At 48.3% G+C, this 288,358-nt stretch overlaps 3 protein-coding genes and 1 long non-coding RNA gene across 5 annotated transcripts in view; 3 read left to right on the forward strand and 1 right to left on the reverse strand.

The window, feature by feature from the left end:
* Positions 1-39,887: 39,887 nt before the first annotated feature.
* LOC119970363 lies at positions 39,888-74,480 on the reverse strand. Of its 2 annotated transcripts, none has more exons than XR_005461596.1 (4): positions 73,706-74,480; positions 56,626-56,802; positions 43,668-43,781; positions 39,888-40,016 (listed from the first exon to the last, which is right to left on the reverse strand). It is a non-coding gene; the product is annotated as an uncharacterized LOC119970363 (long non-coding RNA). The 2 variants fall into 2 exon arrangements; XR_005461595.1 differs by having other exon boundaries at positions 56,543-56,802.
* Positions 74,481-75,993: 1,513 nt separating this feature from the next.
* Positions 75,994-106,973, forward strand: vsx1 (visual system homeobox 1 homolog, chx10-like). The gene is made up of 5 exons (XM_038804843.1): positions 75,994-76,517; positions 86,194-86,275; positions 94,640-94,763; positions 97,383-97,563; positions 101,835-106,973. Exons 1-5 carry the CDS (start codon positions 76,166-76,168, stop codon positions 102,098-102,100), a joined length of 1,005 nt encoding a protein of 334 aa, XP_038660771.1. The 5' UTR covers positions 75,994-76,165; the 3' UTR covers positions 102,101-106,973.
* Positions 106,974-114,177: 7,204 nt separating this feature from the next.
* On the forward strand, positions 114,178-218,859 carry acss1 (acyl-CoA synthetase short chain family member 1). Its single transcript, XM_038804870.1, has 14 exons — positions 114,178-114,752; positions 129,217-129,313; positions 131,860-132,059; positions 133,881-134,056; positions 140,335-140,487; positions 144,090-144,237; positions 169,127-169,264; positions 170,329-170,421; positions 178,246-178,358; positions 181,454-181,580; positions 190,984-191,111; positions 198,658-198,721; positions 213,969-214,090; positions 218,316-218,859. The coding sequence occupies exons 1-14, from the start codon at positions 114,374-114,376 to the stop codon at positions 218,493-218,495; spliced, it is 2,118 nt and encodes a 705-aa protein (XP_038660798.1). The 5' UTR covers positions 114,178-114,373; the 3' UTR covers positions 218,496-218,859.
* A 45,336-nt stretch (positions 218,860-264,195) lies between these two features.
* The window catches only part of LOC119970371 (adipocyte plasma membrane associated protein), a 64,051-nt gene continuing 39,888 nt past the window's right edge, over positions 264,196-288,358 (forward strand). Inside the window, exons 1-3 of the mRNA XM_038804884.1 lie at positions 264,196-264,400; positions 270,399-270,515; positions 272,069-272,184. Coding sequence (XP_038660812.1) covers positions 264,309-264,400; positions 270,399-270,515; positions 272,069-272,184 — 325 coding nt within the window. The 5' untranslated portion in view covers positions 264,196-264,308. The remainder of the gene's footprint in view (positions 264,401-270,398; positions 270,516-272,068; positions 272,185-288,358) is intronic.

Here is a 288,358-nt window from a genome sequence, read left to right on the forward strand (position 1 = left end):
CTTAAAGGGACCACGCGTCGTTATATAAAGTATGGACGAGATTCAACTAAATGGGAACAAAATCCCACAGCGAGCACGTTTAGCAGCATGATTCCTGGTGCTCGCAGTGCCAAGAAACACAATTCTATAAATCGGCACCCCGGTTAGCTTGGGGACCTCAGAGGGGAACACATGGCTGAGGCCACACTTTGCCCCGTTTTCTGTACTGGGGAGCTCCACCCTCTGGAACTCCTCAGTGTAGCGATCTCTGGAGCCCCCAAAGTGATTCCCAATCCCCCCCAAATTGCAACGCTCCATGGGAGCCCTGCCCCCTCACCCACACCCATGCAAGGGCACCCCAGGCCCATTGTCAATGGATAAAAAATGGCAGCTTGGCACATTGGCAGTGCCAGGCAGGCACCCAGCTGGCACTGCCAGGGTGCCTGGGTGGAATCATCAATGCCACAGTACTGCCCTGCCCAAAGGGCATGCTCCGTGGGGGCTCTGATTGCCTGGGAGAACCCCCATGAGTGCCGTTCCGTCTGGTCCCCGTTTATGGAGGCCAGGACTGAACTGCTCTCCCCGAGGTCTCTGAGGCAAAGGGGATAGACCCAACGACTCGGGCACCTCAGGAAACTGCATATTACAGTGAGACTAGCTGCCTTGCTCTAATATGCACATTTGCTTAAAAGCGAACCCGTCCACAATGAGCAAGATTTACATTGCAGAGTCTCTTGAGATTGTATTAGTTCTCATGAGGCATTGCCAGCTGGGTAGGTCCCGAGAGCAGGTTCTCTTGACTTCTATCGGCCACGTTGAACCACAACGAACTGCAGGGACCAGATGGAATGGAGCTCGTGGGAGTCTCCCAGGGGATTGGAGCAACCCAGGGGCTTGCCCTTTGACACTGGTGGTGCCACCTGGGCTCCCTGGCAGTGCCAGCCTGGTACCCTGGCAAAACCACCTAGGCGCCACTCTGGCACTGCCAAGGTGCCCAGGTGGTACTGCCAGCTGGAAGGGGCACTGCCAGGGTACCGAGCTGACATTTTGTGCATGGTAGTGGGTGGCACGGTGACACAGTGGTTAACACTGCTGCCTCACAGCACTGAGGACCCAGGTTCGGTCCCCGCCCTGGGTCATTGTCTGTGTGGAGTTTGCACATTCTCCCCGTGTTTGTGTGGGTCTCAATCTCATAACCCAAAGATGTGCAGGGTAGGTAGGTTGGCCACGCTAAATTGTCCCTTAATTAGAAAAAAAAATTGGGTACTCTAAATTTATTTATTTTTTTACATTTTTGCGCGGCAGCAATTGGGCCAAAGGTGCCCTGCATGGGTGTTGGGGATGTGGGGGTAGTCTCGGGGAATCCTCGTAGTCAGTTGGGCGTGGGGGTGGCACAGTTCGAGCGGGGGCTCCAGAGATTGGAATGTCATTTAAAAATGGCGTCCGGATCTCTTGCTACACTGAGGAGTTCTGCCGAGCGGAGTTCCTCAGTGAAGAAAATGGGGCTATGTGCAGCCTCGGTCGTGCGTTCCCCGCTGAGGCCTCCAGCTAACCCGAGTGACGTTCGATTGCGGGATATTTTCTGGCGATACGAGCACCGGGAAACACACGGTTAGACGTGTTCGCTATGAGACTTTGTTCCCATTTAGTTAAATCGCTCCCAAGGTTCAATTCAACAGTTTCAGTCTGTATAATCTGCTTCCCCAGACCTTGCATTTTGTTTCCTTTTTGATGCATGTTTTTGGTTTTCCACTTATTTTCACCTTCCTACAGTAGCATACCTCCTCTCGGCACATCTTTAGTTTTTTCTTGGTCCATCACAATTCCCTTTGACCAAAGAAGTCTAGCTCTTCTCTCACTCAATCTGTCCTGTCTTCCACTCTATCACAGACCTTCCTTTTCTCCTTTATCCCAACCACCCTTGCTCACAATCCATTCCATCTTTAATTTACCCCAATTCTGACAAAAGGTCAGTGACCTGAAACGTTGGCCGGTATTTTCCGGGTTATCCGTGGTGGCAAAAGCCTACAGTCCATTGACTTTGGCGGCACTGGTAAAGCCTGTCGGCGGGTGGGACCAGAAGATCCCGCCCGTCAACTCTGCTTCTCTCTCCACAGATGCTGCCAGGCCTGCTGACTATTTTCAGCATTTTCTTTTATTTCAGATTTCCAGCATTCGAGGTTTCCTGCTTTGTCCTGATACCTTCCCAGACTATCTCCTCCAACTCTGATTTCTCCAAACATTTATTCACTCTCTAGATGTGCTTTTGCAGCATCTTGCATTCTGTTCTGGTTTCTTTTTGCCCTCTGCAGCCAAGCTGGCTTGGGAATCCATAACATATGTAGCGGTCGGCTGAACATGTGTGATGAAGAAACTCAGAGCAGTAAATGTCCACGAGGCACTGACCCAGATGGACTGACATCTTCTGCAGCAAGAGTGCAAACGCGGGTGAAGAGCTGGTTAATATTTCAGGGAGCTCTGTCAGTACCAAAGAACAGCAGATTCAAATAGTTCAAATAGTTACAGTCTTTCAAAGAGAGGGCAGGAGAATAACCGGAAAAACTTGAAACAAAAGACTTGCATTTACATTTCAGATTTCAATGGCTCAGAACATTCAAAACACTTTATAGCCAACTAGGTACCTTTGAAATGTAGCCACTATTGTATGCAGCAGCCAATTTGTGCACAGCAAGATCACATAGACCATAAAAAGCAAGAGGTAAAATATTGGGCAGGGATCCAGGGAAAACTCCCCTGCTCTTTTTCACAATAGTGCTGTGGAATCCTCTACCTCCACCTGGGAAAGTCCCAGGAAAGTCATGAATTGAGGTACAGATCAGCCACGATCTAACTGAATGGCAGAGGAGGATTACGGGGCTGAGTGACCCACTCCTGTTCCCACGTTTAGCCTTAATGGGAAAAGAAGGGAGCACATTAAGGGGTGGTCAAGGAGCTGTCAAGGAGCAATAGAGAACCAGGACCACAAGCTCAGTGTCCAAACTTGCTTCAGGGACTGTTTTAAATAATAAAGGTATGAGTGGGAGATGCATGCCCACATGGAAAGGAATGTCTTAGTACTTATGCAAAAACTGTGAGAAGCATATACTGCATTGACAAAGAGAATGTTCATTGTCCCCACATAGTAAAAGTGTTTCTACTTCAAAAGTACCTCACTGACTGTGAAACACCTCGGGACCTCCTGGACATATGAAAGCAACTATATAAATGTAAATTCCTTTTTTCTTTTGTTAAAGCTATTGGCAAAGAGGAATTAAATTGTTGCTTTACAAAATTACAAATGCTTCTAAGAATATATTTTTTTCTTCTTTAAAAAAAAAATTTAGAGTACCCAATTCATTTTTTCCAAATTAAGGGGCAATTTAGCGTGTTCAATCCAACTAGCCTGCACATCTTTGGGTTGTGGGGGCGAAAACCCACGCAAACATGGGGCGAATGTGAAAACTCCACACGGACAGTGACCCAGAGCCGGGATCAAACCTGAGACCTCAGCGCCGTGAGGCAGCAGGACTAACCCACTGCGCCACCGTGCTGCCCTAGGATATAATTTTTCTTGATAACATCGGCACCTCCCTTTAAGCAGATGTAGCAGTTCAGGAAACAGCAATAGGTTTTTATGGCAAGTGCATGCCTTTCTGACATGTACCTAGTGTATGGAAGAATTAGAAGTGTCGACCCGTCACTTCTAGATAATTTGAACTGCTGCACCCTTTAAGGTGAAAAGGCATGAGAAAAAGCATGAAGAAATTCTAGGGGCAAAGCTACTCAAGTGAGGCAATGGATTGGAATTCTTTGAGGAAGTTACAAGGAATCTGGCTGCAAAATAGAGTTGAAGGTCATAGGGCTAAGTACTGGGTTATATCTGAATGATCAAATAATCATAGAACACTGGGCCTCGCCATTAACTCTCCCACAATGGGAAGGAGAGGGTTGAGGAAGGATTGAAGATATAAATATGGACAGCGCCTTGATGATGTTGTGCATACAGCTTTATATGTTGGAGAGTCCAGTGTTGGGGAGTCCAACTCCCTATTAGCAATAGCCAGAGGCCTCCACAGTCAGTGGGAGTTATGGATGCGCCTGGTGAGTCCTGGATGCCAGGTGAATCCGGCGTCTGGATATTTAAATGAGCAGGTGCAGAGCCTGATTTGGGGCTCGTGTGCGATTCACCCGTTGCGACCGTGGTCGCTGAATCGTGCCCATAGGATCTTGAAGGGATGGGATAGGGTGGATACCGAGAGGATGTTTCCTCTTGTGGGGGAAACTAGAACTCGGAACATAATTTAAGAATAAGAGGTTTCCCCTTTAAGTCAGAAATTTTTTCTCCCGTTGGGTATTAGAGTGTGGAATTCATTTCCTCTGAAGTTACTGGAGGCTGGGCCTTTAAATGTATTCGAGGCTGATTTTGACAGATTTTTGCGAGGCAAGGGGGTCAAGGGTTAAGGGGAACAGACAGGAAAGTGGAGCTGAGACCACAGCCAGATCAGCCATGGTCTTATTGAATGGTGAAGCAGGCTTGTGCGGTCAAATGGTCTACTCCTGCTCCAAAGTCCCATGTTCCAATATTTCAGTGCAAAAGACAAGTTTGAAGCTTGTGCAACCATCTTCAGCCAGATGAGCAGAGTGGATGATCAATCTGGGCCTCTCCCTGAGATCCCTGGCATCACCGATGCTGTTTTCAGCCAATTTGATTCACTTCATCTAATATCAAGAAATGGCTGAGTGGGCTGTGTACATTGAAAGCGATAGACCCTAATTTTCTAGATATAGGGGCAGATTCTCCGCTCCGGGCACGACCTATTCTGGCCCCCACAGGGGGTCAGCACGGCACTGGAGCGGTTCACGTCACTCCAGCCTCCTTACGTGGCGCCAAATGGGCACCGCGCCAACCTGCGCATGCTCAGTTGGGGCAGCTCAATCCTGCGCATGCGCAGTTGGGCCGCGGTATCCTGTGCATGGGCAGGGAACTTCTTACGCGCGCCGGCCCTGACGCAATATGGCTGTGGCGGAATGTAGGCCCGGGGAGGGGGGGGGGGGGGAGAAGCTGGCCCGCCGATCAGTGGGCCCCGATTGTGGGCCAGACCCCTTCGGAGCCCCCCCCCCCCCGCCCCGGTGAAGGAGCCCCACCCCACAGCCCCCCCCCCCCCCCACCCCAAGAGTTCCCGCAGAGTTCCCGCCAGCAGCGACCAGGAATGGACAGCATGTCGGAGTGGCCACTCAGCCCATCTGGGCTGGAGAATGGCCGCTCGCCGTTTGTGGCGATTGTCCGAGCGGCCCGGCGCTGGTTTCGGGGGGGGGTGGGAGAATCGCGTGCGGGGGTCGGGGATCGCTCATCTATGTACTGTCTACAAAATGCAGGGCAAATTCAATCCAGCCAATTAATGTCCTGTGAATCTACTTTCAATTACCTGCAAAATGATGGCAGGTGTTGACGTCAGTGCTATGAAGCAGCATTTGATAATAGCGGGCAATACAATGCTCACTGATGCTCATTTTGGGTTCCACCAGGACCACTGGCTCTAGACCCGATTACAGCCTTGGTTTAATCGTGGACAAAGGAGCTGAATTCCACAGGTGGGATGACAGTGGTTGCCTTTGACACCCAGGCAGCACAGGGTGGCATCACAATTGTAAAATTGAGATCATTAGGAAGCAGGAACAACTCTGCACTGGCTGAAGTTAACCTTGCTTAAAGGACGATGGTTGTGGTTGTTGGAAGCCAGTCATCTCAGCCCTAGGACATTACTACAGGAGATCCTCTCAGCAGCGACCTTGGTGCTACCATCTTCAACTGTTTAATCAGTGACTTTCCCTCTATCAGAAGGTCAGAATTGGGGATGTTCACTGACGATTGCACAATGTTCAGTTCCATTTTAATCTCCACAGTTGCTGAAGCAGTCAATGCCTGCATGCAGCAAGACCCGGGAAACATTCAGATTTATTTCATAGAATTTACAGAGCAGAAGGAGGCCATTCAGTCCTTCGAGTCTGCACCGGCCCTTGGAAAGAGCACCCCACTCAAGCACACATCCCCTCCATCCCATCCCCTTAACCCAGTAACCACAATTAACCTTTTTTTGACACTAAGGGCAATCTAGCATGGCCAATCCACCTAACCCGCACATCTTTGGACTGTTGGAGGAAACCGGAGCACCCGGAGGAAACCCACGCACACACGGGGAGAACGTGCAGACTCCACACAGACAGTGACCCAAGTCGAGAATCGAACCTGGGACCCTGGAGCTGTGAAGCAACTGTGCTAACCACCAAGCTACCGTGCTGCCCTACCACCTTAGGCTGCTAAGTAGCAAGTAACATTCATGCGTCGCAACTGCCAGGTAATGACCCTCTTCAATGAGAGAGGATTTATCCACTTACCTTTGACATTCAATGGCATTAACATTGTTGAAACCTCACTATCAACATCCTGGGAAGGAATGGGGCAGGGTTATAGTTGACCAGAAACTTAACTGGACCAGTCACGTAAATACTGGGTCTACAAGAGCAGGTCAGAAACTGGGAACAATGAGTAACTCACTGCCTGTCACCGCAAGGTCTTTTTACTATCTACAAAGCATGGACTAGTAGTGTGAAGGAATATTCCCCACTTGACCTGATGGCTGGGATTTTCCACCCTGTCACCCCCCACCCTGTGGCGGGTTTTCCCATGACGGATGTAGTGAGCAATTGGCCCCTGGCAGGATCTTCTTATCCCGCTGACACCTATAGGCTTTTGCTTGGCTCATCCATCCTGCCGCTGGGGAACCCGCCATGAGGGGTTGACTTCAGGAAAATCCCGCCTGATGAGCCAGCTGCAACAACAGTCAAGAAGGTCAGACCATCCAGGACAAAGCAGTAGGCTTGATTGGCACCCCTTGTTCTTCTACATGGTAGAGTTCACAGCTTTGGAAAAAGCCTAGGCAATTTGCTGCAGTGCATCTTGTAGACAATACTCATTGCAGCTCATAGGCAACACCTTTAACAAAACCCTCAGTTACAGGTCACACGTCATCAAGTCTAGAAAAACGTAAAATCCACAATAACCTCCTGAGTAAACTGGTTGGTACCTCATGGCGACCACAGCCAAGATGCTAAGGAGCTCTGCTCTTGTAATCATGCATTCATCTGCAGAATGTTACACACTGGTACCAATCTGTCCACACCAAACTTACCGACATGCAATTCCACCAAACAATGTGCATCATCACAGATACTTTTCGACCAACTCACCTCCCCTGGCTCCCAATCCTGAGCAACAGTGTGCCCTCCACATCAGGTATGTAATTGCAACAGAATATCTACTGGAGAAGGTCTCCTCCAATCCAAGCCTGCTCTTATTCAAGGACACACGAACATGGAAACATCCAAATTAGGAGCTGCAGTAGCCCATTCAATCCCTCGATTCTGCTCCACCATTCAATAATAATAATAATAATCTTTATTGTCACATTAACACTGCAATGAAGTTACTGCGAAAGTTCAATGAAGTTCCCGTACCAGCTTCCCCGAACAGGCGCCGGAGTGTGGCGACTAAGAGCTTTTCACAGTAATTTCATTGAAGCCTGCTTGTGACAATAAGCGATTTTCATTTCATTTTTCTAAAGCCCCTGGTCACCACATTCCGGCGCCTGTTCGGGTACACAGAGGGGGAATTCATGTCCAAATTACCTAACAGCACATCTTTTGGGACTTGTGGGAGGAAACTGGAGCACCCGGAGGAAACCCAAGCAGATACAGGGAGAACATGCAGACTCCATACATACAGTGACCCAAGCCGGGAATCGAACCTAAGACCCTGGAGCTGTGAAGCAACAGTGCTACTCACTGTGCTACTGTGCTGATCATGGCGGATCTGATTTTGGCCTCAAGAACAAGGGCAGCAGATACATAGGAACATAACATAGGTAGCATTGTGGATAGCACAATTGCTTCACAGCTCCAGGGTTCCAGGTTCGATTCCGGCTTGGGTCACTGTCTGTGCGGAGTCTGCACATCCTCCCCGTGTGTGCGTGGGTTTCCTCCGGGTGCTCCGATTTCCTCCCACAGTCCAAAGATGTGCAGGTTAGGTGGATTGGCCATGATAAATTGCCCTCAGTGTCCAAAATTGCCTTTAGTGTTGGGTGGGGTTACTGGGTTATGGGGATAGGGTGGAGGTGTTGACCTTGGGTAGGGTGCTCTTTCCAAGAGCCGGTGCAGACTCGATGGGCCGAATGGCCTCCTTCTGCACTGTAAATTCTCTGAAATTCTATGAAATCACCATTTTCAACTTCCCCTCCAAATTCCACACCATTTTGACTTGAAAATATATTGTTGTTCCTTCATTGTCACTGAATCGATGTCCTAGAACTCCCTCCCTAATAGTACTCTGTGCATACATACACCTCATGGACTGCAGCAGTTCAAGAAGGCAGATTGCCATCACCTTTTCAAGGGTAATTAGGAGTGGGCAATAAATGGTACAATCCATCAGTCTCACACAAGTGAGTAATATGATATATGAATATGTGCCAGTGCGATGCTGGGCACGTAGACCTCATGTCCTAAAGCCTGTTCAGAGCGTATTAAACAGCATGTCCCAGCTACTGTTTGCAATGGGCAAGGTACAGACTGTATCCAACCAGACCATGCTTGCAAAGCTCAAAACACAGTGTCCAACATTGGATATGATTTTGTGATTGGATAACATTTGCTGAATAACCTTCAGTGTGCTAAGAATTACGCTGACAACCAATTTAAGATTGTCAGTCAGGCTCACAGTGTGGTGCATTTGTGTCTACTTGAAGCGACATGTATTAATACACAGGGCCCAGTTATTGGCAGACAGAAAGACTTGTACAGCCATTGTGCCTGTTTGCGCTAAACAAACTAAGTGACAGCCATTTGCTGGCTCATTCCTCAGGGAGGAATGACCCTGAACCAATCAGGGTCAAGCTGCCTGATTTAAATTTCAATCAACATTTGGCAATTAATTCTCAGTCACCATCAACTGGTGCATTCTTCATGGCAACACGTTGACCAATCAGAGTCCACTTGCCAACCAATCAGTCCTGAGAGGACTTGGCAAGATGGATGCTGAATGGATGTTTCCCCTTGTGGGAGAGACTAGAACTAGGGGCCAGATTAAAAATAAGGAATCTCCCATTTAAGATGGAGATGAGGAGATTTTCTTTCTCTCAGAGGCTCATGAATCTGTGGAATTCTCTTCTCCAGAGAGCGGTAGAGGCTGGGTCATTGAATACTTTTCAGGCTGAATTGCATAGGTTCTTGATTGACAAAGGAGTCAGTCATTGGGTATAGGGGGGAGGAAGGAAAGTGGAGTTTAGGCTCCAGGAAAGTCTGAGCCTGTATGCCACAGCAGATGTCTGTAAAACTAAATGTTTGGGACCATGTTGGGGTAGGTCATTAGTGTACAAGTTGAACAATGTTGGGGCTAGGGCAGACCTACAGGGTAGCCCATTGATCTTTTTCCTCCAGCCGCTAGTCTTGCTACCTATATGCACCCTGTCCTGGAGTAGCAATGGCGTCAGTAAGCCAGGGAGGGAGAACTCTTGATATTTTGACAGACAGGCTAATGTGTCAAACTGCATCGCATGCTGCAGTGAGGTCAAGGAAAATTGCCCCTTTGTGGCCATTTAGTGAGGTCTCAATTTGCTACTTCCCCTCACTATCTGGATTCTCTAACCCACATGTGATGTTCCGGGGCTGATCTGTGTCTTTTATTATAGCCGATCTTGATTTTGCTGTTGATGTAATAATGATAAGATTTTGTTGGAAATCTATTCTGATCAGCTTAGAATGAAAGTGGGGTAAAGCTGATTACAAAAAGCCAAGTACACACATGACTAGGTCACTGCCTACAGTACCAGCCAGGAGCATCAAGAATTAGGGCTTTGAATTTACTGTGCTTGTAAAAGTAGGAGCTACACAATTCAAGAGGTTGATATTGTGCATAATGTGTCAATACCGGGGAACAAACTCTTGTAGTCACAATGCATCAGAAATATTTTGATGAAAATCTCCCCTGATTGGTGTTTCTGGTGAAACCACAGAAGCCATTAAATCGCACCCAGATCACTACCTTCCGACTCAAATGCCCAAGAGCTACCAGTTGTTATCAGAGGGTGAAGGAAAAAGTGGAAGAACAACCTAACTCAATGGCCCAGTTGATAAAAGAACCAAATGGTTTAACTCTGTGAAACAGGCTTAAAGACAAGGTTCTCAGTTTATTGCCTGAGTAAGGTGGTCTTTGCTTGGATACAGTGAAAACTCACAATGGATGTCATTGTGTCATTCAGTGGACATTCATCCACTTCGAATGTGATGCTGGACCCCGTACAACATTGTGTGGTGGACTCTGGCCTAACAATAGGTCCATCTATGTCCATGCCTTTACCTGGGCCGCTGTAACTGGCAAGGTGTCCATAAGTTGCAAAGCTGGCAGGCATCGGAGTGCTGGTAGGCAATGGGAGTCAGGTGAGGGCGTCTTCATGCAGAATCTTCGTTCCACCACGTATTCATACACTGCCAGGAGCAGCACCCAGTGCTGAATGTGGGTGGATGACACAGAGGAGACTGCCCTATCCTCCTTAAACAACCCCAATAAGGGCTTGTGGTCCGTGTGAGTAATAAATGTATGCCCGTAGATGTACTGGCGGAACAGCTTCAACCCAAAGACAAAACCAAACCTTCCTTTTGATTTGTACGCTGCCAGGGTGGTGAAGCAAATGCAATGGGCTGTTCTGTTCCATCATCTACTCAGTGCGCCAGAACGGCCCCGGGGCCGTAAGGCGAGGCATCGCAGGTTAACAAGGGCTTGGACGGGTCAAAATGAGACGGGTCAGATGCAAAGATGATAACCTCTGCTTCACCTCATCGAAAGCCATCTGTTGCGGCAGGCCCCAAAATCATCATTGGCCCTTCTGCCTGAACAAATGCAGTGGGGCCAACACTGTCGCCAAATTCAGAATAAACTTGCCATAATAGTTGATTATATCCCAGGAGGAGCGGAGGATTCTTTGGCACGGGGGAATGCCGGATTGCTCATACTTCGTTGTCCATTTGGTGCAAGCCATTCTGGTCCATCCTGTAACCAAGGTAGATCACTTCTTGTGTGTGAAATACACACTTTTGCGCTGTAGGCAGACCCTAACTGCCTCAAAATGTTGTAGCATGTCCTCAAGGTTCTTCATGTGTTCCCGGGCGGACACGTTGTCCACATAAACTGCTACCTGTGGCAATCCTCGGAGAATATTCTCCATTACTCGCTGAAAAATGGCACATGTGAAGGAGACTCCAAAAGGCAACCTGGTGTATTCACACAGACTCCTGTATATGTTGATGGTCACGTACTCCCGTGAGGCTGGGTCCAAAGCTAATTGCAGATAAGCGTGACTCATACCGAGCGTGGGAAAGATGCCCCCTCTGCTGAGCCACGCATATAGGTCCTCAATCCTAGGTAACGTCCAAATGGGACGCCCATTAATCGTCATCTTATAATCCCTGCAGAGATGGACAGAGCTGTCAGGCTTCATGACTGGCACAACTGGCACAGCCCACCTGTGAACTGTATCGGGCAGATGATCCCTAATTGCTCCAGGTGATCCAATTCTGCATCCACCTTCGGCTTCAATGTGTAAGGGACGGGATGGGCCTGAAAATACTGCGGCTGGGCTCGGAATCCACCGAAATCTTGGCGGAGGCTCCTCGGATAGTACCTAGTCCATCTTGAAAGTCGCTCAGAAAGCACGCCCACACTGCGTCCAGCCCGTCGGGGTACATGCCGAATACCTTGATTGCAGCACAGAACAGGCCCTTCGACCCACGATGTTGTGCCGAACTTTTGTCCTAGATTAAGAACAAATTAATCTACACCCCATCATTCTACCATAATCCATGTACCTATCCAATAGCCGCTTGAAGGTCCCTAATGCTTCCGACTCAACTACTTCCACAGGCAGTGCATTCCATGCCCCCACCATTCTCTGGGTAAATAACCTACCTCTGACATCCCCCCTATATATTCCACCATTCACCTTAAATTTATGTCCCCTTGTAATGGTTTGTTCCACCCGTTGCCAATCCAGCTGTTGGCACTTCAACCAATCGCACCCCAAAAAGCTGGGGCCCGAACCCTTCACTACCACCAACGGTAGGTTTGCTGACTGTGTCCCGTATTCCATGAGGACTTCCAAGGTGCCCATGATCGCCAAGGGCTCCCCCATGTATGTTTCCAGCCGCACGTCGGTGTCCCACAATAGCAAACCGCGGATGCCCAAGTGGACTTGGTTGTATGTGCAGCGGCTGATTACGGAGATCGTAGCCCTGGTATCGAGTTCCGTCTCGATAGGGAAGTCGTTGATCCGGACCATCACTTGGATGTGTGCCACCTATGTAGCCAAGATACATGGAGGTGGTGGGCACCCACCACTTGGTCTTCCTCGAAATGGCCCATCCCTGGGACAGTCATCAGGGGTGTAGCGGTGGGTGGGTTTCCCTGCTGGCGTCCATTTCGCTGGTTCCTCTGGGTACTGATGAATCAATCCCATAGGTCAGGAGTATCCAGCATGGGGGAGTGCCAGCGCCTCTCGCTGGGAAAATGCTGACACTGGTCTGGGCCTCGAGGAGTGGGTCCCCAGTGGTGGGAGTTCTAAACTACAGCACAGGTATGGGGCGCTCCATGTCCAGCTGGGCACCCTAAGCTGAGGACGGCCATGCTGCGAAGTTCCTGAAAATGAAAACGGCAGACTATCAGTGGCGGCATAGGATCAAGATGGTTGCTTAGCAAGGAAAGTGGAGGGTGTCGGGCAAATCCAGAAAAGTTAAACTCTTTTTGATACTGTAGGAGTGATTCCCTAGCCTCATTATGCTCTCTCACAAGCGAAACAAGGCCGGTGAATAGCGGAAGAGGCCGAAAACGAGAACCGCAGCATTCGCCAAACAGGCCGGCTCCCGGATCTCGCCGTAGCGAAACCAATTATCACCACTTAAGGACAATTCCCAGGAGCGACCCCATATCCAACGGCCCCCGTGATTCAGCGCCCTGCCCAGCCTGTGGTCACGCTGGTGCTAATTAGTACTCCTTTTTAAACGTGGCGAAAGGGCTTCTGTGGGGAGCCGAGGAAGTGAGTAGCCATTTTGCTCACAGGCAAAGAGCTCAGGCGTGCTGGGCTTGCCAACCCAGTGCTGGAAGGGAGTGGTGGAGACCCTCTCACAGGGCTGGGATACCATGGGAGGGTGGGGGGGGGAGGGACTGGGAGGGGAAACCAGGGGGCAACCATGCATGGCACGACCATGCCAACCTCTGAATCGTGTGTACCTATTCCAGGAGAAAACCTTGCCCCTACCCATCTGCCCCACCAGCCACCCATAACCCCCACCGACTGCCGAGGCCTCTGGCCGTGCGGCTGAAGGCTATCGTTGATAGGGAATTGGCAATCAAGGTTAAGTGAGCACTTTACGGAACCCAAGTGGATTCCCGTGGGTAGGCGGGCCATGTAGCATGTGGGAGTCATTGCCCAGCATCCCAATCATACCTTGATACTTGGACATTGTGCGTGAACACTGCAGGAGGCAACACCACACATACAGCAGTGAACATTCGAACATCCCAGGGGATGGGACACAGCTCCAGGGACATGTTAGGAGGGGTTATTGGGTTACGGGGATAGAGTGGAAGTGAGGGCTTAAGTGGGTCGGTGCAGACGTGATGGGCCAAATGGCCTCCTTCTGCACTGTATCTTCTATGTTCTATGTCCACGCCTGGAGGGTGGGTGAGTGCCACGGGAGGAGGGGGGATGCCTGGAGAGATGGGCCAAGGTTTTGGAGGTCGGCCCACATTGCGGAAGAAAGTGACAGGCGGGATACTGGTTGTGTACGAGGGTGTTTATTGTGTGTAACAATTCCCCACTCTCCTGATGGTGCAGCCCCTCTCCCCCCCACTCTCCTCCTCACCCATTACCTTGCCCCCCACCCCCTCCCCCCAGTGCCCTCAGTGATCCTCGACGTGGTTGACCTTCCTTGCTCTACCGCTAAGTCTAGGTGTGTGTCCGGGATGCACATCGGCGGTGGAGTCAGCCAGCTGCTTATCACATCCCGTGACCTTTGATGCCCCTGGCAGGTATCCTCTGGGGGCTCTGGGGCCGGAATGCCCCGGCTCACTTGTTGACGGCACATACACTGCTGTGCTGCCTTGTCCCATCTGCTGACTTCAGGATGCGGCCTCATCAGAGGGGTGGAACTCGGGGAAGCAGGTGGCCACCGTTACCACTCCATGGGACAGGTCCGTGTTGGCACCCAGCACCCCCTCCTCTGGATCGGTGCTCAGAGGGCCCTGGGGTTCACCTTGGGACGGAGGGGTAGCTAGTTTCGAGCCCCAGCTGTCACTGCATCATCTGGCTCTGACAGCCATGGCGGTTCCCCATGGTCTGCTCCACTGCATTGGCACCCTCAGTGACGCTCCGCAGTGATTGGGCCGTGCTCTGCAGCATTTTGGCAATGCCCACCTGCGACTGGGACAAGCTCAGCAACGCCTCGGCCATCCCTATCTGTCAAGGTAGGCCTGGTACTGGTTGACATCCCCCAGCAAGGCAGACATTCTGTCGAGACCCTCAGCCATGGCCGTCACTGACTTGGACACCTTTACTAGTGGTGCCGATGTCTTGCACCAGGCTGTCCACTGCAGTGTTGGCATTGATGCCAAACATTACGGCGACATCTCCTGCGCCCGTAGCCTCTGGGACTCCTCTAATCAGCTATGGATCTGCTGGAGTGACGCTGACATCTCCCTCTGAATGTCCTGACCGCTCCCTTTCGTCTCTATCAGCTCTGGGAAAACCTCTTTTACAGGCTCAGCATCAGCTGGGACCCAGCTGGGTCCTGGAATCCAGCAGCCCTCCGACTGCTGTCTCGCCTGGGGGGTTCCTGTCTCCACCTGATGTGCATCATCAGCAGTCTGATGCTCACCAGATTGTGCCCCAGAAGCCTGTCCACTAACATTTCCCACCGAGGTGTGTGTATCTGCGTTGGTGGAGGGTGGGGTTGACAGCTGTGACGCCTCGATTGTGTCTTCCACGGAGCCCTCCTCTGAGGTGTTCCCCAGGGAAGCTTGAGATAGGGCCGCCCGGGATGTGCTGGCGCTATCGGCTGGAGGACCTGCGGGAGAATAGACATGTGGCCAGTGGGAGGGATGGGTCAGTCAGTAAGGCAATCACATCTCCCGTTTGACAGGTCCTTTGGCTGGGGCCTGGTGGTTCCTCACCACTGTGGTGTCTACCAGCCTCCGCATTGGTGACTGCTCTGTCCCCGGCCAGCCCAGTCACCTCCAGGATCCGCTCCTCAAAGGAGGTGTAGATTCGTATGTCCGGCATCGCACCGCCAGTATGTGCCCTCTCCCGGCGATTGTGGGAGAGTTTTTCCTGAGGAGGCGCAGAGAGGACATCATTAGCCATTCGCGTGGTTCACAGTGGTGGGAGGAGGTGTGTGAAGGAAGGGTTGGGGGGGGGGGTTGAAGGGAGAGGAGGGGTGGAGGGAGGGTTGGAGGTTGCATTGAGATTTGGGGGGTGGGTCTCGGGGAGACGGTGGTTGGCGGGGGCATTGGTTTCCACACACTCGTGCTGCCCGGTGTAGATCATTGACGTATTTCAGGCACTGGAGGCCAGTCCTCCTGGTCACCCTCCCAGTGCTCACAGCCGCCGCCACCTGGTCACAGGCAGCACTGGCTGCCCTGTGACTGACCCTCCGGGACCCTCGGGGAAACAGGATATCCCTCCTAGCCTCCAATGTGTCCCAGACCCTGGTCAGATCTACATCCCCGGATCTGGGGGCCGGCCGGTCTCCTGGGCGCCATTGCTGCGCGCTGGCTGGGGTTGGCTAAGCAATAGGTGTTTCAGTGCTGCTCGACCTTGTTAGCGGGGGCTGGGGAACGCAGTGCCAGCAAATCGGCTGGCGAGCCTTCATTTGCAGCGAGAAGCCTCGTTAAGTGGACTAATTAACGCTGAATAGCGTTGCCGGTCCCTCTGGGCCGAGTGATGGGAAGCTCACGGCAGTTTCCGCTCGCTACTGCACCTAGAAATCTTTCTGGAGAATCGCGCCCTGTAGGTGTCTACCCCGCAGACCGTGAGGAGGGTCCCTGTTTGTCTTTTGTTCGCCGACAATGTTTTAAAAAATATATTTTTGTTGGGTATTTGCAAGTTTTTATAATAATAACTGTAACAGCGACATAAACATGGTACAATAAACATTTCCACCCCCATCACAATCTTCACACGCCCCAACCATAAAACAACAGTCTGGTCCCCCCCAAGCTTCGGGCATGCCCAAAACATGTGGACATGATTTGCTGGGCTTCCCGCGCACTTCGCACACTTGTCCTCTTTCCCAAAATACATGCTCATCCTTGCCGCTGTCATGCATGCCCGGTGGATTACCTTAAATTGGATCAGGCGAAGCCTGGCACACGATGAGGATGTATTAACCCTGCTTAGGGCATCAGCCCACAGACCTGCCTCTATCTCTCCTCCCAGCTCGTCTTCCCACTTGCCCTTAAGCTCCTCCACCGGAGTTTCTTCTGATTCCAAAAGTTTCTGGTAAATATCTGATACATTCCCCTCTCCCACCCAGGTACTGGAGACGACTCTATCCTGTATCCCCCGTGGCGGCAGCAGCGGGAAGGCCGGATCCTGCTTTCTCAAGAAGTCTCGCACCTGCAAATACCTAAACCCATTCCCTGCTGGCAATTCAAATTTATCCTCCAAGGCTTTCAAGCTGGGGAATCTCCCATCTATAAATAGATCCCCCATCCTCCTAATTCCTGCCCTTTGCCATCTCCGGAACCCACCATCTAGCCTACCCGGTACAAGCCTATGATTATTATAAATCGGGGTCCAAACTGATGCTCCCTCCACTCTCATACCTCCTCCATTGCCCCCAGATTCTCAGAGCCGCCACCACCACCGGACTTGCGGAGTATCGGGCCGGCGAGAACGGAAGAGGTTCCTGTGGTGAATGTAACTCCGTAATTCACACTGTATGGTATATACATGAGAACATGCATTTGTAAGTGCAGTTGCGTTGCCCGACCACTAGGGGGAGTAGCGCTGGGAATGCTTAGGAGTTTGTACAGGGTTCCACCCTTGGCTCCGCCCACGACTCCTCCCCCTGGACTGCTGTATAAATACCAATGCTCAGAGCCAGTCGTGCAGTTCATCGAGAGTTCAACGCGGAACAGGCTAGCTCTGTTGTAAGTAGATTAAAACCACTGTTCATATCTTAAAGCACGTGTCTAGTGAATTGATGGTTCCATCAGTTCCGTTATCAGTGCTCCCAAACTTGTGTCTTTACATGATGCCGCCTCCACCCGCTCCCACACCGACCCCTCCCCCACTACCCATTTCCTAATCATGGCTATATTAGCCGCCAGTAGTAACTGCAAAGGGTCGGCAGTGCCCCCCCCCCCCCCCCCCCCCCCCAGCAACACTTTCTTCACTCGCGGGGTTTTATCCGCCCACAAAGCCCAAATTAACCTTATTCATCCGCTTGAAAAAGGTCCTCGGGATGAAGATGGGGAGGCACTGAAAAACAAACAGAAATCTGGGGAGGACCGTCATTTTCACAGTCTGTACCCTCCCCGCCAGTGATATTGGGAGCATGTCCCATCTATTAAAGTCCCTTCCATTTCCTCTACCAGCCGGGATAGGTTTAACTTGTGCAGTACCTCCCATTCCCGGGCCACCTGGATTCCCAGATAACGAAAGCTCCTTCCAACCATTCTAAGCGGCAGTTCTCCCAGTCTCTCCTGTCCTCTTGCCTGGATTGCGAACATGTCGTTTTTCCCCATGTTCAATTTGTACCCCGAATAATTACCAAATTCCCCCAGGATTCGCATAACTTTCTCCATCCCCTCCAACGGGTCTGAAACATACAAGAGCAGGTCATCTGCGTAAAGCGAGACCTGGTGCTCCCACTGGAAACTACCTCCCATCATTCATTCTGTTTCTGCCATAGGATGGTACAGTTGGAACTCTCAATGATCACTATCAGTCAGCTGCTATGGCCGGACACCAGGAGCTAATTTTGTTTACCCTCCCACACCTCTGCCCCCAGTGAGGGGGAATGCCTTGTTTCGGCTGGTATTCCATTGGCTGCAGCAGACAGGCAGGAGCTGATTAAAATCAGCCAAATGAAACTAATGAGTTTGTATGACATTCAACACTGGCTTCCTCCACTCATTTGCTTCTGATTAAGAGTCAAGCAGGTGCCCACGAGCTACGGGCCATCTGTTCTTTTGAACCAAATTGGGAGTTATGACGAAGGTGAACAGTGGATTTTTAAATAAAACTTTTGAATTAGTAACCTGACTAATTGTTTTGTTATCTAAAGGCATGGATTGCTAATGAATATCAAAGGAATGTTTGTTTTTAAGATTCTTGATTCCCCAGAAAAAGCCATGGTGACCAAATAGCGGTCAGTTATAAAAGCATGTATGAGAAAAATCCTTCCTTTAATGCTCCTCAAGCAGTTTTGAGTCACTTTAGTTCTGGTCACCCCACACGCCTTGTGCTTGCTGATCTATGTTGGCTTTCAGTCTGCATAATTTTAAGATTTTATCCTAATTTTCGAAGCTCACCATGGCCTAGCCCATCCCTATCTCTGTAACGTCCTCCAGTTCAACAACTTTCTGTGAACTGTGTTCTGCTAATTCCAGCTTCTTTTGCATCCTCTCTTTGTCTTATATTGATGGCCATGTGTTCGGTTGACTGAATCCTGTGCTCTGGAATTCCCTCCCTACATCTCCCTACCTCTCTCTCTTTCTTCCTTTCAAATTTACTTCTTTGCCCAAGCTTTTGATCAATTATCATAATGGGCAGAATTGTTTGCCCTCAAAAACCATTCAGGCATCGGGACCGTTTCAGGGTAGCAGTCCTGTATTACAGCATTACCAGGTTGGCACCTCATTTTCAGAGATACCTGATGTGGCTCCTAGTATATTCTCATGTATCCTTCATTAAACAAGAGTGTGTGTCTTGACCATAATGGTGAAGTGAGAGTTATACTGGGCCATGAGATTACAGATTGTGGTTGAATACAATCCTGCTGCTGTTGATGGCTCACAGTATTTCATGGATGTCCCGTTTTCAGCTGTTAGAGCTGTTCTGAATTTTTAGGCCGGGATTCACTGATATTGCGACCAAGTGTTGATGCCGGCATCAAAACCGGCGCGATCGACACTGGCATCAATGGGCCTCCAGGCCCAGGCATTCTCCTCGTCTTCGGGGGCTAGAACGGCGCCGAAATGCTGTGCGCTGCTCCGGTGCTCCGCATGCGTAAGTCCGCGCATGCGCGCCACGGCTGGTGCGGGTCCGTGCATGCGCACCATGGCCGTCTCCACACCAGCCCCGGGCAACATGGCGGAGCCCGACAGGGGCCTGGCATGGAGGAACATAGGCCACCCCGGAATGAGTGCGCCTGCCGATCGGCAGCCCCCGATCGCGGGCCTGGTCACCGTGGAGGCCCCCCTCTGGAGTTGCCTCCCCCCCCCCAACCGGGGGGGCCCCGCAGCCAGAACGCCGAGGTCCTACCGGGTGGGACCATATGTAAACCATGCCAGCGGGAATCGGCGGCACTCGGCCTGTTGAGCGAGGACTGGCGCCAAGGCGACCGCGCTGGCGTGATTGCCGCTGATTCTCTGATTGCTGGAGAATCGGCGGCCCGGCGTCGGAGCGGTGTGGCAGGATTCTCGCACACCCTTCCCTCCCCGGTGATTCTCCGACCCGATGCGAGCTCGGAGAATCCCTGCCATACTGTTTAGCACAGTGGTAATGAAATGCAACGTGGTGCAGAGTGTCCTCAGTACTAAGACGGGGCACCATCTTCATGTGAACTGTGCGTGATTACTCCTACCAAAACTGTCATGGGCAGGTGTATATGTGACAGTTAGATTGATAATGATGAGTGCCGGGTGATCAGGAGGAGGGAATTGGGAGACTCCCATTTAAGAGGGCAGTGAAGAGTTTCAGATACCTGGGGGTGCAGGTGGCCAGGAGTTGGGGGACTCTCCATAAGCTTAATTTTACCAGGCTGGTGGAGCAGATGGAGGAGGAATTTAAAAGGTGGGACATGGTACCGCTATCGTTGGCGGGTAGAGTGCAGTCCGTCAAAATGACGGTTCTCCCGAGGTTCTTGTTCCTTTTTCAGTGTTTGCCCATCTTAGAACATAGAACAGTACAGCACAGAACAGGCCCTTCGGCCCTCAATGTTGTGCCGAGCCATGATCACCCCACTCAAACCCACGTATCCACCCTATACCCGTAACCCAACAACCCCCCCTTAACCTTACTTTTATTAGGACACTACGGGCAATTTAGCATGGCCAATCCACCTAACCCGCACATCTTTGGACTGTGGGAGGAAACCGGAGCACCCGGAGGAAACCCACGCACACAGGGGGAGGACGTGCAGACTCCACACAGACAGTGACCCAGCCGGGAATCGAACCTGGGATCCTGGAGCTGTGAAGCATTTATGCTAACCACCATGCTACCCTGCTGCCCCTTTATCCCTAGGATCCTTATCCCTAGGGCCTTTTTTAGAAGGGTGACTAGTAGCATCATGAGCTTTGTTTGGGCGCATGGGACCCCGAGGGTGAAGAGGGTCTTCTTGGAGCGGGGTAGAGATGGGGGGGGGGGGCTGGCGTTACCCAATCTCTCGGGGTATTATTGGGCGGCTAATGTGTCGATGGTGCGCAAGTGGATAATGGAGGGGGAGGGGGCAGCATGGAAACGGATGGAGAGGGCGTCCTGTGGAGATACAAGCCTGGGGGCCCTGGTAACGGCGCCGTGGCCGCTCCCACCTACGAGGTATACCACGAGTCCGGTGGTGGCGGCTACCCTCAAGATTTGGGGGCAGTGGAGGCGGCATAGGGGAGAAGTGGGGGGCTCGATGGAGGCTCCGTTAAGGGGGAACCATAGGTTCGTCCCGGGGAACATTGATGGGGGATTTCAGGGTTGGCACAGAGCGGGCATCAGACAGCTGAGGGACCTGTTTATTGATGGGAGGTTTGCGAGCCTGGGGGAGTTGGAGGAAAAATTTGGGCTCCCCCCGGGGAACATGTTCAGGTATCTGCAGGTAAAGGCATTTGTTAGGCGGCAGGTGGAGGGATTCCCTTCGCTTCCCGCGAGGGGGGTGAGTGACAGGGTGCTTTCGGGGGTTTGGGTCGGAGAGGGGAAGATATCTGATATCTACAAGGTTATGCAGGAGGCGGAGGAGGCGTCAGTAGAGGAGCTGAAAGCTAAGTGGGAGGGGGAACTGGGGCAACAGATCGAAGACGGGACATGGGCTGATGCCCTGGAGAGGGTTAATTCTTCCTCCTCGTGTGCGCAGCTTAGCCTCATCCAATTCAAGGTGCTGCACCGGGCCCACATGACTGGGACGAGGGTGAGTAGGTTCTTTGGGGGTGAAGACAGGTGTGTCAGGTGCTCGGGGAGTCCAGCGAACCATGCCCATATGTTCTGGGCATGCCCGGCACTGGAGGAGTTCTGGAAGGGGGTAGCGAGGATGGTGTCGAGGGTGGTGGGATCCAGGGTCAAGCCAGGATGGGGACTCGCGATTTTTGGGGTTGGGGTGGAGCCGGGAGTGCAGGAGACGAAAGAGGCCGGTGTGCTGGCCTTTGCGTCCCTAGTAGCCCGGCGAAGGATCTTGCTACAATGGAAGGATGCAAGGCCCCCAAGCGTGGAGACCTGGATCAATGACATGGCAGGTTTCATTAAGCTAGAGAAGGTCAAATTCGCCCTGAGAGGGTCGGTACAAGGGTTCTTTAGGCGGTGGCAACCTTTTCTCGACTTTCTGGCTCAACGATAGGGCACGGGGACAGTAGCAGCAGCAACCCGGGGGGGAGGGGGGGCGGACAATGACTATGTTTGTTTATTCAATTTTAATTTATTTTTAAGTTCTTTTGTTGTTCATTGGGGTTGGGGGGGGTGGGGGGATGTGATACATACGGTCTGGGGGTGTTACAGTTATTATGGGTTATTTTGTTGCATTTCATTGTTTGTCGTTATGTTTTATATTTTCTGTAAAAAATTCCAATAAAAATTATATTTTTAAAAAATTTTAAAAAAGATAATGATGAGTGCATGTAAAAGTTTCTCTCTTGTTGGTACTTTCACCACCTGCTGTAGAGGCAGTCTGGTCACATCCTTCAGGGCATGGACAGCTCTGTCACTAGTGGTGCGACAGAACCATTCTTGGTGATGGACATTGAAGTTCCCCCAGCCAGATTGCATCCCTTGCTATGCTCAGTGTTTCTGCCATGTGATGTTCAATATGGAAGAGTACTGATCCATCAGCTGAGGGAGGATGGTAGGTGGCAATCAGTAAGGGGGGGATTCTTTCTCACTGTTGCTGGCTGCAGTGAGAGTTCCTGGAGTCTGGAAATAATGCTGAGGACTCCCTCGACCACACAATTCTGATTGTACACCACTGATTATACACCTCTGGTGGGTCTGTCCTGCTGATGGGACAGAACATTCCCAGGGACAGTGACGGAAGAGTCTGGTGGCTGTAAGGTATGATTTTGTAATAATTCCAGAAGGCGAAGGCTAAAAGGCAAAGCAGGTTTCTTCTCCAACACAAATAAAGCCAAAACCATGGTACACAAAACGTATGTACCAGCCCGGGACTATCGGGAACTGCCTGTCCGGGTCTGGGGGTTGATATTTAAAGCCCCACTCGTGAGCCCCTATTGGGCCAGCCTCCGCCCGTCCAACATGGGAACTCATATTCTACAAAGCCCACAGGGAAATCAATCAGCGATCCCCTGTGGTCTTCGTGATGGTTATAACATCCCAGCCCCCTCAAGTCCATTTAATCTCTTTCACACCCACAGCAATGGAGCTTCCTCTGCCTTTTGGCCCTAGGCCTCAAATATGTGTCAGGTGGAGCTGGATCAGGGGTATGAAGCAGACTGGGGACCTCTGTTTCCTCGACGGGCACCTGAGGGTTACAAACCAGTCCCCTCAGCCTCCATCTCGGATTCCGAGGCTTCACTATTCGGTGGGGGTTGCCCTCGGGGCCCCCCATGGGCTGTGGCCCTGTGCCGGAGGTGCCCGCAACTGGCATTGTGGACGTAGTTTCCACTGAAATGGGCTCCTTACTCCTCAGGTGGTCCGATGCTTTTTCATGGCCTTTCCTTGGACCTTGACTTTGTAGGAGTCTCCAATATGAGTCCAGCGATCCAACTGGAGCCATCCCTGAAGTTCTATATGGCATCTCCTGTTTTAAATGTTCTCCTGGGCCTCTTGACATCGCAATTCCTCTTTTGGCTCTCCTGTTTGGACTGCACCTTCCCCCATCAAATTGGGGAAAAAGCAGGCGCAGCCTTGTGCGCTGTCGTAGTCCCAGCAATACTTCTGCAGGGCCACTCCCGTTGTGGCGTGAGGTGAGGTTCTGCAGTCAACCTTGGGCTGGATTCTCCGCTGGCTTGGTGCGGCAGGCAGAGAATCCCGTCTCTTCTGTCCAAGGAACCCCCTGGCTGCTTCTTCATTCCATTCTTGAATGTCTGTACCGCCCACTCTGTCAGATCGTTGGACGATGGGCGTTATGGCGCCATCCGGATGTGCTTGATGCCGTTCGACTTCAAGGATGCCTGGAACTTCCCACTGGTAAAGGTCCTCATTATCGGAAATGAGGACCTCTGGTATGCCACGGGGCCAAAACATTTTGTATTGTTGCGTGAGAGGTTGTGGAGGCCATGCGACGCACTTCCAGCCATTTAGAATGGGCGTCGAACATAATGAGGAAAATCGATCCTAAGAATGGAGCAGAGAAATCTATGTTCACCCATACCCATGGTTTTCCTGGCCATTCCCGTGGGTGTAAGAAGGCTGAAGATGGGATCCTCTGGTTCTCCTGGCATGAGGAGCATTGCTTCACCAAGTTCTCGATATCTACATTGAATGCGGACCACTAAACATTGCTCCTCACAAGCATCTTCACCTTGGATATTCCTGGGTGATCTTGTGTAACTCCATCAGAATTGGGCACTGACCTGGGCGGGGGCGACTACCCAAGATCGCCACAGGACAATATCTTCAACACTTAGTTCTTGTCTTCAGTTATCGACAGGGCAAAATTCACAGTACTCTGCAAACTTTTGCAATCTAGCAAGAAATTCCGTAACGGTTTCCTCCGGGATCCTCGCAGCTGAGTTAAAAAGGTAGTGCTGGAGAATCATGGATAACTTTTGGTGGTAATGGTTTCTCACCAGGTCCACAAGCTTGTTGAACTCTTCAGGGGGCGATCTACCCAAATGGGAACAGAAAGACACAGCGTGCGATTTGGTGAGTGTTTCCCAGGACTCGGAGCGCCAAGAAAAACCATGCCATCGAACAGCCATTCGGGTAGGTCGAGGGCGTCAGCCCGGAATGCGTGGCCGAGGCTGCACTTGGTCCCGTTTTCTGCACTGAGGAACTCCACTCGCCGGAACTCCTCAGTGCAAGGAGAGATCGGGACGCCATTTTAAAAAGGCATCCTGATCTCTCAAAACCCTCCCCAATGCGACCCCCGAACCTCCCGCAAGCCCCAACACACCTGTATGGGGGTCCTCGTCCCCTCCCCACTCCCAACCCTAGACTAGCTATCTCACTCTAAAATGCAAAGTTGCCAGAAAGTGATGGTGCCCACACCAACCACAATGTGTAGGTCTGACGTTATGGGTGAGATCTAAACAAAAAAAATAAAAGATTGAGGGATCGTTCTCGGCACTTGTAATGGTATTCTATTTTCCTTCATGCCACAGTGGAGAATGCCCCAGCAAGGCTGCACTCAACTGCATTTCTTGAATTGAGAAACTCCACTCATGACTACAGGAAAGAGATCGGGGCACAATTTTTAAATGGCGCCCTGATCTTCTAACATCCTGATGCAACCCCTGGACCCCTCCCCCAATGCCCCAACTCACCTGCTGGGGTGTCCTCGAACCCCTTTCACCCTACCTTATACGGGCAGGTCACCCTTAGGCCCGATCCTCGATGCAAGCAAAATTCCACCCGGGCATCTTGGAACTGCCAACCTGGCATCCTGGCAGTGCCCCAACCAGCCTGGCAGTGACACCTGGGCATCCTGGTAGTGCCAGGTGGCACCAGGTGGCACTGCAGACTGCACAGGTAGCATTGCCAGGGTGCTAGATTGGCAATTCTATGATGTCCAGCTGGTATCAGCAGCACCAGGGTGTCACCCTGCCCAGATACCAGCCACCCGGGGACCTCTGATTTCCTGGGAGACCCCCCGCCCACAAGTACCGTTCCATCTGGTCCCCGTTTGTGAGGACCAGTGCTGACTAGCGCCCGGCTGGGTCTCCTTGACATAGATCCTGGGAGCCGGTTCGATCTGGCATCGGCAGAGTTAAGTGAGCTTTTAAACTCCGTTAACTCTGCAAGTATGGGTCCAGCCCATTGTGGGAAGAATCCAGATCGCGACGTCTCACAAGATCGCGTTAGATCTTGCAAGGTGTAACTTCCATTGGGAATCCCAAAAGAGGCCTCTCCCAGGATCTACCAGCTACATCCCACCCTGATTTCAGTGGGACGCAGCCGGTAAGTCACGCCCCATGTGTCAGCCAGACCAAGGAAGAATGACAGATTTCCCTCCCCTCAAGGATATGAGTGAATAAGATCAGTTTTATGACAAGCTAATAGTTTCATAAACATTATTAATGAGATTAGCATTGCATTCTACACTTATTAATTAATTGAATTTCAATTCAATTAATTACAATGGTGCGATTTGAATTTCTCTCTCTGGAGAATTAGCCTAGATCTTTAGATTATTAGTCCAGTAACATTACCATTTTGCAACCATCTCCTGATATTGAAGTCTCTCTGCGATTTCACGCTGGCTGGTCAATTAACACGCAGGCAGTGTGAAACATGCACTGGGGAGGCTCAAGGATACCGAGAAGGCGGCAAGGGGGTGGCTGCAGCAAACCAAAAGGGTGCGAGCTCACGCTTCTAACATCTTCCCTCAGGGGGACAGCCGCTGTGGAGCTGTCTCAGGAAGCTGCAGGCCCGTGGAAAATAAATTGTAATTATAAAATGCTGCACAGAGTGTCATGCCAGCTCATTCAGCCACAAACCCCAGTTCCAAATATCTTTAAACTTTTTTTCAGCCCTGCCATTTCGTCCCACCCCCGATCTCGGGTGCAGCTGGCCAATTGGCCCACCCAGGAACCATAAAAACAGATGGGCTGTGCAAACCTGCATTTAACTGACCCCTCAATGGGCTAACTGGTCTACTTGGTTGTTGGCAGATGCGCTTCCAACTCTTGCGTGTGCCCGCCAACCAAAATACTGCACGAGTGTGCGAGAAGACGTCGGGCACGCCCGCCCGAGCATGTCAAATTCTAGCCCATATTTTCAGGAGTAAAGGAGCATAGCCTCATTACACTTCCTCATCACAAAAGAAGGTATTAAAAACACGAATCAAAATAGAAGACACATTCACTTCCAATCACTCTTTCAACTTTTTTAAAATTTAGAGTACCCAATTATTTTTATTCTAATAATGGGCAATTTAATGTGGCCAATCCACTTGCCCTGCACATCTTTGGGTTGTTGGGTGAGGCCCTCGCAGTTACGGGGAGAATGTGCAAACTCCACACGGACAGTGACCCAGGCTGGGATCGAACCCAGGACTTCGGTGCCGTAGGCAGCAGTGCTAACCACTGCCCCACTGTGCCTCCCGATTATCTCATCAGTTCTAACTGAGTCTCTGGACAGAGCATCCACGATCACGTTCGATTTCAGTGCAATGTGGGTTTTTATAAGGTGGTATGATTTGATAAACAAACTCCAATGGAGAGCCTGTTTGAATTTGTCCACAAAGATCAAAGAGTTGTGATTAGCGAGGTTGACCACAAGGTCAGCTGACCGTAATTTCTGGAAGAGGGATTCCAGTTGTTCGAAGTGAGTTCTCCAGTTGTCACTGTGCATTAGGAAATCACCTAGCTATACTGCACAATTAGATAAGCTCGACTCGACCTGGTTCATCAGTCTCGAGAGGTGGCTGGGGCATTTCTGAGTCCAAATGGCATTGTTCGGCACTGGCATAATCCAACTGGAGTTAGGAAGGTGGAGATCTCCTTTGCACCGGCAGTCAAGGAAATCTGCCAGTCTTCGTTCAGTAAATCTATTTTTGGAATGAAGACTGCTTTACCCACCCTACCTATCCAGTCTTGCAGGTGAGGAATCGGGTAGGAGTCGCCTCTGGTTACTGCATTAACATTTTGGTAGTCAATGCAGAGGCTTGTGGAGCCGTCTTTCTTGGGCACAAGCACAACCGGGAAGCTCAGGCTACTGCTGCACGGCGCTATTAGTTAGTGCTTCAACATGTAATTAATCTCCTCCCAAACCTATGCTCGCTTTTCTGGGCCAAGACGATAGAGATTTTGCCCTATGGAAGAGGCCTCTCCCACATTCACATCATGTAGAGCTAAAATGATGCAGCCTGGCTCGACTCTACACACGTTTCTTTTTTTCTTTTTTTTTTAAATTTTTTTATTGGAATTTTTTTCAGAAAATATAACAAAAAGTATAGCAAAAAGCAGTAATATGCAACTAACAGCCCCATAACACCCACAATTCCCCCATACCGTAACATCACATGTATCACATTCCCCCACCCCCCCCCCAAACAAGAGAACTTAGCCATAAATTAAAATTAGATAAATCAAATTTAAATAAAATAAGCTAACATAATCAACGTCCCCCCCCCCCCCTCACCCCCCCCCCCCCCCCCCCCCCCCCCCCCCCCCCCCCCCCCGGGTTGCTGCTGCTACTGTCCCAGTACCCTATCGTTGAGCCAGAAAGTCGAGGAAAGGTTGCCACCGTTTAAAGAACCCTTGCACCGATCCTCTCAGGGCGAATTTAACCTTCTCAAGCTTAATAAAGCCCGCCATGTCATTGATCCAGGTCTCCACGCTTGGGGGCCTCGCGTCCTTCCACTGTAGCAAAATCCTTCGCCGGGCTACTAGGGACGCAAAGGCCAGCACACCGGCCTCTTTCGCCTCCTGCACTCCCGGCTCTACCCCAACCCCAAAGATCGCGAGTCCCCATCCTGGCTTGACCCTGGATCCCACCACCCTTAACACCGTCCTCGCCACCCCCTTCCAGAACTCCTCCAATGCCGGGCATGCCCAGAACATATGGACATGGTTCGCTGGACTCCCCGAGCACCTGGCACACCTATCTTCACCCCCAAAGAACCTATTCATCCTCGTCCCAGTCATGTGGGCCCTATGCAGCACCTTGAATTGGATGAGGCTAAGCCGCGCACACGAGGAGGAAGAATTTACCCTCTCCAGGGCATTAGCCCATGTCCCGTCTTCGATCTGTTCCCCCAGTTCCCCCTCCCACTTCGTTTTCAGCTCCTCTACTGACGCCTCTTCCTTCTCCTGCATAAGCTTGTAGATATCGGATATCTACACACGTTTTTAAATGCAGTGAGCAACCTTGTCTCCTCATTTTGACTGACTGTCCCGATCTCCCCTGCGCAAACTTGGGGACACACCCGGGAATCCAGCATCAATGCCCCCTCCCCTCCCCACACCCAGGCAACCCTCCCTCCCACCGAACGCTGACACCCTGAAAGTGCCACCTGGGCACCAGGGCAGTGCCAGGTAGCCATCTCAAGGTGCCAGGATGCCACCCTTCCCTATCCCCGAAAACCCGTGGGTCTCCGATAGTCTAGGAGGCCCTACCGGGTGCCGTTTTGGCTGGCCCACATTTGTGTAGACCAGTACTAAGCAGTGCCATGGCGAGGTCTCCCAGGTGTGATCGGTGAGTCCCGTGTGCTGAGAGAATCCAGTTTCTGGGTACTTAAATGAGCCATGGGGGCGAGATCCGGATCGTGCCGGGTGGAGCGAGTGTGGTGAATCGCGATCAGCCCGAAGCTGAGCCCGATTTTGGGCTCACGTTCAATTCACCCGTCATACCCGGATTTGCGCCAGGTGCAACTGGGTCAATCATGCCCATTGTCCTTTGTCCCAATCAGGGAGGAGTGGGGGGGGGGGGGGGGGGGGGGTACTTCTGGCAGTATTCCCTGATCATTGTTTTTAGCATCTATTGCTATTGTTCTGTGACTGCGAGTGGTATGCTGAAGACTTCAGCAGGGTTCTGCCCACGTTACCTATGACTTCCCATAATATTGGGCACATGAAATTCGAGCCCTGATCTGACTGCATATCAGTGGGCAGTCCATACTGGGTAGAAAATTGTGTTAAATTCCCCACCACTATTTTGACAAATACACGGAGGGATTCTCTGATCCTGAGACTAAGTGTTGACGCCGGGGCAAGATTTGTGAACTTCCCCGACAGCAAAACTGGCGTTGCACCTGGACTGATTCAGTGACCATTACGAGGCTAGCACTGCCGCCACATGGAACACAATTGATTCCAATGAGAAACACTGATGGAATTGCTGGATTCGCGATTGACACCCGAAGGTTGACAAGCTGCAGCCACATATACACACTTCGCTCCCCACATACACCATCCCAGCCAACAAGATGGCAGCATGGAGAGCAGCCCCAAGATTCCTGGATGCCGAGCTTGAGACGCTGCTGGACACCGTGGAGGAGAGGCAGGCCACCCTGGCCACTGACGCCCCCTGTGCTGTATGCATTGGACTGTCTAACACTATGCATTCTCTGTTCCCCCCCCAGGAAAAGTCTGCCCATAACTGCAGGGAGTGAGAGAAGACTGATGGGGTACTGCCATACCTGCAGCCCCTCACCCCTGGACGTGGTCGGCGGGCTCAAGGAAAGAGCAGTCGCTGGGGTGGAGATCAACCTTGGGCGAGGAAGTGAGACTCCACTGAGTTGCGGTTCCCCCTGACACGTGTCAACCCGTTCCCAACACAACCCCCACACCATTCCCTCATCCCCCCCACCCCGGTCTAAATAAACATGCGTCTTGTCCAGGAAAACCTTTTGCAATTTTTACATTTCTTTTGAAGGAACCATTTACTTTCCCTCTCGAATTCTTTTGACAGTCTGTGGGACCAATCCCGGACACGGGTCCCCAGTTTTGTTATGATCAGGTGAGAAGGGGTAAACTGGTTCCTCTCTATTCAATGTCCTTGGTTGGTCACAACAGAGACCTCCTCCTGTGGTTCCCAACATCACCAATGCCAGTCCTTAGCCAGTTTGATTCACTCCATGTGATATTAAGGAATAGCTGAAGGCACAGGATATTGCAAAGACTATGGGCTCTGACAACTATCCATCAATAGTACTGACGAATTGTGTTCCAGTACTAACTGTGCTCTTAGTCAAGCTGTTCCAATACTGCCACAACACTGGCACCTGCCCGGCAATGTGGAAAACTGCCAAGGCATGTCCTGTTCACAAAAAGCAGGACAACTTCAACCTGGCCAATTACCACCCTATCACTCGATAATCAGCTAAGTGATGGACAGTCCAATCAAGAGGCACATACTCAGAAATAAACTACTGACTGATGCTCAGTTAGGGTTCCGCCTCAGCCACTCAGTTCCTGATTATCGCTGTAGCCCAAACATGGACAAAAGAGCTGAATGCAAGAGGTGAGGTGAGAGTGACTGCCTTTGGCATCAAGGCAGCATTTCACTGAGTGTGGCATCAAGGAGCCCGAGCAAAACTGGACTCAATGGGAATCAAGGGGAAATCTTTCCACTGGTTGGAGCCATACCTGGCACAAAGGAAGATGGTTGTGGTTGTTGGAGGCTAATCATCTCAACCCCAGGATATTACTGTAGGAGTCCTTCAGGGTACTGTTCTCGGCCTAACCACCTTCAGCTGCTTCATCAATGACCTTCCTTCCATCATAAGGTCAGAAGTGGGATGTTCGCTGAAGATTGCACAATGTTCAGCACCATTCGCGACTCCTCAGATCCTAACGCAGTCCATGCTCATATGCAGAAAACTGGATAATATCTAGGCTTGGCCTGATAATGGTAAGTAACATTTGCCCCACACAATTGCCAGGCAATGCCCACCTCCTACAAGAAAGAGCCCAATTATCTCCCAATGACATTTACCCATTGCTGAAACCTCATGAGCAACATCCTGGGGGTTACCATTGACCAGAAACTGAACTGGACTAGCCACATTAATACTGTGGCTACAAGAGCAGGTCAAAGGCTGGAGATTCTGCAGAAAGTAACTCACCTCCTGACTCCCCATAGACTGTCCATCATCTGCAAGACACAAATCATTGAATCATAGAATCATAAAATTTACAGTGCAGAAGGAGGCCATTCAGCCCATCGAGTCTGCACCGGCCCTTGGAAAGAACACCCCACTTAAGCCCACGCCTCCACCTTACCCCTGTAACCCAGTAACCTCAGCTAACCTTTTGGACACTAAGGGGCAATTTAGCATGGCCAATCCACCTATCCTGCACATCTTTGGACTGTTGGAGGAAACCAGAGCACCCGGAAGAAACCCAAGCAGACACGGGGAGAAAATACAAACTCCACACAGTCACCCGGGGCCGGAATTGAACCCAGGACCCTGGAGCTGTGAGGCAGAAACGCTAACTACTGTGCCACCGTGATGCCCTAAAGTCAGGTGTGTGATGAAATACTTTCCAATTGCCTGGATGAATGCAGCTCCACCAACACTCAAGAACTCAATGTCATCCAGGACAAAGCAGCCTGCTTGATTGGAACCCCATCCACCACCTTCAACAGCCACCCCTTCCACTACTGATATGCATGGCAGCAGTGTGTACCATCTACAAGATACATTGCAGCAACTCAATCCCCTTTGACAGCATCTTATATACCTTTGAGCTCTACCATCTAAAACGACGAGGGCACCCCTCCAAGCCACTCACCAACTTGACTTGGAAATATAATGCCATTCCTTCACAGTCGTTGGGTCAAAATCCTGGAATTCTGTCCCTAACAGCACATGGATGTACCTACACCACATGGACTGTAGGGTTCAAGACGGCAGCTCACCACCACTTTGAAAAGGGCAAATAGGAATGGACAATAAATGCTGGCCTAGTCCGTGATGCACACATCGCATGAAAGAAAAGAGGTTTGCCTTTTCCAAAAAAGAATATATTTGACTACTTAAGCTGTAACCATCAAGGAGCCAATCACAGTTTTCTTGAGTCATAGAAAGAGAAATCTATTAATCACAAAATCTGAGAAAAGATCATAAAAACACATGCAGTCATTCAGACTCACGCGCATAGACAGACACAAAGTAGAGTTTAAAATGCTGCAGCAATTGGGGTTAGCTGGTTTCATGGATGTGGTCAGATGTAGAAGATGTTGCAGTTGTTACGAGATCTCAGTTCATGGCAGGTTTCTGGTAGAATTGGCTACATGAGAAGAGAGAGCTGGGCTGTTTTGCCTTGAAGTGCTTCAGCCATTGTGTATTTCCAAAAGGTTTTGGGTGTCTCTGACTGTGGCAGACAATGTTGCAATATCCAGTACTTTGCATTTTTAAAAATAAATTTAGAGTACCCAATTCATTTTTTCCAAATAAGGGGCAATTTAGCGTGGCCAATCCACCTACCCTGCACATCTTTGGGTTGTGGGGGCGAAACCCATGCAAACACGGGGAGAATGTGCAAACTCCACACAGACAGCCAGCATCGAACCTGGGACCTCAGCGCCATGAGGCAGCAGGGCTAACCCACTGCGCCACCGTGCTGCCCTGTACTTTGCATTTTTAATGCCTCTTCCTTAAACAGTTCAAGTTTCTCTGCGAGTCTGAATTATAGGAAATACCTCTCTCTTTCCACTCCCCTGAGGGTGATTTGATTCTCAACTTCACCTTGGATAGTTTTCAGTAGTTTGCTCATTTTAGGAAGTACTTAATTGGCTGTCCAGCATTTTTGGACAGCCTCAGGTTGTGAAGATGCTTAATAAATGCACATTCTTTCTTTACTGTTCTTTTCATCCTCTTATTTAGGAAGTTAATCCAATGTATTTACAAGCTGGTAATGATACCAGCTAAATACATTTTTAACTTCTTGAGCGCCATTTCTCACACGGCAGTGCGTTAAATTACAAATAACAATCTTTTCACACCTTTAAAATCTTTCCACAAATTAAATCAATGCTTCATGAAGAAAGTCCCATTTAAAACTTTCTCCCAGCTACGTTTTGGAAACTACCCACAGGTTTTGTATATCACTCCAATTCTGTTAGAAAGTTTCTGCAGTACTGGAACATTTGGTCTGGACGGGTACAGATTGGCAAATTACTGCAGCTTGCTTTGAATCAGCAATAGTGAAAGCTCTCAGCAAGAACGACAGATTGAAGACAGATTGTGCAGAGGACTGAGCACAATGTCGCAGGGTGGAAGGAGTGGCTTGCAAAATTGATTTTAATCATTCCACATGAGACATCTGCCACTGTTCTAACTACTGATTGAAATACAATGGATCTTGCAACAGAAAAAAAATATTTCAGGCCCAACAATCACTTAGCAAAGTACTGAATACTGATGTAGAAATGATTATTGCAGCTCCAATGAAATTTCTCGTGCCGATTAAAGTCAGGAGACTAAAAGAAAACCCAAATGACAACCGCAGTTTGTAATAACAATAAATGCTAAAGGGAAAAGCCCTTTCTGCAGGGAATCTTGGGCTGAAACAGCTTACATCTCAGAAACTGAAGGCACTGAATATAGTTAATGTTTGCAGTATAAAATCAACCTCAGTTGAATTTGAGCCAAAATGAGGTGACACATAATGGGATGTTGTTACTTTCTTTAGAGTTCACTTGAACACTGGAATCTCTCAGGTTGAGGTCCAGCTTGGTATCTTACAGTTCTTTTCTCCCAAGCTTCTCCCTTAGCACTAAAATGTGCTCAGCCGCACGAGCCTGGCGTTTGGTGATATCTCACTCCACCACCACCTCATCCAAGTGGCTGTAATCCAGGCCTAAACTAGGATGGTGAGCCATTAAATCAAAATCCAGCTTGCCCTCTCAGGTGGGCATAAAAGACCCCGTGGCATTATCTGAAGGTGAGCTCGCTCTGGCATCCTCGCCAATATTCATTCTGCTAAATTGTACTAAAGTCTTTCACAGAAGCAATTATCAATCAAACATTGACACCAAACTACAAAAGGAGGTATTAGGACAGGCGACCTCGAGGGGGGATAGAGAGGTAGTTAGGTGGAGAGGTCGAGGGAACGCAGGGCCCAGGCAGCTGAAGACATGGTTGCCATGGGCCGAGTGAAGACAATCAAAGATGTGTAAAGGGCCAGAATTCAAGGAGCATAGCAATCTTGGAAGGTTTGCAGAGCTGGAAACAGTTACAAAGAGAGAGGTTTGCAAGCAAGGTTAAGAATTTTAAAATCACAGCTTTAATAGGTCAGCAAGCACAGTGATGAAGGGTGAAAGGGACGAGGTGGAAATTAGAATGTGGGAAGCAGAGTTTTGAATGGGTTCAAGTGGTACAGAAGTTGCAAAGAGGGAGCTGGCCAGGAGACCATTAAAACAGTCAAGTTTCAAGGTAATAAATGTATGGCTGAAGGTTTCAGCAGCTGATGGATTGAGATGGGGTGGAGATGGATGATGCCATTGAAGTGCAATGCAGCGGTTTGGCAATGGAGAGGATATGAGGTCAGAAGCTTAATTCAGGTTGGAATAGGATGGCACAGTCGTGAGCAGTATGTTCAGCCTCAGGCTGTGCCCATGGCGAGGAAGGAGTTGATGGCTGGTCCTAAAATTAATAAGAAGTCTTACAACACCAGGTTAAAGTCCAACAGGTTTGTTTCAAACACGAGCTTTCGGAGCACGGCTCCTTCTTCAGGTGAATGGAAAGGCTTGCTCCAGAAATGTTTATATAGACACAGTCAGAGATGCCCCGGAATGCGAGCACCTGCAGGCAATCAAATCATCAAAGATGCAGAGAGAGAGGTAACTCCAGGTTAAAGAGGTGTGAATTGTCCCAAGCCAGTTCAGTCGGTAGGCCTCTGTGAATTGTCCCAAGCCAGTTCAGTCGGTAGGCCTCTGGCTTGGGACAATTCACACCTCTTTAACCTGGAGTTACCTCTCTCTCTGCATCTTTGATGATTTGATTGCCTGCAGGTGCTCGCATTCCGGGGCATCTCTGACTGTGTCTATATAAACATTTCTGGAGCAAGCCTTTCCATTCACCTGAAGAAGGAGCCGTGCTCCGAAAGCTCGTGTTTGAAACAAACTTGTTGGACTTTAACCTGGTGTTGTAAGACTTCTTACTGTGCTCACCCCAGTCCAACGCCGGCATCTCCACATCATGCCTAAAATCAATGACTTTGGTGTTCTCAGTGATCACTGGGGGAAATTTCTGGTCATCCAACCCTGGATTGTCAGGCTAGCAGAGTGGTGAATCTAAGGCAGTGGTGAGGTGTGAAAGAAGTGACGGTGAGGTTGAGTGAGTGTTGTGCATACACACTGTCACGGAGGGGCAACAGCAACAGCACTTATCCTTTGGGAACCCCACAGGTAACAATTCAGCAGTGGGAAAAGAAGCCATTGCAATTTGTTCTTTGCTTATGACTGCCCAGATAGGATTAGTACTGGACAAGGGCAATTCCAACCATATGGCGAACACTGAGTTGTTGGAGGAAGATGGTATGCTCAATAGTATCAAGGTTACAGACAGATTGAAAAGGTTCAAGGAGGGATAGTTTGCCATGATCACAGTAACCAAGAATCAGATTTATGATTTTGATGAGGGCAGTACCTGAGCACTTTAAAAATACTTTATTGTCTGTCAAGCGATTAGGGATGTCTTGAAAGGCGGATAGAAATTCAACTTCCTTCTTTGTGATTCACTTTGCAAACACGTTCCTTTTATCTTAAGAGAGCATTGCAAAATGTAGATTAACATTAATATATCCTATCACGAGATGGGACTAGAAGATTTTCAGGCTAATGGATTTCTCTGCCATTAAAAAAGCTAACAGTCGGATGAGCTGAGGATTAAGACGAAAATGAATTGATATGGATCACCCTGACAGATTGTTCAAAATTTAACCTTTTTTCTAATCATTGGGCAGTTTACAGATTTAATTCCAAGGATTTTTACTTTAAAGTAGCAAAATATCTGTAGCATTGCTCTGTATGATAGATAACTATTTGATGGATTTATTGCCCATATTTTACTTCCATGCCTTTATAGAACACAATTCAGCTTTTTGATGGTAGGTGACCAGGAGAACTTATTCAGATACAGTCATACTTACATCCATCGTTGAGTGTATTTAAAGCTGGGCCAGATGGAATTTTTGAACCAGATTTTCAAATGTGTCAGGCCTGTGATTGGAGGCACGTAACTTTGCAGTTTCACAGCTCCAGCCTCTGTGCTGGCTCCTCACCACCATCCCGGTCCCTACCTATTCTCAATAAGATCAGTTTGGGGTCAGATTGACTGTTTCCTGGTGGTAGTGAATTTAGGCCAATTAATGATAATTACGGCCCCATTCCTGCCCCACTCAGAGTTTCAGTTGACAACATGGGCAGCCCTTACCGGCTCATCCTAACGGCCTTGACCACGTCCAATGATTCACAATGTTGACTGGAGTGGGGGATACACTATCCCAAATCACTACATTGGTGACAAGACTGCTCTTGAATATGATTGTTGATAGTGAAATGGAACAGCTGGGTTGAAGATGCAGCAAGAGGGAATAACCTCCTGGAACTTGTGCTCACCAACAAGCTTGTTCACAAGAGTGTCTATCCAATGAGGGATTCGTGACTACCAAGTCATCATACCTGATCTGTATCTCTTATGTAAATATAAGATAGCAGCTCAGAGGAAAATCCTCATTAGAAACAAAGGCATATGTTAGAAATAATAGGTTCAAAGGTTGAATGGCCTACTCCTGCTCCTTGTTTGTATGTAATAAGAAAACAGCTTCCGAATTTTAGTATCATTACTTTAAATTGAATTTCATCATTAGTGCAAGAAGAAGGAGGCAAAAATGCCTTGACTGAAACCATGGATAATTCTGTACCATTCAAGTTTCATCCAGCAGGAGAAATCGTCCATGGTTTATACAGAACACTGGAGGCTAAGCCGAACGAAACAGCATCTTTACAATAAAGCTAAAATGTCCAGGAACAAAGAGGTTGGGAGGGAATTCAAAACCTGCAGAGGCAAATAAAGAAAATTCTCAATACAGCAAGGAGAGATTCCATCTGAAGAGTCGGCAGGAATCCTGCAGTCCCATTGCCATATTACACTATAAAGAGCATTGTTTGGGCTTCCACACCTCACTCAGGTGGAAGTGCTGCTTTGGAGAGCTGCAATCCAATCAGTGCTACAGTGATCAGACGAGACACTGAAGGTACCTGCGTGTTCTCCCTGTGTCTGCGTGGGTTTCCTCTGGGTGTCCGGTTTCCTCCCGCAAATCATGAAAGATGTGCTGTTAGGTGAATTGGACATTCTGAATTCTCCCTCTGTGTACCCGAACAGACGCCGGAGTGTGGTGACTAGGGGCATTTCACAGTAACTTAATTACAGCGTTAATGTAAGCCTACTTGTGACAATAAAGATTATTATTATAACTATTCACATTATATATCAATGATTTGGACAAGTGAACTAAAAGTATTATCTCCAAGTTTGCAGATGATACAAAGTTGGGTGGGAGGGTGAGCTGTGAGGAGGATGGAGAGATGCTTCCGTGGGATTTGGACAGGCTGAGTGAGTGGGCAGATGTATGGTAGGTGCAGTATAACGTGGATAAATGTGAGGTTATCAGCTTCGGTAGCAAAAATGGGAAGGCAGATTATTATTGGAATGGGTGTAAATTGAGAGAGGTGGATACTCAGCATAACCTGTTTTGAAATAAATATTTTGAATGCCAATTCTTTTTTTCCAATTAAGGGGCAATTTAGTGTGGCCTGAATATTTTTTTGGGCTGTGGGAGTCAAACCCACACAGACTTGGGGAGAATGTGCAAACTCCATGGACAGTGACCTGGGGCTGGGATTGAACCTGGGTCCTCGGGCTCAGCAGGATCCTGGTGTCTTCAAGCATCAGTCGCTGAAAGTAAGTGTGCAGGTACAGTAGGTAGTATTGAAGGCAAATGGTAAATTGACCTTCATAGCGAGAGGATTTATGTACAGGAATAGGAATGTTTTACTACTATTGTATAGGGCATTAGTGAGGCCACACCTGGAGTATTGTGTGCAGTTTTGGTGTCCTTATCTGAGGAAGGATGTTCTTGCTATGGAGAGACTGCAGTAAAGATTTACCAGGCTGATTCCTGGGATTGCGGGACTGTTATATGAGGAGAGACTAAGTCGGTTAGGATTGTATTCATTGGAGTTTAGACGAGTGAGAGGAGATCTCATAGAAACTTATAAAATTATGGCAGGATTAGACAGGGTAGATTCAAAACGAATGTTCCCGATGGTGGGACAGTCCAGAACTAGGGGTCGCAGTTTGAGGATAAGGTGACCTTTTCGGACTGAGGTGAGATGAAGTGTCTTCACCCAGAGAGTGGTGAATCTGTGGAATTCACTACCACAGAAAGTAGTTGATGCCAGAATATTGTGTAATTTCAAGAAGGAATTAGATATAGCTCTTGGGGCTAAAGGGATCAAGTGGGGGGAGGCAGGGTCAGGGTATTGAATTTGTTGATCAGCCATGATCATAATGAATGGCGGAGCAGGCTGAAAGGGCCGAATGGCCTCCTCCTGCTTCTATTTTCGATGTTTCCATGTTTAAAGGCTGCAGGTGGGAAGAGCAGCCAAGTAGCCAACTCCCAGGAAAGGTCCCCAACCTGAGCTCCTCCAGCCAGCCCAAACCCCCCGGCACCCATGAAAGACCCCCCTTGGCACCGTGGAACCAATTTTAGGTAGGATACTCACCCCCTTGCGACCCCTCGGATGGCAAGGTGTCAGGTTGGCACTGTGAACGGCCAGGGCCTGAATGGGGACTCATGGGGGGCTGAGGGGGGACTGAGGACTGATCTCTGAGGAGCGTGACCTGTCAGAGAGATTAGGTCCTGGATTGAACCTTGGTTAGACCACACCTAGAGTACTGCCTGCAATTCTGGTCATTGAGAGAAAGGATAGGGATACACTAGAGAGGGTGCACAGAAGATATACAAGAAATTGTGTGGGTACATGTATCAGGAGAGGACTGACAGGCTGGGTCTCTTTTCATTTAAAGAACATGCTGAGGGGTGACCCAACTGTAATATTTAAATGTTGAAAGATATTGGTAGAATGGAAGTAGAAACAATATTTCCTCTTGGCTGGGAAGAGCATAACTAGAGACTTTCAACATATGGGCTGTAACTTCTGAGCTCCCCAGCATCAGATTACTGGGCTACCCCAAAGACACACTGGGGAAATCTCTTCAGACATTCCCAGGTAAGGTCTGCAAGCAAACTTCTTCTGGGCAAATGCCCTGCACTGCGAACCATCCAAAAATGTGACTTGAATCGCAAACTGGAGAGTTCTGACTGGGTTACACCAATACTTACCGAGACCTAACCCAAGGCCTGACACCCTACCCCTATCCTCACCCCAACACTTGCCCCCAAACCCCCCCCAACACCTGACCGCCCCCCCCCCCCGAAGCTCAACATCCCCCTCTGAGACCTGATCCCCACCACCACCACCGAGGCCCAATGCTCTCCTGAGGCCCAACAGTCTTCTTGAAACTCGACCCCTTACCTGCAGGCCCGACAGCCTCCTCCCCAGCAACCCTCAGGCCCGACACTGTCCCTCCAACCCCCTCATTGACCACACCTTCCTCTTCTCTGGAGTTTTGGCCTGTCCCAAACCCCTCCTGACCTCTACCGCCCTCCGAGCCTCTGATTCCCTCATTTTATCCACTTGGCTTGGACACCTACCTTCTCCCTGGCCTGTAACGGACCTTTCAATTTCAATGAACTTTAAACTGACCTGGTTTACGACAGCTAGTGCTATAAAAAAGGGGGCATGTCCCCCTTACTCGGTCCCGAGGGCGTGCTGGATCTTGCCCCGCCTCAGTCAGAAGGTCAGGTAGAGGGGCTGGGGAAAAGAATGAACATAATGAGGCATGGGGTGGCAATGCAACACTGATTTCCATCCCCAAGGAGGTTCAGGTTCAAGATAGTCACCAAAGCGTTAAATAGGGAATTCAGAAAAAACATCTTTATGCAAAGTGGTAAGAACATGAAACTTACTACTACAGGGAGTGGTTATAGTGAACAGTATACATTCACTTATTGGGAAGTTAGACAAACATAAGAAGGAGAAAATAATATCGGAGGTTATGATGATAGGTTTAGGTGACAGGAGATGGGAGGATGTTTGAATGGAGCATAAACACTGGCACGACTGGTTGGGTCAAATGGCTTGTTTTTGTGTTGCATATCCTGTATGGGCATCCTTAAGCTCTTTACAACCAATGAAGTGTAGACATTGAGCAATGCAGGAAATGGGACAGCCAATCCATGCACAGCAAGAAACAGAACAAAATAATAACATCTTTAATGATGTTGATTGAGGATTAAGTATTGGCCTGGATATTGTGGAGAACTCCCCTACTCTTCTTTGAAATAGTGCCATTGAAACTTTAATGTCCATCCAAGAGGTCAGACAGGACATTGGTTTAATGTCTCATCTGAAGTCAAAAAATATTCAATTGGCAGCATTTTCTTTATGAACTTTATTTTAAAGAAACTCTTAAATCCAGTTTTATTCATTTTTTAAAAATCAAGTCCTCAAATGTTAATGCAAAATTCATTACCTCTTTCCAATTGTTCGCAGGATGCCAGATTTTCTGCTCCCCATTGACTTGGGAATTATTCCAGTGTCTAATTATTGGACTGTTTGACCATTTTTATAGAAAAGAAAACAAAAATGTTTTTACCTTTTTCTTTTTGCCTCACATGCCAAATTATTGCCGCTTGAATTGTTCGTTTTTGAAATCAGTTAATATGGTTTCCACTCTTTTTTTAATCATTAATGAGTGTGTGTCTAATTGACTTGATGATTTCTGTTTAATTAGCACACTTGTGGCTGGGCTGTTCCAAACGAACGAGCAAAGTGAAGCAGACAAGCATGCTGCAGTGAAATAATAGTCTTCCTGTGGAACTAATCGATGTGGACAATTCCTCAGCAGGTCTGTGCGTGTTCACAGTCAGACATGTCCTGAGCAAGTCCACCCATGTGCCCAGGACTTGTCCAAAAGCAAGGCAGCCACCTTGTTTGCATCAATTAGCCTAAATGAGCCGGACAAACCACTGAGGACACCAAGCACAACCTATCAAAAAACGACTTTGAGGTCATTGCTAATAACTCTTTTCCAGTGCAAAGACACTTCATGGAACCTTACAGCGCAGAAGGAGGCCATGCAACCAATCATGTCAGTGCCGGCTCTTTGAAATGGCTATCCAATTAATCCCACTCCCCTGCTCTTTCCCCAGAGTCTTGTATTTGCTTTTTCATTTTTAAGTGTTTATTCAATTCCCTTTCAAACTGAATCTCTTTCCACTGCTCTGTCCTGAGGTTAGATAAGTACATGGAGGATAAAGGAAGAGAAGAATATGTTGATAAGGTGTGATGACGTATGGCTGGAGGAGGCTTTTACTGGAGCAGAAACACCACCAAAGACTTGTTGGGCTGAATGGACTGTTTATGTGCAGTAAAATTCTAAATTCCCAGTCTAAAATACACACTAGCAATTTAAGTAGAGTTAAGAAATGTCATCTTTTTTCACATTCTGTCAAATCTAGAACCAACCATCTGCAAAAAAATCAAGTTGCAAATGGAATTCAGTTTTACTAGTGCAAATCCTGCACCTATCCTGAACATCAATAGATGCTCAATAGGAAATTGCATTTAACCTCAGCGAATATTGGTTAAGAGTGAGAAGTATCTAAGAGTTGTTGTGCACAGATCACTCAAGGTTCACGATTAACATAGAGGGGCTGTAGCTTCAAAGAAGAGCTCCAAGATCCTAAATTAAGAACCATGGAATCATAGAATGGTTACAGCACAGAAGGGGACAATTCAGACAGTCGTATTCATGCTGGCTCTCTGCAAGAGCCACTCAGCTAGTCTCACTCCCCACCTTTTGCCCGTGTCTCTGGATATTTTCCCCCTTCATGTTCCCTTTCGAAAGCCACAATTTGAACCTGCCTCTATCACACTCTTAGGCAATACATTCCAGATCCTAACCACTTGCTACACAAGGAAGGCTTTTCTCATGTCACTGTTGATTCTTTTGCTGGTCACCTGAAATTGGTATCTCCTGGAGCTCAACTTTTCCGCCAATGGGAATTGTTGTTCTCCATCTACTTTGTCCAGTCCCTTCATGATTTTGAACACCTTAAAGTACCTCAGTTACGCAGCTAGGCTTATATATTAGAGCTTCATCGATTTAGAGATGATCTGATAGGGGTGATCATATGAATAATGAAAGGGCTGAACTTCATGCTGATTGATGGACTATTGCAGAGGACATGCATTTAAACAATGCAAGAATAGAAGAGACTGGATATTAGAAGATTCTTCTTTGTCCAGAGAACCTCTGGAATGTGTTGGTGTGTCCTGACTCTCTGCTTACGTTCAAGAGGACCAATTCATAGAATCCCTACAGTACAGAAGGAAGCCATTCAGCCCACTGAATCTGCACCGACCCTCTGCAAGAGCTCCCGGTCTAGACCAACACCCCTCAGCCCCACATAACCTTTGACCACAAAGGGGGAATTTAGCATGGCCAATCCACCTAACCTGCCCAGCTTTGGCAGAAAACACCGGAGCACCCGGAGGAAACCCACGCAGACAGAGGGAAAAAGTGAAAACTTCACACAGACAGTCACCCAAGGTCGGAATTGAACCCGGGTCCCTGGTGTTGGGAGGCAGCAGTGCTAACCACTGTGCTGCCAAAATTCTGGACCAATTCTTGGCAGTGAAGCATAGGGGTGCGAGGGGAAATTAGGAAATGTCTAACCAGAATACTCCAACCTCATTGGTGTGGGACAGGCTTGATGGAGCAGCTGGTCTTTTCCGGTTGGCCATTTTTGTATATTCATATATTGTGACATTGGAGAGAAGAATATGTGAGCTCTGGGATACTGGTTTTATCTTTCCTACCTGTGGTGTTACAGGACTGTCTGCATACAGATGGAAAAAAATCACAATGGTGCCTTTCTACCACTGTACCATTATGCAACACCCACATTCTATTATTTTTATTTGAGTCAGGTTCTTTTCTCTCAATACACCCCATCCCTGGTTTGTTCTTTTAAGATAAATACAGCCAGATCATACTAACAGTCAAAGTGGCCTTACTATCTCATGCAGCAGTTGCATTGCAAGGTTTTTACTTTAGATTTATTTTTGTGGATAATGACAAAGACAATTGCTAAGTTCTGAAAAACTGGAGTGTGTCATTGGCCCAATATGTGGGTAAAAGTAGTGAGCCCAGGTTTGAGCAGAGACTGTTGTCATTGTATTTTGTTTTGCTGCATGCATCTCGTGATCTTAATATTAGAAAGTGGTAAAGTGAACATTCAATCAACTGGCTTACCAGATTTATTAATGGCAAATAGATAAATTTGCAATAAAAATTCTAAGCACTATATTTACAGAAATTACACTCTTAATTAATCCCTCTTAGAAATAAAAAGTAACATTTTCACTTCTTGTGCTAGAATTCAGTATAGATTGTACCTGAAATGAGGTCCCTGATCATAACCTGATATGCTGTGAATCTTCATTGAATAGCCGCTCTCTCTCTAGCTTCAGAAGGACTGTGACATTGAAGCCATATCTTTTGAATACTGACTGAAAGAAAGGAAATTAAAAACATTTCAGTCTCATCATGTGCCAGGCTCAGCCTGATACAATTTAAGGTAGTCCACCGGGTACACATGACAGTGGCCCGGATGAGCAAGTTCTTTGGGGTAGAGAACAGGTGTGTGAGGTGCGCGGGAGGTCCAGCAAACCATGTCCATATGTTTTGGGCATGCCCGAAGCTTAGAGGGTTTTGGCAGGGTTTTACTAAGGCTATGTCCATGATACTTAAAACACGGGTGCTGCCGAGTCCAGAGGTGGCGATCTTTTAGTGTCAGAAGAGCCGGGAGTCCAGGGGGCAAGAGAGGCTGACGTTTTGGCCTTTGCCTCCTTGGTAGCCTGGAGACGGATACTGTTAATGTGGAGGGACCTGAAGCCACCGAGTGTGGAGACCTGGGTTAGTGACATGGCTGGGTTTCTCAGTCTCGAGAAAATAAAGTTCGCCCTAAGAGGGTCAATGTTAGGGTTTGTTCAGAGGTGGCAGCCGTTCGTCGACTTTCTCGGAGAAAATTAACTGTCAACAGAGGCAGAAATCTAGGGGGAGGGGGGTGGTTAGGCTGTTGTTTCATTTATTAGGGGTGCGAAGAACATGATAGGGATGGAAATGTTTTATGTACCATGTTTACGTTGCTGCTGTCATTATTGCTATTATTAAAAACTACAAATACCCTAATAAAATGTTTTTTAAAAAAAACATATCAGTAATCTGTCAAGCAAATATATAGAACATTACAGCGCAGTACAGGTCCTTCGGCCATCGATGTTGCGTTGACCTGTGAAACCCCTCTAAAGCCCATCTACACTATTCCCTTATCGTCCATATGCCTATCCAATGACCATTTGAATGCGTTTAGTGTTGGCGAGTCCAATACTGTTGCAGGCAGGGCATTCCACGCCCTTTCTACTCTCTGAGTAAAGAACTACCTCTGACATCTGTCCTATATCTATCTCCCCTCAATTTAAAGCTATGTCCCCTCGTGCTAGACATCACCATCCGAGGAAAAAGGCTCTCACTGTCCACCCTATCTAATCCTCTGATCATCTTGTATGCCTCAATTAAGTCACCTTTTAACCTTCTTCTCTCTAACGAAAACAGCCTCAAGTCCCTCAGCCTTTCCTCATAAGATCTTCCCTCCATACCAGGCAACATCCTGGTAAATCTCCTCTGCACCCTTTCCAATGCTTCCACGTCCTTCCTATAATGCGGCGACCAGAACTGCACGCAATACTCCAAATGTGGCCACACCAGAGTTTTGTACAACTGCAACATGACCTCATGGCTCCGAAACTCAATCCCTCTACCAATAAAAGCTAACGCACCGTACGCCTTCTTAACAACCCTCTCAACCTGGGTGGCAACTTTCAGGGATCTATGGACATGGACACCGAGATCTCTCTGCTCATCCACACTACCAAGAATCTTACCATTAGCCCAGTACTCTATCTTCCTGTTATTCCTTCCAAAATGAATCACCTCACACTTTTCCACATTAAATTCCATTTGCCACCTGTCAGCCCAGCTCTGCAGCTTATCTATGTCCCTCTGTAACTTGTAACATTCTTCTGCACTGTCCACAACTCCACCAACTTTAGTGTCATCTGCAAATTTACTCACCCAACCTTCTACGCCCTCCTCCAGGTCATTTATAAAAATGACAAACAGCAGTGGCCCCAAAACAGATCCTTGTGGTACACCACTAGTAACTGGACACCGGTCTGAACATTTCCCATCAACCACCACCCTTTGTCTTCTTCCAGCTAGCCAATTCCTGATCTAAACTGCTAAATCACCCCGAATCCCATGCCTCCGTATTTTCTGCAATAGCCTACCATGGGGAACCTTATCAAACGCTTTACTGAAATCCATATACACCACATCAACTGCTTTACCCTCATCCACCTTTTTTGTCACCTTCTCAAAGAACTCAATAAGGTTTGTGAGGCATGACCTACCCTTCACAAAACCATGTTGACTATCTCTAATCAAATTATTCCTTTCCAGATGATTATACATCCTATTTCTTACAAACCTTTCCAAGACTTTGCCCACAACAGAAGTAAGGCTCACTGGTCTATAGTTACCGGGATTGTCTCTACTCCCCTTCTTGAACAAGGGGACAACATTTGCTATCCTCCAGTCTTCTGGCACTATTCCTGAAGACAAAGATGACTTAAAGATCAAAGCCAAAGGCTCAGCAATCTCCTCCCTAGCTTCCCAGAGAATCCTAGGATAAATCCCATCCGGCCCAGGGGACTTATCTATTTTAACACTTTCCAGAATCGCTAACACCTCCTCCTTATGTACCTCAAGCCCTTCTAGTCCAGTAGCCTGTATCTCAGTATTCTCCGCGACAACATTGTATTTTTCCTGAGTGAATACTGATGAAAAATACTCATTTAGAACCTCTCCTATCTCCTCGGACTCCACGCACAACGTCCCACTACTGTCCTTGACTGGCCCTACTCTTACCCTAGTCATTCTTTTATTCCTGACATATCTATCGAAAGCTTTCGGGTTATCCTTGATGCTACCTGCCAAAGACTTCTCATATCCCCTCCTGGCTCTTCTTAGCTCTCTCTTTAGATCCTTCCTAGCTAACTTGTAACTCTCAAGCACCCTAACTGAACCATCACGTCTCATCATTACATAAGCCTTCTTCTTCCTCTTGACAAGTGTTTCAACTGCTTTAGTAAACCATGGTTCCCTCGCTCGACAACTTCCTCCCTGCCTGACAGGTACATACTTATCAAGGACACGCAGTAGCTGTTCCTTGAACATGTTCCACATTTCCATTGTGCCCATCCCCTGCAGTTTTCCTCTCCAGCCGATGCATCTTAAGTCTTGCCTCATCGCATCATAATTGCCTTTCCCCCAGATATGACTCTTGCCTTGCGGTATATACCTATCCCTTTCCATCACTAAAGTAAACGTAATCGAATTGTGGTCACTATCACCAAAGTGCTCACCTACCTCCAAATCTAGCACCTGTCCTGGTTCATTACCCAGTACCAAATCCAATACGGCCTCGCCTCTCATTGGCCTATCTACATACTGCGTCAGGAAACACATTGGACAAAAACAGACCCATCTAAAGTACTCGAACTATAGTGTTTCCAGTCAATATTTTGAAAGTTAAAGTCCCCCGGTTACTTTCGCTCCTATCCAGAATCATCTTTGCAATCCTTTCCTCTACATCGCTGGAACTTTTCAGAGGCCTATAGAAAACCCCTAACAGGGTGACCTCTCCTTTCCTGTTTCTAAACTCAGCCCATACTATCTCAGTTGTCGAGTCCTCATCAAACGTCCTTTCAGCCACCGTAATACTGTCCTTGACTAACAATGCCACCCCTCCCCCTCTCTTACCTCCTTCCCTGAGCTTACTGAAATATCTAAACCCCGGCACCTGCAACATCTATTCCTCGCCCTGCTCTATCCATGTCTCCGAAATGGCCACAACATCGAAGTCCCAGGTACCAACCCATGCCGCAACTCACCCACCTTATTCCGGATGCTCCTGGCATTGAAGTAGACGCACTTTTAACCACCTTCCTACCTGACGGTACACTCTTGCAACTTTGAAACCTTACTCATGACCTCACTACTCTCAACCTCTTGTGTACTGGAGCTACAATTTAGGTTCCCAATCCCCTGCTGAACTAGTTTAAACCCTCCCAAAGAGTATTAGCAAACTCCCCCCCCCCCCCCCCCCCCCGGATAGTGGGGCTTACTTCCACTCTCTGGCGGGAAGAGTGCAGACGATCAAGATGAACGTACTGCCAAGGTTCCTCTTCCTGTTTAGATCAATCCAGATCTTCATCCCCAAGGCCTTTTTCCAAAACATAGACAGGCTAGTCATGGCGTTTGTGTGTGTGTGTGTGTGTGTGTGGGGGGGGGGGGGGGGGGGGGGGGAGTCAGAGGGGGCCTGGCTCTCCCGAACCTACAATACTATCACTGGGCAGCAACGGCAGGAAAAGTGAGGGGATGGTTACAAGAACATGACACAGATTGGGTACAAATGGAGGAGGCATCCTGCAAAGGAACAACCCTCCGGGCCCTGGCCACAGAGCACTCCCATCCTCCTTAACAAGGTATACAACGAGCCCAGTGGTAGCAGCCACACTGAGAACCTGGACCAAGTTGAGACAGCACTTCGGGATAACCAAAATGTCCCTTCTGGCCTCCATCTGCGGCAATCACAGATTCCCCCCAGCTATACAAAAACACACACTACTTATATTTCAATTGAATGACTTAGCACGTTATTGGGAATAATATTAACAACAAAATTAAACTGTTTCAAATACTAGATAATGTTCCCTTAGGCGTTATTATCCGTCTACCGATGCCAAAATCGGGAACTGCGATTGAGTGGAGAATCGATTCCGATGCCGAAATTACGGCGAGTGCTGATTTCACGCCAAATCACAATTCTCCGTCACCTCAACAGCTTATATCAGCCTCGGTTTGGAGGTAAGACACATCTGAGTCAGAAAGCTGTGGGTTCAGGTCCCACTTCATAATCTCAGGATCCAAAAATGCCTTACTTCAATGTGCCATAACTATTGTAATGTAGGAAGCTTGGCAAACAATTTCTGAACATCAAGGTCCTATAAATAGCAAACAGCAATGGGCTAATGATCTTAAGCGAACGGGCAACAAGATGGCAGATGGAGTATAATGTAGGGAAATGTAAAGCTATTCACTGTGGTCATGGGAATAGAAAAGCAGAATATATATATTTTTAATGTGAACCTTGTAAGTATTGATGTGCAAAGAGACGGCTGTGTGTGGACAAGGAATGCAGGTCCAGCAAGCAATTAAGAAGGCAAATGGTCTCTTGGCCTTTACTGCAAGGGGGTTGAAGTACAGGAATAAAGAAGTCTTACTACAATTGTACAGAGATTTTGTGGGACCACATCTGGAACACTCTGTACAGTTTTGGTCACGATACTTAAGAGGCTGGAGGCGGTACGGCTGATGATTCATTAAATTGGTCCCTGCGATGGGGTTGGGTGGGGGGGTTGTCCCATGACCAGAGATTGAGTAAACTGGGTTTATATTCTCTGGGGTTTAGGAGAATGAGAGGCAACCTCATGGAAATGTACAAGATTCTTAAGGGGCTTGATAGGGTAGTCGCTAGGAGAATGATTCCGTTAGTTGGGGAATCGGAAACAAGAGGGCATAGCTTCAGGATAAGGGCTTGATCATTTAAGGCTTAGATGAGGAGAAATTACTTCACTCAAAGGGTTGTGAATCTTTGGGATTCTCTAACCCAGAGGACTGTGGATATTCCAGCATTGAATAAATTTAGGGTGGGATAGACAGATTTATAGTGTCTCAGGGAATCACGGGAAAAGAGGGAATAGGCAGGAAGGTGGGGTTGAAATCCAAGATCAGTCATGACTGTAGTAAATGGGGATGGGCTCAGTGGGCCATAAGGTCTATTCTTGCTCCTAATTCTTGTGTTCTTGTGTCCTGATCATGTGGGTTTCTTGAGCAATTGGTTGAATAATAAGTATGGACTCTGGTGGATCTTCTGGTTGTCCTGTGTCCACTTCCCCTATTTCTGAAGATTCAAAGATTTAGTGGATTCATGGTCACACTTAAGGTGGGATACAATTGCCAAGTATTCCATTCACAATCAGTTTAGTGTCCTACCCTGTAAGTCTTGTGGCGGTTTTGTATAATTCTTTTAGCTGGACGTGTCATTGCGTACAACATAAACACAGGCAGTGTGTCCTGCAGTAATTATAAGTGCCGGCGCCCTAATTTATTGCTCATTAAGCAGTTTAAAGCAATTACTGTTAATGTGCCCTCATTTTGCCTATGAAAAAATTAACATTTGTAAGTGCATTAAATCGGAGGACTAAGTATAGATGATTAACCCACATTTACTGCCCAAAACGCCTTAGCAGCCATGTGGCTAGTTTATAGTTTTTTGGAAATTAAGGAATTATGGTACGCAATCCCCAAATCACAAGTAAACATCCCGCAGTCATCCATAATTAAAACGGAATCAGACTTACTCTGTCAGAATAAAGCATTGAGGTCTGCTTGGGTATTGGCCGTGGCTCAGTGGTACCACTCACACTTCTGAGTCAGAGTTGGAGGGTACTCCAGACTTTTGGATGAGGCGTTAAACTAAAGCCCCTTCTGCCTTCACAGGTGGATGTAAAGGATTCCACAGCGTTATTTTGACAAAGTGTAGGGGAAATCTCCTAAATATCTTACCCAATATATATCCTTGAATCAACATCACTGAAACAAAGTTTTGGGGCATTTATCTCACTGTTGTGATTGTGGGGTCTTGCTATGTGTAAATTGGCAGTCTCGTTTCTTGCACTGCAACAGTGGCAACATTTCAAATGTGCCCCATTGATTCTAATGCACTGTGGAACAATAACTTGCACTTATTTAGTTTATTTAATATAGTATGCCCTGAAGTCACAAAAGGTGCTGGATAAATGCAACTTTGTTTTTCCCTCTCCAATTACCAGGGCAGAATGCACTGTGTTGGAAAATGTCCAAACCCAGGTTTAAAAATCTACAGCTCATTAAATCCTCTTGTAATCCTAACAGTCACAGAGAGATATCTGCACTGTTATTGGTCTCTCTCAGTTTCTCTTTGTTGAAGATCTATTCAATAGACGCCTGGTAAAAGGTATTTTAGGAGCACAATCTGTGAAGGGTGCTTCCTTTTCACGTATCAACCAGCAAAGGTAGGCTATTTGGCTCATCGAGCCTGTACCAATTATTTTCAAAGGCCTATACAATTAATCCCACTACCCTGTCTAATCACCACAGCCGCACAAAATATTTCTTTTCAAGTACGGGTCCAATTTGCTTTTGAAAGTTACTATTAAATTAATTTGCACCACTCCTTTCAGGCTCAAACATTCCAGATCATAATTCACAGCAATCAATTAGTCTGCAACCGAACAAGACATGAGGTGAGGAATACTCTAATGCGGGGGGGGAGGTTTCAAAACGATGGGCGGAATTTAATGCCCACCCGGCGGCAGGTTTGGTGGCCAAGGGGACATTTAGTCAGGCAAGAGGGTGGCAGGTGGAAATCTTCCAGCTTCCTGTCACCATGATTAAGTCCTTGGAGGGAAAGGCTGTGGAAGGCTATTCCTCTCCACCATGAATTGAGGCTCTAAAGTGACTATTTAATGCCCATTTAAGCGCCTCATCCCAATGCCACTGATATTTACACAGAGGTGGGCAGGGGGGAAGGGGTTGCCCAACATGCAGGCTGCACAACAAACAAATTCACACAGGTTTCTTGGGTTGGGGGTGGGAGGTCCCTCAATGAAAGACACAATACCGTGGTGTGGGGCCTGGCATTGGGGAAAGGGGACCCGCTGGGAGCTACCCTCCATCCTTGCTGCCAAATCCCTTCCCTGCGACTCTCACCCGTGACCCACCTCCCACCATCACTCAGCTGTGGCCTGGGATCCAGTTACAAGACCTGGCCTTGAGTAGGCGTCATCCTGACAGCAGCCATCACCTTCTCTGACTGACCAGCAGCACTCAGCAGGTTGGGCCTGCAGTCCTTGATCACGGCGAAGGCCTCCACTGTCCAGTTAAGTGCCTGAGTGGCACTAGAGTGGCACGGTGGTACAGTGGTTAGCACTGCTGCCTCACAATGCCTGAAACTAGGGTTTAATTCCAGCCTCAGGTGACAGTGTGGAGCATGCACTTCTCCCGGTGCTTGTGTGAGATTTCTCTGGGTACTCCGGTTTCCTCCCACAGTCCAAAGATGTGCAGGTTAGGTGGATTCGCCAGAATCAAATCCAGCCTCATAGGTTCAAACTCACTTGTTCCTCCCAAGAATGGTTCCTCCCACAATTCATGTCTGAAATTTCTCTTATGCTGTATCCCAAAATACTATTTTCTATCTGATTTGCATTTGAATAGATCTGCACTAACTTGGGTAGGCTATGTTTGTCAACTTAATTGGTCAATTATGCAATGGCTTACAAGTTGCTCCAGTGTAGAAAAACAGTGACATAAAGAGAAATTATTGTGATGTGGCTTGATGGTTTTGGTATAATAAAAGACAAAATACATATTTATTTATGTTTTACACTGTTCTGCAATTATGTTATGAATATGTTCACAAAATGTGGACAAGGTGTGGCAGTGGTGAGAAGGAGAAGGGGTAGAGTGGGTTAGGATGGAGGAGGAATCTTGTAAGGAGTCTAGGTTTGAGGGCTATGGTGACGGCAGTGTTGCCAATGGTTCCGAGTAGGTATTCAGGGAGCCCGGTGGTGCAGTCCACAGTGAAGATATGGAATCAGTTGAGGAGGCATTTTAGGATGGAAGGGATGTCGGTGCTAGCGCCGCTGTGCGAGAATCATGGGTTTGAGCCGTAGGGATGGATAGTTTATACAGGAGGTGGAGGGAAGTGGGGCTGGCCAAGGTGAGGGATCTGTATTTGGAAGAAGGGTTTGCCAGACTGGAGGAGCTAAGGGAGAGGGTAGAGCTGCCGAGGGGGAGTGAGTTCAGATATCTACAGGTTAGGGACTTTGCACGAAAGGTCAGGAGGGAGTTCCCTAGGTTTCCGGGATACACCCTGCTGGAGCGACTGCTGCTTCCGGATGTGGAAGGGGAGGGAAGAATTGGGGATATATACAAGTGGCTGGGGAGCAGGGAGGCAAGCGTGTGGTGAGATCAAAGAGAAATGGGAAGCGGAGTTGGGAGGGGAGATCAATTGGTGAGCATGGAGTGAGGCACTGCGAAGGGTAAACGGGACCTCCTCTTGTGCAGGGATGAGCCTGATACAGTTTAAGGTGGTGCACAGGGTGCATATGACTTGGGCGAGAATGAGTGGGTTATTTCTGGGAGTAGCAGATGAGTGTGAGAGGTGTGTGCGGGAGCCAGCGAATCACTCGCACATTCTTTTGGGGTTGCAAAAAATTGGGAAGATTCTGGGTGGGAGTGTTCGCGGTCTTAGCCAGGATAATGGAGCAGGAGGTGGATCCTGACCCTTTGGTGGCGATATTTGGGATCTCAGAGAAGCCGGAGCTCATGAAGAGGAGGAAGGCCGATGTCTTGGCCTTCGCCTCTCTGATTGCACGGCGGCGAATTTTGCTCGAGTGGCGGTCGGCATCGCACCGGGGGTAACGGCTTGGTTGGGTGACCTGTACGACTTCCTGCAATTAAAGAAGATAAAGTATGAGTTAAGGGGCTCTTCAGGGGGGTTTGGGGGAAGGTGGGGGATGTTTGTGACCGTGTATGAGGGGCTGTTCGTCGCTGGGGGGAGGGGGAGGTAAAAAAGAGGAAAAATCTGTACAGACTGTATAGTTGAATGTCGAGAAGCATGTTTCCTGGGGTATTTGTTCACTGTAACGTGTTTTGATGCATGTTTGTAATAAAATACATTTTTTTTTTAAATGAACATGTTCCCAAGAACCACTGAATAAATTGGTGCAGAGGATAGCACTGTTACTTCACCGCGCTAGGGACCCGGGTTCGATTGCCAGCTTGGGTCACTGTCTGTGCGGACTCTGCATGTTCTCTCCGTGTCTGCTTGTGCTTCCTCTGGGTGCTCCAGTTTCCTCCAACAAGTCCCAAAAGACGTGCTTGTTCGGTAATTTGGACATTCTGAATTCTCCCTCAGTGTACCCGAACAGGTGCCGGAATGTGGAGACTAGGGGCTTTTCACAGTAACCATTGCAGATAATGTAAGCCTACTTGTGACAATAGTAAAGATTATTATTATTACAAGATCAGAATGAATGTGTAGCAGGAGGAAAACAAACTAATTGAGAAGGAAAACAACTAAAACGTTATTTACCAAAAGCACATAGGTCATAATAAAGCAATTTATCATACTTCTAACCTTTGTCCTATTATAAATTTAGAGAAAGAGAAAGGTAATCTTTCAGTCACCTCTATTCTAGAAATGACTATTTCATAATGAAAGCTGACATTAGTGGTGAAATTTATAATACCCCCATATTGTTAACTGAACACGAGATGATCCCGATGAGAGTAAGCACCTTGCTGCAATGGCACTCCAAAGATCCTTCTTGTAATGCTTTTATTCTATAATGAGGATGTTCTAAAGGGTCTGGAACTAAAAACAACTAGTTAGTACCTTCCAATTTGAATATTTATTAGAGAATAACAATTGAGATTAAAGGAGAGATAAGAGCTGATGGATGTCTTTTAGTGAGTTCCATTCTGTTCATTACAGCATCCTATAAGGAGCTACTGAACTGTCCATTGCAGCGCCATTTAATGAGTTAATGGATTGTCCATTTGAAACCCCTTACAGGGTGGTCCATTACAATGTCCATCAAGGAGGTACTGGACTATCCATTACTGTACCATTTAATGAGTTATTAGACTGTCTATTACAGGACTGTTGAAGGAATTATTGGATTGTTCATTACAGTGGTCTTTAATGAGTTAATAATGTCCATTACAGCACCCTTAATGAGTTGCAGGGATGTCATTACAGTGCCCTTTAAGAAATGACCGAGTTGTCCATTACAATACATTAATTAGTGTATTTCATATATGCCACAGAGACAAGATGCTCTGGAGACCAAAGAAGTACAAATCTGAATGTAGTAAAACGTTGTATTGAATATAGTAACTCTGAAGTGATGCAGATTGTGTATTATAAACTAGGCTCTATGACCCTAAAAATGAAGCATCCCACCAATCCTTTAAAATGACAATGTATATATGCTCTATGCACATATCCTTAGAATTACCTAAAGCTAGAAGGCTGTAAACATTACCACACCAGAACATTAGTAAATGATGCGACTGAAATGTCCATTGAAAGGCTTTTCTGACTTCCGGTTATGTGACCGAAGCGTTCCAATTATCCCTTACGATATAAAATGGTTTGAATAATCGTGATAACTCTTTTCTGATTTTCAGCTCAGGGGTCTGCAATAATGTCTCCATGATGTGAAATAGTTTGACAAGCGGACCTCCAGGGGTTTCCAGGAATACTGTTCATAGTCATTTCTGAATTAGCTGTCAATTGTTACTCTCATTATCAGCCATTAAACATTAGTCATGCAGATAACAGAGCGATGAGTTCGAGAACAATGCACACAATGGCTGGTTTGTTAGCGAGGCCTGGAGATATTCCCATCTATGATGCCTTGCGCCATTTGTGTATGCGTGTGTCTGTATAGTATTGTGTCTGTAACCATAATCAATAGATATTCAGAACAGTTCCCCAGCAAGCCGAACATTTTTTTGAATTTGTGGCTGAGTGGAAAAGCATTACTCTGAGAGCAGGAGGTAGTGTGTTTGTTATTAATTGCTCAGATTTTTATGGTAAAATCCATATGTAAGAAATAGTTTTGTGAACAGGATGCATTTATGACTATATAATTCAGGTTGATCAAGGTGCTGCTTCATTAGTCTAATTTAATCAATCCTGAGGCAGAAACTTCCTTCTTTTCTGTTTCTCATGCAGAACAACAAGGGGTGTTTTTATATTGGATGAAGTGATATCCTTTGGGGAGGCAGTGGCATAGTGGTATTGTCACTCGACTAGGAAGCCTAGGTTCAAATCCCACCACTGCAGATGGTGAAATTTGCATTCAATCAAGGTCTGGAATTAAAAGTCTAATAATTTTTTTAAATGTATTTTATTACAAACATGTGTTAAAACAGGTTACAACAAATAAACACCCCTTGAAACATACTTCCCAGCAATCAACTATACAGTCTGTACAAAATCTTTCCCCCTTTTTCACCCCGCCCCCCGCGATGAACAGCTCCTCAAACACAGTCACAAACACCCCCCACCTTTTCTCATACCCCCCTGCAGAGCCCCTTAACTCATACTTTATCTTCCCTAAAGGGAGGAAGTCGTACAGGTCACCCAACCAAGCCGCCTGGTGTAGTCCAGTAAAATTCACCGCCGTGCAATCAAAGAGGCGAAGGTCACAACATCGGCTTTCCTCCTCTCCATGAGCTCCGGCTTCCCTGAAATCCCAAATATCGCCACCAAAGGATCCAGGTCCATCTCCTCCTCCACTATCCTGGCTAAGACCGTGAACACTCCCGCCGAGAATCTTCTCAATTTTTCGCAACCCCAAAACCTGTGCACGTGATTCGCTGGCCCCCGCCCACATCTCTCACACTCATCTGCTTCCCCCTGAAATAACCCACTCATTCTCGCCCGAGTCACGTGCACCCTGTGCACCACTTAAACTGTATCAGGCTCACCCTTGCACAGGAGGAGGTCCCATTTACCCTACGCAGTGCCTCACTCCATACGCCGCCATTGATCTCCCCTCCCAACTCCACTTCCCACTTCCCCTTGATCTTCACCACTCACTCACCTCCCTTCTCCCCCAGCCACTTGTATACATCTCCAATTCTTCCCTCCCCTTCCATGTCTGGAAGCACCAGTTGCTCCAGCAGGGTGCATCCAGGCAATCTAGGGAACGCCCTCCGGTCCTTTCACGCAAAGTCTCTAACCTGCAGATACCTGAACTCACTACCTCTCGGGAGCTCTCCTCTCCCTTAGCTTTCTCCAGACTGGCAAATCCTTCGTCCAAATACAAATCCCTCATCTTGACCAGCCCCACTTCCCTCCACCAGCTGTATACACTATCGCCGCACCTTATCTACATTCGCTGCCCAATAACAGTGAAGCAGATTCAGCAATAAAAGTCTAATGATGACCATGAAACCATTGTTGATTGTTGTAAAAACCCATCTGGCTCACTAATGTCCTTTAGCAAAGGCAATCTGCCACCCTTACCTGGTCTGGCCAAGCCAAGCTGGCAACTTGGCATTTTGTCTGTGACTAGCCTGCTCAAGACCTGCAGAAAAAGAAAGACTCACATTTATGAAACAGTTTTCAGGACCTCAGGACATCCCAAAGCATTTTGCGGAAATTTGAATACTTTTAAAGTGGAGTTGCTGTGGTAATCGAGAAAATCTGGCAGCCAATTTGTTCGTAGTGAACTCCCACAACCAGCAATGTAATGTAGAAAGCAGAATACCGCAGATGCTGGAAATCTGAAATAAAAGCAAAATATGCTTAAAATACTCAGCAGGTCAGGCAGCAACTGTGGAGAGAGAAACAGAGTTATCGTTTCAGGTCAAGGGTGTACTGCAGGGATCAGTGCTGGGACCCCAGCTATCCACAAGATATACTAATGATTTATTTGAGGGAACAAAATGTAATATCTCCAAATTTGCAGATGACACAATGTTGGGTGGATGGTGAGCTGTGAGGAGGATGCAGAGATCATTCGGTGTGATTTGGATAAGTTTAATGAGTGGGCAAATAAATGGCAGATGCAGTATAATTCGTATAAATGTGAGATTATCCACTTTGGTAGGAAAAACGAGAGGGCAAACTATTATCTGAATGGCCATAAATTAGGAGAGGGGAATGTGTAACGAGAACTGGATGTCCTCGTACATCAGGTCAGCATGCAGATACAGCAAATGGTATGTTACTCTTCATAGTGACAGGATTAGACAGGAGCGTGGATGTCTTGCTGCAATTATACAGGGCCTTGGTGAGGCCGCACCTGGAATACTATGTGCAGTTTTGATCTCCTTATCTGAGGAAGGATGATCTTGCTCTAAAGGAGTGCAGCAAAGGTTAATCAGACTGATTGCTGGGATGGCAGGATGGACGTATGAAGAGAGATTGAGTTGGTTAGGATTGTATTCATTGGAGTTCAGAAGAATGAAGGGGGAGCTCATAGAAACATTTAAAATTCTAACAGCACTGGTCAGGGTAGATGCAAGAAGGATGTTCCTGATGGTGGGGTTGTCCAGAAGCAGGGGTCACAGTCTGAGATACGAGGTAGACCATTTAGGGCAGAGATGATGGGAGATTTCTTCACCCAGAGGACGCGATCTTCCCGAAAAGGAACAAAGTCCCTGACCCAATGTTGTTCGCCGTGTGGTTCCCGGCACTCGCAGTGCCGGGAAACACATTGCTATTCAACATGACTTGTGTTGGAGACTTCCGGTTGCGGCTATGACCAGCTAAGTCGCACATTTGGCAGCTCCTGCGACAAAGGTGTTTAAGGGCCGATTGGAGGGCCCCGACGGTACTGTAAAGACGAATCCCGGTGGGGGAAGGCTCCCTGAGGAGAGTGAGACCAACTTTATGGTCGGTACTCGGAGTGGGGCGACAAAAAAAGCGGCAGCAGCTCCCCGAAAAAAGCGGGGGAAGAGGACCAAAATGGCGGCCGGTGGCGCACTAGAAGATTGGAGAAAATGGGCGGAGGAGCAGCAGGCCGCTCTCCTCCGGTGTTTTACGGAGCTGAAAGTGGAACTCTTAGAGTCTATGAACGCGACGACCACAAGGCTGATGGGGGCCCAGGCGACCCAAGAGGCGTCGATAAGAGAGCTGCAGCAGGAGATGACTGCAAGGGAGGAGGAGGCCACGGTCCTCGTGGGAAAGGTGGAGGTGCACGAGGCACTCCACCTGAAATGGCAGAGCCGCTTTGAGGAGCTGGACACTCGAATGAGGCGGAAGAACTTGAGGATCCTGGGCCTAGCAGAAGGCCTGGAGGGGCCTGATCTCCCGAAATATGTAGCGGAGATGCTGAGCTCCCTGATGGGAGAGGGGGCCGGTCCATCGCCCCTGGAGCTGGAAGAAGCATATCGGGTCATGGCTAGGCGGCCTAGGGCGAACGAGCCCCCGAGGGCGGTGCTGGTGCGATTCCAGCGTTTCTGTGATCGGGAGAAAGTGCTGTGGTGGGCCAAGAGGGAGAAAAGCAGCAAATGGGAGAATTCGACGGTGCGGATATATCAGGACTGGAGTGCGGAGGTGGCAAAGCGGCGGGCCCGGTTTAACCGGACGAAGGCGGTGCTGCACGCAAAGAGGATCAAGTTCGGAATGCTGCAGCCAGCGCGCTTGTGGGTCACCTACAAGGACCAGCACCATTACTTTGAGACCCCAGAGGAGGCATGGACTTTTGTTCGGGAGGAAAAGCTGGACCTGAACTAGAACTTGGGAACGCCGGCGGTCGAGGCCGCCCGAGTACCCTTGACTGATCAAGTGGCCCGTGTCTTTCTTAGGCCAGGTCGGAACTTGGTTAAAGTTGATGGATCGTTTGGTTTCTTTGAAACTTGTGTTATGGGGGGTTTCTTTGTTCCTTTTTGTGTGTCTCTTCCCGTTGCCAACTTCCCTTAATTATTGTTGTTGTAGGGGGGGCTTTTTTTTTTACTGTTTTTTGATCTGTTCTTTAAGGGTTATGGTTACTGTTCTGTTCGATGGAGGGTGATGGTTAAATACGTTATTATTGGGTAGTTATTTAGTTATGCAGGCATAGTTATGTATTTATGTATTTATTTGAGATTTGTTATTTATATTGTTATATTGTTAAGTTGGGGAGGCGGGACGGGGGGGGGTGCAAGTTGGTTATGCGTGTTTTCTTTTTCTCTTTTTTCTTCCTCTCGTTTTAAGGGGGCTTTTTTATGGGCTTGGATGGGGACGGGGGTGGAATTGAAGATGGCGGGGTAGGGTGTGGCCGGGCGAAAGCGCGGGCTTTCCCCTGTTTCCCGCGCGCGGGACGGAGGAAGGGGGAGGAGAGAAGAGTGGGGTGTGGCCAGCAATGGCGGCTTTTCCCGCGCTGAAGCGGGGTCAGAGAGGGATGGCAAGGGGGGGGGGGGGGGGGGAGGCCCCTCCCCCCCCACATCGGGAGGAGTCGGAGTGTGGCAGGGGCAGCCGGGTCAGCGAAAACCAGCTGACTCTCGGGAGTACGATGGTGGATACACCGCGGCTAGGAGGGGTCCTAGCCAGGGGGGGGGGGGGGGGGGGGGGGGGGGGGGAAGGGGGGTTAGGGGGGGATACCGGGTTGCTGCTGGAAGGGCCGAGGATGGGAAGGGAAGAACGGGAGGAGAGAGGGGGGGGGGGGGCCATCGCCATGGGGAACGGGTCAGAAGGGGAGGGTCGACCCGGGGCGAACAGGGGACAGGACATGGCTAATAGACAGGGGAAAGGGACGGGTCGCTCCGCGACCCGGTTGATTACTTGGAACGTGAGGGGGCTGAATGGGCCGGTCAAGAGATCAAGGGTTTTTTCACACCTAAAGGGACTGCAGGCGGATGTGGCAATGTTGCAGGAGACTCACTTGAGAGTAGTAGACCAGGTACGCCTGAGAAGGGGGTGGGTGAGACAGGTGTTCCACTCAGGCTTGGACGCAAAGAACCGGGGGGTGGCGATTTTGGTGGGAAAGAGGGTGTCGTTCGTGGCGGCGCAGGTGGTAGCAGATAAGGAGGGTAGGTACGTGATGGTGAAGGGTAGGCTGCAGGGAGAGAATGTGGTGCTGGTGAATGTGTATGCCCCGAATTGGGATGACGCGGGTTTTATGAGGCGCCTGTTGGGCCTCATTCCGGGTCTGGAGGCAGGGGGCCTGATCATGGGGGGGGACTTCAATACAGTGCTCGACCCTGGGCTGGACAGATCAAGTTCCAGGACGAATAGGAGGCCGGCAGCGGCAGAGGTGCTAAGGGGGTTCATGGAGCAGATGGGGGGGGTAGACCCTTGGAGATTTGGCAGGCCAAGGGCGAGGGAGTATTCTTTTTTCTCCCACGTCCACAGGGTGTACTCCAGAATAGACTTTTTTGTACTGAGCAGGGGGCTGATTTCGAGAGTGCAGGACACGGAGTACTCGGCCATTGCGATTTCGGACCATGCACCACACTGGGTAGAGGTAGAACTGGGGGAAGCACGGGACCAGCGCCCGTTGTGGCGCCTGGATGTGGGGCTGCTGGCGGACGGTGAGGTGTGCGGAAGGGTCCGGGAGGGCATTGAGAGATATCTGGGCACGAACGACACGGGCGAGGTGAAGGTGGGGGTAGTCTGGGAGGCCCTGAAAGCAGTGATCAGAGGAGAGCTGATCTCCATAAGGGCACACAGAGAAAGGAAGGAGAGGCAGGAGAGGGAGAGACTGGTGGGGGAACTTATAGAAGTGGACAGGAGATATGCGGAGACACCAGAGGAGGGGCTGTTGAGGGAGCGGCGCAGTTTACAGGCCCAGTTTGACCCTACTGACCACTAGGAAGGCGGAGACGCAATGGAGAAGGGCACAGGGCGCGGTCTATGAGTACGGGGAAAAGGCGAGCAGGATGCTAGCACACCAGCTGCGCAAGCAAGATGCAGCCAGAGAGATTGGGGGAGTGAGAGAGAAGGGAGGGAACGTAGTGCAGAAGGGGCAAGAGGTGAACGGGGTCTTCAGGGATTTCTACAGGGAATTGTACCGGTCTGAGCCGCCCAGGAGGAGGGGGGGAATGGAGAACTTCCTCGATAGATTGAGGTTCCCAAAGGTCCAGGAGGAACGGGTGGAGGGGCTGGGGGCGCCGATAGAGCTGCAGGAGCTAGTTAAAGGGATAGGCCAGATGCAGGCGGGGAAGGCGCCGGGGCCGGATGGGTTCCCGGTGGAATTTTATAAGAAGTATGTGGACTTGGTGGGTCCAGTGCTGGTGCGAGCCTTCAATGAGGCGCGAGAGGGGGGTGTTCTGCCCCCGACAATGTCACAGGCCCTGATCTCCTTGATCCTGAAGCGGGACAAAGACCCTGTACAGTGCGGGTCCTACAGGCCTATCTCCCTCTTGAATGTAGATGCCAAACTGTTGGCAAAGGTCCTGGCAACCAGAATAGAGGATTGTGTGCCAGGGGTAATCCATGAGGACCAGACGGGGTTCGTAAAGGGACGACAACTTAACACAAATGTCCGGAGACTGTTGAATGTGATTATGATGCCAGCAGTGGAGGGGGAGGCTGAGATAGTGGTAGCACTGGATGCGGAGAAGGCATTCGATAGGGTGGAGTGGGAATACCTGTGGGAGACGCTGGAACGGTTTGGGTTTGGGGAGGGATTTATCAAGTGGGTGAAGCTGCTGTATTCGGCCCCGATGGCGAGTGTGGTTACAAACGGGAGGAGGTCACAGTATTTTGGGCTCCATCGAGGTACCAGGCAGGGATGCCCCCTATCCCCCTTACTATTTGCATTAGCGATCGAACCGTTGGCAATGGCACTGAGGGGGTCAGGGGGGTGGAGAGGACTGACAAGGGGAGGGGAGGAACATCGGGTATCACTCTATGCGGATGATTTGTTGTTATATGTGGCGGACCCGGAAGGGGGAATGCCGGAGGTAATGGAAATACTAGCGGAGTTTGGGGACTTTTCGGGATATAAATTAAATGTGGGTAAAAGTGAGGTCTTTGTGATACACCCGGGAGATCAGGGGGAGGGAATTGGGCGGCTCCCCTTTAAGAGAGCAGTAAAGAGCTTCAGGTACTTGGGGGTGCAGGTGGCAAGGAACTGGGGGACCCTCCACAAGCTGAACTTTTCAAGGCTGGTGGAGCAGATGGAGGAGGAGTTCAAGAGGTGGGACATGGTACCGCTGTCGCTAGCAGGGAGGGTGCAGTCAGTCAAAATGACGGTCCTCCCGAGGTTCTTGTTTCTGTTTCAGTGCTTGCCCATCTTTCTCCCCAGGGCCTTCTTCAAGAAGGTAACTAGCAGCATTATGGGCTATGTGTGGGCACATGGCACCCCTAGAGTGAGAAGGATTTTCTTGGAACGGAATAGGGACAGGGGAGGATTAGCGCTACCCAATCTTTCCGGATACTACTGGGCGGCGAACGCATCGATGGTGCGCAAGTGGGTGATGGAGGGGGAGGGGGCAGCTTGGAAACGTATGGAGAGGGCGTCCTGCGGCAATACAAGCCTGGGGGCGCTAGTAACGGCACCATGGCCGCTCCCCCCCACAAGGTATACCACGAGTCCGGTAGTGGCGGCCACCCTGAAAATCTGGGGGCAGTGGAGGCGACACAGGGGGGAAGTGGGGGGTCTGATGGCGGCGCCACTGAGAGGGAACCACAGATTTGTCCCGGGGAACACTGGCGGGGGATTCCAGAGCTGGCACAGGGCGGGCATCAGGCAACTGAGGGACATGTTCATAGAGGGGAGGTTTGCGAGCCTGGGAGAGCTGGAGGAGAGGTTTGGGCTCCCCCCGGGGAACACGTTTAGATACCTGCAGGTGAAGGCATTTGCCAGACGACAGGTGGAAGGATTTCCCTTGCTTCCCGATAGAGGGGTGAGTGATAGGGTGCTGTCAGGGGTCTGGGTCGGAGAAGGGAAGGTCTCGGACATCTACAAAATAATGCAGGAGGTGGAGGAGGTATCGATAGAGGAGCTGAAAGACAAGTGGGAAGCGGAGCTGGGAGAGCAGATAGAAGATGGGACATGGGCGGATGCCTTAGAGAGGGTCAATTCGTCGTCGTCGTGCGCAAGGTTGGGCCTCATCCAATTTAAGGTGCTGCACAGAGCCCATATGACGGGGACTAGGATGAGTCGGTTCTTCGGGGGTGAGGACAGGTGTGTTAGGTGTTCGGGAAGCCCTGCGAACCATGTACATATGTTCTGGATGTGCCCGGCACTGGAAGAGTTCTGGGAGGGGGTGGCGGGGACGGTATCGAGAGTGGTGGGAACCAGGGTCAAACCAGGGTGGGGGCTAGCGATTTTTGGGGTTGGGGTGGAACCAGGAGTACAGGAGGCAGGGGAGGCCGGAATATTGGCCTTTGCGTCCTTGGTAGCTCGGAGAAGGATCTTGATTCAGTGGAGGGACACAAGGCCACCAAGTGTTAACACCTGGTTAAACGACATGGCAAGCTTCATCCAATTGGAAAGAATCAAATTCGCCCTGAGAGGGTCGGTACAGGGGTTCTTCCGGCGGTGGCAGCCCTTCCTTGACTTTCTGGATCAGAGATAGGAACTGGAGGCCGAAACAGCAGCAACCCGGGGAGAAAGGGGGGGGGGAAGGGAGGGGGGGGGGGGATAGCAACGAAGGGAGCACGTCAGCGGGGGGTCGCGGGCAATGACTGCCCGAGGCCATCGGCAGAAAGGGAGAGAACGGTTTGGTTGCTAGACTGGTAGCGCGGGGGGGAAGGGGGGGGGGGGGGGGGGGGGAGGGTGGGGGGGTGTGCGCGCGGGGGGAGGGCGTGGGGAGGATTTTCCAGGGGGGATTTGTTGTGTTATAATTTAAAATGTAGTAGGGGTAAATGTTTGTATCGAAAAATTTCAATAAAAATTATTTAAAAAAAAAACATGACTTGTGTTGAATAAGGGGCCTGAATGGGGAATGTGCAGCTGAGCCACACATAGCACTGTTTTATACAATGAGACGGTCCACTCGCCGGAACTTCCCGTGTAGTGAGTAGTTGGAACGACAAATGAATTCCCGACCTCCGTCCCAGCCCGAACGCAATATGGGAGGCCCCCCCCGACCCCCCCCGACCACCCCCCCCCGACCCCCCCACCCCCCCCCCCCCCCCCCCCCCCCCACCCCCCCCCCCCCCCCCCCCCCCCCCCCCCCCCCCCCCCCCCCCGACACCCCCCCCCCCCCCCCGGACCCCTCCCGACCCCCCCAACAGCCACGCCGGGCAACCCCGGCCTGATCACACGCAGGCAAAAATGCCAGCGTGGCACCTTGGCAGTGCAAACCTGGCACCTTGGCAGTGCCCCGCCAGCTGGCAGTGCCATGTAGGTAGTGCCGGGGCACCACCTTCCCAAAGAGCATGCAGCTGGGGGCCTCCGATCCTCTTGGAAACCCCCACAAGCACCGTTCCATCTGGTGCCCGTTCGTGGGTACCAGTACCAAACCGTGCTCCCCAAGGTCTTTGAGGCAAGGGATTGAATCCCAAAGCCTCAGGTACCTTGGGAATCTACCTCAATCTAGTATGCAGATTTACCAAAAGGTAATCCCGCCCATTGTTGGCTGGATTCACCTCGCAACATCTCGTGAGATCGTACTGAATGTCGCGAGGCATTGCGAACCGGGTCAATCCAGGGAGCGGTGTCTTCTGGCTTTCAATGGCCACGCTGCGCCGCAGCGAACTGCTTTTTGGGCGAAGCGTGGCCGGAGGGTTGCGCCCAGAGAGTGGTCAGGCAGTAGAATTTATTACCACAGGAAGTAGTTCAGGCCAAAACATTGTTTTCAAGAAGCAGTTAGATACGGCACTTGGGGCGAAGGGGATCAAAGGATATGGGTGGGGGGGAGGTAGGATTAGGCTAAAGAGTTGGATGCTCAGCCATGATTATAATGAATGGTGGTGCCAGCTCAAAGGGCCGAATGGCCTCCTCCTGCTCCTATTTTCTATTTCATGAGAAATTTACTGAAAAACATTATCCAACATCTTTTGTTTTTATTAGTCATGTAATAATGACCAACAAAACGGTTTTAGTGACTTGGTTGAAGGATGAATGCTCCATAACACCAGGGAGACCTACCCGGCTTTTTTACAGAATATTGCCATGGGATCATTTGCACCCACCTTAGAGGGCAGATGGGGCCTCATTTTAAGATTTTATTTAAGAGACAGTACCTCTGACTGTGCAGTACTGTCTCAGTACTGAAATACGGAATAGCCAGGAATTATGTTCCAGTCCCTAGAGTGGGATTTGAACTCACAATTTTCTGAGACAGCTGAGCCAAATCTGTTGCAACAAAGAGCGTGTGGAGGAATAGAAAGGCCCTGGGAGGGTCTCGCCATTGAGCACCGGCGGTATCTCCTGGCCCCGCTGTTGTCTACACTGTCCTGCAGCCAGGATGCCCGCCACACAGGGTTGTCGTCGGCAGAACCGGAAGATTCCACTGGTGGGAAGGGCTAGAAAATCCTGCCCCAGACTTTCAAATACATAGGGCGGGATTCTCCCAACGGGCGGCCAAGTGCCGACGCCGGAGTAAAAACGGGAGTCTTTTACTCCGGCGTCGGCGCCCGTTCCGGGACCCCATTCTGCGGCCCACAGGGGGCTAGGACAGCGCTGGAGCACCCTATGCTCCAGTTGCCGATCCCGGCCTGAAGCTGGCGCCGCGGGGTCCGCACATGTGCTGTTGGGCCGGCGCCAACTAACGCATGTGCAGTGGCCTTCTTCCCTTCTCCGGCCCCGACGCCAAATGGCACAAGGCTACAGGAGCTGACCCGGAGGAAAGGAGGCTGGGGGACAGAGAGGCTGGCCCTCTCATTGGTGAGCCCCGATCGTGGGCCAGGCCACTACAGAGGCCCCCCTGGGGTCGGACCCCTCCTCCCCCCCCCACAGGCCGCCCCCGGACCCTTCAACGCCGAGGTTCCACCGCCTCGGAGGATGTCAGAACGGCATCGGCAGGACTCGGCTTTTTGTTGACGGCCGCTCGGCCCATCCGGGCCGGAGAATTGGTGCGCCGGCCCATGCCCGAGAGGTGCCGCATAACCCGACCGGCGCCGCGCCGACCACGCCGGCGCCAATAGCGCTGATTCTCCGCTCTGCGAAAAATCATGTCCCGGCATCGGAGCGGCGTGGCACGATTCGCGCAGCGCCACCCCGATTCTCCAACCCGGCGGGGGTCAGAGAATTCCGCCCATAAATTCTGAGTGCTAAAGGACACAAGAGTTTGGACATTATAAGTAAAACCATAATTAAAAGAATAACAAAGTAATGGTGAATGTATATAAACCACTGGTTAGGCTGCTGTGAGAGTACAGTGAAGAGTCTGGCTATTTGGAAAATAAGACAATAAGGCACAGAAAGTTCAGCGATGAGAACGTATTTGTGGAGATGGTTGACATCAATGGAAAGTCAAATCATGATTTCCCAATCCATTCACACATTTACCGTACAATCAGCAACGATGAAAATTACCACAGCTGGATTCCCTATAGCCAGGAAGAATCAGTTAAAAAAAACAAGTCTCTTCTTATTTGCTTGAGTGGATTTGATCCACAGGCCAAGAATGCGTGGGACCCAAAGGGAAGGGGTTTTGGAGGGAGGGTGGAGAGCACTCTGACTGCTTGCCACACTTTGAAGGATATGTGCATACCCAAGTTACTGCAAGGTGATCACAAGGTGCTTCAGACCTTCTGCAACTGGTGGACGTGACAGCTTATTCACCTCAAGAATCAAATGTTAATTTAACTCATTTACATCATTAGTTTAGAGAGACTGTATATAAGTGTTTGGTACATATAGAGTTAATGTGGGACTGAGTAAAGTACAGTGATGTAAGAGGACACATGACTTGCATCCAGAGTCAGTCTACTGTTGGACAGAGCTGTGTGTGTCAGCAAGTATGGAGACAGCTCCAATCTTGTACACTTTACTGTATATTTGTAAATAGTAAGAGTGAATAAGACTTACAGTTAATAATAATTATCTTTATTAGTGTCACAAGTAAGCTTACATTAATACTGCAATGAAGTTACTGTAAAACACTCCTAGTCGCCACACTATGGCGCTTGTTCAGGTACGCTGAGGGAGAATTCGGTATGTCCAATTCACCAAAACAAACACGTCTTTCGGGAGGAAACCGGAGCATCAGGAGGAAACCCACACAGACATAGGGAGAACGTGCAGACTCCGCACAGAGAGTGACCCAAGCTGGGAATCGAACCCGTGTCCCTGGTGCTGTAAAGCAATGGTGCTAACCATTGTGCTACCGTGCCACCCAGCAAACCTATGTATGACTCCAACCATTCCTTCAGACCGACCGAACTGTAACCAATATACTACAATATGGTGGCAGCTTGTGAAAAGACTCAAAATCTTGCCGGAAATTCAGAGAAAAACTAAAATGGTGGAAGACTGAGAAAAAATTCAGCCAGTCTGACCTGAAAAGAATCTCCAGAAGCAGGGGCACAGAGGAAAAATCTATGGAACAAAGCTCCAAAGAAAGGCTTGGAAGCTGAAGGCAGATATTTTAAAATTCCTACTGCAGCAGATGACTCCAAAGGATTTCTGGGAAGTCCAGCTTCAGATCCCAGAGTGCAGGGTCAGCTGTCCAAGCAGAACTGAACTAAAAATTTAAATCCCAGGATAAAGCAGGTCTTGAGAAACTTTTAAATAATTCAAAGTCAAAAGTGCAGTTTGGAAAAATTGTATTTTGCTGAAACTCGATCCTCGAGTTGACGCTGGAACACGTGGAGCTGGATTCTCCGGTTTTGAGGTTATGTTTCCATGCCGGAGTGGGAATGGTGCCATTTTAGGATAGAAAACCTGGTGTAAAATGGTCACTGATCATCCTGGGGGCGAGCATGCCGGCAGCGTAGAGCACCTGGCTTTAGCTGCTGATATGGCCTGGAGAATTATTGTGTCCGTGGCCACGCATGCGCACGGATGTTGCCCACAGCAGCTGCGCTGTGCTATATGGTGGAGGCTGCTTGTGGACCCGGCCCGCGAAATAGGCTCGTGCCCCCGGCCTGCAAAAACAGCTCGTGCCCCCCCCCTCCCCCGGACCACCCTTCCACAGTGCCCCAGCCCCTAATAAAGTCCCTCCCTGCCCACGGATCAGCCCTCCCCCCACTGTGGCGGCGCTGGACTGAGTCCACAGCCACCACACCAAGTTCCCGACAGGTGAGACCATGAGGGACCCATGTAGTCGGGAACTCAGCCAGTTGGGAGCGGAACATCCAGGGCGAGCCTCAGGTAACATCTTGAGGCCATCGATACGCCACTTTGGAGGGGTTGGAGCATCGTGAGAGCAGCGCCGTCCCCGATTTGGTCGGGAACTGTGATTCTCCATCCGATCGCCAAATCCGATTTTGGCATCGGCAACCGGAGAATTCAGCCCCTGGTGTCTGAACGTGCACCAATAGGGAAACAAATCATTAGTTAAATAATCCGGAAGAACCAGGACTTCTAAACACAGCAGAGAGCAAGCAAAAGCTAGGATTTGAAAGGCTTGTGACATTAAATTGGAATGCTGAATAGAGGGCAACATGGTGGCGCAGTGGGTTAGCACTGCTGCCTCACGCCGCTGAGGTCCCAGGTTCGATACCGGCCCCGGGTCACTGCCCGTGTGGAATTTGCACATTCTCCCCATGTCTGCGTGGTTCTCACAGCAGATTCCGCACAGTGACCCAAGCTGGGAATCGAACCCGGGTCCCTGCTGCTGTGAAGCAGCAGTGCTAACCACTGTGCCACCATGCTGCTGCCCCATATAGGGTTAATGTGGGACTGTATACAGCACAGCCCAGGCAGTGATCTAAGGTAACTTATGTACTGCACCCAGAGTCAGTCTACTGTGGGACAGAGCTGAGTGTACTAGCTGGCATGGAGGCAGTTCCTGGCTTGCACCTTTTACTATATATTTGTAATTAGTTCTAGGAGGTTTTTTTCTTTATAAATTTAGAGTACCCAATTCATTTTTTCCAATTAAGGGGCAATTTAGCGTGGCAATCCACCTAGCCTGCACATCTTTGGGTTGTGGGGGCGAAACCCATGCTAACATGGTGAGAATGTGCAACTCCACACGGACAGTGACCCAGAGCCGGGATCAAACCCGGGTCCTTGGCGCCGTGAGGCTGCAGGGCTAACCCACTGCGCCACCATGTTGCCCTTAGTTCTAATAGTTAATCAAGATAGATAAATTCTTGATGTCGCGAGGAATTAAGGGCTACGGGGAGAATGCTGGTAGGTGGAGTTGAAATGCCCATCAGCCATGATTGAATGGCGGAGTGGACTCGATGGGCCGAATGGCCTTACTTCCACTCCTATGTCTTATGGTCTTATGGTCTTAAGACAGGTAACCTACAGACCTACCAGACTGTGACTAACGCCCTACAGCAGAGAGCACTTGTACCATTGGCGTTGTCTTCCTGTATTTGACTTGGTTAGAATTCGGCTTCCCAGCTGAGGGTCCCCAACCTGGCTGACCTGAGATTGGCATGAATGGTTCCTCAATGATGTGAGGTAACCTGGAAAGGGGGGGGGGGGGGGGGGGGGGCGCTCAGATAGGGATGTTAAGAACACATGTGACTTTCATTGACCGCTTCTATATCTTAGTCATGTAACATTTTGAAGCTGTCGCAAAAGGCTGATTCCGTTGAAGGCGGGAGGAATGCACCTTGCCACTTCATCGATTCCGTTTGAAAGGATCGCAAATGAATCCAATGAGTTCGTTTTTGAAAGACGGAACGTTATTTTGACACAACCTTAAGTTGCGCAAATTAGGCAGACCGCAAAACACTTAGGAGCCAAGGGAGTCTCTATGACCTGCAGCCACTGTTATAAGGTGGGAAATGCAGCGGCCAATTCGAACGCAAGCTCCCACCAACAGCAAGATGCCCATACGCGGTGGTGTTGGCTGATGGATGAATACTGGGCAGGATGGGGGAGGCTGGAAACCACTCGCCTTCAAATAGAGTCATTCGAATAGAATCGTTCATGTACACCTTGCGGTTAAAATACACCTCATCTGAAATGGGGCACTTGCAGCCCGGGCTGTGCTCCATTCGCCAAGGTTATGGCTTCCAATCTCAGGAGTTGGATCCGCAGTCAGATTCAGAGTGTCACCAGTGAATTCAATGTTTGGAGTGCCAACTGATGCACTGGCCCTGACTGACACATTCCATGCAACATTAAAGCAGTTTGCGCTGCCCCCTCATCATGTGCACCTTCTCACTCACCCTCACTTTCAACAACACTTTCACTTTTACTTCCACATATTGTTCCTCAGTTGACTGGTGCGTCTGATGCATGGACAGAGTACACAACAGGTGGCGTAACCCACAGGGTTGGAGCTGGGCGTGGGGGATGCTAAAGTAAATCCTAAATCCCTGGTGAATTTAATTCCACCTCACACTTTCAGCTGCTGGGCAGGTCTGCCTTCATAACATAGGGGGCTAGAGACAAGTGGGCACTGGAGCAAGGCTGTGCGGGGGATGTTAGACAGCATTTGTTCATTTAAAGGGTAGAGGAAAGCTGGGAATTCCGGCTCCCAAACGGCCCTTGAGGTTAGATCAATAGAAAATGGGGGGGGGGGGGGGCTGAGGTTAACAGATTTTTGTCAGATAAAGGTATGTTAATGATAAAATGGAACGGCGGTGGCTCTAACTGAATGGCCTCGCCTTGAGAAGCTTTCACTTCGCCTGATCTGATATTTCATTCTCCCCACAATTGTTTGAGCTGAGTGAAGAAGGGAGGCAATAAACAAAGAAGACTAAAAACTCTCCAGGTCGAGGAAGCACCCCATCAGTGAAGTTAGCCACCGTTAGCTGATGGAAATTGGAACCGGCAGCGATTTCTTGACGTCCTGCTTCTTTAAGAGATTAATAACCTTGCAGTTGAGAACACCATGCAATCTTCCCCCGGGTAATGAGCAGAGAAACATTCACTGATTAGATTAATCCGGGCAAATCTTCATCAGATGAGCCATGTAGCAGGGCAGCCTCTCAATCAGCTACAGTCAAAAAAGGCTGAATTGAGCAGGCAAGCCCATTTCCCAATATCCTCCTTAACTAAAATGGGAATGTTTCAAAAATTTGAATTTAAATAGATGCTTTGTTTTTATGTTTTGGATCCGCTGCTTCTGAATTTATTTCTACACCCAAAAAATTAGGATTAGACGTTACTCCACTGATATTGTGCCGGGCAGAAATCTAGGGGGAGGTGGAGTTGTCACTGGCCTTGTTATCCAGAGATCTGGGTTCGAACCCAGCCACGGCTGATGGAGAAATTTGGGATTCAATAAAAAAAATTCTGGAGTTAAAACGCAACGATTGTGGTCAAAACAAAAACCCTCCTGGTTCCCTAATGTCCTTTCGTGAAGGAAATCTGCCATCCTTACCTGGTCTGGCTTCTATGTGACTTCAGACCCACAAATCAACTCTTAAAAATGCTCTCTGGGGGGACAGCTAGGGATGGTCAGTAAATACGGAATTTTAAAAAAATGACTCCATCTATGGGAGTCATTGCAGCATCTTTAATATTGCGCCTGCATCGTGCCCATTTGGTTGGGGTAAGAGAAAGAGGTGCAAAAGCTTTGAGATGGAAAGGGTTAGGGTTAGGGCTGCACAATTTGAGTACAGCGCGCGTTTCAACCTGTTAAACATTTGCGTCCCGCCCAAGCCATGATTGTGGAGCAGTAACCCCAGAACAGACTGTCACACTATTTATCATCGAGAGTGGCCTTTCTAAACGGGCTACCCGCAAATACACCCTCAATGTTATCCAATGTTATTTTGTTATTACGTGAATGTGAAGCCAAACGAAAGAGAAGCAGTTTGAGAATCAGTGTATTTCTTAACGAATTAACTGTTTGAAAGTGTAATAGGCAGGAGGAATTTTAGAACAATCTGTTCTGGTTAGATGTGCCCTCAATAACCGGATGGATGAATAACAAATACTCCGGACATTCAAATGACAATTAACCTAAATGAAAGTTATTATTTGCTTAATCCCACTGAACAGCTTGTAGAGAGAGATTTGGGTATTTCTTTTAATACTGGAAGGTCGATGCGTGCTCCTCTTGTGGTAATCTTTATCTCAGGAACCTTCTCTTTAATCTGCATGTTTAGCACAAAGTGGACCGGCAATGGTTTATAACCATCCTCTGCTATTTATTAAGGGCAGCACGGTAGCACAGTGGTTAGCACAATTGCTTCACAGCACCAGGGTTCTAGGTTCGATTCCCTGTCTGTGCGGAGTCTGCACGTTCTCCCCGTGTCTGCGTGGGTTTCCTTCCACAAGTCCTGAAAGACCCGCAGGTTAGGTGGATTGGCCATGATAAATTGCCCCTTAGTGTCCAAAATTGCCCTTAGTGTTGGGTGGGGTTACTGGGTTATGGGGATAGGGTGGAGGTGTTGACCTTGGGTAGGGTGCTCTTTCAAAGAGCCGGTGCAGATTCGATGGGCCGAATGACCTCCTTCTGCACTGTAAATTCTATGATCAACTAGAAACTGTTCTCATCCGCCTGCTTCAGAAGCTCAATGAGCCAGACTGTCCGAATGGGGCAGGGGGATCTCACAGCAACTCCCCGCTCCCAGCTCCTCCACATTGGGAAGAGGAGGGAGGTCGTTCGGCCCCTCTCTCGCTTGCTTCACCATTCAATGAGATCAGTGCTGACCTGTATTTTCACTCCATCTTCCAGACTGAACACTTGTTTGCACGGATGCTGCTCATCTTATTCTACCTGGATAATAGGCGGGAGAGATGGACACCGATTCTCTCCTCACAGATGCTGTCAGACTTGCTGAGTATTTCGAGCTGGTTTTGATTTTATTCTCCATTCTTCTGTTCTATGTCTTGATTCCCTTACATAGCAATCATCTATCAGTCTTGAACGCTTCAATTGTCCCTCATGTGCTTCACACAATTACAGATTTCCCCTCCCCAACCTTTGTGTCTGGGGTGGGGGGGGGGGGATTCCATGTTTTCACCCTCAATCGTCTAATCTCTGGTGAAGACACCGGGGGCACTAAAGGATGTTTCCCGGTGATATAAAACGGTGTAAAGTGAGCAGAGACCCGCCTCTGTTGGGCCAAACGTGTTCATTAATGATGTTGTGCAGAATCTAACCAGAACGAGAAACGCGCCCATTTCTTGCTCCAAGAAGCGGGGGAGAAAGGTGCTGACATTCCCTCAGAATGTCCCCTGGCGGTACTTTCAATTCCTAAACTTTCCCAGAGTTGCATTTTTCTCTCCCTCACTCCCTCTGTCTCGCCCCGGAATGATTTATTCAACAGGTATTCAAGCGCTTGGGGGTAGGGGCAGATTTCCACGGGGCTGCCTCCCGGGGAACTTGTATTTTGGATTCATAAAAGCTCCTCTTGATTGAGTGGCTTCCTGAGACATGGAAAAAGTGAAAACAACATCTCCCGGGAGCAATGGTGACAATCTGCGAGGAGTTGGGTGAAATGGGACAGATTTCCCAGTGTATAACCGAGCCAGTTTAACAGCGCCGGGTCTGTCTGCAATGCACCGGCATCCAGATCATTTGAATTCTTTGGCATTTACACGCAAATCTGGAATCATTAAGTAGAAAATGCAATTTACATAGCTGGGGGGGGGGGGGGGTTAAAACGGATACCCCCCCCTCCCCAGGTTTACTTGCCCCTGTTTCATAGAGAGAGAGTTCGATGCTTACAGATCGAAATACAGAAAGGGCTGATACCCAAATAGACTTTGTTCACATTTACCTTTGAGACACTTCTGATACCGTCCCGTCAAAAGATTCATCGCACCGATTTTAAAATAATGGTACAGGAGCCTGAATATTTTTTGAACAGGAAAGTTGTGTGACGACCAATTCCCCTCTGGTCAGAGCCTCTGTTTCGCCCTCTGCTCAAAGGGGATTGAGGAGCAGGCAAAGAAAAGTGGCAGGAAATACTTGACAATATTTAGCTGCCGCTTTGTCAGACACAATTCGGATCGGTTACTTTCTTTGGGAGCTTTTGAGGCTGGGTTTTAAACGTATTTCGTTGGGTTTGAATGGCAGAGAGATGTAAGTCCCAAAATTGGGAGGAGGGGATGTCTCAGATGTTTTACTTGCATCTACAACAGTTTCTTTACCGACTAGTTTGTTCAATGTATATAAAAAAGCTCTGAACGAAGGAATCACATTAAATTAAGGCAAGGCGGAATTTCGGATGTAACGAATGAGTTAGAATCTGATCCGACCCTATTACACAGTTTTAAAAAGTCAACCTCCTCCTCTATTCCGAAAATTATATATTTTTTAAAACCCATTTAGTCTGGTTTAATTTACTTTCAATTCCTCATTTGGAAAGTCAGACTGTTTCCCAGGGAATACATGAGACTGTTTCCCAGGGAATACATGAAACTGTCAGTGAAAGTTATGGGGAAAAGTGGCTAAAACTCAAATGATAATTCTAGCCAGGGATAACGGGATAGAGGTAGAGAGAGATAGAGATAGATAGAGAGATAGAGATAGATAGAGAGATAGAGATAGACAGGGAAAGAGATAGATAGATAGGTAGACACAGAGAGAAACAGAGATAGATAGATAGATAGATAGATAGATAGATATATAGATAGATAGGCAGAGAGAGAGACAGAGAGAGATAGAGATAGAGAGGTAGATAGATAGAGAGAGACAGAGAGAGATCGGGAGATGGAGAGATAGATAAAAAGATACAGAGAGATAGAGATAGATAGAGACATAGAGAGATAGAAAATGATAGATAGATAGAGATATAGATAGAGAGGGAGAGATAGATAGATAGACAGAGAGAGAAATAGGGAGAGATGGAGAGATAGAGAGAAATATAGAGAGATAGAGAGAGAGAGAACTATAGAGAGATAGATATATATATTGAGAGATAGATAGAGAGAGCCAGAGTAACAATGTTCAAAATGACTTGGTAATTTCCTGCTGATATTAGGGGTCATGTTAAAAACCCAAAGGATGCGGGTGAGACTCACTGACAGATGTTTAACAACGAAGTTAACAGGAATATTGTCGGCCGGAGACTCCACTGCCGCCCTGTCAGGACCCTGATCCGATTTGCAGGATGTTTGGATTCAGTGCCCCCGCCCCCAGCCCAGCCCGGGGGTCGCCCTCTGATTGGACCTGCACAGGGTTGGGAGGCAGATAGAAAACCCCTGTGCAAGTGGAGGCGGACCCCTGACCAGGAGAAGGAGCCGGAGCTGGACAGGAGCCGGAGCTGGACAGGACAGGAGCTGAACTGGACAGGACAGGAGCTGGACAGGACAGGAGCTGAACAGGACAGGACAGGAGCTGGACAGGACAGGAGCTGGACAGGACAGGAGCTGGACAGGACAGGAGCTGAACAGGACAGGAGCTGAACAGGACAGGACAGGAGCTGGACAGGACAGGAGCTGGACAGGACAGGAGCTGAACAGGACAGGACAGGAGCTGGACAGGACAGGAGCTGGACAGGAGCTGGACAGGACAGGAGCTGAACAGGACAGGACAGGAGCTGGACAGGAGCTGGACAGGACAGGAGCTGGACAGGACAGGACAGGAGCTGGCCAGGAGCTGGACAGGACAGGAGCTGGACAGGAGCTGGACAGGGGCTGGACAGGACAGGGGCTGGACAGGAGCTGAACAGGACAGGACAGGAGCTGGACAGAACAGGAGCTGAACAGGACAGGACAGGAGCTGGACAGGACAGGACAGGAGCTGGACAGGACAGGAGCTGAACAGGACAGGACAGGACAGGAGCTGGACAGGGGCTGGACAGGACAGGGGCTGGACAGAACAGGAGCTGAACAGGACAGGACAGGAGCTGGACAGGGGCTGGACAGGACAGGGGCTGGACAGAACAGGAGCTGAACAGGACAGGACAGGAGCTGGACAGGGGCTGGACAGGACAGGGGCTGGACAGGACAGGGGCTGGACAGGACAGGAGCTGGACAGGGGCTGGACAGGACAGGGGCTGGACAGGACAGAACAGGGGCTGGACTGGACAGGACAGGAGCTGGACAGGGGCTGGACAGGACAGAGGCTGGACAGGGGCTGGACAGGACAGGACAGGAGCTGGACAGGGGCTGGACAGGACAGGACAGGAGCTGGACAGGGGCTGGACAGGACAGGACAGGAGCTGGACAGGGGCTGGACAGGACAGGCCAGGGGCTGGACAGGAGCTGACAGAGACGGAGGGAGTCTCAGCGACATGACGGCCAGAGAGCAGAGCTGTCAGCCTCCACGCAAAGCTGCGGCCAAGGAGTGGGAGAAGGGCAGCCGCTCCCGGAGCTTCGCCATCACTGACCTGCTGGGACTGGACAGCGGCGCTGCCTCGCCGCCGCCTCCGCCGCCAGGACCACCCCCCGGGCACGGGCTGCCTCTCCTCCCCGCCCACCTGGGGCTGCTCGCCAGCCGCCCGCTCAGCGCCCTCCACCCGCCCGGACCCGCTTTCCTGGACGTGCTGTCCGAGCTGCAAGGCCGCCCGGCCGCCCTACACAGCCGCCTGCCGCTGCTCCGGAGGGTGACCCTGCTGGACAACTACCAGGCGCTTCACCACTCCGGTAAAGAGATCTCCACTCAGTGTGTACAGCCAGTAAGAAGTCTTCCATCAGGTTAAAGTCCAACTGCTTTGTTTCAAACATGAGCTTTCGGAGCACTGCTCCTTCCTCAGGCGAAGGAAGGAGCCCGAGGAACCTGAGGAAGGAGCAGTGCTCCGAAAGCTAGTGTTTGAAACAAACCTGTTGGACTTTAACCTGGTGTTGTAAGGCTCCTTATTGTGCTCACCCCAGTCCAACGCCGGCATCTCCACATCATGTGTACAGCCAGACAGCCCAGCCAGCCCAGACTAGACTAGAGACAGTCTGAGCCGCTTCCACACTACACCCACTCTCTATACCCCTGAATTCTCTCTCTATACCCCTGAATTCTCTCTCTATCCCCCTGACCTCTCTATCCCCCTGACCTCTCTATACCCCTGAATTCTCTCTCTATCCCCCTGAATTCTCTCTCTATCCCCCTGACCTCTCTATCCCCCTGACCTCTCTATACCCCTGAATTCTCTCTCTATCCCCCTGAATTCTCTCTCTATCCCCTGACCTCTCTCTCTATACCCCCAACCTCTCTCTCTATCCCCCTGACCTCTCTATCCCCTGACCTCTCTCTCTATCCCCCTGAATTCTCTCTCTATCCCCCTGACCTCTCTCTACCCCCCTGAATTATCTCTCTATCCCCCTGAATTCTCTCTCCATACCCCTGAATTCTCTCTCTATCCCCCTGACCTCTCTATCTCCCTGGCCTCTCTATCCCCCTGACCTCTCTCTCTATCCCCTGACCTCTCTCTCTACCCCTGAATTCTCTCTCTATCCCCCTGAATTCTCTCTCTATCTCCCTGACCTCTCTCTCTATACCCCTGACCTCTCTCTCTATACCCCTGACCTCTCTCTCTATACCCCTGACCTCTCTCTCTATACCCCTGGCCTCTCTCTCTCTCTATCCCCCTGACCTCTCTCTCTATACCCCTGACCTCCCTCTCTATCCCCCTGACCTCTCTCTCTATCCCCCTGAATTCTCTCTCTATATCCCTGAATTCTCTCTCTATCCCCCTGAATTCTCTCTCTATCCCCCTGACCTCTCTCTATATACCCCTGACCTCTCTCTCTATCCCCCTGACCTCTCTCTATCCCCCTGAATTCTCTCTCTATATCCCTGAATTATCTCTCTATCCCCCGACCTCTCTCTCTATACCCCTGAATTCTCTCTCTATCCCCCAACCTCCCTCTCTATCTCCCTGACCTCTCCATCCCCCTGACCTCTCTCTGTATCCCCCTGACCTCTCTCTCTGTATCCCCCTGACCTCACTCTCTATCCCCCTGACCTCTCTCTCTATCCCCCTGACCTCTCTCTCTATACCCCTGACCTCTCTCTCTATACCCCTGACCTCTCTCTCTATACCCCTGGCCTCTCTCTCTATCCCCCTGACCTCTCTCTCTATACCCCTGACCTCCCTCTCTATCCCCCTGACCTCTCTCTCTATCCCCCTGAATTTTCTCTCTATATCCCTGAATTTTCTCTCTATCCCCCTGAATTCTCTCTCTATCCCCCTGACCTCTCTCTCTATACCCCTGACCTCTCTCTCTATCCCCTTGACCTCTCTCTCTGTCTCCCTGAATTCTCTCTCTATATCCCTGAATTCTCTCTCTACCCCCTGACCTCTCTCTCTATACCCCTGAATTCTCTCTCTATTCCCCTGACCTCTCTCGCTATCCCCCTGACCTCCCTCTCTATCCCCCTGTAACTCTCTGACTCACTGGACAGGGAATATGAGGTTTGGAGTTCTTACCTGTAACTCTCTGAATCACAGGCCGTAGTTACACACGTGCCGCCAAGTCCAGTGGTTTCTGTGAACCTATCCAACTTGGCTTGGGAAAACACCCGCCGATTGGAAACGCTTGTTACATTTTAGTCTCTAACAATCTGAGCTCATGTGAATTGATCAAATTGATCACCCCAGGAGTGAGCAGAGTCTTTGTCCGCAGTCTTTGTGGCTGCCAGTGACTCGAACCTGGTCTTATTCATTTTATTACCGAGGATGCCCAAGGGTTTAGGCTGTTTGCTGCTGCTCGGATTTGTTAAATTGTCAATTCCCCCTCTCTGCTCATTTGGATGTGATTGTTTTTAGTACTGAAATGAATTGTATTGTGCAGTTTCTGTTGCTCGGCCAGGTCGCTACTGTAAATGAGAATTGGCTCTAATTTAATTTACCTGGCTAAATAAAGTTTAAATAAATACATAAAGGGATACACAAAAATGAAAAGATCCGTGCCCCATCCCTATCGCTAATACATTGCTAATCTGGTGTGTTTTCTGCCGTTGCCCAAATTTCACTGGGTATGTGCTGAGTTGTCCCGCTTTCTCTCTCCAGACCCTCCTTCCCTCCACTTTGGGGGAATTTTGCAGTCCTGGTGTGGTTGCTGGACAATCTCCAGACAGTCAATTTACCGTTTCCAACAAATGAATTACTGTTGGATTTTATTCAATCATTCATTAAAAAACAAACTGAATGCTGGTTTAGGGACATGTACATTTTTTAGTCCTTTCCAGATACTGCACAGCGGTAAATATCAGACCACAGGTTTATGTAATCTTCTTTCTAGGTCTACTACTCTTTCTACTCGGTTGTGATTTGCAATTCGCTGCCAGGTTTTATGATCAGATGTTGGCAAAATAGATTCATTTTCAGACAGTGAAATGTTGAATGAGAAGTTACGTGCAAGACGTGATTTTAAAAGTTGAAGGTGTACATAAGAAAGAGGGGTTTGGAGGAGGTTTATATCGGTATCAGGGGAGAGGCAATGTTTAAAGTGCCCGGCTATTTATTGAGCAGAGGGTATGGGGTCAGTTGCTCTGAATGTCTGGGCTTGGACACCAGCCGCGCCTGACTGAAGCCTGTGAGCTGCACGTGGACTTGATGCCCCTTCGCTGGGAGGCAGTTCAGCTGCTGTGTGAATAGTGCAGCAGGCAGCAACCTGGTCCCAGCAAATGGGTCCTTGTGCTTTGAAAGCTGCTGCTGGAAAGCGCGGGAAAGAATCGTTCGCAGCAACTGGTTCATTAGAAGAATTCCTCTGATCAAATAGAGTACTCATCGTTTCGGTAGAAAAGCATTGACATTGAAAAACGTTTACTTTTATGAATTCTGGGGAGGTAGGCAGGTCGCTCATTGCCCATTCCGAGTTACCATAGCGGCTTGCTCGACCAACTAAAGAGTGCAGTTAAAAGACGTTAGCGAGGGCCTAATACAGAGGCACTGGGGTTACATACAGAGGGACCGGAGTTACAGACAGAGGGACTGGGATTACATACAGAGGGACCGGGGTTACATACAGAGGGACTGGGATTACATACAGAGGGACCGGGGTTACATACAGAGGCACTGGGGTTACATACAGAGGGACCGGAGTTACAGACAGAGGGACTGGGATTACATACAGAGGGACCGGGGTTACATACAGAAGCACTGGGGTTACACACAGAGGGACCGGGGTTACATACAGAGGGACGGGGTTACAGACAGAGGAACTGGGGTTACATACAGAGGCACTGGGTTACACACAGAGGGACCGGGGTTACATACAGAAGCACTGGGGTTACACACAGAGGGACCGGGGTTATATACAGAGACACTGGGGTTACACACAGAGGGACCGGGGTTACATACAGAGACCCTGGGGTTACAGAGGGACTGGGATTACATACAGAGGGACCGGGGTTACATACAGAGGGACTGGGATTACATACAGAGGGACTGGGATTACATACAGAGGGACCGGGGTTACATACAGAGGGACTGGGATTACATACAGAGTGACCAGGGTTACATACAGAGGCACTGGGTTACATACAGAGGGACCGGGGTTACAGACAGAGGCACTGGGTTACATATAGAGGGACCGGGGTTACACACAGAGGCACTGGAATTCCACACAGAGGGACCGGGGTTACATAGAGAGGCACTGGAATTACATACAGAGGGACCGGGGTTACAGACAGAGGAACTGAGGCTACATACAGAGGGACCGGGGTTACAGACAGAGGCACTGGGTTACATATAGAGGGACCGGGGTTACACACAGAGGCACTGGAATTCCACACAGAGGGACCGTGGTTACATAGAGAGGCACTGGAATTACATACAGAGGGACCGGGGTTACAGACAGAGGAACTGAGGCTACATACAGAGGGACCGGGGTTACATATAGAGGGACCGGGGTTACATACAGAGGGACTGGGGGTTACATACAGAGGGACTGGGGGTTACATACAGAGGGACTTGGAGTTACATACAGAGGGACTGGAGTTATAAGTTTAAACTAATGTGGCAGGGAATGGGAACCGATGCAGGAAGTTGGAAGATAGTAAAACAGGGACAGAAGCAAAAGGAAGTAAGGGGGAAAGTGTAAGGCAGAGAAGCCATAGTCAAAAATCAAAAAGGGTGACAGTACAAGGTACAGTGACTGAGGGGAGCTCAGTGAATAGGCCCAGTAATACTAAAAGGAATAAAACTGGAAGTAAAAACATAAATGGTAAGTGACACGGCAGGTTGTTACATGAAGATATGGGTTCAACGACAGGGTAAATTAGGAGAAAAGTTAAGAGGAAATATAACTTAGGAGAAGTTACTGATTGAGATGTTATGATTCAAAACAGAGGTAAAAAAGCCAACATAAGTGTACCTAAATGCTCGTAGTATTTGGAATAAAATAAATGAGTTGATGGCGCAAATCATCGTGAATGACTATGATTTAGTGGCCATTACTGAAACATGGGTAAAGGATGGTCACGACTGGGAGTTAAATATCCGAGGGTATCAAACTATTCGGAAGGACAGGTGGATGGTAAGGGAGGTGGTGGAGCTCTGTTATTTAAGGATGACATCCGGGTAATAGTAAAGGATGACATCGGTGCTATAGAGGATAAGGTTGAATCCATTTGGGTGGAAATCAGGAATAGTAAGGCGAAAATGTCACTGATAGGAGTAGTCTATAGGCCACCAAATAGTAACATTATGGTGGGGCAGGCAATAAACAAAGAAATAACTGATGCATGTAGAAATGGTACAGCAGTTATCATGGGGGATTTTAATCTACATGTCGATTGGTTTAACCCGGTCGGTCAAGGCAGCCTTGAGGAGGAGTTTATAGATTGTATCCGCGATAGTTTCCTAGAATAGTATGTAATGGAACCTACGAGGGGACAAGCGGTCCTAGATCTTGTCCTGTGTAATGAGACAGGATTGATTCATGATCTCATAGTTAGGGATCTTCTCGGAAGGAGCGATCACAATATGGTGGAATTTAAAATACAGATGGAGGGTGAGAAGGTAAAATCAAATACTAATGTTTTGTGCTTAAACAAAGGAGATTACAATGGGATGAGAGAAGAACTAGCTAAGGTAGACTGAGAGCAAAGACTTTATGGTGGAACAGTTGAGGAACAGTGGAGAACCTTCCAAGCGATTTTTCACAGTGCTCAGCAAAGGTTCATACCAACAAAAAGGAAGGACAGTAGAAAGAGGGAAAATCAACCGTGGATATCTAAGGAAATAAGGGAGAGTATCAAATTGAAGGAAAAAGCATATAAAGTGGCAAAGATTGGTGGGAGACTAGAGGACTGGGAAATCTTTAGGGGGCAACAGATAGCTACTAAAGAAGCTATAAAGAAGAGTAAGTTAGATTATGAGAGTAAACTTGCTCAGAATATAAAAACAGATAGTAAAAGTTTCTACAAATATATAAAACAAAATAGAGTGGCTAAGGTTAATATTGGTCCTTTAGAGGATGAAAAGGGAGTTTTAATAATGGGAGATGAGGGAATGGCTGAGGAACTGAACAGGTTTTTTGGGTCGGTCTTCACAGTGGAAGTCACAAATAACAATCCAGTGACTGATAGAAATGAGGCTATGACAGGTGAAGACCTTGAGAGGATTGTTATCACTAAGGAGGTAGTGATGGGCAAGCTAATGAGGCTAAAGGTAGACAAGTCTCCTGGCCATGATGGAATGCATCCCACAGTGCTAAAAAAGATGGCTAGGGAAATTGCAAATGCACTAGTGATAATTTACCAAAATTAATTAGACTTTGGGGTGGTCCCGGTGGATTGGAAATTAGCAAACATGACACCACTGTTTAAAAAAGGAGGTAGGCAGAGAGCGGGTAATTATAGGCCAGTGAGCTTAACTTCGGTAGTAGGGAAGATGCTGGAATCTATCATCAAGGAAGAAATAGCGAGGCATCTGGATAGAAATTGTCCCATTGGGCAGACGCAGCATGGGTTCATAAAGGGCAGGTCGTGCCTAACTAATTTAGTGGAATTTTTTGAGGACATTACCAGTGCAGTAGATAACGGGGAGCCGATGGATGTGGTATATCTGGATTTCCAGAAAGCCTTTGACAAGGTGCCACACAAAAGGTTGCTGCATAAGATAAAGATGCATGGCATTAAGGGTAAAGTAGTAGCATGGATAGAGGATTGGTTAATTAATAGAAAGCAAAGAGTGGGGATTAATGGATGTTTCTCTGGTTGGCAATCAGTAGCTAATGGTGTCCCTCAGGGATCAGTGTTGGGCCCACAATTGTTCACAATTTACATATATGATTTGGAGTTGGGGACCAAGGGCAATGTGTCCAAGTTTGCAGATGACACTAAGATGAGTGGTAAAATGAAAAGTGCAGAGGATACTGGAAGTCTGCAGAGGGATTTGGATAAGTTAAGTCAATGGGCTAGGGTCTGGCAGATGGAATACAATGTTGTCAAATGTGAGGTTATCCATTTTGGTAGGAATAACAGGAAAAGGGATTATTATTTAAATGATAAAATATTAAAGCATGCTGCTGTGCAGAGAGACCCTAGTGTGCTAGTGCATGAGTCGCAAAAAGTTGGTTTACAGGTGCAACAGGTGATTAAGAAGGCAAATAGAATCTTTTCCTTCATTGCTAGAGGGATGGAGTTTAAGACTAGGGAGGTTATGCTGCAATTGTATAAGGTGTTAGTGAGGCCACACCTGGAGTATTGTGTTCAGTTTTGGTCTCCTTACTTGAGAAAGGACGTTCTGGCATTGGAGGGTGTGCAGAGGAGATTCACTAGGTTAATCCCAGAGCTGAAGGGGTTGGATTACGAGGAGAGTTTGAATAGACTGGGACTGTACTCGTTGGAATTTAGAAGGATGAGGGCGGATCTTATAGAAACATATAAAATTATGAAGGGAATAGATAGGATAGATGCGAGCAGGTTGTTCCCACTGGCAGGTGAAAACAGAACTGGGGGGGCATAGCCTCAAAATAAGGGGAAGTAGATTTAGGACTGAGTTTAGGATGAACTTCTTCACCCAAAGGGTTGTGAATCTATGGAATTTCTTGCCCACTGAAGCAGTTGAGGCTCCTTCATTAAATGTTTTTAAGATAAAGATAGATAGTTTTTTGAAGAATAAAGGGATTAAGGGTTATGGTGTTCGGGCCGGAAAGTGGAGCTGAGTCCACAAAAGATCAGCCATCATCTCATTGAATGAGCAGGCTCGAGGGGCCAGATAGCCTACTCCTGCTCCTAGTTCTTATGTTCTTATATACAGAGGGACCGGGGTCACTTACAGAGGCACTGGGGTTACATTCAGAGACACTGGAGTTACATACAGAGGGACTGGGGTTACATACAGAAGGACCAGGGTTACATACAAAGGGACTGGGGTTACATACAGAGGGACTAGAGTTACATACAGAGGGACCGGGGTTACAGACAGAGGGACTGGGGTTACATACAGAGGGACCGGGGTTACATACAGAGGGAGCAGGGTTACATACAGAGGGACCGGGGTTACATACAGAGGGACTGGGGTTACATACAGTGGGACTGGGGTTACATACAGAGGGACCGGGGTTACATACAGAGGGACCGGGGTTACATACAGAGGGACCGGGGTTACATACAGAGGGACCGGGGTTACATACAGAGGGGTTGAGGTTACATTCAGAGGGAGCAGGGTTACATACAGAGGGAGCAGGGTTACATACAGAGGGACCGGGGTTACATACAGAGGGACCGGGGTTACATACAGAGGGACCGGGGTTACATACAGAGGGACTGGGGTTACATACAGAGGGACCGGGGTTACATACAGAGGGACCGGGGTTACATACAGAGGGGTTGAGGTTACATACAGAGGGACCGGGGTTACATACAGAGGGACCGGGGTTACATACAGAGGGGTTGAGGTTACATTCAGAGGGACTGGGGTTACATACAGAGGGACCGGGGTTACATACAGAGGGACCGGGGTTACATACAGAGGGACTGGGGTTACATACAGAGGGACCGGGGTTACATACAGAGGGACCGGGGTTACATACAGAGGGGTTGAGGTTACATACAGAGGGAGCAGGGTTACATACAGAGGGACCGGGGTTACATACAGAGGGACCGGGGTTACATACAGAGGGACTGGGGTTACATACAGAGGGAGCAGGGTTACATACAGAGGGACCGAGGTTACATACAGAGGGACTGGGGTTACATACAGAGGGACTGGGGTTACATACAGAGGGACCGGGGTTACATACAGAGGGACTGGGGTTACATACAGAGGGAGCAGGGTTACATGCAGAGGGACTGGGGTTACATACAGAGGGAGCAGGGTTACATACAGAGGGACCGGGGTTACATACAGAGGGACCGGGGTTACATACAGAGGGACCGGGGTTACATACAGAGGGACCGGGGTTACATACAGAGGGAGCAGGGTTACATACAGAGGGACTGGGGTTACATACAGAGGGAGCAGGGTTACATACAGAGGGACTGGGGTTACATACAGAGGGACTGGGGTTACATACAGAGGGAGCAGGGTTACATACAGAGGGACTGGGGTTACATACAGAGGGAGCAGGGTTACATACAGAGGGACTGGGGTTACATACAGAGGGACCGAGGGACCGAGGTTACATACAGAGGGACCGGGGTTACATACAGAGGGACTGGGGTTACATACAGAGGGACTGGGGTTACATACAGAGGGACCGGGGTTACATACAGAGGGACTGGGGTTACATACAGAGGGACTGGGGTTACATACAGAGGGACTGGGGTTACATACAGAGGGACTGGGGTTACATACAGAGGGACTGGGGTTACATACAGAGGGACTGGGGTTACATACAGAGGGACCGGGGTTACATACAGAGGGAGCAGGGTTACATACAGAGGTACTGGGGTTACATACAGAGGGACCGGGGTTACATACAGAGGGACTGGGGTTACATACAGAGGGACTGGGGTTACATACAGAGGGACTGGGGTTACATACAGAGGGATTGAGGTCACATGTTACACACAGAGGGATCTTGTAGCGCAGCGAGTAGTGTCCCTCTATATGCCAGAAGCTCCGGGTTCCAATTCCACTTCAGGGATGTGGTCAAATGGCAGATTGCTCCATGCATATGGCCAGGCGATGGTGCCCCTCAAAGCTTCGGGCTGGTGACTGCTCCAGCGGAATGAAGCGATGGAAACTGGCTCCTGCTCCTGTAGACGCAGGAAGCTCTTCAAGTCTAGCCCAGTAACATAACCTCGATACCGCATGTACCTGCTAAATCAGTTCTCGTGATTAGAAAACCCAGTAGTTGGGGATTTTTGTTCTTGCTGAATGTTTGGAGGTTTTATTGGTGACAGTGACTGTGATCTAATCCCTTCCTCCAGATGATGAGAACACGTCGTGTGACCGCAGTGAGCTGAAGAATTCATCAGTGTCGCAGGTGAAAAGGAAAAAGAGGAGGCACAGGTAGGTGCGTCCCAGCACCCTGACCCTCTACCCTGCCCCAGCTGCTCCACCCACTCTTACTCAGTATCAAACCCATCACATTTATCCCTCTCTTCAACTCTGAAGACTAGTTAGACGGACTCCAAACGTTAACTCTGATTCTCTGCCAGTTCTGCTGAGATTTCCCCCCCGTATTTTCTGTTTTAATTACAGGTAGAGATGGGCTCTGCTGAAAATCTTGAGTAAGTAGGAGGTGGAGCTGAGGCACACTGCAGAAGGGTATTGGAGGTGCTGCCTGTTCTTTTGAAATTGCACTTTGCCTGATATTGGGCTTGCAGTGCTGGCACAGGCACTCCAGGTCGAATGGCCTCCTATAACTCAATGATTGAAGTTCCCTGCTTCTGGGTTAATGATGAGATCAGAATGCTGCACAGACTCGAGGGGTGCCAGGGTCAGATTTCTTGGCCTCGATCATCACTGGGACTGGTACTATTGGATTCTGTTCCCACCTTCTGTTCACCGTCCAGTCATCAGAATCATGGACTGTATGGGCAGCACGGTGGCCTAGTGGTTAGCACAACCGCCTCACGGCGCTGAAGTCCCAGGTTCGATCCCGGCTCTGGGTCACTGTCCGTGTGGAGTTTGCACATTCTCCCCGTATCTGCGTGGGTTTCGCCCCCACAACCCAAAAATGTGCAGAGTAGGTGGATTGGCCACGCTAAATTGCCCCTTAATTGGAAAAAATAATTGGGTAATCTAAATTTAAAAAAAAAGAATCATGGACTGTGATCTCAAACATAGTTTAGCAATCCTGTAATCTTATGTACAGTCATTTGAAAACAATTAAATTTAATTAACCCCCATAACACACTGAGCCTACCAGTGACCTTTGGCCAATGATTCAGGTGAAATGAAAAAATGAAAATGAAAATCGCTTATTGCCGCAAGTAGGCGTCAAATTAAGTTATTGTGAAAAGCCCCTATGTGGTGAATGTAATATATATTAATATATATGTTAATTCACACTGTTGTTGTAAGCGCAGTAGCGCTGTCCTACCACTAGGGGGAGTAGCGCTGGGAGCACTTAGGAACTTGTACTGGGCTCCACCCTTGGTTCCGCCCATGACTCCTCCCCCTAGTGCAGCTGTATAAGTACCCGTGTCCAGAGTCAACCTGGGTCACTACGAGTTCATCGACAGGTAACAGGCTGGCTCTGAAGTAAGTCGATTAAAGCCTAGATTCACATCGGAAAAACGTGTCTGGTGAATTGATGGTTCCATCAATTTAATCGACTTAAGAACAGTAAAGATCGGTTATGGAATCGGCCCTCAAGCCTGGACGCCTGGAACTCAACCCGCAGGATGCAGAGGCTAAAGAAATCTTCTCCCACTGGATCCGGTGCTTCAAGGCCTACCTGGCCGAAGCAAGAACAGCCGAAAATACAGAGGATCAGAAGCTGAGTCTACTGCATGCGAGGGTGAGCCACAGAATCTCGACGCAACTAAACTCGGCCAATTCATATACTGCGGCGCTAGGAGTTCTCGAAAAAATGTATGTAAGGCCCATTAATGAAGTTTACGCTCGCCATGTGTTCACGACTCGCCGTCAGCGGCCTACGGAATCACTCGCCGAGTTCCTAAGAGAACTTAACAATTTGTCCAATGACTGTAATTACCAAGCGGTTACGGCGGCTGAACACAGGGAATTGGCGGTACGCAATGTTTTTGTAGCGGGCCTCAGGTCTAACTATGTGCGCCAACGACTGCTGGAAAAGGGGGCCCAGGACTTAGAAACGACTGTGGAAGCTGCGACCACGATGGAGGTCTCCTTCTGCAGCCTTAACTCATTCCCCGCAGACCCCAATCATGCCCTCGACCAGCGACTCCCCAGGCCTGTGCTACGCGGCCGCCCTGCCACCATGCTGCCCCAGCCAGCCACCATGCTGCCCCAGCCAGCCACTATGCTGCCCCAGCCAGCCACTATGCTGCTCCAGCCTGCCATTTCTGCGGCCAGAATCAGCACCCGCGGCAGCACTGCCCGGCCCGCAACGCGACCTGCAGCAGCCTCGCAAAAAGGGCCCCAGTTTCCAACTCCCCAGCGACTCGCAGTAACCGCTCCCCTCACTCGCCGTCCCGCGGGTCCCGAAACCCTGCGGCCTATGCCCCGACTCCGCCCCCTCCAGCCACGTGCGATCCATGGGGGCCGCCATCTTGGAAAACCTCCATCACGTGGCCGGCCACGTGCGACTCATTGGGGCTGCCATCTTGGACGCCATCTTTCTCGCCGCCCGCCACGTGCGATCCACGGGCCCGATCGGCATCTCCGCACTCGGACAACTCAGCGGAGGAATTCGAACTAAACTATGAACTCAGAGGGCAGTCATCACGGGGCCACTCCAGCACAGCTGATAGAGCCGCCGACTACCCGCAACTCAGCGCGGTCACCCTGGACCAATCACGATCAAAGAATCTACGAAACTCGATGGCAGAGGTCCAAATCAACGGGTACAAAACGCCATGCCTCTTCGACTCCGGGTGCTCAGAGAGCTTCATACACCCAGACCTGGTAAGACCCTGTTCGCTCCCCGTTTTCCCCGCGCAGCAAACTATCGCGCTCGCTTCAGGCTCCCATTTGGTCCAGATCCAGGGGCGCACCGCCGCTACACTCACAATATGAGGCGCTAGTTACTCGAAGTTCAAACTCTACGTTTTGCCCAAACTCTGCGTACCACTCTTATTAGGCCTAGACTTCCAATGCAACCTCACGAGCCTCACCCTCAGCTTCGGAGGGCCCCTGCCCCCACTCACGACCTGCAGATCGCCCAGTACCGGCTCTTTTCCACGGTGGATCTGAAGTCTGCATACCACCAGCTCCCAATCCGCCCGGAGGACCGCCACTACACGGCATTCGAGGCCAATGGCCGCCTCTTCCATTTCCTCCGGGTCCCTTTCGGCGTCACCAATGGGGTCACGGTGTTCCAACGAGCAATGGACTGAATGGTGGACCAGTACGGGCTGCGGGCCACGTTTCCGTACTTGGACAATGTCACCATCTGCGGCTATGACCAGCAGGACCATGACGCCAACCTCCACCGTTTTCTCCAGACGGCACAGAAACTGAATCTCACGTACAACAAGGAGAAATGCGTTTTCCGCACAACCAGACTAGCCATCCTCGGTTATGTCATGAAAACGGAGTCCGGGGGCCCGACCCGGACCGTATGCTTAGAACTCCCTCCCCCTCATTGTCCTAAGGCCCTCAAACGGTGCTTGGGATTTTTTTCCTACTACGCCCAGTGGGTCCCTCAATATGTGGACAAAGCCCGCCCACTCTTTAGGACCACACGACTTCCCCTGTCAGCCGAGGCACGCCAGGCCTTTCGACGGCATCAAGGAGGACATCGCCAAAGCGGCCATGCGGGCGGTGGATGAATCCACTCCATTCCAGGTTGAGAGCGATGCCTCAGAGGTAGCTCTTGCAGCCACGTTAAATCAGGCAGGGAGACCAGTTGCATTTTTCTCCCGTACCCTCTCCGCTTCAGAACTCCGACACACTTCAGTCGAGAAAGAAGCACAAGCCATTGAGGAGGCTATCCGTCACTGGAGGCACTACCTCGCAGGTAGGAGGTTCACCCTCATCACTGACCAAAGATCGGTTGCCTTCATGTTCGACAACTCGCAAAGGGGCAAAATAAAAAACGATAAAATTCTGAGGTGGAGGATCGAACGCTCCACCTACAGTTACGATATCAAATATTGACCCGGGAAGCTCAAAGAGCCTCCGGATGCCCTATCCCGCAGGACATGCGCCAGCGTGCAGATCGACCGATTAAAAAGCATCCACAATGACCTCTGCCACCTGGGGGTCACCCGGCTCGCCCACTACACCAGGGCTCAAAACCTGCCTTTCTCCAACGAGGAGGTAAAAGCGGTCACCAGGGACTGCCCGATCTGTGCGGAGTGCAAACCGCACTTCTATCGACCAGACAGGGCCCACCTGGTCAAGGCTTCTAGGCCCTTTGAACTCCTCGCGATTGATTTCAAAGGGCCACTCCCCTCAACTAACAAGAACGTTTACTTCTTAAACGTCGTAGACGAGTTCTCCCGTTTTCCATTCGCTATCCCGTGCCCCGACATGACCTCCCACACAGTCATTCGGGCCCTGCATAGCATCTTCACCTTGTTTGATATCCCCAGCTACGTACACAGCGAACGGGGTTCGTCCTTCATGAGCGACGAGCTGCGTCAGTACCTGCTCGAAAAGGGCATTGCCTCGAGCAGGACTACCAGCTACAACCCCAGGGGGAACGGGCAGGTGGAAAGGGAGAACGCGACGGTCTGGAAGACCGTCCTATTGACCCTCCGGTCTAGAAAGCTCCAAGTCTCCCAGTGGTAGGAAGTCCTCCCAGACGCGCTCCACGCTATTAGGTCCCTTTTGTGTACGGCGACCAACCAGACCCCTCACGAGAGGCTCTTCATTTTTTCCAGGGGCACTACCACGGGGGGTCTCACTTCCGGCATGGCTGAGGACGCCGGGCCCCGTACTCCTGAGGAAACACGTCAGGGCACACAAAACCGACCCCCTTGTTGAGAAGGTGCACCTGCTCCACTCCAACCCCTAGTATGCATTCGTCGAGTTCCCTGACGGCCGTCAGGACACTGTATCCCTCCAGGATCTGGCACCCGCCGGATCCAGCGCCCTCCCACCCCCACAGAAGGATCTCTCACCCTACACCCCATGCTGCCGCCCCCTCGCACTCCCGAGCCCACGAGCTCGCTCCACCAGTTCCGTGCCCCCGTGCCGGCCAGCCCCCCCAGTCGAACCAGGAGAGTATGAAGCTCGGATACAACCATCCCTGGAATCCCCCATCGTACCCCAGCACACCACACCCATCCAGCCACCGCAAGAGGCTGCAACCCCGGTGCTCCGCAGATCTCAGCGGACAATTCGACCGCCGGACAGACTGACTTTATAGACTAGACCACCACCCCCGCCGGACTTGATTTTTTTGAAGGGGGTGAATGTGGTGAATGTAATATATGTTAATATATATGTTAATTCACACTGTTGTAAGCGCAGTAGCGCTGTCCTACCACTAGGGGGAGTAGCGCTGGGAGCACTTAGGAACTTGTACTGGGCTCCACCCTTGGTTCCGTCCACGACTCCTCCCCATAGTGCAGCTGTATAAGTACCCGTGTCCAGAGTCAGCCTGGGTCACTACGAGTTCATCGACAGGTAACAGGCTGGCTCTGAGGTAAGTCGATTAAAGCCTAGATTCACATCGGAAACACGTGTCTGGTGAATTGATGGTTCCATCACGTTAGTCCCCGCATTCCAGCACCTGTTCAGGGAGGCTGGTACGGGAATTGAACCCACGCAGTTAGCCTGTCTTGGTCTGCTTTCAAAGCCAGTGATTTAGCCTTCTGCTAAACCAGCCCCAGGTGTATTGGGAGCCGCATTGCCAGGTCAACAGATAATACCTGTTACTATAATGACCATGGACGATGCCACTGTGAACACCGAGTACCAGACACATACCCCTCCTCATTCCCAGAGGGTGGCAAAGGCATCAGGTGGCTGGAGGAGGGAGTCGGACCCCTGGTGGAGGAAATGCTGACAAAAGGCAGATGAGGTGATTCTTAAATAAAAACAACAACAAAAAATGCAGGGAAGACTTGGCAAGTCTGGCAGGATCTGTGGAGAAAGAAAAGCAGAGTTAATGTTTCGAGTCCGTGTGACTCAACTTCAGAGCTGATTCTTGGATTGGCCACATCCTGCAAGCGGTGCGCCAGAGATGGTACACAATATGACAGTGAAACAGTAGTTGGTGACAGTCTCAAAACACAACTCCAGGGTTCAGGTGGGAAAGCAAAATACTGCGGATGCTGCAGGCAGTCTGAAAGAAAAAACACTGACCTGAAACATACTCTCCACATATACTGTCAGACTTGCTGACTAGTTCCAGCCTTTTTACTTTTAGTTAAGGTGTTGGAGTTACGGAATCTCCATGATAGCTGTATTGACAATAACTGTCCAAATGTTATCGACACTTCATGTCAGGGATATGCATTGGTTCCAGTTATTTCTGGGGGAACTATATCCCATTCAGAGTTAGTGCTAACAGGAGAGGGAATTGTGAAGTGGAAGGTAATTGAGAAAATGCCCCCCCCCCCCCCCCCCCCCGGGCCCACCGTCCTTTTGAGAGCTTTGAATTGTTTTAATCTGTTGGTAATTTATAATTAACTTGTTGTTGCTGGCTGTGTCCTTTTAGGTTTAGATTATCAGCATGGGTTAAAATTAAAGATCTGCTGTCCTCCCTTAGCTGCTATTGGGAGTTTAAAAGTTCGGAAGCCTTCCCATGTTGAGATATTTTAACATTTCTAATAAAGCAATTTGAAATGGTCAGAATGACTATTTAAAAGTAATTGTTCCTTTGGAGAACGCTGCCATTTTGTTTATCGATATATTTTTTTTTTTAAATTTAGATTATCCAATTATTTTTTCCAATTAAGGGGGCAATTTAGTGTGGCCAATCCACCTACTCTGCACATTTTTGTGTTGTGGGGGCGAAACCCACGCAGACACGGGGAGAATGTGCAAACTCCACACGGACAGTGACCCAGAGCCGGGATCGAACCTGGGACCTCAGCGCCGTGAGGCAGCTGTGCTAACCACTAGGCCACCGTGCTGCCCCTTGTTTATCGATATATAACAACGTGGAACAAAAAGGCTGAAGCAAAGCAGTTTAATGTGACAGACTTTACATTAGTGACCGGGGCTAACATGGGTGTTGCTTAGTGAAGAGGGCAACATGCCTGGCCCCAGTAGCATATAAAGGTTGTACCACTCGCTGCTGTTTAACAACTGCATGGCATACGGTGCATCCCATTACCTGGTATTTGATTTCTGGTGAACTGGCTTTGCACAGGGATTTAAAAAAGGGAGGTGGAATCAGTCTTGGAGGACAGCACAAAATGGGCGATGGTGAATTGGCAGCAACGCTTCACGCAGCCCTCCATCTTCTGTCACTGTTGATTTCAATGGGGTGGATCCAATCTAGCCTGTTTCATACTGTCACCCAAGGCCAATTTTGTCCCTGACATCCATGTACTTTGAACGAGTTGTGATGCAGAATACGTGCATTGTTGGGAAAGGATATTGACGAATGCGGAGTAAAAGTGGGGAAATAAAGTTGAAATGTATATATTTTTTATATAAATGTTTTTTATTGGGTTTTTGGACAAAGTATATTTACAGTTATGTTGACAGAATAAAATACATATATATAGAAAAGAAAAAAAAATTAGGATATAGTGTACTAGCTCAACAACAGCAACTCTGTACAGCTAGCAATATTATTTTAAACATATAAGTAGGCACCTGTATGTTTGGGGGGGGGGACGGGACTGGGGAGAGGCACATATACATTTGGGTGCCGGAGAAACAATGACATTGGTTATGTCCAATACAGAGAGGGCAATACGGGAATGGATCTCGTGTTGGTGTTGTTACTTGCTTCTCCCGGACGGTTTTCGTTGCCGTTGTCATCTCGCGTTCACCTCCGCTTCGGTCGTACATCCTGTCTTTCGCTCTGTATTGGACATAACCAATGTCATTGTTTCTCCGGCACCCAAATGTATATGTGCCTCTCCCCAGTCCCGTCCCCCCCCCCCAAACATACAGGTGCCTACTTATATGTTTAAAATAATTTTCCTTGCTCTCTGTTACGTTACTGTATTTGCCAAATTTATTGTCGTTTCCCGTGCTCTCCTTCCAGGTGTCATTCCCTTGAAGTTGAAATGTATATTGATCAGAATCCAGGTAAATGGTGCAGCAGACATGAGGGGCTGGATCCTGATCCTACTGTTCTTGTACTACTAGAACATAGAACATAGAACAGTACAGCACAGAACAGGCCTTTCGGCCCTCAATGTTGTGCCGAGCCATGATCACCCTACTCAAACCCACGAATCCACCCTATACCCGTAACCGAACAACCCCACCCCCCCTTAACCTTACTTTTATTAGGACACTAGCATGGCCAATCCACCTAACCCGCACATCTTTGGACTGTGGGAGGAGACCGGAGCACCCGGAGGAAACCCACGCACACAGGGGGAGGACGTGCAGACTCCACTCAGACAGTGACCAATCCGGGAATCGAACCTGGGACCCTGGAGCTGTGAAGCATTTATGCTAACCACCATGCTACCCTGCTGCTCCTTGTACTGTAGCAATGACTCTTCAAAAGTATTTGATCAGCAGTAAAGTGCTTTGAAAAATCCCGAGGTTTCGAAAGGCGCTGTATAAAGGCAAGATTTCCTCCTTTCTGTTATTCTTTCCTTGTTGTGTGTGACCACTAAGTCTGATCTTTGATCTCCACAGGACAGTGTTCACAGCCCACCAGCTGGAGGAATTGGAGAAATCATTTAACGAGGCTCATTATCCAGACGTTTACGCCAGAGAAATGTTAGCTATGAAGACAGAGCTCGCTGAGGACCGAATACAGGTGATTTCACTGGCAGCCCATCACCAACCATTTAGAAGTGGGGTTACTGGGATATCCCAGATATATTTCAGATATGATCCAAATTTGGAATTGTCTGCTCCAAGTTAATCACTTCAGGTCCGAAGTGGAAATTTAAAATCACAACAAAATTCTCTTCCTCATTAAAGAGCCTTGTAGCTCTGTTCAGTGCCTCATTTTTTTGCACTCTCGCTTCTTGGTCTGAATGTTGTAGGTTCAAGTCCTACTCCATGGAGGGTAGGACCAAATCAAGATCTCTACCCTGGGGTTTGAAGGAGTGCTGCACTGCTGGACGTGCCAGTTTTCAGATGCCACTTTAAATTGAAAAGATCCCACCACAATATTTCGAGGAAGAGCAGGAAGTTCCCTTGGAGTCCGGGCCAAATTTATCCATTAGCAAATATGTGGAACAGATTATCTGCTTGTCATTACATTGCTGCTTGTGGATCTTGCGCTGCACACAGCTGCTGCCCGAGAAGGCAGCTCACCACCACCTTCTCAAGGCACTTAGGGGTGGGAAAAAGAATTAAAAATGAACCCTTTCCAATATTCCAACAAAGTGGCACTGCTGCCTCCGCACCAGCAACCTAGGTTTGATTCGAGCCTTGGGTGATGTCTGTGTGGAGTTTGTATGCGTGCCTGCATGGGTTTCCTCCAGGTGCTGCGGTTTCCTCCCACAGTCTAAAGATGTGCAGGTTAGGTGGATTGGCCATGATAAATTGCTCCTTAGTGTTCAAAAAGATGTGCAGGTTAGGTGGGGTTACAGGGTTAGAGCAGGGGATGGGTCTACGTAGGGTGTTCTTTCAGAGTGTCGGTACAGAATCGATGGGCCTAATGGCCTCCTTCTACACTGGAGGGAATATATGGATAACTACATTTCATTGCCTGTGTAGCACTTTTGGATGTCCCAGGTCATCATCACTGAACTGTGACTGATTCCTTAGCTGTGCCCAGTGGACTCAGCTACCTAGTGTTATACAGAGTGAATCGGAATAGCTTGACACTGACATCGATAATGGTGGTAGGACCTCAAGAGGAGACTAAGTAGGCTTGTCCACTTGGCATGATTGGCTGAAGGTTCTTGCACAATGGAGAGAGGGGGGTGGGGGGGGGGGGATGGGCAAGGTGGCCAGGATTAGGAGGGTGGTTTTGCAGAGGGGATGACGGATGACAGGGGGTTTAGGCTTCCTAAATTTGCAGTACTATTATTGGGTGATGAATGCGGAGAAGGTGCAGGGCTGGAGCAAGGAGTGGGGGCTCTGTGGGTAAAATGGAGGAGGGCTCTTGCAGTGGGTTGGGGATGCGGTGCTGGCAACGTCGCTGCTCCAGATGCCCCCAGGAAAGTTCTTGATGAGTCTGGTGGTGGTGGCCACATTGAAGGTATTGGGGCAGTTTCGGTAGCTGGGGGCCGGGTCAGGATGGCTGTCGATTAGGAGGAATCATGGGTTCGAGGCGTGGAGGATGGATACGCAGTTTCAGGGATGGGACAATAGGGGAATTAAGGAAATGAAGGATTTGTTCCTTGGGTGGAAGGGGGGGGGGGGATTCGCGAGCTTAGAGGAGCTGGGAGAGAAGTATGGGTTGGCGCAGGGGGAGAAGGGTTTAGGTGCATGCAGGCGCGGGACTTTGCAAGGCAGGTCTTCCCGACTTTTCTGCCTGTCTCCTCGCTGTTGGAGGTGGTGCTGCTACAGCTGAAGGTAGTGTACAGGGCGCATGTCACAAAGTCAAGGATGGGCCGGCTGTTTGAGGGGGTGGAGGATGTCTGTGAGTGATGTGGGAGGTGCCCTCCGAATCATGTTCATATGTTTAGGTCCTGCCTGAAGCTGGAAAGGGTTTGGAGTACGATGTTCTGCACAATCCCGGGGGTCTTGTATATGGACGTGGACCCTGGTTCCCTAGAAGCCATATTCGGGGTGTTGGAGCGGCTCGAGCTGCCGGGGGTGCGGGGGCAGATGTCTTCGCCTTCGCCTCGCTGATCGCTTGTAGACGGGTCCTCTTGGGATAGAGGTCAGCTTCCCCATCCTATGCCTCGGCGTGGCGGGGGAACCTGCTGGAGTTTTGACCCTGGAGATGGTGATGTTTTAGCTGAGGTGGGTGTGGTGAATGTGATTCACACCGGATTATAATCTGTATATACATGTGTCTGTATTGTAAGTACAGTTGCACTACCTGTCCTCCAGGGGGAGTAGCTCTGGGAATGATCGAGTTGTATGGGGCTTCTCCCTTGGCTCTGCCTAGGACTCCTCCCCCGGAAGCTCCTGTATAAAAGCTCAGTGCCACATGGTCAGCCGGCCAGTTCACCGAAGGTTCAATGGCTAACTGGCTGGCTCTGTTGTGAGTATATTAAAACCGCTATTCTAATCCTACAAGCACGTGTCCGTAGAATTGTTGGTTCCAACAATGGAGGGGTTCTACAATTGTTGGGGTTTGTTCATCATGCACTTGGTTACCATTGATTGTTGATGGAGGGTTCGGGGGGGTGTTGTTTGGTTGGGGTTGTTTTTGTATTGTTGGGGTTGTTTTTATATGGTGAAAATGGTGAAAATTTGTTGAATAAAAATACTTTTTAAAAAAAAGTTTGTTGACCCTACGTCTCTTCAGGTGTGGTTTCAGAACCGAAGAGCAAAATGGAGGAAGCGGGAGAAATGCTGGGGCAGGAGCAGCGTGATGGCAGAATACGGACTGTACGGTGCCATGGTCAGGCACTCCATCCCACTGCCCGAATCCATACTCAACTCGGGCAAAAATGGCTTGGTAGGATCCTGCGCCCCCTGGCTGCTTGGTAAGCAATGGCAGATTACTCGGGGGCAGGGAGGTGGGCGGGGCAGAGACAAAAAAATCAGGCTGTAGCATCAATGGGCGAAAGCAAATTAGCCTGTTTCACACCCTGGAAAAGAAAATGGAGTGTGGTTTAAAAAGGGATTGCCAATTTGCTAATGCCTGTTTTGTGCTCCCAGCCAAGCCTAATCACTCCCATTATTCTTCAGTTATCTTATTAAATAGCAGCAATAAGCCGAGACAATTTGCTGGACTCTGTACTCTGTACAGGCTCTTTCCATTGTTTATTGCATATTCCTTGCTGAAGTTTATTGTTCTGTAATAAATTGTTTCATCAACCCTACCCCCAGCCCAGGTGAATTTGTGATTTTAAAACATGGTTGCAATTAAGATGTTGCGATCCAAATTCTTTGTCTGGAACACTAGACATTTAGTAAATGAGGAAGCCCTGATGAAACACCGTTACATGACCCTCTGATTTGTCTGCTCATTTTAAACAGTTTGAAGAACCTTAACGGGATAGTTCAGCTTTCGCTGTGAGCTTCCTCTGTGTGGTTTCAGGTTTCAATTGAATGTCCCCTTTCGCAGAGCTGTGAGAAATGAGAGCATACCATGTAGCAGGAGTAGGTATTACTTCAGTCTGCTCTGCCATGCCATTTCATTAGATACTTTCTTGCACTACCCCCATATCCCTTAATGTCTAGAAATCTACCAAGCTCAGCCTTGAACATAGTCAATGACGGAGTGTCCACAGCCCACTGGAGTAGATCATTCCAAAGATTCACTACCCTCTGACTAAATAAATTCCTCCTTATCTCAGTCATAAATAGCCTGCCATTAATTCTGAGACTGCGTCCCCTGATTCCAGACCCCCCCCCCACAAGAAGAAACATCCTTCCTGCATGTACTCTGTCCGGCCCTGTAAGAATTTTGTACATTTCAATGAGATCAGCTCTCATTCTTCTAAACTCTAGAGAATACAGACGCATCTCCTTAATCTGTCATCATAAAACAACCCGTCACCCCAGGATTCATTCTGTTGAGCCATTATTGTTTTCCCTCTATGGCAATTATACCCTTTCTTAGGTAAGGACACCAAATCTGGATGCAATACTCCAGGTGCAGTCTTGCCAAGGCTCCGTACAACTGCAGCAAGACATCTTTACTCATATTCTACGGTAGCATAGTGGTTAGCACTATGGCTTCACAGCATCATCGTCCCAGGTTCGATTCCCAGCTTGGGTCACTGTCTGTGCGGAGTCTGCATGTTCTTCCCGCGTCTGTGTGGGTTTCCTCCGGGTGCTCCGGTTTCCTCCCACAAGTCCCGAAAGACGTGCTTGTTAGGTGAATTGGACATTCTGAATTCTTCCTCTGTGTACCCAGCCTGAATGTAGCTACGAGGGGCTTTTCACAATAACTTCATTGCAGTGTTAATGTAAGCCTACTTGTGACAATAAAGATTATTATTATTATTACAATAAATATCAGTATACCATTTGCCTTCTTAATTGCTTGCTGCGTCTGCATGGGGATCGGTTAGCTGAATTGGCTGGCTTGTGTTGCAGAGTGACGCCAACAGCGCAGGTATAATTCCCGTACCAGCTGAGGTTATTCATGAAGGCCCCGCCTTCTCAACCTTGCCCCTTGCCTGAGGCGTGGTCATCATCAAGGAGAAATCACCACCAGTCAGCTCTCAAATGGGAGAGCAACCGATGGTCCTCTGGGACTGTGGCAACATTTAATAATAATCTCTATTATTGCCACAAGCAGGATTACATGAACACTGCAGTGAAGTTACTGTGAAAAGCCCCTAGTCGTCACACTCTGGTGTCTGTTCGGGTACACGGAGGAGAATTCAGAAAATCCAATTCACCTAACAGCATGTCTTTCGGGACTTGTGGGAGGAAACCGGAGCACCCGGAGGAAACCCACGCAGACACGGGGAGAACATGCACACTTGCACAGACAGTGAACTAAGCTGGAAATTGAACCCGGGACCCTGGCGCTGTGAAGCAACAGTGCTAACCACATTTACATCTGCATGTTAGCTTTCAGTGACTAATTAACAAGGTCACCCAGGTCCTTTTGGACATCAACACTTCCCAATCTCTCACTATTTAAGAAGTACTTTGTACTTCTGTTTTTCCTACCAAAGTGGATAATTTAACATTTTTCCAAATGATTTTCCATCTGCCATGTTCTTGCCCATTTACTTAAAAAGAAATTAAGAGTACCCAATTAATTTTTTCCAATTAAGGGCAATTTAGCGTGGCCAGTGCACCTACCCTGCACATTTTTGGGTTCGTGGGGTGAGACCCATGCAGTGAAGAGGAGAATGTGCAAACTCCACACGGACAGTAATCCGGGGCTGGAATCGAACTGGGTCCTCGGCGCCGTGAGGTAGCAGTGCTAATGACTGCGTCACCATGCCGTCCCTCTTTCCCACTTACTTAACCTGTCTGAAATCTCCTTGAAACCGCCTCAGATCCTCCTCACAATTCACATTCCCACCAAGTTGTGTGTCATCAGCAAACTTGGAAATATTACATTTGCTCCCCACATCCAAATCATTGAAATAGATTGGGAATAGCTGGGGCCCGAGCACTGATTCTTGCTGGTATCCAACTAGTCACAGCCTGCTAACCTGAGAATCACCCATTTATTATTAACTCTCTGTTTCCCATCCATTAACCAATTCTCAATCCATATCAGTATATTATCCCCAAAAGTGTGCACTCTAACGTTGTTTACTAATCTCTTGTGCGGAATCTTATTGAAAAGGGGGATGAAGACTAATTGGTTAACTCTTTAAATGATAGCTCCTTTAAAGGCAGAAAAGCCTTGTTCTGGACTGTAAGATTCTATAAATAATTCTACAGCCAGCAAGTAAGAGGATTACTGTGTGAATTACAAAGAACAAAGAAGAAAACAAAGAAAAATTACAGCACAGGAACAGGCCCTTCGGCCCTCCAAGCCTGCGCCAATCCAGATCCTCTATCTAAAACTGTTGCCTATTTTCTAAGGATCTGTATCCCTCTGCTCCCTGCCCTTTCATGTATCTGTTTGGATATATCTTAAACGACGCTATCGTGCCCACGTCTACCACCTCCGCTGGCAATGCATTTCAGGCACCCACTACCCACTGCGTAAAGAACTTTCCACGCATATCTCCCTTAAACTTTTCCCCTCTCACCTTGAACTCGTGATCCCTAGTAATTGAGTCCTCCGCTCTGGGAAAAAGCTTCTTGCTGTCCACCCTGTCTATACCTCTCATGATTTTGTAGACCTCAATGAGGTCCCCTCTCAACCTCCGTCTTTCTAATGAAAGTAATCCTAATCTATTCAACCTCTCTTCATAGCTAGCGTGGTCCATACCAGGCAACATCCTGGTGAACCTCCTCTGCACCTTCTCCAAAGCATCCACATCCTTTTGGTAATGTGGCGACCAGAACTGTACGCAGTATTCCAAATGTGGCCGAACCAAAGTCTTATACAACTGTAACATGACCTGCAAACTCTTGTACTCAATACCCCTTCCGATGAAGGAAAGCACGCAGTATGCCTTCTTGACCACTCTATCGACCTGCACAGCCACCTTCAGGGTACAATGGACCTGAACTCCCAGATCTCTATGTACATCAATTTTCCCCAGGGCTTTTGCATTTACCGTATAGTTCGCTCCTGAATTGGATCTTCCAAAATGCATCACCTCGCATTTGCCCGGATTGAACTCCATCTGCCATTTCTCCGCCCAACTCTCCAATCTATCTATATTCTGCTGTATTCTCTGACAGTCCCCTTCACTATCAGCTACTCCACCAATCTTAGTGTCATCTGCAAACTTGCTAATCAGACGACCTATACCTTCCTCCAGATCATTTATGTATATTACAAACAACAATGGTCCCAGCACAGATCCCTGTGGAACACCACTGGTCATAGTTCTCCATTTTTAGAAACTCCCTTCAACTACTACTCTCTGTCTCCTGTTGCCCAGCCAGTTCTTTATCCATCGAGCTCGTACACCCTGGACCCCATGAGGCTTCACTTTCTCCATCAGCCTACCATGGGGAACCTTATCAAATGCCTTACTGAAGTCCATGTATATGACATCTACAGCCCTTCCCTCATCAATCAACTTTGTCACTTCCTCAAAGAATTGTTATAATACCTACCAGAATGAAATTAAATGTGGAGGAAAAGACAGAAAGAGGTTAAAAATAGAGAGATCTGAGGGAGTTGGTCATCACTAATCAGCCTTTAATTAAAATCTAGGAATGCATAAAAAATCTGTTGACCCAACACCAAAAACTAAAAGTGAAGCAACTATAGGAGAGGATGATGTGGAGAACAGCATCGAGTCATCACAAACTGAGGTCAGCACAGACCGGGTGCCCATGACCACCACAGCGGAAGAAGACAATATGGCCTTGGACCTCTCCAGCACGGAAAAACCCTCGAGCAAGGACAACAGTCCAAAGCAAAGTATTTCAAGGCAGCCCAATGTGGAGATCAGACAGAGAGGACTGAAGAAGAATTAAAATTGTCACGATGCTGCTATCTGAGCTGATGGGGCCCAGGGTTGAGGAACAGTCTCCCCACCACGGAACCACACATCTCATTTTAAATCAGGTTCCTTATGGTGGTGAAAATACAAGGATGGCTTCAGCAAAACAGGAGATCAACTATTTTACCTCTGCCATTGAGCTGCTATTGATTTATTGGTCATTAAATCAATGACCGACAAATAGTATTGTAGTTTACTCTTAGTAAATATGTGCTGTGAAGCAGGGCATTCCAAAGGAAATGTATGCAGGATTGAAAATATCACGGCTAAATCCTGTATTATCTCCATCCCACCTTCTCTTACTACTGAATAAAGCTGCCCCCGGTGACTGGAGAGGGATGATTCCAGTCCAAATGGAAATATATGACTTTTGAGGTGGAAAACATGAATGTGAACAGTAGCTGACAGCTACAGTAAAAAGGTAAACCCAAATGAAAGATTACGTGCATTGAAAAGAGTAATTGGTGAAACAGCTCGGTGAGGGCACATATTAGTGCTTGAATGGATTGCCTATTGCAGCGTTAGGAGGCGTAGGCAGTCCCTATGTCATTTGATCCCAATCTCTAATGGATGGGTGGAATAAGCAAATATAAACAAATGCAAATCACTTCCCAAGGAAGATAGCATCACTTTAAGTATCTTTTGGGTACCTTGCTGTTAATTAACATTGAAATGGCAGAGGCATGAAAGCATGTCTCTCCGTCCTCTTTATTGTCGAATAGCTTGCCGAGAAAGGGTGGGAGAGACAAAATCAACTCCAAAAAATGAGGCATTGGAAAGAAATAGTTTCTGTTTAAGTGTTTTGCCTTGAGGGTAAAATGTCGAATAAATTTGCAATTCAATGTAGCCTGCACAGAGAGCAGCACACAAACTGGAAAGAGATATCAAAAAGGCTGCAACATGATTCTCAGAATAGACAATAGTCTGGCATGTCTTAAACCAAGGGCAATGCACAGGCTGGTGTATGTTTAGCAGAGGGTATCACAGCAACTGTTGCGTGTTCCCCAGAGTAAGGTACAGTGGGTGGGTATGTAGGCTGGGATGTGTTATACAGAAGTTAATACATAGGCTATAATCTGTCCTGCAGAGAGAATTGCCCAGGCTGGGATGTGTTATGAAGTTGTGATGTACGGGTGCTGGTATATGTTACATCATGGGTAATGCACTTAAAGTGTTTAAGATTCTTAGAGGATTCGAAAGGGTGGATAGGGACAAACCACTTCCTCGGAGTCCAGAACAGAGGGCATAACCTTAAAATTAGAGCGAGACCATTCAATGGGTCATGGGAATCTGGAACTCTTTCCCTCAAAAAATCATGGAATTAAAATAATCAGCCAATTAAAAAAATCAAAACTGAGATAGATTTTTGCTGGGCAGAGATATTGAGAGTTCTGGAAAAAAAAGTGCAAAGATGGAACATTTGATACAGATTGAGCATACTTTAACTGAATGGTGGATCAGGTTTCAGAGGCTGAATGGCCTACCTGTTCCTATGCAATTTATGGACTCTCAATGCGTTATGGGTGGGTAATGGGGGGGCGATGGGATGTGTTATCCAGCTGGTAATGTATCGCTCGTTTGTGTTATGCGTTGGGTAATACAAGGGATGCATGTGTTCTGCAGTGGGTAATGCATGGGATGGGTTGTAGCACAATTTCTAGGTTTCGAAGTCCTATAAAACGTAAAACGATTTTGGACGTGTTGAAACTGGGATTGCTTTCAGCTTTGTGGCATAATTTCAGCCAAATAATACTTTAACACATAACAAAACAGGATATAGTTCACTTCAATTATGTGGACAACTCAAAGTTCCAAGACAACATAAATCCTGATCAAATCCTAAAACCTGAACTAGTTATTCTGGTTTCAAAGCTCAAAGATATAAACCTACTTCATAAACCAACCTAAGAACAAACAGCAAAAAAATTAGGAATCAGACATACACATTGTTGATGTCTTTTCAAGGGTATTTAATATTTTTTACAATTATAAACTATTTTTAGACTCAGTTATGAACTGAATGGTTGTATGATGCTGAAAACTTGACATTTACTTTAAAAGTTTTGCTACCTCACGCTTTGTTTTGACAAAAAATAATATGTGCTTAGTGTCTGTTGTTCTAGATAAGTGTTCCCTGCTAAAATGCTGTTGAATTATCGCCTTTCGGGGTATTCTCAGGAGATGGAGAGATGAATGGATAATAGGTCTGTGTAAGACCTCCCTCACATGGTCAGCTTCTGATTTTCCCAGTATAGCCCACTGCAGTATTTTTAAAAAATTGTTCTCTGAATGTAGGCATCATCAACAAGGCTGCCATTTATTGTTCTTCACTACTTGCCACCTAGAAGAAGATGATGTGTCTCCTTCTTGAAGAGCTGCAGTCCATGTGGTGAAGGACCATCATGCTCATGGCAGCGAGTTCAAGGATTTTGACCAAGTGATGATGAAGGAATGGCGATATATGTCCAAGACAAGACGGTGTGTGACTTGGGAGGGGTGGTTAGAGGCACTGATTGTTAGGTGTCCAAGTTTACAGGCTTGGAAAGCAATGTTGAATAAGTCTTAGTGAGTTGCTGCTGTGCATCCTGGCCAGGCCAAGGGGGTGAGAGGAGGTAAATATCGTTATTGGACCAGTAGTTCGATTTTAAGCGATCCAGTGCACTTTGCAACAGACAGTGACAATTGTTGATCTTTTGGGCAGATGAAGCATACGGTGTCACCGCAGCAATGAACTCATCATAGGAACAGAGCATCAGTTACCCTGAGGAGAAATGTAAATGGGTTAAAAATATCATAAACAAATGCAAGCTTTTGTAAGTGGCTGCGAGTTGCAGTTTTGTGCATGGAATATTCCAGAAACAGATTTAAAAAAAAAAAAAAATTGCATATGTGTGTGATTCTCAGCCATTTCAAGTTTAATAATTCCAGATGAGATAGATGGCTAACCCTTCATAATTATCTTGGCCACCAGGAATTGAAGATTAATCTCCCAGATCCGGCTACACCCAGGAGAAACATCAAGGGGACATTTTCTTCTGTGTATTTTCTTTTGAACAGTTTGCTTCAGTTTTAAAGCTATTGCATATGGGAGGTCAGAGATAAGGAATTCCACGGCAGGTAGCACACCTTGACACCCCAAAGCCTTTCCACCCACTACAAGACACAAGTCAGAAGTGTGGTGGAAAACTCCACCCATCTGGCTCAGTGCAGTTCTAATGATCCTCAAGAAGTTCAACGTAATCCAGGACAAAGCAGCCCATTGATTGGCACCCCATTCACCACCTTAAACATTCACTCCCAGCAACGCAGTGGCAGCAACTCATCACATCCCCTTCGATAATACCTTGCAAACTCGTGACCTCTACCACTTGGAAAGACAAGGGCAGCACATACATGGGGACTCCGCTACCTGCAAGTTCCACTTCAAGTCACACATCATCCTGATTTGGAAATATATCACCATTGGGTCAAAATACTGGAACTTTCTCCTTAACAGAACTGTGGGTGTACCTACACCACATGGACTGCAGTGGTTTAAGAGGATGGCTGTCCATCGCCTTCTCAAGGGCAATTTGGGATGGACAATACCAACTCATAAACAAATAAAGAAAAAAGACTTTTTTATAATCAAGAATCATTCAAGTAAGTAGTGGATGTTGTTCTCTTTCCAATTGGCATAGGAAGGTGGGCTATGTGAGGATGAATGTGTCAAGGTGAGTAATGACAGGAGTATGGTGGCAGTGTGCTTGGATGTGGGAGAGCATACGACAAAACTTCCGCGAATACATCCAAGTACAGTTGCCAGTGAGATGGTGACTCATTTTCATCAGCTGATGAACTGCTGATGGAAGTAGAATGAATTCTTGCCTCCTAATGACTGGTGGGGTGATGCTGTGATGTGCCAGGCTCACATCCTATTACCTGGGGACCATGAGAAAAAAACACGGGGACATATGGAGAGCATGCTGGCAGACGTTAACATGTGAACTGACAGTCATGGTCCTTGGTATGAAAACCGGCATTACAAATGAAGAAACTAGCCATCAGGAATGCTGTAGGGGACTGATATTCAATTGGAGTGGATCTATTCACCTTGGTCCACAGGAAAGAATGGGCATAAAGGGCCTAAATGGATAGCTCTTTCAAAGGCCCGGTGCAGGCATAATGGGCTGGAGACCTCTTGTGTGCTATAAGATTCTATGATTCCACATTTGTTTGATCAAGAACATACCTAAAATAAATCGTATGAAGTCATGCGGAGGGTGGAGAGCATTCTATTCAGAAGATAATGGTGAGAGTAGGTATAATTATAAAGCATTTTGAGGGCCTTCAGTTGTAACCAATTGTGTCCAATACCGTCCAATGTAACATTTTTGATGTGAGCATCAGAAACCTTGGCCAGGCTTGGATTAGCATTTGACCATGTCCTGAGTTACAATACACCAGACAGCATACAAACAGTCGAAAGCTAAAGTTTCCTTTCCAGGCGTGGTTCTGTACAGTTGTGGCTGCTTTTATGCCGAATTGTCCATTGGTGGCCAGAATACAGCCTACATTGTACCTAAATAAAATATTTAATAAGCCACAATGACTTCTTTAAAGATAATGTATGGCTGTGGGGATGACTGTCACTTCAGGATGGACATTCTTAAGAGTAGAAAATATTAATTATTCTATGGCAAACACAAATAAATCTGGCATGATTTTCGACCAGTAAGCTTAGTCCTGTCATGTTTGTCAAAAACACTTTTGCTGTATTGCTGTATAAATCTTGATATGTAATCTATTTTTCATCCGTAAATGTTTTAACTGCTGATGTGTGATGCCGAATAAACTTTCAATTCAAAGTTGGTGCACTTTGCTTTGTCATAGCAGCATTCCTTTGCTTGGTAATTGTGGATGCGAATGTGGATCAGGAATGGCAGAGTGCCATTGATTGTAATTAAGGACATATCAAACATATCATGTAATTAAGGACATATCAAGGACATATCGTGGGCAGCACGGTAGCATTGTGGATAGCACAATCGCTTCACAGCTCCAGGGTCCCAGGTTCGATTCCGGCTTGGGTCACTACCTGTGCAGAGTCTGCACATCCTCCCCGTGTGTATGTGGGTTTCCTCCGGGTGCTCCGGTTTCCTCCCACAGTCCAAAGATGTGCAAGTTAGGTGGATTGGCCATGATAAATTGCCCCTAGTGTTGGGTGGGATTACTGGTTATGGGGATAGGGTGGAGGTGTTAACCTTGGGTAGGGTGCTCTTTCCAGGAGCCGGTGCAGACTCGATGGGCCGAATGGCCTTCTTCGGCACTGTAAATTCTATGTAAACACTATAAGGAATACAGGAAATGAAATGAAAATAAGTATCATACAGCACAGGCCATTCAGTCTATGATGTTTGTGGTGGCTCTTTGAAAGGGTTATCCAGTTAGCATCATACCACTGCTATTTCTCTACAATCCTGAAAATGTTTCCTTTTCAAACGTATGTCCAATCTCCTGTTGCAAGTTACTTTTGAATCTGCTTCCATTGACTTTTATTTAGGCAGGGCATTCCAGATCATGATACATTGTGCAAAAAAAAAATCTTCTGCTTTCTCCTTTGGTTGTTTTGCCAATTATTGCTTGCTAATTTTCTTGACAGTGGAGAAACATTGTCCTTAGAATCATAGAATCCCTACACTGCAGAAGGAGGCCATTTGGCCCATCGAGTATTCTCCGACCCTCTGAAAGAGCACTCCACCCAAGCCCACTTTCCCACCCGATCCTTACTTACTCTTATCAAAACAAATATCATTTGGAACGCATCTATGAAATCTCACCTTTAAAAAAAATACATTTAGAGTACCCAATTCATTTTTTCTAATTAGGGGGCAATTTAGCATGGCCAATCCACCCAGCCTGCACATCTTTGGTTTGTGGGGGCGAAACCCACGCAAACACGGGGAGAATGTGCAAACTCCACACAGACAGTGACCCAGAGTCGGGATCGAACCTGGGTCCTCAGCACCGTGAGGCATCAATGCTAGCCACTGTGCCACCATGCTACCCGTATGAAATCTCTCCTTAACCTTCTCTAAGGAAAGCAATCTCTGTTCCTTGTGTCTCTCTGCATTACTGAAATCACACAACCCTGATGCCATTCCAATAAATCTCTGCACTCTCTCTGAGCTGGAAAGATATAGTGGGGGTCAGAGGGGAATCCTACACTCCCCCCCCCCCCCCCCCCCCCCCCCCCAACCCCCTCAATTTAATTAACACTGAGGAGGTAAAATAGATCCCCAGAGAAGATCCTGGATTGGATCTCAGGTGCATACCAATTCATATCCATCGTGGTCTAAATGCTTTGGCTTGGGTCAAGGGGCACAATTATGCTATGTTTTCACAATCACTGTTGTAAGGGCCCTTCCTCTTAATTTACTTATTTCCTGTTTCTTTTACTTTGCTGTTATCTTGTTGATCCATGGGTATTTAATGGACATATATCTTTAAGTCGAGCAGAGGAAGTGAGGAACTCAAAAGTTGCAAAATGGTACAGTGTGCTATAGAGGCTTAACTCGTGAACAAAAAACTTTGAACTTTTGGCACCCAAGATTGGCTGGCTGGTGGCCAATGAATTGATGTTACGACCCACACAGGACTTATGGGGTAGGAATGATTAACTACCTTTGGACCTTGCAGAATATGAGCTCCCCCGATTCCATGGGACGGGTCCGGATTGGCACTCAGTGCCCCCTCCTCCCGGTCGGTGCTCATGGGGCCCTGGGGTTCACCTTGGGACGGAGGGGCAGCTGGTTTGAGCCCCGGCTGCTCCTGCATCATCTGGCTCTGTCAGCCCTGGCGGCTCCCCGATGTCTGCACCGAGGTGTCGACGCCCTCGGCGATCCTCCTCAGTGATTGGGCCATGCTCTGCAGTGACTCGGCAATGCCCACATTCGACTGAGACAAGCTCCGCCGCACCTCAGCCAATTTTCAGCATCACATCTGAGAACGGGACATGTCCCGCAGAACCTCATCAAGGTCAGCTGCAAGGGCCGGCAGAGCCAAATGATGCAGGGGCTTGGAGGATAGCCTGGTACTGGGTGACATCCCCCAGTGAGTTGGACATACTGCCGAGACCCTCAGCCATGGCCGTCACTGACTGCGTGACACCTTTTCTACATCCACTAATGATGCCGATGTGGTGCACCACGTTCTCCACTGCGGTCTCCAGCCTAGCAGTGTTGGCCTCAGTGCCACGCATTGTCTCCTGCGCCCGTAGCCACTGGGATTCCTCCAATCGGCTATGGACCTGCTGGAGTGTCGCTGACTCTGAATGTCCCGGCCGCACCCTAACGCCTCCATTAGCTCCGGGTAACCCTGTAACAGAGGCTCAGCATCAGGCTGGGACCCAGCTGGGTTCTGGGATCCAGCAGACCTCCGACTGCTATCTCACCTGGGGGTTCCTACCCCCACCAGATGTGCATCAGCAGCTGTGTGGTGCTCACCAGATTGTGCCCCAGAAACCTGACAAGCGTTTACCACCGAGTTGTGTGTCTCTGCGCTGGTGGAGGGTGGGGATGACAGCTGTGACGCCTCGATCGTGTCTTCCTCGGAGCTCCCCTCCGAGGTGGTCTCATGGGAAGCTGGAGATGGGGCCCCCAGGATGGGCCAGCGCCGTTGGCTGGAGGACCTGCAGGAGAATGGACATGGTCAGTGGGAGGGATGGGTCAGTCAGTAAGGCAATAACAACTCAAGTTTGATAGGTCTGATGGGGCCCGGTGGATCCTCACCTCTGTGGTTTTCGCCAACCTCCATGTTGGTGACCGCTCTGTCCTAGGCAACCCCCGTCACCTCCAGGCCTTCCTCAAAGGTCATGAGGATTCTTAAGACCGGCACCCCTCCTCCTGTCTGGACCCTCTCCTGACGTCTGTGTGAGAGTTTCCCTTGTGGAAACACAGAGAGGACATCGTTAGCCACATGCATAGTTCACAGTGGTGGTGGGTGAGAGGGGGGGGGAGATGTGTGAAGGAAGGGTTGGGGCAGCTGAAGGGTGGAATGCTCATGTGGCATTGGAAAGATCTCGGGGGTGGGGGCATTGGTGTCTACTCATCCATGCTGCCCAATTAAGGTAGTTGATCGTTTAACAGCACTGAAGGCCAGTTCTCCTGGTAACGCTCCCCGAGCTCACAGCCATCGCCACCTCATCCCAGACAGCACTGGCTGCCTTGTGGCTCACCCTCCGGGGCTCTCAGGGGAACAGTACATCCCTCCTGGCCTCCACCGCGTCTAGGGGCCTGGCCAGGTCCGCGTCGTCGAATCTTGGGGCCTGTGTTCCCGGCGCTATTGTTCAACCTTGTTAGCATGGGGTGGTGGCGAGCGTGGTTCCGGCAAATCAGCTGGCGAGCCTTCATTTGCACCGTGAAGCCTGTGCGGCATTGTTAAGTGGACCAATTAATGTTGTATTGTCGGCGTCGCCAGGCCAAGCGGCGAGAACCTCGCGGCAGTTCCCACTCGAGCTCCAAGGTGTCCTAGGTTTCCGGTTGATGGCTCCCGTCCATGTTGGTGTCATTATCGCTGGTCGGCACCTGGGATTGGGAATGGGGACTCCAGAAGGGGGCGCCCCATCACCAGCAGCTCCTGCAATTTAAGATGCCCGATTAGACCGCGGGCCGGCCCGGGGGGGGGGGGGGGGGGGCGGCAGTGTGTTTCGGAGGGGGGAGTAGGTGGTGGAGGTAATGGTGGGAGTGAGGTGGGGTGTTACAGGTGTCACGAGGAACTGCAATTCAGCAAAGTCTCACTTCCTCACCCGATGCCAACCTCCACCAGGGCCACTGCCCTTTCCTTGGGCCCGCTGACCACGTCCAGGGCCCTCTGCTCTGCCGCAGTGAGGGGTCGCCGGTCCAGCAGTTCCCCTCCAGACTACTCCCGCTTTCAACGGGCCAGGCTTCTCCTGGGGGTAGGGGGGTGGAAACAGAAAACGCAGTGTTACACAGTCCGATACATGCAGCCCAGGGGGTGGGTAGCTGGTGCCTTTAGTGGCCAGAGCACCCAGTCATGACGGTCGGTACAGGTTCCGACATATGGTGCAAGGTGGGATTACAGGTGTGCAGACAGGGGTTAGTGCCGGGGACACAGTGCTGCCGACTCACCCTGGCCATCCTGAGGAGGTTATGCATCGGCACTGCTGGCCAGTCTGATTGCCCACGGCGCTGAAGGCACCTGCCACCTTGATGTGCCATCAATTGTACGCGAGGCGAGTGCTTTACCAAAGTCAGGCTTTAATAGACTAGAACACAGCTCTGCGATCGTCTACAATGGAAAGGACGATCGTCAGGCGTCTGACCATTAATACCTCGTTAATGGAGGCGTGGTTAACTCAGCCTCTCGGCCAATCGGTCGGGAGGCACATGACCGACCAGGGCCAATGGTAAGCCGACGTTCTGGCCCAATGGCAGACAGGTATGCAGATCATATCACCACACACCTCAACCCAGGCATGGTGAATGGCGGCAGCTGGCAGCCTCCTTCCCGGCCTGGGGTACAGGGTTGCCCATCTCTCCTCCATGGTGTCTAGCAGGGTCTCGAGTTTGGTGTCTGTAAAATGGGGTGCCGCTCTCCTCGCTGCCATCTTGTTGGCTGGGATGGTGTGTTTGGGGAGTGAGCTGTGTATATGCGGCTGCAGCTTGTCAGCCTCCTGAGTGTCAATCATGAACCCAGCGAATCCGGCATCATTTCTTAGTGGATTGATGTGTTCCATGTGGCGTCAGTGCTAGCCCCTCAACTGTTGTTGAATCGGTCCGGGTGCAGGACCAGTTTTGGTGTCCTAGAAGTCCACCAATCCTGTCCCGGCATCAACACTTAGTCTCAGAACGGAGAATTCCGTTGACTGTAGAAGTTATAGGAGCCATTTGCTTCTTGAACCTGATGTACTGAAGCAGCACACCAGAGGGTGCTACATTCCACATCCCATGAAAGGGCTCAGTAATTCTGCATTAAACCATTCTCCGCCTCGCGCCATCAGTATTGGAGTCTCTGGTGAGGTGGAGAGTCCCAAGTCAGTTGTGCTGGTTCGTTTCCGATGCTCCGCCCCCCCCCCCCACCTCCCCCGCTGGCGTCAGGATCAAGTTTCACGCCCTATTCCAGCGGAAGGGTATAAATGGGTCATTAAGACCCATTTGCATTCACTTAGTGGACTGGGCACCATATTCTCCTGGCCCGCGTGATTCTCTGGTCCTCTGGGCCGGGAATCACGTGGCCGAGAATCACTACAGGTATGGACAAACTTGTACCTGGCACGGTGGATGTCTCGATGGGCCAAGGAGGTAACTGCTTAAGGGAGTTGCCCCCAAAGTACATCTGGAAGCTAGAGAGCAGTCCAGACAGAGGCAGTGAAAAAAAATACTGTTGTAACACTCACCTGGACATACACCTGCTGGTTCAGACACAGGAATTACCACGTCAATTCTTGGATAGAAAAAAAGTCAGCTGTGTCTAAACCCCTCCTAGCCTTGAGCTACAACCATTCATTCATTTCCCTTACTAGGCTGTGATTGACAGCTTCCACACACATACAGCTGTCATCTTTGCTTCATTCATCTTCATTCACGCTTGAGTAACTCCGAAGTGCCCTAACTGCAATGTTTATAAACATCAACCACTTCAAACACAATTTTTAAAAATAAAGGTAGAGTATCGAATTTTTTTTTCAATTAAGGGGCAATTTAGCGTGACCAATCCACCTAAACTGCACATTTCTGGGTTGTGGCGGTGAGACACGGGAAGAATGTGCAAACTTCACATGGACAGTGATTCAGATTCGGGATCGAACCCGGGTCCTTGGCACCGTGAGGCTGCAGTGCTAACCACTTCAAACAGAATTAAGTGCTTTCCAATCATCTCCCTTCATGCTTGAGTGATTTTGAGTTAGTCAGCTGGAAATTGACACCACTTAAATGGAAAATTTTGCCCCCTGTCTTGCCCGACACAGAAACTTCAGTCAGAGTTTGAAAAGCACAGGAGTGTGTCTATCTGCTCTCAATCCCCTCTCTCTTTGTCTCTGGTGTGTGGATAAAGGATGGGGCGGTTAAAGGGGTGGTAGGTTAGATTGTCATTATCCAGTTGTGTTTACTGCATATGTGATTATGACCAGTGTGAGTGTGAACAGTGTGAGTGTGGACAGTGTCAATGGCAGACAATTATAAATGTTGGACAGCGTATGATCTTGTGACCAGTCATCTTTTTATCTGCGGTGTTTTTTTTTAATGGCACTGTGGCACAGTGGTTAGCACTGCTACCTCACAGCTCCAGGGTCCCGGGTTCAATTCCAGCCTCGGGTCACTGTCTGTGTGGAGTTTGTACGTTCTCCCCGTGTCTGTGTGGGGTTCCTCCTGGTGCTCCGATTTCCCCCCACAGTCCAAAGATGTGCAGATTAGGTGGATTGGCCATGCTAAATTACCCTTAGTGACCAAAACAGTTAGCTGGGGTTACTGGGATAGGAGGGAGATGTGGGCTGCTATTGGATAGGTACATGGATTACGGTAGAATGATGGGGTGTAGATTAATTTGTTCTTAATCTAGGACAAAAGTTTGGCACAACATGGTGGGCCGAAGGGCCTGTTCTGTGCTGTATTTTTCTATGTTCTATGAAGTAGGGTGTTCTTTCCAAGGGCCGAATGGCCTCCTTCTGCACTGTAAATTCTATGATTCTATGAAACATAATTCAGATTCTCACATTGCTCCGGTAGAATTTGTACTCATGTACTCTGGATTACGAGAAATTAGCAGCCTACCCCCATTACAATTGATGAACAGTTGTGAAAAGGTGGCAAACAGGAGCAGACAGCCGATGATGAGAGGGAAATTGGTTGCTGTAATTTGATGCTGATGACATTTGGGCAGGGCGGGAATGCCCTGCAAGCTGCTTTGTGATGTCAGTGTGTTTTGTGATCTCAGGGCAGGTAGAGGTGGTCTGTGCATTTGAACCTTCCTCACACCAATTCTCCTGCAGCATGTCTTCACCTCAAGGGGGCCCCTTCCTTTCAGCTCAATCTTCCTCATGCTACACAGCTTCCTATTTTGGGCTGGGCTCTTCTCACACTGGGCGCCTCCTCCTGCTCCCCACGAAGGACGGCTCACTTCACCAGGGATCTTCCCGAGGAATCTCCTCCCGGCGCCCCGCTTGCTGCACAACTCACACGCAGCCCAGCCCAGGCGGCCAATCAGCACCCGGCAACCTCCCTAACACCGAGAGAGACGGAGAGAGTGGGACATGGCAATGATCATGGGGTGCAGCCGCCTGCTGCAGATTCCCTTCCGACGCTGCCGCCTTCCCTGTGCATCTGTCACCGGCAGGACGGCGGGGAAGAGCTCGGGCTGTAGCCGGGCGCCCGACTCCAGGGTCCGGCTGTGCCACGCCGCCAGCCCTTCCGCCGCCGACATCAGCGCCTACCTGCCCGAGGCCAGCTCCTTCCCCCGGGTAAAATCGTTCGCCGACCTGTTGGACTTCGCCCTCAGCGACCCCGACCAGTTCTGGGGCACACTGGCCAAGGAGAGGCTGGTGTGGGACCAGCCCTTCCACCGGGTTCAGGACTGTGACTTCAGCAGAGGCTCCATCGCCTGGTTCCTGGGGGGACAACTCAACGTGTCAGGTACAAACCCTCTCAGCAATGAGCTCTGCACTTTATTGCACATTCTGTTGTGCGTTTATCTCTACTACTTGGTCCTTTCTGTGGCTGTGTTCCAATTAGGGCACAGAGTGGATTTGCCTTCTTTCTATATTTTCTATGTCCGAATGTTTAGAGTTGCCAGGTATGGAATGACACCACCACAAGTTTCAACCGGCTATCGATCAAAGAGCCAAACACCAGTTAGTTAGTTCAAGGTCAAGGATACTTTATTTACAGACAATCAATCATGCAACATAAACACTACTGGTTAACTACAGCTATTACTAAGATAACCTGTACTTAGCTTCGGGCACCCGGTTTAGATCAGGAAGCAGTGGCCGCTGTTCAGGATCTCTTGGGTTCGAAGTGGTAACTGCTGCTCGTCCTTCTGGTAGTGGGCATTGACTTGCTTCTGGTGTTGCTGCAGTTGGCAATGGCCGTGACTGGGGTACCAAGGCCAAAAGAGAACGAGCACATGGCAAAGTCTTCCTTTATACTTGGGGGGGGGGGGGGTCTTTTGGGCGGTTCTTTGATTTGGACCTTACTACAGTACTTGGGTGATCCCTGATCACTCTGTTTGATTCCTTAGCCAATAAGTGGGCGGGGATCTGGATGGGTGGGCGTGTCCCAAGCGGTCATTGACCCCGTTGTTTGCATTTCCCTTGGACAGGGAGTGGCGCTGAAATGTCTGGGACTGTCCCGGTTGCTGGAGTACCAGTCCTTTGTGTTGGGGGAGATGGGCCATCACCTGCTAATCGGCCTGATTAACATGCTAATGGAACGGAGTTTCGATACCGGCTGGACTTTGCTGACATATGCATTTCAGGCTCTGAACCTGCCTGACTCTTGGCTTGTCCATTTTACCCATCAGTCTTTGCGAGTTGCTCTGTACTTAGTTGGAAGTGGCCATCCCAGATGGCTACAATTCCTACTGGGCAGCTGGAAAGAAAGCGAGGACATGGATCCCAGATTGACAAATATTGGCTTTGGAAAAATAAATTTCTTTGGAGTCAGATGATTAAAAACAGGTGAAGGGATATTCTCCCCTCAGCAGCTCCAAAATGGTGACTGCAGTGGTGAAGCTATTGGCAAAATACTGATCTTTATATTTTTGTATGGATTGAGTTTTCATAGCTTAAGACACAGCAAAAATATCAAGAAACACAAATTGTATTGTGTCAGGAAATTGAAACTCTCTGCCCACCAGATCTTCTGGGCGTCATAACAATGGGAACTGAAAGTGAGTTGTCAAACTTTTCCATTTGAAAAAATGAAATGAAAATCGCTTTATTGTCACGAGTAGGCTTCAATGAAGTTACTGTGAAAAGCCCCTAGTCGCCACATTCCGGCGCCTGTCCGGGGAGGCTGGTACGGGAATTGAACCGTGCTGCTGGCTTGCTTTAAAAGCCAGCGATTTAGCTGAGTGAGCTAAACCAGCCCCTTTGCTGAGAGATGTCCAGAATCGTAGAATTTACAGTGCAGAAGGAGGCCATTTGGCCCATCAAGCCTGCACCAGGCCTTGGAAAGAGCACCCCACTTAAGCCCACACCTCCACCCTATCCCTGTAACCACACCCAAACTTTTTGGACACTAATGGCAATTTAGCATGGCCAATCCACCTAACCTGCACACCTTTGGACTGTGGGAGGAAACCGGAGCATCCCGAGGAAACCCACGCAGACACTGGGAGAACGTGCAGACTCCGCACAGACAGTGACCCAGCAGGGAATTGAACCTGGGACCCTGGCGCTGTGAAGCAACAGTGATAACCACTGTGCTATCATGCTGGCCAGCCGACCAACCAGCAAACTCCTTAACACTGAGAGTGAGAGAGAGCGGGACATGGCAATGAGCATGGGGAGCAGCCGCCTGCTGCAGATTCCCTTCCGACGCTGCCGTCTTCCCTGTGCATCTGTCACCGGCAGGACGGTGGGGAAGAGCACGGGCTGTGGCCGGGCGCCCGACTCCAGGGTCCTGCTGTGCCACGCTGCCAGCCCCTCTGCCGCCGGCATCAGCGCCTACCTGCCGGAGGTTACAACCCGGATTTCTGATGGGCAGAAATGCGCAGCAGGATTGGGTCAGGAGAATCTTCGCACACAGTGGTAATGCGCTCAGCATTCATAGAGTATCTTAGAATTTACAGTACAGAAGGAGGCCATTTGGCCCATCGAGTCTGCACCGGCCCTTGGAAAGAGCGCCCCACACCTCCACCCTGTTCCCTTTCCCCGTGTAACCCAGTAACCCCACGTACCCTTTTTGAACACTTAAAGGCAATTGGAAGATGCAGGCCAATATTTCCTATATTTAGTTTGTTACTTTAAAATAGTAAACTTCATAGCTACGGTATTTTAACATTTCAGGCTTCAAACTGTTCAAGCTTTGAACTTTCACTTAGTACCTTTGATAACCTCAGGACTGTCTCAAGTGCTTTAAATAATGTCCAGCACTTTTGAAGAGTAGTCATTGTTGTAATGTCACAAACGTTGTAGATAATCTATGCACTGGTACTCCAGTGCAGTCCTAGTCAGTTATCTCTTAATCAGATGATCTGGCTGTTACCTTATTGTTGTTTGTGTGACTTATTGCGTGCAAATATACTGTTGCATTTCTTTCAGTACAACAGTGATTACACTTCACAGTATTTAATTAGCTTCAAAGCACTTTCAAATGTCCTGTAACCATGGATGTGCTATGTAAGTGTAGGTTCATTCTCTTTAATCTTGCCTTTTAATTGAAGCCCCTTGCCTGGGCCTCTCCTTAGTGATTTTTTTCTGCACTCTCTCCTTGTCCTTGAAGTCTCTCCCAAAACTGGATACAGTGCTCCACCTGCAGCCTAACCAAACTACTGCTCTATTGCGAACCTCAAAAGGTCATGATTGGGAGTGAGGTGAGGGGGCAGCCATGTGATAAGAAAAAGAACCATTTGGTCCATTAAAGCTCATCATTTGTCAAATTAACCGAGGCTGTGATTGGATGAGGGAGGCTGGAGAGAGGATATTGGTGGGGTCATAATTAGACTGGGTGGGGTGAGGGGTGCTGAGAGATTATGGGGGTAGAAGGAGGCCATAAACTAGGTTTCGGGAGAGGAAGTTTGTGAGGACATTGCAGGGAGTGACCATAATTAGGCAGGAGGGAGCAAAGAGGACATGGGGGGGGGGGGGGGGGGTGGTTAGAGAGGACATTGGGAACTCAGACTGAAAACTGTTTTTGAACTCTCTGGTTCAACCTTAGAGTCCAACAGATCTTGCCAAGGTCCATCACATTCTGGGAGGTGTCCACTCTGCAACGCAGGTTTAATCTAGGTCGAAAGAAAGTTCTTACTCTTCATATTTTCCTGCATTTCCTGTTCCGCTCTCATCAGGAATGTATGTGAATAAATTTAAAGGGGGTCAGGAGTGGCTGAATGGCGTTCGATTAGATTGGGAAGGGTAAGTTAGAATGTCAGAGAAGCTGTGCGGAGATCGGGGGATTGGCGAAGACATTGGGGCTGTGATTAGAATCTGTAGGGCCAAAGTCTATATCATTGGAAAGGCAGTGATTACATTGGGGGAGCTTGAGAGGACATCAGATGAGTTTTGGTTACTTTGGGGAGCCAAAGAGGAGATCGTAGGGAGATCAAGGGAGCTGGAGAGGACATGGATGGTTGGATTGTCAGGCGATTACAGAGGGAGATTTAATCATGAGAGGGGAGAAAGTAAGCTTGGGGGGGTTCTGGGGATAGCATATTTTCTACCTCTGGCCCCCAAGTAGTGCTGTAAAATTACCCGCCTTCTTTTAGCTGCTGGGTTTCCTATGTGTTGGATGTTAAAATTTGTGGCACACTTTTCAGTGTATTTTAAATGGTGAATTCATTCCCAGAGAGTGGGTTAGTAGTCACTGTCTCCAAGCAACTTCCATTAAAAATAGTAGGAAGGTGGTTTATAGCCACCAGTATGATGCCTAACCCTTTCACTGAGGCGTGATCTGCTTTAATGCTTTGCAGCCTGGCCTCATTACTGTGCTACTCGTGAGCATCAAATGGTTATCCTGCTGCAGCACACCACCTATGGGCCAGTTGGGTGGACTAAAGGCCAACATGGCTGGCTAGTAGATAGGACCAAGGTGGGTAATGGAGGGAATCATGGAGAGAACGGAGGTGCACAGGGGTGGCAGCAGCTCGTATTATGCGTGTGAGACCAAGGGGAGCTCCTACTACTCACATTCTCATGTCACCACAGGAAAGTATTTCAAACGTTACCATTTTGGGCATTTTCTGCTGGAATACCAAGTAATACCCAGGGAGGAGACTTGTGGAGGCATCAGGGGTGTTTTACCTGCCACCTGAAGTGCTCATTAATCGACTGTTTATGGTTCTAAATTGGCAACGGGATGGGAAGGTCAAAATGGGTGGAGGTAGGGCAGCATGTGGCTCAGTGGTTAGCACTGGGTCTGCAGCGCTGAGGACCCAGGTTCAAATCCCGGCCCTGGGTCACTGTCCATGTGGAGTTTGCACATTCTCCCCATGTCTGCGTGGGTTTCACCCCCACAACCCAAAGATGTGCAGGGTGGGTGGATTGGCCACACTAAACTACCCCTTAATTGGAAGAAAAATAATTGGGTACTCAAATTTATATAAAAAATCCCAAAATGGGTAGAGATGAGAACCCGGCGGAATTTCGATATGCCATCATCCCGCCAGAGTATGTGCCCTTCCCACTTCCAAGTTCATCTTTAGTGAGAGCAAAAGATTCTGCCATAGTTGTCTCCTGGAATAGTAATTCACTTTCTATGCATGTCATTGTGCCAAGCCTCCAGTCGCATTCTAAAAGGGTTTATCATGTTAGCTTCAGCTCAACTGCCGGCAGAAGGCTGAGGGTTCAAGTTTCACTGCAGAGACATGAGTACAAAATCCTTGTTGACACTCCAGTGTAGTACTGAGGAGTTGTAGCAATGTGTGAGGTGCCATCTTTCAGATGGGGGTCAGATGCTCTGTTTGAAATCGGCAATCAGGCGGAGAATCCCTTTTTATGATGGAATCAGCGTTGGCGCCTGTTTTTGCATGCTCCGCGCCCTCCAAAACGGTGTCATCACGGCGCATCCCGCACACCGTTGGGACGGCCTCAGGACGTCACCTGGAGGCCCTCCTCCGATGTTCTGTCCGAGTTCACGATGGCGCGGGAGAATGTGTGGTCCCAATCGTGCGGGAACCCAGCGTGGCAGCTGCGGGCTGTGTCCAGCGCCCGCCACAGTTGGACGAGGGATGGTGTCGGAGGGTCCAGGGGGGCACTATCTGTCGGGTCTGGTCTGCGCATGGCTGGCGCCATGCTGTACGTCGCAAGCACTACAAATCATCGCTGTGTGCATGCGCGGCCACGAACACGGCAATTCTCCGACCGTTCATTTTGTTTAGGCCAGCCTTTTTATGTGGTGCGATTGCTAGTCCCTCACCGACCGGAGGATGGGTGAGGGGGTGGTGCCGATTTTCCCACGTAAAATGCCACGGATCCTCTTGAAAAAGCCTCAAAATCAGAGACTGTGGCCTGAGTTGTTGAATTGAGTCGTCTTTCTGCCCTGTCAGGTGGGTGTGAAATACGCCATGGCACAAATTCAAAGAGCAGTTGGGGCGTTCTAACTGGATCATGGTCAACATCACTGAAAACAAAGTGGTCTTTTGTTAATGCTGTTTGTCGGAATCCTGTGGTGCAAAATTGCCTGCTGAATTTCTTGCATTACAACAGTGCCTACATCTCTTAATTAGCTAATTGACTGTAATGAGCTTTGGGATGTCTGTGATTCTGAAAGACACTATGAATGCAAGCTCTTTCTTTGTTCTTAGTGATGCCCTGGTCAAAATAAATCTATTAACCTCAAGTCTTGAAAATGTAAATTGCCCCAACAGCCACAGTCTTCTGGGAGGTTGGGGAGGGGAGGCTCAAAGGGGGCAGCAGGGGTATGATCTTGGAGCGTGCCCCAGGTTGCTGCAGTAAATCATCCCAAACAAGGTACGTCCCCTACCGTCTTGCTTTCTAGCCCGAGTTGCAGAGTAATGGCTTGGCTTCCTTCGTTCTGCAGTCCCCAGCCGCATGTATTATTGTGGCTGTCAGAACAAGGCCATTAATTGGTCAGGTAAAGGCCTCAGTAGGCCTAAGGGCTGTCTGTCTGATGCCTTTACCCACCCATGGTAATATGTAAACAGTTCTAAGGGGTGGGTGGAGAGGCAATAGGCTAACTGTTCTATTTTATATGCCCCTCCCACCACTGCAAACATGCCATGGGAGGTTGTAAAATTCCCTCGACTGAGGCTAATATAACCGTTCCAAGGTCCCATGCCCAAATTGGGTCACAGTGCTCCGATGGAGTCTGGCCAAGTCTTTACACAACTAAATAATTAGATTGAATGATGTATCTGGTGGTAGTGACAACAAAAGCAAAACTAGTTTGACAGCCTTGGAATAATACAAGATGGAACTGCTTTGGCAAAACACTTTGTAATATGTCTGCACACCAGTTTTAAGTTTACTTATTATTTTACAATGTAGTGCCTCCATGTCCCTAATGGCATTTAACCCATTTCTGGAAGAGGCTTTATAAGTGCTCTTTTTCCCCGTGATGTACATTGAAGCATTCTGCTGATCACAGCTAATCACATTTGTTCAAAGTCTATCATCATAAATAGTGCATTATTTTTCTTTGAACTGCATGTGCTGAGCAGGTGACTGAACAACCATTGAGAGATTATAGAGAGAGTGGAGGAGGTAGAAATGGTGAAATGAGAGTTCAGGGAGGCAGCGTAGGTCAATGTAGGCAAGACTGAGTAACATAAAGCACCACTTCTTGATGAAGGAACAAATTGTTCCAAGTACTTAAAATTATACATTCATAAGAGATTTAATCTCTGCTGAATTTAATCCGCAGTTGTAATTTATTTATCACAGGTTTTCTCCTAGAATTGCTTTTCAACCATAGTTAAAACTGAGAAATAATCTTTCAAATACTGGAGATCAGAAACAAAGTTAGAAAATACTGCTAATTCGGAAACCCGCCCCAACACCAAGACTGTGGTCTTCCAGCCTTTCCCTACATATAAACATTTAAAAAAAAATAAAAAAAATTTTATTCTCCTTTTTCAAATTTTTCTCCCGAATTCACACCCAACAACAATCAATAACCAACAACAAATATCTCAAACCCCATATCAGTAACAACGATCCCATCCTCCCACCATGCCCAGACATCAGCCCGCATGTTAACATAAACAAATGACAAAGAAAAAAAGGAATCAGGGATTACCCATAGCGATCTTGAATATACACAGCCCCCCTCCCCCCCAAACTAATGTTCGATGTTATCCAGTTCTTGAAAGTGCATAATAACTAGTGCCCATGACTTGTAGAACCCCTCCGAGCTTGCCCTCAGTTCGAACTTAACCTTCTCGTGGGTCAAGTATTCCAACATACCCCCCCGCCACGCCGGGGCACAGGGTGGAGAGGCCGCTCTCCATCCCAGCAGGATCCACCTTCGGGCGATCAACGAGACGAAGGCTACAATATCTGCCTCCGCACCCGTTTCCAACCCTGGCTGGTCCGACACCCCGAATATGGCCTCCCGGGGACCCGGGTCCAGCTTCACATGCACCATCTTGGAAATTACCCTAAACACCTCCTTCCAGTACTTCCCAAGCTTTGGACAGGACCAAAACATATATGAACGTGATTAGCCCCCCCCCCCCCCCTGCAAAGTTCACACACATCTTCTACCCCTTCAAAGAATCGGCTCATCCTTGCCCTCGTGAGGTGTGCCCTGTACACCACCTTCAGCTGTATCAGCCCCAATCTTGCACACGAGGTGGAGGCATTCACTCTCCGGTGCACCTCACACCAGAACCCCTCCTCCATATCCTCTCCCAATTCTTCCTCCCACTTCACTTTGATCCCCTCCAGTGGTGCCTTATCCTTTTCCAACATAGCTCCGTACACTGCTGACACTGCCCCCTTCTCCAGTCCACTTGCCGCCAGCACCTCCTCCAACAATGTGGAGGCCGGTTCCTCCGGGAAGCTCTGTATCTCCTTCCTGGCAAAGTCCCGAACCTGAATATACCTAAACACTTCTCCCTGCTCCAGCCCATACTTCGCTTCCAGCTCCCCCAATCCTGCAAATCGACCCCGAGGAAACAAATCTTTTAGAGTCTTAATCCCCTTCTCTTCCCATTTCTGAAAGCTTCCGTCCCACCTCCCTGGCTCAAATCTGTGGTTCTCCCGGATCGGCATTTCCCTTGACCCTGCCCCCAACCTGAAGTGTTGGCGAAACTGCCTCCAGATTTTCAATGAAGCTATTACTACGGGACTCCCAGAGAATTTCCCCGGAGCTATCGGGAGCGGCGCTGTTGCTAGTGCCTTCAACCCCGACCCCCTGCACGAACTCTCCTCCATTCTGACCCACTGGGAATCAATCCCTCTGACCCAGCTCCGTACCTTCTCCACATTCGCCGCCCAGTAGTAATACATCAGGTTCGGAAGACTCAAACCCCCTGCCTGCCTTCCCCTCTGTAGCATCACCTTCCTCACTCTGGCCACCTTCCCACCTTCCCTCACCATATAAACGAGGTAATCCTTCCCTCAATCTCCCTGAAAAAAGACTTTGGCAGGAAAATCGGCAGTCATTGAAAGATAAACAGAAATCGCGGCAACACATTCATTTTAACCACCTGGACCCGATCCGCCAGTGACAGAGGGAGACCATCCCACCGTGCCAGGTCGGCTTTCACTCTCCCCACTAAACTAGTGATGTTGTATCTGCGAAGCCCCCCCCCCCCCCCCCCCCCACCACTCCCGGGCAACCTGCACCCCCAAATACCTAAAGTGAGTCCCTGCCCTATGGAATGGCAGCCCCACCACCCCTGCGCCCACCCCCGGCCGAGACAGCACAAAATACTCACTCTTGTCCAGGTTCAGCTTGTACCCAGAGAAAGACCCAAATACCCGCAGTAGCTCCAATATTCCTCCTATCGACGCACTCGGCTCCAATACATACAGCAGCAAGTCGTCGGCATACAAGGACACCCTACGCTCTATCCCCCCCATACTATTCCTTTCCATGCTCCCGAACTTCTTAATGTGCGATGGCCAACAGCTCAATCACAAGTGCAAACAGCAGGGTGGACATAGGACATCCCTGCCTCGTCCCACGGTGCAGAGAGAAGTATCTCGAACTGATATTGTTCGTGCGGACACTCGCCCTCGGCCCCTTATATAGTAGCTTTACCCAGTTCATAAATCTTGGTCCAATCCCAAACTGGGGTCCACGCATGCGCAATGGTGCCGGCGCCTATGCGCACATGCGCAGTGACTCCCTTCTTCGCGCCGGCCCGGACGCAACATGGCGTAGGGCTACAGGGGCTGGCGCGGAAGAAAGGAGGCCCCCAGCCCGAGAGGCCGTCCTGCTGATCGGTGGGCCCCGATTCCGGGCCAGTCCACAGCGGAGACCCCCCCAACAGGCCGCACCCGGACCCTTCAACGCCGAGGTCCCGCGGGCTAAGATCAGGTTAGAACGGCGCCAGCAGGACCTTGTTTTTCGGAACGGCCGCTCGACCCATCCCGGGTGGAGAATCGGCAGGGGGTGGCCCCATAGAGCGGCCACCGGCCAGCACCGCGCCAACTGCGCCGGCGCCAATGGCACCGATTCTTTGCTCTGCGGCGCGATTCACGCCGGTCGCAGCGATTCTCTGGCCCGGCCCTGGGTTGAGCGAATCCTGTCCAGTATGCTTGATAATGAGAGACCCCGCTCTTATAGACTACTAGCAAATCTGACAGGGTTTGCTGGGTAGCCTTTTGGCAGCAGGGGAAAGACATGCGATCCCCACGTAATCATTGAGTCACCACTAAATTCCCGGTGGACCCGGGGTTAATTTGTGTCAATTGGCTCATTAATGAGCCTAATTGACATCGTGTCAGATCAGGCCCTTCCATCTCCAACTTAATCATGGGAGATTTTCCTGCTGTTAGGAGACTGTTGAGCGGCTTCTCCTGTGATTAAATGGGCCCATCGCCATGTTTCCTGTCATGGCGGGCGGGATTAAATTCCACCCATTGTCTTTCTCTACCCCGGCTTCACCTCATCTGCTGCACCTGTGATCTCTCGATTTGACTACTTCAATGCTCTCCTAGCAAGTGTCCCATCTTTCCACACACAAAATAAACCCTGATGTTAGGATATCGGACTAGACCCCAATTTTTGTTAGGATAGCAGACAAAAAAACCCAAACAATTTGAAATTTGTAAATCTATGAAGAATGGATACTTCGCCCCAGGAGTGATTACTCTGACCAATAGGTATCTTTTACATTAAATCAAACTTTATTTTTAACACCGTATTAACCACATTAACACCACAGAAATAGTTCTACAATTAAACAGGTTTTAAATAAAATGTAGCTTATGCCCTACACCTTCACTATAAATATTCCAACCAAGGAACCCAATATAGTTCAAATGCCTCTTTTTTTTAATAGAGTTAACAAAACAAGTTTACTTGCTTATTTGTTTAGACCTTTGGAGAGAGACCCTGGGTGGGTCTAATCTCCTCTAATCCCGCGGCAGAGTGTCCACGCCGTCATAAATGCCGCCACGTTTTACAACCGTGTGAACGGGCCGCTGCCAGGATTAATTATGGCCCCTACAGGGGGCCAGCATGGTGTTGGAGCGGTTCGCAACCCTCCAGCTGCCAGTCCCGGTGCCAATTGTACGCCGCGGGATCCACGCATACGCAGCGGTGCCGGTGCCAACACGCACATGCGCAGTGGCCTCCTTCAATGTGCCTGCCCCGGCGCAACATTTCGCAGGGCTACAGGGGCCGGTGCGTAGGAAAGGAGGCCTCCAGCCAGAGAGGCTGGTCTGCCGATCGGTGGGCCCCGAGTGCGGGCCAGGCCACATCGGAGGCTACCCCCGGAGTCGGACCCCCACCCCCCTGAGTTCCCGCCGGCTGAGAGCAGGTTAGAACAGCGCCCGCGGGTCTCATTTTTTTTCACGGCCGCTCAGCCCATTCGGGCTGGAGAATCGGCGGGCCGGCCGCATAGAGCGGCCGGCGTCCCGCCAGGATTCTCCCCTCTGCGGAGAATCGCGTGCCGGCGTCGAGGCAACGTGGCCCGGTCACTGGGATTCTCCGACCTGGCCCAGGGATCTGGCCGCCTGGGAGAATCCTGCCCCCTTTCAAAGGCAGATCCAGTACACCTTTGTCTTGTCAGACTCTTCTGCTCAACCTAACAGCATTTGGCAAAACAGCAAAACTACAAAGAGACCAGGTTCCTCCCATTAATTAAATAAAAGCAAATTACTGCAGATGCTGGAATCGGAAACGAAAGAGAAAATGCTGGAAAATCTCAGCAAGTCTGGCAGCATCTGTAGGGAGAGAAAAGAGCTAACGTTTCGAGTCTGATGACTCTCGAAACGTTAGCTCTTTTTTCTTCCTACAGATGCTGCCAGACTTGCTGAGATTTTCCAGCATTTTCTCTTTCCTCCCATTAATTACATCATCTGTATCCCATTAAGATGTCCAATGACCTGCATAGATAGGACTAAACACAATCTCTCAAATTATTTACACCCCCAGGGAATCTCAAGCAATCAAAACAATATCCCATTAGCCATCTATATGTAGGGGATGGGACGTTTCGGCGTGGCCAGTTCGGCGTGGCCAATTCGGCGGGGCCAGTTCGGCGTAGCCGATTGGAATGGGACGTTTCGGCGTGGCTGATTCGGCGGAGGAGTGTTTCGGCGAAGGGACGTCAAGACGTCAAGATGGGGGTTTTAAATTTATTTAAAAATCTATGCTAGCGCTTCCCCTTGAGAGTCTACTGGGGGCGGGGGGAGAGGTCAGACCCCCGTAGACTCTCAATGGGAAGCGCTAGCATAGATTTTTAAATAAATTTAAAACCCCCATCGTGGACCTAATTAAAAGAGTGTCAATTTCAGCGGCCGGAGAGGGAAGCTGCTCTCTCACTGAAGCAATTGACACTGCCGGCTGCTCTCTCCCTCCAATCCAACTTTTAAGTTTTAATGTTTCTGATTGGAGGGAGAGAGCAGGCGGCAGTGTCAATTTCAGCGGCCGGCTGATTGTTTCAGTGAGAGAGCAGCTTTCCTCTCCGGATCAAAGTGAGCCGGCCGCTGAAATTGACACAACTGACAGTTGGGGTCCATAAGCCCCCCCGCGGAGCACCAAACCGGGTCTGACTTTATACAGCCGGTGTTACTGAAGATATTGTGACTTTACACAATGTGTTAAGTCAGACAGCAGTGTAGATCACTGGGCAGCTGCTTCAATACTTTCAGTAACACCGGCTTTCTTTAAGAGTTTAATGTTGGTGCCTTTCTTTAAGAGACCCGGTTTGGTGCACAAACACGATATCTGAGGCGGCTGGAAGGAAAAGATACAAGAAATGGGCTGCACAAACATTTTGCGACTATAACTAATTTGACGCCGAAACGTCCCTCCGCCGAAAAATTCCTCCGTCGAATCGGCCACGCCGAACTGGCCACGCCGAATCGGCCACGCCGAACTGGCCACGCCGAATCGGCCACGCCGAACTGGCCACGCCGAACCGGCCACGTCGAACTGGCCACGTCGAACTGGCCACGCCGAACTGGCCACGCCGAACTGGCCACGCCGAATCGGCCACGCCGAACTGGCCACGCCGAATCGGCCACGCCGAACTGGCCACGCCGAACTGGCCACGCCGAACTGGCCACGCCGAATCGGCCACGCCGAACTGGCCACGCCGAACCGGCCACGTCGAACCGGCCATGCCGAACTGGCCACGCCGAACTGGCCACGCCGAATCGGCCACGCCGAACTGGCCACGCCGAATCGGCCACGCCGAACTGGCCACGCCGAATCGGCCACGCCGAAACGTACCAAACCCCTATATGTAAACATGTAAATATTGAGAAACGATGGTTAGCTCACTTTTTACAATGCCTCAATTACAGCTTTAATCGACATACTGCCTGTCTGTATTTTAAATCAGGGCTGTTTTTTTATAACATCACAACTGCAAGTATGAAATATAATATATATCAATTTCTACATTCATCACACTGATCTCATGCAAAACTCTACCACCCGTTTCTTAATTTGTGGCAAGTTCTGTTCACCCATCACCACTGTGCCTGCTGACCTACATTGCCTCCCAGACCCTGAATATCTCCATTTATAAACTCTCATTCTTGCATTTAAATCCTTCTATGGCCTTGCCTCTCCACATCTCTGTCACCTAGTATTGGCCCTACAGCTCCCAAGAGCCACGCTCTTCCAATTCTGATCTCTTGCACATATCCCTCTTCCTTCACCCCAGTACTGCTGGCAGAGCCTTTGGCCATATGGGAACTAAGCTCTGGATTTCCCCCTTTAAACCTCACTGTCTCTTCGCCATGCCACATTCCCTTCTCTCTCTTTAAGACACACCTCTTGCTGAGCTTTTAGTTACCACTCCTGTCTTTGGCACATTGCCAAGTTTTGTATGATTACACATCTGTGTTGCAGCTTGGGACATTATACTATGTTATATGCACTTTAATTGCAGATTGAAGGAAGTGGATTGGTAACTAGAGGCACAGCCTTAAGATAATTGATTAAAAAATCAGAGGGGAGCTGAGGAGAACTTTTTTTGGACAGCAAAATGTTATTATCCGGGTGACCGTGGCTGAAGGAATGGTGCAATTCGATTCAATAGTGAATTTCAAAGAGGACTGGCTACCTGAAAATGAAATGAAAATCGCTTATTGTCACGAGTAGGCTTCAATGAAGTTACTGTCAAAAGCCCCTAGTCGCCACATTCCGGTGCCTGTACGGGGAGGCTGGTATGGGAATTGAACCGTGCTGCTGGCCTGCTTGGTCTGCTTTAAAAGCCAGCGACTTAGCCCAGTGAGCTAAACCAGCCCCTACCCTACCTGAAAAGGAAAGATTTTCAGGACTATGGGGGAACGAAAAAGGGAGGGGACTAATTGGGAAACTCGTTCAACGAGCTAACACATGAATGATGAGCCAAATGGTCTCATTCTGTGATGTAAGATTCTGTGATCAGCACCAGCATCATCGGCGAGAAGTAAATGCATTCGCACATTTGGTAGGATGTTTGGAAAGGATGTTTGTCATGAACTTATAATTGTTTCTACAACCCTTCAAGGAGGGAGGCCTGAATGTTGCTAACATTTCTTGTGTAATATACAGGGGTGTAAACACCTCTGCCACAACCTCTCTTGCCTCTTTTCAGACCCTTTTTAAAACCTACCTCTTTTACCTACCCAATCAGCTCCTTATGTGGCTTGGTGTCCAATTTTGTTGAGCAACATTCCTGTCAAGCAACTTGGGATATTTTACTATGTTGATCTGCTATATAAATGCAACTTGTTGTTGTTGGTACATCACACTAACAGTTATCATTTACCTTATGTTAAAAACTTTGATTTATTCTCAGTGAACTGTTTAGATCGCCATGTCAGCCATTCCCCCAACAGGGTGGCTTTGATCTGGGAGAGGGATGAACCAGGCATGGAATTAAGGATTACATACAGGTACAATCTTTAGTATACAATATTTCTTTACAGCAGTTCAACGAACCATATTAAACAAGGTAAATTTTTGTAGGAAGTTGTTAATTTGAATTAGTTAATTCATTCAATTAATTTGGGCCTACTGGATTATCACAACCAGAATAATGTTTTGCTAATGTTCTTCCATGCAGAGATCCTGAATTTTGTGGATCTACATGTGAGTCCAAACCATGCTCCTGATTCCTAATGCCTTCAGTGCAAGTAAAGATGAGTAATACATATGACCTTGCTAGTTTTAATGACTCAGAGGAAGCTGGTAGTAAATGAAGATAACTTTAATTAGCCATTTGCAAAGTCCTGCTCAAGGCAGCATGTAACTGCCAGTACAGTCCTAGCTGGGAGGACTCAACAACACCAGGCCCTGCTTTGGGCCTGCTTTTATCTTAGTTCATAACAAGCTCAAATGGGTGGCCTCTGCCTTCTATCTGGGAAGCTCATATTATGAGGGGCTGTTTAGCTCACTCGGCTAAATCGCTGGCTTTGAAAGCAGACCAAGGCAAGCCAGCAGCACGGTTCGATTCCCGTAACAGCCTCCCCGAACAGGCGCTGGAATGTGGCGACTAGGGGCTTTTCACAGTAACTTCATTTGAAGCCTACTCGTGACAATAAGCGATTTTCATTTTCATTTTTTCATTTCCATGTATCCCACAGGGAGCTCAATGATGGTTTCCTCTTGGTTCTTGTGGGGGTTATGATGGCACTAGTGTTTCCCAATTCCACAAACAAATGAAACAAAAATGAGAACTAACAATAACAACTGTTTAGAGCGTCAGCCTCACATTATTGCTGAATATGGAATCTTCGTAAGAAATAAAACAAAATGTTTACCCGTTCTCGGAGCATCAGAAAGGAAGGTAGAGCCCATGACAGGGAAGGCCTGCATTTCTGTTGTGGGGCCAAGAGTTGTGCTCCTGAAAGTAAGTAAATTTACTTCCAGGGAAGTTTAAAACAAAGCAAAGTTTTAAAACTGGCTGGAAAGGCCTCCTCAACCTACAATCCTACCTACTGCTGCCAGGGCAACTCTCGACTGGCTTAAGGTGGCATTGAACCTGTAGGAACTCTTATTTTACTTTCTTCCAATGAGAGACGATTGTCCGGTTGATTGGAGGTGTAGAAAATACAACTTTATTGCTAATTATTTACATTAATACACTTGCATACAAACTAAATCAAAACTCAGAAACAAAATATCAAACAATACATGAGTTGGTCAAATACATGGCAAAGGAAATCATTAAACATAAAAGCATAAAGAAATCACTTTAAAATGAATGAATAAGATGATTAAAGAATTCAGGAAGGTAGGGATTCAAGGGGCAGACTGCGGCCACAAGGTCTTACTTTAAGGGAATCCTTATCTATGGTCTAATTCCTCATTTACTTTCGTTGGTATCTAATTCTCAGCTGAGACCTCCTGATTTGTTCAAATAGCTGTTTGTTACATGGAGAATGATTAATGAAATATTGGCCATTACTTAAGATTTACTAGCGTCCATCAAAGTTGGTTCAGCGTCTACATGCACAGTCTCATGAAAATAGGCTTCCCATGCCACTGCTGGCCATAGACCTTGCTGTAACTAACTAGTTGATACATTCTTATTGCTAAATGCACTGAAATACAATAGTCTATTCATTATATGAAACTTTCACAGAAACTATAGGGGCGATTCTCCAATATCAGGCCCAAGAATTTGCGCCGTCGTGAACGCCGTCGCGTTTCACGATGGCGCGAACCGGGCCCGGTTACATACGATTCTGGCCCCCAGAGGGGGCCACCACGGCGCTGGAGCGGTTCACGCCGCTCCAGCCTCCTTACGCGGTGCCAAATTGATGCTGCGCCAACCCGTGTATGCGCAGTTCGGCCGCGCCAACCTGCACATACGCGGGGACTTCTTTTGCGCGCTGGCCCCGACCAACATGGGGTCGGTGTTTAGGGGCTGGCCGCACCAGGATGTAGGCCCGGGGGCGCAGAGGCCAGCCCGCCGATTGGTGGGCCCCGATCGTGGTCCAGACCCCATCAGAGGCCCCCCTCCCTCCCGCCCCTCGACCATTCCCGCAGAGTTTCCGCCGGCAGCAACCAGGGGTGAACGGCGCTGGTGGGACTCTGTTGTATCGGCGCGGCCGCTCGGCCCATACGGGCCAGAGAATCAGCGGCCCCGCCGATTCCAGCGGCCCGCAGCCAGCGCCGCACCAAACACGCTGGTGCAAATGGTCGCCGATTCTCTGCACTTCAGAGAATCGCGATCTGGTGTCGGGGCGTCGTGGCATGATTGCGCCGACTCTCCGGCCTGGCGCGGGGCTCGGAGAATCGTCCCCCAATGTCTAGGTTTCCACAGACAGGGCACTAGTTGATTCATTATCTAAAACAATGACTGTATTTTCACAGTCAAGGCATCTTTAATAATTTCACTGTTTAGCAATGCATTTAACCCTGCTGTTGGTGGAAGCTGGGCAATTGTTGACAACCACCCCCTCAATGATTTGAAAATGAACGTTTTGTGTTACAGGGAACTTTTGGAGACCACATGCCGGCTGGCCAACACTTTGAAGCGTTACGGGGTGCAGAAAGGAGACAGAGTTGCTATCTACCTCCCCGTATCTCCAATAGGCATAGCTGCAATGTTGGCGTGTGCTAGGATTGGCGCGGTGCACACTGTGGTCTTTGCAGGATTCAGCAGTCAAGCGCTGAGTGGCAGGATCCGTGATTGTAGGTGGATGACGATCTTTCACATCTTTTGTAGATTATTAATTTGTTTAAGAGGTACATTAATTTTCAATGCAAGCAGGGAGATGGTGATGCAGTGCTACTGGGCAAGTGGAGCAGAGGCCCAGTGTACTTCTTTGGGGGGCATGGGTTCAAATCCCACCGTGGCAGCTGGTGGAGTTGAAATTCAATTAATTTAGAAAGACCTGGAGTTGAAAGCTAGCAACAGTAATGGTAACAATGAAACTGTAATTGATCGTAAAAACCCCTCTGGTTCACAAATATTCTTCAGGGAAGTAAATGTGTCATCCTTATGTGATCTAGCCTACATGCGAGTCCAGACACATAGCATTGTAATTGACTCCGAAATGTCATTCTTAAATAGTCTACAGCCTTGTCAGTGACACCCTCACTCATGAAAGAATATTGAAAAATTCTGGGCCATCCACATGAGACTGCCTCAGGGGTGCATGTCAGTATATCTAATCAATAATCCACGTGGCTGCCAATTCCGTTCTATCTGGTCCCCGTTTTTGGGGTCCAGTACCAAACCACACTCACCCAAAGCCCCCACGGCAAAGGGATTGAATCCCAATGCCTTAAGTACCTTGGGTCTCTGCACATTAGAATGAGGCTAAGTAGGGCAGCACGGTGGCGCAGTGGTTAGCACTGCTGTCTCATGGTGCCGAGGTCCCAGGTTTGATCCCGGCTTTGGGTCACTGCCCGTGTGCAGTTTGCACATTCTCCCCGTGTTTGCGTGTGTTTCGTCCCCACAACCCAAAGATGTGCAGGGTAGGTGGATTGGCCACGCTAAATTGCCCCTTAATTGGAAAAAATGAATTGGGTACTCTAAATTTATTTTTAAAAATCTGTTTCCAAAGGATCGCTTGAATTCCATTATTCATGCAGCAGTCGCTATTCAGAAAATAATGAAGCCACGTTAGTTCTGTAGGTGGGCAGACCCTTCTTTGAAACGCTTGCATGCCAAGCTGAAATCAGTGACTGACCAAGATGACAAAGATGCCTCTGTGATTGTGGATGTCCCAGCTTCATTAGAACTTGGGCAAGCAAGCATTGGCACGAAAAGGGGGCTCCAGATACAGCTTTCCCCTCTTTGAGCTTGCGAATAGTGGCTGGCTGGGATGCTGAGGCACAACGATAAGGGGATGGGAAGGCTGGGCTGACAGTAGCAGGCACTATCTTTGCGTAACTAGGATGTGGCTAACAGTGGAATTGGCAAGAACACTGCTGAACCCCACCTGCAAACATCCCCTACATAGGGAGAAAGCAGGATTAGGCATTTGAGTTGGATGATCAGCCATGATTGTGATAAATGGCGGAGCAGGCTCGAAGGGCCAAAAGGCCTCCTCCTGCTCCTATCTTCTATGTATCTATGCATTGTAAACTCTATGAGGGGCTTGCAGAAAGTCTTGCAACTTACTGGACAATGTAAGAAACATGCTCTGAGAACAGCATTTTGGGCTAAAAATTTATTAGGGTGTTGCATGTGCCCGGGGCCACAACAACCTCTGGGAAGCTCGAGGCAGGTCCAACACTCAATCCATTCACTGTCGCCCAATATCTGGAAGGGGTGTAAACAAAAACAAAAGGCCTAGTAGTTGAATCGGGTGGCTGCCTGGAGAAACTGAATGTTATTGAAGGCTACAATGGTGTCAGCTGTATTACGGTTGACCTAAGTCTGTGTTGCATAGCTCTGTGACATTGTCCCTTTCTGAGATCCAGATTTTTAGCTGAAAAACTGCATATTATTCACACAATTTCTTTAAACGTGCCTCATGAGCATTTTTGTCTTTGACTAAATAGCTGAATGCAAGGCCGTTATCACCTGCAATCAAGGAGTCCGTGGTGGTCATGTTATTGAGCTGAAGAGGGTGGTGGATGAGGCAGTAAAGACATGTCCCACTGTAAAGCATGTCTTTGTGGCACAGAGAACGGAAAATAAGGTTCCTATGAGCAACATCGACGTACTGCTTGACGAAGTAAGTGATCATTAAAGTGATATCTGTAATTTATATTAGCCTCTTTTGGTGCTTTATCCTCTTTATATGTAAAAGTTCAGATGAGTAAAAGCTGCTACTTTGTATTAGTTTGTGGTGTGGCTCGAGGAAATACGAGAGAGGTTTCCAGTATAACTGAACAAGGGTTTATTGGTAACAAGTAAAGGTAAACAATACAGAGTCACAGAGTCACTAAATAGGTCTTCACTCTCTGGCTCCAGGGTCCACTCTGCCCAGGACCCTGCTCCCAGGGCCCCGCACATTTCCCCATTAGTCAGGGTTCACTCCTGCACGATTGGCCCTGAGTCAGTAACGTGGATCTTGAGGGCTCACCCCTTAAAGGGGCCACATTACCACATCCCTCCCCCCATAAGTCTTCGAATAACATATTTACAGAACAGGTTATGTACAGTTACTATGCACAAAAAAAGTTTTGAGAAACAAAAGTGGAGAGATTCGATAACAGTTCATCACAATGTCAATCTATCAGGGGATTTTCTGGGGCTCATAGACCATCTTAGTCCCCCAACTGGCTCCTCCATTTCTGAGGCAGCAACACTCATCTGTGGAAGATTGACTCTGAGATTCGAGGGGCATTCCGTTCTCCAGCTCCCTCCTGGGTTGTTGATGGGACCTCCTCTGAACTCCTAATTCCCTCTGTTCTGGCTCCATCACGGGAGCACTGGTGCTGCCTGCTGGCTCCAACTGCACCGAGATTGGAGTTGTGGTCCTCCGGCTTCTTATGTGGTCACTGTGCTTCTGCCCTGTCCTGCTGTTCAAATCCACCACGTACAAGACTGGACCTGACTTTGATACAATTCTGCCAAGTAGCCAAAGTGGGCCTGAGTCAAAGTTTCTGATGAGGACCAGGTCGGCCACTTGAAATAACCTGTGTCCTTTGTGTGAAACATATGCTTCCTCTGGGAGGCCTGCCATGCCTCTCCCTTCCCGCCAAATTTGGGAAAACCAAGTCCAGTCGGGACTGGAGGGGACAGCCCATGAGCAATTCCACTGGTGTGACGCCTGTCGTGGCATTGGGGGTGGGGGAGGGGTGTGTGGGGGTGGGAGGTTCAGGTTATAAGATAGAAGAAAGTTGGCCAACCTGATGCACAGTGGTCTGCTGGATTGCTTCTTCATGGCAGCTTTGAACGCCTGTTCAGCTCTGTCCGCTAACCCTTTGAGGCGGGATGATAGAGGGCCATCCTCGTATGGCTAATGTCATTTGTTTGAACAAAGTACTGAAACTCTTCCCCAGTGAACGCAGTGCCACATATGCAGCATGTCAATGATTCAGACAATATTACTTCAGTAAGGTCATAGGAAACAAACATTCGTCACAGGACCTCCGTTGTGGCCGCCAAAGTTGACATCTCCATCTCCTGGTCGTCCAAACACTTTGAGTGGGTGTCAACCAAGATGATCCATTTGACCGGGGGCTGAAGATTGGAGCCAGTATATTGAGCGGCTCCATTCCATTTTTGTTTACATCAAACAAAATAACAGGGGAGGATAAACAAGAGGTTATTCTATTAATGGTTTGTGTTCCTCAGACCCACAAACTCATAAGATATTTGACACCCCTGGAGGCCCCTGACACAAAGAGGTTCAACCAATTGATGATGCTGGTCAGTGAGCATTTCAACGCCAGATCCTCGATCATACTACAGTGATACAAGTTTAATTCAGCTGTCAGGGACCCAGGACAGATGATCTCTGCCTTCTTTGCCAGACTCCACCAAATGGCCGAGCATTGTGAGTTTGGCACGCCATTCACTGACATGCTGCGTGAACGTTTAGTGTGCGGTGTTAACAACTTAAGTGTGCAAAAGACGCTTCTGGCTGAAAGAAAGATCTGACCAGTTAAGGCCTTCGTTCACTTGCAAAGACGAACTCGGTTGCGAAAATGGAGTCATACACTGGGGTTCCCGAATGGTGGTACCACCCTGAGCAAGAGAGTGACTGTTGCAGGAATTGCTCAGTGCCCATCTGGGCCAAATGTAAATGCTGGCTAGGAGCTATATTTGGTGGCCAGGCATAGATAAGGAAATTAAACAGACCACGTGAATGGCCTGGTCATCGATGGACAGGGTACATGTAGACTTCGCAGGCTCTTTTGGTCCAAGCAGAATTGTGTTCAACCAAAACCTATAACCTCGTAGCTCGGCATATCCCTCACTCTACCGTTATCACTAACCCAGCGAGGAATGTGGAAGACAAGATGACCAACCATTCCAGATTATTCTATAATTGCGTTGCTTGCAGCTGGGCTTCTGTTTTTCACATTTTTGCAATTTCTGAGCTTTGCTCTTTGATCTTCTCTCCGGCAGACTGAAAAGCTGTTGCAGCTTCCCTCCCCCACACCCACTTTTGCAGCACCCACACCTGCATCCCCCCACCAATACTAGAAAGGATATGCAGCATGATACAGACAAAAACAAAGTGATCTCATCACCAATGGATCAGATCCGTGCTTTGCAGTCCACCTACATCCAGTCATGAACAGTGGTTGACAATTAAACAACTCCCATCACTGAAGACTTCCCCTTGACAAAACTCAGCAGTGGGGTCAAAGAGTTCTATTTGGCCACTGCGGAAGCTATTGCCAAACTTGGTGATTACTGCATACGCTAAATAAAAAAATTAAACAACTCACTAGAGGAGGGGAAAACACGAATAACCCCATCCTCAATGATGGCAGGGTCCAATATGTCAGCATAAAGGACAAAGATGAAACGCGAGCAACATTTCCTCCTGTGGTTCTCTGCAATTCTTTTTATTAGTTCACAAGGGCATCGCTGGCTAGGCCAGCATTTATTACCAATTCTTTTTTTTTTTTTTTTTTAATTTTTTTTTTATAAATTTAGATTAGCCAATTATTTTTTCCAATTAAGGGGCAATTTAGCGTGGCCAATCCACCTACTTTGCACATTTTTGGGTTGTGGGGGCGAAACCCACGCAGACACGGGGAGAATGTGCAAACTCCACACGGACAGTGACCCAGAGCCGGGATCGAACCTGGGACCTCAGCGCCGTGAGGCGGTTGTGCTAACCACTAGGCCACCGTGCTGCCCCTATTACCAATTCTTAACTGCCGTTGAGAAGATGGTGATGACCTGCCTTCTTGAACCACTACAGTCTATGTGATGTAGGTACTCCCACAGTGCTGTTAGGGAGGGGGTTCCAGAATTTTAACAGTCACACTGAAGGAATGGCGATACGGCTCCAAGTCAGGATTGTGTGAAGTGGAGGGGAACTTGCAGATGGTAGCATTCCTTGCATCTGAGACGCGAATGTGCTGAACATTGTGCAATCATCAGCCAACAGTGCCATGACTGACCTTATGATTGAGGTAAGGTTATTGATGAAGAAGCTGAAGACGATTGGGCCTAGGACACTGGTGAATGTAATATATATATGTATATATGATAATTCACACTCTCTTTGTAAGCGCAGTAGCGCTATCCTACCACTAGGGGGAATAGCTCTGGGAGTACTCAGGAACTTGTACTGGGCTCCACCCTTGGCTCCGCCCACGACGACGACTCCTAGTGCAGCTGTATAAATACCCTTGTCCAGAGTCAGCCTGAGTTCATTAAGAGTTCATCAACGGTAACAGGCTGGCTCTGAAGTAAGTCGATTAAAGCCTAGATTCATATCGGAAACACGTGTCTGGTGAATTGATGGTTCCATCAGACACTTCCTTGATGATTTCCTGTAGTGATTCCCTGGCAGTAAAATGATTGACCTCCAACAACCATAACCATCTTCCTTTGTGCTAGGTATGACTTCAACCAGTTAGGTATTTCCCCCCCTCATAGAATCCCTCCAGTGCAGATGGAGGCCATTCAGCCCATCTAGTCTGCACCGACCCTCCAAAAGAGCACTCTACCTAGACCTCTGCCCCATCCTACCTCCGTGACTCAGTAACCCCACTTAACCTTTTACACACTAAGGAGCAACTTACCGTGTCCAATCCACTTACCTGCACACCTTTGGACTGTGGGAAGAAACCGGAGCACTCGGGGGAAACCCATGCAGACACGTGGAGAACATGTAAATTCCCCACAGTCACCCAAGGCCGGAATTGAACCCGAATTCCTGATTCCCATTGACTTCAGTTTTGCTTAATCTTGAAATAATAGTCAATGCTGCTCTGATATTAACTGGCTACAAGGCAGACCAAGACTAGGAATTCTGCAGTGAATAACTCACCTCCTGACTCTGCAAAGCCTAACCATCATTTCCAAAGGCTCAAATCAGGAGTGTAACTGAATACTTATTACGACCCCCATGAGGGGAACTGTAAAACAAAATAACTAAATTTACTGAATCACCCAAAAATAATAAATTACCAACAAGTTCCCACTTTTTGTAGTTTTTACTTTAACATGAATCAGAACTAATGCAAATTATGTATGAATTAGCAGGCAAATTATATTTCAAATAAAATGGTAAATTTCACCGTAAATAGTCGATACAACAAAGATATGTTTGATGCATTCACATTCACATCATTCCCCATACATATGTAGCACTAGGTAGAAACCATACTACAATCTGCGTTCTTTATTTATGCAGGATAGGTCAGGAGCTCTATCCAAAAAATGCTTTCACCTTTGAGTTTCAGGAGTACAATTATCATCAACAAGGCACACTTCTATGAACACTCTCTCTCTCAAGTCACAACATGATGCTGATGCTATAGCTCTCCAGAGTTCCTTTCCAACCGACCAACTAATAACACACCATTTCACAGTTTGACAACATCTGAGAAGATACCCAGCTATTTATAGTCTCTCAGCTATTCACTCAACTTTTTAATTTTAGACCTTTTTAACCAGCTCACACAGTGCCTCCAAGAGTTCATGTCTCCTTTTCTGCCAAACACCCTGGCTTAAAAGAGATTTGCTTCTTCTCCTCACAAGAATTTGGTGTGTTCCTCTTTCTGTCTCTGCACGCTTTCTTTTTGTGTCTGCATCTCTGCATCCACCCTCCAGATCCTTTGCTCGTAGCTCTCCTTTGTGTCTACCAACCACAAGACTTTAAAAAAAAAAATGAAGGGGCAATTTAGCATGGCCAATCCACCGACCCTGCACACCTTTGGGTTGTGGGGGTGAGACCAATGCAGACCTGGGGAGAATGTGCAAACTCCACGTGGATCGAACCCGGGTCCTCAGCGCCATGACACAAGACTTCTTTAACTTAATTCCTGATGGTATTGCTTCCGTCACATCAGCCAGTGTTTCTTATTATCCAGAAAATTAAATTGATGTGGAACAATTACAGATTCCACAGATGAATGAAAGAAATTACAAAGTTTCCTTACTGCATTGCGTCCGGGTTAAAGGTTTTCACATAGTTCATACTTGCTGGGATGAGTGCAGCTTCAATACACAAGAAGCTCTACACCATTCAGGACAATCCAGCTTGCTTGATTGATATCCTATGCACCACCATAAACACTCAGTCCCTTCACCACTGCAGCTATTCGCCAAACTCCGTCGACCGTACCTTCCAAACCTACCACAAGGTCAGCAAGAGCAAGATCAGCATGAGCACTGAAACACCACCACATCTAAGTTCCCCTCCAAACCATACACATTCCTGACTTGGAACTATTTCTAAATGTTGCTGGGTCAAAATCTTGGAATTCTCTCCCTTATAACACTGTGGGTGAACCTATATCACAAGGACTGCAGAGGATCAAGAAGGTGGTTCGCCCTCTCTTTCTCGAGAGTAATTAGGAATGGGCAATATTCAAGCGATACTCAGTCTGACTGAGCTGTTGTTAAAAACCCAACTGGTTCATGAATATCCTTCTGGGAATGAATTCTAATTGAGTCTTAACACCCCTCTGAAGTTGTCTGGTAAACCACTCAATTGCACCAAACTGCCCACCCGAGCTTTCAAGAAGACAGCCCACCACCATCTCTCAGGATAACCAGGGATGGTTAATTGCTAACCTTGCCAATGTTGTCCTCATTTCCAGAATGAACCAAAATAACATACGCAATTTCCTGCAGTTTGAATCATCTTAATTTGTAGTTCTTCCCCCTCCATCTCAACCATTGTGACTCCGATGAGGTGAAAGGAATGCGCAATTACAGGAGTAAGTGTTTTGCATTTCTACCTGTAGAATGTAAGCGTGCTTCGCATATTTGTCAAGTCTAAAAGCATTGTTGACACAAAACGGTTATTAAAACATTTTGCCCTAGAATAATGCATCAGCTGAGAAGGAGGATGCACCTTTTGTTTTGCAGGAGATGGAGAAAGAAGAACCAGTTTGTGATCCTGAGTCCATGGACAGTGAGGACCTGCTCTTCCTGCTTTATACCTCTGGAAGTACAGGAAAACCCAAGGGTCTTGTCCACACACAGGCTGGTTATCTGCTGTATACATCTCTCACCCACAAGGTACCAGTAGAACAGGATGGTGAGCTCAGTGTTTTCCCCAGTACCTTACATTGATTCATGTTAATTTATGGAGGAACATCTACTGTAAATGGCATGAAGGCCAATCTTGCAGATAATATTGATCAGTAAAGTTGTTAATATTAAATCACTTGTCTAAATTAAAGTGATAATAAATATATATCTGCTGGTCTCTAACTTGTGTAAAATTCCTAACTGTTGCTCACTTCATAGACGTGGCATCTATTAGTTTTGTTTTTCAGGCAATTTGACTTATATTTTGTCTGATTTTGTTCCCTGTTATTTTTAAAGTCTATTTATTGGTTAGCATTTATAGTAACATTGCAAGGAACGTTGTATAGTAACGTAGAGAAGCCCTGGCTTCAGGTCTCCCATTGTTGACCAGCCCCTCTGTGTCAAACTTACTTTGTGTGTGTCACCTCCTGGTATTAAATCATACCAGGGGGAGTGTTTGGCACCACCTGTGTGTACCTTTGTTGTGATCGCACCCATGTATCTCCTCATCCTTGGTCCCCTCTGCCTTGCATACCCTAAATCCTGGCTGGTGTCTCCTCCCTCCCCTTCTCCTTTGTTTCAGAGTCCTCCCTCTATTTCTGTGCCTGACTCTTCCTCCCATTTCTCCCTTGTCTTACCCAATGGTGACCATCCCTCCTCTAGAAGACGTCCGTACTGTCAGCACAGTTACTGTCCCCCAGTTCGCGGTTAGTAGTCTGTCCAGTAGGGTTAAGGATGGTCAGTGGCTCAATTGCCAGGGCAATTAGTAACGGTAGAGGGGTCAATTACTAGGGGCCATAGGTTTAAGGTGCGAGGGACAAGGTTTAGAGGAGAGGTACGAGCAAGTTTTTGACACGGAGGGTAGTGGGTGCCTGGAACTCGCTGCCGGAGGAGGTGGTGGAAGCAGGGACGATAGTGACATTTAAGGGGCATCGTGACAAATACATGAATAGGATGGGAATAGAGGGATATCGACCCTGGAAGTGTAGAAGATTTTAGTTTAGATGGGCAGCATGTTCGGCACAGGCTTGGAGGGCCGAAGGGCCTGTTCCTGTGCTGTACTTTTCTTTGTTCTTTATTAGTCTCCTTGCAGCTGCATCTCCCTTCCCCCTCTTTCCTGTACATTTGCACGTCTGAGCAGCTGGCTGTTGCTGGTACAGATCCTGCTGCACCAAGTGCTGCTGGTATTCCTGTCCTCGACTGAGTTTCAAAGTAACAGTGTATAAGCAATATCAGAGCTCCAAATCAAACGTCCAAACGTCCCAAGTATAGATGGCACCTACATTGTGTAAATTAACCTCCAAAATGTTTAGAGTAACCTCTCAGCACAAGTACTGTGAATAAACCATTTTTCACAAGCGACAGAAAAAAATTCACCTCCAAATATTCAGCATTGGTTGGCATATCTCCCTGTCATGACTTCAGCCCCTTTAATTACCACTTTCTTCTTGTCTTCCAATTAAGAACAAAGAAAATTACAGCACAGGAACAGGCCCTTCGGCCCTCTCAGCCTGCGCCGATCCAGATCCTTTATCTAAACCTGTCTCCTATTTTCCAAGGTCTACTTCCCTCTGTTCCCGCCCGTTCATATACCTGTCCAGATGCATCTTAAATGATGCTATCGTGCCCGCCTCTACCACCTCCGCTGGTAAAGTGTTCCAGGCACCCACCACCCTCTGCGTAAAAAAACTTTCCACGCACATCTCCCTTAAACTTTCCCCCTCTCACCTTGAAATCGTGACCCCTTGTAACTGACACCCCCACTCTTGGGAAAAGCTTGTTGCTATCCACCCTGTCCATACCTCTCATAATTTTGTAGACCTCAATCAGGTCCCCCCATAACCTCCGTCTTTCCAACGAAAACAATCCTAATCTACTCAACCTTTCTTCATAGCTAGCACCCTCCATACCAGGCAACATCCTGGTGAACCTCCTCTGCACCCTCTCCAAAGCATCCACATCCTTCTGGTAATGTGGCAACCAGAACTGCACGCAGTATTCCAAATGTGGCCGAACCAAAGTCCTATACAACTGTAACATGACCTGCCAACTCTTGTACTCAATACCCCGTCCGATGAAGGCAAGCATGCTGTATGCCTTCTTGACCACGCTATCCACCTGCGTTGCCACCTTCAGGGTACAATGGACCTGAACTCCCAGATCTCTCTGTACCTCAATTTTCCCCAAGACCCTTCCATTGACCATATAGTCCGCTCTTGAATTTGATCTTCCAAAATGCATCACCTCGCATTTGCCTGGATTGAACTCCATCTGCCATTTCTCTGCCCAACTCTCCAATCTATCTATATTTTGTTGTATTCTCTGACAGTCCTCCTCGCTATCTGCAACTCCACCAATCTTAGTATCATCTGCAAACTTGGTAATCAGACCACCTATACCTTCCTCCAGGTCATTTATGTAGATCACAAAAACAGTGGTCCGAGCACGGATCCCTGTGGAACACCACTAGTCACCCGTCTCCATTTTGAGACACTCCCTTCCACCACTACTCTCTGTCTCCTGTTGCCCAGCCAGTTCTTTATCCATCTAGCTAGTACAGCCTGAACCCCATACGACTTCACTTTTTCCATCAACCTGCCATGGGAAACCTTATCAAACGCCTTACTAAAGTCCATGTATATGACATCTACAGCCCTTCCCTCATCAATTAACTTTGTCACTTCCTCAAAGAATTCTATTAGGTTTGTAAGACATGACCCTCCCTGCACAAAACCATGCTGCCTATCACTGATAAGTCTATTTTCTTCCAGATGTGAATAGATCCTATCCCTCAGTATCTTCTCCAACAGTTTGCCTACCACTGACGTCAAGCTCACAGGTCTATAATTCCCTGGATTATCCCTGCTACCCTTCTTAAACAAAGGGACAACATTAGCAATTCTCCAGTCCTCCAGGACCTCACCCGTGCTCAAGGATGCTGCAAAGATATCTGTTAAAGCCCCAGCTATTTCGACCCTCGCTTCCCTCAGTAACCTGGGATAGATCCCATCCGGTCCTGGGGACTTGTCCACCTTAATGTCTTTTAGAATACCCAAAACGTCCCCCTTCCATATGACAACTTGACCTAGAGTATTTAAACACCCATCCCTAGCCTCAACATCCGTCTTGTCCCTCTCCTTTGTGAATACCAACAAGTCCAGGAAGCCCAGGAAACTCGTGGAGCCAAATTTACACTCCAAAGCTTGTGTTAAAATCACTGCAATTGATCTATTCATATGCTGAAGATGAATCCCTCGCTCTCCTGAGGGTGTTGTTTGCATGTTGCCCTACACACTGCAGTTAAATGTGGAGGTTGGCGGGTTGGAGCCAGCCTCTTGATGTGCTCGCATTTTTCCCACTCCCTCACCCAGTGAACTTTCTTGCACACTTTGTTTAATAGATATTTTCACCCATTCAGAAGGAAGGTTCCATGCGTATGCTTTCACTGTTTATAAATCATTACCCCAGGGTATTTCTTCAAGGCCTGAGTGTTGCTCGTCATCTGTGAAGTAAATTTTTATGTACTGTAATATTGTAGCTGTTCGAGGTTCTGGCATGTAAACTGTAAGCGTACAAATGTTATTTTTCAGTACGTCTTTGATTATCAAGAAGGTGATATTTACGGCTGTATGGCAGATATTGGCTGGATTACAGGGCACAGTTACGTGGTCTATGGCCCACTCTGCAATGGTGGCACCACCGTGTTGTTTGAGAGCACTCCTACCTACCCAAATCCAGGTAAGCACATTAAGGACTATCTACAAAAAAATATATTTCATACACTCACTAGTACTCCCTCTGATTGGTGGTACGCTGAGGGGAAATACATGGGAACATAGGGTGGTAGGGCAGGAGGTGGGGTGATTTTAACAGCCAGCTGGTGTCTGCCAGTAAACTACAGGCTTCAGTTAGATTCCAGCAACTTTCTCCATTAGTTCATAGTTAAAATATTCAGGGTCTGATAACTTTATAAACTTTGGCCTGGTTATTTAAAATATGGCCCTGCCTACACCAGGCGGGTGCCTTTGTTTTCTGTTCTAAACAGCAGAATAAATGGAAAAACAACAGGATCCAGGCTAGAGATTGGCAGGCAAGTCCCCTAATTGATTTACATGCCGACTCTGTCTCTGGTTTCCACAGGGCAGATGGAGTTAAAATCAAACCCTATCGTCCTGCTTGGATGCATTACCGAACACACCACCTCTAAAATGTTAAATACGCCCCTTGCTGTGAGCTTGGAGCACAGTCCTGCTTTCTCAGGGAGTGACTCTTCAATGTCTGGGATACATTTCGGAGTATATGGGAAAATTGTGGAAGTTTGTATCAATAAATGCAGAGACTCCCCCTCATTTCTTGCAGAAAGATATTGTGGATCTATATTTGTTCTCTTGCTACATTGATTAATAAATTCTTTAATATTATTTCTGAATTGCCTACCTTCTCAATTCCTACTGGAACATTTAAACGCATCTTCCAGTTCACTGGAGCCGTTTTTAAAAACTCTTATTCCAGTTCACCCTGAATCTCTGTTCGTTCCAGTTTGTGCCATTTCTCTCTCCCTCCCATTCCATCCCAGTTCACCTGCCACGATCTTGCTCTCTTCTCCTGCTCCCTCCTCTCTGCCTCACTACCTCTGTTGGCTCCTACCTGACACTAAGGCATTTACAGGGGAATTGAATGCTGCTGTGAACTCTGTAGCCTGGGGCTTCCTGTTGCAACAATAAAATGCAAGATCAGCAATCAATGATCACAGTGCACAGCATTTATGTGGCTGTGCATGGCATTGATTATGACTTTCAGCATGCAGCAGGAACAGCGGTTTGAGGAATGCCAAATATCTAAGAGATATCTTTAATCGTGCATGGATCTGAAACACCAAGGTTGGAATCCACATGACACGTGTTGGAGCCACAGACAGTTGCTGAGGAAGGAAACGTGGTTGTGAAAACGGGTTTTGGTACATACTCGATCAGACATGAGAAGGAAAATAGTAATGAAGGTGAGCAAAGTAAAAGAGACAAGGGGAAATCCTGTGGAGGGAAGAGTAGAACTTACTTTAAGGTGGGCATTCCTGGAAGAGAAGTGGCAGTGAATTAAACACTAATACAAAAGCAAAGTACTGCGGAGACTGGAAATCTGTAGGAAAATGCTGGATATGCTTGGCAGGTCAGGCAGCATCTGTGGGGCATAAACAGAGTTAACCTATCAGGGTGATGACTTTTCATTAGAACTGGGAAAAATTAGAGACGTAATAGATCTTCAGCAAGTGAAAGGGAGAAGGGTTACAAAAATAACAAAAGGGAAGATCTGTGTTTAGGTATAAAACAGGAGAGATTAAATTACAAGAGTTGTTGGAGCAAAGGGAGTGGTAATGGAACAAGTAAAGAAATAAAAGATATGTCTTCGTTTAATAAATTTAGAGTACCCAATTGATTTTTTCCAATTAAGGGGAAATTTAGCGTGGCCAAACCACCTATCCAGCACATCTTTTGGATTGTGCGGGCGAATCCATGCAAACACGGGGAGAATGTGCAAACTCCACACGGACAGTGACCCAGAGCTGGGATCAAACCTGGGGCGCGATTTTCTGCTCCCGCGCGGCATCGGGAAGGCCGTCGTGAACTCCAGCCGAGTATCACGATGGCGTCGGTGGCCGCTCCTCGCACCCTAAAACCCCCCCCCCAGGGGGCTAGCAGCGGCGTTGTGAGGAACTCGGCCGCTGGGCCTTGATGCTTGCGTCAAGGTGGCGCGCCGAGAATGACGTGACGGCGGCGCCTAAGTGACGTCAGTCGCGCATGCGCAGGTTGGCCGGCTCCAACCCGCGCATGCGCCGTTGCCGTCTTCCCCTCCGCTGCCCTGCAAGACTTGGCGGCTTGATCTTGCGGGGCGGCGGAGGGGAAAGAGTGCATCCCTTGGAGACGCCGGCCTGACGATCGGTGGGCACCGATCGCGGGCCAGTCCCCTCCCGAGCACGGCCGTGGTGCTCACTCCCCTCTCCGCCCCCCCCCCCCACAAGCCACAAACGAACCTTTGGCGCCATGTTCACAATGGCAGCGACCATGTGTGGTTGCCGCCAGCGTGAACCGGTCGGGAACGTCAGGCCGCTCGGCCCATCCGGGCCGGAGAATCGCTGGTCGGCGTGAGAAACGGTGAGTGGCGATTCTCCGAGCGGGGGTGGGAGAATCGCGGGGGATGCCAGGGCGGCGTGTCATGATTCGCCCGGCCCTCCCGCGATTCTCCCACCCGGTGTGGGGAGCGGAGAATCGCGCCCCTGGGACCTCAGCATGGTGAGGCAGCAATGCTAACCATTGCACCACTGTGCTACCCGATAAAATAATAATAATTTTTATTGTCACAGGTATCATAGAATCATAAAATTTACATTGCAGAAGGAGGCCATTCAGCCCATTGAGTCTGCACCGGCCCTTGGAAAGATCACCCTACCTAAGCCCACATCTCCACTCTATTCCCGTAACCCCACCCAACCTTTTTGTACACTAAGGGCAATTTATCATGGCCAATCCACCTAACCTGCACATCTTTGGACTGTGGGAGGAAACCGGAGCACCTGGAGGAAACCCACGCAGACAAGGAGAGAATGTGCAAACTCCACACAGACAGTGACCCAAGCCGGGAATCAAACATGGAACCCTGGCGCTGTGGAGCCATAGTGCTGACTTCCGGTTGCGGCTATGCGGAGCTAAGCCGCACGCTCGGCAGCTCCCGCTTTAATAGGACTTGTGGGCTCTTTTAATGGCCCCAAACGGCGCTGATTCAACGATTCCCGGTGGATAAAGGGGTCTGGAGAAAAAGCCCCCGGGATTTATGGTGCGGACCCGAAGTGGGGCGAGGAGAGAAACGGCAGCAGCTCCCCTGGAAAAGCGGGGGAAGGTGGACAAAATGGCGGCCAGTGGAGGCAGTGGGCGGAGGACCAGCAGGCGGCCCTTCTGCGCTATTTTACGGAGCAGAAAGGGGAGTTGCTGGAATCCCTGAAGGTAACGACAAGTAAGCTGCTGGAGACCCAGACAACTCTGGGTGCAGCGATACTTGAGTTGCAGCAGCAGGCCTCTGAGCGCGAGGATGAGGTTTCGGCCCTCGTGGGGAAGGTGGAGATGCACGAGGCGCTCCACAAAAAGTGGCAAGATCGTTTCGAGGAGATGGAGTTTCGGTCACGGAGGAAGAACTTGCGGATCCTGGGCCTCGAGGAGGGGCTGGAGGGGTCGGACCTGTCGGCCTATGTGGCTGTGATGCTGAACTCGCTGGTGGGGGCAGGATCCTTCCATCTGCCCCTGAAGCTGGAGGGGGCCCACAGTGTACTGGCCAGGCGGCCTAAGGCGAATGAACCCCCGCGGGCGGTGCTGGTGCGGTTCCATCGGTTCAGTGACCGGGAGTGTGTGCTGCGATGGGCCAAGAAGGTGAGGAGCAGCAAGTGGGAGAATTCGGTAGTGCGTATCTACCAGGACTGGAGTGCGGAGGTGGCCAAGCGGAGAGCCGGGTTTAACTGGAGGAAGGCGGTGCTCCACGGCAAGCAGGTGAAGTTCGGCATGTTGCCGCCTGCGCGCCTGTGGGTCACCTACAAGGACCGGCATTACTATTTCGAGTCCCCGGAGGAGGCGTGGGCCTTTGTGCAGGCTGAAAAGTTGGACTCGAACTAGAGATTGGGGGCTGTAGGAGGATTTTTTTTTGTATCACTGTTTATGCTGTTGCTGGTTATTCTGTTTGTTTTTTTTTCTCTCGCTTTCGGATGATGTGAGTTATGGTTGTGTGTCATAAGGGGGGTATTGGGGTTTGTGGTTGATAAATTTTTGTTTGTACGGGGTTGGTGGATGGGTTCGGACTGCTGTTTGGGAGCTGCGTTGGGGGGTGGGGTGGGGCAGTGTGAAAGCACGGGCTTTCCTCTGGTTTCCCGTGCTGCGGGACGAGGGGGGTGGAGCTGGCGACCAGGGGCGAGCAGTCGATGGGCCATGGCTAGTTGACGGGGGAGGGCGGCGGGGTGCCCCCGATCCGGCTGATCACGTGGAACGTGAGGGGGTTGAATGGGCCGGTGAAGCGGGCCCGGGTGTTTTTGCATCTGAAGGGGCTGAAGGCGGACGTGGCCATGCTCCAGGAGACCCACCTGAAGGTGGCGGACCAGGTCCGTCTGAGGAAGGGGTGGGTGGGGCAGGTTTTCCATTCAGGGCTCGACGCGAAGAACCGGGGGGTGGCGATCCTGGTGGGGAAGAGGGTGGCATTTGAGGCATCTGAGGTGGTGGCTGATAGTGGTGGCAGATATGTGATGGTGAGCGGTAAGCTGCAGGGGGAGAGGGTGGTGTTGGTAAATGTGTACGCCCCAAATTGGGATGATGCTGGTTTCATGAGGCGTATGTTGGGCCGCATTCCTGACCTGGAGGTGGGGGGCCTGATCATAGGAGGGGGGGGGAGAGACTTCAATACGGTGCTGGATCCCCTACTGGATCGTTCTAGTTCAAGGACAGGCAGGAGGTCGGCGGCAGCCAAGGTGTTGAGGGGGTTTATGGACCAGATGGGAGGAGTGGATCCCTGGAGGTTTGGGAGGCCGAGGGCTCGGGAGTACTCTTTTTTTTTTTCTCCCATGTGCACAGGGTGTATTCCCATATTGATTTCTTTGTCCTGAGTAGGGGACTGGTCCCGAGGGTGGAGGAGGCCGAATATTCGGCTATTGCGATTTCGGACCATGCTCCACATTGGGTGGATCTGGTGAAGCCATAGTGCTAACCACTGTGCTACCATGCTGACCCAAGCTACCGGGCAGCAAAAGATTCAACTTGCTGAGATTGAACAGCAAAGTAATAAACAGTTGCTAACCAAAGACAAAGAATTAGAAAACAAGCCCATAAACCAAAACATTTAAGCATTTGTTCATGATAGATTCTAATACGCTGCAAATGCTACAAAGTTCTTATTTCAAACATACGTTTTGCTCTATGCAATATAATACTTCAGACTCTAGATGAATTACATCATCATTTATAAAAACAGTACTCTTGCACAGCTGCCGTGTGTGTTGAATTTGATATCTCCTGAGAGTGTCAAATTAAGTTGAATAAAGCTATAATATTGCCAGCCATATGTTGTAGAACAGTATGTGCACCAATTATCTTTAGGAGGTAGTGAGGAGCTAAAACGAAAACTGAAAATGCTGGAAAATTCTCAGTGGGCCTGACAAAATCTGTGGTGAGAGAACAGGGGTTTGGATCTGGATGACTCATCAGCAGACCCTTCATCAGTTGACGAGCCAGCAGTTGATGGGTTCTGGGTTCTTACCTTATAACAATGGGCGGGATTCTCTGATCCTGAGGCTAAGTGTTGACTCAGTCGTAAACGCCGTCGTGTTTCTCGACGGTGTCAACACGGCCTCAGGATCAGAATTCTGCCCCCCTACAGGGGGCTGGCATGGCACTGGAGTGACCCACACCGCTCCATCTGCTGATCCCGGCATCAACTGGGCGCCGCGGGGTCCACGCATGCGCACTGGCACCGGTGACAGCGCGCGCATGCGCAGTGGCTCCCTTCTCCACGCCAACCCCGATGCAACATGGCGTAGGGCTAAAGGGGCCGGCACAGAAGAAAGGGGGCCCCCAGCCCGAGAAGCCAGCCCGCCGATCGGTGGGCCCAAATCGCGGGCCAGGCCACTGCGGAGCCCCCCCCCCCCCTTCAACGGCGAGGTCCCACTGGGTAAGACCACACGAGGACAGCACCGGCGGGATTCGGGTTTTTTGTTACGGGCTCTGGCTGAGAATCGGCGGGGGGGGGGGGGGGCACACGTAGAGCAGCCCCCGACCGCCGTCGCGCCGACCATGGCGGCGCCAATGGTACCGATTCTCCGCTGTGTGGAGAATCGCGTCCCGGCGTGGTGGCGGCATGCGGCCCCGGGATGAGAGAATCCCGCCCTATGTCTTTTGAGAGTAGAAACTCTAAACAAATGAAGCTCAGACAAACCTCAGCCATGCTTGGAGCATTTGGAAATCTGCAATTCATCATGGGCTGGGGAGTTGGCAGCTCTATCCGCAAATATGTTCCAGAGGGTAGTGATGCGATTTGCAGCTGTTTCCTTAACAAAATAGTGCCACGCATTCAAGAAGGAAATGGGGAGAGTGCAGAGTCAACATGTTCCAATCAAGAAAAAGGGTGGACCCAACAAATCCAGTGAACCCTGGATATCGAGGGATATACAGCATTGGATTAGGAGAAAAAGGGAGGCCTACACCAGATATCAAGAGCTCAACAGCAGAAGTCCTGGAGCATATAGAATGTGCAAGAGGGAGCTTAAAAAGGAATTAGGAGAGTAAAAGCAGAAATGAAAGGATACTGGCAGGTAAAATAAAGGAAAATCCAAAGTTGTTTTACAAGTACATAAAGGGTAACTAGGGAAAGATTAGCCCCCATTAAGGATCACAGTGGGAATTTGTGTATGGAGCTGGAGGTTGTTAGTAGGGTTCCAACTGAATACTTTGTGACAGTGTTCACTCGTGAGAGGGATAATGTAGGTATAGAAATCAGGGAAAGGACTGTGATAAAATTAAAGAGATTAACATCCACAGAGAGGAAGTTCTGAGTAGTCGAACTGGCTTAAAGGTAGATAAATATCCAGGGCCGGATGAAATGTATCCCAGGCCGTTGAGTGAGGCAAGTAACGAAATAGCAGAACACAGAATTTACAGTGCAGAAGGAGGCCATTCAGCCCAGCGAGTCTGCACCGCCCCCTGCACACCTTTGGACTGTGGGAGGAAACTGGAGCACCCGGAGGAAACCCACGCAGACACGGGGAGAACGTGCAGACTCCGTACAGACAGTGACCCAAGCCGGGAATCGAACTTGGGACCCTGGCGCTGTGAATGCATAATGTTAACCACTATGCTACCGTGCTGCCCATTATTTCCCCCACCAGCAGGGGTGGTGGAAATAATTTTCAATACCTCTCTGGCCTCAGGAGACATGCCAGATGATTGGAGGATAATCAACGTGGTACCATTATTTAAGAAGGGATAAACCAGGAAACTACAGGCCAGTCAGTGGTGGAGAAACTATTGGAAGCAATTCTGAGAGACAGAATTAATCTGCATTTGGGGAGGCAAGGATTAATCGCGAACAGTCAGCATGGTTTTGTTAAGGGGAGGTCATGTCTGACCAACTTGATTGAAGAGTTTTTGAAGAGGTCCTCGAAGAGGTGACCAGATGTGTAGATGAGGGAAATGCATTTGACATAGTCTACTTTGACTTCAGCAAGGTTTTTCTTATGTTCCACATGGGAGACTGATCGCAAAAATCAGGCCCATGGGATCCAAAGAAGTTTGGCAAATTGGATCCAGAATTGCCTGAGTGGCAGGAAGCAGAGGATGATGGTCGTGGGGTATTTTCCTGACTGGAAGCCTGTGTCCAGTGAGGTCCCGTAGGGATCAGTGTTGGGGCCTTTGCTGTTTGTGGTTTATATGAATGATTTAGATATGAATGTAGGAGGATTGATCAGTAAGTTTGCGGATGATATGAAAATTGGTGGAGTGGAAAATAGTGAGGATTAGATTATAGGAGGATATAGACATGCTGGTCAGTTGGGCTCCCCAGTGGCAAATGGAATTCAATCCGGATATGCGTGAGGTGATGCCTGGGCATAGAGTTTAAGAGCAGGGAGTTTATGCTGGAGCTGTATAAAATGTTGGTTCAGCCACAGCCATTGTATTGTGTGCAGTTCTGGAATCAACGTTATAGGAAGAATGTGATAGCACTGACTTTATCAGGGTGCTGTCTGGGCTGGAGAGAGATTGGATTGATTGGGGTTGTTTTACTGGGAGCAGAGGAGCCTGAGGGGGGATGTGATTGAGATATACAAAAGTATGAGGGAGATAGATAGTGTAGACAGCAAGAAACTTTCCCCCTTTGTGGAGAGATCAGTAGGCAGGGGGCATAGATTTACAGTAAGAGGCAGGACGTTGAGAGGAAATGTGATGGTGGTCTAGAACCCGCTGCCTGAAAGGTTGTTTGAGGCAGAGACACTCATAACATCTAAGACGTATTTAGATGTACACTTACAATGCCAAGGCATACAAGGCTATCGGTCAAGTGCTGGAAAATGGGACTAGAATAGTTCGGAGTGTTTTTGTGACCAGCGCAGGCACAATGGTCAAAGGGCCTTTTCTGTGCTGTACACCCCTATGACTCCAAGCATTGTAATAGTAGCTACTGAGCCTGGAGGGTGCACTTGATGAAGAGCTGTCTCTAATTCTGGACTGTACAGGCTTGGGAATAAGGCTGAGGGAACTCTGTTAGTGGGCTTTTCACCCAATGGGCTGTTTCCATTCAGATCCCTATTATCCCAGAAACAATGAGCAGTTGATGGTAGGACAAGGCATGATTGAGATGGGATTCTCTGAGCATAATGCCAGATCCATCCAATCCAGCTTGATATAACCCAAAGTCAGATTTTGGGGAGGAACAGTAAGCTAGTGCAGAGTCTGAGATGCTGGCTATCGGTACAGGGTCATCTTGTGCGTCAGAGCAAAGAGTTCACTCAAGGATGTTGACCATTTCCTGACACTGAGACAGAATGTAGAAACAGTGCTAGATTAAGCAGAAGATGCACTCCAACTGATGGGATAAAAAAAAAGCACTGGGCTAGAAAGAGAATTTACACAGATGAAGCAAATAAATAGGTCATAATCTATTTCAGCTGAGTCTTAAGATATCTTTGAGATGGACCATGTTAAAGTCAATAGTCATGTATAGCAGTTGAGGTACAGTTGATTGTAATGGAGAGATGGTGTCCTTTAGGCCTTTGTTATCTCGGAGCTGAAACATAGGTGGTTTATAGTCTGAACAACCATAATTTAAAAAAATAAATTTAAAGTACCCAATTCTTTTCTTTTCCAATTAAGGGGCAATTTAATGTGGCCAATCCACTTACCCTGCACATCTTTGAGTTGTGGGGGTGAGACCCACGCAGACACGGGGAGAATATGAAAACCCCACATGGACAGTAACCCGGGGCCGAGATCGAATCAGGGACCTCGGCGATGTGAGGCAGCAGTGCTAACCACTGCGCCCCCGTGCTGCCTCAAACAATCATAATTGACAGACCAGTCTCCCTGGTTGCAGATCACCCTCAGACAAATTTTTTCTTTCTGATGAGTATTGAGAATAAATATCAGACATGATCTTCCTGAATAGGACCAGAGTCTTGTAGCGCGAGATTAGCTGGGTGTTTCCTGGGGCTCGGAGAACTGAAAAACAGCCGGCTATCTAACGCCCATCTAGGTAGAGTGGGGGCCTCAGCGGGGGACCCCCGACGAGGCCTTGCGTAGCCTCATTTGTTGCACTGAGGAGCCCCACTCGCCGGGACGGCATTTGTAAATGACTTCCCGATCACTTGAACTCCCAATGTGACCACCAAACCCCCTCCAAGCCCCAACTCATTATACCTCCCCGCACTCCCTCACACTCACACAAGGCACCCTGGCCCACTCACCATCGCACAAAAAATGCCAGCTTGGCACCTTGCCCATACCAGCATAGCACCCTGGTAGTGCCCTTGCCAGCTGGCCTTGCCACCCAGGCAACTTGGCAGTGCCAGGGTGCCCAGGTGGCACCAGCAGTGCCAGTGTACCACCCTGTCCAGAGGGCATGCACCTGAGGGCCTCCAATCCGGTGGTGACCCCCATTTGTGGGGACCAGTGCTTAATGGCGCTTGCCTGAGATCTCCAAGGTAAGGGGGTTAGATTCCACACCTTGGGTAGATCTTAGGAATGCATATTAATGTGAGACTAGCTGTCTCACTCTAATATGCAGATTTGCCAGTAATGGCAGGCCGGGTAGATCCAGGAAGTGGGATCTCCCAGCATCTACTGGTTGCGTTGCACCACACTGTGTTTCGGGCACAACGCGACCAGCAGATCCCAGCCCTCATTTGCAGTCTATAATTATTCTTTTCTGGATGGCAAAACTATGCATCGGCTGCTCACAATTTCATAGACGCAGTTAGGCCTAAATTCCTGGTTTACCTATGACTCAGTTCCATATCAATGTGGTCAACACCTTGGGCGCGATTTAATGCCCGGATTGTGCTTAAGCGAGAATTCGTCGAGACTGTTAAATTGCGGGGGAGGCCAAAATCGAGAGCTGCGCCAGGCGCCGATCTGTTTGCCATCTAACTGGCTTACGGGTCTGCCAGGCCAACCCCTGGATCAGGTGGTCCTGTTCCAGGGGCAACCCAGCCCCTGCCCACCTGCCCCACTGACCACCCATAACTCCCACTGACTGCAGAGTCCTCTGGCCAGACAGCTGAAGGCTATTGCTAATCGGAAATGGGCATTTGTTAAGTGCGCACTTCACACATGCCAAGTCGATCCCTGTGGGTGGGCGGGCCATGTAGCATGTGGGGGTTATTGCCTGGCATCCCAATCAGACCATGATGCCTGGGCACTGTGCCTGAACACTGCCGCAGGCAGCACCATGGACGTAGCGGCCAACGACCGAACAACCAGGGGCTGGGCCACAGCACCGGGGACATTTCCGTGACCAGAGGTGGGTGTGTACACCATGGAGTGGACAAGCGCCCAGTTATGTGCGGGTGTCTGGGGTACAGGGTCTGGGGTCCGATGAACAGTGGCCCCCAATGCGACCGGCGGTGTGTGGACAGGGCGTACCGGTTGGGGGGGAACATCCAGGACCTCATGTCCGGGTAGATGTGCCGCGGGATTGGTCCTTAGCCTGCATTGCGTAAGGAAGTGCCAGAGGCGTCATGTTTGTCGAGGACAACGATTTTTATTATCTAACCCCCCCCCCCCGCCCCCGCCCCGCTTGACCATGGCCATCACTGACTGAACCACGCCTTGGACACCTCCATTCATAATAATAATAATCTTTACTGTCACAAGTAGGCTTACATTAACACTGCAATGAAGTTACTGTGAAAATCCCCTAGTCGCCACATTCCGGCGCCTGTCCGGGGAGGCTGATACGGGAATCGAACTGTGCTGCTGGCCTGCTTGGTCTGCTTTAAAAGCCAGCGATTTAGCCTGGTGAGCATACTGCATTAAAAAATTATTCCCCTCCCCTGCCGCTTATCTTAAACATATCCATTTGTTACCAGCTCACGCACCAGTAGAAAGAGTTTCAGAGAATGTTACAGTACATAAGATGGTCATTCATTCCACCATGCCTGCTTCTTTGAAAGAACTACCCAATAGTCCCACTTTGGAATAACCCCACAGCCCTGCAGTTTTGTTTTCCTTTCAAGGATTTATCCAATTTCCCTTTAATAGTTCATAATTATGAATGTTTGCATGAAATCTTCACTTAACCTTCTCTGGTATAAGGAGAATAATCCTGGCTGGCCTCTTCTCTACACAAAATCAAAATCAATCTGAGAAATATTTTGCTTATTTTTTAAGCTGTAAGTAAAGCAGAGAGAAGCAGATGGTGCAGCATTTTGTGGAGCAGTCAGTGACACAATGAGACTATTTATACCAACCATATATCTCGTATCTCAATTTTCATTTTGTGGTTGGCTACTGAGGCTGTGTTATGCTGCTTCGGATAACACAGGCTGCTACTTGATGCAGTCTTAACTAAAGGATGCTCCAGACTCTAAAATGTGTTCAACGTGTTTATTGAACTATTAACACAGTTCTTAAATGAGTTCGACTCTCTGCTAATCTAACTGCAGTAACTCAGTCTAACTGTACCAGCTTGCTCTAAGCCACGTGCTGAGGTATGATGCTACGGATCAACCCTGTCTAACTGTGACTAAGAATGACTAGGGTAAGAGTAGGGCCAGTCAAGGACAGTGGTGGGAAGTTGTGTGTGGAGGCTGAGGAGATAAGCGAGATACTAAATGAATACTTTTCGTCAGTATTCACTCAAGAAAAAGATAATATTGTGGAGGAGAATGCTGACACCCAGGCTATTAGAATAGATGGCATTGAGGTGCGTAGGGAAGAAGTGTTGGCAATTCTGGACAAGGTGAAAATAGATAAGTCCCCGGGGCCGGATGGGATTTATCCTAGGATTCTCTGGGAAGCCAGGGAAGAGATTGCTGAGCCTTTGGCTTTGATTTTTAGGTCATCATTGGCTACAGGAATAGTGCCAGAGGACTGGAGGATAGCAAATGTGGTCCCTTTGTTCAAGAAGGGGAGTAGAGATAACCCCGGTAACTATAGGCCGGTGAGCCTAACGTCTGTGGTGGGTAAAGTCTTGGAGAGGATTATAAAAGATACGATTTATAATCATCTAGATAGGAATAATATGATTAGGGATAGTCAGCATGGTTTTGTGAAGGGTAGGTCATGCCTCACAAACCTTATCGAGTTCTTTGAGAAGGTGACTGAACAGGTAGACGAGGGTAGAGCAGTTGATGTGGTGTATATGGATTTCAGTAAAGCGTTTGATAAGGTTCCCCACGGTCGGCTATTGCAGAAAATACGGAGGCTGGGGATTGAGGGTGATTTAGAGATGTGGATCAGAAATTGGCTGGTTGAAAGAAGACAGAGAGTGGTAGTTGATGGGAAATGTTCAGAATGGAGTTCAGTTACGAGTGGCGTACCACAAGGATCTGTTCTGGGGCCGTTGCTGTTTGTCATTTTTATAAATGACCTAGAGGAGGGCGCAGAAGGATGGGTGAGTAAATTTGCAGACGACACTAAAGTCGGTGGAGTTGTAGACAGTGCGGAAGGATGTTGCAGGTTACAGAGGGACATAGATAAGCTGCAGAGCTGGGCTGAGAGGTGGCAAATGGAGTTTAATGTGGAGAAGTGTGAGGTGATTCACTTTGGAAAGAATAACAGGAATGCGGAATATTTGGCTAATGGTAAAATTCTTGGTAGTGTGGATGAGCAGAGGGATCTCGGTGTCCATGTACATAGATCCCTGAAAGTTGCCACCCAGGTTGATAGGGTTGTGAAGAAGGCCTATGGTGCGTTGGCCTTTATTGGTAGAGGGATTGAGTTCCGGAGCCATGAGGTCATGATGCAGCTGTACCAAACTCTGGTACGGCCGCATTTGGAGTATTGCGTACAGTTCTGGTCGCCTCATTATAGGAAGGACGTGGAAGCTTTGGAACGGGTGCAGAGGAGATTTACCAGGATGTTGCCTGGTATGGAGGGAAAATCTTATGAGGAAAGGCTGATGGACTTGAGGTTGTTTTCGTTAGAGAGAAGAAGGTTAAGAGGTGACTTAATAGAGGCATACAAAATGATCAGAGGGTTAGATAGGGTGGACAGCGAGAGCCTTCTCCCGCGGATGGAGGTGGCTAGCACGAGGGGACATAGCCTTAAATTGAGGGGTAATAGATATAGGACAGAGGTCAGAGGTGGGTTTTTTACGCAAAGAGTGGTGAGGCCGTGGAATGCCCTACCTGCAACAGTAGTGAACTCGCCAACATTGAGGGCATTTAAAAATTTATTGGATAAGCATATGGATGATAAGGGCATAGTGTAGGTTAGATGGCCTTTAGTTTTTTTTTCCATGTCGGTGCAACATCGAGGGCCGAAGGGCCTGTACTGCGCTGTATCGTTCTATGTTCTATGTTCTAACTCTCCAGATGTCTGTCTGTGGAAAGAGGCAGGGTGTGAGTGCCTTATTCCTTTTATAGTGTTTATGTCATGCCCCCTTGTGGTGATGCCACCTCTGATGTCCTGACTGCCCATTGGTTGTGTCCTATTCTGAGTGTTCATTGGTTGCATGTTTGCATATCATGACAGAGGCGATGGTAGGAAACAGCCACCATCAGCTGGAAACAAGTACGAGATGAATGAGACAAAAGGGATGAAGGGAAGGAAATTTCTGTTAAGCAGAAGCTCTACTGTAAAAACTGGTGCAGTGATGGTGTGCGAAACTTTGGTGACTCAAAGAAAGACAAGAATCGCATAACAGAATGAAAGCCAGCCAAAAAAAAATGAAGAGTGTGGGAGAGAGCAAATATAGTATAATAGATTAAACAGGATGAAGGGTTAGTGAAGGAACTATCAGCTATTATAGATCAAATGGAGCAGAGAATGTAGAATGTTGATTTAATTGAGGTAATGATGGTCCTTGATTTAAAGACGTCAGCTTGCCAGGATTTGGGAGGCAAGGCTGTCCGCAATGTTTCCCACTAGGGATTTAATTGAGGCAGAGACAAGATGGCTGGAGGACAGCCCTGCCACCAAACGTGCCTGTTATAACCTTTACTGCGTCAGGACTGCCAGATTTCCTGTGACCTCCACTGAATACGAGCTTTCCTGGTAACGAGGGGGGGGGGGGGGGGGGGGTAGGGCTTCCCCTTAACAGTGGGTTAGATCATCCGTATAAAACCCCGACCTGTGGGTGAAGGCCGGGGAGGGAGACCTTTCAGGGAGAGAAGATCTTGTATCTCGTAAATAAACCCAACTTTTGTTTTCTGCCTGTTTGGTCAATGTGTTTTTGTTGTCAATCGACACCGGAGTAATGTTGCCAATTAATAATGATGCTCTTTAGAGTCGCCAGGTATCAAATGATACCACTACAAGGCTTTACCCGGTATCGATCAAAGGACCACACAACCAGTTAGTCAGTTCAAGTTCAAAGATGGTTTATTTACACACAAGGATTACTTCGACATGCAACACAAGACATTACAAGTTAAACTACACCTAACAACTACAATAACCCATACTTAACTTCAGGGAAACCGGCTCAATGCAGATGGACAAGACCTTTGTCCAGATCTTGCGTGGCTGGGATTTCGTGCTCTTTGGGGCGGTCCTTAACTTGGACCCAATAATTCGACAGGCTTCGATCACTGCCTTCGATTTTGACCAATAAAGGGGCGGGTGCCTTGATGGCTGGGCGTGTCCTTAGCGGTCATTGACCTTGGCTGTTTGGGCTCCCTGAGTAAAGGGAGTGGCGCCGATTAGTCTGTATCAGTTACCTGAGTACAGTTCTTTTGTTCTGGAGAAATAGGCCATTAGAATGCAAACGAGCGGGGTTTTCGATTGCGTCTAGCTATCTGGATTGCAAATACACACACAAGCTCTGAGTGTGTCTGAGTCCTGGGTTGGCCATAATTCCCATGGTCCTTTGCAGGTGGCCATCTGAGATGGCTACATTTTACTTTAGCGGATTGTACACCGGCAACGAGGATGAGATTCGAACCCACCCGCGCAAAGTTCCTCATCATGGTAGAGGCCCATTCAATGTGGATGAAAGTCCATAAAATGCAAAGTATGACAGCTCGAGCTGCCACCAACATGCTGCGGTAATCTTTTAGCATCACACGGGATACTGGAGGTGCTGGTCTCGGGCAATGGACAATGTTCACCAGTGCGGAATTTGGGGTGCTCATGACCGCAAACGGCATACGGTACCCGGCGTTGAATGGGTTAGCGGAACGCGCAGTCCAAATATTCAAAACCGGAATGAAGAAGCAGACCGTGGGGTCCTGGGACACTCATCTGGTGCAATTCCATTTTTGCCACCGGACAACGCCACATACCACGATGGGGTCATTCCAGCTGACTTGCTGATGGGCCATTGCCTTCGTACGCATTTGAGTTTGGTTCTCCTGTACATTGGCAGAAAAATCCGCCGGGGCCAGGATAGAGCCGACACTGACGCATGCCTTTGCCACCTTTGCTGTAGGAGACCTGATGAACGTCTGCAATCTTGGTGAAGACACCACATGGATTCCGGGCGTCATTGTAGCCCAGACAGGACCTGTCACTTATTGAGTGAGGGCACTGGGGCACAAATCGAAATGACACGTGGATCATCTACGTGGGTGCATCCCTGAGACGTCAGATCGAATTCCAGACAGCAACTGCCCCCAGCCCGAGTTACCACCTCTGCCCCAGCTGCCACTGTTGGCCTCGGCCACATCTGCTGTGGAGAAACCGATTTTGGACATCGTGGACGCCGAGGTGCTTTACAAGGTCCCGCTGAGCTCCGAGTCTGAGATGCATATGGGTGTATTGCCACCACCGGAGCACGTTGTGTTGACGCCCACAGCCGCCTCTGTTGTGACGACCCAACCAAGGCCCTTAACATGGAAATGCCACTCCTCAGTTCGGTACATGCTTCCGGATGCCATGTGGTTTGTCCCCGCTGGCATTCCCCGGGTGAAGATGACTAGGGGTTTCTTGGATCCATCCATGGACACGGACGTATCGCCAGACTTCGGGAGGGAGGGAGGATGGGTATTATAACTCTCGTGGATGTCTCTGCATCAGGACTATCAGATTCCTAATGACTTCCGCTGAATACGACCTTTCTCAGTAATGAGGTGGCGAGACTTCCCCTTAAGGCGATTAGATCACTTGTATAAAACCCCGACCTGAGACCCTTCATGGAGTGAAGATCTTGTTTATCGTAAATAAATCAAATATTTGTTTCTCCCTGCTTGGTTAATGCATGCTACTTTAGCGGATTCTACAGTGCCACAGGGCAGGGAATTAAATTCAGCTATTTGGACCAGAGTTTCACCATGGAGATGGGAAACAGGAGCTGGGTCTGTTTTTGATTCAGAAACCTGCCTTCATTGGGAAACTGACTGAAGTTCAGATTTTTGTGTGGGTGACATCTTGATTGAAATGGATTGAGACAGTTTCCAGTCCAATTAAAGCTGGTGAGGTCTGGAATGGAGGCGGCTTTCAGGCATCCAAGGCAACCATAACTGAAGCCTCTGGTTGCCCCGAGGGGGAATTTGTGCCTTCAGCTGCATCACAGCGAGGCAAGCAAGCTGTCACAGGAGAGCTGCAGGCCTGACCCCATGAGGGAGCGGCAGGAGATGCTGTTCCTGGTGGGTGACAAGAGGATGATAATTACGATCCCGGACCTGACCCCAACATTTTCTAGGATACCGGACAGTAACTCCAAAACCTTTTTTTTCCATTTATAAAACTGTGAGGAAAGGATACTTGGTGATAATTAAATTCAATCCAAAATCTGGAATTAAAAGGCTAAGGATGACCATGAAACCATTGTTGATTGTTGTAAAATCCCACCTGGTTCACTAATCCTTTAGGAAAGGAAATCTGTCATCCTTACCTGGTTTGGCCCATATGTGATTCCAGAGCCACAGCAATGTGGTTGACTTTTAAATACCCTTTGAAATGGACTAGCAAACCACACAGTTCAAGAGCAATTAGCGATGAACAATTAATGCAGGCCCAGCTAGCGATGCCCACATCCCCATAACGAAAAAGAAAAATACAATTTGGTGAGAGAAAGAGACCTGGCAGAGGAAATTGGGGGTTGGCCTTCCAATGATAAATCAATCCTCTAATGAAGGGATCTAAGTTCTCTTTGGCTCACAAAGCCTACACAGGTGATTATATGGGCCCCCTCAATGAGCTATCATTGAGGGAGCTCATACTCCAATTGGCCAACCAATAAAGCCAATTGGAGTTCATTACACCCCCCCCCCCCCCAAGGTCCGAGGAATTCCTGCCAGCAGGCATTCCTCTGAGCTTCTTCCTGCTCCTCATGTCTGGGTCTGTCACCTCCTGTGTCGTCCGCCGGGTCGTTCTCCGAAGTGGGCGGGGTGTACCTTATAGGTGCCCGTCTTTTCCTTGACGACCTCCTTGGAAGTTGTTCTTCCTCCTCCTCGGGGAGAGGTGTCGCGGCGGCCTCGTCAGGTGTGTCCATCTCCGACTCTGATGACTGGACGACGGGGTCTGGAGAAATTGCTCGGGGCTGGGGTGTGGGTATCCTTTCCGTCTGGGCTATCCCAGCTTGAGGCGGTCCTGCTTCGCCTGCCTCCAGGTGTGGTTCCGCTGCCCTTATTTGGTCTAGGTGTTTCTTCAGCACCTTACCTCCTATTGAAACCTCAGGATATGGGCCCTGTTTGGGACTCTACCGTGCCTTTGACCCACGTTGGTCCATTCCCATAATTCTTGACCCAAACCGGTGCCCCCACCTGGAAATGTCTCTGCTGCCGACTATTATCATGCCCCCTGCGTTGGGCCTCCTGATGTTTCTCCACTTTCCCTGTTAAATTTGGGAAAAGGAGACTCAGCCTCGTTCGCAGCCGCCTTCCCATTAAGAGTTCAGCTGGCGGTATGCCCATTGTGGAATGCGGTGTGGTCCTGTAATCAAACAGCCAGTGGGAGAGCTTTGTGTCCATTGACGCTGCCGGCTGCTTCTTGAGTCCTGCTTTAAGTTTCTGGACCGCTCTCTCTGCCAGGCCGTTGGTCGCTGGATGGTAGGGAGCTGTTTTGATGTGACGGACTCCGTTTTCCTTCAGGAATTTTCCAAATTCCCCACTTGTGAATGCCGTTCCGTTGTCCGACACCAATACCTCCGGAAGTCCATGTGTTGCAAACGAGGCCCTGAGCTTTTCAATTGTCGATGCTGTGCTTGCCGTGTTTACCCGGTGGACGTCCAACCATTTGGAGTGGGCGTCCACTATCACCAAAAACATTGAGTCCATGAAAGGGCCGGCGTGGTCAATATGCAGGCGAGTCCACGGTCTGCCTGGTCATTCCCACGGGTGCAATGGCGCCGCTGGTGGCACTCTTTGCCCCTGTTGGCACTCGTGGCACCGACGTACCAAGGCTGCTATGTCTGTGTCCAAACCTGGCCACCAAACATAGCTTTGAGCTAGCATCTTCATTTTAGACACCCCTGGGTGTCCGTGATGTAACTCAGTTAAGATTGCCTGATGGCCCTGAGCTGGGACGATTACCCGGGCTCCCCATAATAGGATACCGTCTTCTACGGCTATTTGGTCCCTTCTGCTCCAGTATGGGTGCATCTGGGGCTCCACTGGTCTTTCCAGTTCCCCTGTTAGCAGTAAATGCTTCATCTTGGCTAAAACTGGGTCTTTTTGCGTCCACAACCGAATATGTTGTGCGTCTACTGGTAGGGTGTCCAAAAAATTTAGAGTCATTACTGTCTCCTCTACTTTTGGTATTTGCGGCAGAGTGTCCGGGAGGGGAAGTCTGCTCAAAGCATCTGCATTTGCTACTCGCGTTCCCGGTCTGTGCTCCAGAACGTATCTATACGCCGCCAGCAGCAACGCCCAGCGTTGGATTCTAGCTGATGCAATCGGGGGTATTGACTTGTCTTCTTTTAATAACCCTAATAACGGCTTATGGTCCGTCACTATGGTGAATTTCCGCCCGTACAGATACTGGTGAAATTTTGTTACTGCGAATATCACCGCCATTCCTTCCTTCTCGATTTGGGCGTACTTCCTCTCAGCCATCGCCAAGGTCCTCGAAGCATAGGCTATTGGCCGTTCTTCCCCATTCCTTCCTCTATGGGCTAAGACGGCTCCTACCCCGTATGAGGATGCATCACAAGTGACCACCAACTCCTTCCTTGGGTCATAATGCTCTAGGACATATTCGGATGACAGCTGTTCCTTAATGTCCCTAAATGCTCAGTTTTGGTGGGTGGACCATTTCCATTCTTGCCCCTTTTTTAGTAGCTGGTGGAGGGGTTCTAGGATGGACGTCTTATTTTCAATAAATTTTCCATAATAGGTTACCAACCCTAGAAATGATCGTAACTCCTGGACCGTGGTGGGAGCTGGGGCTTCTTTTATTGCCCTTACTCTGTCTTCTAATGGATGTAAGCCTGACTCATCTACTTTATATCCCAGATACGTCACTTGTGGGGCCAGAAAAACACTTTTCCCTTTTTAGCCGTACGCCTGCCTTTGCGAAACGCCTGGGCACTTCCTCCAGGTTCCTTAAGTGTTCCCTGTTTGTCCTACCCGTGATTAAGACATCGTCCAAATAAATCGCCACCTGCGGTAGTCCCTGCAGAATATTTTCCATCTTCCTTGGAATATAGCGCAGGTTGATGACACTCCAAAAGGTAGCCTAGTATAACGAAAAAGGCCCTTCAGGGTGTTGATCGTAGAGAACTTCTGGGAGCCCTTGTCCAGTTTTAACTGCAGGTAGGCGTGGCTCATGTCTAGTTTTGTGAACAAAAGCCCACCTGCCAATTTGGCATATAGGTAGTCTATTTTCGGGATTGGGTATTTGTCCAGCAGTGCGTATTTGTTTACTGTCTGTTTGAAATCTCCACAGAGACGTATCGAGCCATCTGGCTTCAAAATTGGTATCACCGGCCCTGCCCATTCCGAGAATTGTACTGGTCTGATAATGCCGTCGCGCCGTAACCTTTCTACTTCATCATCTACTTTCTTTCTTAATGCAAAAGGTACTGGCCTGGCCGTACAAAATTTCGGAAGGGCTTCTGGGTCTACGTGCAAAGTTGCTTTGGCGCCTATGATTTCCCCCAAACCTTCCTGGAAGACCTCCGAGTATTTTTGGAGTACTCCATTCAACTGCCTGCTTCCACTCTGGAAAATTTTCATCCAATCTAATTCTAGGTCTTTCAGCCAGTTCCGTCCAATTAAGCTTGTTCCGGAGCCCTCTACTATCGTCAACGGTAATCTGAGCAATTGTTTCTCATATTCCACAGGTACATGAGTCGTGCCTAGAACTTCCAGGGGTTCCCCCGTGTAGGTTTTAAGTTTCGTCAATGTTTTTGTTAGGGTTAGTGGCTGGAGTCCATCTTTGATTTTTCTAAATGCTGCCACTCCCATTACTGATACGCTCACACCCGTGTCTATTTCCATTATTGTCGGCCGTCCGTTCACCCGTGGGGTAATCCTAATGGGTTCTGCTTTCTTCGTTGTAATATTATATAATTGTTCCCCTTCGGAGGAGGATGGGGCGTCTAGGTTGTGTACTTCCCTGCGTCCCCACCTGCTATTCCTCTTTTTCCACCTCCTTCTAGGGTTTCTGTCGTTATTACCCCACTCTGTCTGGTGCCAGAAACGGTCCTTCTCTGTTGGGGGAGCCTCAGCCGGTACTTCCCTCTGTCTCCAATTAGTCCTGGCAGACTTGGGGGCAGTTCTGGGGTTTTCCTTTTCCCCTCTATTCCTCAGGTTTTTCCTGAGAGCGGCTATCTGTTAGCAGGACCCGTTGTGGTAGTCCCTCTCACAGGTATCTACCTCCTTTGGTGTGCTCTGTAGTTCCTGCGCCCCACTTGCTGCCTTTTCTAGGGACAGTGTGAGCTGTAACGCCTGCCTGCAGTCTAGCTCCGTTTCCGCCAACAGGCGTTTCTGTATTGTGAGGTCATTTATACCACACACTAACCAGTCCCGAAGCATTTCATTTAGCGTCGGGCCGAACTCACATTTTTCCGCCAGCCTTCTCAGGCGGGTCAAGAAATTTGTGACTGACTCCCTGTCTTCCCGCTTCGCTGTGTAGAATCTGTACCTACGCAAAATGAGGGGTGGTTTTGGGTCGTAGTGCTCTTTCACCAATTCCGTTACTTCTTGGAAAGTTTTTGTGTCCGGCGCATCGGGATAAGTCAGACTACGTATAATGGCGAAAGCGGAGGGTCCGCACACCGACAGCAGGATAAGCCGTCTCCTTTCGTCCGTCAGTATATCATTTGCCCGGAAGAAGTAACACATTCTCTCCACATACTGGGACCAGTCCTCAGTAGCCGGGTTGAATGCCTCTAACCTCCCAAAAAACGGCATTTTTAAAATGGCAAGGCTTACCCTCCGAGTACGGCAGCTGGTCTCCGCAAAATTCGTAGTTTACCTCGTCGCCATTGTAGTAAACCACGGGAGGCAGGAGTTCCGTCACCACACCAATATTTATTTACAATAACGATATTACAGTAGCAGCTACAAACAGTGCTGCTAGCAGTCCAGTCAACTTAAGACTGGCTCACAAAGCCTACATAGGTGATTATATGGGCCCCCTCAATGAGCTATCATTGAGGGAGCTCATACTCCAATTGGCCAACCAATAAAGCCAATTGGAATTCATTACAGTGTTCATGTTCCAGGGGACTGTAGATGTCAGCAACTAGTCAAGGTCACCAAGGTGAGTGCATAGCAGGGAGAACTCCGTGGGCAGCATGGTAGCATTGTGGATAGCACAATCGCTTCACAGCTCCAGGGTCCCAGGTTCGATTCCGGCTTGGGTCACTGTCTGTGCGGAGTCTGCACATCCTCCCCGTGTGTGCATGGGTTTCCTCCGGGTGCTCCGGTTTCCTCCCACAGTCCAAAGATGTGCAGATTAGGTGGATTGGCATGATAAATTGCCCTTAGTGTCCAAAATTGCCCTTAGTGTGGGGTTACTGTGTTATGGGGAAAGGGTGGAGGTGTTAACCTTGGGTAGCGTGCTCTTTCCAGGAGCCGGTGCAGACTCGATGGGCCGAATGGCCTCCTCTTGCACTGTAAATTCTGTGTAAATGTTTTCAACTCGTTGAAACTGACAAGCTGGGAAAGCGCTGAAGATCTCCAGCCATGATCCAGTGAGAGGCTGTTACTCAATGCACTTCTCTCAGAAAGTGTGATAAGTGCTTGCGGTGATTGCCAACTGCCCGGACAGCACTTCACCTGCTTGGCACTTTGGGAAACAGATGCCCTGGTTGGGAAATCCAGAATTGTTCAACTGTTCTCAACTAGCTTCTAAATTATCTTAATTACTTGACGGATCTGAGGGAGTTTTCCAACTCTCTTTCAATCCTATCCCATAGAAACCTGGAAGAGAATGGGATGATGTCAGGATTCTGACCTGATGTAAACTTCAGGGGAATTAGCTCCCTGCACACATGCAAACTCATCTCTCCACTTGCCTGGGAAAATCCACCCCACCCCACCACTGTGAAATCTCAACACTGCAATGAGGAAATTTAAATTCATTAAATTAAATAAATGTAGAATAAAAGACTAGTACCAGTGATGATGGCCATGAAACTACTGGATTGTCATACAAACCCATCTGGTTCACTAATGTCCTTTAGGGAAGGAAAGTTGCTGGCCATACAGTCTGGTCTGCATGTGACTTTAGATCCACAGCAATTTGGTTGACCCTGAACTGTTTTGCGAAATGGCTTTGCATGCATTCAGTTGTATTCAAAATGTTGGTTCATCCCCACTTTATCAAGGATATTTAGGGATGGGCAATAAATGCTGACTTCCCCAGTAATGCCCACAGACTGTGAATAATAGGAAAATCCTCTATCCATATTCATATATTACCTCGATGTCCATGAGCCATTATCTTGTGTAACAACCTTTCATATGGCACCTTAGTGAAAATTATTTTTGAAAATCCAAGTATACTACATCCACTAGTTCCCCATTATGTATCCTGCTTGTTGCGCCCTAAGAAAACTATTAGATTTGTTAAATATAATTACCCTTTCATAAAACCACATTGACTCTGCCAAATTATATTCTAAGTGCCGTTACCTCTTCCTTAATAACAGATTCCAGTGATAACCCATTAACTGATGTGAGGTCAACTGGCCTGTATTTCCGGTTTGTTTCCTTTCTCTTCTGATCCATTGGAACTGTTCCAGAATCTAAGGAATTTTGGAAGGTCACAACCAATATATTCACTATCTCAGCAGCCACCTCTTTTAGAACCCTATGATGGATGCAATCAGGTCCAGTGGATTTGTTGGCTTTTAGTCCCATTAATTCCTCCAGTACTTATTCTTTACTAATATTTGTAACTAACTCTCATTGGGCTCTTGGTTCCCGACTACTTCTGGTGTGTTTTTTGTGTGCCCCACTGTGAAGACATACCAAATATTTGTTTAACATCTCTGCCACTTCCTTATTTTCCATTATAATTTCTCCTGTATCAGCCTCGGAGGGACCCTACTCTCACTATTCCCTTTTAACATACTAGCAGAAGCTCTTCCAATCATTTAAAAAATATTCTTGCTGGTTTATTCTCATTTTATTATCTCCCTCTTCATCAATAATTTGGTTATCCTTTACTTGTTTCTAAAACTCTCCCAATCCTCAAGCTTGCTACTCTTCTTAGCAATATTTATTTAATCCCAAAGCAATTGCTCTACTCCAAGCTCCAAATGGCAAGCGATCACGAGGAGGGCAGAGGAAATGCTACAAGGACACTTTGAAAGCCTCCCTAAATAAACGCAACATCCCCATCGACACATGGGAACCACTTGCCTTAGAACGCACAAACTGGAGATCATCTGCGAGGACGCTAATCACATCGAGTGTCGTAGGGTGGAGCGCGCGGAGGCCAAGCGTAAACAACGAAGAAGCGTGCAGAATCCAGAGTGTCCCACCCACCCACCTTATTCAACACCACCTGCCAAACCTGTGACAGAGTCTGTGGATGCAGGATTGGACTATTCAATCACTGTAGAACCCACCTCCCGGAGTGGAAGCAAGGCATCCTCAACCCTGAGGGACTGCCCAAGAAGAAAACTTTATTTAACAACAGATGGATTACTTTTTTCATTTAGTTTTTTAATGTCTTAATGGAATGTATATTCATTGAAAATTATGAAATATTTCTATAAATGTTTGCCGTTGCTTATCTGCCTTCATACTTTTTAATTATCCAATCTACCGTAGCCAACTCATCCCCCTAACCTAATTGGTTTTATTTAGTTAAATACTCCAATCTCATACTTAAGTATGTTACTCTTGATCTCAATGTGAAAGACTGACATAAGTAGGTTTGAAACAATACAACTAAACTCAAATTAATTACTGAAGTAGAACGTCTAATTTGTCCAGTATTTTGACACCAAACAATTTCATGTAATCACTTTCATTAGTTTAAATGCACTTTGTTCCCAATTCAGGGAGGGAAATGTGTGCAATTATTAATCCTCGCTGTGTTTTGTTTATCAGGTAGATACTGGGAAACTGTGCAGCGATTACGTATCAATCAGTTTTATGGGGCTCCAACAGCCATTCGCCTGCTGATGAAATATGGAGACGACTGGGTGTCCAAGTATGATCGATCATCCTTGAAAACGTTAGGCACAGGTAAAGATTAACAGTTGGAGAGATGCTAACATTGTCACTTCCAATTCAACATAGGAGACCAAGATAGGGTGGAGAATGATAGACCAGCCATTTCTATCTACATAGACGCTGCCTAATCTGCTGAATATTTCCAGCATTTTGGCCTTCCACACCAAGCTCTATTTAGTTTGTGGCAAACTGCTAGAGTAGAATTCCCATGCAAGTTCCCCGATAGTGCCTTTGACAGGCTCCAAGTGTAACTCTGCTAATAAGACTAGAAAGCAAATCTTGACTTCCTCAAATCCATGTTTACTTTGTGTGGTAATCACTTCTCCATCAACTAACCCAGTGCCACCTGTCTTCCCTTTATGTATATGGTGCAGTCTATTTAAACATTAAATGAAATATATTAAACAATTAATACCAATTCTAACTCAAATGCTGGGGAACTTGATTCTTTCCTAATATCTTAATTTCTTGGGCTGAAATTGGCCTCACTGAAGGCTATTGGAACTCTTCTAAGTTTATCAAGTATTTGTAAAAATATTTTAAGATGTCCTGTTTCTTACAGGAATGGTCTCTCATTAAGTGCTTACCTGTACAATTTCCTTCTCCTTTACATGGGTTCACAAAAACTGGCCGCTATCGCTCTAGAAAACTGAACTTTTGATTCTGAGTTTCAAGTTTAAATCTCGTCCCAACTGACATTTGTACTCTGCCCTTTAACAGAGGCCACTCTTGACCAACTATTCAGGGCAGGGAGGGAAAGGTTCCAGGTGTAAATTGATCATTGTCAAGTCACTGCAACCTGGTAGGTTAAACAAATTAGTGAAGGGCCATCCTTCTTTTCCTCCTAATTCAGTATAATCGGACAGCTACGCAGGGAAGAGGGAGAACAAAGGGTGAATATTTTAAGAGTGGAATAGGGAAAATAAGCAGGACTAATTAAATAAACCACTGCACAGTCTGCATTCAGTTTGTGGATTCTAAAATTAGCCTTCACTGGGATTAACCTAACTGCAATTTTGTGAATCCACTCCTTTGTTCTACACAGCATGGTTTAGCTGCTCATATTTCTCTTGCAGTAGGAGAACCAATTAACCACGAGGCCTGGCAGTGGTTCTGGGGAGTTGTGGGAGAAGGCCGTTGTGCTCTTGTGGATACTTGGTGGCAGACAGGTAAGCACTGCCAGGATATTGTGAATATTCAGACACTCAATGTAGCATGCTAAGAATATTGTCACTAAGAGCATTCAGGACTGAAATTAGATCTAAGCATACCACCAACTCTGGCTTTGCGCAATTCTTTCACTCATCACTGATTGCTGCCAATCAGTTGTTCAAGCTCTAATCTCCAGAATTCCCTGTAAATTACTATGCCTTCCACCTCTCCTTTCATAGACTCAAAATCTGTCTTTGACCAAGCTTTTGGTCACCTATTCTAAAATCTCCTTCATAGCTTAGTGTCAATGTTTGTCTGATTATGTCCTGTGAAGCACCATCATCCTATTTTTATCATAGTAAAGGTGCCATATAAATACACGTTATTGTTGGAAGAGGATTTCAGTTCTGACATGTTATAGTGGTTACCAAACACTCAGGGCGGGATTCTCCGGCTGTGCCCGCCCGGCGATCGGAAATTCCAGCCCGAGGTCAATGGACCTTTACGTGGTCCGCGTCCCACGTGGCGATATTACGACGAGCGGGGCGGAAGAATCCAGCCCTCAAACCAAGAAAGGAGTTGATTTTGACTTGGAGGGACAGTAATGTTCTCAAGACAACACTGCCAATGCAGAAAAGGGTCCGGTGTCCCAGGTATCTAAAGCACCCATCTGAGTCAGGCTAAAGGACCATTCGAATGTGGATATCAGGGTTATTTGATAGTCCTTGCACTGCACATTCAACCTAGATTACATATAGAACATAGAACATAGAACAGTACAGCACAGAACAGGCCCTTCGGCCCTCGATGTTGTGCCGAGCAATGATCACCCTACTTACACCCACGTAACCCGTATACCCGTAACCCAACAATCCCCCCATTAACCTTACACTATGGGCAATTTAGCATGGCCAATCCACCTAACCCGCACATCTTTGGACTGTGGGAGGAAACCGGAGCACCCGGAGGAAACCCACGCACACACGGGGAGGACGTGCAGACTCCACACAGACAGTGACCCAGCCGGGAATCGAACCTGGGACCCTGGAGCTGTGAAGCATTGATGCTAACCACCATGCTACCGTGAGGCCCCATATGTTAGCATGGTGTCTGGTTCAGTGCTGCTGAACTGAAGTATAAAGCATGTTTTCTGATTCAGAAATTACAACTGAGAGGGTTAAGGTGACAGAATACTTTACAATTATCCTTGTAATCTAGGGTGGGAGATTCTGTAGATTTCCTGCAAAATATGGTATTCACAAAGCCCAGTAAACACATATCACTGTGATGCTTTTGATAGTAAAAAAATGAGTAACCTTATCTAACTTTAGTTCTTTCATTCCCAGGACTTTGGAACTGCGGAACTTCTATCTCCCTTAGTTCTCTCTTTCTTCTACTGGCCTTTTAAAAGACAAGCTTGGTGGTATCTTTCACTGTTCCTTGATTTACTTCTCGGTTGTCTATTCTTTTCAACTCTGATGTTGTCGTGTGCTATGGGCTTTGGTCCCTCTTCTAGGTAGTTAATTAATTATTTAATGCTAAAAATGTATGTCGATTTTCTTTTTGTTCTTTACTGCTGTCCTTTGCCAGAAATATGTTCCGCAGTTGTCAGCCCCTCTCTGGAGCTTGACGGGTAAGTGTTTGCCAAAGATTATGAAAACCAGACATGATAGTTGAGCCTGATTCTACAAGGGAGAATCAGGTGGAATATAAGGTGTAGACAGCGGACAAGCCAAGAAAGAAATGTGAGGGGCAAAGAAAGAAAATGAGAATACGTTGGCAGATAACGTTGGCAGGGACCTCTATAGACAGGATGGTCTACATCTGAACCTAAGGGGCACCAATATCCTGGGGGGGAGATTTGTTAGTACTCTTTGGGGGGGTTTAAACTAATTCAGCAGGGGCATGGGAACCTGGATTGTAGTTTTGGGGTACGGGAGATTGAGAGTAGAGAGGTCAGGAGCACAGATTTGACTTCGCAGGAGGGCGCCAGTGTTCAGTTTGGTCGTTTGAAGTGTGTCTATTTCAATGCCAGGAGTATACGAAATAAGGTAGGAGAACTGGCAGCATGGGTTGGTACCTGGGACTTCGATGTTGTGGCCATTTCAGCCATGATGTGGAGATGCCGGCGTTGGACTGGGGTGAGCACAGTAAGAAGTCTTACAACACCAGGTTAAAGTCCAACAGGTTTGTTTCAAACACGAGCTTTCGGAGCACGGCTCCTTCTTCAGGTGAAATCTGATTTCACCTGAAGAAGGAGCCGTGCTCCGAAAGCTCGTGTTTGAAACAAACCTGTTGGACTTTAACCTGGTGTTGTAAGACTTCTTACTGTGCCATTTCAGAGACATGGATAGAGCAGGGACAGGAATGGTTGTTGCAGGTTCCGGGGTTTAGGTGTTTTAGTAAGGTCAGAGAAGGGGGCAAAAGAGGAGGAGGTGTGGCGCTGCTAGTCAAGGACAGTATTACGGTGGTAGAAAGGATGCAAGATGGGGACTCTTCTTCCGAGGTAGTATGGGCTGAGGTTAGAAACAGGAAAGGAGAGGTCACACTGCTGGGAGTTTTCTATAGGCCACCTAATAGTTCTAGAGATGTAGAGGAAAGGATGGCGAAGATGATTCTGGAAAAGAGCGAAAGTAACAGGGTAGTTGTTCTGGGAGACTTTAACTTTCCTAATATTGACTGGAAAAGATATAGTTCGAGTACATTGGATGGGTCGTTCTTTGTACAATGTGTGCAGGAGGGTTTTCTGACACAATATGTTGACAGGCCAACAAGAGGTGAGGCCACTTTGGATTTGGTTTTGGGTAATGAACCAGGCCAGGTGTTAGATCTGGAGGTAGGTGAACACTTTGGAGACAGTGACCACAATTCGGTGACCTTTACATTAGTGATGGAAAGGGATAAGTATACCCCGCAGGGCAAGAGTTATAGCTGGGGGAAGGGCAATTATGATGCCATTAGACATGACTTAGGATGTGTAGGCTGCAAGGGTTGGGCACACTGGATATGTGGAGCTTGTTCAAGGAACAGCTATTGCGTGTTCTTGATCAGTACGTACCAGTCAGACAGGGAGGAAAGGGTAGAGCGAGGGAACCGTGGTTTACCAAAGAAGTGGAATCTCTTGTTAAGAGGAAAAAGGAGGCCTATGTGAAGATGAGGCGTGAAGTTTCAGTTGGGGCGCTTGATAGTTACAGGGAAGCGAGGAAGGATCTAAAGAGAGAGCTAGACGAGCAAGGAGGGGACATGAGAAGTCTTTGGCATGTAGGTCAAGGAAAACCCAAAAGCTTTCTATAGGTATGTCAGGAATAAAAGAATGACTAGGGTAAGAGTAGGGCCAGTCAAGGACAGTGGTGGGAAGTTGTGTGTGGAGGCTGAGGAGATAAGCGAGATACTAAATGAATACTTTTCGTCAGTATTCACTCAGGAAAAAGATAATATTGTGGAGGAGAATGCTGACACCCAGGCTATTAGAATAGATGGCATTGAGGTGCGTAGGGAAGAAGTGTTGGCAATTCTGGACAAGGTGAAAATAGATAAGTCCCCGGGGCCTGATGGGATTTATCCTAGGATTCTCTGGGAAGCCAGGGAAGAGATTGCTGAGCCTTTGGCTTTGATTTTTAGGTCATCATTGGCTACAGGAATAGTGCCAGAGGACTGGAGGATAGCAAATGTGGTCCCTTTGTTCAAGAAGGGGAGTAGAGATAACTCCGGTAACTATAGGCCGGTGAGCCTAACGTCTGTGGTGGGTAAAGTCTTGGAGAGGATTATAAAAGATACGATTTATAATCATCTAGATAGGAATAATATGATTAGGGATAGTCAGCATGGTTTTGTGAAGGGTAGGTCATGCCTCACAAACCTTATCGAGTTCTTTGAGAAGGTGACTGAACAGGTGGACGAGGGTAGAGCAGTTGATGTGGTGTATATGGATTTCAGTAAAGCGTTTGATAAGGTTCCCCACGGTTGGCTATTGCAGAAAATACGGAGGCTGGGGATTGAGGGTGATTTAGAGATGTGGATCAGAAATTGGCTAGTTGAAAGAAGACCGAGAGTGGTGGTTGATGGGAAATGTTCAGAATGGAGTTCAGTTACGAGTGGCGTACCACAAGGATCTGTTCTGGGGCCGTTGCTGTTTGTCATTTTTATAAATGACCTAGAGGAGGGCGCAGAAGGATGGGTGAGTAAATTTGCAGATGACACTAAAGTCGGTGGAGTTGTAGACAGTGCGGAAGGATGTTGCAGGTTACAGAGGGACATAGATAAGCTGCAGAGCTGGGCTGAGAGGTGGCAAATGGAGTTTAATGTGGAGAAGTGTGAGGTGATTCACTTTGGAAAGAATAACAGGAATGAGGAATATTTGGCTAATGGTAAAATTCTTGGTAGTGTGGATGAGCAGAGGGATCTCGGTGTCCATGTACATAGATCCCTGAAAGTTGCCACCCAGGTTGATAGGGTTGTGAAGAAGGCCTATGGTGTGATGGCCTTTATTGGTAGAGGGATTGAGTTCCGGAGCCATGAGGTCATGTTGCAGTTGTACAAAACTCTAGTACGGCCGCATTTGGAGTATTGCGTACAGTTCTGGTCGCCTCATTATAGGAAGGACGTGGAAGCTTTGGAACGGGTGCAGAGGAGATTTACCAGGATGTTGCCTGGTATGGAGTGAAAATCTTATGAGGAAAGGCTGATGGACGCGAGGTTGTTTTCGTTAGAGAGAAGAAGGTTAAGAGGTGACCTAATAGAGGCATACAAAATGATCAGAGGGTTAGATAGGGTGGACAGCGAGAGCCTTCTCCCGCGGATGGAGGTGGCTAGCACGAGGGGACATAGCCTTAAATTGAGGGGTAATAGATATAGGACAGAGGTCGGAGGTGGGTTTTTTACGCAAAGAGTGGTGATGCCGTGGAATGCCCTACCTGCAAAAGTAGTGAACTTGCCAACATTGAGGGCATTTAAAAGTTTATTGGATAAGCATATGGATGATATTATATAGTGTAGGTTAGATGGCCTTTAGTTTTTTCCATGTTGGTGCAACATCGAGGGCCGAAGGGCCTGTACTACGCTGTATCGTTCTATGTTCTATAACATAAAAATAGTTCAAAAGTCTGCTTTATGTGTATCGCTGAGGACCATAGGCTGCTTTCGCCTTTTGAGAGAGCTGACTGGTGGTGATTTAACCTGAGGGTCACCACACCTCAGGTGAGGGGCGAGGTTGAGAAGGCGGAGTTATCCTATTGGTATATTGATATTAAAATATAGGTACATAAATATTAAAAGTGCCATCAGAGGAATAGTGGGCTGAATAATAGATCAAAATGGGGATCTATTGATGGAGGCAGAGGCATGGGTTGTAGTATTAAATGAGTACTTTGCATCAGTGTTTACTGAGGGAGAGAACATTTGCCAAAGCTATGGTAAAAGAGGTGGATGCTGGGATATTGGATGAGATAAAAGCAGATAAAGAGGAGGAATTAAGACGACTGGCAGTATTTATAGCATATAAGTCACCAGATCCAGATTGGATGCATCCTAGGTTGCTGATGATCGGGTATAAAATGTTGAAGTGCTACTAGAGTCCAGAATCAAGGCCGACTGATATATTCCTTTACGGAGTACAGCACGTTGAAAACTAATGCAGTATAATTCACTTTTCCGATGGAGTTGAGTTCACACGATGAGGAGGCATGCAGAGACAAATTTGACTTGTAGGTAATGGTACAGAACTTCCAGCTGAAACAGTGTACATGATGCCAGGTGTTCAACCTGTGAAGAGCTCCTTTTCTGTGATGCTACTAGTTAGATGATAAAATGACAGACTGACTTTGTAGTACAGCAAGGCAATATTACTCACATGACTCCCACATCTCCACATTGTCTTTGATAAGAGATGTGTATTCTTCATGCTGGTGTCTGAGATTGTTAAATATCTCAACCATTAGGAATTGAAAGGAAGCTTACAAGGTCCTTTGTCTCAGCAGACAAGTAGACTCTGGTTGGCCAGCCTAGGTTATGAAATTCAGATGGTCTTTGCATAGCTCCTGTTGAATTTGGTCTGTGCAGCCTCCGGCAGAGTGGAGGTTGTGGGGTGGAGTCATTAGTGCCTCTTCAGGGATAATGAGGTGCAGGTTTCTGCAAAATTGCCAGTATCATTTTGATCACAGGACAGTCAGGCATAGATTCCGTTTTTGAGATAGCAGTGAGTATATAGCTCATAAAAAATATACAAGGTGAGGTCAATATCCTTGATGCTAATACTAGGCCCCCATGACCGTTTATAGTCCCTATGTCAACTTAGTGCCAAGTCACACCCACTAACCTTTGCCCTTGCACATTCCATGTCACCTTCCACCGTATTCTTCATGGGCAAATCTCAGGAGCCATGCTGAGATGAAATAAATTAAGTTCTAAACACATATTACAGAGTTCAGAATATGAAAAGCTTCTATTCATAAAAGCCCATTCAATGCATTTAAATCCTCCAAATACTTAATCCTTTCTCAAAACAATGCGATTTGTATTAATAAATTTACTTCAAAGATACCCCATCCTTTAATAACCTATTTGAACTGTCAATAAAGCTGTGAAATCAAGCTCACCTCCCCCACTGTGATGGTGATAGGTTGAAGAATGCTGCCAAGCATTAATAATTCTTTAATGATAGCGATTAGGGTTAAGGCACTAAACAGCTATTGAAATAACTTGAACAGATTTTTTTAACACTCACAAATGCAGGTAGACAGTGATTTTAATTCTTAAAGAGCTAGGGATTTGAACAACTTGAAAGCTTGACACTTCTACAGACTGCATTCACCCTTCAGGGGCATTTATGACTTCTTTAAAGATCCATAATTCCCACATTCAGAACTCAGCAATGAGTTCAAAAAGCCCTGCTAAGTAGGGATTTCCACGCATGGGTCATGTTCCCACACCCACCCCCGACAAAAATAGGATCTGTCGGGGGGAGAAATTTCGGACCCTGGTTCCGCCTGCCATTTTAAATGGTCCTCTGAATCCCCATGACACCTTTAAAAATCAAGGCCAATGTTTTATTAGTGACCAGAAACGGAACTGGACTATGTAATATAAATACTGTGGCTATAAGAGCAGGTCAGAGGCTAGGAATCCTGTGGCGAGTAACTCTCCTCCTGACTCCCCAAAGCCTGTCCACCATCTACAAGGCACTAGTCAGGAGTATGATGAGATACTCTCCACTTGTCTGGATGAGTGCAGCTCCAACAGCATTCAAGAAGCTTGACACCATACAGGACAAAGCAGCCCACTTGTTTGGCACCCCTTCCACAAGCATTCGTTCCCTCCACCACTGACAAACAGTGGCATCAGTATGTACCATCTACAAGATACACTACAGGAACTCATCAAGGCTTGTTAGGCAGCACCTTCCAAACTGAGGACAGCTACCATTTCAAAGAACAAGGTCAGTAGACACATGGGAATGCCACCACCTAGAAGTTTCTCTACAAACCACTCACCATCCTAACTTGGAAATATATTACACTGTCGCTGGGTTAAAATCTTGGAACTCCCTCCCTAGCACTATGGCTGTACCTACACCATATGAACTGCAACAGTTCAAGAAGGCAACTTACCACCACCGTCTCATGGGCATTTAGGGATTGGCAATAAATGCAGGCCTAGCCAGTGACGACCACATCCCGTAAAACAATTTTAAAAAACAGTTGGTTACAGGGATCACCAACAAACTAAATTTCATCGTAAAATTTGGTCCGAAAAGCTGATAGCTCTTGTCAAGGAGATTGAATATTGTTCTCGCTTTCAATCATGTTTCAGTGATCTGGTATATATTTCTTTTCATTTATGAACAGAAACGGGTGGAATCTGCATCACTCCACGCCCTTCAGAAGAGGGAGCAGAGATTTTGCCTTCTATGGCTATGAGACCATTCTTTGGAATCCACCTTGCTCTAATGGATGAGAAAGTAAGTTCATGTCTAATAACATGAGTGATTCCAGAGTAATACAGGAAATCTAATGGATGGCATGGTGGCACATTGGTTAGCACTGCTGCCTCATAGCTCCAGGGACCCGGGTTCAATTCCAGCCTTGGGTTACTGTCTCTGTGTGCAGTTTTTGCTTTCTCCCTATGTCTGTGTGGGTTCCCTCCTGGTGCATGGTTTTCCTTCCACAGTCCAAAAATGTGCAGGTTAGGTGGATTGGCCATGCTAAATTGCCCCTTTGTGTCCCAATATGTGCAGATTAGGTGGGGTTATGGGGTTGGGTGAAGGAGTGGTCTTTCAGAAGGTTGGTGCAGACTTGATGGGCTGAATGGCCTCTTTATGCACTATAGAAATTCTATGGTTCCTTAACACATATAATCAGCAAACCTTTTCCTGTAGAAATGTCAGCAATTCTTGGCTGGATCATCAAAGGGCAAGAAGGTTGATTGGCTAAAATTCCATTCTTTGTTGTAAAAAAGCACCCAATTCAAGAATTAACCCAAGAATAGAATTCATGGAATTTACAGTGCAGATGGAGGCCATTCGGCACATCGAGTCTGCACCAGTCCTTGGAAAGAGCACCCCACCTAAGCTCACACCTCCACCCTATCCCCACACTTCCACCCTATCCCCCCCATAACCCCACCTAACCTTTTTTTTTGGACACTAAGGGCAATTTAGCACAGCCAATCCACCTAAACTGCACATCTTTGTACTGTGGGAGGAAACCGAAGCACCCGGAGGAAACCCACACAGACACGGGGAGAATGTGCAGACTCCGCACAGACAGTGACCCAGCGGGGAATCAAACCTGGGACCCTGGCGCTGTGAAGTCACAGTGCTAACCACTGTATTGATGGTGGTAGTGGAGAAACCTCCTTCTCTGACTGAGGACATGGAGAGAGTGGGCTACTAACACTGAAAGGCATGCAGAAAAATATACAGCCTATGAGCGTGCATGTTAGAAGATGACCAGCATCAGGCTGGTGAATACAGCTTAATTGTACAATCAGAAGTGGGTAAAAATAAATCACAAATATTGCAATTGCAAATCACAATGGGTGGGATTCACTGTCCTGTCAGACTCAGACTCGTTTATGGCGGTGCTCCTCCACCCCCCCCCCCCCCCCCCCCCCCCCCAAGCAGGATCCTCCGTCCCGGCAGCCGGCCAATGCGGTTTCCCATTGTGGCCATCCCCACGCTGTCGGGAAAATTCCTGGGCATGAGTGCACTGCCAGCGAAGCAGTGGATTCTGCCGATGAAGAATCCCGCCGAGTTTCTTTATTAGAAGGTGCAGTTCTTTCTCATTCTGATTATTGTGGGACTGAGTTGCACACATCCCACTCATGACAGGAATAAATTTGGTATTCAACAACTTACAATCAAGTAATAAATGTCATAACATGGGGCAGCACGGTGGTGCAGTGGTTTGCACTATCTGGTTAATCTCAGCCATGGCGTAGCAATTTCCCCACTGAGTCAGAAGGCTGTGGGACCACTTTAGTGATCTGAGCACAAAATCTAGTACAATACCGAGGGAGTCCTTCCCTATTGAATGAGCCAGCTTTCAGATCAATTGTTAAAACAAGTGCCTACTGGCCTCTCAAGTGGCTGTACGAGATCCCTTGGCACTATCTTGAAGAACAAGTGGATGTTTTCCCTGCTGTACACAAATTAGCTCGATGTTTCCCACATTGCAACAATGTTAGGAGTTCGAAAGTATTCCATAGGCTATAAAGTGCTTCAGGATGCCCTGAGATTTGTGAAAGATGCTGTATGAATGCAAGCCTTTCTTTCCTTTCAAGGAACAAGAGAAACATTGTACAACTCTGCCTGTACACAGACCCTTTCCTGAAAGAAGCTACAGAATTACATTGAATATTACAGCACAGAAACAGTCAATTTGGCCTAACTGATCTATTCTAATATTTATGCTGCATTTGAGCCTCCTCACACAGGAATTCCTCTAACTCCATCTGTAGATCATTTGATTGCTTTCTCCCTCAAGTGTTTACATCTAGATTTTCCTTAAGAACATATACGCTATAACCTTTTGGTAGTGAGTTCCACATTTTCACCACTCTAAGAATAAAATAATTTCTTGATTGGATTCCTTATTGATGGCACCTAGTTATTTTGAAGCCCCCTCGTTTTGATGAAAACACTGAGAAATGGAAATACCTCCTCCATGTCAACCCTGAAGAAAATGCAGTGAGATTTACAAGGATGAAACCAGAACACAAAGAGTTTTTAACTATCAGAAAAGGCTGAACAAGGGGCTGCACGGTAGCACAGTGGTTAGCATTGCTGCCTTACAGTGCCGAGGTCCCAGGTTTGATCCCGGCTCTGGGTCACTGTCGGTGTGGAGTTTGCACATTCTCCCCGTGTTTGTGTGGGTTTCGCCCCTACAACCCAAAGATGTGCAGGCTAGGTGGATTGGCCACGCTAAATTGCCCCTTAATTGGAAAAAATGATTGGGTATTCTAAATTTATTTGAAAAAAATGAAAAGGCAGACCAAGCTGTGGCACGTTTAACTAGAAAACTATAATAGACTATGGAGTTACCTAATCAAGATCTTTTGAATTATGGAGCCTTGAGAGAGTGGATGTAGGACACCTTTCATTTGTGGGGAAAATCCAAAACAAGGGTATAATGTAAGATAGTGACTAATACATCTAACAAGGAATTCATAGAAACCTCTTTACCCAGAGCATGTTCAGAAGGTGGAATTCACTGTTATAAAGAGTGGTTGAGCTGAATAGCACCAGTGCATTTAAATGGAAGTTGGAGGTACGTACTTGGGGGAGAAAGCAATCTAAGGACGTGCCGATAGAGTTAGATGAATGACAGTGGGAGCACAGACACCAGCATAGACCAGATGGGCTGAATGGTCTGTTTCTATGCTGTATAGTATGCGTGTATTTTGTCATCATTTTAAAGACTTCTATCAGGTCACCTCTCCAACTCCTGTTTTTTATAAAGAGCTTCAACCTGCTCCATCTTTTCTGATTGCTGTGCCCTCTCAGTTCTGGTATCATCTTTGATTGATAATGAATACTCATGTACCTATATACAGGGAAATCGTCTGGAGGGAAATGATGTTACTGGTGCTCTCTGTATCACAAAACCGTGGCCCAGCATTGCGAGAACTATCTATGGGAGTCATCCAAGATTCCTGGATACATATTTCAAAACATATGCAGGTAAGACATCAATATTTTCAGAAAGAAAATTACCCTTTTATGCTTTCACAGACATTAACGTCTCAGTTACTAGCCACCAAATTAACTGATAAGCACTATAAATTGCCAAACACCCATTTCCACATTATTGAGTTTGAAAGGAACACAGTTCCTCTTTTGTTGGTTGTTTCAACAATATCTCTGAGTGGAAAAGTTTTTACATGGGGAGGATACGGGGAGATTTACGAGACTGGCACCAGAGATGAGGGAATGCAGTCATTTAAAATTTTTTTTAGAGTAGCCAATTATTTTTCTTTTCCAATTAAGGGACAATTTAGCATGGCCAATCCACCTAACCTGCACATCTTTGGGTTGTGGGGGTGAAACCCAAGCAGACATGGGGAGAATATGCAAACTCCACACGGACAGTGACCCGGGGCCGGAATTCGAACCCGGGTCCTCAGCGCTGCAGTCCCAGTGCTAACCACTGCGCCACATGCCGCCGGGAATGCAGTCATGTAGAGATTAGAGAATCTGGGATTGTTCTCCTTCGAGCAGAGAAGAATAAGGGGAGATTTTGTAAAGGCATTCACGACTGTTGGGGTTTCTGAAAGAGTACATGAGGAGAAACTGGCCACAGAGTCAATAACCAGATATTTAAGGTATTTGCCAAAAGAACTAGAGGGATGATGAGGGGCTGGATTCTCCGTTTCTGCGACAAAGTGTTGACGCCAACAGAGAATCTACGGCAGGAAAATCGGCGCCGTACCTGCACCGATTCTGTTACCAGTGCGGGACTAGCACTGGCGCCGCGTGGAACACCTTCGAATCCCATGAAAAACGGTGTTGGATTCGCTGGTTTGTGATGGACACTCACAGGGCTGACAAGCTGCGGCTGTGGATAAACATACACTCCCCATACACACGCGTATCGAAGCCGAAAAGATGGGACAGGTTGTGCTGGAGCGCCCATACAGCTGATGGATTGTCGGGGGGGGGGGGGGGGGTGTGTCACATATATGCCTCAGGGCACTAGGTTTAAAGCGGGCTGTCAGTGGCGTGTGCAGCCACAAGGCTGCCTTGTCGGCTGCGGTAATGGTGTTGCGTACCCGTCCACCCCGACCCCACAACCCACCTCCTGGCTACCCACCGGCAGAAGCACCTGGCCAGCGACACAATTGTCGGCGAAGTATGGCGGTTCTGGACATTGTCCATATGCCTTCTCTCTTTCTCTCAGCAGCCACCATGCCAGGTTCACAATGTTTGAGAACACATGTGGACTGTGCCGTCGGAAATTTGGCCTATCGGACACCCCAATTTCGGTGTCAGCTAATGGATAATCACGTCCAAGATCTTTTTCATAGTTTAAAATAACTTGCATTTATCGGGCACCATTAAGTTGGTAAAAGCATCCCAAGGTGCTTTCAAGTGTCATCGAACAAAACAGAGACAAGTCAGCAAAAGCTTGGTCAAAGAGGGAGAGGCTAAGAAGTGAGAAAAAAGGAGGAGAGACAAAGAAATGGAAAGGTTTCGGAAGGGAATTCCTGAGCTTAGCTAGTTAACTGAAGGAATGGTCATTAATGCAAGATTGAAGGAAGTTTGCAAGTGGCAAAAACTGGAGAAATGCAGAATTATCAGAGCATTGAAGGGTTGGATGAGATTACAGAGAGGGGACAGGATGTGGTCATCTAGATTACATCTACAATATAAGAAAACTCTCACTCTTGTAGCTGAGATCAGAAACTCAGAAGCTGCAACCCTACACTGGTGCTAGATATGTTCCTGTCATCAAATTGTATACAATGATCAACTGAAGGATTTATGCCACATTATTAATCCAAAATCTCTGTAGGCAAAGAACAATACAGCACAGGAACAGGCCCTTCGGCCCTCCAAGCCTGTACCAGGCTTGATACCAGCCTTTGTCTAAACCCTCAGCACTCTCTTGTGCCGAATCCCTCTATACCCATCCTATCCATGTGTTTGCCAAGGTGCCTTTTGAACATCGTTAATGTATCTGCTTCTACAACATTCCCTGGCAACGCGTTCCAGGCGCTCACCACCCTCTGCGTGAAAAAAACTGCCTTGCATGTCACCTGTAAACTTAGCCCCATGGACCTTAAACCTATGCGCCCTGATGACTGACCCCTCCACCTTGGGAAACAGTGCCAGCCCATTGACTCTATCCATGCCCCTCATAACCTTGTAGACCTCTTTCAGGTCACCCCTCCATGAAAACAGACCAAGTCTATTCAGCCTCTCCACATAGCTAACCCCCTCCAGACCAGACAACATCCCGGTAAACCTCCGCTGCACCCTCTCCAAAGCCTCCACATCCTTCTGGTAGTGTGGCAACCAGAATTGTGCGCAATATTCCAAGTGCTGCATTACCGAGGTTCCATACAACTGGAGCATGACTTGCCAGTTTTTATACTTGATGCCCCGTCCAATGAAGGCAAGCATTCCGTATGCTTTCTTGACTACCTTGTTCACTTGTGTTGCCACCTTCAAAGATCTGTAAATGGTTGTAAATGAGCACTAAATCAGATTAGTTTTCAATATGGTGAAATAAGTGTAAAATTCTTAGACCAGGCAAGTCAATAAACTAAGAGTGGAATCCTCCCATTTTGAGGATGGTGGCAGATGACTCTGGCAGTGCCTATGTCGTTGGCCAGAATAGTGGGATCCCAGGGCAGCACGGTGGCGCAGTGGGTTAGCCCTGTTGCCTCACGACGCCGAGGTCCCGGCTCTGGGTCACTGTCCGTGTGGAGTTTGCACATTCTCCCCGTGTCTGAGTGGGTTTCACCCCCACAACCCAAAGATGTGCACTCTAGGTAGATTGGCCACGCTAAATTGCCCCTTAATTGGAAAAAATGAATTGGGTACTCAAAATTAAAAAAATAAAGTAAAGAATAGTGGGATCCCGCGCCGGATTCAGAGCTTGGATCCTTATTAATTATGAGGGAACAGCGTTCCCCTCCAATTCTCCTGGCGGGCCGGCAGTTGATTCATTCACCCACCTTCAGCTGGCAGGTTCAACGATCCCGGTGCCATCTTAGCACACTCATATCACCCTCCCCAGCCTACTTGTCTTCAGCAGACTGTACAGAATGTCTGGAACTCAGAGGGAAAAGGCCAGCAGACTCGAGAAGAAGGCAGCACCAGCTTTCAGCGGCAGAGCCCTCAAGGCCCTTTTTCGAGGAGTCCAGGCCCACCGGCATGTTCTATACCCCTGGGATGGCTCAAAGAAGCACATCAACCTCACCTCTCCGCTTGGATGCTGTTGCCCAGGAGGTCAGCCCAGCTGTCATCTGGTCACAAAAGGTGCCGTCCAGTGCAGGAGCGGATGAATGATCTTATACGCTTTGTCAGGGTAAGTCAAACTCTCATTGTGGCATCATGTACTCAAACGGCTACTCCCTTCACACATTAATTAGTAGGGGACACGTATCAATGCTCACTCCCTCAACAAGGCTGTCACAACACCGCCATCCCATCTACCTTGTTGCTCGAACTCCAATCCCTCTCCCTTCTGGGTAAGTCGTACCACACACATAGGACATGTATTTCACTCAACCTCTGCTTCTTCCTGATGGCACGGTAGCACAGTGGGTAGCACTGTTGCTTCATAACTCCAGGGTCCCAGGTTCGATTCCCGTCTTGGGTCACTGTCTGTGCGGAGTCTGCATGTTCTACCGGTGTCTGCGTGGGTTTCCTCCGGGTGCTCCGGTTTACTCCCACAAGTCCCGAAAGACGTGCTGTTAGGTAATTTGGACATTCTGAATTCTCCCTCTGTGTACCTGATCAGGCACCAGAATGTGGTGACTTGGGGCTTTTCACAGTAACTTCATTGCAGTGTTAATGTAAGCCTGCTTGTGACAATAAAGATTATTATTATCCCCTCTGATCATATCGCTTTCTTCTGTCCCTATAGATCTAAATTGTGCCCACTAAGCGAGAACGCTTCTAGACCGGGGCATAGACAGCAGTGATGATTGGCCTCACTGATGTGGAGATGCCGGTGTTGGACTGGGGTGAGCACAGTAAGAAGTCTTACAACACCTGGTTAAAGTCCAACAGGTTTGTTACAAACACTAGCTTTCGGAGCACTGCTCCTTCACCTGAGGAAGTTGTAAGACTGGTGTTGTAAGACTTCTTACTGTGCTCACAGTGTTTGAGGAGGCTGCAGCAGAGCTTGCCGGTGAGGATAGGTGAGGACAGATGGCAACGCAGAGCTTGGCCTCCCACAACATACAGGTATCAGCTCCATCACTTCAATTCAAATCTTTCAATTCAAAGTGAGTGCAATGAATTAGCTTCGGCTCATCCATTAAAACTGTCTTTTGCAGGTCCAAGCAGAGGATAGCCAGCTCAGCAGCTCTCTGTGCCCCAAAGCACATCTGAGGGTGAGGGGGCTCAGGAAAAACCATCAAAGCACTCGCCTACACCCTGCACCAGTGCAGAGACACGTACCTCGGCGGGGTGTAGTTCAAGGTTAGACTCGGGGACACTTTCTGGAGAATGCCTCAGAGATATGTCCTCTCAACAGTCAGAGGCAAGGACATCCCAGGTCTCCAGCACTTGGAGAGGTGCTGGAATCCAGCCACCCACTTGGTTCCAGTCAGATAATGAGCCTCTGGAAGCAGTCACCTGCTCACTGATGGAGATGCAATAGCAGGCAGTGGATCATCAGGCAGAGCTTCGATAAGTCACTGCCTGAGTAGAGCACACGATGGAGGAATCCCTCGGCGTTCTCTGATGTCATGGCTTTGATATGCGAGCATCTCAAGGACACCATGGGAAGGTTGGCAACCACCATGGAGACCTTGGTCCAGCTGGATTTGAACTCGACCGTGCACTCCATGGCCACACGCTCTGATGGGTACCATCAGGATGTAGGGCATTTGGGCATCTTGACCTCCCTCCAGGTAACCGATCTTTTCCAGGAGTCATGCCAGGGCTCTCTGGCACCCATAGGGAGGACGAGAGTCAGTCTGACACCCTGCAGGCCTCCACTCAAGACACTTCAAAAGTGCACAGCTGCTCACACTCCCCTGCCTGTCCCTGCACCGACTCCAGCAACGCAAGCCACCAAGGGTACTTCTGCCCCTGAGCAGGAGACCCGCAGGAGGCCGGCAGTTCCAGGGTCTGAGCCACCAGAGGAAGTCTGCCAAAGTCATCACAGGGATCGAGACGTAGCTGTCAACAAAGTGCCTCCACCCTTGCTGCAAATGTCGGGTCTACACCCAGATGTAATGATAGAGTTAGGAATATTAAAATGTTTTCATGTCACCTCAGGGGCATGGGTACTCTATCACTGAATAAATTGCACTTTGTGAAAACTATTCCACGGATATGTGAATGTAATGGTCAGATTAAAACATTTTGGTTGCAATCTATTTATTCAGATGTTCCACTTTTCTCACACTCAGACTGTCCCTTTTAAGATTAACTTTCATGTGATGACACCCTCAGTGCCACTTGGTACCACACCCTTGTGTGTTGTCAGGGAAATGTGTGTAATTCTTTATTCGGAGTGTATGATGGGTAAGTTCTCAATAATTAATCCTCAAGAAATAGTAATGGCTAATGAAGGTTCATCAGATGGGCGACTCTCTTTGTATCTGCATTTCCGAACAGATTGAGTCTCAAACCATGGCATGCACTTTAGGATGAGGTCCGCAGCTACTCTCAGGAAGACCCAAAGGCAAATAAATTGAGTACTGCCATCACCTTCAGGGCCATTGGAAAGGGGAAGTCTCTAAACCTATGTGGTGCCAGGTCTTCTCAGAGCATGTGGCATATGTGGCAGACCAAGGGCGGGATTCTCCGACCCCCCGCTGGGTCGGAGAATCGCCAGGGGGCGGCGTGAATCCCGCCCCAGCCTGCTGCCGAATTCTCTGGCGCCGGGGTTTTGGCGGGGGCAGGAATCGCGCCGCACCGGTTGGGGGCCGTTGGCAGCGCCCCCCCACCCGGCGATTCTCCAGCCCGTGATGGGCTGATTGGCTGCCCGTTTTCGGCGGGTCCCGCCGGCGTATGTTACGACAGGTACTTACCGGCGGGACCTGACTCCGCTGGCGGCCTCTGGGGTCCTTGGGGGGGGCGTGGGGGATCTGGCCCCAGGGGGATGCCCCACGGTGGCCTGGCCTGCAGTCAGAGCCCACCGATCCACGGGCGGGCCTGTGTTGTGAGGGCACTCTATTCCTCCGTGCCGGCCGGTGTAACGGTCTGCGATGGTCGGCGCAGAGGTGAACCCCACCTTTGCATGCGCTGGGATGATGCCAGCACATGCTGGCGCTCCCACGCATGCGCCAACTCGCGCCGGCTGGCAGAGGCCCTTCGGCGCTGGTTGGCGTGGCTCCAAGCTCCTTCAGCGCCGGCTGGTGTGGCGCAAATCACTCCAGCGCTGGCCTAGCCCCTGAAGGTGCGGAGTGGTTCACGCCACTCCATCGCGCCGGAGTTGTCCGCCCCGCCGGTTTCCAAAGAATCCCGCCCCTGATCTCTGGACAATCGCAGCCTTACCCTGCACTGCCTCTCACTCATTTGTAGAAAGGAGACTTGTGGATGATAAATCCTTGATGTTGTCGGTCATCTCCGCAGTCTGGGTGTCTGCTCCTTGGCTTCTTGTTAATGCTCCGCTCTCCCTGGCCTTGTCCCACATGCAGTGCCTCTTGCTGGAGCTGCATGGGCAGACGCCGTTTCCTCCTCCCACCTCAAATGAGAATACGTAGAAAAGCTCCCTGGGCCACTAGACCCATTTTTACATTTGGTTCCTCTCTGAAAAGAGATAATAAAGACCAGAATAGGTCCAGCATTCTCACACACACATAAGAGGCGAGCAGTATTCCATTCAACCGGTGTTGCGTCTGGAGTCCTGTGGGAAATGACAATTTGTCAATTGCCTCATTGAACCAATGTGGCTCTGTACTCCAGTCACTGACTTGACATAACTGGGCCTGTTCTGTGCTGTACTGTTTAGGGCCTGTTCTGTGCTGTACTGTTCTATGACGTGGGTTTGAGTAGGGTGATCATTGCTCGGCACTACACAGAGGGCCGAAGGGCCTGTTCTGTGCTGTACTGTTCTATGTTCTTCTAACTATGAACATTCCTTTGCTCATGATTAATAAATGGAATCCATTTGGCCACTGATTAATGGCATTAATTGTTAACCCGTGAGTTCTCGTCATTGATAGGATGGCAGAATTGATGCAGCCGTGCCACCTTAACTATAGCCTTCATGGTGGCGCAGTGGTTAACAATGTGTCTCACAACGCTGCGGACTCGGGTTTAATCCCGGCCCCGGGTCACTGTCCGTGTGGAATTTGTACATTCTCCCTGTGTCTGAGTGGGTCTTACCCTCACAACCCAAAGATATGCCGGGTAGGTGGATTGGTCCTTAATTGGAAAAGAAAATTTGGTACTCTTAATTTAGTACAAAAAAGGACTATAGCCTTCACTTCCTAGGGTTGCAATACCGTCTTCCGCTATGTAATTTGTGGAACCAAATTTGACGTGAGCCTATTATTGGATTGTGCCAATCCCGTTCAAAGTGCAAAATTAGACAACAGGCTTGCTCCAGTTTCCTGGGCAATGGGCTGAGTCCTGTGTAATTGACCTGAATCTTGTACACTGTAGGGGCACCAGCAAATGTCTACACGTTGCAAGGAGCCCCAGAGGCCAGCTTAGTAGTCCTCCCACACGTCATCATACTTCTCCCAGACAGAACCAATCTTCTTTTGGATTATGCTGTTTTACCTGTGCATTGAGATGGTGGTGCTGCACCTTTATTACAGGACTGAGTTCAACACTCCCTCACTGTCCACTTGCAGGTAGAGATGCCACCTATTGTTCTCCAGCCTCCCCCTTGATCTTGTTGTAGTGGTGCACATTGACACATTTCTCCCCAAGCCAATCACCTGCAAGCAACCCATGCCTCATATGGACCTGTCCCCATCCCTTTGGAGGCTGTGTGCACCATCACTTACAGGAGTTACTCCCATGAGAGCTTCACATATCTGCTCTGTATTATGTGTTCCCCTCTACAGGCTGAAGATACCCCTTGTGACCATTACCATATCCTCTACAGCCCAATATAGAACCTGACATGCTCAGTGACATCGACTGTAGGACAGCTCTGCACACCAAGCTGTGCATTTTTCCTTAGAAGCACACAGCCCTTGCTCCTCCATGCAGCTGGGTTACAACATGCTTCCAATTATTGCTCCTGCAACATGGCTGCTGCACTGACTCCTTTCTCTGACTTCATACTGAGGTCTACATAGCCGCTGGACTGTCTATCATCTGTAACTCCTTTCCATTTTGCAGCAGGAATGCCTGCACTCTGTTATCCCTGTCTGCCAGCCCCTAAACCTAAATGGGAGCCTCGCAACGCAGCCCTGGTTGAACTTCGGCCCTTTGTTGCAGTGGCTACGTCAGTCCCACAGCACAATGCTGTCCACATAGACACTAATATGTGGCATGGGGGGGGGGGGGGGGGGGGGGAGAGGGAAAGAAGGCCCCTGTACTCCCCCAATCGCAGAGTTGGTGACACAGGAAGGCCCAGGGGTTCAGCAGCATGGTGCTGTCCATGAAGACCAGCTCAGCATGGGGATGGAGGGCAGGAACTGGTGTGTCCTGGCTGGTCCGTGTACAGCGCATTGGGAGCAGCACAGCACTATGACAGACAGGCTTTACATATTGCACTCAGCTTGAAGTCTCTGGTGAACTGAGGACCATCTTCTGCATGCTGCCCTTTGTCAATCGGTTTGATGCCAATGTAATTTCTCACTGGCATGATGCAAAGCTTGACAGGATGTGGGTGGGCAGCTGTTTTAATGAGCATTCATGAGATATAAATAGCATTTATGTCACCTGCCAGCGGGAAGACTAACCCGCCATTAAGAGAATTGCAACGGGATTTTACACCGGTGGGTTTTCAACCTTTTGGTTTTCGTTTGCTTCTTGGGGCCGGCCTGCCACCAAACCAGCCGTGGGCAGGTTGGGAGAATTCCACCCTAAGTATTTCTGGGAGAGATGAGTACTTCTGTTCCTGACCTTTGAACTATGCATTATTGGAGGTCATAATTGGACGATGAATTTGCCACGCCTGCTATTGTAAAGCACTCGTTCAACAGCTGCGATAATGTAATAAACCATGAGTAAATATCCAGTACTTTGTAAACATCAGTATATCCTGCTATTAAGTTAGTATTTTGAACAAAGTAATATTGTGAAAGAAAACTACATAAAATGCTATTCCTTTGAAAAGTTTTCGCACAGATCCATTTCGTGCATCCACATTCCAGAAAGACTGTCATGACCTTGAGGCACATTGAGAAGGAGCACAACTACACATTCTCCGCTCCAAGCAGCATATTACTGAATGCACATACACTTTACATGTCTATTGCCCATCTCTTTTCAGGCTGCTACTTCACTGGCGATGGTGCGTACAGGTCACCGGAAGGCTATTACCAGATCACTGGCCGGATGGATGACGTAATTAACATCAGCGGGCACAGGCTGGGTACAGCTGAGATAGAGGATGCTTTGGTAAGGACCTGGCATAAATGATCAAATGTGGGTGCACAGAAGAGGAGGCATCCTCGCGGCATTGCTTGGCAATTGTTTGGTAGCCTGTGTCCATTCTCTGAATGGAAGGATGTGGCAAATGGTATTCCACTTAATGAAGTTATACTTCAGTATTAGCTTCACTGTATATATGGAAATATAGAAAATAGCACAAGAATAGACAATGTAGCCCTTTGACCCTGCCTTACCAATCATGGCTGGTCATTCAACTCCGTAACCTGTTCCCACTTTCCTCCATATCCTTTGATTCCTTTAGCACCAAGAGCTATATCTAACGCATTCTTGAAAACATATGGGGTGAGATTTTCCATTTGGGAGACTGTTTTCCCGCCGGAGGAAAATTGCTACCAATTTACGTTCCCCTGGGAGTGCTAAACAGGAAGTAATTCAGTATCCTTTGCCATTCAAATATACCGCGAATCAGCACCCCACCCTCAGATTGCCTGGGTGACTCCTTTCCTCCAGTACGGGGGGACTGCATGTGATTGCAATGTCTCCATTGACCCAGAATTGGATACGTTGTCCCCATGGATCCAGTTATTGGATCAGCTGTCATCATGTATCCAGTACTGTATCAGCTGTCCCCATGGGCCCAGTATTGGATCAGCTGTCCCCGTGTATCCAGTACTGGATCAGCCGTCCCCATGGGCCCAGTATTGGATCAGCTGTCCCCATGTATCCAGTACGGGATCAGCTGTCCCCATGGGCCCAGTATTGGATCAGCTGTCCCCATGTATTCAGTATTGGATCAGCTGTCCCCGTGTATCCAGTACTGGATCAGCTGTCCCCATGTATCCAGTACTGGATCAGCTGTCCCCATGTATCCAGTACTGGATCAGCTGTCCCCATGTATCCAGTACTGGATCAGCTGTCCCCATGTATCCAGTACTGGATCAGCTGTCCCCATTGACACAGTATCGGATCAACTGTCTCCATGGACCTAGTATTGGATCAGCTGTCATCATGTATCCAGTACTGTATCAGCTGTCCCCATGGGCCCAGTATTGGGTCAGCTGTCCCCATGTATCCAGTACTGTATCAGCTGTCCCCATGGGCCCAGTATTGGATCAGCTGTCCTCATGTATCCAGTACTGGATCAGCTGTCTCCATGTATCCAGTACTGGATCAGCTGTCATCATGGGTCCAGTACTGGATCAGCTGCCCCCATGGGCCCAGTATTGGATCAGCTGTCCCCATGGGCCCAGTATTGGATCAGCTGTCCCCATGTATCCAGTACTGTATCAGCTGTCCCCATGGGTCCAGTACTGGATCAGCTGTCCCCATGGGTCCAGTACTGGATCAGCTGTCCCCATGGGCCCAGTATTGGATCAGCTGTCCCCATGGGCCCAGTATTGGATCAGCTGTCCCCATGTATCCAGTACTGGATCAGCTGCCCCATTGATACAGTACTGGATCTGCTGTCCCCATGGATCCAGTACTGGATCAGCTGTCCCCATCGATCCAGTACCGGATCAGCCGTCCCCATGGGTCCAGTACTGGAACAGCTGTCCCCATGGGTCCAGTACTGGATCAGCTGCCCCATTGATACAGTACTGGATCTGCTGTCCCCATGGATCCAGTACTGGATCAGCTGTCCCCATGTATCCAGTACTGGATCAGCCGTCCACATAGATCCATTACTGGATCAGCCGTCCCCAGGGATCCAGTACTGGATCAGCCGTCCCCAGGGATCCAGTACTGGATCAGCCGTCCCCAGGGATCCAGTACTGGATCAGCCGTCCCCAGAGATCCAGTACTGGATCAGCCGTCCCCAGAGATCCAGTACTGGATCAGCCGTCCCCATGGATCCAGTACCGGATCAGCTGTCCCATGGATCCAGTACCGGATCAGCTGTCCCCATGTATCCAGTACTGGATCAGCCATCCCCATGGATCCAGTACTGGATCAGCCGTCCCCATGGATCCAGTACCGGATCAGCTGTCCCCATGGGTCCAGTACTGGATCAGCTGTCCCCATTGATACAGTACTGGATTAGCAGTCCCCATGGGTCCAGTACTGGAACAGCTGTCCCCATGGGTCCAGTACTGGATCAGCTGCCCCATTGATACAGTACTGGATCTGCTGTCCCCATGGATCCAGTACTGGATCAGCTGTCCCCATGTATCCAGTACTGGATCAGCCGTCCACATAGATCCATTACTGGATCAGCCGTCCCCAGGGATCCAGTACTGGATCAGCCGTCCCCAGGGATCCAGTACTGGATCAGCCGTCCCCAGGGATCCAGTACTGGATCAGCCGTCCCCAGAGATCCAGTACTGGATCAGCCGTCCCCATGGATCCAGTACCGGATCAGCTGTCCCATGGATCCAGTACCGGATCAGCTGTCCCCATGTATCCAGTACTGGATCAGCCATCCCCATGGATCCAGTACTGGATCAGCCGTCCCCATGGATCCAGTACCGGATCAGCTGTCCCCATGGGTCCAGTACTGGATCAGCTGTCCCCATTGATACAGTACTGGATTAGCAGTCCCCATGGGCCCAGTACTGGATCAGCTGTCACCATGGGTCCAGTACTGGATCAGCTGTCCCCATGGGTCCAGTACTGGATCAGCTGCCCCATTGATACAGTACTGGATCTGCTGTCCCCATGGATCCAGTACTGGATCAGCTGTCCCCATCGATCCAGTACCGGATCAGCCGTCCCCATGGGTCCAGTACTGGATCAGCTGTCCCCATGGATCCAGTACTGGATCAGCTGCCCCATTGATACAGTACTGGATCTGCTGTCCCCATGGATCCAGTACTGGATCAGCTGTCCCCATGTATCCAGTACTGGATCAGCCGTCCCCATAGATCCAGTACTGGATCAGCTGTCCCCAGGGATCCAGTACTGGATCAGCTGTCCCCAGGGATCCAGTACTGGATCAGCTGTCCCCAGGGATCCAGTACTGGATCAGCTGTCCCCATGGATCCAGTACTGGATCAGCTGTCCCCATGGATCCAGTACTGGATCAGCTGTCCCCATGGATCCAGTACCGGATCAGCTGTCCCCATGGATCCAGTACCGGATCAGCCGTCCCCATGGATCCAGTACCGGATCAGCCGTCCCCATGTATCCAGTACCGGATCAGCCGTCCCCATGTATCCAGTACCGGATCAGCCGTCCCCATGTATCCAGTACCGGATCAGCCATCCCCATGGATCCAGTACCGGATCAGCCATCCCCATGGATCCAGTACCGGATCAGCCGTCCCCATGGATCCAGTACCGGATCAGCTGTCCCCATGTATCCAGTACTGGATCAGCTGTCCCCATGTATCCAGTACTGGATCAGCTGTCCCCATGTATCCAGTACTGGATCAGCTGTCCCCATGTATCCGGTACCGGATCAGCTGTCCCCATGGATCCAGTACCGGATCAGCTGTCCCCATGTATCCAGTACTGGATCAGCCATCCCCATGGATCCAGTACTTGATCAGCCGTCCCCATGGATCCAGTACCGGATCAGCTGTCCCCATGTATCCAGTATTGGATCAGCTGTCCCCATGGATCCAGTACTGGATCAGCTGTCCCCATTGATACAGTACTGGATTAGCAGTCCCCATGGGCCCAGTACTGGATCAGCTGTCACCATGGGTCCAGTACTGGATCAGCTGTCCCCATGGGTCCAGTACTGGATCAGCTGCCCCATTGATACAGTACTGGATCTGCTGTCCCCATGGATCCAGTACTGGATCAGCTGTCCCCATCGATCCAGTACCGGATCAGCCGTCCCCATGGGTCCAGTACTGGATCAGCTGTCCCCATGGATCCAGTACTGGATCAGCTGCCCCATTGATACAGTACTGGATCTGCTGTCCCCATGGATCCAGTACTGGATCAGCTGTCCCCATGTATCCAGTACTGGATCAGCCGTCCCCATAGATCCAGTACTGGATCAGCTGTCCCCAGGGATCCAGTACTGGATCAGCTGTCCCCAGGGATCCAGTACTGGATCAGCTGTCCCCATGGATCCAGTACTGGATCAGCTGTCCCCATGGATCCAGTACCGGATCAGCTGTCCCCATGGATCCAGTACCGGATCAGCTGTCCCCATGGATCCAGTACCGGATCAGCCGTCCCCATGGATCCAGTACCGGATCAGCCGTCCCCATGTATCCAGTACCGGATCAGCCGTCCCCATGTATCCAGTACCGGATCAGCCGTCCCCATGTATCCAGTACCGGATCAGCCGTCCCCATGTATCCAGTACCGGATCAGCCATCCCCATGGATCCAGTACCGGATCAGCCGTCCCCATGGATCCAGTACCGGATCAGCCGTCCCCATGGATCCAGTACCGGATCAGCTGTCCCCATGTATCCAGTACTGGATCAGCTGTCCCCATGTATCCAGTACTGGATCAGCTGTCCCCATGTATCCAGTACTGGATCAGCTGTCCCCATGTATCCGGTACCGGATCAGCTGTCCCCATGGATCCAGTACCGGATCAGCTGTCCCCATGTATCCAGTACTGGATCAGCCATCCCCATGGATCCAGTACTGGATCAGCCGTCCCCATGGATCCAGTACCGGATCAGCTGTCCCCATGTATCCAGTACTGGATCAGCTGTCCCCATGGATCCAGTACTGGATCAGCTGTCCCCATTGATACAGTACTGGATTAGCAGTCCCCATGGGCCCAGTACTGGATCAGCTGTCACCATGGGTCCAGTACTGGATCAGCTGTCCCCATGGGTCCAGTACTGGATCAGCTGCCCCATTGATACAGTACTGGATCTGCTGTCCCCATGGATCCAGTACTGGATCAGCTGTCCCCATCGATCCAGTACCGGATCAGCCGTCCCCATGGGTCCAGTACTGGATCAGCTGTCCCCATGGATCCAGTACTGGATCAGCTGCCCCATTGATACAGTACTGGATCTGCTGTCCCCATGGATCCAGTACTGGATCAGCTGTCCCCATGTATCCAGTACTGGATCAGCCGTCCCCATAGATCCAGTACTGGATCAGCTGTCCCCAGGGATCCAGTACTGGATCAGCTGTCCCCAGGGATCCAGTACTGGATCAGCTGTCCCCAGGGATCCAGTACTGGATCAGCTGTCCCCATGGATCCAGTACTGGATCAGCTGTCCCCATGGATCCAGTACTGGATCAGCTGTCCCCATGGATCCAGTACCGGATCAGCCGTCCCCATGGATCCAGTACCGGATCAGCCGTCCCCATGGATCCAGTACCGGATCAGCCGTCCCCATGTATCCAGTACCGGATCAGCCGTCCCCATGTATCCAGTACCGGATCAGCCGTCCCCATGTATCCAGTACCGGATCAGCCATCCCCATGGATCCAGTACCGGATCAGCCATCCCCATGGATCCAGTACCGGATCAGCCGTCCCCATGGATCCAGTACCGGATCAGCTGTCCCCATGTATCCAGTACTGGATCAGCTGTCCCCATGTATCCAGTACTGGATCAGCTGTCCCCATGTATCCAGTACTGGATCAGCTGTCCCCATGTATCCGGTACCGGATCAGCTGTCCCCATGGATCCAGTACCGGATCAGCTGTCCCCATGTATCCAGTACTGGATCAGCCATCCCCATGGATCCAGTACTGGATCAGCCGTCCCCATGGATCCAGTACCGGATCAGCTGTCCCCATGTATCCAGTACTGGATCAGCTGTCCCCATGGATCCAGTACTGGATCAGCTGTCCCCATGTATCCGGTACCGGATCAGCTGTCCCCATGGACCCAGTACCGGATCAGCTGTCCCCATGGATCCAGTACCGGATCAGCTGTCCCCATGTACCCAGTACTGGATCAGCTGTTCCCATGGACCCAGTACCGGATCAGCTGTCTCCATGTATCCAGTACTGGATCAGCTGTTCCCATGGACCCAGTACCGGTTCAGCTGTCCCCATGTATCCGGTACCGGATCAGCTGTCCCCATGTATCCGGTACTGGATCAGCTGTCCCCATGTATCCGGTACTGGATCAGCTGTCCCCATGGACCCAGTACCGGATCGGCTGTCCCCATGTATCCAGTACTGGATCAACTGCCCCAGTGGATTGTGTATTTTATGAGTTCTGCTCCTGGATTTATGACAAAGCTCCGCCAGGTTCCAGATGGTGTGGAACTGTTCTCTCGGATCAGCAAGAAGTAGAAAATTAGGGGAAACAAATGTGGCCTGGACATGTGCATGCAATTATATTAGGGTAGCACAGATTACAACAGCACTTTGTTCAAACCAGAGACCTGTCACAGCAGCATGTGACCATGAAGTCTCTGGGCTCCTATGATGACGCAGTCATTTATCCAAAGTGTAGCAGAGCCATACAAATTAATAAGGTCCCTGGTTTGCTCCCTGTCAATTCTCAGTATAGCTGATCGCAACTGTGAGAGTTGGAAATTGCAGTTGGCTTCAGGGAAGTAGGAGAAAGTTATTCTGGCTCTCCTGATACTATCCACTGACTGAGTGGATGTGAATACAGACAAAGAGTGGACCTGATAGAGACCTTAAAAATTATGGAAGGGTTTGAAAGGGTGGATACGGAGAAATGGTTCCCACTTTTAAGTAAGTAATAATAATCACTTATTGTCACAAGTTGGCTTCAATGAAGTTACTGTGAAAAGCTCCTAGTCGCCATATTCCGGCGCCTGTTCGGGGAGGCTGGTACGGGAATTGAACCCGCGCTGCTGGTCTTGTTTTGCATTACAAGCCAGCTGTTTAGCCCACTGTGCTAAGCCAGCCCCATAACCAGTCTAGAACAATGGAGTATAAGTTTAAGTTAGTTGATGACCGGTTATGTAAAGATTTTAGGAGAAATTTCTTTGCATACGGAGTGATGAAAATGTGCCATAAGGATTGGTTGCAGTAGATAACTTGTTGCATTTAAGGGGATACTTGATTTGTACGCGAGGGAGAAGGGAGTAGATGGGCTTTGTGACAGGGTTGGAAGAAAGTGGAAGGGTGTTTGTGTGAAGTATAGATCAGTTGGGTTGAATAGCCAGTGTCTGTACTGTTGATTCTATGTAAATAATACTCACTTTCTAGGTTTATATATAGATTCATGTATCAAGACTGCTAATGTGGATGAGGAGGTATGGAACATTCATAAAACAGTGGAGGTGGTGCTTTATTACAGTTAACTCAGGGAGTCCGAGATGCTGTGGCAACAGTCGTTTTACATGCATGTTGTAATCCGGAGATACGGATATTGATGGTGGAGGCTCCAATGTTCTTTCCATCACATGGCTGACCAGGAGTCTCTCCTGTTCTTACTGGGTGCCATTGGCATTTGTTGGAAGGATTTGCAGGTTGACACTCAACCTGTTTGGCTGCGTTATGAATACACCTTCCTTGGCAATCAAGTCCTGGGGCTTATGGCTTAGTGGCAGGACTGCTACCCACTGCGCAGCAAGACCTCCATTTGTAAAGCAGTACTTTAGTTTATTCAGCACTTCTGTGAGGAGAAACAACAGGAGGTGGAAAGGAAACTGTTAATTGATGGTGATGGTGTTTCTCTGTTCAAATGCTCTTTAGACTGAACACCCAGATGTGCCAGAGACTGCAGTGATTGGCTATCCTCATGACATGAAAGGGGAAGGTAGGTGAGAGAAACAGTAATCACATGACTAACACAATGCAGGTAAATTCAGGAAAACAAAAAGTGCTTTATTTTGTTCAGTGTGATGTGGGAGGTTAAGTTGTGCATCTTCGTTTTATGCCGACTCACTTTTAAACTGGGGTCGTTTTTAATTTATTTGTTTCGGACCGGAAATGAAAATTGTCGGCATGTCTTATGATGGAAATATATTTGATCTCAGTGCAAATTAGCAATGCTTTTGCTTCAAATGCCATAGCTTCCCTGATATCCCTCCTGAACTCTGATGCCAAAGTACCCTGGAATTAGTTGATAATAGTTGATTAGATTATTTGGAAGCATTTAATGCCCGACAGTGAAATTTAGAGCAACATGAGGAATGTGTGTTGACAATATTTTACTATGCTGATGTGCAAAAGAACAAAACTTTCACCACCTTAGGAAACCTCATAGCCAATGAAATACTTTTGAAGTGTAGTTTCCTGCAGAATGTTTGAGGTGAGGGACACCGTCAGTGTCCCTGCTGATTTCATCTGAGGGAAGTGCACCCAACTCCAGCTCCTCAAAAACCGTGTTAGGGACCTGGAGCTTGAGCTGGATGAACTTCGGATCATTCGGGAGGCAGAGGGGGTCATAGATAGGAGCTTCAGGGAAGTAGCTACACCAAAGACTGGAGATAGATGGGTAACTGTAAGAGGGACTGGGAAGAAGCAGTCAGTGCAGGGACCCCCTGCGGTCGTTCCCCTGAGTAACAAGTATACCGTTTTGGATACTTGTGGGGGGGACGACTTACCAGGGGTAAGCCATGGAGTACGGGCCTCTGGCACGGAGTCTGTCCCTGTTGCTCAGAAGGGAAGGGGGGAAAGGAGTAGAACATTAGTAATTGGGGACTCAATAGTCAGGGGCACAGATAGGAGATTTTGTGGGCGCGAGAGAGACTCACGTTTGGTATGTTGCCTCCCTGGTGCAAGGGTACGTGATGTCTCGGATCGTGTTTTCCGGGTCCTTAAGGGGGAGGGGGAGCAGCCCCAAGTCGTAGTCCACATTGGCACTAACGACATAGGTAGGAAAGGGGACAAGGATGTCAGGTAGGCCTTTAGGGAGCTAGGATGGAAGCTCAGAGCGAGAACAAACAGAGTTGTTATCTCTGGGTTGTTGCCCGTGCCACGTGATAGTGAGATGAGGAATAGGGAGAGAGAGCAATTAAACACGTGGCTACAGGGATGGTGCAGGCGGGAGGGATTCAGATTTCTGGATAACTGGGGCTCTTTCTGGGGAAGGTGGGACCTCTATAGACAGGATGGTCTACATCTGAACCTGAGGGGCACCAATATCCTGGGGGGGAGATTTATTAGTGCTCTTTGGGGGGGTTTAAACTAATTCAGCAGGGGCATGGGAACCTGGATTGTAGTTTTGGGGTACGGGAGGTTGAGAGTATAGAGGTCAGGAGCACAGATTTGACTTCGCAGGAGGGTGCCAGTGTTCAGGTAGGTGGTTTGAAGTGTGTCTACTTCAATGCCAGGAGTATACGAAATAAGGTAGGGGAACTGGCAGCATGGGTTGGTACCTGGGACTTCGATGTTGTGGCCATTTCAGAGACATGGATAGAGCAGGGGCAGGAATGGTTGTTGCAGGTTCCGGGGTTTAGGTGTTTTAGTAAGCTCAGAGAAGGGGGCAAAAGAGGGGGAGGTGTGGCGCTGCTAGTCAAGGACAGTATTACGGTGGCGGAAAGGATGCTAGATGGGGACTCTTCTTCCGAGGTAGTATGGGCTGAGGTTAGAAACAGGAAAGGAGAGGTCACCCTGTTGGGAGTTTTCTATAGGCCACCTAATAGTTCTAGGGATGTAGAGGAAAGGATGGCGAAGATGATTCTGGAAAAGAGCGAAAGTAACAGGGTAGTTGTTATGGGAGACTTTAACTTTCCAATATTGACTGGAAAAGATATAGTTTGAGTACATTAGATGGGTCGTTCTTTGTACAATGTGTGCAGGAGGGTTTCCTGACACAATATGTTGACAGGCCAACAAGAGGCGAGGCCACATTGGATTTGGTTTTGGGTAATGAACCAGGCCAGGTGTTAGATCTGGAGGTAGGTGAGCACTTTGGAAACAATGACCACAATTCGGTGACCTTTACGTTAGTGATGGAAAGGGATAGGTATACCCCGCAGGGCAAGAGTTATAGCTGGGGGAAGGGCAATTATGATGCCATTAGACATGACTTAGGATGTGTAGGTTGGAGAAGTAGGCTGCAAGGGTTGGGCACACTGGATATGTGGAGCTTGTTCAAGGAACAGCTATTGCATGTTCTTGATAAGTACGTACCAGTCCGGCAGGGAGGAAGGGGTCGAGCGAGGGAACCGTGGTTTACCAAAGAAGTGGAATCTCTTGTTAAGAGGAAGAAGGAGGCCTATGTGAAGATGAGGTGTGAAGTTTCAGTTGGGGTGCTTGATAGTTACAAGGAAGCGAGGAAGGATCTAAAGAGAGAGCTAAGACGAGCAAGGAGGGGACATGAGAAGTCTTTGGCAGGTAGGATCAAGGAAAACCCAAAAGCTTTCTATAGGTATGTCAGGAATAAAAGAATGACTAGGGTAAGAGTAGGGCCAGTCAAGGACAGTGGTGGGAAGTTGTGTGTGGAGGCTGAGGAGATAAGCGAGATACTAAATGAATACTTTTCATCAGTATTCACTCAGGAAAAAGATAATGTTGTGGAGGAGAATGCTGAGACCCAGGCTATTAGAATAGATGGCATTGAGGTGCGTAGGGAAGAAGTGTTGGCAATTCTGAACAAGGTGAAAATAGATAAGTTCCCGGGGCCTGATGGGATTTATCCTAGGATTCTCTGGGAAGCAGGGAAGAGATTGCTGAGCCTTTGGCTTTGATTTTTATGTCATCATTGGCTACAGGAATAGTGCCAGAGGACTGGAGGATAGCAAATGTGGTCCCTTTGTTCAAGAAGGGGAGTAGAGATAACCCCGGTAACTATAGGCCGGTGAGCCTCACGTCTGTTGTGGGTAACGTCTTGGAGAGGATTATAAGAGATACGATTTATAATCTAGATAGGAATAATATGATTAGGGATAGTCAGCATGGTTTTGTGAAGGGTAGGTCATGCCTCACAAACCTTATCGAGTTCTTTGAGAAGGTGACTGAACAGGTAGACGAGGGTAGAGCAGTTGATGTGGTGTATATGGATTTCAGTAAAGCGTTTGATAAGGTTCCCCACGGTCGTCTATTGCAGAAAATACAGAGGCTGGGGATTGAGGGTGATTTAGAGATGTGGATCAGAAATTGGCTAGTTGAAAGAAGTCAGAGGGTGGTGGTTGATGGCAAATGTTCAGAATGGAGTTCAGTTACGAGTGGCGTACCACAAGGATCTGTTCTGGGGCCGTTGCTGTTTGTCATTTTTAGAAATGACCTCGAGGAGGGCACAGAAGGTTGGGTGAGTAAATTTGCAGATGACACTAAAGTCGGTGGAGTTGTAGACAGTGTGGAAGGATGTTGCAGGTTACAGAGGGACATAGATAAGCTGCAGAGCTGGGCTGAGAGGCGGCAAATGGAGTTTAATGTAGAGAAGTGTGAGGAGATTCACTTTGGAAAGAATAACAGGAATGCGGAATATTTGGCTAATGGTAAAATTCTTAGCAGTGTGGATGAGCAGAGGGATCTTGGTGTCCATGTACATAGAACCCTGAAAGTTGCCACCCAGGTTGATAGGGTTGTGAAGAAGGCCTATGGTGTGTTGGCCTTTATTGGTAGAGGGATTGAGTTCCGGAGCCATGAGGTCATGTTGCAGCTGTACAAAACTCTGGTACGGCTGCATTTGGAGTATTGCGTACAGTTCTGGTCGCCTCATTATAGGAAGGACGTGGAAGCTTTGGAACGGGTGCAGAGGAGATTTACCAGGATGTTGCCTGGTATGGAGGGAAAATCTTATGAGGAAAGGCTGATGGACTTGAGGTTGTTTTTGTTAGAGAGAAGGTTAAGAGGTGACTTAATAGAGGCATACAAAATGATCAGAGGGTTGGATAGGGTGGACAGTGAGAGCCTTCTCCCGAGGATGGAGGTGGCTAGCACGAGGGGGACATAGCCTTAAATTGAGGGGTAATAGATATAGGACAGACGTCAGAGGTAGGTTTTTTACGCAAAGCGTGGTGAGGCCGTGGAATGCCCTACCTGCAACAGTAGTGAACTCGCCAACATTGAGGGCATTTAAAAGTTTATTGGATAAGCATATGGATGATAATGGCATAGTGTAGGTTAGATGGCCTTTAGATTTTTTCCATGTCGGTGCAACATCGTGGGCCGAAGGGCCTGTACTGCGCTGTATCGTTCTATGTTCTATGTAGTAAGATACAACAATTTGTGCGTAACAAAATCACACGAACAGCATTAAAATAATGACCAGATAGTTTGCGTGTAGTAATGTTGATTAAGCAATAAATGATAGGCAGGTCACCTTCCTCTTCTTCAAAAGGTGCCGTTGAATGTTTTACCACCACCTGAACTGGCAGAAGGGACTCTGTTTACAGTCTTATCAAAAATGCAGCACCACTGATAGTGCAGCACTCCCACAGTGAAGTGCTATCTTAGATTCTATACTGCAGTGGGACTTGAATCCACAACCTTCCAACTCAGAGGTGATAGTGCTACATTGATCCACAGTTATACTTTTCCACTTGTCCTACTATCAAATAAAACAGTTGGAAATGCTCAAATGACACGTTTAGAATCAAAGTCCTAAAGAACTAGTCAGTTCTTTCCCTTTACTTGCTTCAAGTGAAAGTGTTAGTATTAGTATTAGGTACTCTGTTGTCCCTGTTCTCTGAAGTGTGCAGTTGAATATTGTCGGCAAATTAGCACATATATATTTGAACACAGTTAAAATAATATTTTTCCAGATGATATTTCTTGTGAACTATATTGGCAAGTTGCAATAATGAGTACAAAAAAGTGTTCTACAAAATTGTTCTTTGCCCCTTCCCTTTTTTATCTTTTATATCTTTAAGCAAATTGTCTATTGGAGGGGATTGTCTGTGTTAAGAGGTATCCCGCAAATGTTCATCCAACCAAACCCCAAACCTGACCTCTGCCATTCCACTGCACATGAAGGAGGAACAGGACCGATTTCTCAAGAGGATTGTGATAACCATGTTTATGCTTCCTACCCTTTAATCAGATGCTTTTCTCTATTCTACTATCAAATATATTAGGGTGTTCATTAATAACCAAGAACCTTTATGACATATCTGAGCTGAGTGGAAGAAATGAGAAATCATGGGCACGATTCTCCGAGCCCCGCGCCATGCCGGAGAATCGGCGCAACCGTGCTAATTCTCCGAGGTGTGGAGAATTGGCGCCATTTGTGCCGGCGCATTTGGCACGGTCGCAGGCCGCTGTACGCGGCGGGGCTGCCAGTTCTCCGGCCTGCAAGGGCCGAGCGGCCGTGCGGAAAAAGCAGAGTCCCACCGGTGCTGTCCACAACTGGTCGCAGCTGGCGGGAACTCTGCGCGAAGGGTAGAGGGGGGGCTCCGTCCCCAGGGAGGGCCTCCGATGGGGTCTGGCCCGCGATCGGGGCCCACCAATCGGCGGGCAGGCCTCTTACCTCCTCGGGCCTACTTTGTTGGGCGACCGGCCACTGAACCCCCGTGCCATTTTGCGTCGGGGCCAGAGTGTTCAGTAAGGCCACCGCACATGGGTTGGCGCGTCACCACTGCGCATGTGCGGATTGGCGCGGCGCCCATTTGGGGCCGGGAAGGGAGGCTGGAGCGACGTGAACCGTAGGGGCCAGAATCTGTAGTTGCCGCGCCCGTTTCACGCCGGCGCGAACACTCTGTCTCCATTTCGGAGAATCGCACCCCATCTTTTTCAACAATCAAGTGGCTAATTTCTTGAATTTGGTTTTTGTTCAAATGAACAACCTGCTCACTAAAGCATGCGAATAGGTGTTTTTTACCCCTGCGATTCCTGGGAATAGAACTTTGACAGTGTTTCAAAAGAACGTAGCAACAAGTTGTGACACAGCTACAAGATCAATCACTCATCAGTAGTGCCTGTTGGCATGGACAAAGGAAGAGACAAGTATTGCAGCATGTGATTGTTATCCAAGAGCTTGGAAAGTGTGCGGTTTGTGGAGATCGGATGTCAGAACTTTTGTTATATACTACTATATTATTCAGATAAACTGTGATTTGCATGTTACAGAAACATGGCTGATGACTAGAACATAGAAATTGGTAGGCAAGAAGACCAAGTTCCATCTAGTTACCTTCTGCCATTGAGAAAATGCATGATATAATGGGAATGGAATTTTTGATAATCTCCCACAATCGGCGGGAGAGGGCCCAGGCTGTGGAAGGATGCCGGACATAAGAATCCTCACAACCTTTGAGGAATGGGCCCTGGAAGTGACTGGGGTGGCCGAGAACAGAGCGGTCGCCAATGTGGAGGTTGCCGGACGCCACGGGTGAGGATCCACTTGGCCCCACCTGGAGGACCTGTCAAACATGAGGTGTTAATGTAATACAGAGTGACCCATCCCACCCATGGACCACATGTCCGTTCTCCCGCAGGTCCTCCAGCCGACGGCGCCGGCTCATCCGGGGTGACACCCTCCTACGAGACCACCTTGGAGCAGAGTTCCGAAGATGCTGTATCCACCCTCCACATCGCAGAGACACACACCTCAGTGGGCAACGTTAATGGTCAGGCTTCTGGAGCACAATCTGGTGAGCACCACACAGTTGCTGACGCACATCAGGTGGAGTCCGTAATGCCCAGGTGAGACAGCAGTCGGAGGTCTGCTGGATCCCAGGACCCAGCCAGATGCTCAGCCTGATGCTCAGCCTGCGGAACAGGCTACCCAGTTCTGATGGAGCATTAGGGAGTGGTCAGGACATTCAGAGGGAGATGTCAGCAACACTCCAGCAGGTCCATAGCCAATTAGAGAAATCCCAGAAGTTACGGGCAAAGGAGAAGTTGCTGGCAATGCGTGGCACCGAGGCCAACACTGCTAGGCTGACGATTGAAGTGGAGATCCTGTTGTCAAAGTGAAGACATTAGTGAAGGTGTCCAAGGCGTGTCGTAGTTGGTGATGGCCATGGCTGAGAGCCTTGGCAGACTGCCCGACCCATTGGTAGACATGACCCAGTACCAGGCTGACCTTGATGAGGCGCTGAGGAACATGTCCTGTTTTCAGATTGGAATAGCCAAGGCGCTGCGGAGCTTGTCCCAGTCGCAAGTAACTGAAGATGCCTACTCCCCTTCTCAGCCCTCCCCAGAAGCCCTTCCGGCAGGTTCATGTTTTTCAAAAGGAGCACTGATCGGAGCTTGCGTGAGCACTTAACTGGGGAACCACTGAATGACGGGTGGCCGTTGGATATGGGGTGGCTCTCGTTAATTGTATGGGAATAGGGCTTAAGTGGTGATTATTGGCATCTCGCCAGGTGGGGGGGGGGGGGCCGGCCCCAGAACCCCCGCACCATGTCGCGTCCGGAGCGTTCCGCAAGTGTACCGTGCATGCGGTGGTTGCCGCTTCGCCACTGCGCATGCGCGGGTTGGCTCCGCCCCCAGTCCACGCCCAGGATGTAAGGCCTGAGCAGCGTGAATCGCTCCAGCGTCATGCTGGGCCCCTGTAGGGGCCAGAATCCGTTGTCCCCGCGCCCGTTTCACGATGGCGCGAACACTTAGTCTCCATTTTTCAGAATCGCGCCCAGGGTTTTATTCTTCTATTATCCACTTAGCAAATCAGGAAATGTCTTAAACAGTTAGATTACAAGGGTTTTATTAGGAGTTGAATGCCACATATCCATATCATGGACAGAAAGACGATTTTGATTCATAGCGAGGAAAAGTGATCTTTGGTACTGAACAAAATTCCTGAAGAGAGCCATGCTGACATTTTCAGGCTACCAGGAGGAACGAGGTGAAGAACAATGCTAAACTATTCTCACTTGTGTCTGTCCATATGCAGCTTCATTAGAGACCTACCAGGTTTTGAGTATTTTTTACATTAAAATTTTTTTTTTTCGAGTTCCCAATTCTTTTTTTTTCTAATTAAGGGGCAATTTAGCGAGGCCAATCCACCTACCCTGTATATCTTTTTGGATTGTAGGGGTGAGACCCACGCAGACATGGGAGACAGTGCAAACTCTGTATGGACAGTGACCCGGCCCCAGGATGGAACCTGGGTCCTCTGCGCCATGAGGCAGCAGTGCTAGCCACTGTGCCACCGTGCTGCTCCTACCATTGTTGGGATATCTTACTTCCAAGCAGCTGGCACCTACGGCACCCCCAAACGTCAATGCCAACATCTGAACTTGCGGTAAATATCCAGTATCTGCAGCATTTTGCTTTTAAATTGTTTGCCCTCCCTTGTCACCTTCCTAGCTGCAACTAATGTTAAACATCTAAACAATATTGTTATCCACTTCAAAAGAAAAAGCGTGACATCTAACTTGAACTTCTCTTTATGAATGTAGTAGTTGTTTTTCATGAAAGTTAACTTATTGAACAATATCTTGATTGACTAAAAACCTACACTGTAGGGCCTAATCCTGAAGTCACAATATAGATGCACACTGTCGTCTATAAGCTCAGGAACTACCTAAATCTCCTATCTAGTTCATGGGCGGGATTCTCCGATCCCCCGCCGGGTCGGAGAATTGCCGGGGGTCGACGTGAATCCTGCCCCCGAGGTCCTCCAAATTCCCCAGCCCCCCCAAAAATAGGCCTAGTGTGAGTCGCGCCGTTCGCCTTGGAGAATGGCGGGGTCCTTTTGTTTTTACCGTTCTGCCAGGAGATCTAGGAATGGTTGCCATCTCCTGAAAAACCCCTGCACTGACCCCCTTAGGGCAAATTTCACCCTCTCCAATTTAATAAACCCCGCCATATCGTTGACCCAGGCCTCCACGCTTGGGGGCCTCGCATCCTTCCACTGAAGAAGAATCCTCCGCCGGGCTACTAGGGACGCAAAGGCCAGAACACCGGCCTCTTTCTCCTCCTGCACTCCCGGCTCCACTGCAACCCCAAATATTGCGAGTCCCCAGCCTGGATTGACCCTGGATCCTACCACCCTCAATACCATCCTTACTACACCCTTCCAAAATTCCCCCAGCGCTGGGCATGCCCAGAACATGTGGACGTGGTTCGCTGGGCTCCCTGAGCACCTAATACACCTGTCCTCGGTCCCAAAAAACTGGCTCATCCTTGTCCCGGTCATATGAGCCCTATACAGCACCTTAAACTGTATGAGGCTAAGCCTCGCACACGAAGAGGAGGAGTTCACCCTTTCTAAGGCATCCACCCACAGGACGTGGACCTCCTCAATCTCCTCACCCAGCTCCTCCTCCCATTTATCTTTCAGCTCCTCCACCAAGGCTTCGTCTACCTCCTGCATCACCTGGTACACTTCCGAGATCCTCCCCTCTCCAACCCATACCCCCGAGAGCACCCTCTCCTGAACCCCACGCGGCGGCAGCAGGGGGAACCCCGCCACCTGCCGCCTGACAAACGCCCTTACTTGCATGTACCTAAAGGAGTTCCCCGGGGGGAGCCCAAACTTCGCCTCCAGCTCACCCAAGCTCGCAAACTTCCCGTCTATGAACAGGTCCCCCAGCCTCCTCCTGATACCTGCCCTGTGCCAACTCAGGAACCCGCCATCAATTCTCCCCGGAACAAACCGGTGGTTCCCTCGTATCGGGGACCCCATCGAGGCCCCCAGCTCCCCCCTGTGCCGCCTCCATTGCCCCCAAATCTTGAGGGTAGCTGCCACCACCGGGCTCGTGGTATACCTCGTTGGAGGTAACGGCAGCGGCGCCGTTACCAGCGCTTCCAGGCTCGTGCCCACACAGGATGCCATCTCCAGCCTCTTCCATGCTGGCCCTTCCCCGTCCATTACCCAATTATGCACCATCGCTGCGTTGGCAGCCCAATAATACCCACAGAGGTTGGGCAACACCAGCCCCCCCCCCCCCCCCCCATCCCTGCCCCGCTCCAAAAACACCCGTCTCACCCTTGGAGTCCCGTGTGCCCACACAAACCCCGTAATGCTCCTGTTAACCTGCCTGAAAAAGGCCTTCAGGATAAGGATAGGGAGGCACTGGAACAGGAACAGAAACCTCGGGAGCACCGTCATCTTGACTGACTGCACCCTACCCGCCAAAGACAGCGGCAGCATGTCCCACCTCCTAAACTCCTCCTCCATTTGCTCCACCAGCCTTGTGAGGTTTAGCTTATGCAAGGCCCCCCAGCTCCTGGCCACCTGAACCCCCAAGTACCTGAAGCTCCTCTCCGCCCTTTTCAGTGGGAGCCTCCCAATCCCCCCCTCCTGGTCCCCCGGGTGGACCACAAACAGCTCGCTTTTCCCAAAGTTAAGTTTATACCCTGAGAAATCCCCAAATTCCCGGAGAATCCCCATCACCACCGGCATTCCCCCCACCGGGTCCGCCACATACAACAATAGGTCATCCGCATAGAGCGACACTCGGTGCTCCTCCCCACCCCGGACCAGCCCCCTCCAATCCCCTGACTCCCTAAGCGCCATAGCCAGGGGTTCAATTGCCAGCGCAAAAAGTAGGGGGGACAGGGGACACCCCTGCCTCGTCCCTCGGCCTAGTCGAAAATACTCCGACCTCCTCTTATTCGTGGCCACACTCGCCATCGGGGCCTCATACAACAACCTCCCCCAACTGACAAACCCCTCCCCGAACCTTTCCAGCACCTCCCACAAGTACCCCCACTCGACCCTATCAAAGGCCTTCTCCGCATGTAGAGCCACCACTATCTCCGCCTCCCCTTCTACCGCCGGCATCAAAATAACGTATATTAGTGTTCAGCTGCCTCCCCTTCACAAACCCCGTTTGATCCTCGTGGATAACCTGCGGCACACAATCTTCTATCCTCGTGGCTAAGATCTTTGCCAACAACTTGGCGTCCACATTCAGGAGTGAGATCGACCTGTATGACCCACACTGCAGGGGATCCTTGTCTCGCTTAAGGATCAAGCAGATCAGCGCCCGAGACATCGTCAGGGACAAAGCCCCCCCCCTCCCTCGCCTCGTTTAAGGTCCTAACCAACAGGGGGCCCAGCAGGTCTGCATACGCCTTGTAAAATTCAACCGGGAACCCATCCGGCCCCGGCACCTTCCCCGACTGCATGGTCCCTATCCCTTTAACCAGCTCCTAAAGCTCAACTGGCGCCCCCAGACCCTCCACCCGTCCCTCCTCCACCCTCGTGAATCTCAGCCGGTCCAAAAAGCGCCCCATCCCCCCCTTCTCCGCCGGAGGTTAGGATTCTACTACTCTAACCTCTTCTATCAGCTGTAATTAAGTTTTTAAACTGGGTTTTCTCAAATTGGCAGCCAGCTATACACCAATTTCACTACTTTCTGTGTGCCATAAGATCTTGAGTGTCTTATCCTGCAAAGCCTTTCTCCGGAACTAGAACCCATCCTTAATGTCAACCAACCTGGTTTCTGGTAAGGGCCAGCTGCTGCACGTGATCATCACCTACATTGAAAATAACTTGCAGAAAAACCTAAAGACAGGCACGGTGTTACTTTACCTCACAGCTATCTACGAAACAGTGACACACTGGCCTGTTCCTAAAGCCATCCTTGATGCTTCCAAGTTGGGTCGTGGAAATTGTCGAAAAACTCCTGCACAACAGATAATTCAGAAACCATCTTGGGCAAGGGATACGTGCATGGAGGAGACACGCCAGCAACTATCAAAAGGTTCAATGGTATCCCCAACCCTGTTCAATATATACACACACAAATGACCTGCTCTCAACTATGGGCGGCACGGTGGCGCAGTGGTTAGCACTGCTGCCTCAACGTCAGGGACCCGGGTTCAATTCCGGCCTTGGTGGAGTTTTGTACATTCTCCCAGCGTCTGTGTGGGTTTCTTCCAACAGTCCAAAGATATGCAGGTGAGGTGGATTGGCCATGCTAAATTGCCCCTTAGTGTCCAGGGATGTGCAGACTAGGTTATGGGGTTACAAGGATAGGGTGGGGTGGACGTGAGAGTGGACATGTGTAGAGACCCTATTTGAAGGGCCGGTGCAGACTCAATGAACTGAATTAACTTCTTCTGCACTGTAGGGATTCTATGAACTATGTCCTGCAAGTTCATCTGTGCTGATGACATCTGTTGTGCTACCTAAGCTTCATCCTTCTGCACTCTGGACCAAAGTTGTCAGACTACTGCAGCACAAAGTATCTCGTACCGATCCCTCTGAAACATTATCCACCTCCACAATGCCAGGGACAGAAAAAAATGTCATACCTACATGGATGGCTAGATACTAAAGCATGGTACCAACCCAACGTACTTGGGGAATGACTCTAGTTAGAACTTTGTTTCTGGTTTTGATTTTCCTATTTTCTTTAGGTGTTCCCAGAAGACAATCTACAAACCAAACTTGCTTTATCTATATAATGTGCTGCTGTCACAACACTTTGGACCTCGTCACTTGCCGTATTATTCATTGTGGCATCATACTTAGGAAGCACGGTAGCATTGTGGATAGCATAATTGCTTCACAGCTCCAGGGTCCCAGGTTCGATTCCAGCTTGGGTCACTGTCTGTACAGAGTCTGCACATCCTCCCCGTGTGTGCGTGGGTTTCCTCCCGGTGCTCCGGTTTCCACCCACAGTCCAAAGATGTGCAGGTTAGGTGGATTGGCCATGCTAAATTGCCCTTAGTGTCCAAAAAATTGCCCTTGGTGTTGGGTGGGGTTATGGGGATAGGGTGGAGGTGTTGACCTTGGGTAGGGTGCTCTTTCCAAGAGCCGGTGCAGACTCGATGGGCCGAATGGCCTCCTGCACTGTAAATTCTATGATACTGTGCATCTGTCTGGCAAAGGTTAGCGCACACAAATCATGTGGACACTCAATGGAATACACCAATGTACATCATAACTGGAAATCTCCTTAACATCCCTCCCCGGCTTCCTGCCCTCTCAAACACTATACCCACACATTCATCAACTGATGAAACCAACAAACCCATTGAAACCATCCATGCTGATCTTAATCACCATGATAACCTGTTCAACCCACCCACTTCCCGCTTTCCATCCCAGTGTCCCATAGGGAGCAACCTTCCTGAGCAAGATCTACCAGCACATATCCTTTGGGTAAATGAATGGGAAACACGGCAAGTCACAAACAAGTTCCTTGTGACACCCCCTATCTATCTAATGGCTGGTTTTGAACTACCACAGTGAGAGTGATCCATGGTAAACAGGTTCAGGAGAGGCCAAGGCCCCTGAGCCGTCAACCTCCACCACTTGGGGCCTCAGTACAAACTCCTTTAAAAAATAATGTTTTTCCATTCTCAGAGTTACAAAGCCAACACACAATATGGACGGGGCAAGCCCCTAATCTAACTCCCATGCTTGCTCTATAAAATAATTTAAATTGAATCCAATTCATGGCCCCCACAAGAGAGGCGGACACGAACCAAGCTGACAGGAAAAGGCATTGCAGATCATCTTGGGCTTGATCCTACACTTGATCTTCGCCAAAAGGCTTATGCATTTGTGGACAGACACCAACAATGTTGCACATTATTAAGGAGTGTCCCCTCTATAGAGCATGTGGTGAACTAATCACTTAAACTGTTGCGCGTTTTACTGGAGTGTATTAACACGCCTCCGTTTAAAGGCCGTGTGCTTAACACTGCTATGGCTCTGTGTATGTAATTATGCTCAGGAGTCGCCAGGTGCCGTATTTAGACACCTCACAAGTATATCAAGGTCAGGTTCAAAGTAATAAATCTGTACACCGATTAGTAAGTCCAAACGATTGATATTTATTATGACAAATATAATAAATACACATGCATATGCTAAAGAGACTAACTTACTTCTAATACTAAACAACTAAAATACTTATCTAGACAGGAACAGGCAAGGTCAGGGAGCAAGGCCTTCGTCCCGTTCTTGGTCTGCAACTCTCAGGTACTTAAAGTTGTCAGGGTCTAGCAAAGTCTGGATCCCGTAGCGGTCGTCGTAGTGGCACTTACAGTTCGATGGCTGATGGCTCAACGGCTGGTGATGGAACTGAGTCAAGATGCAATGTATCAGCAAAGCGATGAAAACAGCAGAGAGCCGGAGCCAAAAACAGACCGAACCATGTGCTGAACTACTTTTATAGGTCCCCCAAAGTCCGTGCCCCTTCGGGGCGGTCTTTTACCTGCCATGTATCGATTGGGCCTTTTCCCAATCGATATCTTCCAAACCCCCCAATCTGAGGGTCGCTTCTCGATGGGTGGGGCGGTACCTATGCTTCTTTGTGTTGGATACTATGGTGCCGTTCTGTCTGGGCGTCTACTCAAAAGTATCCATTCATACTTAAATGTTTCTATTGTGCGGGCCTGGATCTGGATCACCTCATTACTATGTAGATCTTGTTGCCATTTACACCTTTGGCTGACACTCTGCACCTGGCCACAAACTGGTTTCTGTACGTGCAGAATGCTAATTAGTCTTCTGCAAACTGCTTGTCCTTGCTAAGACTGTTTTCTCCCTGCAGCCTTAGAAGTTCTCCATTTTGTAGCCCAGTGTCCATCTTAGGTGGCTACATAACTCAGCAAATGAGAAGGATATTGCTTGACTTCAGGCTTTTGCATTCACAAATTAAATTTAAAAAATGATGTGACCAATATAATTTGATAAACAGCAAAATTGACCCAGAAAAGAAAACTTTATAATCATGGAGTCGTGTTAAATTATTAGCAGATTTTTAAACTCATTTTGAAAAATAATTTCTTAAAACTGTTTTCTCAGAATATCTTAGCTTCTGCCTACACCTAATGAGTGTGCCTCAATCTTTAATTTGCTGTATGAAAATGTTTTTGCAAAGTGATTTATTTTTGTGCTTTGTTTCCTGTTGTATGTCTGTGAGAAACCTTTCATATGATTGGCTGCTTGGATAGCTGGGAGATCCCCAGTAAAGAATGTTGCAATCAGCTGCGGTATCGCTGCACAATGACAGAGCTGAAATTCATGCCAGGGACATCTCTTAATCGTTCACTAAGGCATACTTCGTGCTCAGCAGTGAGCGCCCTTCCTTGACTGCTGACTACACACTCTGGGCCATAACATTTTGATGATTGAGCCAATTTGCCCCTGATTGTCAATGTTGATGATGAGTTGTTTCAATTAAATGCAAGTCTTATGTCAGAATGCAGACTCATGTACTTAGGCATTTCCTGAATTTAAAAAAAAATGTGTTTTGTTTCAGCTGCATTTGCTTTCGTTGTTTTGAAAGATTCTTGCAACATCTCTGAACTGCTCATTGCTAAAGATCTAAAATCAATTGTTGCATCTAAGATAGCAAAATATGCCACTCCTGATCACATCCTGGTGAGTAGCTTCCGTTGTTCCTACAGGTTTACTGGTTAAGAGTCAATGAACAGCAACTGCACTAAGTTAATGCATAACTCTAGTATGTAATGGAGTGTTAAAGCAAGATAAGGAGTGAATTTGAGCTACAATACCAGCACTTCAGTTACATTGTCAGGTTAGTTTTGTTCTCGTACCCGAGAACTTAATACATATGAAATAGTAGCATGAATGGAGCTCATGGCCTTTTGAGCCTGTTCTGCCATTCCATGTCAGGAAGGTTCATGGACAGCCTTCATGTTCCGCTGGCAGTCAAGCCATTATTAATCAGTAGGTGGGCAAGGACTCGTTTGTGGGCTCCTGGGTGTGGATAGGGGCCGGTTCCTTGTTCAAAGGAACTCAGGACTCGATTGAGAGACTCAGTATGGTGAAGTGAGGGATCTGCTGAGAACAATCCCCCTGTCCCTTGCTTTGTATTGTCAGAAAACTTAAATACGTTACCCTCAGTCTCTTTGTCTAAGTGATTAATATAGATTGCATGTAGCTGGAGCCTGAGCACTGATCCTTGGAACACACCACTAGTCACAATCTGCCATATCCCATCTTGCACCTATCACCATGAATTAACACTACCTTCCTTGTTGGCATCTGTTATGAGAGTATGAGGGACACAGAACTGCTCTATTTAAGAAGGAGGCTGTGTAGTGGAGCGCCTTCCAGATCTGTGACTTCCATCACCCAGCAGGGCAAAGTTGCAGGGAAACTCTCTCATCTTCAGTTTTTTCTGCAACAGGGCACAGATCTCTTTTTTTCTACTTTTGCATCTGTCCAAATAAAATTATTGTTATCTATGAAGTATATGTGAAGTATATTTGTATATCCAGTTTTGTATCTAAAACAACCATGAAGTTAAAGTGTTCCTAATAGGGTTGCTAGCTTAATTAAATATACTCCTGGAGGTGCCTTGCCCCCACACTCCACCCATTTGATGGCCAATACATCCAGCTGTGTGATGCACTGCCTTCCTACATCAATTGGAAAGCAAACAGACTCATTATCCAATCGGACGGTGCTTGACTGTCAGCCTAAACAGCTTTTTCACTTCTCTCTCAGTGTTGTGAAAATGAAATGAAAATTGCTTATTGTCACAAGTAGGCTTCAAATGAAGTTAGTGAAAAGCACCTAGTCGCCACATTTCGGCACCTGTTCGGGGAGGCTGATACGAGAATCGAACCGTGCTGCTGGTCTGCCTTGGTGCTAAACAGCCCTAATGCTTGGTGGGGGTGGGGGGGGGGGGGGGGGGGTGCCGACGGACGGACCTTTATGTCCTTTGTTGGGGGGGATTAAATTTAACTTTGAGATCAGGGCACCCTTTAGAAAAGGTGCCCTGATCTCAGGATCCCAGCTTTGCTGACGTGTTTGGCTGCCACCCCTGCAGTTGGCTGTGTGATCGTCGGCAGCTCTCTGAAATTGCGGCGTGCCATTTAATCAGGTGAGAAAAGGCGTCTGTGAAGCCGGCGAGTTTCACACAGCTTTTCTCACCTGATCCACCTGCATAATTTTGGGAAGATTCTGCCAAATTTTCATAATTTCAGAATGGCTGGAATTTTCCAGCTCCTCCTGTCAGTGGGATTGTCTAGTCGCACCGAAGTGAATAGAAATTTGAATTCACTGTGGAGGGACTCACTGCGCTGTGGCGGAATACCCCAGCCAATATTTACAGAACCATTGCTCTTTATAATTTAAAATATATAATTTATGCCAGCTGTAAGCATACTGTGAAATAAGGATGCACACTTCAAAAGTTTAAGCTGATTCACCACAAGTTAATGTGACCTCAGCAGTACATTCCAATCTTTTCAAATCTCACTGATTTGTAATTTCTGGCTAAGAAATGGCCATACAGCTGCACATCTGTCAACTCCTCCCTTAGAATAAGATACTCCTGTCCACTGCCTGAGAGGCTGGAGACATTTTCCATCAGTTTTGAACAGTCAGTTGGGAGCAGAGTCCTGGCTGAAACTACTGAAATAGCTCCAGGAAGTGTCTGATTAGTCTGCTGCCGGTACTTAGAAATTTCCTGGCAAAATTGTGAGGGATTTTAGTGCAGTAAGTAAGAAGAAACTGTTTCCATTGGCGGGAGTGTCGTGTAACCTGGAATTAAAGTGATTTTCACAAGATCATGGCTGAATCTTTTGGCCCCATTGGGGTCGAGCATGGTCTCCATCCCCACCCTGGACCATTTTCCTGGAGGTGGGATGACTGGGGGTGTGCGGGGCAGGAGGAGGTCAGCAAAGGATATCTACGCAAGGAGGGGATAACTAATTAACTTCAATAAAAGCCTATGAAGACCTAGTGTCAGAGGTCGACAGGAATTTTCCAGTCACCCTCTGAGTCCCCAGGGGCATCGGGGAACAGTCCAACTCCCAGCAGCAAACTGAGGGGGGCTAGCACTCCAGGCAGGTTTAGAAGATTCCACTCCATGATGGTCATTCAGCTGCTGAGGTCATTTTCTAATTTAATGTTAAAAACGTTGGAGAGTGAGCAGCTCTACCTTGGAGTGCCCGCTCACTAATCTGAAAAGGCAGTTTTCTGCTACTTCAGTAGCAAAGGACCTCCTATTGGCTTTCCAGGTTGGAGAGCCCACCTGGTTTACATAATTGGATAGCGAGCCCACCCTCTGGCCATTAATTTGCAAATTCGGGGAAAATAACAACTGGGTGACGGTTCCCGACATAGAACAGCTCTTATTGAGTTGTCAGGGTTCTCGCGTGCTGACTGGAAAGCGGCAAGAGACGATGGTGCCCATTTTTGGGAGCCCTGCCAAACCACAAACCAATCATGCAGTGGCAAGGCCAGCCCCTTGCCTTTCCCTACCATCAAAACCGGGGAGGGGGCGAGGAGAGGAGCTTGGCTACCATGTGCAGAGACCATGCCAGCTGCCGGAAGGGGACCCCTCCCAGAGTCCCAAGATCGTGCGGCGGATCAGGCCACAGCTACATTGTTGATGGAGGGAGCAGGTGGGGTTTGGGGGAGAGGGATGCGTGATATGAGTCAGCAAGTAGGTCAGGGGAAAAGCTCTCAGTCCCCCCCACCCCTCCTTATGTCCCTTGATTAGACATTGAGTGCCCCCACCCACCCTGAGGTGAAAAGATGGCCGCACGGTTTTAGCTTAATGTATGACAGACGGCTACTAGTGGCAGTGGGATGTCATTAATTGGCCACTTGTGGGCTTTGCCAGGCACCGGGACAGGAAGGTCAACCATGGATGGGCCTTGCTGGCTTGAACTTAATTCTGGTAGTGGCAGGGAGATGGTAGGGATCTGGTACGCCACCATCCCACCTAATTACACGCCCTTCCTGCCACCAGGCTCACCACCAGTGAATGCAGAAGACTCCACCCATAGTGTCGGTTTCTGATTCCATTGGACCATAACAGGAAGTTCCAATGGTATCGGCCCTAAAAGCCGAAATGGGGAGTAATTTCATTGTGCTGTGCGTTGTTGCCACCTGGTATCCACCACTCTGAAAAGGAAGCAGATTAAACTGTAACTTTCTAAAAGAAATTGGTTATATACCTGAAAATGAAAAATTTGCAGGGGTGATAGGGTGACACAGTGGTTAGAGCTGCTGTCTCACAGCGCCAGGGACCCATTCAATTCTGGCCTTGGGTAACTGTGTGGAGTTTGCACTCCCTCCCCGTGTCTGTGTGGGTTTCCTCCCACAGTCCAAAGATGTGCAGGTTCGGTGGATTGGCCATGTTAAAATTGCCCCTTAGTGTCCAGGGACATGCAAGTAAGGTGGGGTTCCAGGGATGGGGCGGGGGTTGTGGGCCTAGGTAGGGTGCTCTTTCAGAGGGTCAGTACAGGTTTGATGGGCCGAATGGCCTCCCTCTATACAGTAGGGAGTCTATGATTTGATGAATATGGAAAAAGAGCAGGGGGAGGGGTGAGTCTAATTGGAAAAAAGCCAGCACAGGCACAAATTGCTAAATGACCTTTTCGCTGTTTGAAAATATGAAACAGGAATGCAGCAGAATTAGAAATACTTCAATTTCCAAATGACGACCCATCAGGCATGTGAGAGACGATGACCTAATTTCTGTCTGCATCTGGAATGCTGCTGATTTTAACACACAGTCATATGTACCTAGTCAGAACATGAAACTATAGGCACCAATGTCTGTCCCCTTCCCCTGCCTCTTGTATATTTTTGGACTGTGTTTAATTATTGTTTCCAATTTCAGGTTGTGAAACGACTTCCCAAAACACGATCGGGGAAAATCATGAGGCGAGTGTTGAAGAAAATAGCCAGCAATGAAACCTCTAATCTGGGTGATCTCAGCACACTAGACGACCCTCAAGTCATCACAGAGATCATTGCAGCCTTCAAAAAATATAAAGAAGACTCCACGACCAGCCAATAAACAGGATCAGGACTCCTTAAATCATAAAGAATCCCCAAATTTGACATACACGGCACCAATCGGTTGCATACTGTTGGCGCTTATTGTTGTTGCATGGTACTTCCAAACTAATACTGCCAACTTTGATTAATCCTGAATGCAGAATGGACTCCTTCCCATCCCTAATTTTCTCCTTGACCCTTCTCCAGTAGACATACCATTGTGATTGTATGAGTGTGAGTGTCTGTCTCATCCCTGATTCCCGTTGCCGTTGTCAGCGTTCAGGCCGTTCCCACAGTTGGGGGGGGGGTCTGCCAAGCCTATTCCTTGTTCTAAACTGGCCGTCTATATTTGCATATTCCAGCAGATGTTATTCACTAGAAAAGGAAGCCTGGTGGATTTCTTTGTTTTAAAAAAAATTCCCATCACAACACAAGACATTGGGCGGGATTTTCCATTGCCCGATGCCGATATCGTAATCAAGATCGGGCGGAGAATCCCTGTTTACGGCCGAATCGGGTCGGCGCCTGCTTTCTGATGGTCCACCTCCTCCAAAACAGCATCATCGAGGAGTACGCAGCACGCTATTGTAACAGCCTTAGGACGTTACCTGGAGGCCTTCCCCCGATGCTCCGTCCCCGATGGGCCGAGTTCCTGACGGCATGGGGGACGTGTACACTCAGTTTTCATGAACCCGGTGTGGTGGCTGCGGACTGTGTCCATGGACCCAGAAATTCTCCAGACATTTATTTTGGGAAGGCCGGTGCATTTTATATGGCGCGACTGCTAGCCCCTCATCGGTCAGAGCATCGGTGTGGGGGTGGCACCAACTTTTTTGCCGTAAAACCTAGACACTTCTGCCGGACATAGCCTCAAAATCGGAAATTCCAGCCCATTGAGTCTACTTATGAGATCTGTGCCATTTCCCTGAGTAATTATGCACTTCATTAGAAACAAAAGAAATGTTTAATAAGAAATATTGTAGGGGCCTGCATCCACCTGGCCAGCTGGGTGGTCCCTACATGTCTTCTGCCTAAGAGAGGACACCACCCCCTGGGGTGATTACCTACTCTGTCCCAATTGGTCCCTCAAGCCAGGTGACCCGTATACTGCTGTGTTGCCCTTAAAGGGACAATCATCCCAAATCATCACATCCCTCCAGCTTTAACTCCTTTCTGCAATCTTCAATAACTGAGTTCCTCAGTCCTAAATTCTACCTAAACATTATATACACTAGTTGGACAATTATAAATCGAGTCATTGAGGGTTATTCTGTTTCTTGTAGAGCAGTGTAATTCTGTAGTCTGAGATGCTTACATGGATTGGCATATGCAGGAACAGCAATAACTGGTACCTCTTCTGGCACAAGCAGTTCATTACTATTTACAGCCAGGGAGACATCAGGGGCGGGAATCCCCGGGAATTGCCGGGGCGGGCAGAAACGGCGCAGTGGAGTGGCGGGAACCACTCTGGCGTCGGGCTGCCCTAATGTGCGGAATCCTCCGCACCTTCAAGGGCTTGGACGGCGCCGGAGTGGTTTGCGCCCCGCCGGCCGATTTGGAAGGCCTTTGGCACCACGCCAGCCGGGGCCAAAGGGATTCCGCCGGCTGGCACAGGTCTGCGCATGCGCGGGAGCATCAGCGTCCGCTGACGTCATTCCCGCGTGTGTACGGGAGCGTCAGCGTCTGCTGACGTCATCCCCGTGCATGTGCAGGGGGTGGGTTCACGTTCGCGCCGGCCATTGCGGAGGCTTACACGGCCGGCGTGTAGGAATAGAGTGACCCCATGGGACAGGCCGGCCCGCGGATCGGTGGGCTCCGACCGTGGGCCAGGCCACTGTGGGGGCACCTACTGGGGCCAGATCCCCCCGTGACCCCCCAAGAACCCCGGAGCCCACCCGCGCCACCAGGTCCCGCTGGTAATGGGCCAACTCCAATTTACGCCAGCGGGACCTTGCAAAAACCGGCGGGAACTCGGCCCATTGCGGGCCGGAGAATTGTCGGGGGAGGCTGCCGACCGGCGTGGCGTGACTCCCGCCCCCGCAAAATCTCTGTCGCCGGAGAATTCGGCAGCCGGTGGGGTGGGATTCACGCCGCCCCCCTGCGATTCTCCCACTAGGCGGGGATCGGAGAATCCCGCCCCAGTTTTGTCTCTAACTGGTCAATCAGGTACTTTGGCGCTTATAGGTTTGAAAACATTTCTTGATGACAACACTGACTGCTGGAGCATCTCTCTACTCCTCAAGTGGTCCACTTGTTTATGAACAATTCATCCCTCCATGCCTACTTGGCATAATAGGAGCCCGGTCTCAGAGACAATAATTCCAAGGCTGTAACTCGATCCACTACCGAAGTTTCATATTATGACACCATGTCATAAAATAAACTTAATATGGGTTTTGTTTCTGGTACTTCGATTGTGTGATAAGGTTTCTTCTCTTTCCAGCAGTTCAATTCAGCATCTTTTGATCTACCATTTTATTATATTGGTCCTTGAGTTGAGATCTTCCATTGACACTTCCTCGAGGTCTTCATTGCTTTTGGACCTTTTTTTAAAAAGAGTTGTCCTCAATCTGGGGTCTTCAATTTTCCTGTCCATAGCCTTTGTTTCTTCATGTGGTTGCAGCTTTACGTGCATTGCCACTTTAAATGCATTACCTCTTTGAATGCATTACAGCTTTCAGCCTGTCATGTTTTTTCACTGAACTGTCAGTAGTTGCCAGCTTTCTCTCTGTGCTTTGAGAGTTTTGGCGTGAACCTGACTGCTCTATTATTTGAATGTTTTAAGTCCCACTTTTACTGAAGGAAAGTCTTTTTTGTCATCCTTGTAATTTTTTTCTTCTGGCCGCTTGGAGAATCAAATTTTTTTTCTTCTTTTGGATGTGTCGGTTTCTTTGTCAATTTCACTTGCACCCGAAAACGGATGGGGCTGTTTTTAAACTGGTTAACTTTATTTTTAGAAAGGTTGAGGACTTCCCTTTTTATAACTTCAGAACTTCTCTGTTTGAAGTCCATCAGCGCAGTGATTGCTGCCATGGAACCCCCGCAGGCTCTGCTCCCGCCCCTCGGGAGACCACCATGTAGCTCCTTGGGCACTTTGTCATTTTCAACCAAACAGAAGTGGACTTTCAATGAAACACACACTGCTGCAGTGCGGGCCCTGGCCAATGGAAATCCCCATATTGAGAGTTGACTGGTGTTCACAATCAGAGCCTTGGTAGCTCTAACTTTGCTGATCGGCTTATTCTAATTTCTTGCGTCTATCAGCAGGCAATACAGAACAATACCAGGCTCTGATTGGTGGACTCTCCTTTAGAGCGGGGAAGCAATTTGCCAGATGTTGAGAGGTAGTGAGGACCTAGAGCAGTGCAGACATGGATCTCCTCAATTGCAGTGAAGTTTCTGAACTTTAATTGAGTAAAGGTGCAAAGCAACAGCCAGGTTTCTGCCATTTGGTCTGGTGAGCAGCCTGAGGCAAAAGTGTGTTCACCGACCTACCTGGGGTGCAAGCCTGTGAACCCTTCAGCGAAATGAGGAGGAGGCACTAGCCAATGGCTGTTGAGAAGAGCAGTGGGGTGACTCTCAAACTCCAGGGCAGGGCTGATGAGGCTGGATGGGCACCAACCAAAAAGAACAGTGGCAACCAGGCCAGAGAGGCAGCAGCCAGCCAGGAGCACACATGGTTGTTGAAGCTTGAGGCCCAGCCATCTGAGCGAGAGGTGAGCAGAGCAACAGTTGGGAAGTGCGAAGAAGACCAGGCAAGCGCCGGGGTCGTGTATCGGAGAATTTGGGATCAGTGGGCAGCAGGAGCAGGGTGATTCGACCAGTCCCAGAGACCAGCCAGGTTGAGCTGAGAGTGAGAGAGCTGGGCAGCAACTGGACCGGTCAGTGAGGATGATTGAGAGCAGAGGCTAGCAGCAGCAGCAAGGCAGGAGTACAGATGGTTGTTGAAGCGCAGCCACCCGAGCGAGAGCAGAGAAGTAGTCGGGAGGTGCGAAGGGCTGGCATCGTGTTTCGGAATGGGGGAGCTGTGTGACTCAACCAGAACCAGAGGCCAGCCAGGCAGCAGGACAGATAGAGTGAGAGGGCTGGGCTGCAACCAACATCTTGTTTTTACGTGTTGAATTAACTTCCTTTTTTGGTGTTAGTAATTTCTATGATTGTAGTGGGACTGTATGCCATTGGGGGTGAGGCTCATCATCATTGGACCAAGTCACCACATTACCAGAGGGAGTGTGCAGGGCCCCCTTATGTGTATGGGTGCGATCTAAGTGTCATTCAGGTGGGTTTGGCTGGGAGTTTCTCCCCAGCTCTGTCGGTGAGTTCTCCACCGCTATCTAATCACATTTGGTCACTTTTTCTGGCCCTGGGGACTTTACCTCTGGTCAAGCCCACACTCAGAATTATTTTCATCACTGGGGAGCTGAACTCGCTGGCCAGACCGGCTCCTCATAGAAAGGGTGTCCTGATCTCTAAGTGAGCTTGAGGGTCCCCCATATTACCTCACCCATGGGTGATGTCACCCCCCACACACAAATGGGCATGACAGTTTTGCTTCCCCCATTCAGGCGGGATGAAGCAGGTAGATCGCGCCCTAACTCCACCTCTGCACCCAAAGCCTGCTTTTTGTGTTTTCCTTTCTCCTTAAAATCTATGCAGCAACGTTTTTCAAAAACTTACCTTCATTTTTTAAAACTTTAAGCCACAGCTCTTGAAATGAAATGAAATGAAAATTGCTTATTATCACAAGTAGGCTTCAAATGAAGTTACTGTGAAAAGCCCCTAGTCGCCACATTCTGGCGCCTGTTCGGGGAGGCTGGTACGGGAATTGAACCCGCGCTGCTGGCCTGCCTCGGTCTGCTTTAAAAGCCAGCTATTTAGCCCTGTGCTAAACCAGGCCCTCTTGCTTCGCAGGGTAATTTTCTTTTCTTTCTTTGCACATTTCCAAACATTTGACTCCGTCGGCCAATTCAGGTTTCTTCTGCGTCTGTCCTTCAGGCTCTCCAATACACTGAGCCTCCTGGACCGCCTCGTCTCCTAGTCTACAGTGTGTTTGGAGGTACGTTTCTGCAATTTGCTCACCCTTCTTGTGGAATCTGACCCGGGGACGTACTATGTTCTCTCCATGCCCCAGCAGCTTGGAACTGTCCATCTTTTCTGTTTCTACATTACTCCGGATCTGGCAATATCTCAACATCTCAAATGGGTTCATTTGGGGTCGGCACGGTGGTTAGCATTGCTGCCTTACGCACCAAGGACTGTGTTCGAATCCCGGCCCTGGGTCACTGTCCGTGTGGAGTTTGCACATCCCATGTCTGCATGGGTCTAACCCCCCACAACCCAAAGCTGTGCAAGGTTGGTGGATTGGCCACACTAGATTGCTCCTTAATTGGAAAAAGATAATTGGGTACTCTAAATCTTTTTTTATAGAGGAAAACAAAATGGGTCCATTTGCCCAAAGAGGCATTCAGGCGTGTACTTTTTTTTCAGATTTTTATTAAAACAGGATCCTCACAGGTGTCAGGCCAGAGGCAGAGTCATGATCATTTTATCCTCGTTGCCAGATGCAATGATGCACTGTCACAGGCTTCATTAGAAACACAAAAGGTATTTATTGATAAGAAAAACGATGTCTTCTGCCTAAGAAATTACTCCAACCCCTGAGGTGATTACACACTCTGTGTCCCATTTGGTCCCTGAAGCTAGGTGACCCTTACTCTGCTGTGTTGCCCTTAAAGGGAATGATCATCGCATATCACCACACTCTGCCAGAGGATGGATAAGTGATCTGATTTGGTAATTTCCTGGCCCTGTCTCCCTCCATGCCAGAAAGTGCATTTAGTACTCAGGGTGGAAATCTTCCAATCCTCGTTGTGGATGTGACAGAGAATTCGATGGACAAGCAAAACATCTGTTGACTTTGCGTGGGAATTTCTGGTCCCAGGGCAGGCGCCACCAGAAAAAAGAACCATCAGCTTTTAAAAAGCACTTGAATACCGTTTAATTCAAAGAAACCCTGTGAATAAACTTCTAATTGCTTTAAAAAAAAAAAAGCTGTTGCTGGGTCAAAATCCTGTATAAGAACATAAGAACTAGGAGCAGGAGTAGGCCATCTGGCCCCTCGAGCCTGCTCCGCCATTCACTAGGATCATAGCTGATCTTTTGTGGACTCAGCTCCTTTTACCAGCCCGGTCACCGCAACCCTTAATTCCTTTACTGTTCAAAAATCTATCCATCTTTGCCTTAAAAATATTCAATGACGTAGCCTCAACTGCTTCACTAGACATGAAATTCCACAGATTCACACCCCTTTGGGTGAAGAAGTTCCTCCTCAATTCAGTCCAAAATCTGCTCCCCCTTATTTTGAGGCTTTGCCTCCTAATTCTATTTTCACCTGCCAGTGGAAACAACCCTTTCCCACTAACTTAAACTATCTACATCCTCTGCAGACTTTTAATGTCCTCTGCAGACTTTGCTCTACCACTCATCTTAGTGTCATCTGCGAACTTTGACACATTACACTTGGTCCCCAACTCCAGATCATCTATGTAAATTGCAAACAGTTGCGTTCCCAACACTGATCCCTGAGGCACACCACTAGCCACTGATCGCCAATCAGAAAAACACCCATTTATCCCCACTCTTTGCTTTCTGTCAGTTAATCTATCCGTGCCCTTATGCAGCAGCTTATTGTGCGGCACCTTGTCGAATATATTCTGGAAATACAGATACACCACATCCACTGGTTCCCCATTGTTCACCGTGCTTATAATGTCCTCAAAAGAATTCCAGTAAATTAGTTAAATAGGATCTGCCTTTCATGAACCCATGTTGCATCTGCCCAATGGGACAATTTCTATCCAGATGTCTCACAATTTCTTCCTTGATGATAGATTCAAGTATTTTCCCCACTACAGAAGTTAAGCGAACTGACCTATAGTTACCCACCTTTTGTCTACCTTCTTTTTTAAACAGTGGTGTCACATTTGCTATTTTCCAATCTGCCAGAACCGCCCCAAAGTCCAGTGAATTTTGGTAAATTACCACAAACGCATTTGCTAATTCCCCCACCCAGTCTACCTTAGCCAACTCCTCCCTCATCCCATTGTAGTCTCCTTTGTTTAAGCACAAGACACTTGTATTGGATTTTACCTTCTCAGCCCCCCATCTCTATTTTAAATTGGACCATACTGTGATCACTTCTTCCGAGAGGATCTCTAACTACGAGATCCTGTCTCATTACATAGGACCAGATCGAGGATAGCTTGCTCTCTCGTAGGTTCCATTACATACTGTTCGAGGAAACTATTGCGGATACATTCAATGAACCCCTCAAGGCTGCCTTGATCTACCTGGTTCAACCAATCGACATGTAGATTAAAATCCCCCATGATAATTGGCGTACCATTTTTACATGGATTAATTATTTCTTTGTTTATTGCCCGTCCTACCGTGATGTTATTATTTGGTGGCCTATAGGCTACGCATGTCAGTGCCTTTTTCTCATTATTTCTAATTTCCACCCAAATGGATTCAACCTTTTTCTCCATAGAATCTACATCATCTCTCACTAGTACCCTGATGTCATCTGCAAATATCAGTGCTATACCACCTCCCTTACCTTGCCTGTCCTTCCGAATAGTCTGATACCCCTGGATATTTAACTCCCAGTTGTGACCACCCTGCAACCATGTCCCTGTAATGACCACTAAATCATACTCATTTGCGATGATTTGTGCCATCAACTCATTTACCTTGTTTTGAATGCTACGCGCATTCAGGTAAAGTGCCGTTGTGCTAGTTTTTACACCTTTTTGAATCTCAACACCTCCATTAATAATATTTCCTGAATTCTTCATCCCTTTAATTTTTTCACAATTTTCCATGTACTTGAACCCACCTCCCCACATGCTAACCTGTTACTTTGTTTCCCAATAACCATTATACCTTCTGTAGTTTTATCCATCCCTTCCCCTCCACTTGCTAGTTTAACATAAGTCCCTCCCTAACAGCACTGCGGGTGTACCTACACCACATGGACTGCAATGGTTCAAGAAGGCAACTCACCATCACCTTCTCAAAGGCAATGAGGGCTGGGCAATAAATGCTGGCCTCGCCAGCGATGGCCACATCCCATGAATAAAAAAAAAACTCAGTCATCTCCTGCAGCCTCACAACTCTCCGAGGCCTCTATCTCTGGCCTTTGTGCATTCCCAAGTATAATTGCCGCATCATTGGTGACTGTATCTTCAGCTCTGGAATACCCTTCCTACGTCTCTACCTTTCTTTTCTCCTTTAAGATACTCCTTAAAACAAACCTCTTTGACCAACTTTTAGTCATCTGTTCTAATACCTGCTTATGTGATTCGGTGTCATAATTTATCTTCTCATGCTCCTGTGAAGTGCCTTTGGATGTTTCGTTATGTTAAAGGCACTATATAAATATAAGTTGTTGCTGTTATTGTGTGGGGGATTGACATGTTCCCTTGACAGATACAAAACATCCTGAATTATTCTGGAGCATCTGAGAACTAAAGATTAATCTCCCGGTTACTCCTGTGAGCAACCCAAAATACAAATCATTTGGGCATTTGCTTACCCCATTTTTCTCCTGCTAGACAATCAAACATCAGAGCGAAAGCACGCTCAGAATACAATACAGGATACGTGCCTGTAAAATTAGGTGAGGAAGATCTCTGAAGCTTGTAGGAGGGTGGGCATCGTAGCCACCATTATGGGCTGATTGTCATGAGAATCGATGTGTCACGGGGGCAAGTTGCTTCAAAGGTCATGGGGGGGAAAGGAGAATTGCTGTGGGTGAATTCTTTGGCTTGTCATGTCACATCTATAGCATACGTTGTTCCACCACGATTGGTGCTAGGAAATCTCTTCCAGTTATCCAAACATTGGCAGAGATTTTTGAGAGATGTTAGGAGTCCCACTGCAGGAGGTGAAATCTTGATTTGACAGGAGGTTGGAGCCACAGGGCTGTATTGACTGTATTGGGGTGGGTAAATGTATGAAGAGGTTTAACAGGGGCCTAGATAAGACGTATCCACTTTGGTGATCCAAAACCAGGGGCCATAAAATAAGTCAGCCTCTAATAAATCAAAAAAGGAATTAAGAGAAACTTCTTGGTACTCGTTATTATGTTGAGTGTTTGAGGTGATTTGCAGGAAGGCACATGTGGCAAATTTCAGGATTTGATGAGTGGAATACCGCTGGGGCCTCAACGTTTTACAATTTATATCAAAGGCTTTGATGAGGGACCAAAGACATGGCAGCTAAATTTTCAATGATATAAAGATAGATAGGGATATCATTTTCAGATGATGTAAAGGTAGATAGGGAGTATGTTGTGAAGAGAACAAAAGGAGTTTCCAAATGGATAGAGAATGATTAAGTGAGTGGACAAAATGCTGGCAAATGGAGTACAATGTGGGAAAATGTGAAGTTGCTCACTTTGGCAGGAAGAATAGAACAGCAGAGTACTACTTAAACAACTTAAATGGAGAACAACTACAGAATTCCAAGATGCAGCAGGATCTAGGTGTCCTAGTGCATGAGTCACAAAATGTTAGTACGTAGGTACAAGTAATTACGAAAGTAATGGATTACTATCCATTTATTGAATGCAAAAGTAAGGATGTTATGCTTCACTTATACAAGGCATTGGTGACACTATCTCAAATACTATGTAGTTTTAGTCTTCTTGTTTAAGGAAGGATTTAAATGCATTGGAGGCGGTTCAAAGGTTTTCTAGATTGATAACTGGAATGAGTGAGCTGTGTTATGAGGAAAGGTTAGACAAACTCCGCTTCTTTCCACTGGAATCTAGAAGAATGAGGGGTGACTTGATTGAAGTATATTAGATCCTGAAAGGTCTCAGTAAGCTGAATATGGAAAGGATGTTTCCTATTGTGGGTGAGTCCAGAACCAGGAGGCACTGTTTTAAAATTAGGGGTTACACTCTTCGGACAGGGATGAGGAGACATTTTTTTTCTTTCAGAGGGTTGTGAGACTTTGGAACTCTGCCTCAGAAGGCAATGCAGGCAGGGTCATTTAATATTTTTAAGGAGGTGGTAGATATATTCTTATTAGGCAAGGGAATCAAAGTTTATTGAGGGTAGTTGGGAATGTGGAATTAAAAACATGAATCGAGCAGCCATGATCTTACTGATTGGTGGAGCAGGCTCAAGGGACCGAATAGCCTACTTCTGCTCCTATTTTGTGTGTTTGTGTACAAGGGAGAAAGGAACAGAAGGACATGCTGATAGGGTAAGATGAAGTAAGGTGGAAAGAAGCTTGTGTGATGCACAAGCACTGGCAGTGGATTCCATAGCTTGTTCCTGTGCTTAAAATTTTAAATAATCTGTGTTATTCCACACCAGTTTAAAATAAAACGGAGGCAGCCATCACAGGAAGGAAAATAGAAATATAAATCTTAATGTGAGGATTAGGCTGAAAAAAATAAACTTTTTTTGCAGTTTAGTTTCTTCCATTTTGTTTCCATATCTTTTAAATACACTAGTTCGGGTGATAGTTATCAGTGCTGGCACATGAAGCATGTTTACTTGGCCTGGCTAGAATTAGATGATAGTCAGCAAAATCTCTCACATGACACATGACAGAAAGTAAGCATTTTTTAAAAAGAAAGTGACTTGCTTGTGAGTTGATAGGAACACAGATTATTGGATACGATTACGGCTGGGTGGTGCAGTGGTTTTAGCGCACTATCTTCAAATCCAGCTCCGGCTGATGGAGTGAAGAACACGTGCTGTTTTTGACAGATGTAATACGATGTTTCTTTTTTTACTTGTCTACCTTTCAGTCCTTATTGTCCACTGGACTAGGTTGCTTCCTTCCAGAATTTGTTGTTGTGCTGTCTTGAAGGCCTGTGCGGAAGACAGAAACCCCCAAATCCTCTCTGCATTTGATATAGGTCTGTTTTGGATCAGACAATTTACGATCACAGTAAACTGGGAAATTTTTTTAACGGGTATAATGAGAGAAGATCAGTGGGAGCTGTTCAAAAATGAATGTTATGTGATCTGATTTATACCCCAAAGAGGCAAGAGCTTCATTTGCCAAAAGTAATCAACCCCGGACAAGTAAACAGATAAGAGACAACAAAAAAAACTAAAGAAAAGACTTATGAAGAGCAAATAAAGCATGGATTCTGATAGTAAGAATAATAAAAAGAGACCATGAAAAGAATCTTGAATAAGATATCAAAATCAACACAAAATGTGGTTACATTTATATTAGTGAAACGAGATGGTTGGGAGTAAAGTGGGCCACTTGAAAACTGCTATTTTCAATTAACATGAGGAAATGGGCTGGCATATTGATAAATTACTTTGCATCAGTATTTAGAGTAGAGGAACAAGTTAACATGCCAGCAATGGAAAGGAAATTAAAATTGGATCAGGGATAGATATCCACCAGAAATAATTTAAACAAAATATCTCATGAGAAAATTAATGGCACTAAAGATGGCTCAAATTTCCGGGATCAGCTGAATTCCATTCCGGAGTTTTAAAGGAAGGATAATAACAATAATCTTTATTGTCACAAGTAGGCTTACATTAACACTGTGAAATACCCTCGTCGCCACATTCCAGCGCCTGTTCGGGTACACGGAGAATTCAGAATGTCCAAATTACCTAACAGCACGTTTTTCCGGGACTTGTGGGAGGAAAACCTTACAAATGCTTGAACAAAAGAAGGAGATCTGGGAATATAGACCAGTTAGCCTGTTGACAGGAAATTACTAGAGTCTAGGGCAGCAAGATGTCACAGTGATTAGCAGTGCTGCCTCACAGCGCCATGGACCCCAGATCAATTCCACCCTTACACTTTCTCCTCGTGTCTGCATGGGTTTCCTCTGGGTGGCTGGTTTCCTCCCATAGTCCAAAGTTGTGCTGGTTAGGTGGAGAGGCCATACTAAATTTCCCCTTAGTGTCACAAAGATGTACAAGTTAGGTGGGGTTATGGGGATAGGGCAAGGGAGTGGGCCGAGGTAGGGTGCTCTTTCAGAAGGTCGGTGCAGACCCAATGGGCTGAATGGCCTCCTTCTGCACTGTAAGCATTCTATGATAATTAAGGATTGGGTAACTGAACACATTGAAAATTTTTAGTTGCTCAGAGAGAGCTAACATGAATTTGAAAGGAGAAGATAATGCAAGATTAATTTGATTGCATTTTTCAACTGAAGTGGTAGGCAGAGAAATGTTTACAGATGTTACACATATGGAATTGCAGAAGACATTTGATAAAGACTTGGGTAAAGCTGAAGCCTATGAAATTGAAGGAAAACCATCTTCAGAAATTGACAAAAGTGGCCGAAGACAGAGAATAGGGGTAATGGGCAGGTTATGACTTGTGTTCTGTCAGGATTTGTGCTGGGGACACAACCATTTACCATATTTATTAAAAACTTAAATGTTGGAATAGAAAGCCACATATCCAAATTTGCTGATTACACTAGGTGGCATTGTAAGTAGATGGAAGCATTTAATGACAGAGAAACATAAATAGATTTGGGCAAAACACTCATTTTGGGAGACATAGGGCCCAATTCTCCCAAAAGGGAACAAAGTCCCCTAGCGAGCGTGATTAGCTGTGTGTTTCCGTACGCTTGCAGTGTCGAGAAACACATGGCAGTTCAACGTGACTCGCGTTGAGTAAGGGGCCTGAACGGGGAATGTGCAGCCGAGGCCACATATACCCCGTTTTGTACACTGGGGAGCTCTGCTCGCTGGAACTACCGTTTGTAGCGAGAGATCAGGATGTCAATTTTAAATGGTGTCCTGATCTCCAAGACCCCAAAATGATCCCCAACCTCTCCCACACCCTAGCCAAAACGTATAGGAGGGTCCCTGCTGCCCCCAGCACTCACACCAGGCAACCCCAGGGTGCCCAAAGAGCGTGCAGCTGGGGGCCTCCGATCCCCTTGGAGACCCCACGAGTGCCGTTCCATCTGGTCTCCGTTTGTGGGGGCCAGTGCTAAACGGCACTCACCCGAGGTCTCGGAGGCAAAGGGTTTGAATCCCAAAGCCTCCGGGTTGTCAGGAATCTGCACATTCGACTGAGGCTTCTTGCCTTGCTCTAATTTTCAGATTTGCTAAAACATGATCCCGCCCATTGTGGGTGTTGGGAGAATGGCATGTGGCAGGGCCCCCAGGATAATTGAACGTTCCACCTGGGGTAACTCAGGTGACACGGAATGGGACCAAACGTGGGAGACAGCCTTATAGGGCAGCTTACCCAGTGAGTGACCCATCACTGCTTGCCACCTCCATAACAGCCTCCCCCCTATAAGGAATATATGGCCAGTGACATGGAGTGGCCAGCACATATGCAGGGTTTACCTGGGTGGACAGTGGAGTGTGATCCTTAAGGCAGGAGTCAGACTTTGTCAAAACGATGAGGAGCACTAGAGCTGATCTCTCAGCTAGTCGTCATCATCCTCCATCCTGTGAACCAGACCCACTGATATTGCCTGCCCAATGTGAACACCATGTAGTGATGCTGGTGGGAACCTCGGAGTGGGGTGGAATGAAGGGAGGATGTGAGCGGCGAGGGGAAAGGGGGCACCACTTAGAAGGGTGGGTGGGGGGGAAAAAGAACATGGAGAGGTGGGACAGAGTGGTGGAGTTGTCGGTGGCAGACCTACTGGTAGTCAAATCTGGAAGTGCTGAGATTGTCCCGTGTGTAGCGGTCCTGGAGCACACATTGGGTAACCTGCCATGAGAGCTGGGGCTCGGTTCTTCCTGGCCATCCTCCTCATGAGGTGAGGCCTGGTGTTCCTCCTCCTCCAGCATGCCCCCCCTCTGCTGCGCGATGTTGTGCAGGATGCAGCAAGATGTTAGAGACCCTCCTGGGGTCCAGGCATTGGAAGCGCATCTTGAGAATGCTGAAGCACTGCTCAATGGTTGCTGCATGGGTGGTTCTCCGTGTCGGTCTGGGGCCTCCGACCAGGCGTCATTAGTCAAGATCTCAGCCGGTAACCCTTGACACCCAAGAGTCAACATCCTGAAAACATTAAACCAGAAACTGAACTGGACCAGCCACATAAATACTGAGATAGAGGGTGGGTATTCTGCAGCGTGTGACTCACCTGACTCCCCAAAGCCTGCCCACCATCTCCAAGGCATAAGTCAGGGGTGTGATGGATTACTTTCTACTTGCCTGGATGAGTGCAGCTCCAACAGCACCCAAGGAACTCGACACAAGCTGGGCAAAGCAGCCCGCTTGATTGACACCTTATCCGCCACCTTCAAAATTCACTCCCTCCACCAATGAGTTTGGGCTTTTGGTGGTTTTAATCTTTTTTCTTTTCCTCCTTTTTTCACAGTTATTTATTCTCTTAAATTGAGTTTGGGAAGGGATATGTTGGGGCTTTGTGGTGATTGGTTGGGGTTTGTATCTTTTGGGTTTGAGTATGTTGTAACCCCAATGATGGTCCCGGGATCTGGAGTGTAGGATTTCCCATGACCTTCCGGAATATGAACTTCCCTTTGTGTGTGGGGGGGGGGGGGGGGGGGAGACTTGTCCTTTAAGGGGTCAGGGCTTCCCCTCTACAAGGAGAGTCCAGCTGTATAAAATCCGCCGTGCCCAGAACCAAACTGCAGTGGACACAGGCTGCTGCAGGCCGCAACACAAGTTTGCTCTGGGGAAAGTGGTTCATGTCTGGGACTTAACAACAGGGTCACTTGTATCCTGGTGTTGCGTTGGCCAAAACTGGTCCGGTTTCTTAAGGATGGACACAGGCCGTGAGTCTAATCGCCGCATGGACCATCTCCAAAGCTGCATGCCATATACTCCAGCCATACTGGCCATTGATTCGTCCTCACCATGGCCCCCTGCCACCACCAGCTCTGCCACTTCTCGAGGATCCACAAGTGATTTTTGAGGACGCTGAGATGCCGGACAAAGAACAGCCTTGCTCCGACTTGGAAACTGAGATGGCCATTCCACCACTGGCAGAGACGCCCATACCGACTCTCATTACTGCACCAGCAATGCTGCTGCCGCCCAGACGCCCATTACGTAAACACCACGCCGGGTACGATATATGCCTCCTGACGTCGTAAGGTCTGCATTTGAATGCTGTCCACAGGTGAAACAGTCAAAAAACCCGGTGCACTTGCCCATGGATGTGGATGTTGCCTCTGGACTTGAAGGGGGAGGACTGCTGTAACCGCAATGGAAGTCCCAGAACCTGGACAGTACAATTTCACATGACCTCACCGGAATATAAACCTCCCCTTTAAGGGAGCGGGGCATTCCCTATACACAGAGCCCCATCTGAAAAACACCCCAGCCTAGGGGCAGGTCAAGAAAGGAGACCCTTCGGGGTGTGGAGGAGTCTTTGAATTGAAATAAAACTTGTTCGTAATTTCTATGATCTTCTATGGCAGCACAGTATCATAGTGGTTAGCACAGTTGCTTCACAGCTCCAGGGTCCCAGGTTCGATTCCCCGCTGGGTCGCTGTGCGGAGGCCGCACGTTCTCCCCGTGTCTGTGTGGGTTTCCTCCGGGTGCTCTGGTTTCCTCCCACAGTTCAAAGATGTGCAAGTTAGGTGGATTGGCCATGATAAATTGCCCTTAGTGTCCAAAAAGGCTAGGTGGGGTTATTGGGTTATCGGGTGGAGGTGTGGGCTTAAGTAGGGGGAGCTTTCCAAGACTCTTTGGGCCAAATGGCCTCCTTCTGCACTTTAAATCCTATGATGGTCCGATGTGTTCTACTTATAGTGGATTCAACAGAGGGAGTTGTTGGGAGTTTGGAAGGTTTGGGTGTTTTTTTCTATTTGGGAAAGGTGGCTCTGCCAGCGGCCACCTCACTAGCCAACCCAAGTTGGCTAGTGATCGGGAGTGAGGTCGGGAGAAGGGAGGGGCCATGGTCATTGGAACCGGTATGGACAGCTTTCAATGGACCTGGGAGGTGTAAATAGTGGTGGAATAAAGACGATACTGGGAGAGGTGGTGTCGAGAGGAAGTGGTTGGGGGGGTTTCTGGGAGGGGGAGGGATAGGTGGCTGTCAGTGACTAGGGGTAGGACTGGGTCCTGCCTGTTGGGCAGGGCCAGGAGTAGCGGTTATGACTGAGGGGCAGGGGTATAGCGGGGGTTAGAGACCCCTGGTCCAGGTGGTGACATGGAATGTGTGAGGGCTGGGGGTGGACCGCTGAAGCGAATGAGAGTTGTCCTGCATTGGAAAGGTTTGAAAGCCGACGTGGTGCTGTTGCAAGAGACCCACCTGAGGGTGAAGGACCAGGTGAGGTTTCGGAAGGGCTGGGTAAGTCAGGTGTTCCACTCAGGCTTTGATAGTAGGGTCTGGGGGTAGCGATTCTGGTGGGTAAGAGGGGGAGGTTCCAATTGGAGAAAGTGGTGGCTGACAAGGGGTGTAGGTACTTAATAATAATGGGTGCTGGGAAGAGAGGTTGGTGGTGCTGGTTAGCATATACGCTGCGAATTGGGACGGCGTAGGATTTATAAAGGTGTTGGCTGCCATACTGAATTTGGATATGTACCAGTGGGGGCATTGGGTGGGGGGGAGACACTTGAATACAGTGCTGAATCCGGTGGATAGGTCCAAGCCGTGTTTGCTGACCACCTCGAGGATGGGTAGGTTGGGGGGGGGGGGGGGGGGGGAGTTGTGTTTATGAGGGCGATGGGAAGAGTGGACCCGTGGATGTTTTTCCACCTGAGGGACAGGGAACACTTGTTCTTTTCGCCAATACACAATGTGCATTCAAGGATTGACTTTCGTTATGGGAAAGGCAGGGGTGAGGAAAGCACAATATTCTGCGATTGTCATCTCGAACCATGCTCCATATTGGGTGGATGTAGTCTTGGAGAAGGGGCCAGGACAGAGGCCTGCGTGGAGGTTGGACATGGAGTTGTTGGCGGAACCAAACTTTTGTACCAAAATGGGTATGGTGATTGAGGAATATGTGGGGTTTAGTAGGAAATGGGAGGTTTCACCATCAGTGGTGTGGGAAGCATTGAAAGCAGTAGCGAGGGGCTCAGGTGGGCAGAGAGGCAAGAGAGGGGCGGCAGTGGTTGGTGTTGTGTTCCGTGATCTTGTCTAGCAATGATTCCACAGAACTGCTGGTGACTTAGCCAGAACGATGATTTACCAATGTACACGTGGTTAGGTCACAACACAAATCTTATACAGACCAAGTTATCACAGAATTACTTTAGACTCTCCTGGAACTACCTTTATGTGCGACTGTCCTTGTGTACGCCTCACAGATTTTAAAAAAATTACTTTATCAGAGTTACAAAGTCAGAGCTCAGAGAGTAGACAGGGGCAAACCCCTAATCCAGCTCCTTGCCTGCTCCAAAAACCAATTCAAATTGAATTCAACTCATGGTCCCCACAAGAAAGACATACCAGGTCCAGGCATTACACCTGACCTCACGCACATCTTAGCCAAAAGGCCGACCTTCCGGTGGTAGCCGGATGTCACCTGACTGATGTCTTCCACCACCTGCTGGTGGGAAGTCACACTGCTGAGTATATGTAATATTATCTACAGGCATATCACCACAGTTGGTAGAGGAAATTCAGGAGGTGGATGGAAGGTATCTGGAGGATCCGACGCCGGATCTTCTGATGAGGAGGGAGGAATTACAGGCGAGGTTTGACCTTCTGTCCACAGGAAAGACAATTCAGCAGTTGTAGCAGGCAAGGGGGCCATATACGAGTATGGGAGAAAGCCGGCCACTTGCTGGCTGGTCAACTCCACCGGCAGGTGGCTGCGAGAGAGATTGTTCGGGTCTGGGATGGGACAGGGGAGCTGGTGGTTTCACCGGAGCAGGTGAACAAGGCATGTGAGGAATTCCATAAGAATTTGTAAAAGTCAGAGCCTCTGGTGGATGAGCCAGACATGAGGGAGTTTTTGGGGCGGTTGGAGTGTCCTGGGGCCGGATGGTTTCTCGGTGAAGTTTTATAAAAAGTTTATGGATAATTTGGCGCAGTTGCTGGTGGAGATGTTTAAGGATGCGGTGACTAAGGGGACACTGCTAGAGACAATGGGACAGGCATCCATTTCATTGCGGTGAAAAAAGTCAAGGACCCAGTGGAGTGTGGGTCATATAGGCCAAGATCTCTGTTGAATGTGGATACCAAGATATTGGCGAAGGTGCTAGCACTCAGGTGATTGGGAGGATCAGATGGGGTTCGTAAAGGGCAGACAGTTGTCATCAAATTGTCTGTTGAATGTAGTGCTTTCTCCGGCAGAATGGAGGGAGTTGGAGGCGGTGGTGGAGAAAGCTTTTGATCATGTGGAGTGAATCTATTTGTTTGCGGTGTTGGAGAGGTTTGGGATTGGGCCTAAGTTTGGAGTAATTTCCGTTGCATAGGAGAACAAGGTAGGGGTGCCCCATGTCCATCCTTCTGTTGGCCATGGTGCTGAAGTGCACGGATAATTGGAGGAGGATAGTGGGGGGGGGGGGGGGGGGGTGGCGGGGTGGAGCATAGGGTGTCCCTGAATACGGATGATCTGTTGTTGTAACTCTTCACTGGGGGACATAATGGAACTGCTTCGGAGATTTGAGGCTTTCTCAGGCTACAATTTATATTTGGGGAAAAGTGGGTGTTTAGTGGGGTCTTCTCCAAGGTTGGAAGTGGGGGTGGGGGGGGGGGGGTTGCCATTTCAGGTGGCAACAATCCACTTTAGGTATCTGGGAGCACAGATGGCTTGGGGCTGGGCTGAACTTTCCGAGTCTGATGGGCAGGGTCAAGGCGGATTTACTGAGGTGGGATAGCCTTCCTCTATCATTGGCAGGCTGGGTGCAAGCAGTTAAGATGAACATTTTGCCCAGGTTTTCATTTTTATTTCAGTGCCTGCTGCTTTTTTTTGCCCAAATTGTTCTTTATGGGGATGGATAGGTTGGTTTCATCATTTGTTTAGGCAGGTAAAGTGGCAAGGATTAGGAGGATGGTACTTCAGAGAGGGTGACAGTCGGGGGGCCTTGTCCTTCCAAACCTGTTATACTGTTATTGGGCAGAGAATACAGTGAAGGTGTGGGGTTGGAGCAGGGACACTCGGAGGCTTTGTGGGTGATGATGGAGGAAGGCTCTTGTAAGGGGTCCGGGTTGTGGGCGGTGGCAACGGTACTGCTCCCGTTTGCCCCAGGGAAATACTCGGGGAATCTGGTGGTTGTGGCCATGCTGAAAATATGGAGGCAATTTCAGCAGCACTTTAGGTTGGGGCCGAAGTTGATGCGGATCCGAGGGAACCATGGGTTTGAGCCAGGGAGGGTGGATGCGAGGTTTCGGGCATGGGAGAAACGAGGGGTGATGGAAATGGAGGATTTATGTTTAGAAGGGTAGTTTGCTGGTTTGGAGGAGTTGGAGAGATGTTTGGGGTGCTGTGAGGGGGGGCTTTCAGGTACATGCAAGCGTGGGATTTCGCGAAAAATATTTTTTTGACCTTTCTGGTGGCACCATCCTCCTCTTTGCTGGAAGGGTTATGGTCGGTGATGGAGTTTGGGGAGAGGGGGTCATTTCGGCGATTTATGGGAGGATCTTGGAGGACAAGGCATCTGTGGAGGGGGTGAGGGTTAAATGGGAGGAGGAGATGGGGAGGTGGGGTTGTGGTGTGAGGTGCTGCGGAGAGTGAATGTCTCAATCCCATGCGTGAGGCTGAGGTTGATGCAGTTAAAGGTGGTACACAGAGCACACCTGACACTCAAGGATGAGCTTGTTGTTGGAATGGATGGTGGATATTTGTCAGAGGTGTGGGAGGGGCCCAGCCAGTCAAGTTCACATGTTCTGACCCTACCCAAAGAGGTCGTCCTTCAGCAGCATGTCAGCGATCTTGCACGTGGACTTAGAGCCCAGTCCCCTGGGGGCCATATTCGGGTATCAGACATGCCGGAGTTGCAGACAGAAGTGGGGCCAGATGTTTTAGCCTTCGCCTCATTGTTCATTCGCAGGTGGGTTCTGTAGGGGTGGAGGTCAGTTATCCACCCTGTGCCTCGTGTGGCTGGGGGATTTAATGGAGTTCTTGCACTTAGAAAAGGTGAAATCTTCTCTAAGGTGGGGGGTGGGGGAGAGCGAGTGAGGGGTTCCATAAGAAATGGGGTTGAAGATGCCGCTATCCAGCTTCCATTAAGATAGCAATCAAACTATCTAGACATGACGGCGCTCCAGTACCACAGGAGGTTCCGGCTTTCAAGGGAAGCTGTCACGTCCATTTGCCAAGATGATTGGGCTGGAGGTAGCCGCCAAATGTGTGGGTGGATATCCAATGCCCATAGCTCTCAAGGTCACTGTAGCCTTTAACCTTATGCCTCCCAATCTTTCCAGGGGTTAGTAGGTGATCTTTGGAGAGTCTCCCAGAAGGCTGTGCATAGCTGCATCAAGCTGGTGACTGGCGCATTTCAGTTGGGTTAGCACATTCATTCATTTCAGGACTGACCAAGTCAGCCTGGCTAAGTGGGCCAGAGATTTTGCTGCAATTGCAGAGTTCCCCTGCACCTTGGGTGCCATTGATTGCCCATGAGGCCCTCAAAGTGCCAGCCGGCCACCATTGTCAATAGGAATGTTCAAATTGTTTGTGGCCACAGGACCCAGATTATACAGGTTTGTGTGAGGTACCCTGGTAGCTCCCATGATGCCTACATAATGAGACACTCACAAGTGCCAAAGTTGTTTGCAGCTCTAGCTCGCCACGAGGGATAGTTGCAGGGTGACAAGGGGTACTCCTTGAAAAGGTGGTTGGTAACACCATTCAGGCACCCGAGGACCGATGCTCAGGAAAGATACAATCGCTGACATGTCTCCACAAGGGCGGTGGTGGAGAGGACACTAGATCAGCAAAAAAATTAGGTTCCAAAGCCTGCACCACTCCAGAAAAACCCTGCAATATTTGCCAGAGTGAGTGTCCGTCATCGCCATAGTCTGCTCTGCATAATCTTGCTCCCTCTAGTGGGCAATCACTGGATCAGCAAGATGCTGAGGCATCTGCCTTAGAGGAAGAATCTAATGATGATGCAGATCCTGTTTTGTTACCTGTGTGGTAGGTAACGGGGATTTGAACTCGTCCAGTAGTAACAAAAGGTTTATTGAGTAACTACAACAACATTTACATGAGTTCTTTACTTTAACTATGATACTAGTGATAAGGTTAACACGATCTAACTATGGTAACAATACGTAACTCCACTGGCCATCTAAACTGGTCTGCTGTTACTTTGATCACAGTGCACCCAAGAGAGAGAGAGACCCAATGTGCTGCCTTTTATACCCCTGTTGGTCCGGCCCTCTAGTGATCATGTGGTGCTACTGATTACACATTAACCCCTTGTGTACATGCACACATAGAGATCACTGCAGATCCCAGGCAGGCAAATGGGGTGGACGAAAAGATAGAAATGAGGAACCTTCAGGGAGGCCTTGATTCAGTGTTCCTTCAGCTAGACTGCCAAGGTTTGCCTTTCGGCTCAGACCAAGGGCACTGTCTTCATCCCAAACATTTCACTCAAAACCATGCCATGAACTCAATGTCTTATCACTGCCTCAGTAATAATGTTTGCTTGATCAAACGTCTTTCACCAGGCCAAAACTCATCAAATACGCAGAACACTTATGAGCAAAGTAGTCATTTACCTTTATGACACAAGTGAAACAACCCCCCCCCCCCACAAAATCGTAACTGATTAATACAAGTGATATTTACCAAAAAAACATAAGCCATTTCTGTGCTCACTGTGACTTAAGCTTATGTTTGTGTGTGCTATGTCTTGGTACGCCCCCACCCCCACTGCCTCATTGACAGTGCCATTGGAGGCCGTGGTCCTCTGGCTGGCAGGGCCTGAGCAGGTTCCGCCTGAGAGGGTGCACTCAGTGACATGGCTGGGCACTCCTCAGCTGTCAAGGACTCTTGATAATGATGCGCTTACTGACAGTGGGGCAGAGGAGCTTCTGCCCTTGTCCGGGGCACAGTGAGAGGAGCCCAGAGGTTTCACAGCCTCATCTGCCATGGTGAGGTGTGTCAAGACCTCCCTGGGCACCCAACAGAGAATGGGTGCCGTATCCATCTCCCACACTAGCAGTGGTCTCCTGAGGTCATTGCCTGTGAGCTTGCAGGTCTGAACGCTAGCCAATGAACCACTGATTCAGCTGAGAATCACCACTCTCTCAATGAATGAAGATGTGCACTCATAGATCAGGGTGAACACAATGCTCATGCTCCAGTATATGCCACCTGATTGACGACTCCAGAGCATCATTATCTGCCTCGGACAGAGCATGGTCCTAGTCTCCAGCAGTCCTCCAACTGCTGGCGCTGGCGCCCTCTGCTGCCACCATCTGTTCATGCGAGCGTGGTTTGCTTCATCACTGTGCACTACGGTCTGGTCCAGGACTCTAAAAGCAACCAACAGGCCCGTATCTGCGCAGGTGCTTAGTGCGGAGAGAGGGTGTGGTATGGGTGCATCTGTCGTCTGTGCTGGCTCCAGCGTTAATGGAGCGTCGTCGGCTTCCTGACTGGTTCCAGAGGATGGCTCACCTGAGAGAGGACAACAAATGGTCAGTTTTATCAGTCATCACACAGTCACTGTCCATGATATATGGCTGGATGCGAGTTATATAAATGGCATCATAGTGGCTTAGTGATTGCTCAATCACTGGTTCTCAGAAGTTCTTATGATAGGTGAGATGACCCCACATTCTTTTCAGTCTGCCTGTCTTGCTTCTGCTCTTACCTTCCTCAGAGATACCAGCGTCTTGTGCCTGAGAACCTGCCCCCTCGCTCGCATTCAAGCTCCAGGGCTCCCAGCTTATGATTGATGAGGAGTGCTATGTTTGCTACCTCACCACCAGACCTCTCGGCGTTGTTGTGGCACCGTTTCTTCTGTAAGTGCAGAGCTCCATTGAGTACGGGCAGGCGGTCCGGGTCGGGCGCGCGACCGATTGGGGGCACTATTTGGAGGGTCCAGCTCTGCGGTCCGAGTCCGCCATGGAGCACTGCACGGCCGCAGGAGGTCGACGCCGTGCGCATGAGCGACCTCTGACCCGGAAGTGCGGGGGTCCATATCTGCAGCAAAAGCTGTGAGCATCCTGACGGGTCTCTGCTAGCCCCCTGCAGGGCTATGAATATGTGGCCCTTTCACGCCAGTTTTTCTGGAGTGAAAGGCCAGAGCTTTTACGACCGCGTGGGGTTCATTCTCAACACCTTTGCACACCTGACGTGTTTATGGATCTTCTCTCCAGTCTTACCACACATTGGTAGGGGTTAGTTCTGAAACTCCCTCATCCCAAAACTATGTGCGTGCCACTGATGATCGGGCATGCATGCGCAATGCGGCCGCTTTTTTAAAAAAAACAGTCGCAGCTTTTTGTATTACAAGTTCTGGGAGGATTTATTCATTTTATTCAATTATTTCATTCTTTTTTTTTACAAGGAGGGGTTTATTGGATAAATTTTATGGAAAAAAATGCAGAACTTTGGACAGCTGGAGACTCCATACTTTCCGACACTAGAAGGCTTCACCTTCATCCAACAGGTTCCATTGGAGGAGAGTGTACGAGGGCCAAAGGGACCCAAAACCATTACCTCCATTTTTGTCAGCAGCAAACAAGGTAAGAGAAAATGGTGGGTTGCGCAGGTCGGTCGGCGTGGGTCACTAAGGTCGGCCGGCGTGGGTCACTAAGGTCGGCCGCCGTGGGTCGCGAAGGTTGGCCGGTTGGTAAAAATGGGTCCCCGGAAAAAAAGTTTGAAGAACACTGACTTAAGGGGCAATTTAGCATGTCCAATCCACCTACCCTGCACATCTTTGGGGTGTGGGGGCGAAACCCACGCAGATACGGGGAGAATGTGCAAACTCCACACGGACAGTGACCAAGGGCCGGTATTTGAACCTGGGTCCTCAGTAATGCTAAACAGTGTGCCACGTGTGCCCGTGCACAAGGGTGTTTACTGCATTTTACAATTCCTCACGCTCCTGATGGTGCCAGTCCCCCAATCCCCTCACGATCTACCACCCCACCCCCTCCCCGGCACCCTCAGTGATCCTCATCTTGCTTGACCCTCCTAGCCCTACCACTACATCTTGGTGCTTCCCCAGGACGCACATCAGAGGTGGAGCCAGCCAGCTGCCTACCTCATCCCGTGGCCTTCGATGCCCCGGCAGGCGTCCTCTGGGGTTTCTGGGGACTGAGGGCCCCGGCTCACTTGTCGATGGCACATGCACAGCCTTCCCACCCTGTACCATATGCTGGCCTCATCAGAGGGGTGGAACCCGGGGGAGCTGGTGGCCACCGTCGCCACCCCATGTGACGGGTCTGGATTGGCACTGAGCGCCCCCTGCTCCCAGTTGGTGCCCATAGGGCCCTGGGGTTCACCTTGGGACGGAGGGGCAGTTGGTTCAAGCCCCGGCTGCCCCTGCATCATCTGGCTCTGCCAGCCCTGGTGGCTCCCCGATGTCTGCACCGAGGTGTCGACACCCTCGGTGATGCTCCTCAGTGATTGAGCTTTGCTCTGCAGTGACTCGGCAATGCCCACCTGGGACTGGGACAAGCTCCGCAGTGCCTCTGCTATGCCCACCTGTGAGCGAGACATGTCCCGCAGAACTTCATCAAGGTCAGCTGCAAGGGCCGGCAGAGCCAGATGATACAGGGGCAGCTGGGGCTCGAAGGTCAGCTTGTACTGGGTAACATCCCCCAGCTCGTCCTCGAGACCCTCATCCATGGTCATCGTCACTGTGTGATGCCTTGGACACCTTCACAAATGGTGCCGTGTCGTGCACCAGGCTCTCCGCTGTGGTCGCCAGTCTAGGAGTGCTTGCCTCGGTGCCAAGCATTTCCGGCAACATCTCCAGTGCCAGTAACCTCTGGGACTCCTCCAAGGGCCTATGTATCTGCTGCAGTGACATCTCCCTCTGAATGTCCTGGCTGCTTCCTACCGTCTCGATCAGCTCCAGGCACCACAGGCTCAGCATCCGGCTGGGACCCAGCTGGGTCCTGGGATCCAGCAACCCTCCGACTGCTGTCTCACCTGGGGGTTCCTGCCTCCACCTGATGTGCATCATCAGCGATCTGGTACTTCCCAGATTGTGACCACTAACATGTCCCACCGAGGTGTGTGTATCTGCGCTGGTGGAGGGTGGGGATGACAGCTTTTCTGTGACTATAATGGTTGCATCCTCGGCGCTCTCCTCCAAGGTGGTCTCATGGGAGGCAGGAAAGGATACCGCTCGGGATGGGCTGGTGCCGTTGGCTGGAGGATCTGCGAGAGAATGGACATGTGGTTAGTGGGAGGGATGGGTCAGTCGGTAAGGCAATAACAATTCACTTTCACAGGTCCCCTGGGTGGAGCCTGGTGGTTCCTCACCTCTGCATGTCCGCCAGCTTCCACGTGGGTGACCGCCTTGTCCTCGGCCACCACAGTCACCTCCAGGGCCCGCTCCTCGAAGGAGGTTAGGATTCTTAAGTGCGGCACACCTCCGCCAGTCTGGGCCCTCTCCCGATGATTATGGTAGAGCTTTTCGTGAGGAGACACAGAAAGGGCATCGTTAGCCACACGCATGGTTCACAGCGGTGAGAATGACACCCACAGTTACCAGAGCATCAGGGAACCTGCTGCCACCTGAAGTGCCCTCCCATCTGATGTGCCCTCCTGCCTGGAATATCTTTCAGATGCTGCTGCCGCCATGTTGCAAACCCCTCTCTGTCTCCTCAGATGTCTTCAGCAGTCTCTGACAGGCACTTTTAAGCTTCCCGCGGGTCACCACTGGACCCAATGACTGCCACGTCCCCACCCCCGCAGGCCTCACAGACCCAGGGCCGGATTCTCCATTTCACTGGCTAAGTGCTGACACCAGCGGAGCATGTGTGGTCTTTTACGACCAAAGTATCGGCATGAAACCCACATCGATTCTGGGACTGGTGAGGGGTGAGCACGGTGCCGAGCGGAACTTCCGCCTCCTGTGCTGAAAACAGATGGAGAATGGCCGGGTCCCGAATGCGCATGGCTGACGACCTGCAGCATTCGTGCCATAGAAAATGGTGCCAGGCATGCGTGGACCCAACCCGCCATCTGCGGCACCATGGCCCAACCCCTGGCCACCCCCCACCAATGTCCCCAGCCCTCGCAGAAGCCCCCCCATTGGCCAGCGGCACAAATCGCAGTCTGCAACTGCCACACCGGGTTCACTATTTGTGTGGCCACACGTGGTCCGCGCCATCGGGAACTCGGCCCATCAGGGGCGGAGCATTACGGGTGGGTCGGCTGATAACACGCCAACAGCATAAGGCACATATCACAATTACGCCAGTTTGGAGGGGGCGGAGCATGGCTGACCAGCATCACACCAGCGCCAGCCCCAATTTTGGTGCTGGAGCCCATTCTCCGATTTCAACGTCGTGCACCGGAGAATCCCGCCCCCAATCTGGACGCGCGTTCCAGTGACACGAGCGTTCTTTCATGGATCTCAGACGTAACCGGAAAAGGTGGCCGTTTTCGGCCTTGCTGTACGAGACTCAACAGCATCTGATGGTGATGGGGGCAGAAATGTTCGAGCAGGGGTGGGCAGCTTTTCCGTGCAAGGGCCACATTCAGAAATTCACAATTTTAAAGGGCCGCATAGTATATTAAGTAAAATAATTACTTCACCCGGTTATGATTCTGGGCGCCTCATACAGAACATAGACCAGTACAGCACAGCACAGGCCCTTCGGCCCTCGATGTTGTGCCGAGCAATGATCACCCTACTCAAGTCAACGTATCCACCCTATACCAGTAAGTAACCCAACCCCCCCCCATTAACCTTAAACCTTAAAAAATGACTTGGTGGGCCGCATAAAGACCTTTTGCGGCCCGCGGGCCGTATTTTGCCCACCCCTGTGTTAGAGTGTTTGCACATCCTTTAAGGAAGGAGCTTTGAGAAAGCACTTGCCTTGGGGCCTCACAAGATAACCTCAAGATGTCACAAAGTGTTTTGCAGCTTTTGAAGTCATTGATGTATTGTGGAAAAGGCAGTCAATTTGTGCTCTGGTAACTCCCCTCCTTTTCTTCTCAACAGTGCCGCAGGAGCAGGACAGGGAAGATATATTTTGTATGTTGATGAAAATTCCCATCTCAACTCATTCACTTCCAGGAGATGTGTTGAAACATTGCCACCATCAGGCTACTCCTCTTTAAGTGTCAGCTGAGGCTCAATAATTAGCACTCTGACTTCCGGTGGTGGCTATGAAGGAGTAAGTCGCACATTTGGTGGCTCCCGCTCGGGTCGGACTTTTGGACCTTTCCCCCGATTCTTTTACCAGACTTGATTTGGAAAATCGATGATAGAGGCAATGCTGTACTGGATTCCCACATCGGTGCATGGAGAGGTGGACTAGAAATGCTCGCAAAGACAGAAACAGACTGATAGAGAAGGCTTGGGCTGCAGCGGGAGATAGCATGGTGGTTGACCGGAGCTCTGGCTTGTCGACCCAGTGGTCAACGGAGCAGCTGATGCAAGTTATCCAGGAGGGCTTCACCAAGCAGAAGCGGGACTGCTTGGACCCGATTAAAGAGTCAATTGCGCAGCTGGAGCTTAGATTGGATGCCCAAGATCGGGCGATCCAGAAAGTAGAGAAGGCGTTGGCTGACCAGGAGGAATATCAAACTGCGGTGGAGATGGAAGTGGGGATGCTGAGAGACCAGCAGAAAAGGCTCCTGGAGAAGGTGGAGGACCTAGAGAATAAGTCCCGCCAGCAGAACTTGAAAATCATTGGGCTCCTGGAGGAGTCCGAAGGAGCGGACGCTGGGGCATACATAGCGGGCTTGTTTGAGAAGCTGCTGGGGTTGGAGGTGGACAGGGCTCACAGAGCGCTCGTGAGGAAGCCGCAAATGGGAGACCCCCTGAGGGCAATGGTGGTGAGATTCCACAGGTATTTGGACAAGGAGCGTATTTTACAGTGGGCCAAGCAGACACGGAGCTGTAAATAGGAGAACAGTATCCTGCGGATCTATCAGGACCAGAGGTGGCCAGGAGAAGAAAAAGGTGAAGTTCGGATTGCTGTATCCGGCCCATCTCTAGGTCACGTACGAGGAGCAACATTTCTATTTTGAGTCGCCTGAGGAAGCGCTGCACTTTGCGAAAAGGAAAGGGCTGGTGGCTTACTGAGAATTTTAAATTTTGCTGCAACGTTCCTGTTTAAAAAAGTTTCTCGTTTTTCATTCTGTGGACGTTATTTGCAATGCCTTCTGTATTGATTTGGGGCCAGCTGCAGAGCTGAGTGAGTTTGCACTGTTGGTGGATGGAGGTGTGTTTGTTAAACGCTGGATCTTTTGCTTGATCTTTTCTTTGTTTAGCGGGATTTTTTTGTTGGGCAATTGTGTTGGGATTGTTTGTCATTTGAATATGAGTGTATGAGCGGGGGGGAAGGGTGGGGAGGGAACAATAGGTGGGAGAATATCTGGCCAGGCGCGGGGGCCACCAAGATAGTTGGGCGGGCTAGCTCACAGAAGCGCAGTGGGGGGTGAGCAGATGTTAGGCTTATCGAAGGGGTCGATTTACTTTGTGCTGTTATGGGGGTGTTGGGGGGGGGGGGGGTGGGGGGGGGGGTGAGGGGGGGAAAATGTTCTGCTGACGAGGGAGGGACTTTTGCTAAGGGACAGAGAGGAGGTCGGGGATGGAGGCTGCCCGGGGGCGGCCAGTGGAGGCGTGGAGCGCGGTCTGGGGATTACCCCAAGGAAGGGGATGGCTGATCAGCGAAGGAGGGGGGGGGGGCGATGAGCCCCCGAAAAAGGCTGATCGCCTGGACTGTATGAGGGTTAAATGGGCCAGTCAAAAGGGCACGCATATTTGTGCATTTGAGAGGACTGAAGGCGGACATGGTAATGCTACAGGAGATGCACCTTAGAGTAGCTGACCAGATTAGATTAAGGAAGGGATGGGTCGGACAGGTTTTTCACTCGGGACTGGACTCGAAGACTAAAGGGGTCACGATCCTGATCAACAAGCGAGTAGTATTTGAGGTGGGAAGAATAGTTTCAGATGTGGGAGGCCGGTACATTATGGTCAGTGGGAAATTGGAGAGGGTACTAGTAAATGTGTATGCGCCAAAAATGGATAGATGTGGAGTTTACAAAGACGATTCTGGGGAAGATACCGGACCTGGATTCTCATAAATTGGTCATGGGAGGGGATTTGGTTTAGACTGGTCCAGCTCAAAAACGGGCAGGGTGCCAGCAATGGCAAAGATACTAAAAGGGTTCATGGAGCAGATGGGGGGGAGGGGGGGGGAGGGGGGGTGGTGGGTGGGGGTTGGACCCATGGAGATTTGGGCACCGAGAGTGAGGGAGTTCTCCTACTCTCATGTGCATAAAGTGTTCTCCCGGATTGATTTTTTCATTCTGAGCAGGGCTCTACTGATGGGGGTGGTGGACACGGGGTACTCGGTGATCACAATCTCAGACCATGCCCTGCACTGGGTTAACCTACAGGTTAGTAAAGACAGTAGCCAGCGCCCACACTGGAGGTTAGACGTGGGACTTTTAGTTGACGAAGAGTTGTGCGGACGGCTGAGGAAATGTATTCATAACTACTTGGAAGTCAACGACATGGGTGAAGCTTCGGCAGCGGTGGTCTGGGAGGCATTGAAGGCCATGGTTAGAAGGGAGCTGATCTCGATATGGGCCCATAGGGAGAAGGCAGACAGGCAGAGATGGACCGACTGGTAAAGGAGATACCACAGATTGATAGGAGGTATGCGGAGACCCCAGAGGCAGGGCTTTTAAGGGAACGGCGGAGGCTACAGGTGGAGTTCAGCTTGTTAACCACAGGGAGGGCGATAGAGCAGCTGAGAAAGGCGAGGGGGGCGATTTATGAGCATGGAGAGAAGGCCAGCAGAATGCTTGTACAGCAGCTTAGAAAGAGAGAGGCAGCCAGGGAGATAGGGAAAGTAAAGGATGGGGACGGGAGCCTGGTTGGCGACTCAGCAGGGCTGAATAAGGCATTTAAGGAGTTTTATAGTAGGCTGTTCGGGTCGGAATCCCCAGCTGGGCCAGAGGGGATGAGGCAATTCTTTGTGGAGCTGAATTTCCCGAAGGTGGACAGGGAGCTGGTAGAAGGGCTGGGGACCCCGATCGGGATGGAAGAGATAGCGGAGGATCTGAAGGCCATGCAGTCGGGTAAAGCCCTGGGGCCGGACGGGTACCCAGGGGAGTTTTATAAAAAGTTATCTGGGATATTGGGGCGGCTGTTGATGAGGACATTCTGAGGCAAGGGAGCGTGGGGTGCTTCCCCCGACGATGTCACAGGCCACGATTTCATTGATCCTGAAGCGGGACAAGGACCCGGAGCTGTGTGGGTCCCACAGGCTGATATCCCTATTGAATGTGGATGCCAAACTGCTGGCCAAAACGTTGTCCTCTAGGATTGAAGACTGTGTGCCGGACGTTATTAGGGAGGACCAGACGGGGTTTGTTAAGGGAAGGCAGTTGGTGGCCAATGTAAGAAGGTTGTTGAATGAGATCATGATGCCCCCGGAAGGTAGGGAGGTGGAGGTAGTGGTCACAATGGATGCAGAAAAGGCTTTTGATTGAGTAGAATGGGAATATCTGTGGGAGGTACTAGGATGGTTCATATTTGGGCGGGGCTTTATTGACTGGGTCAGGTTGTTGTATCAGGCTCCTGTGGCGAGTGTACGGACAAACAGCACAACATCGGACTATTTTAGGCTGCATCGGGGGATGAGACAGGGATGTCCCCTCTCCCCACTGTTGTTCGTGTTTGCCATAGAGCCACTGGAAATTGCACTGAGGACTTCAAGGGGCTGGTCCGGGGGGGTGGAGTGAAACACAGAGTCTCGCTCTACACAGACCACCTGCTCCTGTATGTATTGGGATATAAACTAAATATGGGGAAAAGTGAGACGTTTGCGGTCCAGGCGAGGGGACAGGAGAGGCGACTGGGGGAACTGCCGTTTAGAGTAGTGGGGAAGCTTTTGGTACCTAGGCATCCAAGTGGCGTTGGAATGGGAACTGCACAAAATAAATCTGGCCCGACTAGTCGACCAAATGAAGGACGATTTTCGGAGGTGGGACGCGCTCCCGTTGTCATTTGCTGGGAGGGTCCAGACAGTGAAGATGATGGTCCTCCCGAAATTCCTGTTTGTGTTTCAGTGTCTCCCCATCTTTATTCCGCGGTCCTTTATTAAACGGGTCAACTAGGTGTAGAAGTCAACTATTTCCTAACACACCTGATATTTAGGATAAACATTAAGCCCCAGTTTTACCCATTTTAAATTAAGAATTTCAACACTCTCATTACCTCAGGTCATCTCAAAACATACAGCTTACAAAACAACTTAACACAGCATAATTCACTTTACTACATAAAAGAACCTGATGCATGCAAAGGCAGTAGAGATTAAAACAAACACTTTAACTGAATTAATGAATACATTTTTCAAGACAGTGTCCAAGGACAGGGCAGGATCTATAGCAACAGCATGGCACGACAAAGTAACATGAAGGCACTTTGTTATAACAGCTAAGTCAGCAAAAGTCCAGTTCAAACTGTCCTTGATAACAGCACAATATTGCATTCTTTAACATACACAAGTATGCAGATATGAAACAATTAGAACTAATGTTGCATATTAAAGATGGACGGCTTGCCATCATATCAGATGTGTTTGAGTCTAACCCAAACCAATTAGAATTATATTACGGTGTAATTAGATGGTTTAAGACAGATATGAAACAGTATAGCTGTAAAGTTTCGTTCGGCCATTTTTAGCTGGAGCTGGGCTGGATCATTAGCTGGATTTCTTTCTTTCTCACTTTTTCATGAATTACCTATACTTTGATCTGAACTATTCACTGTCTCCCTGTATTCATATTTCATTTTCAGACTTTGACTTTTAAAGTTATTGTCGAGCTGTTTGCCTAAGCAAGAAGATCATTTCTGTGATTCTTTGAAAGCTTCAAATTGTGTACGAATTGCCTTTTAAATGACTTTCAAATTGTAATCAATAGAAGACAAATAAACAATTCTTATTTGCACCTGAGAAGTTTTAACTTAAATTTCTACTGAGTTCCAGTAATCGCAAAGTGCTGCTGAAACCGAATGGTAGAACTATCACAAGGTGATCACTGGCTTTGTATGGGTAGGCAAGACCCCGCGAGTAAAAAAGGGGATGCTTGAGCGGAGCATGGGAGAGGACGAGCTGGCGCTGGGAGAGGAATTATTGCTGGGCAACGAATATAGCCATGATCAGGAACTGGGGACCTGCTGGGAGCGTATGGAGGCGGCTTCATGCAAGGGCACCAGCTTGGAGGTGCTGATAACGGCGCCTCTGCCATTCCCGCCGGCACGGTACTCCACCAGCCCCGTGGTGGTGGCGGCCCTGAGAGTCTGGGGGCAGTGGAGGAGACATGTGGGAGCGGAGGGAGCATCGGTCTGGTCTCCAATCTGTAATAATCACTGGTTTGCCCTGGGAAGGATGGATGGGGATTTTGGAGATGGCAGAGAGCAGGGATTAATAGGATGGGAGATGTGTTTATAGAGGGGGGCTTTCCTAGCCTGAGGGAGATGGAGGAGAAATTTGGTTTGGCGAGGGGAAACGAGTTTAGGTACCTGCAGGTGCGGGACTTCCTATTTAGGTAGGTTTCAACCTTCCCGTTCCTACTACCAAGGGGCATACAGGACAGGGTAGTTTCCAGAGTGTGGGTGGGAGAAGGGAAGGTCTCCGACATCTCAGGGAACTCATGGGGTCAGAGGGGACACAGACGGAGGAGCTGAAGCGCAAGTGGGAAGAGGAGTTAGGCGGAGAGATAGAGGATGGTCTCTGGGTGGATGTGCTACGTGGAGTCAATGCATCCACAACATGTGGCAGGCTCAGCCTGATAAAATTCAAGATTGTTCACCGGGCTCACATGACAGTGGCCCAGATGAGCAGGTTCTTTGGTGTAGAAGATAGGTGTGAAAGGTGTGTGAGAGGATCAGCAAACCATGTCCACTTGTTCTGGACATTGAAAATAAGGGTGGCACTGAGTCCAGAAGTGGTGATTTTTGGTGTGTCGGAAGATCTGGGAATCCAGGAGGAGAAAGAGGCAGACATTCTGGCCTTTGCTTCCTTGGTAGCCCGGAGACGGATATTATTAGCTTTGAGGAACTCAAAGCCCCCGAAGTTGGAGACCTTGCTAACTGACATGGCTATCTTTCTCTGTTTGGAGAAAATCAAGTTCGCCTTGAGAGGGTCACTGTTAGGATTCGCCCGGAGGTAGCAACTGTTCGTCGGCTTCTTTGCGGAAAATTAATTGTCAGCAGAAGGGGGGGGGGGGGGGGGGGGGGGGGGGGGAGCTTAGTTTAGTGTTGGGGGCAATAAAGGTGGGACCGGTAAGGAAGACGGTTTTTGCACTATGTATATAAATTCATGTACATTGTTTATTTTGTTGTTGTTGTAAAACCAAAAATACCTCAATATTTATTTGTTATTTAATATTTACTTAAAAAAAATTAGCACTCTGACCCACCTGAGTCAAACGGTAGCAGGTTCAATTCTTGCTCTGAGACTGGAGCACAAAATCGAAGCTGATACACCAACGCAAATAACCAGGCAGTGCTGCACTGTCAGAGATGTGCCTTTCAGATGCAAACTTAAACTGAGGCCACAAGGTGGAAGTAAAAGACGGCACCGGTTAAAAGAGCAGCATAGTTCTCTCTGTTATCCCGGCCAATATTTCTTCCCAACCAACAGTTGAAGCAGATGACGAAAATAAAATAATGAAATTCTGAAATAAAAAACAAAATGCTGGAAACACTCAGTGGGTCGGACAGCATTTGGAGGCAGAGAATGAGTAACGTTCCAGCTCAATGACTTTTCATTAAAGCCTGAAACATTGATCGATTTATTGTTTTGCTGTTTCCGGGATCTTGCTGTGCATAAATACAGGGTTATCTCACTTAGTTATTTGTGTTCATGTATGATAAATTACTATATCTCTTCATGATATCAGTGATTACACATCAAAAGTACTTCACTGGATATAAATAGATATTTTTTATTTTACTGCTGAATAAAATTATTGTATTCGACCTCAAATTCCATAACACAGCATCTGTAACTCAAAATAAACAGTCTTTTATCATTCAGGATCTGCAAATTGGAATTTATAGTTGTATTAATAAGCTAAATGCAGAAATAATATCAATTCGTAAGAGGCAAACTCCCATTAATAGAACAGGAACAGGTGAACCATTATAACCACCAGCAAAAGACAGAGGAACACCGGCAACCAGCCCATCAGTCCGAGCCTCCAGAGAAACTTGGATGAGGAGGCCGAGGAAGCTTGAAGATTCACCTGCACACTCCACTAGTGCAGATACACACCTTGGTGTTCTACAGCAGGCCCGGATCCCTATCTGGTGAGCACAGCACCAAAATGGTTCCATAGAAGACAGAGGCAGTGATAACCAAGCTCCCATTACTGGGACTACTGCTGGAGGCCACATCCCTGCTGAGTCTGAGTCCAACGATGAGCCTCTGGAATTAGCCCTCACAGAAATGTTGCAACTCCAAAAACAGATAGGGGACCAGCAGATGAGGTTGTCAGATGCCTTCACCAGATTGGAACAAAGGATAGTGGAATCCGTCCACATTCTGTCTGAGGTTGAGGCTCCGACATGTGAATGCCACCATTTCAAAGGTGGCGTCCACCATGAGATCCAGCAGTATCCAGACCAACACACCATTGTTGTAGCTATGAGTGCGAATAATCAGTGGCTAAGCAATGGGATGATGGGACACCTCAACCTCCCTCGAGGTGCTGCTTCTCCTCAGGGAGTCAGGGAGGGGCCTTTGAGAACTGAGAGGGAGGAACAATAGCCGGGCACCCTGGGGGCCTCTGCACAGGACACTCCAAGGATGTGCTGATGCTGCAATTCCCCTATGTCTGTAACCCCATCCACTCCAGCTGGTCAGGATGAGGAGGGTGCTCCTGTCCCTGAGCAGGAGACCCTTATGAGGCCAGGGCCCTGCAGGCCCTTGGGCCTCAGAGGATGTTCACCAAAGTCATCTCAGACAACTAGGCGTAGCTGTAGCAGGCTACCTCCACTATTGCTGCAGATGTCAAGCATGCACCTAGACATAGCACTAGTGCTAGAAAAATTAACAAGTACTGAGAGAACAATGGTGGCATGGGTGTCCACTTACCATACATACTTTGCACATGTGTAAATATATTCTACTTTCTGCCTCAGATTTTCAGTTAGTGAATTGCTCTTCCATGTGATGCAGTGTTCCATGGACACCCAAGTGTAACATATGACCCCACTCCACAAGTATCTCCCATCGTGTCGCTCAGGACTATGCTGTCTCGCTCAATCTCAGCTCAGTCAGTCATCTTCATGTCCATAGAAAGGACAGGAATAAAGCCAATTGCTGTATGAACATGGTGGTTGGACAATTTTTTGTATGACTAACACCAGATGATCATATAATGTGGCATATGAGTATAGATTTTGGAAGGTTTTTCATTATCCTAATGCTGGTGCACTGAAGTTTGTTTTCTGTTAATGTTATAGGTTTAAAAAAAATCCTTTTTATTGGAGTTTTCAGTTTTTAACAGAATTGCATCAAACCAAATGGTGATGAATGTAAGAAATTGGTATATACATTGTATTTTTTATCTGTTGCAGTAATGTTATTAAAAGCCTGGTTAAGGTATATATTTGTTTCAGTAAAATTATTTTTATTTGAAAATGTTTTTATTAGGGTTTTTCATTTTATACAAAACAAAGATGAAAGTGAACATACACTGAAACTATATACTTTGGTTAGAATTCACATTTTAAAAAAAGTGCCCAGCTTTGATTTGGCCTCCTAATTCTAACTTCCCCTCTCTCCCAAGTCCCCCTCTCCTTCTTGGTATCTGCTCTTCCTGGAGGTGGAGGACAAATGTGAATGTTGGCAGGGATACCCAGCCAACTACACCCACACATGCTGGTCATGCCTCAGACTAGTTGGGTTCTGGATAGCCTTCTTCAAAGCAATGTCCAAGGTTGTGGGGTTGAGGGTGGAACCATGCCCAGTAACGGCAGTCTTCGGGAAATCAGAACAGCCAGAACACTTTATGGGGGGAGGGGGGAGGGGGGGGGGCGGGAGGAGGGCCGATGCCCTTGCCTTAGCCTCCCTAATTGCCCGCCGAAGAATCCTGCTCGGCTAACAATCAGCAGCATCACCCAAAGCTGTGGACTGGCTGTTCGACCTGTGGGAATCTCTCCAAATTGAGAAAATCAAATTCACCATCCAGGGGTTGGCAGTGGGCTTCCACAAGACGTGGAAGGCATTCACCAACCTGTTTGCATCTAGTGATTCCTGAAAGATCACCATCAATGCCTCCACAATCTCCAAGGCTATCTCTTTTAGAACCCTGGGGTGTAGTCCATCTGGTCCAGGTGATTTATCCGCCTTCAGACCTTTCAGTTTCCCCAGAACCTTCTCCTTAGTTATGGCCATTACACTCACCTCTGCCCCCTGGTTCTCCTGGAGCTCTGGCATCACACTGGTGTCTTTCACCATGAAGACTAATGCAAAGTAACTATTCAGTTCCTTGCCCTTTTCTTTGTTTTCTATTATTGCTTCTCCAGCCACATTTTCCCGTGGTCCAATGGCTATTTTTGCCTCTCTCATCTTTCATATATTCCTATCTTCTTTTATATTACTAGCTAGCTTGCACTCATATTTCATCTTCTCTCCCCTTATTGTTTTTTAGTTGTCCTCTGCTCGCATTTAAAGGCTTCCCAACCCTCTGGCTTCCCACTAATCCACGCCACTTTGTATGCTTTTTCTTTTGCTTTTAAGCAGTCCTTGACTTCCTTCGTCAGCCATGGATGCCTTGTCCACCTCTTAGCATCTTTCCTCCTCCTTGGGATGAATTTCCGAATAACCCTCAAAAACTCCTGCCATTGCTGTTTCAGTGTCTTATCTGCTAGGCTCCTTTTCCAATCAACTCTGGCCAGTTCCTCCCTCATGTCTTTGTAGTTACCCTTATTTTACTGTAATACCATAACATCTGATTCCAGCTTCTCTATATCAGACTGCAGGGTAAGTCGCAGATAAACTCCCATCAATAGGTGAGTCACAGGGGATCTGACAGGTAAAGTCCCTGGCAATAGGACAACCAGAGGCGAAGTCACAGCTAAACTCTCCATCAATAGGACAGTCACAGGTGAACTCACAGATGAACTACCTGTCAACAACAAGGTCACAGGTACTCCCCCCCCCCCCCGCCCCCGTCAATAGGAGAGTTACAGTTGAATACAGGTTGAATGGCTGTCAATAGTGCAGTAACAGGTGAACTCAGAGGTAAACTCCCCGTAGATAGGTAGTCGTGGATGAACTCCTCGTCAATAGGACAGTCACAGGTGAACACAGGTAAACCTCCCTTTAATAGGATAGTCACAGGAGAACACAGGTAAACTCTCTGTCAATAGGACAATCACAAGTGAACACAGGTAAATTCCCCATCAATAGGATGTCACAGGAAAATCCCTCCCACAGTACAGTCACAGTTGAACTCACAGGTAAACTCCCTGCCAATAGCCCTGTCACAGGTGAACTCACAGGTACACTCCCCATCAAAAGAACAGTCACAGGGAACACAGGTAAACTCCCTGTCAATAGGACAGACAGGTAAACTCCCCATCCGTAGGACAGTCAAAAGTGAACACAGGTAAACTCCCTGTCAATAGGAGTTATAGTTGAACTCCCTGTCAATAAGAGTCGCAGGTAAACTCACAGGTAAACTCCCCGCCAATAGGACTATCACAGGAGAATGCAGGCAAACTCCCTGTCAATAGGAGAGTCACAGGTGAACACAAGTAAACTCCCGTCAATAGGACAGTCACAGATAAACACAGGTAAACACCCTGTCAATATGACAGTCATAGGTGAACAAAGGTAAATTGCCTGTCAACAGTACAGTCACAGGTCAATTCACAGGTAAACTTCCCATCAATAGGAGAGTCACAGGTAAACACAGGTACATTCCCAATCAATAGGCCAGTTACAGGTTATCTGCCCGTCAATTGGAGAGTCACAGGTGAACTCACAGTAAACTCCCTGTCAATAGAACACTCACAGTGGAACACAAGTAAACTCCCCGTCATTAGTACAGTCACAAGTAAACTCCCCGTCAATAAAGCAGTCACAGACAAACACAGGTAAACTCCCCATCAATAGGTCAGTCACAGGTGGTCTCACCATCAATAGGAGAGTAACAGGTAGGCTCAAAGATAACCTTCCTGTCAATAGGGCAGTTACAGTTGAGCACGGGTGAACGCCCTGTCAATAGTAGAATCACAGATAACCTCCCCATCAATAGGACAGTGACAGGTGAACACAGGTAAACTTCCCATCGGTAGACTGTCACAGGTAAACTCCCCGTCAATAAGGCAGTCACAGGCGAACACAGGTAAACTCCCTGTCAAAAGGCAGTCACAGTTGGACACAGGTAAACGCCCTGTCAATAGTAAAGTCTCAGGTAATCTCCCCATCAATAGGACAGTCACAGGTAAACTCCCCATCAGTAGGACAGTCACAGTTGTACGCAGGTAAATGCACTGTCAATAGTACCGTCTCAGGTAAGCTCCCCATCAATAGGACAGTCACAGGTGAACACAGAGAAATTCCCTGTCAACAGTAGTCACAGGTGACCTCACAGCTAAACTCCACATCAATAATGCAGTCAAAGATGAACTCACATGTAAACTCCCTGTCAACAGGATAGTCATAGGTGAACAGAGGTAAACCCTGTCACTAGGACAATCACAGGTGAACTCTTAGATAAACTCTCTGTCAATAGAACAGTCACAGGTGAGGACACAGATAAACTCCCCGTCAATAGGACAGTCACATGTGTTATAGGCCAGGGTTTAGAAAACTCCAAAGTATATCATGGAGTTCAACTGACCTACAGCTGTTTATAGATTTTGGTTATGAGGAGCATAAGGGTCTACGTTTCAGATGTTATTCAACAGAGTCCTTAAGCACTTTTAATCAAAAACAAAGTTTATTCTACGAATTCAGTTAACATTTTTATAAACACACACAGTAAGCATTTTATCAACTACAAACATAAATACCCCACACAGCTACAGCACTCTATATATAACCCTTAATAACTTCCCTTAGCTGTTTCAATTAAGTAGCAACATCCTATAAACCAAAATAAACCTTTTACCAAAACAGTAGGTTTGAATCCCTTCCAGAAAACAGTTATCACTTTTTAAGCTTTCAGGCAGTCTAGAAACAGCTTTTAAATTGCAGAGAGAGAGAGAGAGAGAGGACCAGATGCTTGTCTGTCTGAATCCACTTCCAAATGTGTAAACAAAATTAAAACTCAGAGCCACAGCCAGCTCCCAGCTCAAAAACGATACTAAAAACCCAATGCCACAGCCCAGCTCGACCCACACAATGACATCACTGAAGCCATTTGAGAAGACAAAGCATTTCTTAAAGGGACACTCCCATGACACAGGTGAACTCACAGATAAACTCCCCGTCAATAGGACAGTCACAGCAGAACACAGGTAAAGTCCCTGTCAACAGTACAGTCACAGGTGAACACAGGTATAAAGTCTCCACCAATAGGACAGTCACAGGTGATCTCCCAGTCAATTGGAGAGTCACAGGTGGGCTTCACAGTGGTTAGCACTGTGGCTTCACAGCACCAGGGTCCCAGGTTCGATTCGCGGGGCTTGGGTCACTGTGTGGAGTCTGCATGTTTTCCCTGTGTCTGCATGGGTTTCCTCCGGGTGCTCCGGTTTCATCCCACAAGTCCCGAAAGGCATGCTATTAGGTAATTTGGACATTCTGAATTCTCCCTCTGTGTACCCGAACAGGCGGCAGAATGTGGTGACTAGGGGATTTTCACAGTAACTTCATTGCAGTGTTAATGTAAACCTACTTGTGACAATAAAGATTATGAAAAATTACACACAGATAAACTGTGAATGTACAAGAGGAAATGCTGGACGCAGACACATAGGGAAAGGGAACTGTAGTGACATGTATGGACAATTGCTAAGTGAGACCAACACCCAACTGGACGAGATAAGGGAGAAGTGGGTGGAGGACTTGGGGTTCGAAATAGGATGGGGGATCTGGAGCTAAGCACCAACTTCACCTCCACATGCGCAAGGCTAAACCTAATGCATCAAAAGGTGGTACACAGAGCCCACTTGACCCGAATGAGCAGGTTCTTCCCGGAGGTGGAGGACAGATGTCCATGGTGCCAAGGAGGCCCAGCCAACCACTCCCACATGTTCTGGCCTTGCCCCAGACTTGCTGGGTACTGAACAGCCTTCTTCGGATCAATATCCAAAGTGGTGGGGACGAGGGTGGAGCCATGCCCGAGAGTGGCAGCCTTTGGGGTATCAAAACAGCCTGATCTCTTCATGGGGAGGGCCGATGCCCTTGTCTTTGCCGCCCTGCTCGACTGGTGGTCAGCAGCGCTGCCTAAAACTGCAGACTGATTGTCCGACCTGTCGGATTTTCTCCAAACGAAGAAAATTAAATTCACCATCCGAGGGTCGGGAGAGGGCTTCCACAGAACGTGGGAACCATTCACCCAACTGTTCGAAGACTTGCTTGTAGCTAACAATCTGGTAGCCAAAAATCAAGAGAGGGTTTCCACGACACAGAAGTGAAGAGAGCGGGGGGGAGGGGGAGCAGGGAAACACAAAATTCAACCAGACCCAACAGGAGAGCCAAAGGGCACCGTGGGGGGGGGGGGGGGGGGGGGGGGGGGAGTAACAAGACAGGAACCGGGGGGAGAAAATAGAGGGGGAAACCGACGGGGACCACAACTGCCACAGCAAATACTGTGAGGAAAGGAAAAAAGAAAAGGGAAACTGTGACATATCCATGTAAATGGTTAAAATCGATTTTGATGTAAATTGCACTCCTTATGTACTCTCTTGCAAAACTCTCACTGTTCTATTCATATTTATATTTGTTATGCACACCAAAAACATTTAAACAAATAATAGCACAGTCACAGGTAAAGTCACAGGTAAACTCCCCTTCAATAGGAGAGTCACAGGTGAACTGACAGGTAAAGTCCCTGTCAATAATACAGTCACAGGTGAACAGAGGTATAAACTCTCCATCAATAGGACAGTCACAGGTGATGTCTCAGCCATTAGGAGAGTCACGGCTGAACTCACAGGTAAACTCCCTGTCAATAGGACATTCACGTTGAACGCAAGTAATCTCCCAGTCAGTAGGACAATCATAGATGAACACACTTAAACTCCTTGTCAATAGGTGTCACAGATGAACACAGGTAAAGTCTCTGTCAACAGTACTGTCACAGGTGAACTCACAGGTAAACTCCCATCAATAGGACGGTCATAGGTGAACTCCCTGTCAACAGTACAGTCACAGGCAAACTCTCTTTCAATAGTGCAGTCACAGGTCAACTCACAGGTAACCTCCCCATCAATAGAAGAGTCACAGGTGAACACAAGTAAACTCCCCGTCAATAGGACAGTGACAGGTGAACACAGGTAAATTTCTAGTCAGTAGGACAGTCACTGGTGAATACAGTTAAACTCCTGTCAATAGGACAGTCACAGATGAACATAGGTAAACTCTCTGTCAACAGTACATCACAGGTGATCTAACAGGTAAACTCTATGTCAATAGTACAGTCACAGGTGAACTCACAGGTAAACACCCCATCAATAGGACAGTCACGGGCGAACACAGGGAAATGTCCTGTAAGACAGTCACAGGTGAACACAGTGAAACTCCCTGTCCATAGTACAGTCTGAGGTGAAATCAAAGATAAACTCCCTGTCAATAGGACAGTTACAGGTGAACGCAAGTAAATTCCCTGCCAATTGCAGTCACAGGTGAACACAGGTAAACTCCTTGTCAATAGTATAGTCACATGTGAACTGACATATAAACTTGAGGTCAATAGCACAGTCACCGATGAACATAGGTAAATGCCCTATCAATCGGACATCCACAGGTGAACATACAGGTAAACTCTGTCAATAGGACAGTCACAGGTGAATACAGGTAAACTCCCTGGCAATATGACAGTCACAGGGAAACACAGGTAAACTCCCTGTCAGTAGGACAGTCACAGATGAGCTCTCAGGTAAACTCCCGGTCAATAGTGCAGTGACAGGTGAACTCACAGGTAAACTCTCCATCAATGACTACCGCCCGGTGGCCCTGACGTCAGTTGTAATGAAGTGCTTTGAGAGGCTGATCATGAAGCGCATCACCTCCATACTCCCGGAACGCCTTGACCCACTTCAATTCGCATACCGTCGCAACCGGTCCACATCAGACGCCATTTCCCTGGCCCTACACTCATCCCTAGAGCATCTCGAAAACAAGGACTCCTACATCAGACTCTTATTTATTGACTACAGCTCCGCCTTCAACACCATAATCCCAGCCAAGCTCATATCAAAGCTCCAAAACCTAGGACTTGGCTCTCCACTCTGCAACTGGATCCTTGACTTTCTGACCAACAGACCACAGTCAGTAAGAATGAACACCAACACCTCCTCCACAATAGTCCTCAACATCGGTGCCCCGCAAGGCTGCGTACTTAGCCCCCTACTCTACTCCCTGTACACACATGACTGCATGGCAAAACTTGGTTCCAACTCCATCTACAAGTTTGCTGACGATACGACCATAGTGAGCCGGATCTCGAACAACGACGAGTCTGAATACAGGAGGGAGATAGAGAACTTAGTGGAGTGGTGCAACGACAACAATCTCTCCCTTAATGCCAGCAAAACTAAAGAGCTGGTCATCGACTTCAGGAAGCATAGTACTGTACACACCCCTGTCAGCATCAACGGAGCCGAGGTAGAGATGGTGAGCAGTATCAAATTCCTAGGGGTGCACATCACCAAAAATCTATCCTGGTCCACTCATGTCGACGCTATCACCAAGAAAGCACAACAGCGCCTTTACTTCCTCAGGAAACTAAGGAAATTTGGCATGTCCACATTAACCCTTACCAACTTTTACAGATGCACTATAGAGAGCATCCTCTCGGGCTGCATCACAGCCTGGTATGGCAACTGCTCGGCCCAGGACCGCAAGGAACTTCAGAGAGTCGTGAATACCGCCCAGTCCATCACACGAACCTGCCTCCCATCCATTGATTCCATCTACACCTCCCGCTGCCGGGGGAAAGCAGGCAGCATAATCAAGGATCCCTCCCACCCGGCTTACTCACTTTTCCAACTTCTTCCATCGGGCAGGAGATTCAGAAGTCTGAGAACACGGACGAACAGACTCAAAAACAGGTTCTTCCCCACTGTCACCAGACTCCTAAATGACCCTTTTATGGACTGTCCTCATTAACACTACACCCTGTCTGCTTCATCCGATGCCAATGCTTATGTAGTTACATTGTATATCTTGTGTTGCCCTATTATGTATTCTCATGTATTTTCTTGAATTCTGTTCAATTCCCTTTTCTTCCCATGTACTGAATGATCTGTTGAGCTGCTTGCAGAAAAATACTTTTCACTGTACCTCGGTACACGTGACAATAAACAAATCCAATCCAATCCAATAGCACAGTCAGGTGATCTCCCTGTCAATAGGAGAGTCACAGGTGAACTCACAGGTTACCTACTGGTCAGTCACAGTTGAACACAGGTAAACTCCCCATCAGTAGTAGTCACAGGTGAAATCACAGGAAATCTCCCCATCAATAGGAGAGTCACTGGTAAATTCCCTGTCAAAAGGACACTCGCAGATGCACACAGGTATATCCCTCGTCAATATGACAGTCACAGCGAAACACAGGTAAACTCCCTGTCCATAGGACAGTCACATGTGAACTCACATATAAACTTACGGTGAATAGGACAGTCACTGGTGAACAAAGGTAAATATCCTGTCAATCAGGCAGCCACAGGTGAGCACACAGGTAAACTCTCAGTCAATAAGACAGTCACAGGTGAACACAGGTAAACACCCCCGGCAATAGGACAGTCACAGGTGAACAAAGGCAAACTCCCTTTCAATAATAGTCACATTTGAACCCTCAGGTAACTGCCTGTTAACAGTCCAGTCACAGTGAACTCACAGGTAAACTCTGTCAATAGTAGTTACAGGTGAACTCACAGGTAAACTCCCAATTAAGGGGACAGTCACATGTGAACACAGGTAAACTCCGTGTCAATAGTACAGTCAGAGGGAAACTCACAGGTAAACTCCCCATCAATTGGCTAGTCACAAGTGAGCACAGGTAAAATCCCTGTCAATATGACAGTCATAGGCAGCACGGTAGTGCAGTGGGTTAGCCCTGCAGCCTCACGGCGCCGATGTCCCAGGTTCGATCCCGGCTCTGGGGCACTGTCCGTGTGGAGTTTTCACATTCTCCCCGTGTTTGCGTGGGTTTCACCCCCAGAACCCAAAGATGTGCAGAGTAGGTGGATTGGCCACGCTAAATTGTCCCTTAATTGGAAAAAATGAATTGTGTACTCTAAATTTATAAAAAAAAATAAATAAAATTAAAAAAAAATGACAGTCGCAGATGAGCTCACAGGTAAACTGTCAATAGGACAGTCACAGGTGAACACGAGTAACCTCCCCATCAAAAGGACAGTCACAGTTGGTTGAACAGAGGTTAACTCTGTCAATAGTAGTCACAGGTGAACTCACAGGTAAACTCCCCATCAATAGCACGGTCGTAGGTGATCTCCCCATCAATAGGAGAGTCACAGGTGAACTCACAGGTAAACTACTGGTCAATAGGACAGTCACAGTTGAACACAATAAACCCCCTGTCAGTGGTACTCACAGGAAATTTCCTCATCAATAGGAGAGTCACTGGTAAATTTCCTGTCATAGGACACTCACAGGTGCACACAGGTATATTCCCCATCAATAGGGCAGTCACAGGTAAACGGCTTGTCAATGGTGCAATGAGAGGTGAAATCACAGGTAAACGTCCTGTCAATAGGACAGTCAAAGGTGAACTCCTTGTCAATAGCACTATCACAGGTGAACTCCCTGTCAATAGGAGTCCCAGGTGAACTCACAGGTAAACACCTTATCAATGTGACAGTTCAGGTGACCACAGGTAAAGTCACTACCAATAGTAGTCACAGGTGAACTCACAGGTAACCTCTCCATTAATATGGCTGTCACAAGTGAACTCTCCGTCAATAGGACAGTCACAGGTGAACACCGGTAAACATCCTGTCAATAGGAGAGTTACAGGTGAACTCAGAGGTAAACTCCTCATCTTATATGTCCATAACAGGTGAGCACAGGTTAACCCCTTGTCAATAGCAGTCAGAGGGGAACTCAAAGGTAAACTCCCTATATGTCAGTCACAGGTGAATTAACCCGTCAATAGGAGAGTCACAGTGAACTCACAGGTAAACTCCCCACCAATAGGAGAGTCACAGTGAACTCACAGGTAAACTCCCCACCAATAGGAGAGTCACAGTGAACTCACAGGTAAACTCCCCACCAATAGGAGAGTCACAGTGAACTCTCAGGTAAACTCCCCACCAATAGGAGAGTCACAGTGAACTCACAGGTAAACTCCCCACCAATAGTAGTCACAGGCGAGCATAGGTACATTCCCTGTCAATAGGACAGTCAGGGCGAATTTACAATTTAGCTCCGCCCAATTCAAGTTCCAGCGGCTGCCCCCTGCTGTGCGCGCGCACGCACGCCCCTCCGTCGTGACCTGCGCGCAGGTCATGAGCGGCGTGCGCAGGCCGCGCGCGAGGCCGATGCCAGTTTCAGCCGTTGGCCTCGGGCGGCGGCGTTCGGACGGAGTGGTGCGCGCCCCCGGGGCGGGAGAGGACCATGAAGGAGACGGAAGGTCTGCGGCACCGCCGGCTGCAGCCGCCGCAGGTCATATCGGAAGAGTCACGGGATGCCGAGACCAAGCATGTGAGGTAACTGCCTGAGCGGGCGGGGGGCTGGTATGGTTTTGGCCGTGGTGATGGTGGGAGGTGACGGGACCTTTCGCAGTCACTGCCCGTGTTGAGGGCCATTTGTCATCAGCCGGGTTATGTCCTGTGCACAGACAATTCGGAAGCAATGTTAATAGGGTGCGAGCTTTCTGGTTGGGGCCGGGGAGTTAATAGGTTTCAAGCAACATTGTCAATGACATACATGCTGTGGGCAGGTTAACCTATATATTTATGCGCATTGGGTGCCAATCAAGGATTCATGTTGTTTTGTGGGGTGGTGGAATAGGTTGCTATTCTTTAGTGATCGTGGCTGGTAAGGCCAACATTAGTTGTTCATCCCTAATGGAACTTGGGAAGATAGGTGGTGGTGAGCTGCCTTCTTGAATTCCATCTGGTGTGGATACACTCACAGAGTTCTTCAGGAATTCCAGGATTGTGAACCTTGCAGTGAAGGGATGCCATTTATAGTCCCAAGCCAGGATGTTGGTGTTCCTGTGCCTCTCCTGCCCTCGTCATTCAAGGTGGTAGAGGTCAGAGTTTTACAGGGGGCTGTGAAAGGAGCTTTAGTGAGTTACTACACTGTTTCTTGCAGATGATATGTCACTTTGCACTGTCCATTAATGGTGGATGGGGTGCCAATCAAGCAAGCCGCTTTGCCCTGGGTTGTGTCGAGCTTCTTAAACCCTGTCTGAGCTACACTCCAGTCAGGCAACTGGAAAGTATTCCATCACACTCCTGACTTGTGTTTGGCAGATGTTGGAGAGGGTTTGGGGATTCATGAGAGTAAGTTACTTGCTGCAGAATTCCCAGCTTCTGGCACACTGTTATATCTGTATTTGTGTAGCTAGTTGGGTTGGGTTTCTAGTCAATGGTAACCTGCTGAGATATTGATAATGGTTAACATAATTCATGTTGTTGGGGAATTTAGTAATGGGTTGTATGCAGTGCTGCATTAAGATTAATCTTGCCCAGCTATTTAATATCTTGTTCAGTGTAGAAATTGAATATAGTTTACATATTCTCCTAAAATGGGACCTAATTTATATAATAGAAACACAAATACCTGCAAATATATAGTTCATGCACTATCTGTGGTGAGAGAAAGAGTTAATGCTTCAGGTTAGACAGTGATGTTTCATCACATCTGCAAAAGGTTACATGTAACAGGTTTCAAGCAATACAGGGGTGATGAAAGATGAAAAGGGAAGTTCTGTGATAGGTTGGAAGACAGGAGAGATTGAATGACAAAGGGACAATGGTGTAAGGGAAAAGGGAGTGGAAGTGGGGCAAATGAAGAAACGAGAGATGGATCGAGAGGAGCTGTGAATGGCAACAGCAGAATCATTATGAGCACATGCTACCTGAAAAAAGGGCTCAACTACTCTTCTAAAATTGTTGTACTCTTTGTTGAGCCTGACAGGCTCTAAAGTACCCATTTGAATGATGTGTTCTCCAGGTTTTCACAGAGCCTCATTGGAACAGCATAAGAGGTAGCAAATGTCGAAAAGGTGAGCAATTGGGTTGGAAGCGGCTGGGGAGTCCCAGTGGGCTAGAATGGAGGAGAGTCTGCAGGCAGTCGGGGCTGAGGGCGTTGGCAACAGCGCTGCTCCTGATGGCCCCGGGTAAATACTTTGGGAGCCCGGTCGTGGTGGCAACGCTGAAGATTTGGAGACAGTTGAGGCAGCACTTTAAGCTGGGGGTGGGGTCGGGGAGATGCCGATTAGTGGGAACCACAGGTTTGAGTTTGACGGGAGGTTTCAGAGATGGGAGGAGAGGGGAGTCAGGGTATTCAAAGACCTGTTCCTGGAAGGTTGTTTTGCAAGGCGGAGGAGTTGGGGGTGAAATATGGACTGGGGCAGGGAGAAGGGTTTAGGTACCTGCAGCTCCGGGTCTCTGCTAGGAAGGAGGTTTAGAGTTTCCCGATCGCGTTGGCCCCCTCATTGTTCGAAGAGGTATTGACAGCGGGACGGACGGACCGGGTGGCGGGGCGGGGGGGGCGGCGGGGGGGGAATCCTTGGAAGGGATTAAAGTCAAATAGGAGGAGGAGTTGGGGGAGGATAAGGAAGATGGTCTGTGGTCTGAGGTGTTTCGGAGGGTGAACGCCTCAACCTCGTGCGTGAGGTTGGGGCTGATACAGCTCAAGGTCGTATATAGAGCGCACCTCACGATGGAGAGGATGAGCTGAGTCTTTGAGGGGCCGAAGGATATATGTGAGCATTGTGGGAGGATCCCTGCAAACCACGTAGATATGTTTTGGTCCTGCCCGAAGCTGGAGCAGTATTGGAGGGAGGTTTAGAAGGTCATCTCGAGGGTAATGCGCGTGAGCTTGGAGCCAAAGCCATTTCGGGGTGTCTGATCGGCCAGGGCTGCAGGTGTGGGCGGGAGCAGATGTTTTGCCCTTCGCCTCTCTGATTGCCCGGAGGCGGGGCCTGTTGGGGTGGAGATCAGCTTCTCTGCCCTGTGCTTGGACTTGGCGGGGGAACTACTGGAATTTTTGACTCTCGAAGGTGAAGTTTGACCTGAGGCGGATGAAGGAGGGGTTCTACAATTCATGGGGATTGTTTATCATGCACTTTGAAGAATTGGTTGCCATCAAACATTGCAGGGGGATGGCGTTATTGTTGGGTTTGAGCACATTGCTTAAGGGGTGATAATTTTATTTTGTATTTTACTTGGAATGCCCGGGTGATGTTTGGGTTTGTATACTGAAGAGGATGCTGTTAGGGATTGGTACTGTATTTGTTATTGTTGGTTTTCTTTTGTGTGTTTGATGGAAATGAGGAGAATAAAAAGATTAGAAAAAAAGGAACAGTATAGGAGGCTGAGGATAAAGAGTGGGACAGAGAATTGAAATGATGGGTGTCTGAAAGCTCTAAGCCAACTTTGCAAACTGAATGGCAATGGAAGTTCAACAAAGCAGTCATTCAATCTGCATTTGTTCTTCCCCATGTGTGACCACATCGCAAGCACTGAATACAATAAAAATGAAAGAAGTACAATTGTTGTTTTACCTGGAAGGAGTGTTTGGGCCCTGGATGATGGGAAAGGAGACAGTGAAAGGACAGCTGTCTCATCTGCAGTGTTGGGAACGTGCTGTGAGAAGAGGGGCTCTTGTTGGATAGTGATGGTGGAATAGACCATGGTGTTGTGAATGAAAAGGTCCCTTTGGAATGCTGTAAGGCCACGTATAACATACAAATATATCTCACTTCATTTTCCTATTTATTGTGCGAAGCATAATAAATTAAATTTTTGTCATGGTCTTTAAAATAAGAAATAGAATCTGGGATAATCTTATAGCCCTTCAAGCTAGTCTCCAGTCATGTAGGGATCGCCAGAATACCTAAAATAGGGTTGGTTTAGCTCACCAGGCTAAATCGCTGGCTAATGTGTTACCCCCAAACCTATCCGCCCTGATTTTGTATAATAACTCTTGAGTAGAACCTTAAAATCCAAATACACCATATTCATTTCTCCCCCAAAACCCCAGCCATTCTACAACTTGCAGCCTTAAAACTGTCCAACGCAATTTCTCTTTCATAAATCTGTGTTTACTCTGCCTATTTGTATTATGATTCTCAAGTCCCGTTACCACATCTCGCTAATAATAGATTGTGGCATTCTTCCAACCTTACTGGTCTATAGTTCCCTGAACAGTAGAGTGTGTTTACTATCTCCCAATCCATGTGGAGCAATCTAGAAACTGGGGAATTCTGGAAGATCAGAATCAATGCATGCACCATCTCAATAGCTACTCTTTTATTATCCTAGGATGCCACCAGGTCCTGGGGATTTGTTGACTTAAGTCACTTTAATATCTCCAGTACTAGCTAATAATATCTTTAGGTTCTTAATTTCATTAGAACCTTGGTTTGCCACTATTCCCGAGGTTATTCATGAAGGCCCTACCTTCTCAACCTTGCCCCTCACCTGAGGTGTGGTGATCCTCACCACCAGTCAGCTCTCCCTCTCAAAGGGGAAAGCAGCCTATGGTTATCTGGGACTATGGTGACTTTACCTTGCCTATTTCCAGAATATTTTCTGTGTTTGTACAGTGAAGACAGAAGCAAAATATCCATTGAATGTCTGCCATTTCTTTAATCCTCAATTTCTCCTATCTTTGCCTCCAAGGGACCCACGTTTGCTTTCTCTAATCACTCTTTTTTACATATCTATAGAAGCTTTTACGGTTTGTATATCTGTCTCTTCCTAGTTTACTCTCATTCTCTTTTCATCTTTAATTTCATAGTTAACCTATCATAAATTCTACAATTGCCCCAAAGCTCAAGTTTACTGCTCTCTTTGGCAATGTCATGCGTCTTTATTCTAATTACATTTTTAACTTTGCTGCATAGTCACAGCTGGGTCACTTATAAACACACACATTTTTTTTTTATTTCTGGATTTTTAAAACTGATTTCAAATCTCAAACGGCTGTGATTCGATTTTACTTCTATAACAAATGACTCAGCTATTTATTGTACATTGATGCATGGGTACATTTAGGTTGAAAGAAACAGAAATGGTGGCATTGACTGGATTTAAAACAGATTTCTGGAAGTTTAATGTCCCGTTTTTTATAAAAAGAAAGCTGCGCAATGTAGTGCCATTCATGACCATAGGATGTCCCAAACTGCTTTACAACCAATGAAGTACTTTTGAAGAGTACTCACCATTATAATATAGGAAATGTGGCAGCCAATTTGTGCAAAGCAAGCTGTCACAAACCACAATGTGACAATGAGTCGATAATCTGTTCTTGTGAAGTTATTGAGGGGTAAACATTGGCCAGTACCCCATTTCTTTGAATAGTGTCATGAATCTTTTACATCTGTGTGGGAGGTATGTCTCATCTGAAAGCACCCCGGGTGTCAGTTTTGTTTTGTGCTCAAGATCTGGGTTGAACCCCTAACCTTCTGAGGAGTGTGTTACCAACTGAGCCATAGTTGACAGATAATGGTCAAAGTAATTATTCGTCATTTAAAAGTAAATGACCTATTACAGATTATTTGTGTTGTCATATGTTTTTAAAAAAATAAAATTTTTTTTTTTGGAGTAACCATTTTTTTTTCAATGAAGGAGCAATTTAGCGTGGCCAATTCACCTACCCTGCGCATCTTTGGGTTGTGGGTGTGAGACCCATGTAGACACGGGGAGAATGTGCATACTCCACACGGACAGTGACCCAGGGTTTTCAGCGCTGTGAGGCAGCAGTGCTAACCACTGCGCCACCGTGCCTCCCTACCTTGTCATATCTTAACCAAATTATATATCCTGTGTTAATATTTGACCTAAAAAGGACACCAATTGCTTGCATTTTTAACATCCATTGGTAAAATGTCCATTGGTGCTTCACAAGAACATTATCAGAAGTTTTACACCAAGCTACATAAGGTATTAGGACTGTGATCAAAGCTTGGTCAAAGTTAGTTTTTAATGGGCATCTTAAGAGACTTTAGAGATGGAATTCCATAGCTTGGGTCTGGACAGGTGAATTCATGGTTACCAATTGAGGGGACGAAGGAAATCGGGGATGCTCAAGAGGCGTATTGGAAGAACACGGAGTTCTCGAGTTACGGAGGAGGAGATTGCAGACAGTGTGTGGAATGGAGTGGCCCATGGAAGTATTTGAACACGAGGATGAGAATTCTAAAGTTGAGACACTTACATTTTGAGCCAAGGTAGGTCATTGAGCACCACGGCAAGATATACTTCAGCCTCCCTTAAACCTATATTTTAAAATGTTATTAGGTCAATAGTTTTTATCTATACAGAAGTTTCTGCCTTCCTCTGTAAGGATTGACTGCACTTGATACATTTTCCTGATAGACTTCATGATTGTTGGGTTATCTTGTGTAGCGCACATTCTTCCTTTATCCGTCACTGGAAAATTACTTTGAAAGGATGATGCAGAATAATTCTTCACTCCTATACGATCTACAATAACCATTGCAAGTTCCTGAATATGTTTCTCTTCTAGTGCATACAGTGGGAAAGTCTTCCGGATAACCTTGACGACACTCATTGTGACACTTTTGGCCCCATTTCTGGTAGCGACACTGCTACTGCAGTCTCCAATAAATCCTGAGCCTTTCAGGTAAGAATGTATTAGTTCTGGATCAGATGCTGACATTGTAGCCAGTGAACTCCAATTGTACACTGTTAGCTGGAATAGGTAATTACATTGCTCATGTTTCATTCTCATGAATATGTTAAAAGTACATCTCTGGGGTACTCCAGTATTTTATTGATAGTGAACCTTAATTACCAGAAATAGTAGAGTGCAAGTGGTATCAGTGTCTCATGACTCAAGGAGACAGTATCACCCTCTGAGCTTACAGCTTATCACTGTCCATGGACCTTTGGTGGAAAGTGAGTGTGTCACCGGCATGCTCAGTTCTATGTGGTAGAATAGTCTGCCAAATCCTGCTGTGTGGACTTCAATATGGAAAAATGGCTGCAATATGGAAAAATAGCTGCAAGGAACTGTTACTAGGGAGCTGCTGGTCAATGGAACTATTATCAGAATGAAGCAGCTCTTCATGAGAGTAGGTCTAAAGAAGGAGAAATAAACAAAAAGCATGTTTTAACTGGAGAAAACATCCAAGTTGATTTGAGAAAGCAGGGTACGCAAAAGAAAATGCTAAAATTAAGGAAAATGATTTGTAGGATACTAGATGAGCTTAAAAATAAATAATTGTAATTTAGTATATAAAATGGAACGTACATGGTGCTAAAATAGTATTACAAAATAAAGTAGAACAAGTCCAGTGGCTGTTATCTTGCATAAAGCGTTGGTTGCAAAAGCAGACAGTGTTGTAGGACTAGATCTTGAGTGTCAGCGGTTTATAGAGTACCAGCTGGATCACCATGAAGGCCTACTTGGTAAAAATCTACTGGCAGTACAAAATTGATGTTGGAACAGAGTGAGAGGCAGAAAAGGTGTTGCGGATTTTTTTAAGAGAAAGTAAGAAATTTGTCTTGGGGTGTTGAGATATAATCCAAGTTTTCCAATATTGAAGAGAATCAGTTTTGATTTTTGCTTTATACAAACCCTGAATAGGAGAATGAGAGAAGCTGTTTAGAGGTCAAAGAAATAATGAATTTCATAACATAACTGCTTTACTTACCCCTGCTTGTCAATAGAATAGGCTACTTCTTTGTAAAATAAAAGGGTTGATACATTTGAGGCATTGAAAATGATTGAAGGATTTGATGAAGTAAATTGAAATACATTTTTTAACCTGATGGGAAATTCCAGAGTGAGGAGGCATGATCTTCAAATTAAAGATACAAAGTTCAAAGGTGATGTAAGTAAGCACATGAAGAGTAATGGAAATTTGTGTAAATGTGACATCATTTGCACAATTGCTTAAGTTTCATTAGCAACCAAAATTTGCAAAGGTGAGTTGTGCTGTCACGACTACACATTGTTAAATATGGCAATTCCATGAATACAATTCATATTCGGGTGTATTTGCTATTTACAAATTGCTATTTCTAGGTTATATTCCTTTTTTAAAAAATTCTTTCTACTGAAGTTTAAAGCTTTCTAGTTGATCCAGTAACATAGTTACACCAAGTCTGTTTGTCCTTCAAGTAATTCCTCTACTTCAGGCTATTAACATTTACATTGTTTTATGCCTGCAGTTACAAGGAACCTCCGCTGCTGACTGGTCCCTTGGAGCCTAACCTTAAATTGAGAGAGGCTGAGCACTTGTTTGAGGATCAGCTGTTGGGACCAGAATCTATTGCACACCTTGGAGGTAAGGAATCACCTCGCATATTTCTATATTAAAACTGGTTATGGGGAGGCAAAATGTGTTAAGTTCAAGAAGTAAGCTCTCTCCATTATTACTCTTCAGGTCAAAGTGGCCCTGATTACTATTTAATCAAACATCATATGGCACTCATAAAGACCATTCAGCCCATTATGCTTCTGCCAGCATTTAGCAAGAGTTATCCAATTTGTCCCATTTCCTTGTTCTTTGCTCATTGCCCTGCAGCTATTTTCTTTACAGGTATAAATAGTTTATTTTGACCATTACTATTAAATCTGATTTCATCACTCTTTCAGGCAATGCGTTCCACATGATGATAACTTGCTATATTAAAAGAAAAATTATATCCTCTATGACCCCCCCCCCCCCAACCCCAGCCACCTGAGTTCATTTTCCAAAAATAAACCTGTGTCCTCTGCCAGTGACCCTATTGTCTGCGTAAGCCATTATGCCCTATCAAAACTCATAATTTTGAACTCTTCTATTAAACCTCTTCAAATTTTCTCTCATGGTGAGCTTCTCTAGCCTCTTTACATAAATGACGTCCCTTCTACCATTCCAGTAAGTCTCCTCTGTACTGCCTCCAAGTTAACATTGGACAAGGCAGACCCAAATAGACTGCAGTCACCAGGTTTGTAAATTTTACTTAAGTAACCTTTTATTATTTAACAGTAAAGTGACAAAATTGCAACTGACTACCTAATACCCCCGCCCCCATCACCTCCACCACCACACAGACAGACAACACAGAGATAAATGGTGGTGGAGAGGGAAGAAAAATGATGATGAAGTAAAAAGGATAAAAGATCCCCGATGTACTATGATGGTTTCCAATCAGTCTTTCAGAAATTCAAGCTTTCACTTTGATGCTTTTTCCTTCTAAGCCTAAGAGAGTTTCCCCTGGCAATGCTGTCAACATTCTTTGTAGATTCAAGATCATTTCAAATATATAATTAAAGATGTGCCAAGCACTCACTGGTTTTAGAACAATAAAGCAGTCCTTTATTTCAGCAGAGAGAGCTCCGACTTCATTCAAGGTCTAATCACTTCTGACCAGCACTCTCTGAAGCATCACATAAGAACCCCAATCATTTACTGGTGTCAGCCAGAACACTGTCCCTGTCAAACCCACAGGCTGCCATACAGCCAATCGAACCAAATTCCTCCGAAGCTGATTTATTAAGATTTCTTTGGCGCTGGCGAGTCTGCATTCTCTCCAAAAAAACTATTCTGACGAGCAAGATGCTTCAGCTTAAGTGCACTGCTTAAAGGTGCTTTCTGATTATAAGTCCATGGAACAAAAATAATAAAATAAAACAAAAAAAAAAAGAATTCAAAAGGAAAGACTCTTAACAACACGAGCACAATCCAGGTGACATTCCAATGTGATTCTTGAGCAAGTGCTGCACTGCCAGGCACTTTCACAAGGCTCATCTCAGGTGGATATAATAGATACAATGGCTCTAATCAAAGATGAGAGGGTGGTTTCTCTCTGGTGTCATAGCTAATGTTTATCTCTCAGATAACCACACTAAAAATATATTACCTGGGAATTATCACAATGAGGAGTATTATAAATGCTTGGAAATGAGGGGCACGAGGTCGGAGGGGGCTGGCGGGAGGGGCGGGGGGGGGGGTGCGGTGGTGGTACATAGGGTCTTGCTCTATGCAAATGATTTGCTCCTTTATATTACAGACCCATTGGGGGCGAATTGCAAGAATTATGGGGATACTGGAGGCATTTGGTCAGTTCTCAGGTTACAAATTGAATATGGGCAAGAGTGGGGTTTTTGCAATCCAGGCAAGGGTACAGGAGAGGAGACTGAGGGAGATGCCGTTCAAAGTGGTAGGAGGAAGTTTTAGGTACCTGGGGATTCAAGTGGCAAGGGACTGGGGTCAGCTTCATAAACTAAATTTGGGCAGGTTGATTGAGCAAATGAAAGGGGACTTCCGTAGGTGGGACGTGCTCCCGTTGTCATTGGCGGGGAGGGTACAGACTGTCAAAATGACAGTTCTCCCGAGTTTGCTGTTCGTGTTTCAGTGTCTTCCAATCTTCATCCCCAAGGCATTTTTTAGGAAGATGAATGCGCCGATCTCTGGTTTTATATGGGCCGGGAAAAACCCGAGGCTGAAGAGGGTCCTTCTGGAAGGGGGGCGGGTGGCTTGGCCCTTCCGAACTTTATTAATTACTACTGGGCGGCTAATATATCGATGGTTAAGAAATGGGTAGTGGGGGAGGGGTCAGTGTGGAAGTGAGTGGAGGCGGCATCTTGCAAGGACATGAGTCTGAAGGCTTTGTTAACGGCACATCTGCCGTTCTTGATTGCTAGATACTCCACAAGCCCAGTGGTAGTAGCAGCTCTGAGAGTGTGGGGACAATGGAGGCAGCATATGAGACTGGAGGGGGCGTCGGTGTGGTCACCGATTTGTGACAATCACCGGTTCACTCCGGGGGGGACTGGACGGCGGATTCGGGAGGTAGCAGTGGGCAGAGATTGAGAGATCTGGGGATCTCTTCATTCAGGAGTGTTTCCCGAGCTTAGAGGAGCTAGAGGAGGAGTTTGAGTTGCTGGGTGGGAACGGGATCAGGTACCAACCGGTACGGGATTTTGTCCGGAGGCAGGTCCTGAGCTTCTCTCGACTCCCACTGAGGGGGCGACAGTATAAGGTGATGTCAAAAGCCTGGGTTGGGGAGGGGAGGGTCTCGGAAATATATAAGGAACTTATGGAGTGGGAAGGGGTTCCATTTGGGGAGGTGAAGAGGAAGTGGGAGAAAGAGCTGGGAGAGGAGTTGGAAGTTGGGGTATGAGAGGAGGCCCTGAGGAGAGTCAATGCATCCTCGTCGTGTGCCAGGCTTAGCCTGATCCAGTTCAAGATGGTCCACAGGGCTCATATGAATATGGCACGGATGGGTAGGCTTTTTGAGGAGGTGGAGGCAGATGTGGGCGGTGTGGGGGAAGTCCTGAGAACTATGTGCATATGTTTTGGGCTGAGAGGATTTTGGCTGCGATTTTCAAATGTCATGTCAGAAGTCTTGGAAGAGATGGCAATATTTGGAGTGTCGGAAGATGCAGGAGCGCGGCTGGGTGCGGGGGGGCGAAGAGGCCGGCGTTTTGGCCTTTGTCTCCCTGGTGGCCCGGAGACTGATTTGGCTGGGATGGAGGGACTCGGAGTCTCCAAAATCAGGGGTTTGGGTCAGTGACATGGCAGGGTTTCTTAGGTTGGAGAAAATTAAGTTCACCTTAAGGGGTTTATTACAGGGGTTCGCTTGGAGGTGGCAGCCATTCATCGACTTCTTCAAGGAGAATTGACGATCAGCAGGGGGGTGGGAGGGGGGAAGCGGGAGGCATGGAAGTGACAAATAAGGGCAGGGAATCTAATGTATGGGTAGTTAAGGTTTAGGGCTGGGGGGTTGTTGGGTGTGTTATTATCGGGGGTTGGCGTGTGTTAGATCTCTGTTGTTTAAAATGTTAAAATTATAAATGCCTCTAAAATATTTTCTGAAAAAAAGTAAATGCGTTGGAAATAGTTCAGAGAAGGTTGATCAGACTCATACCTGGAATGGGTGGGTTGTATTATGTGGAAGAGTTGGACAGGTTTGGCCTGTACCCACTGGAGTTTAGAACAGTAAGAGGTGACTTGATTTAAATATATAAGATACTGAGAGGTCTTGGCAGTGTAGATGTGGAGAGAATATTGCCTCTCGTGGGAGAACCTAAAACGAGGGGTCACTGTTTAACAATAAGGTGTCACCCATTTAAAAGGGAGATGGGGTGAAATTTTGTAATGAGGGTCGTGAGTCTTTGGAACTCTCTTCCTTGAAAAGTGGTAGCAACAAGAGTCTTTGAATATTTTTAAGGCAGAGGTGGTAAGCAAGGAGGTGAAAGGTTATTGGAAGTAGGTGGGATGCAGATTGAGTTTAAAATCAGGTCAGACATGATCTTATTAAATGGTGGAACAGGCTTGAGGCTTGAATGGCCTGCTCCTGCTCTGTATGTTCTTTGTGAGATGGTGATTTGTGAAAATTAGCTGTCATATCTTCCTACATTAGGACAGTGGCATCATTGCAAAATTATTTCATTGGCTGTCAGGTGTCTGGGGGAAGTCTGAGATTTTGAAAGCCGCTATATTAATGCAAGTTCTTTGTGTCTAAGCTACGTACAGAGATTAGATTTGTGAAGGAGGTCATTCAGCCAATCAAACACGTGTTGGCTCTGTCAGCCAAATAATGTTTTTTTTTCTTGCACTGAGTGCTGAATTTGGGTGCATTTGAGTGCTATAGTGAGAGTTTGGTGACTGAAGGAGTTAGCTGAGGAGGGAGCACGGTGCTCCTTTCATTTAATTGCCTCAAAGAGCGAGAATGGAGCCGGGTGTTTACAGAGAGTGCAGCTGACTGGGAGCAGAGTCGGGTGGCGGAGTTCCAGTTGGTCCACAGGGCATCTACATTCTTAAGGCAAGAAGGGATGGAGGCTAGGGCAGTTGTATGCTCCTCCTGTAGGATGTGGGTGGTGAGGGATACCACCAGTGTCCCTGCTGACTACACCTGCTGGAAGTGCACCCAACTCCAGCTCCTCAGAGACCGTGTTCTGGAGCTGGATGAACTTCGGATCATCCGGGAGGCAGAGGGGTAATGGAGAAGAGTTACAGGGAGGTAGCCACACCCAAGGTACAGGACAAGAGTAGCTGGGTTACAGTCAGGGGAAGGAAAACGACCGGGCAGACAGTGCAGGGATCCCTCGTGGCCGTTTCCCTTCAAAACAAATATACTGTTTTGGATGCTGTTGGGGGGGATGACCGACCAGGGGAAGGCCCTAGCGGAGTCTCTGGCACTGAGTCTGACTCTGGTTCAGAAGGGAAGGGGGGAGAATAGAAAATCAATAGAGAGCGGAGACTCGATGCTGAGGGGAATGGATAGGAGATTATGTGGTTGCGATCGAGACTCTCGCAAGGTATGTTGCCTCATGGGTGCCAGGGATGTCTCGGATTGGGTCTACAGGATTCTTGAGGGGGAGCAACCAGAAGTTGTGGTGCACATAGGCACCAAAAACATAGCTAAGAACAGGGATGAGGATCTAAAAAGTGATTTTAGGGAGTTAGGTTGGAAGCTAAAGAGGAGGACAAGCAGAGTAGTGATCTCAGGATTTCTACTGGTGCCACGTGCAAGTGAGGCAAGGAACAGAGAGCGAGTGCAGCTGAACACGTAGCTACAGGGCTGGTGCAGGAGGGAAGGCTTCAGATATGTGGATCATTGGGATATCGTCGGGGGAAGGTGGGACCTGTACATAAAGGACGGATTGCACCTAAACTGGAGGGGCACCAATATCCTGCATGGGAGGTTTGCTAGAGCTCTTCGGGAGGGTTTAAACTAATTTGGCAGGAGGATAGGAACCAGAGGTATGGATCAGAGGATAGGTTAGCTGTTGAACAGGCAGAAATAGTATGCAGCAAATCTGTGAGGAAGGATAGACAGTTGATGGGGCAAAGTTGCACTCAGTGGAATTTGTTGAAGTGTCTGATTCAATGCAAGGAGTGTCAGGAATAAGGAAGATGAACTTAGAGCATGGATCAGTTCTTGGAATTACGATGTTGTGGCCATTGCAGAGACATGGATTTCACAGGGGCAGGAATGGTTGTTGGATGTTCCGGGGTTTATATGTTTTCAGAAGACTAGGGAGGGAGGTAAAAGAGGAGGGGGAGCGGCACTGTTAATTAGGGAATGCACTACAGCTGCAGAAAAGGAGATAGTTAAGAAGGGTTTGTCTACTGAGCCAGTATGAATGGAAGTCAGAAACAAGAAAGGAGCAGTCACTTTATTGGGAGTTTTCTATAAACCCCCCAATAGCAGCAGAGAAATGGAGAAACAGATTGGGCGGCAGATCTTGGAAAAGTGCAGAGTTGTTGTCGGGGTGACTTCAACTTCCCTAATGTTGACTGGAACCTCCTTAGTGCAAATGGTTTGAATGGAGCAGATTTTGTCAGGTGTGTACAGGAAGGATTCCTGACTCAAGATGTAGATAGGCCGACTCCGGGGGGAGACCATATTGGACTTGGTGCTCAGCAACGAACCAGGCCAGGTGTCAGATGTCTCGGTGGGAGAGCATTTTGGTGACCGTGTCCACAACTCCTTGACCTTTACCATCGTCATGGAGAGGGATAGGAACACACAATATGGGAAGGTATTTAATTGAGGGAGGGGAAATTATACTGCTATTAGACAGGATCTGAGGAGCATAAAGTGGGAACAATTGTTCTTGGGGAAATGCACAACAGTAATGTGGGGATTGTTTAAGGAGCACTTGCTGTGAGTGGTGAATAGTTTTGTCCCACTGAGACGAGAAAGGAATGGTAAGGTGAAGGAGCCTTGGATGACAAGAGAAGTGGAGTTTCTAGTCAAGAGGAAGAAGGAAGCTTGCGTAAGGTTGAGGAAACAAGGATCTGACTCGGCTCTAGAGGGTTACAAGGTAGCCAGGAAGGAACTCAAAAAATGAAATGAAAATCACTTATTGTCACGAGTAGGCTTCAATGAAGTTACTGTGAAAAGCCCCTAGTCGCCACATTCTGGCGCCTGTTCGGGCAGGCTGTTACGGGAATCGAACCGGGCTGCTGGCCTGCCTTGGCCTGCTTTCAAAGCCAGTGATTTAGCCTTGTGCTAAACAGCCACGTAGAATGGATTGAGGAGAGCTAAAAGGGGGCATGAAAAAGCCCTGGCGGGAAGGATTGGGGAAATCCCCAATGCATTCTACACTGAGAAAGAAATAAGAGGATGATCAGAGTGTGAGATGGGCCGATCAGGGATAGTGGATGGAACTTGTGCCTCGAGTCTGAAGAGATGAGGGAGGCCCTAAATGAATACTTTGCTTCAGTATTCACTGGAGAGAGGGACCTTGTTGCCCATGAGAACAGTGTGAACCAGGTTAATAGACTCAAACAGGTTGATATGATGAAGGAGGATGTGCTGGAAATTTTGAAAAGCATCAGGATAGATAAGTCCCCTGGGCCTGACGGGATATACCCAAGGTTACTACGGGAAGCGAGGGCGGAGATTGCTGTGCCGTTGGTGATGATCTTTGCGTCCTCGCTCTCAATTAGAGTAGTACCGGATGATTGGAGGGAGGTGAATGTTGTTCCCCTGTTCAAGAAAGGGAATAGGGAAATCCCTGGGAATTACACACCCATCAGTTTTGCGTCTGTGGTGAGCAAAATATTGGAAAGGATTCTGAGAGTTAGGATTTATGATTATTTAGAAAAACATAGTTTGATTTAAGATAGTCAGCATTGCTTTGTGAGGGCCAGGTCATGCCTCATTGAATTGTTTGACGATGTGCGAGACACATTGATGAAGGTCGGGCAGTGGATGTGGTGCATACGGATTTCAGTAAGGCATTTGATAAGGTTCCCCATGGTAGGCTCATTCAGAAAGTTAGGGGGCATGGCATACAGGGAAATTTGGCTATCTGGATACAGCATTGGCTGGCCGAAATGAAGACAGTGAGTGGTAGTGGATGGAAAGTATTCCACCTGGAGGTCTGTGACCAGTGGTGTCCCGCAGTGGTGTTTGCTCTTTGTGGTTTTTATAAATGACTTTTAAAAAACAAAAAAAATTTTTTTTATTGAAATGTTTACAAAATATAAACATCTCAACTCTATTAACAAAACAACCGCGGTAACACCCCAAGAACAATACCCACCCAACTTCAAAAGCAACTACAAACAAAAGAAAAAAACAAAAGAACACCCAAACAACAAAAGGGAAAGAGATAACACCCGCCACATCCCACAAACCCATGTACACAGTTCTCCCCCGGTTGCTGCTGCTGCCGGCCTATTTCCCTACCATTCTGCCAGGAAGTCCAGGAAAGGCTGCCACCGCCTAAAGAACCCTTGTACTGATCCCCTCAGGGCAAATTTCACCTTCTCCAATATAATGAACCCCGACATATCATTGATCCAGGCCTCCACGCTTGGGGGCCTCGCGTCCTTCCATTGGAGCAAGATCCTCCGCCGGGCTACTAGGGACGCAAAGGCCAGAACACTGGCCTCTTTCGCCTCCTGCACTCCCGGCTCCACTGCAACCCCAAAAATTGCGAGTCCCCAGCCTGGCTTGACCCTGGATCCCACCACCCTCGACACCGTCCTTGCTACCCCCTTCCAAAACTCCCCCAGCGCTGGGCACGTCCAAAACATATGGGCGTGGTTCGCTGGGCTCCCGAGCACCTAGCACACCAGTCCTCGCCCCCGAAAAACCTACTCATCCTCGTCCCAGTCATGTGGGCCCTATGCAGCACCTTGAACTGTATGAGGTTAAGCCTCGCACAGGAAGAGGAGGAATTCACTCTCTCCAGGGCATCCACCCACGTCCCCTCCTCAATCTCCTCACCCAGCTCCTCTTCCCATTTACCCTTCAGTTCCTCCACCGAGGCCTCGTCTACCTCCTGCATTACCCGGTATATGTCCGAAATCCTCCCTCCTCCAACCCACATCCCCGAGAGCAACTGATCCCACACCCCTCATGGGGGAAGCAAGGGGAACCCCTCCACCTGCTACCTGGCAAACGCCCTCACCTGCATATACCTAAACATGTTCCCCGAGGGGGAGCCCAAACTTCCCCTCTAACTCCCCCAAGCTCGCGAACCTCCCCTCCACAAACGGGTCCCTCAACCTCCTAACCCCTGCCCTGTGCCAGCCCAGAAATCCGCCACCAATGCTCCCTGGGACGAACCGATGGTTCCCCCGTATCGGGGCCTCCATCGAGCCCCCTACTTCTCCCCTATGTCGTCTCCATTGCCCCCAAATTTTGAGGGTAGCCGCCACCACCGGGCTCGTGGTATACCTCGTTGGAGGGAGTGGCAACGGCGCCGTTACCAGCGCCTCCAGGCTCGTGCCCACACAGGACGCCACCTCCATCCTCTTCCATGCTGCCCCTTCCCCATCCATTACCCACTTAGGCACCATCGCCGCGTTGGCAACCCAATAGTACCCACAGAGGTTGGGCAACGCCAGCCCCCCCCTATCCCTGCCCCGTTCCAGGAACACCCTTCTCACCCTTGGAGTCCCATGCGCCCACACGAATCCCGTAATACTCCTGTTGACCCTCCTAAAAAAGGCCTTCGGGATAAGGATGGGGAGGCACTGGAACAGGAACAAAAACCTCGGGAGCACCGTCATCAACGGACTGCACCCTCCCCGCCAGTGACAGCGGTAACATATCCCACCTCTTAAACTCATCCTCCATCTGCTCCACCAACCTTGTGAGGTTGAGCTTGTGCAGGGCCCCCCAACTCCCAGCCACCTGGACCCCTAGGTACCTGAAGCTCTTCCCTGCCTGCTTCAGTGGGTGCCTACCAATCCCCTCCTCTTGATCCCCCGGATGCACCACAAACAACTCACTCTTGCCCAGGTTCAACTTATACCTAGAGAAACCCCCGAATTCACTAAGAATCCTCATCACCTCCGGCATCCCCCCCACCGGGTCCGCCACTTTATAAATGACTTTGATGAGGAAGTACACCACAGCTGCAAAAAAGGAGGTAGTTGAGAAGGGTTTGTCTACTGGGTCAGTATGAATGGATGTCAGAAACAAGAAAGGAGCAGTCACTTTATTGGGAGTTTTCTGTAGACCCTCCAATAGCAGCAGAGAGATGGAGGAACAGATTGGGCGGCAAATCTAGGAAAAGATGGGTTAGTAAGTTTGTCAATGACACGAAAGTTGGGGGAGTTATAGATAGTGTTGAGGGTTGTTGCAGGTTACAACAGGACATTGACAGGATGCAGAGCTGGGCTGAGAAGTGGCAGATGGATTTCAACCTTGATAAATGTGAAGTGATTCATTTTGGAAGGTCGAATTTGAATGCTGAATACAGGGTTAAAGGCAGGATTCTTGGAAGTGTGGAGGAACAGAGGGATCCCTCTAAGTTGCCACCCAGGTTGATAGGGTTGTTAAAAAGGCGTATGGTGTGTTGGCTTTCATTAACAGGCGGATTGAGTTTAAGAGCCGCGAGATTTTGCTGCAGCCGTAAAACTCTAGTTAGACCACACTTGGAATATTGTGTCCAGTTCTGGTCGCCTCATTATAGGAAGGATGTGGATGCATTGGAGAGGGTACAGAGGAGATTTACCAGAATGCTGCTTGGACTGGAGGGCATGTCTTATGAAGAAAGGTTGAGGGAGCTAGGGCTTTTCTCACTGGAGCGAAGAAGGCAGAGAGGTGACTTGATAGAGGTGTACAAGGTGATGAGAGGCTTGGATAGAGTGGATAGCCAGAGACTTTTCCCAGGGTGGAAATGGCTGTCACGAGGGGACATAATTTCAAGGTGGTCGGGGAGATGTCAGAGGTAGGTTCTTTACGCAGAACGGGGTGGGTGCTTGGAATGCACTGTCAGCCGAGGTGGTGGAGTCAGAGTCATTAGGGACATTTAACTGACTCTTGGACAGGCACATGGACAGCAGTAAATTGAAGGGGTGTAGGTTAGGTTGATCTTAGATTAGGATAAATGGTCGGCACAACATCGTGGGCTGAAGGGCCTGTACTGTGCTGTACTGTTCTATGTTCTACAAACAAATGTAAAAATAAAGCCAAAATGTGTAAAGATAACATCGGTTAAGGAAACTAGTATTAGGACAGAATGTGCTTTGGAAATAAAAGATTTTGATGTGACATTGGAGAAATGTTCCCCTTCAATATTCTGCTTTTATCAGATAGAATCTGAGTTTTATTTGGGAAACCGGAATGGCTGAACTGATGCGATATCATGACTATCATAGAACATAGAACAGTACAGCACAGAACAGGCCCTTCGGCCCTCAATGTTGTGCCGAACAATGATCACCCTACTCAAACCCACGTATCCACCCTATACCCGTAACCCAACAACCCCCCCACCTCAACCTTTTTTAGGACACTACGGGCAATTTAGCATAGCCAATCCACCTAACCTGCACATCTTTGGACTGTGGGAGGAAACCGGAGCACCCGGAGGAAACCCACGCACACACGGGGAGGACGTGCAGACTCCGCACAGACAGTGACCCAGCCGGGAATCGAACCTGGGACCCTGGAGCTGTGAAGCATTTATGCTAACCACCATCGAGCACTATCATCTGCTGAATTTGGAGTTGATTCTTTGATTTAGAGATCCCCACTCATTTTTGTTTTCAAGATTTTGTTTGTTATAAATTTTAAAATAAATGCTGCCTTTCATAATCTAATCTTCTACCACGGCCTGGATTTCATAGATCAGTCCCTATTATGATTTAAAAAAAAGAAAGGTTGATCTTTAAAGGTATTGATTCAGGTATATCCCAAGCTGATTAACGGCTATAAATGAGCAAACATGAGGATTAGAGTGGCTATTCCATTTGCCTTAGGTGAGTAAATTATAAAATATAACATCTATAACTTATTTTTTGCTCATCTAATTATTATGTATTTTATACATTTAATCAGAACATGCAAAAGCACGGCTATCATATTACATCTCAGCTGTAGGACGCTCAGCTTATTTTGTTTTTGCATATTTTATTGAATCATACAGCACAGAAGAAGTTCACCCAGCATGTCGGTGCTGCTTTCTGAAAGAGTAATTAATCAACTAACTCCCCTGCTTTTTCTCCCCACCCTAAGTTTGTACTTTTCAGAAAATATCCAAGTTATTTTTGAGAATACTTTTTGTTTTTTAGGCTTGGCGAAATGAAGGACTAAATGACTGGCTCATTTGTGCAGTAAAACTGTTATATTTCAATTTCACTTGTACTAATTGTCACATGGCGTTTTAAAAAACAATGAGTAAGTTGCAGGGCCTCAATTGTTTTGCAATTCTCTTGGAAAACATATATGTTTTGCAACCAAGATTACCATAGCTATTCTTCTGGCTGTTTCCCCTTGGTATTATTTTTTTTTTTACATATATTTTTGATTGGGTTTTTGAACAAAGTATATTTACTGTTGTCTGACCCTCAGATGGCAAATTTGATTTTCTCCATTTGGAGAGATTCTGAGAGGTCGGACAGCCAGTCTGCAGCTTTGGATGGTGCTGCTGACCGCCAACCGAACACAATTCCACAGCGGGTGATCAGGGAGGCAAAGGCAAGGGCGTCTGCCCTCTCCAGGAATAGCCCCTTGGGATTATGACCTAAAGGAGAAACATAGAAAATACGAGCAGGAGTATACCATTGAGCCTGCTCCACCATTCATTAGGATCATGGCTGATAATCCAACTCAACAGTCCAATTCTCCTTTCCCCCCCCCCCCCCCCCCCCCCCCCATATCCTTTGATCCCCTTTGCTCCAAGTGCTATAGAAACATAGAAGAGGTGGAGATGGATAATCAGTGCTCTTTGCAAAGAGAGTCAATCAATAAGCTAACTGAACAGACAAATTTCAAAATTTGCAGATGATACGAAGATTGGAAATGTTGTCAACTGTGATGGGGATAGTCTTGAACTTCAAAAGGACATAGACATGTTGGTAGATTGAACAGATACATGGCAGATGAAGTTCAATTCAGAGAAATGTGAGATCCATTGTCCCCCCCCCCCCCCCCCCCCCCCCCCACCCCCCAGCAGTGTTCTTGACTTTCTTGAGGTATAAAAACTCCATACGATCCCCCAATCGCACTGAGGCACTGGGTGGAGAAGCTGACCTACACCCCATCAGTACCTGTGTTCGAGCAATCAGAGGTGGAGGTCAGACCATTAGCCTCTGTCCCCGTCTGCAGCACCTGCAGGTCTGACACCTCAAATATGGCCCCCAAGACACACGGCTTCAGTTCAATTTGCAGAATCACCGACATTATGCTAAAGAAGGAGACCCAGAACCTCACGGGTTTAAAACACAACCAGAGCAAGTGTGCATGGTTAGCTGGTGCCTTCACAAAATGTTCACACTTATCCTCCACTCCTCTACTCATCCCATACCTAGTCAAATGAGACCAATGCACTACCTTCAACTATATTAACCCTAATCTCACTCACAAAGACTTAGCATTCGCCCTCCGCAGACCCTCGCACCATACCTCATTCTCCAATTCCAACCCCAGCTCCTCTGCTCACTTGACCTTAGCCCCCTCCACCGATACTGCTCTCCGCCATAATCCTTCCATAAATCCCTGATTTACTGCTCTCTTCCATCCCTGCCAACGACAAATCCCTCTCCAGCAACGAGGGTGGCGGCACCACAGGGAATGTTGGAAAGACCTTTCTCATGAAATTGCGAACCCGTGGATACCTAAATGTATCCAACTATAAAGACCAAATCTATCCGACAATTCCTCCAAGCTCGCAAATCAGATTGGATTGGATATGTTTATTGTCACGTGTACCGAGGTACAGTGAAAAGAATTGTTCTGCATCCAGTTCAGACAGATCATGCCGTACATGAAAAGGAAATACATAATAGGGCAGGCATAAAATACACAATGTAAGTACATAAACACAGGCATCGGGTGAAGCATACAGGAGTGTAGTACTACTCCGTAGAGAAGATGTGTGAAGAGATCAGATCAGTCCACAAGAAAATTGTTGAGGAGTCTGATAACAGTGGGAAAGAAGCTGTTTTTGAATTTGTTAGTGCATGTTCTCAGACTTTTATACCTCCTGCCCGATGGAAGAAGTTGAAAGAGTGAATAAGTGAATTTGGCCTCACGGTAGCATGGTGGTTAGCATCAATGCTTCACAGCTCCAGGGTCCCAGGTTCGATTCCCGGCTGGGTCACTGTCTGTGTGGAGTCTGCACGTCCTCCCCGTGTGTGCGTGGGTTTCCTCCGGGTGCTCCGGTTTCCTCCCACAGTCCAAAGATGTGCGGGTTAGGTGGATTGGCCATGCTAAATTGCCCGTAGTGTAAGGTTAATGGGGGGATTGTTGGGTTACGGGTTACGTGGGTTTAAGTAGGGTGATCATTGCTCGGCACAACATCGAGGGCCGAAGGGCCTGTTCTGTGCTGTACTGTTCTATGTTCTATGTTCTAAGTCGGGCGAGAGGTGTCTTTAATTATGCTGCCCGCTTTCTTAAGGCAGCGGGAGGTGTAGACAGTCAATGGATGGGAGGCAGGTTTGTCTGATGAACTGGGCAATGTTCATTGCTCTGTAGTTTCTTACACTCTTGGGCCGAGCAGTTGCCATACCAGGCTGTGATGCAGCCAGATAGGATGCTTTCTATGATGCATTTGTGAAAGTTGGTAAGAGCCAATGTGGACATGCCGAATTTCCTTCGTTTCCTGAGAAATTATAGGCGCTGTCGTGCTTTTTTGATTATCGCATCAACATGGGTGGACCAGGACAGATTGTTGGTGATGTGCACACCTAGGAATTTGAAGCTGTCAACCATCTCCACCTCAGCCCAGTTGATGCAGACGGGGGTGTGTGTGATACTTTGCTACCTGAAGTCAATGACCAGCTCTTTAGTATTGCTGATATTGAGGGAGACATTGTTGTTGTTGCACCATGCCACTAGGTTCTCTAACTCCCTCCTGTATTCTTGACTCATCGTTGTTTGAGATCCGACCACTACGGTCGTGTCATCAGCAAACATGTAGATGGAGTTGGATCCACATTTTGCCACAAAGTTGTGTGTGTGCATAGGGAGTATAGTATGGGGCTAAGTACGCAGCCTAGCGGGGCCCCGATATTGAAGACTATCGTGGAAGAGGTGATTTGTTTATCCTTATTGATTGTGGTCTATGGGTCAGGGTCTATGGGTCAGGAAGTTGAGGATTCAATTGCAGAGCTAGGAGCCAAGTCCGACGTTTTGGAGCTTTCTTATGAGCTTGGCTGGGATTATGGTATTGAAGGCGGAGCTGTAGTCAATAAATAAGAGCCTGATGTAGGAGTCCTTGTTGTTGAAATGCTCCAGGGATGAGTGTAGGGCCAGGGAGATGGTGCCTGCTGTGGACCGCTTGTGGCGGTATGCGAATTGCAGTGGATTTAGGCATTCTGGAGTATGGAGTTGATGTGTCTCATGACCATGATCGATGTCAAGGTCACCGGACGATAGTTGTTGAGGCACGTTGCTTGGTTCATCTTTGGCACCGGTATGATGGTGGTCTTCTTGAAGCAGGTGAGGACCTCTGAATGGAATAGGGAGAGGTTGAAGACTCGTCGCCTTCCGAGGGTACACTTTCAAGGCCAATCTGACTTTGGAAGCTGTAACGGTGGGTATGGTGTGTCCTGGGCTGCTGGGGCAGTTGACAGCAGTTTGATGATTTTCTGCTCGAACCGAGCATAACCCGGGGAGATTCTACTCCGTTTTGCTTTGTAGCCCGTTATGTTATTTAAGTCTTGCCACAACCGACGAGGGTCCATGACGTTTGTCTGTGACTCCAGCTTTGTCTGATATTGTCTCTTGACGTTCCTGATGACTTTTCACATGTCGTACCTGGATTTCTTGTACAGGCCAGGGTCGCCTGACTTGAATGCCTCAGACCTTGCCTTCAGTAGGGAGTCAATCTCCTGATTAGGCCATGGTTGGGAAACGTACGTACTACTTTCTTTGGCACGCAGTCTTCTACACATTTGCTGATAAAGTCTGTGACGGTGGTGGCATACCGCTTTAAGTTGGTTGCTGAGTTCTTAATTATGGACCAGTCCACTGACTCCAAGCAGTCACGTAGGAGCTCTTCTGTTGCCTCGGACCAGCATTACACAAACTTCTTAACCGGATTTTCTCGCTAAATTTCTGCTTGTATGCTGGGAGAAGGAGTACCGTTTTATGGTTTGATTTTCCAAAGTGCGGTCGGAGGATGGATCAGTAGAAGCTCTTGATTTTTGTGGAGCAGTGGTCAAGAGTGTTGGCGTCCCTGGTGGGACAGGAGATGTGTTGGTGGAATTTTATCAGTACACTCTTGAGGTGGCCTGGTTGAAGTCCTTGGTCACGATGAACAATGCCTCCAGGTGTTCTGTTTCATTGTTATTTATAGCTGTATACAGTTTGTCCAGCCGCTTTCACTTCTGCCTGGGATGGGATGTAGATAATGGCTGAAGTGAACTCCCGTGAAAGGTAGTACGGGGTGACACTTCACAGTCAGGTATTCCAGATCCGAGGAGCAGTAGATCGCCAGGGTCGCCACATCCGAGCACCAGGAGGAGTTGATGAGGAGGCAAACCCCTCCGCCCTTTGCTTTGCCTGATGATGCCGTGCGGTCCGTCCAGTATATTGAGCAGCCTTCAGGTT

Source organism: Scyliorhinus canicula, chromosome 1 (assembly GCF_902713615.1).
Source record: "Scyliorhinus canicula chromosome 1, sScyCan1.1, whole genome shotgun sequence".
NCBI lineage: Eukaryota > Metazoa > Chordata > Chondrichthyes > Carcharhiniformes > Scyliorhinidae > Scyliorhinus > Scyliorhinus canicula.

What these genes read in the sequence shown, in the direction of transcription:
- acss1 (XM_038804870.1), top strand. Translation starts at nt 114,374, where the DNA reads ATGGCAATGATCATGGGGTGCAGCCGCCTGCTGCAGATTCCCTTCCGA. An exon ending in GGGACAACTCAACGTGTCAG is followed by an intron (nt 114,753 to 129,216) that starts GTACAAACCCTC and finishes ATTTATTCTCAG; the next exon opens with TGAACTGTTTAGATCGCCAT. An exon ending in TTGCTCTAATGGATGAGAAA is followed by an intron (nt 178,359 to 181,453) that starts GTAAGTTCATGT and finishes ACCTATATACAG; the next exon opens with GGAAATCGTCTGGAGGGAAA.
- vsx1 (XM_038804843.1), top strand. Translation starts at nt 76,166, where the DNA reads ATGACGGCCAGAGAGCAGAGCTGTCAGCCTCCACGCAAAGCTGCGGCC. An exon ending in CCAGGCGCTTCACCACTCCG is followed by an intron (nt 76,518 to 86,193) that starts GTAAAGAGATCT and finishes CCCTTCCTCCAG; the next exon opens with ATGATGAGAACACGTCGTGT. An exon ending in CTGCGCCCCCTGGCTGCTTG is followed by an intron (nt 97,564 to 101,834) that starts GTAAGCAATGGC and finishes ATTAAAATCTAG; the next exon opens with GAATGCATAAAAAATCTGTT.